Below are 243,793 nucleotides of genomic sequence, written 5' to 3'. Positions count from 1 at the left end.
GTAACTAACGACTTGCCCTACACAAGCTGTAATCAGCTCTTCTCTCCATGCAAACACACACTGTAATCAGCTCCTCTTCCCCAAACACACTCTAATCAGCTCCTCTCCCCCAAATACATTGTAATGAGCCCCTTTCCCTCACACACAGAGTAATCAACCCCTCACCCCGCCCCCACACACAAACTGTAATCAGCCCCTCAACCCCCAAAGCACACTGTAATCAGTTCCTCTCCCCCAAACACACTGTAATCAATACCTCTCCCCCCCACACACAGTGTTATCAGCCCCCATCCCCGAACACAATGTAGTCAGCTCCTCCCCTACACACACTGTTAATAAGCCCTTCTCCCCCAACACACACTGTAATCAGCCACTCCCTTAAACACACATTGTAATCAGCCCCTCCCCTGCACACTGCAATCAGCTCCTCTATCTTCCAAAATACACACAATGTAATCAGCCGGTCTCCCCGACATACACTGTAATCAGACCCTCTCCCCCATACACACTGTAATCAGCCCCTCCCCTACACACACGCATGCTGTAATCAGCCCGCCCCCTACACACACTGTAATCAGCCACCCTCTCCCACCCCCACACACACTGTAATCAGCCCCTTTGTCCTCCAAAATACACACAATGTAATCAGCCACCCTCCCCCACCCTTACACACACACTGTAATCAGCGACTCCCTCCCCACACGCTCTGTTATCAGATCCTTCCCCCTCCACACTGTAATCAGCTCTCTTGCCCCATCACACACTGTAATCAATACCTCTCCCCCACACACATTGTTTTCAGCCCTCTCCTCCCCATGTGCTGTAATCAGCCACTCTCCCCTTTATGGGAACTTGTTGTGTTCACTTGGCTGCTGCCTTTCCTATATTACAACAGTAACTACAGTTCAAAAATTGGCTGTGAAGGGCTTTGATACATCCAATAGTCATGAAAAGTGCTGTATGAATGCAAGTCTTTTTTCCTTTTTCATGGCATACTGAGGAATGGATAAATGTTATCTTAAAGAAATGGCTAATTAGTCACAATTATGAAACATTGCTGCTTAATGCGCTTGAAGTGAGTATAACAGAACAGCAGGAAAAGGAAAGAAAACCTGAGAGTCCATCTCAGGACTGGAGCACTTATATTTAACGATCTTTAACGCGCAACATAGTTTTTATGTTCTATTTTGCACTTCTTGTGAGGAAGTGACAAAGTGGTAAGTATTTAATAACCTGGTTAATTTTCTAATACTATTTAATTAGATGGTTTTACTGTGCATCCAACCATCAAACTTAATTCCAAAAATGAATTCTTATTCGTTTAGTTATTTTTTGGAAGGCTCTTGGCTTCATTCCACCGTTTTCTTTTCTCTCTTTGGGGGAATTCTTGCCAAACTATTGCTGCTTTTAATGAGCTTCACGTTTACCATCTCTTTCTGTTGACAAAGTGGAGCGATCGAAGATTCTGTTATTCTGCAAACAAAAATACTTTGTACCAGAAAATAGGTAACAGTGGAAAGGTTAAAAGATATCTTTGCTAAATTTGACCAGCTCACTTTTTTATTTGGAGTATTTGTTTTTAAATTATGGGACGTGCTTCAGAAAACATTAAAAATAAGACCGAATCTAAGGAGCAAGCTGTGTTTTTGAGGAAAAAAGTTAGCTTGCTGCAAACTGTTTCATTCTTAATTGGTACGATAATAGGCAGTGGTATATTTATTTCACCAAAAGGAATTCTGATAAATTCTGGGAATGTCGGGACATCCCTGGTGATCTGGTTGGCCTGTGGAATACTTTCAATGCTTGGTGAGTGAACATTTTTCTTATTAAGCAATTCTTATTGTGCAGTTGTGGAGATGTGGCAGATTAATGTCTCTGTGTTCAGTAACACAGAATGGCAGCAAAGATTCGTACAGATTCATTCGCTTGGAATTAAGCTCTTCACAAAATAGCACATGAATACTTGTTTGTTTGTAATTTCTTTCCTCTAAATCTTAACTAAAGCATTATCCCACTTCATTGTAAACATGTCCAAACACATTGATCACTTAGATATTAATATTTCAAGAATCACTTTTTAAAACATAGGCTAGAATTTTCCATCCCTATTGGCATCAGGCGTCATGGTGGGCGTGAGCAGACACTATGGAGAGAAGGCCAAAAATCGGTTTCATGCTGTTGTGAAACCAGTTTGCAATCATCCGCTCCACCCATCATTGGCGAGCCATGTCTCCCGTCGCTGCACACTGGGAAGGTCATTTTAATACATCTGTATATAATTATAAGTCTGCTCGTCAGTAGCATCCACCCCAACCCCATGCTGGATCATCCAGGCAATCAAGCTGACATGTTTCACAATAGCATTTAAAAGGCGTGCACCTGGCGAGCTGAACTTCGAGGGGAACTTGGAGGTGAGTGCTTACTAACGGTGGGGAGTGCCCGTGAGGGTCACCCGCTCGACTTCAAGGAAGAGGCAGCGAGAATTCAGGCAAGGACACAGGCCCACAGGTCCTTGACAGGGCCCTCAGCCGTGTCCAGCCCATCTCCCGCGCATGCGCCCTCACGCCTTCTCCTCCCTCCCAGAAACATGATAGGTACCCCTTGTCTTCACTTATCACCCCGCCAGCCTCCGCATTCAAAGGATCATCCTCCGCCATTTCCGCCAACTCCAGCATGATGCCACCGCCAAACACATCTTCCCTTCACCCCGCCAGCGGCATTCCATAGGGATCATTCCCTCCGGGACACCCTGGTCCACTCCTCCATCACCCCCTACTCCTCAACCCTCACCTATGGCACCACCCCATGCCCATGCAAAAGATGCAACACCTGCCCCTTCACTTCCTCTCTCCTCATCGTCCAAGGGCCCAAACACTCCTTTCAAGTGAAGCAGCATTTCACTTGCATTTCCCCAAACTTAGTCTACTGCATTCGTTGCTCCCAATGCAGTCTCCTCTACATTGAAGAGACCAAATGTAAACTGGGCGACCGCTTTGCAGAACACCTGTGGTCTGTCTGCAAGAAAGACCCAAACCTCCCTGTCGCTTGCCATTTTAACACTCCACCCTGCTCTCTTGCCCACATGTCTGTCCTTGGCTTGCTGCATTGCTCCAGTGAAGCCCAATGCAAACTGGAGGAACAGCACCTCATCTTCCGACTAGGCACTTTACAGCTTTCCAGACTGAATATTGAATTCAACAACTTTAGATCTTGAACTCTCTTTCCGTTTCTTCCCCCTTCCTTTTGTTTTTTCCAATAATTTATGTAGAATTTTCTTTTCCCACCTATTTCCATTATTTTTAAATCTATATCTTTTATGCCCTGTTAGCCTTTCCACCCCACCCCCACTAGAGCTGTACCTTGAGTGTCCCGCCATCCATTCTTAATTAGCACGTTCGTTTAGATAATATCACCACCTTCAACACCTCTTTGTTCTTCTGTCTGTGACATCTTTTGATTATCTGCTCCTATCACTGCTTGCTTGTCCCTACAACCACACCCCCTCCCCCCACTTCTCTCTCTCCTCCCCCCCACCCAACCTTAAACCAGCTTATATTTCACCCCTCTCCTAATATTCACTCAGTTCTGTTGAAGGGTCATGAGGACTCGAAACGTCAACTCTTTTCTTCTCCGCCGATGCTGCCAGACCTGCTGAGTTTTTCCAGGTAATTCTGTTTTTGTTAAGGACGCAGGCAAGTTGCTTTTTGCCAGCTGGCTGACAGTGCGGTGTCGGGGCAAGAGCTGCACTGTGGTTAGGGCGAGTTTGGGGTGGGGGGTGGGGGGGGGGGGGGGGGGGGGGGGGGGGGGGTAGGCAAGGCAGCAAGGTCTGAGGCAAGTTGTGGAGGTCGAGGCAGTATGGACTGATGATAGAACAAAAACACATGCCGGGGTGGGGATGTGCGGAGGGAAGCGACCACACATTAGTATTTGTATATTCCTCCGTAGCTGAGACTGTTCAGGTGCAGGCAAATTGACACGCTTGGAGTCGGGCCACTAGCTTATCTGGTCACTAAAGCAACGCAGAGGCATGAAAATGCCACCAAGTGCTCCTGACCGTTTCACCCCTCTGGCACAGACTTTGTATTTATTCATTCATGGAATTTGGGCCTCATTGGCTAGGCCAGCATTTATTTCCCATCCCTAATTGCCCTTGAGAAGGTGGTGGTGAGCTGCATTCTTGGACTGCTGCAGTCCATGTGGTGCAGGTACACCCACAGTGCTGTGAGGGAGAGAGTTCCAGGATTTTGAGCCAACAACAGTGAAGGAACAGCGATATATTTCCAAGTCAGGATGGTGAGTGACTTGGATGGGAACTTCCAAGTGGTGATTACCATCTACGTGGGTACAGCTACAATACTGTTCCTATTCATCTGCTATCCTTGTCCTTCTAGATGGTAGTGGTCATGGGTTTGGAAGGTGCTGTCTCAGAAGCCTTGATGAATTCCTGCAATGCATCTTGTAGATGGTACACACTACTGCTACTGTGCATCAGTGTTGGAGGGAGTGAATGTTTATGGATGTGGTGCCAATTAAGTGGGCTGCTTTGTCCTGGATGGTGTCAAGGGAGCTGCACTCTTTCAGGCAAGTGGAGAGTAGTCCATCATACTCCTGACTTGTGCCTTGTAGATGGTAGGCTTTGGAGAGTCAGGAGGTGAGTTACTCGTCGCACGATTCCTAACCTCTGACCTGCTTTTGTAGCCACTGTATTTATATGGCTAGTCCTGTTCAGTTTCTGGTCAATGCTAACCCCCAGGATGTTGATAGCGGGGGGTTTAGTGATGGTAATGCTATTGAACATCAAGGGGCGATGGTTGGATTCTCTCTTTTTGGAGATGATCACTGCCTGACACTTGTGTAGTATGAATGTTACTAAGCCTGATATTGTCCAGGTCTTGCTGCATTTGGACATGGACTGCTTCAGTATCTGAGGAGTCGCAAATGGTGCTGAACATTGTGCCACCATCAGTGAACATCCCCGCATCTGATCTTATGATGGAAGGAAGGTCATTGATGAAGCAGCTGAAGATGGTTGGGCCGAGGACACTATCCTGAGGAACTCCTGCAGTGATGTCCTGGAGCTGAAATGACTGACCACAATCACAACCATCTTCCTTTGTACTAGGTATGACTCCAACCAGTGGAGAGTTTCCCCCCTGATTCCCATTGACTCCAGTTTTGCCATGGCTCCTTGATGCCACACCAGGTCAAATGTGGCCTTGATGTCAAGGGCAGTCACTCTCACCTCACCTCTGGAGTTCAGCTCTTTTGTCCTTGTTTGAACCAAGGCTGAAACGAAGTCAGGATCTGAGTGACCCTGGCGGAACCCAAACTGGGCATCAGTAAGCAGGTTATTGCTAAGCAAGTGCCGCTTGATGGCATTGTTGATGACCCCTTCCATTACTTTACTGATGATCGAGAGTAGACTGATGGTGCGGTAACTGGCTGGGTTGGATTTGTCCTGCTTTTTGTGTACAGGACATACCTGGGCAATTTTCCACATTGCTGGGTAGATGCCAGTGTTGTAGCTGTACTGCAACAGCTTGGCTAGGGATGCAGTAAGTTCTGGAGCACAAGTCTTAATACTATTGCCGGAATATTATCAGGGCATATAGCTTTTGCAGCATCCAGTGCCTTCAGCTGCTTCTTGATGTCACGTGGAGTGAATCAAATTGGATGAAGACTGGCATCTGTGATGCTGGGGAGCTCCGGAAGAGGCCAAGATGGATCATCCACTCAGTCCATCTGGCTGACGATTGTAACAAATGCTTCAGCCTTATCTTTTGCACTAACGTTCTGTGCTCCTCCATCATTGAGGATGGGGATATTTGTGGAGCCTCCTCCTCTAGTGAGTTGTTTAACTGTCCACCACTATTCATGACTGGATGTGGCAGGACTGCAGAGCTTAGATCTGATCTGCTGGTTGTGGAATCACTTAGCCCTGTCTACCACTTGCTGCTTATGCTGTTCCGCATCTAAGTAGTCCTGTGTTATAGCTTCACCAGGTTGACACCTCATTTTAGGTATGCCTGGTGCTGCTCCTGGCATGTCCTCCTGCAATCTTCAGTGAACCAGGGTTAATATCCTGGCTTGATTGTAATGGTAGAGTTGGAGATATGCCGAGCGAAAAGGTTACAGTGTGTTTGAGTACAATTCTGCTGCTGCTGTGGCCCACTTGATGAACTTCAAGCATCAGTCGTTGCCAAGAAACAGCAGGGAAAATGCATTGAACAAGAAAAGGTATTGTTAGCAAATCAGAATAATTGTTTGGATGCAGAATTAAAAAAAACTAATGAACTATTAAAACTTCATCATGGAAAGAGCAATGAGATTCTCGAACTTCAATGAAAACTGGAGAAGATGAAAGAGAAGATGTGTGGTATGCAGTGTCACAGTTCTAAATTTGTTCCTGTGAATAAAAAATTCTTGCTGAATTGTGGTCCAATGGAGCAAAGAACTGGTCCAAATAAAATTACTGATATATCAACCTCAGTAATGGACAATATGAAAACAACTAAAGTGCATGCAGAACTATAAATCAAGAATTGTCAACTAAAAGACTGAAAGTGAGAAATGGCCTGGAAAAGCCAATGACCAGAAACACTGACTTACAAGTGCTTGCTGGTGCTAATAAACAAAGTACAACAGATGGAATCCAGGCAAGTAGACAGTTTGCAAAAGACCATCCAAAACCTGTAAAGGAGCGGAATGATATAGTTCATGGATTATGCAAAAGAATTGAAGGGTTGGAACCTCTATGAAACCCCACAGGGAGAATATAATTGACACTGCTCAGGAGAAGTGAAAATGATCTGTTCGAAATGGGATCTGAAGAAACAACAATATAATAAAAAAATTAAAGATCAAACCAAGCAGGAATATGAAACTCTTTTGTGTGGACATAAAAAGCATCTCAATAACATCCTTGAAACAGCGGAAAGAGTTTTTGACCAGAGAAGAAATGAAATGTTAATGCACAAAAATGCCATTTTGACTTTGTTAAATTGAATTGAGAATTTACCACATCTGAGTTCAGAAAATGAGACTGGGGATGGAATTACACCTACAGCTAATGAAAAGAATGATTGGGCTGTAGACTTAAATGAAACATTCTTTGCTGAGCTAATGACTGGGAATAAGAGGAAAAAGAAACATGCGAGTTGAGTTATGCTAACACTATGGTATACAAATTCTATTAATCTTGTTACATTTATGGACTTTGTTTTGCTTAAATCTTTGTAATTGTACAATATAATGTGTAATTGTGAAACATAATGGAAAATTTATTTGCATGGTATGTAAGAAGCTTGTTTTGAGGTTTATAATATTAAGTTTGTCTGAGGCGGATGTAAGGCCATTATAAAGAAAATTTTACTGTTGTGAAGCTTTCTTTCCTCCACAGAGAGTGGTGTTAGTAAATAAAGATCATTTACGTAAGTTATATTTGTAGTTGTGGGTGTTAGGAAGGGGTTTAGCTTGAATGTTTAAGTTTGATTTGTATTCCTGTATGTGTGTGTTAAGAAAACATCAAATTGAGTTTTACTTTCACTTTAAAAGGTGCCTGAATTTCTAATGAGAGTTTTATGACTGTGGCAGCTAAGTTAAACAGGCAAGAGTGGAGAAACTGGGCTGTTGCCTAGCAACAGGGGTCCAGAGAGGCAGGTCCCTCCCACAGACACACAGAAAAATTGAAGAAACAACAGTTTTGAGTTGAGTTTGAAGCCAGGACCCCAGGGAGACTTGACACTGGGAGAGGGAACTGCAGAGTGAAAGCAGATTTCCCAAAAGAACCAAAAGGTTCCAAGGCCCAAGGAGTGAGATAGAAACAGGGGAAAGTCCTGAGCAGACCTTTTAGTCAAAGGAAGGACAGGAACTTGGAAAAGGATCCTGTTAATGACGTTAAGAATGAGGGGCAGAGTGAAAGGCTCCAAGCTTCAGATTTAAAGAGACAAAAGCTGCAGAAAGCAGATTTAAAGTGAGAACAGCTGACAAGGGGCCAAGAAGGTCCAAAGAGATGGCTGAAGATCTGTAATGGTTTGCTATGGGCAAGTGAAGCTGTGATGTACTGTTGACAGCTGAGTCAATGAGCGAGTGTGTGGAAATTGGCATATATGCATGTGGTGATCCAGGAGAGAAGGAGATTGAAACCCTGGAGGTGAACCCTTGAGGAAGGTGTCTGAGAGAAAGCATCGGTTTGGGAGAAGATTCCAAAGCAAATTCTTGGAGAGCAGAGATTGAAAATCCTTGTGTGAAAGACGGAGTTCAGTGAGACTGGTTGGCTCATGGTGTGACAAGCATCTGGGGGGAGTTGATGAGAGATCCATAGCATCTGGTTGAGGTGGCATCCATCACTTGGTTTCAGAGTGTGGTGCACCTGACCACAGGGTGCCATTGGTTTACATGGACTGTGTACTTACTGTGGACATTGAAGTATAAGATAGTTTTTGTAACTTGTGCTATCCTTACAAATCTGTATACATCTGTAAAGGTATAGTTGTGGGTGAAGGAGTATTGTAATATAGTTCATCTTTTCTTGTTTAATAAATGTTTTATGTTTTTGTTAAAAGTTCATCAGCTGATTCTGGTGACTCTGTTCAGTAGCCCCTCTCCACATATCTAAACTAACAAATAAAAGTTAGGATCTATCAAACTAGGTTCCACCCTGGGATCAGGTTTGTCCAATGGTAACCTCAGCTGGGATCATAACACTATCACCGCAGACTGAAGGCCAACAGACCCCTCCATTGTGCCTTGCAATCTGAGGAGTGCAGTGAACATCCCTTCCTGATGTTCTCGAGCTTGCCCTTGCAGCTCCAGCAACTGAGGTATGACCGAGTCTAGAGGCTCCTCTTCTGACTCAGATTCAGCAGCTTTCTGGCCTCCAACAGTCCTCTGAGTGCTGGACATCTGGGAAGCCCTTGCTGCTGCCTGCTGTGGATCAGACAATGTGATATGCTCAACCGATTGTAACCCTGAGGCTACTCTAGACCTAGATCCCACCAAGGTATGTGTCTCTGCGCTGGTGGAGGGTGTGGATAAGCACTGTGATGAGGCTGCCATCAGATTCTTCTTCTGTGGCTTCTTTAGGGCTTGAGTGGAGGACCTGGGTTATGGAGCTCTTTGGCTGTTTCCCAGATGTGCCTACAAGAGCAAGGGGAGATAATTAGTGCATGGCAGGGGCCTGTGGGCAGGGGAACTGATTCACAGCATGGCTGTCTGATGGATGTTGCACTGCTGGATCCCCACTTAGCTGAGCACCGCCGACCTCACTGTTAGCACGGGAATGGTCCAGATCCACACTGGCCAGCTGGATGACTCTATCTTTTCCAAAGCCCGAGAGGATCTTGATTTCAGGCATTCCTCCACCAGTCTGCAACCTCTCCCTTTTGTTGTGTGGCAGCTTGTTCAGCATGAATACAGATGGAGAGAGTGTAAGCAGGATCCCTGTCAGACCAGATAACAAGGATGTCTGGAATGTATGGGTGGTGAATGGTGCCATGGATGGGATGAGGACACAATCCGCGGAGCAGATGAAGGTGTGTGTGAGAGAGTGAATGGTGATGTCACTTGAACTGGCAGCGAGTGAGATCTCTGTTGATGTGTGATGTGTTTGTGAGTATGAGTTGAGAATGATGAGAAGAGTGACTTACCCTGGTGGAATGGAGGAGATAATTCATCCTCTTTCTGCACTGGATCGCTGTGCTCTTTTGCAGGGTGTTGGCGCTGACTACCCCTGCCATCACTTCCCATGCCGGATTGGTGACCTTATTTGCTGGTGTTCGCCCAGAGTGGAGTTGGAGGACATCGCGGGTGGGCCTTCACTGCGTCCAGTAGGCGCTCAAGGGAGGCATCACTAAATCTGGTGGCAGCACGTTTCCTCCCTTTGGCAGCCATCAGTTTGTGGCAGCTTCCTGTCCCTTGAAGCCTGCTAGCTCTGAGCAGGGAGAGCCTTTAAATATGGCACCCGGTTTACTGAAGGCCTGAGATGACATCGGGGTGGGCGAGTCAGAGGCCACCCTGCCAGAAACCTGGTGTGTTTCCCGGGAATTAATTATTAATGAGGCAGAATACACCGGGAATGGGCCGATATAGTTTGAAAAGCCACCATTGGAGCCAGTGGGTAAAACGTCCTTTTCCTGCCCGCTACAACACTTAGATTCCACCCATAGGCTTCCACATAGCCATTTGAGCAGGTCATCTGAGGCCACTAAATATACTTGAGGATATTGTTTTTACTCCATGGTTGCTGTCATGCAACCTTTGGGACCACTGGAGGGTAGCATTAACGATAGCTGAAAACCACATGACAGTAATGGTGCATGTCTCAGCAAGATTGAAATATCTTAACATGGATTAAAGATAGAAAGTACAATTCACAAAACAAGCGTCAATAAAATGCTTAAAGTACTGGAACATGAAATTCAGATCAGTAACACTACTGAAGATAATTGTCCCCTTGGAGGTGCCACTGCACAGCCACTTGCTTCTGGTACAACTCATACGGCGTACCAACTGGAGATGGGGACTTGTGAGGCATCCCCTGCGATTGCTGTAAGTGACCAAATCCCTCCTTTCATGATGTCACACAGCTCTATTCACTAATATGATGCCCATTTACCACTTGAGGACTATACTGGAACATTCAACAGATTTGCACATCACTCACAAACGATCAAGGTTTCAGCTGCAAGATGGACCTGGTACGAGGACCAGGAACCTAACTTGCAAGTCAGGTGATTTTGAAGAACTTATGCTTTTACAAAATTTCCAGAAGTACTGCCAAGTTTGTTTAGAGACGTTGTGGTGCATTCCTGGATTTGACAGGGATCATTGCTGCATTGTCACAGGGAAGGCACAGGATTTGATGACCTGTTCACACAATGCAGCAGGTATGGGGATAGCAGTGGCAGTGCCTTTGAGTCTGCAACATGATAAGGGAGATGGAGCTGAGGCTGTGGAGAGGGCAAGCTCTGTACAATACATTCTTGCTATCTTGGAGCCAGACTCCTCCATGGTCCTTGACAGTAATAAAAGTCAGGGCAGGCCTGCCAATCCAACATCTTGGTGTGCATGCTCATCAGTGTTCTCCTATAAGCTGCTCCATCAAGGTCCTCAGCTGAGTCTCCTGTAGCATAACTCATGTGTAACCTCAGCCTCGAGTGAGTGGTACATAAATCATCCTTTCCCCATGACCTGGTTACAGCTCACTGATGCCCAGTGATTCAGCTCATGCTGATCTCAATTCTATCCTTGTCTTTAAGGTACGCACAGTGCCAGTATCTGAGCTGGTGGTTGTGAGTATCCAATCAAGTGACAGTGCTTCTTCATCAGAGCTGTGGTATTTCTCCTACTCCTCCTTCTGGGGCTGCTGTGTCTGGGCTGGTAGCTGTTATCGCCAGTCCTCCAGGATTGGACTTGAGTCTCTAGGAATTGAGGATCAATCTCCTGGGCACGGCCGTGTGCAATCCTAGAGAAAAATCATCGGGATGTTAAAGAAGATAGTTTTTAAAACTTTTCTTTGAACATTTCTCTTTACCAGGTATAGAAATATTGAACATTGGAAAAAAAGGCTGTGTGGCTGAGTCATCCAATTGGGTAATAAGTCTTTTTGCTTTCCAGTTGGCATAGGAAAGCTGTGTGTCACAAGGATACATGTGTTGACTGATTAATAGCTAGAGCATGAGGGCAAGTTATGTGATGATACCTCGAGGAATACATTTTAACTCAGTTGGCAACCCAGAATACATTTTAACTCAGTTGGCAACCCTCATGCCTGAAAGCAGAAAATTGGAAGGGGAAGGTTGACCTTAGGAAACTGGGTTAAGGTGGAAAGCAAGAAGTTCATGCTCTCACCGTCTGTGACCTACTCACCATGCCAGATAGCAGGATGAAGGTGTCCTGGAAGTTGAACAGGGGCTAAGGTAGAAATATACAATCACCCTGAATGTTCTCAATGATGCTGGATGCCACAGGTCCATGTCACAGCTGACCCCATCATTTGGAGAACCATCCCCTCCATGGGACTCATGAAATGCTGGCGTCCTTGTCTGGTTCTACTTTGCTCCCTTCTATAGTGTGCCACCTGGTCCAGCAAGAGAAAGGGAAGAATGTCAGTGATTGTATTGCACAGTATTTAGGTGATGTAACTGCCATTGCTGAATAGCTGAAGCTATGTAGAGGCAGCGAGAGGTAAATATACGGCTGGCAGTATTGTTAAATGTGTGAAGATGAGGTGAAGTATCTGGATGTTAAGTGTAAGTACCAGTTGCTGCCTATGGTGAATTGAGTAGCATGACAGGCTGATGGGGTTGTTAGTAGGAGATCAGTCACTGATCTTGTACAGCCACATAAGTTGGAAAGCAGGAGGTTTCTGATCCCACTATCTGCAGCTTGCACTTCATGCTAGGTGGCAGGATGAGGGTGAGGTGGGAGTTGAGAAGTGACATAAGGCTGGAACATTCTGTCATCCTCAATGCTGTCTGCAATGACGGGTGTAAAGGTCTCTCTTGTAGCCAGTCCCAAGATGCAGTGCACCTTCTCCTTCATAGGGCTCAGTAGATACAGACATACCTGTCTCCTGCCAGTTCTACTCTGCTTCCTGTGATAGTGTGCAACTTGTCCTGCAAGAGAAGGGAAGAATGTCAGTGAGTGTTTTGAATTGTGTTTGGATGATGTGCCTCCCACTGCTGAATAGACGTGAAGGCTGGAAGAGGTGGGTGCCAGGCTGGCAGCATCAGAATTTTTGTGAGGGTGAGGAGGCCTCTATGAATGTTAGGCCTGTGTCCTGACTACTAGGGATTGCTGATTGATTAGTGATTGGTGTATGGTGCATTGAGTAGTGGGACAGGCTAATGTTGTGATGTGTGGAAGATATCACTTGAAAATACATTCACTGACCTTCACCACCTGCGTGGGGTCATTGAACTTCTTCCAGCTCTGTTGAGAGGTCCTTGGGCCAGATTCCGTTAGTTGATCTCCCTGGTCACCTGCTCCCATTTCTTTCTGAGGGTGGTCCTTGATGTCCTCCTGGGCCCCCATAAAAGCATGACCTCTCTCTTTCTGTCGACTTTCATCACAAAGGTCTCCAGCATCACATCTGTGAACATTGGAGTCCATTCTCTTCTCTGCTTCTCCATTTGTTTAGCTTCCACTCACACTACAGGCTGACTGGCTGACTTTACGACTTACAGGTTTGCTGGAACAGGTGCTGGTGATACATTGAAATGTCCCATGCTTAGCCAACCAGAAGCGTGGGTGGCACTTGACCGAATGCTGCAATCATGCAAATGAGGAGGCAGCACAAAGTTTGCATGCTGCGTGCCTCAATGGGACCAGGTCCAGGCAACTCAGCAATTGTGACTTCTATGCCCGAAAATGGGAGCCATTGAATTTTTAGCTGCTGTTATCAAGAAATTACAAGAGTTTATAATTAAGGATAAAGTGACTAAACCTTTGAAATTTTTCAACTGATTAGAGAAAGCCTGCATGGATTGTAAAGGGTAGGTCATGCCTGAAGAACTTGATTGATTTTTTTGAAGAGGTGGATAGGGGAATATCCATGGAAGCTATTTATATGGATTTCCAGACGGCATTCAATAAAGTCCCTCATAAAAGACTTTTATCTAAAGTTGAAACTCATGGAATTGAAGGCAAATTACTGACTGGGTTAGGAAATTGGCTGACTGGCAGACGTAGAGAGTAGGGTTAAATGAGCAGGTATTCTAAATAGTAGGACTAATGAAGTTCCAAGGGAGGTGGGGGATAGGGGGGTTGGTGGTCTTGTGACACCATGGTAGCACCTCTACCTCTGCGCCAGAAGCACTGGGTTTAAGTCTCACTTCAGGACTTGATGGCCATGGCAGGTGTGTCATAACATAGCCAAACAGTTGATTGTTAATCTGTAAATCCTTCTGATACACCTATGGCAGGTGGTAAGAGCAGGAGAGTTTCCTGGTCAGCCATCTGCAGAAGGATACGGCATCCCACTGCAATGCATAACTATGGACCAATCACAGAAGTCCATGGTCACCAATGCCCTTTTAGGGCATGGTACCTGAGGACAGAGAGGGAATGGTGTCCCACAGGGATCTTTGTTGAAGCCTCAACTGTTCACGGTATTTATTAATAATTTAGATGCTGAGACAGAAAGTCATATAGCCAAGTTTGTTGATGACACAAAGTGGCATTGTAAGCATGTAGATGGAAGCATAAAATTATAAAGATATGTTAATAGGCAACAACCATGGCAAATGTATTTCAGTGTAGGCAAGCACAAGGTCAGACACTTTGGACCCAAAATGGATAGAATAGAATACTTTCTAAATGGTGAAAAGCTAGAAACCGCCAAGGTTGAACGAGACTAGATCATTAAAATGCCACAAACAGGTACAGAAAGTAATCTAAATGGCTAATGGAATTCTGGCCTTTATACCTACAGAACTAGAATATACGAGGATAGAACTCCTGCTTCAGATATACAAAGCCCTGGTTAAACCAGGCCTGAAACACTGCAAGCCATTCAGTGCACCATACTTTAGGAAGGATCAAATGTCTATGGAGAAAGTGCAGTATAGATTTATGAGAATGATACCTGGCTACCAAGATTTATGAGGAGATTACACAAATGAGTGTTGTATTGCCTGGAATTCAAAAGGTTGAGAGGTGATTTGATCAAAATTTTCAAGCTATTAAAGGGAACTGATAGAGTAGGGGAGTGCTGTTTATGGATCTAGGACCAGGGGTCAGGGTTTTCAGGAGTGAAATCAGGAAACACTTCTACACTAAAAGGGTGGTAGAAATTTGGAACTCTTTTCTGCAAACAGAAATTGATGCTATTTCAACTGTTTGTTTTAAAACTGAGATTGATAATTTTTTGTTATCCAAAGGTATTTAGGGCCAATATAAGATCACAGATCAGCCTTGATCTGAACAAACTGGCTCAATGGATTAAATGGCCTCCTCCTGTTGGCATCTTCCAAATTAACCATTTAGTGGTTCACATCTTGAGGGCTGGGAAACTACTGGAAGGCTTAATTGTCAGCTATGTCAATCAACCCTCAGCTAGGGAAGGAGTCTGAGGTTCAACTACCATAATTCCTATCCTAGGGAGCTACAATAGGTTCAATGACCTATGTTCTAAATTAATCCACCAACACATTGTCACAGAGTGACAGGACATGGGGTTACATCTGTTATTTTCTCACAAATTTCCATGTGTGATTATCATTTAAAAGTTCACAATAAGTAAGTTAAGTCAGACATTGTTGTAGAGTGCTCCAGTGCATCAGAGTGAGATGACACCCAATCCCCTTCACCACATGGCAAATTTCTGATTTTAGCTAGGCTTACTAGGGAAGAGAGACAGTTAAAAAAGGAAGCCATTGATTGAAGTGTCCCTTATAATGAAGAGACACCAAAACAGTCAGTGCTGAATCACCTTTTCCTCACTCCCCACTGGGAAATTTACAGCATTAGGATAGAGACCTGAGAAGAGGCCAAAAGTCTACACATGTTAAGGAATAGAATGAGTGGGGATTCTGAGAAACCTAAAAAAAGAATGCAGGGGAAGAATAATTATGTTCAGCAGTAAACTAAAACCTTTGTTGCAAAATATGTTAACACCATTTACAGATATTTTGTCTGTTTATTATGCGCCAGGTGCTCTATCTTATGCAGAACTTGGAACAAGCATTAAGAAATCTGGTGGGCACTATATCTATCTTCTGGAGACTTTGGGTCCACTTCCAGCCTTTGTTCGATTGTGGTGTGAAATCATTGTAATCAGGTAAAGTACCTCTGTGTAATGTTAATAATCTCATACTGTCTGTCAAATGAAATACGCAGGTCGCTAAACTGGATAGTCTCTGAAAACAGGTGAGGGGATTGCGATACGCAATTAACCTGCACATTCTGCAGCATGCTAACTTGGTACTCAGTGCTAACTGCACTGTTTATTAGCTACATGCATCAGCAGGAGTCCCATAATCATAACTTGTTAGCGCCACTTAAAGCTAACCTACAGTACTTAAAGGGGAACCACACTGTGGCTGGAGCAGTGCTTGCAGTTGCGTAGGAAGTGAACCTAACCAGGGAGCAGGTCCCAAGGGTCTCAAACACTGCACATGAAGCCTTGGTGGAGGAAGTAGAAAGGAGGAAAGATGTCCTGCATCTAAAGAGAGCCAGGAGGGCCTCCAGTCACACATCCAAAAGGCAGTGAGAGCAGATAGCCATGGCACTCCCAACAACCCTTTAGCAGTGCTGAAAGAGCTCCAATGATTTCACATGAGTCATCAAGGTCAGTGAATGCATCTTCAAATGCCATATGCTACTGACGGCAACAGTAACCTCAGGCACTCAGCAAATCATCACAACCCCATCATGCACCTATCTACAGTCTTTATCAATCGGTAGTTATACTTAATATTTGTATGCTTCACCTCACCCTTACACATTCCTTCTTGTTTGTCCTGTGAGGCAACAATGACTATGTACGTCCATCATCTGGGATGTTTGATAGGGTTTCCGTGGGTATGTAGGTGACTGCTAAGGCTGATCTGTGCCTGAAAGGTTCTGCTGCAAATGGGACGGAATATTGCAGATGATTGAGTTTTGGACGAGTTGCAGGCTCAGGATCTCCTCTCCTTGCATTTTCTCTCTCCATCTGATATGCGCTTGCTTTTGATGGAGACGGCATCATCTTCATTTGGTTAAGCACTGCTACAACCCTCATCCACATATCACAGCTTGCACACACTGCCAGATATTCAACTAGGACAGCCACATCAGCCAAACTGATTGCATGGTACTCATCAACACACTTCCATCTATCTTTCAGGTCAAGGTGGCACACTGAGAGACTGCAAGAGGTGATGGTATTTTCATTTTTAATCCTTGTTCTAATATCCCACTTGCCCCTCATCTCACAATCTCTTCCGATTTAAAAGATGCAGATGTTGTAAGCATGCAGCTCTTACTTCACCTCCACTCCCCTCACCATAACCTTACCCTTGTGCCTTTTTCCTTACAGATACCCAAGAGGTATGAATTGGCCAATCAGTGGACAAATACCAAAAAGACAGTGATGTAATGATGAAGACACAGCATCATCACTTGATTTCACACTCACAGCCACTAACTACACAGCCTGCACTGAGCCTATTGTTTTTTTCATTCTTTCATGGGATGTGGGCATCACTCGCAAGGTTAACATCTGTTGCCAATCCCAAATTGCCCTTGAACTGAGTGGCTTGCTAGGCCATTTCAAAGGGCAGTTAAGAGTCAGCCACATTGCTGTGGGTCCTGAGTCAGAATTCCTTCCATAATAGGCATTAATGAGCCAAATTAGTTTTTACAACAATTGATGACAGTTTCATGCTCACCATTATTGGGACTAATTTTATATTTCAGGTTTATTAATTGAATTTGAATTACACCAGCTGCCGTAGTGGGATTTGAACCCATGTCCCCAGAGCATTAGCCTGAGCCTCTTGATTATAAGTCCGGTGACATTACCAAAATGTTACCATCTCACCTAAGGATAAATTAGAGACAGGATCTGCACATAGTGAGTCACTGGGATAAGTGGGCTGCAACCAGGGGCAAGGATTGTGCAGATGCCAGCTCACTAGAGAGTGAGCGGGTATATAGGTTCCACTGCAGAGGATTCTGATGAGTATTCAATGAGGCAGCCTACAGAAGAATGCTGATGGCTATAACCAAAATGCTTGGTACATTGTGAAAACTGCCAGAAAACTTGCAGTAAATACCAAGGAGAATGGAGGAGTCCAGCATCAACTTAACATGGAGCTTTGCACAGAGCTTGGAGCCCATCCTTTCCAGCTAAAAAAGTGGTGGCCAATGCTGTTTATACACTTATGTATCCACCCATGATGGTCAATGTCACAGTTCGCATCGCTGCACCATGGCTGTGGATTACAGTATGCAAAGAAGTTTGCAGGGTGGCAGAGTCATCCAACAACCTGTCCTCCAACAGATTACTAGGATTGCTGAGCTCTGCCCTGGGGTAGTGGCAGTGGTTTCATGGACCATGAACCTCACCTCCACTCCTGCCTTTCCATCAATACTTTTATGTTACCTGTCAGCCAACCAGCCCAAACTGGTGCTCAAGGTGAGATGATGCCGTCCGCAGCTGAGCCTTCTAGGCTCAAAGCTGAGGAGGTCATCCTCCAAGGTCATCTGGACTATCCTCCACAGAAAGTCATCAGCCTTCCACCAACCAAAGTGCAGCTTCTGGGGCAGCAACTGCTGTGAGTATGTCAGGCATTGATCTGAAAGACCTACTGCTATGGTTGCGCATCAGGCAGATGTTGAGGGATTGGAATCCTTTTCAGTTCTGTTATAGGGCAGAATTGAGAGGCGGCAGTTGCAAAGCGATCTGCTTTACCATCAATGGCACCCAGCACCGTGGGGAAGCCTACAATCTTTGCAAATCTCAGCTCTGCCTCCTTGTCTCTAGCAAGTTATAATGAAGTATAATTAATTATTTTTGAATAGAGCATGCAGTGACCTTCCTAATGCAACTGTGAGATGTTGCAAATATCTCCAGCTCCAGCACAGAATGTTGGACTGATTTGAAACCCTGTAAGCCTCTTTGAGCACCAGTATCTGCAACCATAATTGCAGCAGCATGAGCCTTAATGGTAACAAACAGAGATTTCATGGCCTCAGTCTGAGCTGCTATTGCAACACTGAGATGTATGGCTTCTGCATTTGTTGCCATGGAAGCTGAGATATTGGCCATAAGATGCTGCATTATGGCTGGATCCACAAGTGTTCTCGTGGAGTTAGACACCACTTACACACTGAAAAGAATCAGCTCCAAACTGCACGAAATTGTGCATCAATTTAAAGCCAACTCCTCCAAGTTCCTCGACTTTGGCAATCCTCCTGAGGGCCTGTTGTCAATGCACCAAGCATTTCTGTGTGAATGCTCATCAGGCTTTTTCTGTACACCACCCCATCAAAGTCCTCATTTGAGTCCTCTGCAGCCAAACTGTGCGATTCTATGTTCTGAACCCATGTTCTCTGTTAAGCTGACACAGACGCTATCATTTCCCCCTGCCACGGTGTCTGAGACTCACCATGTACTGATCTTGGCTCTATACTACTCTGCAAAATATGTGCAGTGCCAATAATGGAGCTGGTGGATGTAAGTGTGAGATCAAGTGATGGTGCTTCTTCCTCCAAGTCTGTTTTCCCTCTAAGCTTTCAGCCTCAGGTACCATTGGCTGGATGACAGCAGGTCTTGGATACCTGAAAGCAGAAATTCAGAAGACCAGTATTGGGGTGAGGGAGGGCATGTGGAAGAAAGCATGGGCTGCATGCTTACACCACCTGCAGCTTGTACATTAAAACAGACTGTGGGATGAGGGGGAAATGGGATTTGAGAGGTTGCATTAGGCAGGGCCATACTGTCATCCTTGATAGCTTCAGCACCACTATTGCCCACAACCTCATAATGGCCATTTAAATTAACCCTAGCACCATTTACTTCAACATGATCAGTGCACACAGCTGTGTCTGCCTGCAACTGTTAGTTACTGCTGCCATTTATTGTGGGCATCCTTGTCCTGCAAAAGAGAGGGAAGTATGTTAGTGAATGAGCTGCAAAGTATTTGGGTGATATGCCTGTCACAGTAAACCTCAGCCAATCAGCAGCCTTTTCTCCTGTAGTTGTCGTGATCATTTGAAATTTGGTATTCTTGTGTTTGTCCTGATGAATGCAAGATGAAAAGCTTCAGTAACATGTCTCTCTTTTACACAACTTTCATTGTAGGAGTCATTATCTGGCACTTGTGTGGCACAAATGCTACTTGCTACTTATCAGCCCAAGCCTGAAGGTGATCCAGCTCTTGCTGCATGCAGTCACTGATTTTTTTTTTTATCATCTGGGGAGTTGCTGTTTACAATGATCAGCGAACATCCCCATTTCTGACCTTATCATAGAAGGAAGGTCACCGATGAAACAGTTGAAGATAGTTGGGCACAGGGCACTGCCCTGAGGAACTCCTGCAATGATACCCTGAAGCAGAGTGTTAACTGTATATCAATTGTGTTTGATTACATGCAGGTGGCTGGCCATTAACTAGGGATGCACTTGTGTTCCTGTAAAGCGGAACAAACTGAAACTGTGGTAACTGGATTAGGAGAGGTCATGTAGGTACTGAGTATCTCTGTAAATAAAAGCTAATAGAAGTATGTAACAATTATGAATGTAAAGAAAAATATGTAGAGGTTGACTCCAGTTCTAACATTCACTGCTTAACCATTGGTATTATAACTTGGTAGCAGTGAATGGCTGCCTAATGGTGAAAGTTAGAAATTAAGAAAACTTTTCAGACAAAAAACTAAATCCCTAGCGGCCATTGTGGAAAATGGCAGAAGTGTAAATTGTTAGATTATGATTATTATACGATTTTTTGAGGTGAACCATATGACCAGTGGAAGAATGAATTAGATTTGTGGACATGAGTTACATCCCTTCCATAAAGGCAACAAGGTATGCCCTTGGTGTTGTCGCTACTGACAAAAATTAACATCAGAAGTAAAGTATCTTGTGAGATGAATGCCTATCAGTTGGATAGTGATGAATGTTTGGACTGGTGATATAATAACATGCTGGAACCTTAATCTCAAGTTGTGCACAGAGTGACATTGAGGGGTTGGGGTGGTGGTGGCATGCATAGGCTGGGTGGACTGTGTTTGGATATGAGTAGCCCAAAATGTTATGGTGTGTTCTGGAGCTTAGAAGAGCTTCCTTGGATTGAACCCTTGGAGTCACACATGCCTGTGATGACGGTGTGCAGCTGTAAGGGTTATGGGTAAGACACTTTTGCGTGCCCACATTTGCAAATGTGACAGGTGAAAGGGCATGTTGCAGGACATTAAGGAGCTGCATGTAGGGTCCTGAGGTATAATGCGCAGTTCACTTGCTGTACAGTGTCGTGATCTGGTGAAGCTGCCAAGATGCAGCTATCGACCTGGTTGGGTATGTGGTGGATCTTTGCCAACAGTGAATGACTGCTGTGTGGAAACACATGCAATAGGCAGACTTCATAATCTAAGCTTTCCTATGGAAGGCCCGTGATGGGCCATCTCTTGCTGCATTAATAACCAATTGGTTAACATTTACAACTTCTACTCACATGCCAACGTTCTGAAGTCTCCTCCCAAACAGCCTTGCGAATCCTTCACCTTCATTTCTCTCCCAGTGACTGGTGTCCAGGACGGTCCTCTGTGAATATCCCGTCTTTCCATTCAGGCCTGTCTCCACTGTCAAACTGTTTCAGGGTCAGTGGGCCTGACTCCGACCCGCACCTACCCCAGAATGAAAATCCCTCCTCTAGAGCCTTTTTTCCCCGAGGTGAGTACATGAAGTCAGGATTTTTCCTAACTCCAGCTACCCGCCTGAAAGATGAAATTCCAGTCAGGAAGCAGCAGTGCCAGAATGTTATGGAGCTTTATGCCCTTGATCTACACCAGCACCATTAGAAGAAACTATGTGCAGAGACACCTGACTTCATTGGCATGGATAATTTACATTACTGTGCCTGTTTCAGGTGCAACCACCAGAAGACGTAGAGGAACTTTGAGTGTAGAGTTTTTTCAGAAATAGAATGGGACTAAACACTGAAGCTCATTTTCCCTTTACATTGCACATAACGTTTGGGTGCAATCTGGGAACAGCCCAGTGGGAAATAGGTCTTATTACCTAGTAATTATACAAATGGTAAAATACTGTAGGAAAATAGAAATGTGGTTATGGGCTGAATGAGATTGTAGCATTTAGCTGAAAGAGCTGGCAAAAATGGATGGAATCACATGTAAATGGGACACATCTAATAGTTGATGATGATAGGCAGATAGATTTAGGGGGATAATTCTAGAGAGAATGACCCAAATGACTGGCGACCAAATGCAGTAATCCTCATCCAAAGCATTCATCCTTTAATGTTCCTGGATGGATGAAACAGTGAGATGGTGAGAGAGGGAGAGGTTAACTGGTGCATAGTAAAAAAATCATGACAACTGCCTGGAAACCTGACACAGATGCATGATTCTGCTGTAGTACTCACAGCCAGCTGTATGTTGATGGAATTAAATCTTTTCCTATTAACAAATGCTCCTTGCTTGTCTCCTGGTGCCTTGATGATTACACATAGACAGTTTGTGACCCTTGCACATAAATGAAACCAGCCACTGCAGAAAATCCAACAGCCCTTTCATTGTGAATATTGGCATGCATAAAGGAATCATTGTATTCACTGGTCCTGCTGAAGAGGGCATTGGTGACCTACTTGATGCATTTATGAATTACGGACTGAAAGATGATAGAACTGTTCCTTGTATTGTAGTATAAGGGTGTTCGGCATAGCAAGGATTAATTTGGGACTAGAGAACAGTTTTATCCACAGTATGATATAAACAGTCACATGACAGTAGACCTAGGACAGATCAGGTTAGGCTACGGAGCAGACATGATCAAGAGACTTGTGTAGAAGTCAGCATGGAGTTAGCTCATAGGCAGGGCTATACTTTGTACTTATGTGTATAGTTATGTGTTACCAAGAAACAGTTAACTTTCAACCTTATAAGTGTTTGAACCTCTTTGTAAGCTACTGAACAAACCCTCACATCTTTATAACACATTGGAATGAGTCTGATGCAAAGAAATTAAGGGTGGTGGTGACTGTCACTGCTGCAGGAAAAGCATTGCAGCAAGCAGATGATCTTTTTCTAGGGGGCTTCAGTGGTTAGCAACAGTTTCCTCATGCATTACATCTGAGACAGATCCAGGAAGTTCACTGCTGATCTGTAAACACTGGCACTCTGCAAGCAGCACCCCTCACTCTCTCCCCTGTTGTCTTCTAACAGATCCAAACATTGATACTGCTTCTCCTCTTCTTTTTTATGTGACGAAAACAAAACACCTCTCTTCAGCTTTGAATGCTTATTCATGGTGCGTAATTAAAATAAATTCAGTCAAAAGAAATCTTCAAACTCAGCTAAAAATCTAAAAGCCACAATAGCAGACAAATCACTAAAATAAATATTGCTTGCAAGTGCTCTTCGAAACCTATTCCACTAGGTTTTACTCAGCTGGGTCAGAGTTAGGCAGGATTTCCACTTTTTCAAGTTAAAATAGAATCAGGATCATAAAGGCCCAAATTTGTTTATGTTCATGAGGTTCCTATCTTGTGACCAGCACGCCTCAGATGACAAAGCAACGTGCACAGTTAAAATGATGGCTGGCACAAATCTAGAAGGAATAGGATGGTAAGTCTGTCCATCTTTCTTTAACTCCCGTGCTGCCACATTTACATGAGCGGTGGGAAGGGGGACATAATACTCCCTGTAACTTTTCACGCCACATATAATCTCATACAAGTTGTTGTGAGATTTCATTATCCTTCAACAGAACTAGGTGAATCCAAGGAGAGGGGTCAACTCTTTTCTTCTCCGCCGATGCTGCCAGACCTGCTGAGTTTTTCCAGGTAATTCTGTTTTTGTTATAGATTTCCAGCATCCGCAGTTTTTTGTTTTTATCTCTGTAATATTATTATTATTGTTGTGAGATTTGTTGTTTATACAAATCTAAGGGGATAGATGAAAATCATGTCCCATGAGTGATTTTCCAACACTTCAATCTTATGTTTGAAATGGTTAAAATACAATTTTGAATGTATTTAAGTTTTTGTGTTTCAGCTCCACAATTTTGGAGTATGTTTGGTACTATAATTTTAAAAAGTAATGGTGAAGTTGAACAATGTAATTAAAAAAGGAGTGCCAGTTGTTCTCTCAATTTCTCTCACAGACTCACATGTATTCTGTACAAGTTTATATTCAACTCCACAATAACACTTATTCATAGCTCATTCATGTATCCTCTTTTTTTTTGAGCAGACCAGCAATCACTGCTGTTGTTGGCTTGTCTTTTGGACGTTACATTGTTGAGCCATTCTTTGCCCCTTGCCAAGCTCCAGCTTTGGCAGTGAAACTTCTCACAGCTGCTGGAGTCTGTAAGTAACATTGTTATACCTGTCTGTCACAGAAATCTGGTTTGTTCATTACAAGGCTAGGTACGCTGGCCTGAATTTCCTCTTGTTTTTGGCATGTAAATGGTGTAATTGAGTGTGCAGCAACAGAATTTGGGCACAACCAGGTTCTTGAATCATTGGGAGAAATTGAGATGAATGTAAATGTACCTTCTTGGCTCTATGTTACCTAAAGTATGTATTTTTTGTCTTTTGATGTATTGTAATTTAGTGTTAGTATGTGTGGATGTAGAGATCAAAGGTAGAATTGATACATGTTTTGAATAAACCTTTGCTCTCTGTGGTCATATTGGAATTGTAATGCATGGTACCTTTTTTCTAATTGTGCGGGAGCCGGTGCGGGTGGGCGGGTTCCCGATTGGTGCCCCCCAGTAGGGAGCGTACCACCATTTTACCTCGGCCTGCCCAGCGTGACGCCCGTCCGGAAGCGCTGTTCGCTCCCTGTGCGGGGTGGGGGGATTCCCTGAGCAGGGAGTGCACTCTTTCACATATGCGCGCGAAAGAGCGCACAGGTCTCCCTGAGGCAAAGCGCTGCCTCAGGGAAATCGGCTCAAGTGTGAAAACATTATTAAAGGCAGAAAAAACTGTTCGTGACATGTCCCCTCGTATGACACTGTCACATGAGCTGGGACACGTCCATTTATACTTAAAAAATTTTCCAAACGTTTAAAATCCTTCATTAAACCTCATCCCGCCCGTGGATGAGGTTTCATGCTTTTTCGGAAGGCCGCCTGGGCTCTTCGCCTGCCCGGGTAAGGTTGGACGGGCAGGCCCATTAATTAGGTGAATTATATTTTTAAAGGCCTTAAGCGGTCACTGACAGTTCGGCGGGTGCACAGCCGACTCGGCTGCACGCCCACTGAACTGACAATCTAAATGACACGGGGTGATGTCAGACCACACGCCCGATCTCACCCCAAGTCATTGTACGCGTCAGCGAGTGGGCCCTGCCTCTGCCCCCCGACTAGAAAATGCTGCCCTTGGTTTTGTTTAGTGTCTACACAAACTTGACAATGATTTTGTTTTTTTCTCACTTTCTGCAGCATTGGTGGTGTTTGTAAATTCCTGGAGTGTGAACTGGACTGCCCGAATTCAGATGGTCCTCACAATCTTTAAACTGGCAGCACTGGGATTAATCATTGTTCCAGGGATGGTTGCCTTGGCCCAAGGTATGATTTATCCATAAAAAAGACACAAAGTTTCATATCGTACATGTATTACACAGAAGGATGCCATTCAGCCCATCATACAAGTATCTGAAACAGCTATCAACAACTTCCCACCTTCCCCTGCTATCTCACAATCCTTGTATTCATTTTTCTTTTTCAAAAATATATCCACTTTTCTCTTAAAGTTTGTTATGGATTTTGCTTCCACTGCTATTTTACGTAATACATTCCATTTCTTAACAAACCTCCATATAAACAAAATCTCCTAATCTCTCCCTTTGTGCCTTTGATAATGATGTTAGATTTAAATCCACTTGTTACTGGCTCACTGATTAGTAGAAATAGCTTTTCCCAATTTATCAAATTTTCTATTTAGCTTGATTGATCTTTTGTATTATTTGGTTCAGATTTGTTATTTGATTCTCTTAAAGTATTAAATAGAATCATAGAATGGTTATGTGGGATGTGGATTTACACTACCCATGTACCTCAATGTCTTGGGCTGTTGGTAGTATCAGCACAGGACGAGTTAAAACAGCTGCTAAACAGGAATACTTTGTGAAGCAGGCCTAATTGAAGGAAGGTCATTCAGTCATATCCTATGGGTCTGGGACATGTTGGTTTGGTAACTATTTATAGAAATAAAGTGATTGAAGAGCTTAAGTGGTCCATACAACCAGGTACTTGAATCATTGGGAGAAATTGAGATGAATGTAAATGTACCTTCTTGGCTCTATGTTACCTAAAGTATATATTGTTTGTCTTTTGATGTATTGTAATTTAGTGTTAGTATGTGTGGATGTAGAGATCAAAGGTAGACTTGATACATGTTTTGAATAAACCTTTGCTCTCTGTGGTCATATTGGAATTATAATGCATGGTACCTTTTTTCTAATTCTCTCATGGGATGTGGGCATCACTGACTAGGCCAGAATTTATTTCCCACCGCTAATTGCCCTTGAGAAGATGGTGATGAGCTGCCTTCTTGAACCGCTGCAGTCAATGTGGTGTAGGTACGCCTAAAGTGCTGTTAGGAAGAGAGTTCCAGGATTTTGATCCAGTGGCAGTGAAGGAATGATGATATGGTTACAAGTCAGATTGGTGAGTGATTTGGTGGGAAACTTGCAGGTGCCAGTGTTCCAATGCATCTGCTGCCTTGAGTTCTTATAGTGTATCATGTACTCAAAAATAAAGAATCATATAATCATATAGAATTGTGAGATACAATTTGACTGAGTACATTTTAGATAGTTTGACCATAACATTGCTAAAGGCAAAGATTTGATCCTACTGTTGTTACAACTGATGTCTATGTTTAAAGTAATGAAACATAGTACAGAAAAGCAGTCCAATAGTTTACAGCACAGCAGGAGGTCATTTGGCCATTGAGCTTTCCAGACTCTCTTTAAGTTGCATTTCAATTTTAATTTCTCTACTCATCCAACCAGCTCAAACTTTTGCTGCTTCACATTTACTTCTTGTGGGAATAGATCTGGTCTACACCTTAATCTCCTCTTTGAACATTCATCATTTTTTGTGTAATGTTTTATTTGCAAATTTTTATCTTCATTTTATCTGAACTGGTTTTTCATTTCATCAACTTTGATGTTGCTTTTCCTATTTCAGTGACCTTTATCTTTAATTGTATCCTCTTCTTCTCTGGTTTTATGTCAAGCCTAATTATATAATGGTCACTGAAATGTTCTCCTACCATCACATTATCTACTTGGTCCACTTCGATTCCTGGTACTAGATTCAGCACTGTCTCTTTTCTTGTTGGACTAAAATATATTGATCTAAGGATAGGTTCTGCACATATTATAATAGAATCTAAACAGCATGAGTCAATGTCACTGTCTATGTGAGAACATGAATTCCATTTTGTAAGCTGTGTCAATTATTTCTACATGTGCCTGTTCAATTTTATGGGAATGATATACCAAGCTATAAATATGATCCATCACACAGGGGTTTCTTATCATTTTTAGTGGACTTGGTTCTTTATTATACCAGTAATTAAACATTTATTGAATATTGACAAGTTGAAACAAGTTTGTAGTTAATAAGACCTTGAAACCTACGGACCTTTACCTCGAATTGAACTCAGCTTCTCTTTTCACAGGTCGTTATGAAAACTTTCAAAATGCTTTTGACAGTAGTAAAATCACATTAGACAGAATTCCACTGGCTTTCTACTCGGGCATGTTTGCTTACAGTGGCTGGTATGTAAGCACTTTAATGATTTCCAACATATGTGGTAGGGCATAAGAGGAGACTGATGTTTGCACAGCTTGGAGGGACAAGCACACTGAATACTTTTTTAAAAATTTTTGTCTATCAGTGAGCTGAACTACACAGGGCAGAGTTTTTCCATCAGCGAGCAGGAGAAGGGGCCTGCTCGCCAACGCGGGATGACGTCGGGCAGAACCCCCGATATCATTCTGGCCCATTTAAATTTTCAGGAAGGTGGAGGCGCAGCAAAATTAGCTGTGCGCCCACCAATTGAGGCCATTGACAGGATCATTTATAGCATAGCGCTTCCTGGTGGACATCATGCTGGGCGGGCCTTAATTGGCCTGCCCACGTAAAATGGCGGCAGGGCCTGCTTCTCCAGCAGGGATCAGCTCCCCGCCGACCGGAGATTGGATTGGGCCCGCTCGCCCAACGGGCAGAACATTCTGCCCGTACAGTTCGTTTCTAGACACCACTTTTTTTAAGTGAGCTATTTTTTGAATTCCTTCTGTTTGCAAAATTTGTCTGTGTGTTCTATGTGAATTAGTTCAGCCAACAGGTGGGCTGAGGTGATATGAGCCTGCAGGATCCCAATAGTGCATTCCATTCCACAACAGCTCTCTTTGGAGACTGGCTAGACTACTTGGATTTATTGTATACTCAAAGCTTATTACGATCCAGTTGAATAGGTGTATTGAATAAAAAAGGACTTGATGTTCTTTTATGATGTCATTTATAAAAAGCCAAAGTGGCCTCATATTTTGTGTGATCCAATTATTAATAACCCCACAGCAAACTTGAGATAGGAACAACTCAAAAGGGTATGTTGATTCAAAATGTGAAAGCAGAGTCTGCAATGTTACCTCCATAGTCAGGGAAGAATAGAGAAAACAACATTTCACAGTACAGAGACCACGGAGAAAATAAATATTGGTTCACGTGAGTTCCAGAGAACTAAAAACTGATGCTGTATACTTTCAATTTCCCAGTAGTGTTGACTTCACAAGATGAGATAGGCACACAGAGGTGAATCAGTCTTGTAGGCAATGGTACAGTAGTGTAGATGGGGCCAAATGTTCAACATGGGGAGCTCTTTTCTGTGTGGCTGCTTGTTTTGTTTTTGTTTATGGGATGTGGGCATCGCTGGCTAGGCATTTATTGCCTTGTTCCGAGGGCATTTAAGAGTCAACCACAATGCTGTGGGTCTGGAGTCACAGCAGATTTCCTTCCCTAAAGTGACCCAGTTGGGTTCTTACAAAAATCAGCAATAGTTTCATGGTCATCATCAGAGTTTTAATTCCAGATTTCTCTTGAATTCAAATTTAACCATCTGCTAAAATGAGATTTGAACCTGGGCCTCCCAAGCATTGCCTTGGTCCCTGCAATATTAGTCCAGTGACAGTACCACTACACCACCAACTCCCCCTGTTAGTCAGACGTTAAATAACAGACTGAGGTTTTCAGTTCAGCAATATTACTTGATTAACAAGCCAGAGGCTTATGTCACATGACCCCCACCTCTCCACCAGGTCTTCAACAATGAATGTGTATTCATGATAGATAAAAGCAAAATACTGTGGATGCTGGGAATCTGAAATTTGGCATCCATTGTCTATAATTTGGCTGGGTCTCAAAGACTGCTGAACATCCCAGTCATTATGAGTTGAAAGGAATGCCTGAGGATCCTTTTGTCTTAGCAGATCCTCTGTTTCCTGTCGGCAAGTCTGGGTTATCAAATGCAAATGGCCTTTGTATAGCTCTCTTTGAAGTTGGGCTGTGCAGTCCCCAGGTGATTGTTAGTGGCTCCTCAGAGATAACGAGATGTGAGTTTTCCCAAAACTGCAAAATGGCTTCTTTTGTTCTGGGGTCACAGGCAGATATAGGTTCAGCCATTTTAAGGATTATGTTCAGCTGACAGCCAGTTTTAAAATTTAGAAATGGCAATGAAATGAGGGGTATATGAATGGTATAAGGAATGTAAAATTTGAATGTGCGAATGAAGTGAGGGGTGTGCAAATGGAGCATGCAAATAGAGTGAGGGGGGTAGAAATGGTGTACAAAAGTTTGAGAAACCAACAAAGGATAACCACATATATATATATATATATATATATAGAGAGAGAGAGAAATTGGAGTATGAGAGAAAACTAGCAAGAAATATAAAAACAGACAGTAAAAGCTTCTACAAGTATAAAAAGGAAAAGAGTAGCTAAGACAAACATTGGACCTTTAGAAGGTGAGACTAGGATTTAATAATGGGAAAAGAGGAAATGACAGTGGCTTTGAATAAATATTTTGTACCCATTTTCACAGCAGAAGATACAAAAGCATCCCAAGAATGGTAGAAAATCAGGAAGCAAACGAATGGGAGGAACTTAAAGCAATGACTATCACTGGAGAAACAGCAATGGGAATACTAAAGGCTGACGAGTCCCCTGGATTTGATTGCCTACATCGTAGAGTCATAAAAGATATAGCTGCAGAGATAGTGGATGCCTTGGCTATTATCTTCCAAAATTACCTAGGTTCTGGAAATGTCCCAGCAGATTGGAAAAATGCCAGTATAACACCTCTAACACCTCTAGATAACTTGTTCAAGAAAGGAGGGAGTCAGAAAGCGGGAAACAATAGGCCAGTTAGCCTAACGTCTGTCATCAGGAAAATGCTAGAATCTTTTAGTAAAGAAGCAATAGCAGGACATTTAGAAAATCCTAATATATCAAGCAGAGTCAATATGGCTTTATGAAAGGGAAATTATGTTTGACAAGTTTATTAGAGTACTTTGAGGATGTAACAACCAGCGTGGATAAAGGGGAACCAGTAGGTATAGTGTATTTGGATTTCTAAAAGGCATTCGACCTGGTGCTTCAAAAAAGTTTACTACACAAGATAAGAGCTTACAGTATTGGGGGTGATATATTAATATGGTGATATATTAACTGGCTAATTAATAGTAAACAGAGGGTCAGGACAAATGGGTCATTTTCAGATTGACAAACTGTAACTATTGGAGTACCACAGGGATCAGTGCTGGAGCCTCAACTGTTTACGATCTATATTAATGACTTGGATGTACGGGTCGACTATATTGTAGCTGACGATATGAAGCTAGGTCAGAAATAAGTTGAAGGGAAGATGCAAAGGGATATAGATAAGTTGTGAGTGGGCAAAAATCCGGCAGATGGAGTATAATGTGGGAAAATATGAGGTTGTTCACTTTGGCAGGAAAAATAGAAAAGCAGAATACTGTATTATTTAAATAGAGAGAGACTGCAGAATGCTGCGGTACAGAGGGACCTGGGTATCAATGTTCGTGAATCAAAAAGGTCAGCATGTGGGTACAACAAATAATTAGGAAGGCACATTGAATGTTGGCCTTTATTGCAAGGAGGATGGAGCATCGAAGTCGGGAAGGCTTTCTACAACTGTAGAGGGTAGTGGGAGACCACACCTAGAGTACGTGTACATTTCTGGTCACCTTACTTAAGGAGGGACATACTGGCATTAGAAACAGGCTGATTGCTAGGGTGAAGAGTTTGTCTTATAGGAAAGGTTGAGCAAGTTGAACCCATACTCATTGGAGTGTAGGAGAATGAGTGGTGATCTCATTGAAACATATAAGATTCTGAGGTGCTTAACAAGGTAGACACTGAGAGCATATTTCCCCTTGCAGGGGAATCTAGACCCAGTGGCACCGTTTCAGAATAAGGAGTCTCCCATTTAAAATGGAGATGAGGAGGAATTTCTTCTCTGAGAGTGTTATTAGTCTTTGGAATTCTCTTCCCCAGAGTGCAGTGGAGGCTGGGTCATTGAATATATTCCAGGCTGAGTTAGACAAATTTTTGATTGACAAGAGAGCTAAGGGTTATGGGGGAGCAGGCAGGAAGGTGGAGTTAAGGCTACAATCATATCAGCCATGATCTTATTGAATGGCAGAGCAGGCTCGAGGAGCCGAATGGCCTACATCTGCTCCAATTTCTCATGTTTTTATGAATGGAATGGGAGGTGTATATGCACAACACTTGTATACAAGTAGTGTGTGTGAATGGAGTGAGGGGTGTACACATGTTGCATGTGAATAGAGAGGGGTGTGCATTGTCATGTATGAATGGTGTAAGGGATGTGCACGTATGAGTGAATGGAGTGAGATGTGTGTACATGATATGTGTGAATGGAGTGAGGAGTGTGCACGTGGTGTATGTGAATGGAGTGAGGAGCGTGCACATGGTGTATGTGAATGAAGTAAGTAGTGTGCACGTGATGTATGTGAATGGAGTGAGGAGTGTGCACATGATATATGTGAATGGAGTGAGGAGTGTGCACGTGGTGTATGTGAATGAAGTGAAGAGTGTGCACGTGACGTTTGTTCATGGAGTGAGGAGTGTGCATGTGATGTATGTGAATGGAGTGATGAGTGTTCACGTGCTGTATGTGAATGGAGTGATGAGTGTGCACATGATGTGTGTGGATGGAGTGAGATGTGTGCACATGATGTGTGTGAATGGTGTGAAATGTGTGCACATGATGTGTGTGAATGGTGTGAGATGTGTGCACATGATGTGTGTGAATGGTGTGAGATGTGTGCACGTGGTGAGTGTGAATGGAGTTAGGAGTATGCACGTGATGTTTGTGAATGGAGTGAGGAGTGTGTACATGATGTTTGTGAATGGACTGAGGAGTGTGCATGTGGTGTATGTGAATGGAGTGAGGAATGTGCACGTGGTGTGTGAACGAAGTGAGGAGCGTGCACGTGGTATGCATGAATGGAGTGAGAATTGTGCATGTGGTGTGTGTGAATGGAGTGAGATGTGTGCACGTGGTATGCAAGAATGGAGTGAGGGTTGTGCACGTGGTGTGCGTGAATGGAATGAGGGGTGTGCACGTGATGTTTGTGAATGGAGTGAGGAGTATGCACATGGTGTTTGTGAGTGGAGTGAGGAGTGTGCACCTGGTGTATGTGTTAATGGAGTGAGATGTGTGCATGAATGGAGTGAGGAGTGTGCACATGGTCTGTGTGAATAAAGTGAGAATTGTGCACGTTGTTTATTTGAATGGGCTTTGAGATGAATAAGAGTGAGGTGGTACATGATGCACTGAATAAGGCCATATCTGGAATACTGCATTTGGTTTTAGGCACCATCCCCAGCGAGGTGTTGGGGAGGGCCTCACAGTGTAGATTTGCAGTGGAGGTTGCAGATGGATATGGATAGGCTGAGTGAGTAGGCAAAGATCTTAGAAATGGAGTTTAATATGAGAAAATGTGAAGCTGTTCACTTTGGCAGGAAGAACAGAAAAAAGAGTATTACTTTAATGGTGAACGGCTGCATAATTCTGAGGTGGAGAGGAATATAGATGTTCTAGTATGAGTCCCAAAAAGTTAGTATGCAGGCACAGCAAGTAATTAGGGCTAATGGAATACTATCCTTTATTATGAGGGATTGAACATAAAAGTAAGGATGTTATGCTTCAGTTATACAGGGCATTGGTGAGACTGCTCCTCGAATACTGTGTGCAGTTTTGGTCTTCTTATTTAAGGAAGGATGTAAATGCATTGGAGATGGTTCAAAGGAGGTTTACTAGATTGATACCTGGAATGAGTGGGTTGTTTTACAAGGAAAGATTGGACAGACTGGATTCCACTGGAGTTTAGAAGAGTGAGGGGCGATTTGATTGAAGTATACAAGATCCTGAACGGCCTTGACAAGGTGGACGTCAAAAGAATGTTTCCTCTTGTGGGTGAGTCCAGAATTAGGGGGCACTGTTTAAAAATTAAGGGACGCCTTTTTAGGACATGGATGAGGAAAAAGATTTTCTCTCAGAGGATTGTGCGACTTTGGAATTTTCTGCCTCAGAAGATGGTGGAGGTGGGGTCATTGAATATTTTTGAGGTAGATAGATTCTTGTTAATCAAGGGAATCAAAGGTTATCGGGGTTAGATGGCAACGTGGAAATCGAAACACAAGACGACCAGCCATGGTCTTATTGAATGGTGGAGCAGGCTCTAGGGGCCGAATGGTCTACTCCTGTTCCTATTTCTTATGTTCTTATGTTTATTGGTAACTATAAGGTTTTCTTCATAATAAGGTTATTGTAATATCAGTAGCAGATCTTTTTGGGAGTAGTAGGGTTTATTAATTAAAATAAATAAATATAAATAAAAATAACCACAACTCTAAAATAAAATAATGAAAATAATTACCTAAAACACATACCTGTGTAATTAAGTTATGTATAAATTTTAGTTGTAGGTCGTACTAGCTTTTAATAAGCGGAGTAAATTGTAGTATATCTAAGAATTATTCTAAGTTAATTAAGAAAGCAGTTGTATTAAATTAGCTAAATAACATAAATAACACTGACAGGACAAGTGTTATGTTGCAGCTGTGGAATGTGGGTCCTTTTGGGCATCAAGGCAATCTAGGACAAACACGTCTGCAGGAAGTGTAAGTAGCTAGAGGAATTCTGGATCAGGATTATTGACCTGAAAGCCGAACTGTAGACACTGCTCAACGTAAGGGTGGGGGAGAAACACCGGACACTTTGTTCCAGAAGCTTGTCACCTCTTAGAATAAGGTTGTTTTGGACAGTGGTGAGGGACAGGAGGATATGACTGTGAGTGAGGCAGGTAAAGGGACTGAGCAGACAGTTGTGGAGGAGCCTCAGACTTTGCAATTGTCAAACAGGTACAAGGTGTTTGCTACTTGTTTGGGCAACAGGGAGGTCTGCAGAGTGGGTGAGCCTACTGGCCATGGCACCATGGTACAGGAAGCTGTTCAAGCAGGGGTAGCAAAAATGAATGTAGGGGGAGGGGAATAACACTGTTCTCTGCAGCAAAGAGCGAGAGTTCAGACGGCTGTTACCTGTCCAGTGCCAGGGTTTGGGATATTTGCTCAGGACAGGAGAGGAGCTTGTAGTGGGAGGGGAGGATCCGATTATTGTGCTCCAAGTAGGTGCCAACAACATAGGTAGGACAAGGAAAGAGCTTCTGCATGGTCAGTATGAAGAGCTAGGCTTCAAATTAAGAAGCAGAACTTCAAAGGTAATAATCTCTGGATTATTACCTGAGCCTCATGCAAATTGGCATAGGGAAAATAAGGTTAGGGAAACAAATGCATGGCTAAAGGACTGGTGTGGGAGAAGTGAATTCCAGTACCTACATACATACGAACTAGGAGCAGGAGCAGGCACTTGGCACTTCGAGCCTGCTCCGCCATTCAATAGGATCATGGCTGCTCTGATTTAAAGTCCCACCTACCCTGATAATCTTTCACCCCCTTGTTAATCAAGAATATATCTAGCCTTGTCTTAAAAATATTCAATGACCCTGCTTCCACTGTCTTTTGAAAAAGAGAGTTCCAAAGACTCAAGACCCTCTGAGAGAAAAAATTTCTCCTCACCTCTGTCTTAAATGAGCAGCCCTTTTATTTTTAAATTGTGACCCTTGTTCTAGACTCTCCCAAAAGAGGAAACATCCTCTCCACATCCACCCTGTCAAGACCGCTCAGGATCTTAAAGGTTTCAATCAAGTCATCTCTTACTCTTCTAAATTCCAGTGGATACAAGACTAACCTATGCAACCTTTCCTCAAAATACGACCCGCCCAATTTCTGGTATTAATCTAGTAAACCTTCCCTGAACTGCTTCTAATGCATTTACATCTTCCCTTAAATAAGGAGACCAATACTGTACACAGTACTTCAGATGTGGTCTCACTGGTGCCCTGTACAACTGAAGCATAACCTCCCTACTTTTGTATTCAATTCCCCTCGCAATAATTGATAACATTCTATTAGCTTTCCTAATTACTTGCTGTACCTGCAGACTAGCCTTTTGTGATTCATGCACCAGGACACCCAGATCGCTCTGATTCTCAGAGCTCTGCAATCTCTCACCATTGAGATAATATGCTTCTTTTTTATTCTTCCTGCCAAAATGGACAATTTCACATTAGTCTACATTATACTCCACTTGCCAGGTCTTTGCCTACTCACTTAATCTATCCATATCACTTTGTAGCCTCCTTACATCCTCCTTACTACTTACTTACCGTCTATCTTTTTGTCATCAGCAAATTTAGCAACCATTCCACCTGCCTCTTCATCCAAGTAATTTGTATAAATTGTAAAAAGTTGAGGCCCAGCACTGATCTCTACAGCACATCACTTGTTTCATCCCACCAGCCAGAAAAAGACCCATCAAAGGCCAAGCTCTGTTTCCTGTCAGTTAGCCAATCTTTTATCCATGCCAATGTGCTACCCCCAACACCATGAGCTTTTATTTTCTGCAGTACCCTTTGAAGTGGCATCTTATCGAATGCCTCCTGAAAACCTAAGTACAGTACATCCACTGGTTCCCCTTTATTCACAGCACATGTGACTCCTTCAATGAACTCCAATAAATTGGTTTAACATGATTTCCTGCTCACAAAACCATGTTGACTCTGCCTGATTACCCTGAAATTTTCCAAGTGCCCTGCTATAACATCTTTAATAATAGCTTCTAACATTTTCCCTATGACAGATGTTATTCTAACTGGCCTGTAGTTTCCTGCTTTCTGTCTCCCTCCCTTTATGAATAAAGGAGTTACATTTGCAATTTTCCAACCTCATGGAACCTTCCCTAAAGCTAGACAATTTTGGTAAATTAAAACTAACGCATCAACTATTTCACTAGCCACTTCTTTCAAGACCCTAGGATGAAGTCCATCAAGACCCGGGGATTTGTCAGCCCGCAGCTCCAACAATTGGTTTGTGTGGCATTGATATCGGTACTGGGGAAAGTGGAGGCTGTACCATTGGGACGGTCTACATCTGGACCATGCTGGGATCAGTGTTCTAACGAACCGCATAACTAGGGAAATAGAGAGGGCTTTAAGCTAAACAAGGAGGGTGAGGGATCAAGTTGGGTAGAGGTAGCAAATCAGGGAGTAGAGTTAAAGCAGGAAAGCAAAATAGTAATATGAGAAATGAGAGTCAGGGAATGGCAGTAAGGGACAGAGAAAAAAATCTAACAATACACCAACCATCAAGACTAGGTATTACAGAGGTAACAAAAAGACAAAACTAAAGGCTCTGTACCTGAATGCATGTAGCATTCATAACAAAGTAAATGAATTGATAGCGCACATTGAAATAAATAAATATGATCAGATAGCCATTATGGAGGCATGGCTGCAGGATGACAAGGATTGGGTCCTGAATGTTGAGGGGTGTATGACATCCAAGAAGAATAGGAAGCCAGGTGAAAGTGGAGGGTAGCAGTGTTAATTAAGGATGGCATTGGTGCAATAGTTAGAGATGAACTTGATTGAGGAGATCAGGATGCAAGTTTGGTTTGGGTGGAGATGAGGAATAATTGGGGAAAGAAATCACTACTGGGAGGGATCTACAGGCCCCCTAACAGTATCCACAATGTAGGACAAAGTATACAAGAAGAAATATTGGGTGCTTGAGATAAAGGAATGACAATATTCATGGGTGATTTTAATCTACATATAAACTAGAAAAATCAGATTGGCAGTAGTAGCGTAGATGAGGAGTTCATAGAATACTTTCATAATAGTTTTTTAGAGCAGCACGTTCTGGAACCAACCAGAGAGCAGGTTATATTAGACTTGGTATTGTGTAATGTGACAAGATTAACTAATGACCTCACAGGGAAGGCACCCCTAGGTAGCAACAACCACAATATGATTGAATATTACATCCAGTATGAAAGGGAGAAGAGTGGGACTAAGACTAGTATTTTAAACTTAAAAAAGAGCAACTATGTGGGCATGAAAGCTGAGTGAATTTACCAGGCTAGATAATAAATCAATAGAGAAACAGAGGCAAACATTTAAGGTGATATTTTAGAATACTCAGAATAAATATATTCCTACTATAAAGAAAAATTCTAAGGAGAGGATCTGTGATCCATGGCTAACTAAAGAAATTAAAGAAAGCATTAAACTTAAGGAAAAGGCATAGAACTCTGCAAAGATGAGTGGCAGGATAGATGATTAAACAGAATATAAAGAACGGCAGAGAATAACTAAAAGTTTAATCAGGAGAAAGGAATTAGTGTATGAGAGGAAGCTAGCTAGAAATGTTAAAGTGGATATGATATAAAAAATCTATGATAGCATGAGTTTCTACAGGTATTTAAAAAAGGAAAAGAGTAAATAAAGTGAGCGTTGGCCCTCTAGGGAGTGACAGTCAGGAGTTAATAGTATATAATAAGGAAAAGGCAGAAGAAATTAACAAATATTTTTCTTCTGTGTTCACTATAGAGGATACAAAAAACATTCCAGTAATAGCTGCAAATCAGGAGGTGAATGGGAAAAAGGAACTTGGTGAAATTGAAATCACTAGGGAAACAGTACTGAGCAAATTGATGGAGCTACAGGCTGGCAAGTCTCCAGGTCCTGATGGACTACATCTTAAGGTCTTAAAAGAGGCGGCTAATGAGGTAGTCAATGCGCTGGTATTAATTTTCCAAAATTCACTAGATTCTGGAAAGATTCTATCAGATTGGAAAGTAGCAAATATAACCCTTCTATTCAAGAAGGGAGGGAGGCAGAAAACAGGAAACTATAGGCCAGTTAACTTGACATCCGTTGTGGGGAAGTTATTAGAATCAATCATTAAGGAGGTTATAGCTGGGCACTTAGAAGAGCTCAAGGCAACAGGGAAGAGTCAGGATGGCTTTGTGAAAGGAAAATCATGTTTAACCAATTTATTGGAGGTTTTTGAGGGAGTAACATGCACAGTTGATAAAGGGGAGCCTATTGACGTACCATATTTAGATTTCCAGAAGGCATTTGATAAGGTGCCACATCAAAGATTATTAAGGAAAATAAAAGTGCATGGCGTAGGGGATAATATATTAGCATGGATAGAAGATTGGCTGCCGGGCAGAAAGCAGAGAATATGCATAAATGGGTCTTTTTCTGATTGGCAGGATGTGATGAGTGGAGTCCTGCTGGGGCCTCAGCTTTTTATGACTTACATCAATGACTTAGATGAGGGGAGTGAAGACATGGTAGCTAAACTTGCAGATAACAAAGATGGTTAGGAAAGTATGTTGTGAAGAGGACATGAGGTTGCAGATTGATATAGATAGTCTGAGTGAGTGGGCAAAGATCTCACAAGTGGAGTTTAATGTGGGAAAGTGTGAAGTTGTTTACTTTGGCAGGAAGAACAAAAAAGCAGAGTATTACTTAAATGGAGAACGGCTACATAATTCTGAGGTACAGATGGATCTGGGTGTTCTAGTACATGAGTAACAAAAAGTTAGTATGCAGGTACAGTGAGTAATTAAGAAGGCTAATGGAATGCTATCCTTTATTACAAGAGGAATTGAGCATAAAAGTAAAGATGTTATGTTTTAGTTATACGGGGCATCGGTGAGACTGCATCTCGAATACGGTGTGCACTTTTGGTCTCCTTATTTAAGGAAGGATCTAAACGCATTGGAGATGGTTCAAAGGAGGTTTACTAGATTGTTACGTGGAATGAATGGGTTGTCTTTTGAGGAAAGGTTGGACAGACTGGGCTTGTTTGCACTGGAACTTAGAAGAGCGAGGGGTGATTTGATTGAAGCATACAAGATCTTGAATGGCTTTGACAAGTTGGATGTTGAAAGGATGTTTCCTCTTGTGGGCGAGTCCAGAACTAGGGGACACTGTTTTAAAATTAGAGGTCGCCCTTTTAGGACAGGGATGAAGAGAAAATTTTTCTGTCAGAGGGTTGTGCGACTTTGGAACTCTCTGCCTCAGAAGGTAGTGGAGGTGGGGTAATTGAATATTTATAAGGCAGAGGTACATAGAGTCTTGTTAGGCAAGGTTATCAGGGTTAGATAAGAATGTGGAAATCGAAACACAAGAAGATCAGCCATGATCTTATTTAATTACGGAGCAGTTTCGAGGGGCCAAATGGTCCTCTCCTGTTCCCATTTCTTATGTTCTTACGTAATGGGCGGAATCATCCATGGCCGCTGGTGTCAAACATGCTTGGCGGTTTGAGCAATATGGTAAGAAGGTCAAAAATCAGTTGCGTGGCACTGTGAAACCAGTTTGCGATCGTCCACTCTACCTGTCAATGGCGGGCCGCGCTTCCTGACATTGTACTTCGGGAACCTCATTATATCTTTATTAGGCCAGCCCACCAGAATCATTCCCCCGTGTTGGGTTGTCCGCCCACGTCGGCGTGATGTGCGCCAATGTGTTTCACAACAGCATATCTAAGGTGTGCACTTAGTGAGCTGCACTTTAAGGAGAACTTGGAGGTGAGTGCACAGTAACATGTGAGTGCTTGCCAAAGTTGCCTGTTGGACTTCAAGGTTGAGGCGCGTTGGAGGTGTGGGGGCAAGGGCTGCACTGCAGTTGAAGGTAGTGAACAAGCACATGCTGGGCGGGGGTGGGTTGGGGGGGGTGGAGGGAAGTGGCCACGCATTAGAGAAACCTTGTATAAAGTGACCATTCATCTGCAGCTGAGACAGTTCAGACGCAGCCACATTGACATGTGTGGAGTCAGGTCTCGAGCTTCTCCACCACTCAAGCAACGCAGAGGCATCAAAGAGCCATCAAGCGCTCCAGAACTTTTCACCCCTCGGACACAGACTGCAAACTAATGAGAGTTTTAGTGGGCTGCAGAACAGTTGGACAACTGGGCACATTATATAATATCCTTGCTAAAGCTGGCCATGGAGCAGTCACTGCTGGAGGCGCTCACAGCCCCTTACAATGTCATCATCCCGGTTTGGATCAATCTCCCCCATGGTTTAGGCTAACAGCACAGCCTTGCAGTGCGGGTGAATGCTTGTGCCTGAGCTGGGAACACAGCATGCAGTCCGATGGGCAAAGCTGCCAAAAATTAGTCGGGTGGATTGGGGTGGAGGAAAGTGGGGTTTTGGGGAGCCATGCAGTGCACTAAACTCTGGCCATCCAAGCAGTGGCCAGCACTCTCCAGGATGCATTAAGGGGCCTTCAGACTTAACCAAGAGTGGCTCTTAGTACACCCAAACTAACCCACAAGTCTCTCTCTTTCATCCTGCAAGAGCAGCACATCAGGTGCATGGAGCCTGGTGACCTAACTATATGCTTCATGTCGTACAGAGAGTGGAGACAACGGAGAAGAAAGTGACTGAGGTGCCTGGCTATGCAGAGGGAGGAGCAGCACCCTCTGGAAGATGGGGTGGCTGGAGCTCCCACATACACCGCCGAGGAGCCGTCGCTGGTCGATGCCTAACTAGACCCAGGGTCTATAGATGCTGCCTTTCATTCCTGCAGATGACCAACAACCAGTGTCGCCAAAGACTGCGCATGTCTAGGGAACTGGTCGGTCACATCCCTCAGCTGCTGCAGATTTGGTGCCACGAGGACATGGAGGGCATCCACTGCCACTGGTCATGAAAGTGAACACAGTTCTCAATTTTCACGCCAGTGGATCTTTTCAGGGCTCCACAGGTGACCTATGTGAGATATCGAAAGCCTCCATCCACAAATGCATCGATGAGGTCACGGATGCCATCTCCATGAGGGCACACAACCTTGTGCATTTCGCCCAGAACCAGGATGCAAGAGTGATTGGATTTGCCCAGATCTCAGGTTTCCCACAGGTGCAGCATGTGATCGACTGCACTCATGTGGCATCTCCATCACAACAAAAGGTCAACAATGTCAACTGCAAAGGCTTCCATTCACTGAATGTGCAGCTGGTGTGCGAAAGCCACAAATGCATCCTGCAGGCCTGCGCACAGATGAGTGCTACATTTGCAGTTGGTCACAGATCCCTGACATCTTCCAGTATCCACAGAGGCTGCAGGGTTTTCTCCTAGGGGACAAGGGCAACCCGCAGAGGACGTGGCTGATGACCATGCGGCAGCCTCAGACTGCAGCAAAGCAAATGTATAATGAGGCTCAACCTGCAACTTGCAGCTTGGTGGAGCAAACCATCGGGATGCTGAAAATGAGGTTCTGGTGCCTGGATCGATCTGGTGGAGCCCTGCAATATTGTCCAGAGGGTGTCACACATCGTTGCCGCCTGCTGCGCCCTTTACAACCTGGCGCCGCAATGGGGACAGAAGCTGGCAGAGGAGAAGATGCAGGAGCTGCAGGTCTCCTCCGATGAGGAGGGAATGAGGGTGAAGAAGTCCTCAAAGGTGAGGGTGATGGCAATGAGGCCCTCGCACTGGCCAGATGAGGCAAGCGTACTCGGGAGGCCCTCATAGCTGCTAGATTTGTGGAGGATGATGATGACGACATGCAGTGAGGAGGCACCATAAGATATTCACGTTGCATCTAAGAACATTTGACTCCAGTCTGGCTTATGGCAGCGCACATACCTTCTGTGATAATGCTCCTGTCATTAAGATGCAGTGAAGGCCCTGATTAGTCACTCAATTGCAGGAGGATGATGATGACATGCAGTGAGGACACTCCATAGACCTTCACATTGCCTCTGTGAATGTCTGATTCCGTCTGGCTGAGGGCTTCTCACTTGAACTCTGTGATCAGGGTCATATCATGGAGATACAGCCATGAAACTTTAAAAGCATTTGTTCCTTTATCAGCCTTCAACACATGACCCCTTCAGGAGCACAGCCTCACTGGTCACAGGTGCTGAAAAGATGGGGGCCAGCCCCACCTTAAAGGTGTTGAGAGCACACAGAGAGAATAATGAACTCTGTGGCACCTGCCTGACATTCTGACAGCAAGGACAAGCACCATCCAGGTGCAGGCATCAGTAATGTGTCATGGAGTGTGAGGCTGGACCATCACTGTGGTCTGAAGGCTGCACAAAGCACAGGGAAGAGGCCCTGGACTGAGACACCTGCCTTCACCTTGTGCAGAAAGGTTTCACATCTGAATGACAAAAACACTGCTCATCAGAACAAGGAGCCGTAGGCAGGGAGACATTGTTGAGAGTTTATTTATAATAGTGAACTTTATCTACACGTGATTATCACCCGTGCCCAGCTGTGCAACTACGTTTTATTTTTCAGTTTCCCTTTAAGGGGCTGCCTTTTACTTTGTCCCTTGATTTGTTCATTTAGTTTATTTGTTTTGACTCAAAAGAGTTACATCTTTTTCCTTTTGTGATTTATTTTTCTTTTGCACTATCCCTTCAAGCAGCTGCCTCTTACTTTGTCCCTTATTCTCTTTAATTTAGCTTGATTGGTTGTACTCAAAAGAGTTACATCTTCTTAACTTTCCTAATTCTGCCGCTATGTCTTGGTGTTCCCTGGACATCCACAGCGGAGATGGAGGCTGACTGCTATGCCCTGTCCGTGATGAACTTAGTGGGCGTCCTCCGGAGAGCCGAGACCTGGAGGGCCCCGATCTGATCTCAGGATCTTGCTGTGTGGCAGTGGCACCCTCCTTGTCCTGTGGAGCTGGAGCTGCTGAGGTCACAGGAAGAGTGGATTTGGATTGGCCAGACGCTCCCGGAGTCACCTAAATGGATAGCCCCAGGGCATGCACCTGCTGATCCTCCTCCCTATGGGTGCCCGAGAGCCCCAGGCTGACACCTTGAGGAGAAGGTGTAGCTGGAGTGAGAACAGGCTGCCCCGCACCCCTCTTGCGTACACACTTTTGGAGACCAACTATGGCAACAGCGATGGAGTTCAGCTCGTGTAGCAGTGCAGGATTGATGTCCTGGACCAAGGTCTCCATGTCGGCCACCGTCCTACCAGCATTGACCTCAGTGCATTGGCACGCTGGCGCTATCACCTCAGCCTGAAGGTGGACGGACTCCTCCATCGTGCCTTGCAATCTGAGGAGTGCAGTGGTCATCCCTGCCTGATGTTCCCGAGCTTGCCTTTGCAACTCCAGCAACTGTCACATTACCGAGTCCAGATGCTCGTCATCTGACTTGGACTCAGCAACGTTCTGGCCTCCAGTTGTCTTCTGAGTGCCAGGACCTCGGAAGTCCCTGCCTCCACCTGCTGTGGATCAGTCAGCGCAATATGCTCAACAGATTATGATCCTGAGGCTACTCTAAAGCTAGGTTCCACCGAGGCGTGTGTCTCTGTGCCGGTGGATAGTGTGGGTGAGTGCTGTGAGGGTTTTCAGGGAGGGTTTCAGCAGATTCCTCTCCTGAGTTTCCCTCAGGGCTTGATTGGAGGCCCTGGGTCGTGGACTCTCATGGCAGTTTCCCAGATGTGCCAGCAAAAGCAAGGAGAGATAATTAGTGCATGGCAGTGGCCTGTGAAACAGGACATATCACACACAGCACAGTTGTCTGATGGATGTTGCACTGCTGGATCCTCACTTGGTTGAGCATCGCCAACCTCAACGTCAGAACTGGAACAGTCCAGATCCTCACCAGTCAGCTGGATGGCTCAGTTTTCAAAGTCCATGAGGACCTTGATTTCTGATTTCAGGAATTCCTCCAGCAGTCCGCAACCTCTCCCTTTTCTTGTGTGCCTGCTTGTCCTGCATGAATAAAATTGGAGAAGAGTGTAAGCAAGATGCCTGCCAGGCCAAATAATAAGTATGCCTGGCACGTGTGGGTATTGAGTGGTCCCATTCACAGGATGAGGACAATGAAGGTGTGTGAGAGAGAGTGAATGGTGATGTCCCTTGAACTGGCAGTGAGTGAGGGCCCTGTGGATGCATGATTGGTTTGTGAGTGACTTGAGAGTGATGAGAATAGTGTCTTACCCTGGCGGAATGGAAGAGATCATTCATCTTCTTGTGGCACCTGGTGCTGCCTCTTTTCAGGGCATTGGCACTGACCACCACTGCCACTGCCTCCCAAGCCGGATTGATGTTGCTACCCATCCTGCAGCCAGAACAGGGGTAGAGGACATCAAGGTGGGTATCCACTGCATCCAAAAGGCGCTCGAGGGATGCATCACTGAACCTAGAGGCTGCAGTCTTCTTGCCTTTCGGAGCATGGAGCACTCGCGGGCTGGATGCACTGAGAGGTGAGCACATGGCTGCACTTTAAATATTGCGCCCAGTGTATTGAAGTGGTGAGGTGACGGCATGGCAGGCGAATGAAAGCCCATCCACATGGAAATGACATGTTTCCTGGGAAATCATAATTAATGCGGTCGGTTTGGGATGATATGGCATGTGAAGCCGCCATTGCAGTCGCTGGGTAAAACCTCATTTTACCCACGCACTACCACACTTAGTGCAAATCTGGGTTGATTCCATTCAATAGCTGCGTTGGTGTTAATTTTCCAAAATTAGTGAAATTCTGGAAAGTAGATCAGACTGGAAAGTAGTAAATACAACCCTTCTATTCAAGAAGGAAGGGAGGCAGAAAACAGGAAACCTTAGGCCAGTTAGCTTGATGTCTGTCATGAGGAAGGTGTTAGTGTCGATCATTAAGAAGGTTATAGCTGGACATTTAGAAAACCTTAAGACAATGGGGAAGAGTCAGCATGGTTTTGTGAAAGGGAAATAGCATTTAACCAATTTATTGGAATTCTTTGAAAGAGTAACATGCGCTGTGGATAAAGGGGAGCCTGTAGATGTTCTGTACTTAGATTTCCAGAAGGCATTTCATAAGGTGCCACATCAAAGATTATTGGGGGAAATAAAAGCTCATGGTGTAGGGGGTAACATGTTAACATGGATAGAAGATTGGCTGGCTGGCAGAAAGCAGAGAGCATGCATAAATGTGTCTCTTTCTGTTTGGCAGGATATGATGAGTGGATTCTTGCAGGCGTCTGTGCCGAGGCCTCAACTTTTTACAATTTATATCAGTTACTTAGATGAGGAGAGCAAAGGCATGGTAGCTAAATGGCACAAAGATAGGTAGGAAAGTAGGTTGTGAAGAAGACATAAGGAGGCTGCAGATGGATAGGTTGAGTGAGTGGGCAAAAATCTGACAGATGGAGTATAATGTGGGAAAATGTGAGGTTGTTCACTTTGGCAGGAGAATGAAAAAGCAGAGTGTTACTTACACAGACAATGTCTGCAGAGCTCTGAGATGCAGAGGGATCTGGGTGTCCTGTTGCATGAATTGCAAAAGGTTAGTATGCAAGTAATTAAGAAGGTTCATGGAATGGTATCCTTTGTTACGAGAGGAATTGAACATAAAAATAAGGATGTTATGCTTCAGTTATGTAAGGCATTAGTGAGACCACATCTTGAATACAGCGTGGTCTCCTTATTTAAGGAAGGATGTAAATGTATTGGAAGCAGTTCAGAGAAGGTTTACTAGATTAATACCTGGAATTGGCTGGTTGTCTGATGAGGAGAGGCTGGACAGGCTAGGCTTGTGTCCACAGGAGTCTAGAAGAGTTAGAAGCGACTTGATTGAAACGTATAGGATCCTGACAGATCTTAACAGGGTGGATGCAGAAAGGATATTCCCTCTTGTGGGAGAATCTAGAACTAGAGTTCCCTGTTTGAAAATAAAGGGCCATTTAAGACAGGGATGAGGAGAAATTTTTTCTCTCAGAGGGATCTTGGGTATTTGGAACTCTCTTCCTCAAGAGGTGGTGGAAGCAAAGTCTTTGAATATTTTTAAGGCAGAGCTAGATAGATTGTTGATAAGCAAGGGGGTAAAAGGTTATCGGGGGTAGGTGGGAATGAGGAGTTGAAGTTGCAATCAGATCAGCCATGATCTTATTCAATGGCGGAGCAGACTTGAGGGACCGAGTGGCCTATTCCTGATCCTAATTTGTATGTTTGTATGTATGTTCAGTTGTTCATTGATTAGTGTACCAAACTTAAATGTAGCAGCCAATTGCTGCAATGGTGCCATGTATTGTTAGGTGGGCTCATCATTTCCCTGGCATCTCTGGTGGAATTTACATCATCACATTTTGCTTTGACCAAAAGTACTTTTTGAGAGCACTTACTGTCCTATACCAAACGTAGACATATCTTCTGTGAACTGCTCAAATATTCACTGGCTTTCTGCTCTGAGACAATGTACGAGTATCACCTTCTTGCAGATTGCTGCTGCATCTGGCCTATCCAAATCCCTGTAGTGAGCAGGTAGTTCCCAAAGTCCATCGATTCCATGACATGCATGGGTGGATCTCCTGGTAAGGAATGGAAATTGCAGGAATTGGTTGATTTAAACTTTTCTCCATCATCCTCATTGCCATTTTATTGTATATTTTATATCTCAGATCTATGCAGCGATAGCCCTGGTTTCTATGTGTGTAACAGGTTTTATGTATAGTGCTTTAAAATGTCTACTCCAAGCTTCAGCTCTGGCTTCCAGCTCTTTCAGTTTGTTCACTTTTCTCTGTGTCAATGAGCAGGCTTAACTAATCAAGCACAGTGTGCATCAATAGTAAACAGATTCACATAATCAAAATCAGAACAATTGAATACTACAAGTATTAAGTAGATATTTGATATTTTAACCCTTCACCTTCTCCATTTCCAATGAGTACTTTAGGTTAAAATGTGGGTCATTAATTGAGCTTCACACACCAAGTTTTCAAATTGATGTAAAAGATCCCAAAGCACTGCCTTGAAGAAGAGCAGAGGAGTTATCCCTGGTGTCCTGACCAATATTTATCAACATCACAAAAACAGGTTATTTTGTCATTTTCACATTGCTGTTTGTAGGAGTTTGCTGTGCACAAATTGGCTTTCCTACAGTGGTAGCTACAATTCAAAAGTAGTTCATTGGCTGTAAAGTGCTTTGGGATGTCTTGAGGTCATGAAAGGTTCTGTATAAATGCAAGTCTTTCTTTTGTTCTTTCTTTTGACCACTGTGGGCACCATTTGAATTGGGATTGCAGTAGCCAGGCACAAAGTCTTTCAGCTTCTGATGCAAGATTTGAAGTGAGTCCAAATTAACTGAGGTAGTTTTGACTGAGCAACTGTACATAAGTGTAAAATTTGCTGACAGTAAAAGCAAAGTTCAATAATAATTCTGTTTAAATGGAAGTGCCAAAAGTTCTTAGACCTTTTTAATCACTCATTACTGTAAAACCCTAACAGATTTTTAAGAACTATTAATAAAATACTAACTATAAAATAAGAATATTTGAAGGCATCTTCAGCTAGCAAGCACTTAATAATTGTTTTCCAAAAAGTGATATAAAAAAATTCAAGAATATCCTGTCAATTAATAACTTTATACCACTAGTGTATTCTTGAAGTGGGTAGCTGCAATCTTTGGTCAGGAACCAATACTCCCTTGGATATGTCTTCACCATGTTCTGTCAGGTAAACAATAATGGCTATTATTATTAATACATTATATTATCTATATTAATGCACAAGGCCCTGTTCTTTGCAGACAGAAAGAACATGTAGACACATTGTGCCTGTTTCAGCTAAACTAAATAAGTGGACGCCATTTGCCGACTCATTCCTCAGAGCAATACCTTCACCATTCAGGGTCAAGTTGCCTGGTTTAAATTTCGAACAATGCTTGGCAGCTAACTGTCATTCACCTTGACTGGTGCATTCTCCATGGCAACACCTCTACCAATCGGAATCCACTTGCCAACTAATCAGCACTTTTTAAGATACAGTATAAATTGTTGTTTTCCCCTTATATTGGTATTCTTGCGAAGTGTCCTGAAGAGTGCAAGATGAAAAGCTTTGACATGTCTCTTTTTTCAGCAATACTCAAGTTCTATACTACTAAATAACTATTATTATTAACTCATCCACATATTAAATAGTAATAAACACTGCCTCCAATCTACCAGAACCAGATTCAATCACATTCTGAAAGGTAAAAGGATACTGTACATGTATGATATGTAAAGTTTTCAGTTGTTGTAAGTCCTGATAAGTGCCTGTTGGCTCTACATTTTATGTGAAAGATCTGTTACAGTTCATAGGAAGATAGGGAAGATCAATGCATGGCTTGAAGCATGATGCAGGAGGGAGGGTTTCAGATTCTTGGGTCACTGGGACCAAGCGGTAATGTCACTGGACGAGTAATCCAATTATCTCAGGCTGATGCTCTGGGGACATGGGTTCAACTCCCATTACAGCAGCTGGTGGCATTTAATTGTCTTATGAGGAAAGGTTGGACAGGTTCAGCTTGTATCACTGGAGTTTAGAAAAATAAGAGGTGATTTGATTAAGACCCTGAGGGGTCTTAATAGAGTGGATTGGAGAGGATGTTTCCTCTTGTGGGACAATCTAGAATTAGGGGTCACGGTTTAAAAATAAGGGGTTGCTCATTTACAATAGATGATAATTTTTTTCTTTCAGGTTTCTTCCTTAAAAGATGGTGGAAGCAGAGTCTTTGAATGTTTTTAAGACAGAGCTAGGTAGATTATTGATTAACAAGGGGGTGAAAGGTTATCAGAGTTAGTGGAGGAGGTTACAATCAGATCAGCCATGATCTTATTGAATGGAGGAGCAGGCTCAAAGTGCCGAGTGCCTACTCCTGCTCCAGTTCATATGTATGTATTCTGGGGCAAGAGGCAACTGTTCAAAAAGAATGGCTTATACCACAACAGGACTGGGATAATGTTCTCGTGGGAAGGTTCACTAGCATAGTTCGGTAGGATTTAAATTAAATTGGTAGAGGGATGGGCACCAGCAAACAGAAATAGAAAAGAGGAATAAGATACATAAAAGAGTGAGAGTGTTAGATAGTACTAGAGAAATAAATATTTCTATGTTAGATAGTAACAGACTAAGAAGGACTACAAGGAATAAAGAAAACAGGTTTAGAATGCAGGAATGTTAACGCACAAAGTGTGGTGAATGAGATTGGTGAGCTACAAACACAAATAATCATGTGAGATATGATGTAGTGACAATATTGGAAACAGCTTAACAATCATAAGGACTGAGCATCTAATATTCACAGATACAAGGGGTTCAAAAAAAGGAAGTGGAGTTGCGATACTGATTAGGGAACATATGGAAGTGTTGGAAAGGGAGGATGTCCTTGAGGGGGCAAACACAGAATCCATTTAGCTAGAGCTGAGAATCAAAAAAGGTATGTTCACAATACTGGGGATATTTTATAGGCACCCAAATAGTGAGAGAGATATAGAGCAGTAATTTGCATGGAAATCACAGAGATATGCAAGAACTATAAAATGATGATATTGGAGGATTTTAATTATCCAAATATCAAAAGGAAAAGGAGGAGGAGGAATTTATGAAGTGCTTTCAGGAGAATGTCCTTGACTGTATATTCTCTGATCATTTAGGAAGGGGGCATTCTGAATTTGGTACAAGTGAATGTGGACCAAATATCTGTGGGAGAATAATTGGGGCAGAATGATCATTATATCATAAGGTTTAGATTAGTAGTGGAGAAGGACAAGGAACAATGTAAAGTAAAATCTCTAAATTGGAAGAGGTCTAACTTCAATGAGATGGGAAGGGATCTAGCCAAGATAAAATGGATCAAAATTGATAGGAAAAGCAGTAACTGAACAATGGGTGATCTTTAAGGAAGAGATGCTTCAAGTACAGGCTTGGTACAATCCAACAACAGGGGAAGTCAGGGAAATTGGAATTTCCTCCTTACACCTCTCCACCTCTCTACCTTGCCTTCCTCCTTTAAGTGACTTCTTAAAACCTACCTCTTTGACCAAGCTTTTGGTTATCTGATCTAATATCTCCTTATGTGATTTGGTGACATACCTTGTTCTATCATGTTTCTGTGAAATGTCTTGGGACATTTCATGACGTTAAAGGCGCTATATAAATATAAGTTTTTGATGTTGTTGAACTAAAGCCAGGGCTCCTCGATGATGACAGAGGTAGAGAATATGCTTAAACAAAAAAGAGGGTATATTATGCATGTCAGGTGAATTCTTCAAGCAGGGATAGGCTAAATACATAAGTTGAGAGGGGAAGTGAAGAGGAAAATGAGGCAGGCAATGGGAGAATGTGAAAATATAACAGCAGTTAACATAAAAGGAACCCAAAAATCTTGCACTGGCATATAAATAGTAAGCAAGTAGTAAAATATGAGGAAGGGCCCATTAGGGATAAAGAGGGTGATATATGCTTAGAGGTGTAGTGCAAGGCTAGAATACTTAATGGGTACTTTGCATCAGTGTTCACTAAGGAAGAGGATACCGACAAAATATCAGTAGAAGTGGTAAAGGGAATGAATGGGGTGGAAATTGATAGGTAGGATATACTGGCAAGGCTGGCTATGCTTAGAGTAGATACATTGACTGGTCTGGATGGCTTGCATCCCAGGTTTCCCAAGGGAAGTGGCAGCTGAGATGGCGAAAGGGTTTGCAATAACCTTTCAACTTTTGCCAGATAGGGGTGCCAGAGGATTGGAAAATGGCACATCTGACCCCCTTGTTCAAGAAAATAAATGGCATGTTGGCCTTTATTGCAAGAGGATTGGACTACAGGAATAAAGAAGTCTTGCTACAATTGGATGGGGCTTTGGTGAGGCCACATCTAGAATATTGTGTGCAGTTTTGGTCTTTTTATTTAAGGATGGACATACTTGCATTGGAGGCATTACAGCGAAGATTCAGCTTAGAAGAACGAGAGGTGACTTCATTGAAACACTCAAGATTATGAAGGGGCTTGTTTCTGAGAGGTGGTTTCCTCAGGCAGGCAAATCTAACAAGTTTCAGGATAAGGGGCAAATTATTTAGGACTGAGATGAGGAGAAACTTCTTCACTCAAAGGGTTGTGAATCTTTGGAATTCTCTACCCAAGAGGATTGTGGGGGCACCATCACTGAATATATTTAAGGCTGAGATGGACAGAAGGGAATCAAGGGATATGGGAAGTGAGCAGGAAAGTGGAGTTGAAGCCAAGATCAGCCATGATCATATTGAATTTTGGAACAGGCTCTTCGGACCATATGATCTTCTCCTGCTCCTTTTTCCTATGTTCTCATGAAATGGCATAAGGACATTTCTGGTAACTACAGGCTGGTAAATTTGAGATCAGCGTGGATAAGGTTTTACAAACAATTAAAATAATAATTAACAGGCACTTGGAGAATTTTGAGTTAATTCAGAAGAGGCAGCATAGATTTGTGAAAGGTAAATCGTGTTGCACTAACTGAATTGCATTTTTTGATGAATTAGCAGAGATAGTTGATGAAGGGAATACAGTGGAAGTTGTCTATGTGGATTTTAATTTGCCCTTGGACCTATTAATGCCCTAAGTGGCAACTTACTGTATTATACCCACACAGGAGGTGGGGGGAGGTCCGCACCAATTGGGAAGCCCAACCAAGGGATCCCAGAAATCCAACCCTGTGACTCTAAGAAACAGTGAGACAAAACTTTCTGAGAAGGGCACATTGATCCCGCAATCATTGTTTATCCTGTATAAGCTGGCCAACTGTGCAATATTTTTCTTTCATCTTGGGCCTCCCATGTATTCTTTAGTAAGCAGTTTACAGCAATGGAGGACAATGTTAAACTTGGGCCATACAAACTCATACATGGCTAGGGATCACAACAGAAGTTCAATTTGTAATAGATTCATTGTGCTTACAGACACAATTGTCAAGCCACTTAAACAATTCAAAACTGTTAGAGACAAGCCTGAAGTATAGCCATTCATGCGTATTACCAGTTGAAGAGTACATGTGGTATGTATGAACAAGTAAATGGTGTATAAACAGATAGTGTGAGGGATGTGTGAGCGATGTATTAACTCAGTAAAGAATATGTGACTGATGCATGTTAATATGGTATTTGTCAATAGGTGAAGGGTACAAATCTGTTGTGTGAATGGTGAGTAGTAATAATTGTATGCTAATACTTTTTTTAAATGGCAAATTGCAATCATATCTGAATTTGTTCTTCTAGGTTTTATATGAACTTTGTCGCAGAGGAGATAATTAACCCAGAAAGGTATGTATTGCAGTTGATTCAAAACTAACAATCAAATGAATAATGATTTAATTGTTCCATCAGAAGGCCATGGATTTAAACCACAGTCCAGCATTTAATCTAGTGCCCATTATCTCTCAGAAAAAAACATTAAACCAAGGTTCAGCCTTCCTACATCAGTAAATATAGAAGATCCCATGGCATTATTGAAAGAAGAGCTAGGGATTTCTCCCAGTATCTTGGCCAACATTTATCCCTCAATTAGACCTAATTAAAAGCATACTTATCTCATTTGCTTATTTTGTTGTCTGTGGGAGCTTGCTGTGGATATAGCAGCTATGGGCCCTGAAAACATCCCAGCTGCAGACATAAAGAACTGTGCTCCAGGATGACCTACAGCCCTAGCTAAGCTGTTTCAGTCCAACTACAACACTGATATCTAACTGACAAACTTTACATAGTGCAAGCGTAAAATTATCTTACTCAATGGACAAAAGAGCTGAAATCGAGGTGAGGTGAGAGTGACTGCCCTTGACATCAAGGCAGCATTTGACTGAGTGTGGCTTCAAGGAGCCGTAGCAAAACTGAAGCCGATGGGAATGGGTGGAGGGAAAAGCTCTCTGCTGGTTGAAGCCATATACCTACCACAAAAGAAGGGTCAGGATTTTTCGGATGGCGTGGTTCCTTTTCCCACCATCTAAGGCATCGGCAGTGAGCGGATTGCTGCTGATACTGACTGCCTCACAGCTATTTAACATTCTAACTAGTGTTAATTGGACTTGTGCCCCTCACTCAGGAGGAAGTCCCACCTCAGAGAGCTGCCAGCTAATCTGATTGGCCAGCAGCTCTCTCATCTGGAAGGTGCAGTGGACAGGACTGGGGTTGCAAGCAGTCCCCAGAGTCTAAGTCCCAAGAGTCTAGGACCAGGTAAGTGTGGAGGTCTCGGAGGGAGGAGGGGAGGTGAAACCCGGGGGAGTGCGCAGAGGGGATTGGGGCTGTTGGTGATGGAGGAGCCAAGGGCAGGTGGGAAGGGAGTACCACGGGTCCAGATGTTTTGGGGGGCACTGTATTTTGAAAGGAGGCTGTTGATGGAGGTGACCACCCTCCATCCCCGCTGCCCATCCGAGGCCGGAGCAGGCTCACTTTATCGGCATCCCCCCTCCCCCTCCCGCTAGCCTGAAAATTGGGCTTGGGAGGGAAATGGCCCTTAAGTGGTCATTAATTGGCCAAAAGGGCCTCAGTTGGGGCAAGACCAGGGGCATCAGCCTATCCCACCATAAAGTTGCAGAGAGGTCGAAGCAGGCGGGAGCCCAGTGGGAAAGCCACACAAGGAATTTTACGGCCACACTCACCCATGAACCCACTGGCAGGGGAACGTAAAATTCTGTCCAAGATGGTTGTGGTTGTTGGAGGCCAATCGTCTCAGCCCCAGAGATCACTGCAGGAGTTCCTCAGGGTGGTGTCCTAGGACCAACCATCTTCAGCTGCTTTATCAATGACCTTCCCTCCATCGTAAGATCAAAAGTGGGAATGTTTACTGACTCCCCAAAGCCTGTCTGCAATCTGCAAAGCACAAGTCAGGAGTGTGAATATTCTCCACTTGCCTGGATGAGTGCAGCTCCAACAGCACTCAAGAGGCTCAACACCATCCAGGACAAAGTGGCCTGTTTTATTGGTACCCATCCATCACTTTAAACATAGGGCAGAATCTTCTGGTCGACGTGCGGGAGCGGGCCCCACATGCTAAAATAGCGCGCAGTGACAGCGGGCGTGCATCCCAACATCACTGCATGTCATTCCGACCTTTAGATTGGCAGGTACGCACCGGAGTCAGCTGCACGCCTGCCAAACTGTCAAAGGCCTGTTAAGGCCATTACTAAACTAATTAAATTAATTGTCCGGCGGCCTTTGCAATTTTCACGAAAAATCGTCCACAGGCAGGGTGAGGTTTCATGAAGGTTTTATTAATTCAATAAAAATTTTCATGTAAATTCATAAACATGTCCCAGCTCATGTGACACTATCACATGAGAGGACATGTCTGAATAATTTAATTTTTTTCTTTTTTTCAATGTTTCATTATGAAATTAATCTCCCTGAGACACGGAGCTGCCTCAGGGAGATTTCTGCGCTCTTACACGCGCATGTGCGAAAGAGCGCAGGCCCCAAATCTCCCTCCTCCTCCCGCCCACACAGGTACCGGGTGCACGGGCCTTAATTGGCCCGCCAACATAAAATGGCGGCACGCAGCCGATCGCAGGCGTCAATCGGCTCCACGCCCACCCACTCCCGACCGGGCCGCCCAATGGGGAGAAAATTCTCCCCACACACTCCCTCCACCATAGGCTCCCAGTAGCAACAGTGTGTACCATATACAAGATGCACTGCAGCAACTTGGCAAGCCTCCTTCAATAACACCTTCCAAACCCGTGACCTCTACCACCAAGGGCAGCAGGTGTATAGGAACACCACTACCTGCAAGTACGCCTCCAAGTCACACACACCATCCTGACTTGGTACTATATCGCCGTTCCTTCACTGTCACTGGCTCAAATGATGGAGCTCCCTCCCTAACAGGGTGATATCAACACCACATTGACTCCAGTGTTTTTTTTTTAAATATTCATTCACGGGATGTGGGGTTCACTGGCTAGGCCAGCATTTATTGCCCATCCCTGGTTGCCCTTGAGAAGGTGGTGGTGAGCTGCCTTCTTGAACTGCTGCAGTCCATGTGGTGTGGGTACACCCACAGTGCTATTAGGAAGGGAGTTCCAGGATTTTGACCCAGCGACAGTGAAGGAACAGCAATATATTTCCAAGTCAGGATGGTGAGTGACTTGGAGGGGAACTTCTAGTTGGTGCTGTTCCCATCTATCTGCTGCCTTTGTCTTTCTAGATGGTAGTGGTCGTGGGTTTGGAAGGTGCTGTGGAAGGAATCTTGGTGAATTCCTGCAGTGCATCTTGTAGATGGTACACACTGCTGCTACTGTGCGTTGGTGGTGAAGGGAGTGAATGTGGATGTGGTGTCAATCAAGTGGGCTGCTTTGTCCTAGATGGTGTCAAGCTTCTTGAGTGTTGTGGGACCTGCACTCATCCAGGCAAGTGGAGAATATTCCATCACACTCCTGACTTGTGCCTTGTAGATGGTGGACAGCCTTTGGGGAGTCAGGAGCTGAGTTACTCGTCACTCTATTCCTAGCCTCTGACTTATTCTTGTAGCCACAGTATTTATATGGCTAGTCCAGTTCAGTTTCTGGTCAATGCTAACCCCCAGGATGTTGATAGTGGGGGATTCAGTGATGGTAATGCCATTGAACATCAAGCGATGATGGTCGGATTCTCTGTTTTTGGAGATGATCATTGCTGACACTTGTGTGGTATGAATGTTACTTATGATTTGTCAACCCAAGCCTGGATATTGTCCAGGTCTTGCTGCATTTGAACATAGACTGCTTCAGTATCTGAGGAATCACTAGTGGCGCTGAACATAGTGCAATCATCAGCGAACATCCCCACTTCTGACTTTATGATGGAAGGTCATTGATGAAGCAGCTGAAAATGGTTGGGCCGAGGACACTACCCTGAGGAACTCCTGTGGTGATGCCCTGGAGCTGAGATGACTGACCTCCAACAACCACAGCCATCTTCCTTTGTGCTAGGTATGACTCCAACCAGCAGAGTTTTCCCCCTGATTCCCATTGACTTCAGTTTTGCTAGGGCTCCTTAATGCCACACTGGATCAAACGCTGCCTTGATGTCAAGGGCAGTCACTCTCACCTCTCCTCGAGAGTTCATGTTTGTCCATGTTTGAATCAAGGCTGTATTGAAGTCAGGAGCTGAGCAGTCCTGGTGGAACCCAAACTGAGCATCAGTGAGCAGGTTATTGCTAAGCAAGTGCTGCTTGATAGCACTGTTGATGACCCCTTCCATTACTTTACTGATGATGGGTAGACTGATGGGGCGGTAACTGACTGGGTTGGATTTGCCCTGCTTTTTGTGTATAGAACATAGCTGGGCAATTTTCCACATAGTCGGGTAGATGCCATTGTTGTAGCTGTACTAGAACAGCTTAGCTAGGGGGCCAAGTCTGGAGCACAAGTCTTCAGTACTGAATAGTACTACAGAATATTGTCAGGGCCCATAGCCTTTGCAGCATCTAGTGCCTTCAGCCGTTTCTTGACGTCACGTGGAGTATATCGAATTGGCTGAAGACTGGCATCTGTGATGCTGGGGACCTCTGGAGGAGGCCGAGATGGATCATCCACTCAGCACTTATGGTTCAAGAAGGCAGCTCACGGCCACCTTCTGAAGAACAATGAGAGATGGGTAACAAATGCTCATCTTGCTAGCAATGCTCACATCTCATGAAAGAATAAAGAAAATGACTGCCACACATTTGCTGACATAGCAACAGTGACTACACTTTTAAAGTAATTTTGTTGTAATGCTTTAGGACATCCTAAGGTAATGAAAAGCATTACATAAATACAATGGTTTCTCTTTCTTTATTTTTAAACTTTTGCCAATAAGACTCCTGGACCAGTAGTTAACACAAGTTTATAGCACTGTACCAGTGCAGAAGGTATAAATACTGATAAGCAAGATTATAAGCACATATCCTAACACTGGAATAGGAATCAATAGATTCCTTGCTTTAAAGGGCACTGCTGTCAAGAATAAATGTTCCCCTAAATTTTTTTGCTAGAAACTATACGACAGAACAATGTAAATCACTTTGAATAATCATGCTGTGAATTATACATGGCATTAATATGCTGAAAGTGATACACTGCTTGTCTCCCTCAGAGATAGATGTTTGACAGAGCTTTTTTGCTGAAGATGCACATTAGACAAGTGAATGTTTCTCAATATGTTAGCTCAGTAGCGCATTAAATTAACAAAGTACCTGTTTGTTTTATTGCCTCTTATCCTTCTTTTATAATGGATTTTGTCCTGCTGTTAAATTATTCCTGCCTCCTTTGCAAACTGCTCTTTTGTTCTTCTATCGTTTTTCTGAGAGAGTGATTAGATGACTTAATCAAAATCTCAGTAAAGTCACAAATCACAAAATAATAATGGATGAGGAAGGCCATTTGGCCCATCTTAATTCATCCATCCAGAATGACCCTTCAGTATCTCTCATTATAACATAATTGTTAACTGATTTCAGGCATTTTGCCTTCATCGCTCTGTCCATAAGGGCCATTCCACATGTTGATCACCTGTGTCTACTGCCCCAACCCCCCACCACATCATTGCAATTGCTCCAATATATCTAATATTTTTTACCCTTTAGCCAATTTATTGTTTAAATTAGAAGGCTTCCCCCAGGAAAACTGCACTGCTGATTTCACTGCTGTCAAACGCAAGTCTGGACCCCCATTGTCCCAAATTAAGGTCCCAAGCCCAGAGAAAAATCCAACACCTTTAGCTAACAAAAATATCAATCTCAGTTTTAAAATTAACAATTGATCTTGCATTGGAAGAGAGTCCCAAAGTTCTGCCACTCTGAGTGAAGAAGTGTATCCTAATTTCACTGCTGAGAGGTCTAATTTTATAACTATGCCCCCTATTCTAGACCCCCAAGCTAGTAGAACCAGGGAGAGAGTAGCATAGAGCAGGGCACCTCCCTAATGTGCCAAGCTAAGTACTTCATCTCAGTATCAATGGAATTGTGTGTATACTTTCTCTCTCCACATGGCATTGCCCTCCAGTACACCAAGCACAAACATCATCCTACTGCCATTAATCACTTATACTTTCAAATAACTTTAAGCAGGTTAATTGCATCAAACAGTTTCTGGTTACGTATTGTGTTTCCTAGGAATATTCCTCTGGCAATTATCTCCTCTCTGATCATTGTTACAATACTCTACCTGCTTGTAAATGTGGCTTACTACACAGTATTGACAGCAGACGAGGTGTTAGCATCCGGTGCAGTAGCTGTGGTAGGTAACCAAGAAAAATCTATTTTTCTCCTTTACTAATTTCCTCCTGTTCAATTTTTATTGTGAATTTTGTACTCAACTTGTTTGAGTGTGTAATTACAAGGGAAAGAAAGAAATATCCCCGTGTTAGATAAATGTCTGGATAGAACTGTTTTCCTGCTTTCTGCTGCCCCATGGCCTTTTGTAAGGATTCAGCCTATTCTGAGGTCCAAGACAGGGGCATAACCTGGTTCACAAGGTTGGCCCACATCTGCCACTTGGTGGCCTGATAGACCTGGTTTTATCTGATGGATCAGCTGCCAATGCTCTGACAGGCCTCAGAGGCCATCTCAGGAGTCCCGAACCTGGCCTACTGCTTCCTGCATCATTGATCTCCCAACATCACTGGACAGAAATTCTGGGGCAAGGTTAGGACCTGGCATTTTAAGATAATTTCATTTGTAGCTCTTCCATAGCAAAGTGGGAGTAGGAGTACACCAAAAGGGCCATGAATTTTCAGCTCCCATTTGTCTAAAAGGACAAATAATGTGACAAAGAGCATTATGATATCACAAAGACATAGGGTGGAATTTTACAGCCCCTCCCACCAGCGGGATTTTCCGGTCCTGCCAAAGTCAAAGGACTTTTTTGACTGGCTCGCCACATTTTACGCCCCCAACCCCGCTGCAACGAGGCTGTAAAATTTCACCCATAAGCTGAAAAAACATTGAGCAAAACCATAATTGGAGCCAATATTTTCCTTCACAGCATTGTCTCAGCCAAGCGCTGTAACCTTCTCTATCCCTATATCCTCTATCATATACTTTAGTCCTCTCCATCTGACTTTTTGTATACCCTGCCCTCTCCTCCCCTTTCCCACTGTTAATGGAGGAATTTTCGGATGTCTCAGCACTGCTCTTTGGAACTCCCTTCCTAAACCCCTCTAACTTCTACATTAATTAAAGTTGTTGTTTGGAATATGCTGGATGAGCCATATGAGGATGTCCTTGTTCCCACCTGTCAATCTTACTAAAGAGAAAGTTCTGTAAGATTCAGATACTTGTACTGACCTCCTATCTTTCAACAAGCCATTTGTTTATGACTATAATGTCCATGAGTCATTAGTCAACATTTCAGTGAAATTGTATGATTTCCAAATAATAATTGAGTATTTTCTTTAATTAGACCTTTGGAGATCGGACTCTGAAAGGCTTCTCCTCAGTGATTCAAATTCTTGTTGCACTGTCATGTCTTGGTGCAATAACTGGAGCTCTATTTGCGGTTTCCAGGTAGTATTGAGGATATCTGCGTGGTTTAGTGATGACTCTAACACAAGAAAGTGCTTCCTTTAAACCAGAAGTTGAAGGCAAAACACTGTAGCTGGTTGCTTAATTGTACTAACATCCAGAGTTTCACCATTTCTCAGTTTGTTGGTTGGTTTGAAGGAGAAATTCTTCCCTTTTCTACCATCAAAGAGAGATAAGTGCTTCTAGCAGCAGATATAGTATAAAGAAACAATTATACTGCACTCTTTGTTGTAAGGGCTGTGTTGTGTCTTACTGTCAGGTCTGGAGGCTTGTGTGGTTGAACATTAAGGGCAGGATTTTACTTGCGTTGGACAGGTGCAGCGGGTAGGCCCAGGAGCGGCCAGGAAAAGGTCCGCCGCCTGTGATCAGCCCCCGACCGCGATTTCACATTGGCCAGCCAGCGTGAACTGTGCGCTGCAATGCTCAGCACTGCCGGGATGGGGGCTGAAGGAGGGCTAGCATGGAAGTCTGCACATGCATGCAGGAGCCCACGCTGAAATCTCCAAGGGCACAGAGCTGCCTCAGGGAGCTGAAGAATTAGAGAAACAAAAATATAGATTTAAAAGCTGATATAAACGTGTCTCCACACATGACTCAGTCACATGAAGAGGGATATGTTTGAAATGAAGTTGAAAAAATTTTCCGCTTTTTTAAATTCGCTGTTGGAAACCTCATCCCGCCCGTAACGAGGTTTCATAAAAAATGCAAAGGCCGCCTGGCCTACTCACCCACCCACCATCCGAATGGTTGAGCAGGCAGTCAAAAATACAAATTAGTTACCTGCTTAAGGCCTCTTAATTGTCGGTGTGCGCACCCACCGACTGAAAGATCACGATAACATCGGGATGCTTGCCTGACGTCATTGTGTGAGATTTTGCACCTAATCGGGTCAGGTATGCGCCTGCCCTACGAAAGTAAAATCCTGCCCTAAGTGTTTATTAACAACTCATAACTTTATACATCTCCAAGGTATAGCATTATGTGGTGCTGCCTCCATGTTAGCTTCTTCCATACTCTTCTACTGTACTCAGTCTATGATCATGTGACCCTTTACACCACTACATGAACAGTACTGTTTCCCCAGTTTCACATCAACCTTTGCTCTGCCAAATATCCTTATACTACACTCCTAATTTAATATGATGTGGTTTCATTGCACATTGACACAAAAGCAGAATAACTCCAGATCTGACACCCAAATGCACAAAATCCAACCCAAGTCCATCTCCAAGAACACTTTGGTACAGGCAGTATCATTTCAGCCCAGTCCATAGCTGCATTTTGAAAGTTCTTGCACAGTCAATTTAATCTCTTGGAAATTACATAGAGAGTTTGTTCACAGTGTTACAACCGGTCACTGGACAAGGTCCGCCAATTTGTTAACTTCCCAAACAGGACGCCAATATTGTGATGCTCCCGGGTGAGGGGGAATGAGCTGGTTCCCCTTCTTCATTCAACTCCCTTGGTTGGTCGCAACAAGGTTAATTTAAAAGGAATCCCTTTCCCATGGATACCTTTGCCCAGTCTAAATGTATTTATGTTTTAGAAGGATCCAATTTAACCAGAGATAAAAACAAAAAACTGTGGATGCTGGAAATCCAAAACAAAAACAGAATTACCTGGAAAAACTCAGCAGGTCTGGCAGCTTTGGCGGAGAAGAAAAGAGTTGACGTTGAGTCCTCATGACCCTTCAACAGAATTTAACCAGGCTTTCTTGAGTCTCCAGCTGAACGTCAGGAAGCTGCCTCAGACTGTTTTTTTGGAAAAATATACTTTATTCATAAAATTTCTGAAAGAACATTACAAAACATTTCTAAATGGCCGTCACAAAAAGTTCAATCATATTCAACTTTTACACATGGATCACGAGGTGCTTCAATACAATCAATGAATACAGTCATTTCAATATGATCATTACAGATAGTCAGACAGCGCAATGGTATTGGAAGTATCGACATACATCGTGTTGGACTCTGAGGTGCTTCAATATAATAATAATACATTTAGTATTCACTACATACATTCATTGTGAGTCGTACAGCCCGAGGGGTCTATACAATTCCCAACGCACTATGACAGAAAGGTCTTAGACAGTGACCTTTCCCCATTGTGCCCTTGCGGCAGCTGCCCAAGCTTTTGTGCATCCCTCAGCACATAGACCTGGACCTTGGGATGTGCCAGTCTGCAACACTTGTTTGGGGACAACTCTTTGCACTAGAAGACCAACATGTTTCGAGCAGATCAAAGAGCATCTTTCTCCAGCAGCAGTTGATGTTTGTCTCGGTGTGTGTCCCTGGAAACAGCCCGTAGAGCACAGAGTCCTATGTCACGGAACTGCTCAGGATGAACCCTGACAGAAACCATTGCATCTCTCTCCAGACCTTCTTTGCAAAGGCACAATTCACAAGGAGGTGAACAATGGTCTCGTCCCCACCACAGCCACCTCGAGAGCAATGTGCAGAGGGGCTGAGACTCCTGGCGTGTTGGAAGGATCTGACGGGGAGGGCTTTTCTCACCACCAGCCAAGCTACATCTTGGTGCTTGATGGAAAGTTCTGGCGATGAGGCATTCTGCCAAATGACTTTGACAGTCTGTTCGGGGAACCATCCCACAGATCCACCCTCTTCTTTTCCCGCAGGGCCTCTCGGACATTACGTGCCAACCACTGCGTGATGGACTTATGATCAAAGGCGTTTCTCTGCATAAATTTTTCCACGAGGGACAGGTGGTATAGAACAGTCCAAATACTTGAAGCATTCCGTGGCAGCGTGGCCAGACCTATCCTTCGCAACACTGGGGACAGGTAGAACCTCAGCACATAGTGACACTTGGTGTTTGCATACCGAGGGTCTAAGCACAGCTTGATGCAGCCGCACACAATGGTGGCCATCAGGATGAGGGCGATGTTGGGCATGTTTTTTCCCCCTTTATCTAGAGGCTTGTACATTCCATCCCTGCAAACACAATCCATTTTCGGTCTCCAGATAAAGCGAAAGACGGCTCAGGTGATCGCCATCGCGCAGGAGTGAGGAATGAGCCAGACCTGCACCACATACAGCAACACCAAGAGTGTCTCACATCTGATGACCCAGTTCTTAACCGCAATGGAGAGGGAATGTCGCTCCCACACGCCCAGTTTTCTTTTCACCATAGCCACTTGCTCCTTCCAGTTTCTAACGCACACCCCGGACCCTCCAAACCATTTCCCCAGCACCTTCAAGCCGTCTGACCTGATGGTGAAGGGGACAAAGGATCGGTCAGCCCAGTTCCCAAAGAACACGGTCTTGCTCTTACCAAGATTTATCTTGGCTCCTGAGGCCAATTCGAACTAGTTCAGACATAGGCTATCGTATCCCTGAGTAGCGCAAGGATGTCAGAGATCTTCCTACCGGGTACAGCGCAGGTCTGGTCAGGATGGATCACCAACTCCAGAGCGGACTTGACCCAATTGATGATGACCTTGGACAGAATCTTATAGTCCACATTTAACAGTGAAATGGATCGCCAATTTCTAATTTCCTTCCTTTCTCCCTTGTGCTTGTAGATGAGGGTGATGATGCCTTTCCTCATGGATTCTCTCATGCTGCCGGCCAGAAGCACACTCTTGCACACTTCTAGCAGGTCTGGGCCAATCCAGTCCCACAGAGCTGAATACAACTCAGCAAACAAGTGTCGCTTCCGGGAATTTTACTCTTCTCGAAGGACCTTAGTCAGTTTGTCAGGAGTTAGCAGTTTGCCCAGGCTCTCCCGAGTCCTGTCATCTGAGACCTCTGTGATAGGGGCCGGGAAGGACTGGGAGGCTGCGCTGTCTGTGGGTTTCACGTCATGCAATCTGGCATAAAAGGATTTGCTGATCCTCAAAATGTCAGGCTGCAATGACTTTACTGAGCCATCCTCTTCCTTCAGGCTGCTAATCACAGAGCTCTCTCTATGTACCTTTTGGAAGAAGGAACGTGAGCACGTCTCATCCACGGAGCGGACTCTGGACCGGAAGATGATCTTGGAGGCCTCCAAGGCAAAGAGCAAAGCTTGCTTGCTCCTCACCTCTTGGAGTTCCTCCTTGACATCGATCCCCATCGACAGCAGCTGTAGCAGGTTCTGCATGTTATTCTGGAATCGGGACATTTCCCTCTGGTCCTTTCTAGCTTTATGGACACCTTTGCAGATGAAAAACCTCTCGATGTTTTCCCTGATCGCTTCCCAACAGTGTGTCAGGGACTCAAAGAGGGGTTTCACAGTTCTCCAGCTTTTGTAATCCCTCTTGAGTTCCTCAATGTTCTCTTGAGTCAGCAGGTGCATGTTCATCTTCAATGTCCCCCTGCCAACCCTCAGGTCATCCTCTGACAGTCAGCCAGTAGAAGGCAGTGGTCAGAGAAGAACACCGGCTTGACATCAGTGGATCTGACTGTAAATGCATGAGACACGGATGGACCTATTTGGCGACGACCAGGTGTATCTATGCTGCGCTCCATCTACAGGGCTGCTGAAGACGTCGTGCAGCTTGGCATCCTTTATTGTTTCCATCAGGAATCTGGACGTAGCGTCCAACCTGCTGTTGGCCCTGCTGGATCGTCCAGCCGCATCGATGATGCAGTTGAAGTCACCACCCAGAATGACCGGCCTGGAGGTCGCCAGCAGCAATAGGAGCTGCTGAAAAACCACCAGCCGCTCGCTGTTTTGAGCACAGGCATACACGTTAATTAACTAGAGTTAATTCTTGCACAATACGTCTGCTACAAGGAAGCGCCCGCCCACCACCTCCTTAACCTTGGAGACAGTGAAGTTGCCTCCCTGCAGCAGAATACCCAGGCCTGCGGGACGTGAGTCATTTCCTCCCGACCAGATTGATAGCCCCTGGGGCCACCGTGACCATTGCCTGTAGGAACTGAGGTGCGGAATTGCACACTCCTGCAGAAACAGGTCAGCTTTGACCTTGGGAAGGTAATCCAAGGTCGCAACACATTGCATAGTAGATTTAATGCAACGCACATTTATGGATACAATCTTTATCCCCATTTTTAAAGCATTTTGTCACTTACCAAACCTGTTGCCTTTGAGAGTTCCAGACCTTTGGTCTGCTCCTGCATACCCATAGTGTTCACAAATTGCCTCACTTTGGATGGGCTGAGGAAACTATCCTGAACCGTCCCATTGGAGATGTTCCACTCAGGTGGCATCTAGGAGTTCGTGCAAGGAACAAGGTTTGAATTGCTCTCTGTTGGAGATGTCTCTCCGATCCACTTCCCCTTTGGGACGTTGCTGCTCCCGGCTTCCTGGAGCTGGGTGCACTGAGCACTTTACTGCTCCCAGATTCCTGGGGTTGAGGTGCTCTGGCCTCTTCAAGTTGAGGACCAAGTTGGAGTGCGCTGGTCTCTTCATTGTCTCCAATGTTCGGGATCTCGGGTGTCTCATCCTCCACCTCCCTAAAGCTTGGCCACTTCTTCTGTAGGTGCCGCCCTTGCCCTTCTTCAACCAAAGAGCAGCAGCCCTTGACATCCATGTCTGATGGGAGACACCTCTTGCCACTCATCTGGGAAGTGGCTTGGTCCCTTCTTATCCCCTTCTTCTTTTTGGCCCTCTCCACCAGCTGCCACTCCCCCTGTTGTTTTTCTGCTGGTTCCCCTTCCATTCATTCACTCTGCTGAGGATTGGGAGGTTCAGGGGGCAGTGCAATTGTTTGGCTTCTGCTGCCTCAATCTTTTTCTTCATCCTGTCTCTCTCTGTGTTCTTCTTTGTCCCTTTGTGCTCACTGGAGGCCTTGGTGTTTGGAGGGTTGCAAGTGTCCTTTGTAATAGTGACACTGATCATTTCATCTGCTTCCCCCTCATGCACAGGCGGCCAGACCAACAAGTGAGACAGCGTTTGGGGCAGGTCCTGTAGAGGTGGCCTGCCTCGCCACACAGGTTGTAGCACTTAGACTGTTTGCAGTCCTTGGTCTGGTGCCCTTCCTGCTTGCAATTCTTGCAGAGGACGGCGCTTCAGTTGGCCGCCACATGACCAGACTTGCTGCATGAGCGACAAAGTTTGGGCTGCCCAGCGTAGCCAAGGTAGCCATGGCTTCCCCCGATAGCGAAGCTGGAAGGAGGGTGGAGGATGGTTCCCTTACATCTGTCTTCAGCGTGACCTTGACCTGGCGTTTGCATGTTCAAATCCCGAAGGTGTCTCTAACCTCGGTGCAGCTCCCAACCTTGTCGACGTTCCTGGCGAGGAAGATGAGCACATCGGCAACAGGGACACGGGGGTTGTAGAGATGCACCATCACCACACGGTCCCGTTGCAATGGCAGAGCAAAGAGTGGTTCCGCCGTCAGGATCTTCATCTGCGGCTGGCCTCTCTTCTCCTTGAACACCTTCAGGAACTTGACACAGGCAGCAACATTCTTGAAGGTCACATCGAGGCATCCAGCGCTGGGGAAGTCCTGCAGACAGTAGATCTCTGCGGCTTCAAATCCATATGACTCCAAAAGGATTCGCATAATGAAGACAGCATGATCCATGGTTGTTTCTCCTTCGCTGTCTTTCACCGCCACTCTAACGCCTGGTTTGGGGCTCGACTGGTTGCAGCCATCACCTCTTCGAGTTCCTGATGTTAGGCACTAAAGCCTGCACATGCAGAAGAAGCTGATAAGAACAGATACTACACTTGATCTTAGCCAAAAAGCCAGAAGCTGCCTCAGACTGTTACTTGGTGTGACAGTCAATTGACCATTTGTCTACGAATAGCCAAATGTTTCTGCCAGTTGTCCAGTTCCTTCGACCCCATCAAGATAAGTGTTGGGTAGACTAAATTTCACATAAATGGACGTTGCAAATGCCAGTGTGGGTTTAAGAGTTAGGAACATGCTGGCTCTTTTGTTTTTATTTAAGAAGGTAGAACATTGAAATTCTGTAATCAAATTAAAGCTGCAGCATTGGGATAATGCTTTAACTTAAACCTGATTCATGAGATAAACGTTTATTCTTCCACTATCCACATATGAGGATAATACAAGAGGGCTTGTGTCAAGTCAGTGAGATAATTACAGTAACAACAACTTCTTACTTTGCTGGATTGCAAGCCTATAAGCGCTTGCTCCAGCTTGTCAGGAGCAAGGGCTCACTCACTCACTGAGGCAGTTAATTGACACTGAGCAGAAGAGAAATATCTGCTAAATGCACAAAAATAACAATCTATTTTAACCAGTGACTTGAGTGCTGTACGGATCAGGAAGTGACCCTGTGACAGATGGGCCACAGACAAAATGTGCTTGCTGGATAATAACTGCTAATTTCTGTCTTGCAAAAGGGTATTCTTTGTGGCTTCAAGAGAAAATCAATGGCCAACTCTCTTCTCCATGATCCACATTCGACACCACACTCCTCTTCCAGCTGTACTTTTAATGGTGAGTACAGGTCATAGGTGGCTTCAGTATTTCCCGGGCAGTACTGACCACAGTTTAATATATGTGTCAAACAAAATATTCTGCAACAAATACCATTCTGTTTATCAGTTGCATCTTGTATTGTGCTGCAGGCCAGATAACTGGAATTGTCTGAGCATTTTCATGAAGAGATATTAATATGTATAATGTTGTTGGAAATTATTTTTAAATTGGACTTGTGGGGTCTGTGTGGCTTAATTGGATTAAAGCCAGCTAGTCTGGGTGCCTTGATGTATTGTAGTTTGAGATGTTAATTAGATAAACACAGGCTAGAAAGTAAAGAGTACATTTGCATTTGTTGAATAAACCATTCAAAGAAGGGAGTAAAATCGTGCACCTAGCTAGGAGACACCAATCAATGTGTTTATATTACTAATAAAATTGGTACAATGGAAGGGGTTTTATTGTTAGAAGAAGTGGAGTTCAAAGACCTAATGATATAATGAGAATTTATATTCAAAGGGAAGGCTAGGTATAAACAGAAAGGAGTTTTGTATCTGCAGGTCAGAGGCATGTAAAATCTAAGCAGCCTGTAAGCCCTACAACTGCATCTGCAAATGAACCAAATTGCAAGGAACCTCATTTTAAATTTGTAAGGTCAAATGTACTTTGCCTGGTGTAAGTTTAAAGTCTATGGGTTATTGTTGCCTTGGTGAAGATTTACCTAGGAGTGATTAATTTGGGGATTTGTTTAAAAGTTATTAATAATTTGTAGATATGTGTATGTGCTTAATTTCTTGTTAAATTAATAAACGTTTAACTTGGTCTTATATAAAAAAAAACCTCGAGTCTTGGTGGTTTTACTTCTGAATTCAGAGCTGCATCTCAAACATACCAATTGAAAATATAGGTTATGATAGTTGTTCAAGTTTCCCTCTGGGATTTAATCAATTCAGTTTTGACCAACTGTTGTGTCATAACAAGCATCCTCGACTGTTTTTTGTAATCTAACAGCTGCTTTTGCTCTTGTTCGACAATGTACCTCTTAAATTGAATAACAATCCACACATGGAAAATTCACTGCTGCTCTGTTGCCAGCATAGCCTCAAAGCTGGGTTTTCTGTTTCATGCAATGGAATCTGTGCTTTCCTCAATGACTCTTAATTCTCGGTGAAGCTTGGTTAGTGATCTTGTGTTGAGATAGGGTTTCCCAACACTTCTTACACAACAAGAAGGACACCATTTTCTACATCCGTACTGTGACAACAGTTAAAGTATTCACTGTATTTTCTCCTGTATTTGTAATCCATTTCTTACTGAGTATCCACCAATCTGTTTGAGGATTTTCTTTGATGTTCTGCATTGCATTCTCAGAAACATTAGAACCCATGCACATGGGCAAATGGATCCAGTTTTAAAGGTGACCAGGAGATCTGCACGCCAGCTTCCATTCAGACCTGTTCTGCTCCCAATATGTCATGGGCTGAGTACTGAGACTGCAATGTTAATATTCAACTGAGCTGACATTGCATTATAGCACAACAACAGCCCAGTTCAGTATAAACACATAAAAAACCTAAAGAACTGTCATCCTGTAACCATTCCACCAGGATCAGATTATCTGCTCTCATATGTAGACAACATGCGGACAATGCAATCATTTTGAGGACACAAAGGGCTGAATTTCCTCGCTAGCATGCCAATCACGCTGTTGGGGTGAATTTTGAGTCGGGAGCTCTCCCACATCTCTGTTGCCCAGGCCTTGACGCCCTGCTCCTTCGCTCCCCGGGGCCCTGCTGCTCGCGTCCTCGGCAATTGACATGTTTGATGGGGACATTGTAGAGGGAGCTTTTCTCTGTATCTAACCCTATGCATTCCCTGTCCTGGGGGTGTTTGATGGGGACAAGGTAAAGGGAGGTTTACTCTGTATCTAAACCCATGCAGTTCTTGTCCTGGGACTGTATGATGTGGACATGTGAGAGGAAGCTTTACTCTCTTTCTAACCCCGTGCTGTACCTGCGCTGGGAGTGTTTGATGGGGAGTCTGTAGAGGAGCTTTACTCTGTATCTAACCCAACTCCTCGGCTCCCTGGGGCCCAAACTCACTACCGTTGGTTTTCACTGCTGCTCCAATCAGATTGTTTCTCTCCCACACTTCCTGCTGATAGGCTCAATAGTAAGCCTATCAGCAGGAAACGTGGGAGAGAAACAGCCTGTGGTTGGAGGAGCAGCTCCATGCAAAATCCTGTTTTCAAACTTACCTGTATGACCATCATTTTGAAAACTGGCCTTGGTGGCCACATAGAGGAGCTCCTTGGGCCATATCAGCCGGTGGGCAATATGTTGGACAAGCCTGCTCTAGATTCTTTCAATGTGTGCAGTTTTTTTTCATCCATTCATGGAATGTGGGCATCTCTGGCAAGGCAATCACTTAATGTCCAGTTCGAGGATTTTGACCCAGCACTGATGAAGGAACAGTGATATACTTACAAGCCAAGATGATGTGTGACTTGGAAGAGAACACAGCAGGTCGTGGTATTACTTTTTAAAATTTATTCCTTCACAGGATCTGGACATCGCTGGCTAGAACAGCATTTATTGCCCTTCCCTAATTGCCCTTGAGAAGGTGGTAGCGAGCTGCCTTCTTGAACTACTGTAGTCCATGTGGTGTAGGTACACCCATAGTCCTGTTAGGGAGGGAGTTCCAGGATTTTGACCCAGCGACAGTGAAGGAACAGCGATATATTTCCAAGTCAGGATGGTGAATAGTTTGGGGGGGAACTTGCAGGCAGTGGTGTTCCCATGCGTCTGCTGCCTTTGTCCTTCTAGACAATAGAGATCACAGGTTTGGAAGCTGCTGTTAAAGGACCCTTGATGAGTTGCTGCAGTACGTCTTGTAGATGGTACACACTGCTGCCACTGAATGTCAGTGGTGGAAGGTGTGAATGTTTGTGGATGGGGTGCCAGGTGCCAATCAAGCTAGCTTTTTGAGTGTTGTGGGTGCTGCCTCATCCAGGCAAGTGGAGAGTATTCCATCACACTCCTGACTTGAGCCTTGTAGATGGTGGACAGGCCTTGGGGAGTCAGGAAGTGAGTTACTCACCACAGAATTCCTAACCTCTGACCTACTCTTGTAACCACAGTGTTTATATGGCTGGTCCAGTTCAGTTTCTGGCCAATATGTAATGCAAATGTTACTTGCCACTCATTAGCCCAGGCTGTCCAGATCTTGCTGCATTTGGACATGGACTGCTTCACAATCTGAGGAGTTGTGAATGGTGCTGAACATTGTGCAATCATCAGCGAACATCCCCACTTCTGACCTTATGATGGAAGGAAGGTCATTGATGGAACAGTTGAAGATGGTTGGGCCGGAGACATTACCCTGAGGAACTCCTGCAGTGATGTCCTGGGACTGAGATGATTGACCTCCAACATGCACAACTATCTTCCTTTGTGCTAGGTATGATTCTAACCAATGGAGGGTTTTCTACTGATTCCCACTGACTCAAATTTTGCTAGGGGTCCTTGACGTCACACTCAGTCAAATGCTGTTTGATGTCAAAGCAGTCTTACCTCACCTCTAGATTCAGCTCTTTTGTCTATATTTGGACCAAGGCTGTAATGAGGTCAGGAGCCGAGTAGCCCTGGTGGAACCTAAACCGAGCGTCAGTGAATAGGCTATTGCTGAGCAAGTGCCAGTTGATAGCAGTATCCAAGACCCCTTCCATCACTTTGTTGATCAAGAAGTGGCTGGGTTGGATTTGTCCTGTTTTTTGTGGACAGGATATATCCGGGGAATTTTCCACAACATCAGGTCAATGACAGTGTTGTACCTGTATTGGAACAGCTTGACTTGGGGTGTAGTTAGTCCTGGAGCACAGATGTTCGGTACCTGGAAGGGAACTTGCAAGTAGTAGTGTTCCAATGTGACAATTCCATTGTCCTAGGTGGTAGAGGTCCTGGGTTTAGAAGGTGCTGTCAAAGGAGCCTTAATGAATTGTTGTAGTCTATCTTTGAGGTGGTACACACTGCTTTGGCCTTACGGTGTCAAACTTCTTGAATGTTATGGAGTTGCACTGATCCAGGCAAGTGGACAGTATTCCATCGTACTCCTGACTTATGCCTTGCAGATGGTGGCTATTTACCCCATAATACCTACTAATGTTGCCACAACACTTGCATGCCTGGTCCAATTAACTTTCTGGTCAATGGTGATCTCCACAATTTTGGTAATTGGGGATTCAGCAATGGTAATGCTCTTGAATGTTTTGGGGAGGTGGTTAGACTCTCCTGTCATCACCTGGAATTTGTATGGCATGAATTTTGCTTGCCACTTATCAGCCCAAGTCTGAATGTTGTCCAGGTCCTGCAGCATATGGATATGGATTGCTTCAGCGAACATCCCTACTTCTAGAGAATTTCCCCTGATTCCCATTGACTTCAATTTTCCTAGATGTTATACTTGGCGAAATGTTACTTTGATGTCAAGGACAGTCACCCTCTTCTCACCTCTGGAATTCAGTTCTGTTCTCCACGTTTGGACCAAAGCTCTAATGGGATCTAGAGCCGATTGGTCTTGACAGAACCCAAGTTAAGCATTGGTGAGCAGGCTATTGGTATGTAGATACCACTTGCTAGCACTGTTGATGATAGCTTCCAATACTTCAGTCACAGAATCATAGAATAGTTACAGCACAGAAGGAGGCCATTCAACCTGTCATGTCCATGCTGGCTCTCTGTAAGAGCAATTCAGCTAGTCCTATTTCCCCACCTTTTGCCCATGGCCCTGTAAATTTTTCTCTTCAGATATTTATCCAATTCTCTTTTAAGTCTCAGGCAATGCATTCCAGATTCTAACCACTTGCTGCATAGTTTGTCCTCATGACGGCATTGCTTCTTTTGCAAATCACTTTAAATTGGCGCCCTCTGGTTCCGGATCTTTCCACCAATGGGAACAGGTTCGCCCCATCTATTCTGTCCAGGACCTTCATAATATTGAACATCTCTCTCAAGTATCCCCAATATTTTCTCTTCTCCAAGCAGAACAGCTTTCAGTTTCTTTCTCAGTTTCTCCAACCTTTGCACCTAACTGAAGTTCCTCATCACTGGATTCTCATGAATCTTTCCTGCATTCTCTCTAAAGCCTTCACATCCTTCCTAAATTGTGGTTTTCAAAACCAAAGTGGTAACTGGCTGGATTAGATTTGCCCTGTTGTTTGTATTCAAGTATTTAGTGCGTTTCCCCCAGTGTTATTAAACTATCTTTGTGTCTTCCTCAGTATCCACTGGTCATTTTAATGATTTTCTTTGGTGATCTATATGGTTTGCTGAATTTAAACAGTTTTCCCCGATGGCTGTTTATGGGGCTTGTAACTTTTGGACTCATCCGACACCGTTACAAACAGCCAGATCTACACCGTCCATTCAAGGTACAGTATAATAGGTTATTCATTAATCAAAAGATAGCTCAGCACCAAGATATTGTCTGCACTTTCAGCACCAGCACTTGATTCATTCTTACCTTGTGTAGCACCATGTAGTGAGCTCTCCTTCCTCTATTCTGTCCCATTGACTTGCCTGTTGAATGGCCTGATCTCCACCAAGGTCTTTAGTGGGTCTTGGTTTCTGATCTTTGGGCCATTTCTGCCCCCTATAAGATCCTTTGCTGGATCCTCTGCTGATAAAGCAGCATCCTCACTGTACCATGGGTGGAATTTCCTACTTCACACTGACACATTCCCTCTTGACAGCGAGAATTCCACCAGAAGCTTCCATGCATAATTAATGAGCGCTCACCAGATGGATATGGAGCAGCAAGCAGAACTCTTGTCCATCAGGAAATCCATCCCAAACAGGAGAATTTCCCTCCCAAACTTTGGAGCTCCTTTTATGTGCTATGTTCCCAGATCCTGCAAACTTGGAACATTGCATGTACGCACTCAGTCACTTCCATGTAATCAGCCTATACCTCTCCAAATAGCACTACTCCCCATTGCTGTATCACCTGCAGCAAGTCACCTAAAGCTTCATCCCCAAATAGAAGAAGTTTCACCGCTTTCCTCAGAAAGAATATAGTGGATGAAAACACCTGAGGTACAATTTGTATGCTTCAAAATGTGATTTCCCCTTAAATCCAAGCAGTAGCCTTTAAATGTTGCTATCTTTCAGATTTCCCAGCGCCATTGGATGACACTACCCATCAGGCTCCCTGTGCACATTCTTCCAGTTCAGAGACTGAACTAGTTTCATAAAATTGTATGAGGTCAATCCTCCTCTCTGTCAGCACTGATGTGTCCGTGTCATGATGAACACAGACTCAACCTTTACAATCTCTCAAGATCAAGGCTTATGTTTTTTTTTCAAATCAGTATGTGTTATGTAACCACAGCATGTACATGTTATTATATATTTATTCATAAATTAGAAAATGTGGTTTGTTATGAAGCAGTTCAATAACACTACTGTTAAAAGTAACTGGGAAGTGAGCTAATCAAAAATGTTCTTATTGCTTTAGGTTCCAATTATCATTCCTGGAATTTTTACTGCAATGTGCATGTTCATTGTAGTCACATCCCTTTACTCCGACCCTATCAACACAGGGATTGGCTGTGCCTTAACCCTATCCGGTGTACCTGTCTATTACCTTGTAGTATGCCGGCGTCAAGGACCAGCCTGGTGCAGAAAAACACTTTGTAAGTACACATGTAAAATCAGACCTGTAAAATCATATCTCTAGACTTGACTTATTCTAATGCACTCCTGGCCAGCTTCCTATGTTCCACCCTCTGTAAACTTGAGGTCATCCAAATCTCTGTTGCCCTTGTCCTAACTCACATCAATTCCCAGTCACCCATCATCCTTGTGCTTACTAACTTAAATTGACTCCCCGTTAAGCAATGCCTCAATTTTTAAATTCTCATCCTTGTTTTTAAATCCTTCCATAGACTCATTCCTCCCTATCTCTGTAATCTCCTCCAGCCCTATAACCCTCCAAGATATCTGTTCTCCTCTAATTCTGGCCTCTTGTGCAACCCAATTTTAATCACTCCACCAATAGTGGCTGCACTTTCAGCTATCAGGGCCCTAAGCTTTGGAATTCTCTCCCTATACTCTCCACCTCTCTATCTTGCTTTCTTCCTATAAGACACTCCTTAAAACTTACCTCTGTCTAAACTTTTGGTTACCTGCCTTACTATCTCCTTATGTGACTCAGTGTGATGTTCTGTTTCATAACATTCCTATTACGTGCCTTGGGATTATATTGCATTAAAGGTGCTATATAAATACAAGTTGTTGCTGCTGTTGCTGTGTATTAGGACTAAAAGAAAAGAGCCAAAGAACTTGATGAATACAGAGTAATGGGAAATGGATGTACTTCGTAAAACTTAATGTAAATATTATGAGGTACCCCTCCCAGCTGGAAGCATTGCTTCACGTAATAAGGATTGGAGTATTGGGCTTAGGATGTCAATGTGGTCAATTCACAGTGCTTGCAAATTTCCAGTGATTAATTTTAAAAACTGTGCAAATTGGGCATCTCCAGAGCTGACTCTTCAGTGCAGGCTCTCATCAGGCAAGATTCCACATTGAGAGAGGTGCCTCATAAAACTTACCTTTTGAAGAATTTGTAATATCCTGCAACTAAAAATGTTCAATGTTAGATGGGTCAATTGGATGATGCTGCATTTGCATAAGATCATATGCACGTGGCATGGGTAAATTCATGTTGATGAAGCTCCCTTGAATGAGACTGCAAGAAACCTAATTGTGCCATTGGGTGAAAAGACATTTCCATTTTCTACTGAAAAAACAGCTATTTCGTTTCCATGAGGACAACCTGCATATGTTTCAGCAACTCCTTTGCTGTGTTTTGTCTCATACATAGAGATTTTTTCCTCTCACCACCATCCCCTTCACCCCACGCCAGTGATTACATCAAGGCCTTTAAGAATTTCAAATGGACAGATTGTCCATTCAGAGTACAACTTTTCACAGCAAACACCAAAAAATGAAAATCACAAGAGTAAAGCTAATTTGGTTCCTCCATGATTTATCAAATATTTTTGCAACAGTACTCGTGTTACTAAATATTCTCCTTAATTAAAGATGTTTAAATTCAGGAATTTTATTTGGAATCTTTTTACAAATAGCATCTGCACTGCCAATATATCATCACCTCCATTATGGTCTGTCTGCTGAATATAACCACAAGGATTGGGATGTCATCTCATTCCAACTACAAATCACAACCAATTTTTTGCATTCTTTTTAAAAAAGATGAGAACCTCCTCCTCCTTCAGGTGCCATGCCCTCAGAGGGCATTGGTGTCCATGGACTTTCATTGGGTTGGTCCATGATTATGCTTGGTAAAGTGCTGCAAAGGTTTACCATTGCCTTCTGCAGTGTGGCTGACCAGGAAACTCTCATACTGTTACCACCTGCTTTCAGGCGTGTTGGAAGGATTTTCAGGCTGATAATCAACCTGTTCGGCGACATTATGTATGCACCTTCCATGGCCATCAAGTCCTGAAGTGGGACTTGAACCCAGAACTTGCAGCCCAGAGATAGGGACATTACCATTGTACCACAAGATCTCCAGAGAGAGAACAGTGGAGTAAAAAAGAGAAAGAGTGATTTCATTTGTCACATCTGGTCCAGATTAAAAAATCAATTTGATGAATTGTAAAGAATACAGAAATTGAGTATTGCTGAAAAAAGAGACCAGGTTGAAGCTTTCTGTCTTGAACTCATCTGGACATATAGCAAGATTGATACCCGGTGAATTGATATTCTTCTGAATCTGTCCTGATGAGTATAAGATGAAAAGCTTCAACAGCATGTCTCTTTTTTCAGCAATACTCAAGTTCTGTACTACCAAGTAGCTAAACATATAGAAATAATGACTGGCAGGCATTGAATAAAATTCCCACAAAGAAACCCTTCAGATCATCTACTCCCAAGAAGCTTGATGTTCCTAGTGTCATTGAAAGATGTTAGTAATAGAATGTGACACAGGTTATGCCAGTGTATATTTTCTGACTGCTTTAACAGCATTAACACATTTAAAATAAACAGATCAACATCAGCATCAAAATCAAGTCAATTAAAAATAATTTCCTGCATCTTGTTGATATATTCAATTTCCACTTTTCATTGAAGAAGTACAAAGTGCCTTGACTGTAGTAAATGCAAGAATTTCAAGTATGCTCTGCTTAGTCTTGACATTTGTTCAGTGCATAGGATTCATCGGATGCTCTCATAAAATAGGCAGCACTTGCACTGCCACATTTATTGTCCATCTCTTCCTGTCAGGGAAGATGTACAACTGAGTAGCCTGTGATGCCATTTCAGAGGACATTACGAGTTACTATATCTTGCCAGCCCAGAATGAAGGTGGTTCCGACAGGATCATATTACTGACCTAGTTTGCTTATGACACAATCTTGCAACTTTTAGTGTCATTTGTTTCTGATACTAGGTCAAAATGGTTAGATTTATTAAATTCAGTTTCACAATTTGTAACTGTGGGATTTGAAGACAGGGCTGATAGTCCCATGTCAAACCATTAGGCTACCATTCATCTACAATCTATAAGATTATCATTTAAAAAAGGCAATTGGGCCCTTCGTATTCCTTTTGATGGTTAAATTCTTGCAAAGAATCATCACTAACTTTAACATCCAGCTGTCTGGGGTGAGATTATCTTAAATATGTTTTAATGCCTTTGATTTGTATTTGTGCTCCAATATTAGTTAGAGCATATCTGCTTGCTCTTTCAGATCATTTCACTGTCAAACTGCAAATTTTAATGGAGGTGGTTCAACAGGAGATTGTGACCTACTAAGAAACTAATAGAGAACTCAAATCCTACTGCACACTCATTGTGGAATCATTGCAAGGGATCATCCACAAAGCATATGTTCTGAGCAATAGGATATGATCAGTGTGTGAGAACTGCACTCTCACTTACTCTTACATGAAATAGTTATGCATGAAATTCTGCTGTTAACTTCACTAGTTTACCTCTTTCATGACTAATTCTCTGAATTATACAATAAGAATACAGGTGCTGAATAAATTAGGCTAAGTTGTTAATGATAAATTTATAAACACGTTTCAACACGTCTGAGAGAAAGTGTTAACTAAAGAAAAATGTGCAATGTTAAAAAGAGAGAAATAATGGCTTACCATGTTTCTTAGAATTGTCATGTACAATGGATTGCTGTGAAGTGCAGTGATTGTTGATATGTATGCAAACTGATAAACTGGTTGATTAAACTTGTTGGCCAAAAATTGAGGCTCTAATTTATACAAAACCGTAGAATGATTACAACACATGTCCATGCTGGCCCTCTGAAAGAGCAACTCACCTGTTTCCATGCTCCACCATTTCCCTGTAGGCCTGCAAATATATCCTCTTTAGCTGATTACCTAATTCTCTTTTAAAGGTCTCAATTGAATCTGCCTCCACCACTCTCTCAGGCAGCGCATTCCCAATTCTAACCATTCACTGCATAAAAAAAGTTTATCCCCATGTTGCCTCTGCTTCTTTTCCTAATCTCCTTAAATCTGTTCTTGATCCTTCAGACAACGTAAACAGTTTATCTCTATCTACTCTGTCACCGTGATGATTTCGAACACGTCTATCAAATCTGTCAAATCTCCTCTTAATCTTGTCTTTTCCAAGAAGAACAGTCCCACCTTCTCCAATTTTTCCACATAACTGAAGTTCCTCATCCCTGGAACTATTCTCATGAAGCTTTTCTGCACCTTCTCTAATACCTTCACAACCTTTCTAAAATGTGGTGCCCAGACTTATTGGGGGAAGATGCTAGTGTAGTGTTAATATCACTGGGATTGTAATCCAGGGGCCCAGCCTAATGCTCTGCAGACGTGGGTTCAAATTCCATCACGGTAGCTGGTGGAATTTAGATTCAATTAATAAATCTGGAACATAAAGTTAGTTTTAGTAATGGTGACCATGACAACTGTCATCAATTGTTGTAAAAACCCATCTGGTTCACTAATGTCCTTTAGGGAAGGAAATCTGCTAACATTACCTGGTCTGGCCTACATGTGACTCCAGACCCACAGCAATGTGGTTGACTCTTAACTGCCTTCAGTTCAAAGGCAATCAGGGATGGGCAACAAATGCTGGCCTTGCCAATGACACTCACATCCCATGAAAAGCTAAAGAACTGGACACAATACTCAGTTGAGACCTAACCAGTGTTTTATAAAAGTTTCTTTGCTCTTATACTCTGTCCCTATTTACAAAACCCAGGATCCTAAATGCTTTATTAACCACTTTCTCAACCTGCCCTGCAACCTTTAATGATTTGTGTACACATACCCACAGGTCCCTCTGCTCCTGTACCCCCTTTAGAATTGTACCCTTTATTCTGCAATGTATCTCCTTGATCTTCACCAAAATGAACAATTTCACATTTCTTTGTGTTAAATTTCATCAGCCACAGATTTTCCAGGTAATTCTGTTTTTGTTTTGGATTTCCAGCATCCGCAGTTTTTTGTTTTTATCATCAGCCACTTGTCTGTCCATCCCACCAGCCTATGTCCTCTTGAATTTCATCATCCTCCTCCTTACATTTCATAATACTTCCAAGCCATCTGCAAATTTTGAAACTGAATCCTATATACCGAAGGTTAAGTAATTAAGATATATCAGGAAGAGCAGGGGTCCTACCACTGACCTCTGGGGGTCCCCACTGTGTACTTTCCTCAAGTCTGTAAAACCACTGTTCACTGCTACTCCCTGTTTCCTATCACCCAGCCAATTTCGTATCCCTGGGCTGGATTTAACAGGGCATCAGAATTCCAAGCCCACCCCACCTCCCTTCGGCAATAAAGTCAGGAACAAGCTCGTCCCCACTTTGGCGGCTTGCCCTGCAGGCATTTCACACTTACAGGAGTGTTAACTGCCTTGAGGCAAGACTTGTTCTCCCATCTGGGCAAGAAGTTCTGTCTCTGAGACTTGCTGGCCAATCAAACAGTTTGATTTGACCAGTCAGTGCCAACAGCGCCACTTGGAGTGGTTGCCAGAGTGAGAGGTAAGTAGGAGGGGATGTTGGCAGGTGACAGGAAAGGTGGGGAGGTACAAATGGGGCAAGTGGCAAAAGCCAGTGGGGGTGGGGGGGAAAGACCTGCGGGGCCAGGGCCCTGTGATGGTCCCAGGGGCCCATTAAGGAGGTATCCCCTACTTGCCACCACCAGCCCTCACAGAGAAAGTGGCCAAGCTGGATACTTGGGCAGAATCTTCTGTTGCTGTTGGGAGCAGGAAGAAAGGGGGGTGCCAGGGAACTTAATTACACGAGAGACCAAAGCTCAGAATCCTGACAGCAGGATGAACTTCTGCAATTAATTTCTTGGAAGTTTAATAGCGGATCGAGCTTCCTCACGGCAAGCATCAGGAAGCCCTTTTGCAGGCACTAACATGTCATGCATGCTCATTAAAAGGCCAGCTGGCCAGAATTAAGTTCTCCCTCCCAATTAAGCTATCTACAAGTGAGAAATACATGCCTTCAGATTCATAACTGCGTATAAGAGGCATGCACCAGGTAAGGTCGTCATCTTCCTGGAATCAGTAGCTGCTACCTTGCCCTCTTTCAGGAGCGTCCTTCTTTGGCAGGCTATGACTAAGTTTGGGCGTTGGTTGTTCAGGGTGCGTAGAGGGTGATCAAGGGATAGAGGATGGATTTTACTAGGCAAGGGTCAAGAGGCTGGACAAGGGAGGCAGGGTCAGTGGGGAAGGGTGGAATTGGGATCTGGTAAAGGTACAAGGGTTGCAAGGCAGGGTGGGAAGGTATGCAGGGATGGAAGCCAGACTGTCCAGGGAAAGATGGGATGGTAAGTGTGTCATGAATGTGTTATTAGGTGAGGAAGGGTTTTATGGTCAGTGAGTATAGGGAAGAGTTGAGTCTAAAGAGCAGGGTCACTGAGATCCAGGGTTATGTTGGAATGAGGGTACCAGGAAGCCCAGGGGACAGGGACAGTGACAGTGAGGTGAGGGGGTGGGGGAGTTAAATCTGGTGGGGTGGTAGTTGCAGGGTCATGGGTGGGCACTGGATGGTCTCATGGGGTGTGTGCAGTAAGTCAGGGTACAGGGGGCCTTGAGAACAGGAGGAGGCAGGGTCTGGAGGAGCATTGGAACAATGAGAGATGGTTATGGGCTCAGGGGGGAGAGCAGGCATTTCAACAAAAATAATAATAGGGTCAAGGGTAATGGGAGAGGTTCAAGGGTAGGGTCAAGGGTAATGGGAAGGGATTGAGAATGTGGTGTTGGTGAAGGATGATGAGGGAGGGTGGAAGGTGCTGAAGTGTCTTTGGAAAGTATTGCGCACCATTTTTCTGATCGATAGGTCCAAACGCAGTCCTTCACTGATAGCCAACACCCAAACTGGGAGGAGGGTCTTTGCTGGTGGGAGGAGTTGCTGGTGTGCTTAATGAACAGACTAAAGGGGCACCCTAATAACCAGGAGTCAAATGGATGGAGGGCCATGCTTAGGTGTGTTCTCCTCTCTGTGCTCAATCCCTCAAGACAGTAGCATTTCTCCATGGCTCATGGATCTCACTCAAGTGAGATTCCAGCAAGGTCAAAAGCTGCAATAAACTATGCACTAAAGAGCATCTCCTGTTGAATGAGACAGTGGCAGAGGGGAGGAGGGAGGTGGAAGCTCCAAGGCACCTGGGTGGGAGACAGCAACAATCTGCCTGTTTAGAACCTCGAGGGACCCAGACAGGTGGTCATGGCCAATAAGTGTGCGTGTTGCACATCTAAGATGTGAAGGCAAGTGTTAACAGGATCCATGTTGATGAAGTCAAAACTAAGACACAGAGCCTTTCCTTGCTGAGAGAGGTTATTGCCTTTGTCCAATGTCAACACTCCTCACCCACACACAGTGTCCCAGCTATCCCCTGGGTATATGTGGTCAAATACCATCACCTGTTTCCCTTAAGAATGGTAATTGACATTAACAAACTCTAGCAATGACGGCAAGAGTCTCAACTGTGTGTAAAGGGTGATGGGGGGAAGCTCAATAGTGACTGAGGGAAGGGTGCACAGCCATGGCTCTCAGTACCCCAGCCAATGCAACATGTCTCCATGCACATGGATGCATGAACGAGAGGACCATTCATCTGTGGCCCTCCAGGGTGGGCTTCACCATAGTCGGGTGGAGGGAAGCAAGGGGCACACCAATGCTAGGTTCAGGGCTTCTCATTTGCTGAAATGATCAGGGATGGAGGGGAGCTTCAAACAATATGCTGACTAGATGGATCACTGCAATTGTTTACAGATCACTTCAGGCCTTCATGACGATGGCACATAACAATCCTGTCTTCTCTGCTCCAACGAAAACAACTCAAGCCTATCCAACCTCTCTTCATAACTTAAATGTTTCATCCCAGGCAACATCCTGGTGAATCTCCTCTGCTCCCGCTCCAGTGCAATCACATCCTTCCTATAATGTGGCAACCAGAACTGCACACAGTACTCCAGCTATGGTCTCACCAACATTCTATACAACTCCAACATGACCTCCCTACTTTTGTAATCTATGCCTCGATTGATAAAGGCAAGTGTCCCATATGTCTTTGTCACCACCCCAACATGCCCCTCCGCCTTCAGAGACCTATGGACACACACGTCAAGGTCCCTTTGTTCCTCCAAACTTCCTAGTGTCATGCCGTTCATTGAATACTTCGTTGTCAATTTACTCCTTCCAAAGTGTATCATCTCACACTTTTCAGGGTTAAATTCCATCTGCCCATTTGACCATCACGTCTATATCTTCCTGTAGCCCAAGACACTCAATCTCACTGTTAACCACCCGGCCAATCTTTGTGTCATCCGCAAACTTACTAATCCTACCTCCCACATAGTCATCTATGTCATTTATATAAATGACAAATAATAGGGGACCGAGCACAGATCCCTGTGGAATGCCACTAGACACTGGCTTCCAGTCACCAAAGCATTTTGTTTGCTTGAAGGAAGAATATGAGATGTTCTATATATTGAGACCAGTTGTCTGTAGCTGGCTCAAAGGAATCGATTCTGACAAACTGGGGCATTTCAGATGAGTGTATCTTCTTTTATTTTTAACAAACTCAGATACTCGCAATCGCTGGGTGAGGTACAGCACCGAATCTGATTTATCCTCATCGCCAATTCATTATAGAGTTGATCTTCAGACAACTTTTCTTAGTGGGCACATTTAATTTTATTTACAAGACAGCAGCAGCAACTACACGTGTGCACCAAACTCTATAACCAAAGAAGAACTCCACTGAAGAGGTTCCTGCGCTGTTAACACATTGGTTTACACAGATCATGTGATCTTACAACACAGGATTGATCTTAGAGCTACAGTGCTACATTTCCCAAAACCATACTACATACACACCTGCAGTCCCAGGGGGCACTAGAATGGTACCACCAAACCCTAAAAACCATGATGAGGGCATACTGCCAAGAGTATCCCCATGACTGGAAAAAAGGACTAGGTTTCCTTCTGTTCATTACCAGGGACTCACCCTATGAGTCCACCAGGTTTACTCTGTTCAAATTAGTTTACAGGCACCGAGTGTGAGGGCCTCTGAAACTAATCAAGGAGAGGTTTTTTGAGCAGAAGAAGGAGTTCTCCATGTTGGACTACGCAGCCGTGTTCCGAGAGTGGCTCATGAGAGTCTGCGAGTTGGCCCAAGAGCACTTGAAAATCTCCCAGACGGCTATGAAAAAACAGGCCGACAGACATGCCAAGACCCGAGCCTTTCAGGAGACTGTGATAGTGCTCCTACCAATATCAGGTGATCCCTTACAGGCCCGGTTCAGCAGCCCATACAGAGTAGCAAAGCAGCTCGGGGAAGTTAACTATCAAATTGAGAACCTAGATCAAGGGAAATAGCAAAGGCTGTGTCACGTCAACATGATAAAGCAATATCACAGCCAAGAAGGGGACAAGCAAGTAGTGGTCTGTCCCTTTGCCACTGACCTGGAGGAGGATGGTAGCAGTGGGGATGAATTGGAGGGAGATGTGTGTGAGACCCATATTGAACCCCCTACTACTCGGCTAACCAACACAGAGATACGAGCGAACTTAGACTCCTTTTTCTCCCACCGAAGTGCAGGACAGCAAGCAGGCTTGACGAAGCTGCTCACTGCATTTAAAGGATTATGCAGGGACAAGACAGGCTGCATCACCCTAGCCCTATATGATGTGGACGTGGGAGAAGCCCCTCTCATAAGGCAACATCTCTATCGTCTAGTCCCAGAAAAGCTGGCCCAGGTCTTGGAGGAGATTAACTACATGCTGGAACACCAACTGATAGAGCCAAGTAGCAGTAGCTGGAGCTCCCCAGTTGTGTTCGTGCCCAAACTGCTTGGCTCCACAAGGTTCTGCATTGGCAACTGACAAGGTAATACAGTGGCCTGAGCTGACTCCTACCCGATATCCCAGCTGGAAGACTGCATAGATAGGGTAGGTAAAGCTGCCTACATTACAAAGATAGATTTACCCAAGGGATACTAGCAGGTCCCCTTGACTTCCCACATGAAGGAAATCTCTACCTTTGTAACTCCAGTGGCTTATACGAGTGTCAGGTTATGCCCTTCGGACTCCAAATTGCCCTGGCTACCTTCCAAAGGTTGATGAACAAGGTATTGGCGGGCTTATCCACAATTGCGTCATGTACCTGGGCGACTTCCTAGTGTACAGCAACACCTGGTAAAATCATGTAGAGCAACTGGAAGCCCTCTTCCAAAGAGCACAGTCAGCTGACCTAGTGGTCAATCTTGCAAACAGTGAGTTCAGTAAGGTTATTTGGGTCAAGGACAGGTACTTCTCAGGGCTGCCAAGGTACAAGCTGTAGCCCAGTTCCCCATTCCCACCACAAAATGGGAAATCATGATGTTCTTGAGGATGTGTGGGTTTTACCAAAAGTTCGTCCCAAACTTTAGCACAGTAGCCGCCCCACTGACAGAACTAGTGCAGAAAAAAGCACAGGTAGTATGGACTGAGAAATGCCAGTCTTTGAAAAGATGAAGGCCTATTTTAATAGGCGAGGCCGTGCTTGCAGCCCCCTGATTTTAATCAAGCATTTAAAATACCCATTGATGCGGATGACATCTGGGTAGGGGCTGTTCTCCTACAAGAAGGCAAATTTGGGATAGAGAGACCAATTGGGTACTTCTCTAAAAAGCTCAACAAGCATCAGAAATGGTACTGCACAGTAGAGAAGGAGATCCTCAGTTTATTATTGGCCATCAGGCACTTTGAAATGGGTACAGAGAGACCACAGTCTATGCCAACCACAATCCATTAACTTTTGTGGAAATGTTTAAGACCCAGACTGCCAGGTTATACCATTGGAATTTGTTCCTCCAGCCGTACCATTTAAAAATCACCCACATTTCTTGGAAATCAAATGTGATTGTGGACGCCCTGAGCAGAACTTAAAGGAGCCCAGTTGGAGCCAGAAAAGATAAATAGACTGTTGCTAAAAGAATGAATGTGTGCGAGAAAGTGTTTTGTTGTTTATAAGTTTTTCCCTTTTTTTGTAATGAAATGAGAATGAATCTGATTTCATTCTGGGGAAGAGGGGAAGTGTCTTGATAATGAGAGAAAAACACCGAATTGCTTCTGGAAATATTGGACTTTAAAAATAAGACTTGAGTTTTAAAAAAATGCACACTAGCCACTGGCTGGAATGCTTCAGGATGACTCCTTAAGAGATAATGGAACGACACCCTGTTGTCCGACAAGATACTGCTAAATACATCCAGAAACTATTGCTCCCTGCAGTAGACACAGTGGGACAAAATGGGAGATAAGCATCATCTGTCTGGTAAAAACAAAAAAAACTGCGGATGCTGGAAATCCAAAACAAAAACAGAATTACCTGGAAAAACTCAGCAGGTCTGGCAGCATCAGCGGAGAAGAAAAGAGTTGACGTTTCGAGTCCTCATGACCCTTCAACAGAACTTTTCTTCTCCGCCGATGCTGCCAGACCTGCTGAGTTTTTCCAGGTAATTCTGTTTTTATCATCTGTCTGGTATCTGTCTGTTGGTGGGTGTTCTGAGAGAGCAAGTGCTGGAAGTTTGACTCAGAAGTAACAGCCACACATAGTATCCCTGCAAATCGCCATTTGCAGCTATCCTGATCTCTCTCCCTCTCTACCAAATTCAACTCTACTGGAAACTCGAAACCGACTATTCATCTACCAGAGTCAACTTTACTGGAACATCAAATTGCAACAGCCACAACTCTCAATCATCTACTCCCCATGAGTCAAGAGTTGTTCCGTATATCCTTTTTTATACATATACACACTTATTTCAAGTTAAATTCCTACTTTTAACTTGTATGACCGAATATGCATGTGTTTTATCCTTTCTTGCCTTTAGCAGTTAATAAACTTACTCTTACCTTTAACTGAAGAAAGTTTGATCAAATTGGCTCCTTCAAAACCAGAATGATTGGGTCTGGAGAAAGGTATTTGCAAAAGGGACTGTTTTAGATTAAATCTTGTTGCGACCGATGGGGGGAGGAGGGTGGTGGGGGGCGCTGCTAAATAAAGACAGGGAGCCAGGTCATCCCTCCTCACCCAGGGCATGGCATTTTTGGGGTGTCCCAGCTAGGTGGTCTCCCCTGTATCAACAACTTTGGGGAACCTCACCTGGGGATGGGTCGTAACATTAACAGAAAGATGGGCTCATACACATGAACCTGGGAATCCTACAGTTTCAAAAAATGTGTACACCCTCAAAAATTTGACAACTCACAAACAATCCAGAATGTAGTTGCATTGAGAATTCAGTAGCCTTGTTACAACTTAGTTATCTACTACTTGCAAAGCAGAATGCTGCAGCAAAAATTATTGGGATGTTTCCTCATTTCTGCTGTAGATATGAATTGGTTGTTGCTAAGATAAAAACAAAAAAACTGCGGATGCTGGAAATCCAAAACAAAAACAGAATTACCTGGAAAAACTCAGCAGGTCTGGCAGCATCGGCAGAGAAGAAAAGAGTTGACGTTTCGAGTCCTCATGACCCTTCGACAGAACTTGCGTTCGAGTCCAAGAAAGAGTTCTGTCGAAGGGTCATGAGGACTCGAAACGTCAACTCTTTTCTTCTCCGCCGATGCTGCCAGACCTGCTGAGTTTTTCCAGGTAATTCTGTTTTTGTTTTGGTTGTTGCTAAGCCCTGGTTATTTATTGTCACAATGTTACAGAAATACTCTTCTCATCCTGCCCCATTTCACAACAACATCCATCTCTTTTCTCACTCTCCAGGACATACTACCACTATCCTCCTACGCCTCATTAGCTCACACTGGTATTCATCTCCATCTTGCCCACTATTCAAACTTTTAAGGTGCACATTTTTCAAATAGTCTCCTGGTTGTCCTTTCATCCTCTACCCTTTGTACACATCAGCTTAGCTTGATATCCCAAAGTAGAATGGTGAAGGCTGCCTGGGAGGGGGTGGCAGATACGATCAGTACAACCTCTGCCAGCCCAAAATACTGTGCAGTGCAAGAAATTTAATGACCTCACAAGGATGGCCAATGTAAGTCGAAGCTCTGGTTTCAATGCACATATCCTCAACATCACATACTGCTTCACTCAGCTCTGTCTTTCAGACGAGATGTTAAACTGAGGCCCTGTCTTCCCTCTCAAGATAGTCTTAAAAGATCCCATGGCATTATTTTGCAGAAGAGTTACCCTTGGTATCTAGACCACTATTTATCCTTCAATCAATATAGCAAAAAACAATTATCTGGTTATTATCACATTGCTGTTTGTGAACTTGCTGTGCACAAATTAGCTGCCGCGTTTCCTATACTATAAAAGTGGCTACACTTTTAAAGTACTTAATTACCTGTAAAGTACTTTGGGACGTTCAGTGGCCATGAAAATTGCTAGATAAATGCAAGCCTGTTTTCTTTTTTCCTTATCGCTCATGTTCTTTCTCTCTCAATGCCTGGATGCTAGGGAAAATCAGTTCTGAATATGGCAATCTCTCCAAAAACTCCAGTACCTTCTTTAAAAAGAAAAAGAAAAACATACTTGTTTGTATTGAATGTCTGTGACACTAAACACCTCAATGCTGATTTCCTTATTAAGAAAGGTAACAGCCAGAATTGTTTTACTTCTCTACTCACCAGCCAAAGATTTACCATCCAAACATCTCAATGGGTGAAAAATCATTAGCTGTTGAGTGCAGCACTGGGAAATCTTGGTGAATGTGATCAGTTGATTTTAAAGGGAAAAGTTAACACTGTTGTTGATAAGTAGCACCACAAGTAAATGCTTGTCCACAGAACAGCATTCTGTCCTGTATTTCTTTTCAACTTCTTGAAAATGATGTCTTCACTTGGAAGGTTCTGTTATTGAGGACAGATGACATGCATTTGCTACCGCACTGGGTGGGACAGACATACTGAAGTGACATACAGCAAGCAGATCAGACAGCTGGTGCTTGGAATTAGTATTCACAGTGACTACACCAGTAAAACAATGTGATCCCTGTCCCACAACTTCGTGGTTCCTTAAACCCCATCCAAAACCAAACTAGGAACAGGATCAAAATTTATGTTTTGTTAAAAATAAAGATTAAATTAAAACACTATCAATAATGCAACTTTAATACCCTTGTACTAATAATGTAACTTTAACATGTTTGTGAAGCCATAGAATGAATTCCCCTGTAACCAAAAGGAGGAAGTATCTGGGGGACAAAGAGGGGAAACAGACTTCCATTAGACAACAAAACTTATGGCTTTACTTTTAAAAATTTCTGGAAGATCCCATCCAAAAGCAGGTAGATGGTAACCCCTATCAGTTTAATGCTGTCCATGTTTTATGTAGAGTTTGCAAGATCACATGATAATGATGGATGAGGAAAATCTTTTGGCCCATCTTAATTCATCCATTCAGAAACATGTTTAGTCTCCCTATAGCAGTTGGTTATTCAGCTGGTTTTTCAACTATTCCAGGGTTTTCACGTCTATTTCTCTATCAGAAGGCTATTCCTATATTGATTACCCTTTGTGTGAAGAACATCCTGATATCAGTCCTAAATTTGCCTTTTACGAATTTGGGCCTATGGGTCCTTGACCCACTTTTCCTATTTTATTAAAAGTACTAAACCAATTTTTAATTCTTCCACACCCTCAACTATCTTGTATACCTTTGGAAGATCACTTCTCAGAAGTCTCTTTTCTAAGTTGTAAAGCCCATGCTTCTCCAGTATTTTCTCATAGCTCAGATTTTTGACCTTAGCAATTAGCCACATGGCTCTTCCCTGCACTGTCTCCAGGACTTCTGCTGCTTGGCAGCCAAATAACCCTCCCGAGGAGTTTGCATAACAAGTTTTTGTAATGGTTGCACGAAGGTCATCAAGGCATCACCAAGTGTCACGAAAGAGCCAAACTGAGTGTATGGTGGCCTGGTATCAGGAACGACATAGAAACTAGGATGGAAACGTGTACAGTTTGTCAAATAGTCAAGCCCACTCAACAGAGGGAGCCGCTGATGACCACACCACTGCTAGAAAAACCTTGGAAGAAAGTGGGAGCTGATATATGCGAGCTCCAGAAGCAATACTACCTAATTTTCATCAATTGCTTCTCTAGATACCTGGAAATCATGCACTTACCAAACATGGCACTGTGATATCCAGGCTGAAGAATATCTTTGCTTGCTCGGGGTGTCCAAATAAACTTGTCACCAACAATGGGCCCCAGTTCACAGGCAAAGCATTCGCTGAGCTCGCCTGAGTGTACAATGTTCAACGTTTAACAACCAGTCTGTATCATCCACAGGCCAATGGAGAAGCGGAACAAGCTGTGCAGGCTGCCAAGAAAATTCTGCATCAGGACGACCTATTTCTAGCCCTGCTGAGCTACAGAACTACTCCATTGCAAGCAACCGGATTTAGCCCAGCGCAGCTCATGCTAGGCAGACAGCTCAGAACTAGCATTCCCGCAATAGAAGGAAACCTGTCGCATAAATGGCCCGATTTCAAGTTAGTCCGGTAAGCTGATGACTCAGTTAAAGCATGCTACAGACATTTTTACAACAGACGACATTCTGTTAAAGAGCTGCCCATCCTGTGTCCTGGTGAAGAGGCTGCAATGAAGCTGGATGCAGAGCGAGGTTGGTCTACCAAAACTACGGTGCTGCAGCCGGCTGACAAGCCAAGATCCTACCTAATCCAATGAGAAATACCATCTGAAAACCATCGGAGGACAAGCTTCAAATGTGGAAGACTTTGGAGATGTCATCTCTGAAGTTTCACCAGCTAATGACACGCCACAAGAACCATCAGATGTTGAAGGTGTTGCAGACATGTCTGGAACTGACAATTCCCAGAGCCCACAGTGAATCACATCTAGAAGGCCGGATTGTCAGAAAACCTGTGCGCTACAGAGACCATGAAACCTGACCTAGCTGACATGTAGCTAGTTGCCTTAGAAAGAAAACTAGATCTTTGTATGACATAACTGTTTGATTAGAAAGTTCATGTGTTATGTTAAAAAATGAAAATGTTAATGTTACTTTCTAGCCAATGACTAATCTAAAAGTCTTCATTTATGACACAATAGACTTGTTAGTGACATCCATTGTTCTTTACTCAAAAGAGGGGGGTAAAGTAATGATATGTCTGGGTAGGAACTTTAGTTATGGGAGCTTTCGTACTCTGGAAGTGCTGCTGTGTGGGGGCGATATTGTGTGACACACTCCTCACTGCAGGAGTCAATGTTTGCTGTGTCTGTATTCTGGGTACATTCAATAAGGCACTATTCATTGTCATAAACGTCCCGAATATTACAACTAGGTACAAATCCTAATACCTGGGGCATTGGAAGGTAGGTGAAAAAGCACAGTTAAGAACCTGTTGTGTTGAAGGTTTATTTACCAAGGTAATTTAGAAAATTAGATTGTCAAGTCTGAGGAAATTACATGTGACAAGACTGGTTTAGTCTGTACATGAACTGATGAGTTTGGTGGGGAAGCTGTTCTTATTTATATTAACTGCTACACTATAGAAGTTTAACAGGGCAATAAAACAATTCCACTGCAAAAAGTAGCCAATGGACAACAGTATTTGTGAGACTCTTGACCTGTAACAAATTTGTGCAAATTGCTGTGTTTGATGCACTCGGGATATTACCTGTTAAAATCATTGGTAAATAACTGAACTGAACCGTGCAAAGGTTAAAGGGGGTGGTGGTGGAGTCAGAATCATGTCCAGTTAGAAACACGAACACAAGTTATGAAATTTCCCCACGGTGCAGCACTGTGTTCGGGACTGGATCAGTAACTTGCAGCATAGACACTACCAGCTGTCAAACCCTGGAGCTGCGGCTACACGGAATAAGACAGAAACAAAACCATGTCATTGTGTTACAGGCCAGCTTATATTTATTGCTGCCGCTCCTGATTTCATTTTGAAGAGTTATAAACCTGCTTATCCCTGTGTGTGTTTTTTTTTGTCAAACAGGGGAGAGGGGAGTTTGTGTAGAATAGTGAAATTCCTCAGGGTTCACAATGGACTTGTGACTTTCTCATTTCTGTGAATGTAACAAAACAATATTTTCCCATATCTCCAAAAGGTGTTTCAAGTTGGATTAAATTGAACTACTGCTTAAAACATTTTGTTCTTTCCATGTGCTGTTTATTATCTGTTTTTCATTTGTTACACTTTGGATCGTTGAGTTCCAGTCTTGCTTACATTTCAATGCTTCCTTCTATGTTCCCATCTTTTCTTGGTCAGTTAATTGATTCTATGTGCTTCATTCTTACAGATTAGTTTATTTGACACGTGTGGCTGCTGAGGGTGTTGTGTGAGGACAATAGTTTTGTACCTCTGTAATGTTAGGGTACAGCAGTGCCATAGCAGCAACTTCAAAGAACTTAGCTCTAAGATAATTAGAGCTTCATCAACCTTATAGCACACTGGTTCCCAAACTTTAACATCCCATGAACCCCTTTCATGAAAATGCCAAATGTTGTGGACCCCCTCCTAAAAGTAAATATTTTCCAGGGATTTTCCCCCTTGCCTGAGCATAAATTATAAAAGCAGTGATCTTGGAAATATAAAATTGGTTTTTCTTATGACACGATTGCACACTATTAATAATTACATTATTAATCATCATTATTTAGCAAAATGCAATAAGTGAAAGATAGCTGAATACAAACTCGATGCACAAAATCAAACTGAGTTACTTACAGAATTACTAGACACCAAGTGTGATTGACGGGGGAATGGCCCAATCGTTCCCATTCTCGCCAGATTTTGTCAACCAGCCGCCCCTGAATGGAGCCTTTAATGTTGGGTGTGAGGGTACATGTCTGTAGAGATACCATAAAGGCATCTTCAATTTTCTACCAGCAAGAGAAGTAGCACCCGACCATTCTGATGGACAAAAGTCCTTCGACAACGCGTTGAGGGCCTGGAGGAAGGCCCCGGGAAAGAGAGCCCAGAGAAGAGGGAAGGGCTCTGGGCCACACACCCATCACGAAGGAACCGGGCTGGAGGATGACGTCACGACTCAGATCGGGAGGCGAAGGACTGTGGACCACAGAAGAGGTCAGGAGGGGGAAGGACTCAGGCCTGGACCACAGGAAACACCAGGAAGCAGCGAGGGTTTACAGATGAGGTTGAGAGGAGGGGAAAGGCCTTCGCAGGTGCGATGGGGGGCGGGGGGCGGGGGGGGGGGGGGCGCAGTGGGCAGGATGGAGGAGTGAGGCGGCTGGGGAATTAAATTAAAATGCAGGTATGTGGGTAAAAGCAGCACTCCTGAAGGCCTAGGCAGCACATTGGCTCTGAAGTTCGAGCAGAAGACACAGCACAACCGATGACTCTCCAAATTCAAGTCTAGCTGCGAGGGGCGAGACAAGGTACGTTCTACCGGGCCAATGATTGCTGTGGTCAGAGCAGCATGTCCACATACCTTTGGACATTGGCCATCCGGAATGACGGGCTACGCGGCCAATGAGCGCCGAGAGCCTGGTCCCTGGTCATTTGGTGGGCGCCAAACCGGCAGCTGTCATTTTCCCGTAATTTTGACAGGCAAAGTCTTCTGCTTCTGCTGTTACGGGATTTTCCCCAAGAATCCCTGATGGGGGTTCGGGAACTGCTGTTGTAGAGTACCTACCTTCTGAATCAGGCAAGCAACAGACCATGGCCCCCAGACACAGCAAAACACGGTTGGCAGAGTTTCTATTTTGGGCGCAGTTAGTGATCTGGGTTAAAATTGCATGCATTTTTATTTTTTTTCCCATGTTTGTACTAGTTTGCAATTCAGCAAATGCCAAACTCGCAATGATCCAGCGGAACTGGGCTGGGTTTTAAAACATAATTTTTTAAAAAAGCTTTAAAGTATTCCTTGATCTATTTAACTTGTTGCAGATTGATTAATACCGCTGAAAACAGGATTGTCACGAAAATAAGCATTTTAAATCACCGTCAAATCACCACCTGGGAGTACGCTCAGTTTTAAATGACTGAAAATCTCTTAAAAATATACAGAAGCATTTGCTAGTCAGATTGGAGTACAGTAGTCAGCTTCTTGGTGACTCTTTTAAAAAATACATTTGAAAGATTTCAAAACTTGCTTATTAATGTCTTTGCACCAGAAGTACCAGCTTAATTTTTGGAGCTTCCTCCTTGCAAGTGAGTACATTTAGCTGAAACTTCCAATAGAAGATGGCATGTTCTTGGCGATGCACTTAAGTGTTAGCCTAGTCTTTGTGCTCAAGTCATCTTTCTTGTTTGTCTTCCAAGGCGATGTTGACTGTGTTCATCATCTGGGGTGTTTAATGGGGTTCTGCTGGATATGTGGGTGACTAAGGCCAATCTGCACCCAGAAGGTTCTGCTACAAATAGGACAGGGTTCCACGGACAGTTGAGTTTTGGACAGGTTGCTGGCTCAGGATTTCCTCTCCACTTTTTCCTTTGTTTCTGCTACGTGCTTGCTTCAAAGGAGCCTGCACTGTTACACCAGGTGCAGCGATTCTGGGCAAGCCTCTCCCAGGACTTGTAGTTGATATCAAAACTGCTAAGGGAAGCTTTCAGAGCATTTTTGTAGCACTTCCTTTGAAATTAAGTCTGCAGGAGTGGGGCTTGAGGTCGTGACCTATCGACTCAGAGGTGAGTGCTGTCACTGAGCCAAGGCTGACACCCAAGCTTCCACAATGCATGCAGGATTGAAGAAGTCAGTAACTTGAATCTTGAACTATAACTCGAGACTGCCCAACTCACAGTATTCATAATTACTTGTGGGACCCAAACACTTCATCCTCCACTTTAACAGGCTGATGCAATCAAGTCTCTTACTTTAGCTCCCTCATGACATGTGGCACACACTTAACTGCTAGCCTTCTCCTGGTACTCTTATCAGTAGAAGTTGATGCACAATTCCTGCCAGAAACAGGCCACAAGAAGGAATATTCAACCTTTAAACTCTTTGGCGACACAAGGGCAAGACCATGGAACACCTGGGAAGGCATTCTGCTCTAGGAGGTGGTGAGGATGGCAATCTGTCACTGGTCTCGGGTTAGTGACTGAGCACTGTCAGGGAGCTAAGACCTCACACTCTATACCTTTATAAAATATACATAGATATCCTCATGGCCAATTACTAAAATTTTTAAAACTGGACAAAAACCCTTTTAAACTGTCTGAAGCTATGTCTGTCTGTGATCCTCAAACAATAGGAGCTAATATGGCAGTATCGCAGAAACTCACATCTCGTTATCTCTGAGACACTAATGACCCCTGTGGGCTACAGAGACCAAATTCAGAGGGAACTATACAAAGGCCACCCGTATTTCATAAGCTAGGCCTGGTCAACCACTGCCTATCCATCTGCTGTGACAAAGGACTGACAACTTTTCTTTCAAGTCTTAATGGTTGAAATATTTAACCATCTTGGAAACCCAGATGGGGGATACACACCCTTTGTCAAAGGCACTGTGAAGAGATGGGAGTCATGTAACATGGAATCCTCTAGCTTGTGTAACCAGTAATATTGCCTTACTGTACTGAACAAACCTCAGTCTGCCATTTTCCTATCTACTTCGCAGTAGCACGGAAAAAGGGCTCTGCCCAAGCTGAATACCTGGCCCTATCTACACTGTTTCTACTGGAAATCCGAACATTCGCACACTGAGATGAATCAGTCTTGTAGGCAATCTCATTGTGGATGTCAACTCTACTGGAAAAGTAAATTATCTAGCATCAGTTGCCAACTTCTGTGAAGGAATACCTCATTGGATTTTGAATCTGGACTCTGGACACATGTGAAACAATAATTCTTTTCTCTGTGGTCTTTCCCATGTAACTATTTACTTCTCTATCCCTCTTTTACTGGATGAGTGCACAGGGGGCTACGTAGCAACTCCCTCCTGCATCTTGAGTGTGTGCAAGTAAACTAACCCTCTAAGTTCATCCAATCTCGAGTTTGCTGTGGGGTTATCAATAGAAAATCGGATCACAACAAAACTACCACCACTTATAAAGGGGGAAGCAAATCAAAACACCTTTCTATTTATGGACGGATGGTGAGGGGAGAAATCAGGGTTACTTAAATTAGCCCTCCCTTCTGTCCATAACAGAAATTGGGAGCTTTTCCAGGATAAGCCATTTGAATTTGACCACAGTCCAACTAGACATGAGCTAAATCTGATATAAAAGAGTTAATTGGAAGCCAAAAGGGGAAAATAAAGCAGCTGGAACGAATTTTAAAACACAAGTAACTTACCACAGCAAATACCTTTTCCTTAACACTAAGGAAATGACTTTTGATGTCCAAATGTGGGTCAAACAAGGGAATTTGAGCAGTGAAACTTTAGTGGCCCTTAGCTCAGAACAGCTGAAAGCTGTAGCTAGGGAGGCACAGTTAAAATTACCCAGTAAAGTGAAGAGGAGTAAACTGATCCAGTTGTTGGGAGAACATTTGGATCTCACGTTACCAATAGAGAAGTTAGATGCTTAACCATGACTCTGAATCCCTTTCCCTAGCCCAATCTGAGCTGGTAAAGCTCAGACTACAGCCAGAATTTAAAGAGAGGGAACAAGAGAGCGAAAGAGAGGCTCAGGAGAGGGAACAAAAAAGGGAAAGAGAATTCCAGCTCTGAAAATTGGAAATGGAGCTAGCAGCTCAAAGAGAGAGAGAGAGCAGACAGCTGGAAGCTGCAAGCGAAAATCTCTACCTGGTAGCACCCCCTTTCTTACTAACTCAAACCATCCTCCAAGGCCCTCAAGTATGCTAAATTCATTCCCAAATTCAAAGAGTGATGTGGAGTCATTTTTGCCACTTTTGAGAAAGTAGCAGAACAGCTAAAATGGCCATTGGAGATCTGGACATTTTTAATTCAAGGGCAGCTGTCAGGGAGAACCCAAGAGCTTTACTCCATGCTGTCCCCTAATGTGTCCATGAATTATGAGCAGACCAAGGCTGCCATCCTAAGTGCCTATGAGTTAGTCCTAGAGGCCTATTGCCAGCAATTCCGGAACACTCGTAAGAAGCCCTCACAAACCTGCATCAAGATCGAACAGCTGAAGCAAATACCAATGGGTAAGAGGCCTAAGTATCCCATGCACCTATGAGAGGCTGTGTGAATTGGTATTGTTGGAGGAATTCAAAAATTGCTTACCCTCCAACCTGCAAACACACCTCGAGGAGCAGAGAATCCTCACAGCTAGGGACGCAGCTGTCACTGCAGACAGCTATGATCTCACCCACAGGCCAAAAAGTCAGACAGACCCTTTCCAAACCATTCCCATGAACGTTGGAAAGATAAGCAGGGTGACCAAGATAGGAGACGTCCCCCCACCCAGAAAAGAAGGTACGAAGGAGGATGTGAGAAGCCCTCCTGCAGCTCGAAAGGAGACCCCACCCCCACCCCCGGGGACTGGTGTATTCTCAATGCAATAAAATAGGCCATTTCAGACCTGAGTGCTGGAGATTGCGAGGGAAGCCCGTCGGTCTAATACGACTCCATATGAGAAGTCACTGGAAGGACATTCTAGTGGATAGTGCAGCAGAGCAGACAGAGACTCTGGCTACAGAAACTTACTCCTTGCAGGGCATGGCACTACGTATGTCTGAGCTGGACAAACTCCTACAGAGCTTCCGGAATTTTGTCCTTTCAGAAACAGTGCCCCTACCTGTCCCAAAATATGAGTAAGTGCGTTGTACTGCTCCGGGACACAGGGGCCACTCAGTCCTTAACATTAGAGGAAAACTTAAACCTACCCCCGCGTCCTCCCTGAAGGCCAAAGCACTGATCAGTGAAGTGGGAGGAGGATCTGTGTTTGCACCCCTCCATAAGGTCCAACTAGAGTGTGACCTTGTTTCAGACCCTGTCACAGCAGGGATTGTCCCTAAACTACCAGGAGCAGGAATCAACTTCTTCCTTGGAAATTTGGCCGGCAGCCAGATGTTAGCCCACAAAAGAGGCCAACGCCAACGGGCAGAACTCTGCAGGAGAGCAGAAAGCCGGGGAAGGGCCAGTGGGCCAAAAAGGTGAAATAGCACCCATAATCATTGAATGAGGGCTGCTCGAATGTAGCAAGGCCAGAACCAGGGCAGGAAAGTTAAATGAGGTCCAGGCAAGGCCATTAGAATCTAAAATAGATTCACAGAGTATCCCATAATTAAATAGGAATTACAGAAGTCCCAGAGCAGGGAAAAAGAAAGTGAGGGATTGCTCGACGGAGAGCTGACAGAGACTTGATGGGCTGGGCTTCCTTTTGTGTCATAAATGACTCTACAAAAGATTCCTCCTACACACAAACACACACACAGTGAAGGCTACTGAAATTATATTAGATATGATGGGTAGAAATTGATCCACATTGTTCCCAAGGAATACAGGTGCAAGAAAGGCCTATTTCAGGGTGCAACATTTCAGGGTAGCCCCACAAAGAGTCTGAAGGAAGGCAAGCTTTTAAACCAGGAAAGGAAAAGATTAAGGAATTGCTTGAAGTATGGCTGGCAGAAACCTTAGTTCCAAATTTAAAGAGAGACAAGGGGAATTCCCAAACCGTTGAGCAGATAGGAAGTGAGATGCCTCCCTCAGTCAAAAAGCCACAAAGGAGTATAATTGAAGGTGCACCTCCACTTGAGTCATAGAGGTCTCAAGCACAGAAAAAGGCCCTTTGGCCCATTGAGTCTGCGCCAGTCAAACAAGTACTTAACTATTCTAATCCCAGTTTCCAGCACTAGGCCCATAGCCTTGTATGCCATGGCATTGCAAGTGCACATCCAAGTCATTTCCCCCATCTAATTTTGGTTCAGGGCGAGCTTGGGGCACAGGATGTTGCACCCTGAAATAGGCCTTTCTTGCACCTGTATTCCTTGGGAACAATGTGGATCAATTTCTACCCATCATATCTAATATAATTTCAGTAGCCTTCACTGTGTGTGTGTTTGTGTGTAGGAGGAATCTTTTGTAGAGTCATTTATGACACAAAAGGAAGCCCGGCCCATCAAGTCTCTGTCAGCTCTCCGTCGAGCAATTCAGTCAGTTTCATTCCCCTGCTGTATCTCTGTAGCCTTGCAAGTTTATTTCCTTCAGGTGATCAACCAATTTCCTTTTGAAATTCATCGGCCAGAATTTTTCCATCACCGGGCAGGGGCTGTCGGGAAGCTGACCACCACCCACGATGGGCTCCGCACTGCGATTTTACATGGGTGGGCCAATTAAGACCCGCCCTGCATGGATCGCGAGCAGCAGCGCTCAGCACTACCTGTGTGGGCGGGGGGAGGAGGGAGAGTGGGCCTAGCACACAGTTTGTGTATGCGCGCGAAAGAGAAATTCAATCTCCCTGAGGCACGGAGCTGCTACAGGGGGATTGAAGTGCTTTTTTAAAAAATTAATAAAGACAAAAAACTTTTAAAAACATGTCCTCCTCATGTGACTCTGTCTCAGGAGATGGGACATGTTTTTAATTCCAAAACAAAGTTTTTATTTAATGTTTATTTGCTATAGGAAACCTCATCCCACTCGGTAAGGTTAGATGGCCGGCATAGAATTGAATTTAATTAGCTTGTTAATGGCCTTAATAGGCCTTTTAATTATTGGCAAGCACGCAGCCAACTCCAGCGCGTGCCTGCCGAACTAGATATTGTGCGAGTGTGTGATGATGCCGGGAGGCACTCCCAATGTCATTGTGCATTATTTTACGCTCGGGTGTGTCGGGCGCACGCCAAGAGTAAAATTCTGCCCATTATCTCTGCTTCCACCACCCTTGCCGATAGTGGGTTCCAGGTCATTACCACTTGCTGCGTAAAAAGGTTCTTCCTTACATTCCCCCTGCATTTTTTTTTTATTCGTTCATGGGATGTGGGTGTCACTGGCAAAGCCAGCGTTTGTTGCTCAGACCTTATTGCTGTCAATCACGTCGCTGTAGGTCTGGGGTCATATCATGTCACACCATGTAAAGATAGCAGATTTCCTTTCCTAAAGGGCACTAGTGAACCAGATGGATTTTTATGACAATTAATGATAGTTTCATGGTTACAATTACTGAAGCTAGCTTTCAATTCCAGATTTTTTAATTAATTGAATTTTAATTACACCAGCTACCATGGTGGGATTTGAATCCTTGGGCCGCTAGATTATCAGTCCAGTGAGATTACCACTACGCCACCATCTCCCTGTCCAAAACCTTAAATCTGTGTACCCCGAGTCCTTGTACCATCAGCTAATTGGAACAGTTTTTCTTTGTCTACCTTATCCAAACCAGTCATAATCTTGTATACCTGTCAGATCTCCCCTCAATCTTCTTTGCTCCAAGGAGAACAACCCCAGCTTCTCCAGCCCAAGATCCCATATGCTTTGCTAACTACTCTCTCAATACACCCTGACACCTTCAGAGATCTATGCACATGCACCCCTAGGTGCCTCTAACCCTAAACACTCTTTAGAACTGTGCCATTAAATGTATATTGATTCACCCTATCCCTTTTGGCAAAACGCATCACCTTGCACTAAATTCTGCTTTGCTGCCCATTCTGCTAGCCTATCTATGTCCTGTTGAAATAGATTAGTACCATCCTCAATGTTTGCCACACCTCCAAGTTTGGTGTCATCAGCAAGTTTTGAAATTTTACTCCGAATTCCAATATCCACGACATTTATATATATCACCACCTGCCTTTCATAGTTTAATAAGCAAACATTGAGTCAATATTGATAAGACTAAAGCAGAAAAACTGAAGGGTTGGAATTACCTCTGGTGAACTGATGCTACCTTTGGCGTCCCTCCAGGATCTATCCTTGGCGCCCTCTTATTTCTCATCCACATGTTGTACCTTGGCAACATCATCCAAAGGCACAGCATTAGTTTTCAAATGTACGCTGATGACATTCAGCTCTACTTCACCATCACCTCTCTTGACTTCTCTACTGTTGCCAAGTTATCAGACTGTTTATCTGACATGCAGTACTGGATGAGCAGAAATTTTCCCAAATTAAATGCTTGGAAGACTGAGGCCATTGTTTTCAGCCTCCGCTCCGGACTCTGTTCCCTTGTTACCGACGCCATCCGTCTCCATGGCAACAGTCTGCAATTAAGCAAGTCTGTTTACAACATTTGATCCCAACTTAAACTTTAGACCTTATAGTCATGCCATCATTAAAACTGCCTATTTCCACGTGTGTAACATTGACTGACTACTCCTGTTTCCGCTCATTTGCTGCTTAAACTCTCATTCATGCCCAAAAGTCAATTCCAATGCACTCCTAACTAGTTTCCCACATTCTACCCTCCTTGATTTCTCGCGACTAAACTTGAGGTCATCCAAAACTCTGCCCGTGTCTTAACTCACAATAAGCCTCATCCCCCTATCACCCCTATGCTCGCTAACCTATAATGGCTATTGTGATTTCTAATCTCCAATTTTAATCTCCAATCTCACAACCCTCCAAGACCTATCAGCACTCTTCTAATTCTGGTCTGTTATACATCCTCAATTTTAATTGGTCCGTTGGCAGCTGTGCTTTCAGATACTTAGGCCCTGAGCTCTGGAATACCCTCCTTACACCTCTCTGCCTCTGTAGCTTACTTTCCTCTTTTTAAGACACTCCTTAAACCTACCTCTTTGACCAAGCTTTTGGGCATGTGACCGAAGGGGCTGGATTTTCACTACAGAAACAGATATTGTGAGTTAGGAGATTTCCTGGCTCGCCGGTCCCACCTCAAATCAAAGAACCCCATCAAACTCGATTCTCCTTCTGGGGAAGTGGGGTTGGTTGCAGGATAGAGTCAGACCTCCTGCCCCTGAATGCAGATTGGAGGCAGCCAAGTGCTGAGGCACGCTTACCTCAGTTCTGGCCCTCTATTCCTCACCCTTCACAGCCCATCAGCCCTACCCTGCAACCACCTCCCAGTTTTTCTGAAAACTTGTAATATCATAACTGCACCACAACAGAACCATGAAAGTCTTGTATGGAAAATGCACATTGCAGTAAATGTAATATTCAAAACTTTTGTGAGGTGATGCTTCCTGAATCCCTTATATGCTTAAAGCCCACCACTGTCACTAATCTTTTAAACTCTGTTCACTTCCTATCCTGAAGTTATTAACTCCTAGCTAGGATGCTATTTACGGGCACCATAACCCTCATCTCTGGTGGCTTTTCCAAGTGGCAGTTTATGTTCTTATATGTATTTGCCAGGAGACCATTGAACATAGAGGGTTGTGGAGACTGTAATTAGTATCAAGCCAAAGAAACGTAATGGTAAATCAGATTGGGTTACACTGATGGAGTGGTCATATCCTCAATTTTATTTCTTTTATTTCTGCAAGGAAAAGTGAAATTTATTTTACTGGGAACAAGATAAGATCCAGTTTAAAGCAAAATGGTTGAGGGCTGAAGTGTTCCAGAGGACATGGAACCTGTTAGGAGAGTGGCCCCCTCCAAAGACAAAGGATCCAGCTAGTAGCCAATGATTGGTTTACCTGACAGCGTTATGGCGAATTTAAATGGAGACAAGGAAAGTTCCCAAATGGATCCAGAAAGAGTGAGGGTGATGCCTCACTTGGTCGAAAAGCCACCAGGAGGTACAGTGAGAGCTGACCATCCACCAGAGGGCAGTAGTGTTCCAAAAGACATGGAGCCTACAACCAACTGACCAGCAGAAGGATCCCAACCAGATTGGATCCCATACTCCCCCACCTTAATGTAGAATCATGGGGCAACCTAATAGGGTTGCCCACTGCATTTAAAACGATCTGTAACCACCCACCAGGCTTCAACACTGAAACCTACCTAGTATAGATGTGGGAGAGGCCCCTCCCAGAAAGCCATCTTCCTATCATTCAGGCCCAGAAAGGCTGGCCCAAATTCAGGAGCAGCCTGGCCGCCTGTTGCTATGCACCTAGCAATAGAAGCTGGATCACCTTAGTTGTGCTAGTCCCCGAGCCGGATACTGAGCTGCAATCCCCTAAAGAGGCCAAACTCCCTTTAAAACACCCCAATTCCCCTGTCCCTCAGCCTAACCATGGTCCCTGGATTTGAGCAGCTGAATCCATAGCTTACCAAGGTGGACAGGGAGGAGCTAAGCTGGACAAGAGCAGCTCAGCCCTAAAGGACCTGGCAATTACAGAGTGATATGCCCAGCACTGCCCTGTGTATGGCCCAGAGCAGCTTTACCATCATTCACCCCTGAGTGCTAACCCCCCAGTAAAACCCGCAGACCCTTTTGAGGATACTTAATCAGGAGTTGGACAGACAGAGTTCTGAAACCAATGACTTTGTTTATGCCTGATCCTCAACAGAGGAAATGCAGAATCCTAGTCCTGAACAGACTTCCCCAAGGGACAGATTTTGGAACCTTCCCAGTCTGCCTAAACATTCCAAATCCTAGGGCAGGACCACATATTTGCTAATTCACTAACCCAGATTGAACTTCAAAACGAAAATGCGGCAGGGAACTGCACATGCCCCTGCTAACTGTGTGTCTGACGTGCCAGTGTGAATGAGCAAATATATGTATTCTTCTTATTCTTCCTTCGTAAGACCACATTTAAAAAATGAAATAGAATTCATTGTTTTTCTCCAAGACCCTGAGCACCGTCAGGGAGCTAAAACCTTAAACTCTATCTTTATAAAATATATAGAAATATCCTCATGGCTAATTTCTAACTTTTAAAAAACTGGACAAAGACCCTTTTAAAATAACTGAAGCTATGTCTGTCTGTGATCCTCGAACAATAGGAGCTAATATGGCAGTATTGCAGAAACTCACATCTCGTTATCTCTGAAGAGATACTATGACCCCTGTGGGCTGCAGAGACCTAATTCAAAGGGAACTATACAAAGGCCATCTGCATTTCATGCGAAAATGTGAAATTGTCCATTTTGGAAGGAAGAATAAAAGAGAGGTGTGTTATCTAAATGGTGAGAGTTTGCAGAGCTCTGAGATCTGGGTGTCTTAGTCCATGAATCGTCAAAGGTTAGTATGCAGATACAGCAAGTAATTAGGAAAGCTAATAGAATGTTATCATTTATTGAGAGGGGAATTGAATGCAATAGTAATGAGGCTATGCTTCAGTTATACAAAATGTTAGTGAGACCATATCTGGAGTACTGTGTACAGTATTGGTCACCTTAATTAAAGGAAGGATGTAAATGCATTGGAAGCAGTTCAGAGAAGGTTTACTAGACTAATACTTGGAATGGGTGTGTTGTCTTATGAGGAAAGGTTAAACACACTAGGCTTGTATCCGCTGGAGTTTAAAAGAGGCAACTTGATTGAAACAAAGATTCTGAGGGGACTTGACAGGATGTGGAGAGGATATTTCCTCCTGTGGGAGAATTTAGAACTTGGGATCAGTGTTTAAAAATAAGGGGTCATCCACTTAAAACGGCGATAAGGTGAATTTTTTTTCACTCAGAGGTCATGAGTCTTTGGAACTCTCTTCCTGAAAAGGCGGTGGAAGCAGAGTCTTTGAATATTTTTAAGGCAAAGGTGGATAGATGCTTGGTACGCAATAGGATGATAGGTTATCAGGGGTAGGCGTGAGGCAGATTTGAAGTTACTATCAGATCTGCCACGATCTTATTAAATGGTGGAGCGTGCTCGAGGGGTCTAATGGCCGACACCTGCTCTTGTTCATATGTTCATATAAGCCGTGTCCAACCGGAGCCCATCCGTCTATTAGGACAAAGGACTCACAACCTTCCTTTCAAGTCTAATGGTTGAAACATTTAACCATCTCTGGAACCCAGATGGGAGATACACACACTTTGTCAAAGACACTGTGAAGAGGTGGGAGTCATGTAACATGGAATCCTCTAACTTGTGTAATCAGTAATGTTGCCTTGCTGTACTGAACAAATCTCAGTCTGCCATTTTTCCTTCTACCTCACTTTAGCACAAAAAAGGGCTCTGCTTAGGCTGAATACCTGGCCCCATTTATACTGTTTCTACTGGAATTTCTGTACCATCGCCTACAAGACTGATTCATCTCTGTGTACCTACCTCATCGTGGAAGTCAACTCTACTGAAAAAGTAAATCTTCCCGCATCAGTTTTCAACCTGCCAACCTCTGTGAAGGAATTCCTCATTGGAATTTGATTCTGGACTCTGGATACATATGAAACAATAATTCCTTTCTCTGTGGTCTTTGCCCAATAAATTTTTCTTTCTCTATCTCTTTACTGTGAGTGCACAGAGGGCTATGAGCGACAACCTCCCATGTCTTGAGTGTGTGCAAATAATCTAACCCTCTGAGTTCATCCAATCTCGAGTTTGCTGTGGGGTTATTAATAGAAATTTTGATCACACCAAAACTGAGGGGTTGGGAAACACGCCATCGCTTATAAAGGGGGAAGCAAATCAAAAAACCTTTCTGTTTGCAGATGGGTGGTGAGAGGACAAATCAGGGCTGTTTAAATTAACCCTCCCTTCATCCTGTGCATAACAGCATCTACACCTGATATCCCAGTGATGCCACAAACATAACATTGTGTTGCTGACCTCCCCCCTCAACCAGCATAAAATTCTGCCCATAGAGTCAATTGAGCTTGAAACATGGAATTCTGAGAAAAATGGGCATGAATTTGATAGGTAACAAGACATTGTAAAGTGAAGGGAGGTTGAAGGTAGGAAGGTAGTTTTCGAGGACATTTTGAGGTATTTTGAGAACATAGGTGTTGATAACTGTTTTGAAACGGGATGAGGACAGTACCTGAGAAGAGGAAACATCAGCTAGCATGGAGGCCAGATAGTGAAGCTGTGTGGTCAACAAATGGGGTTAAGGATATTGGCTGTTATGGATAAAATGAGCTTAGAGAGGCATAAGGGAAAATACGAGAGAAGCTAAAGAACATAAGATCAGGGCTAAGGCAGGAAAAGACCCAGGGTAACATTTTTTTAATTCATTCGTGGAATGTGGGCATCGCTGGTAAGGTCAGCATTTATTGCCCTTGTTCAGAGGGCATTTTAAGAGTCAACCATATTGCTGTGGGTCTGGAGTCACACGTAGCCCAGACCAGGTGAGAACAGCAAATTTCCTTCCTTAAAGGTCATTAAAACATTGTGGACAAGAGGAAGAGTGGACAGGCAGAGCAGCAGAGGAAATGAATGGATGCTCTCAATCTTCATGCCAAAAAAGTCTATGAGCAACCTGAACCTATAGGGAGGTGAGGATTGAGGAGGTGAGATTGAATGAACTTAATGTACTCAAAAGTCAAATTTGATAGTGTGATGGTTGAAATCTCTTGTGAAATATGCAATAGTTTTATTTTCATGATGTACTTTAACAACTTTATTTTGAACCCTTAGTTAAGTTGGTTCAAAAAGTGTTTTGAGTGATTTGATTGTTTGAGCTTCGGATTTAGTAGATTTTCACAAGTCTGCATTTCAATGTGAGGCAAGATAATCAGTGTTGTTTCCAGCCAATTAAAGAGTTTGATAAGAAAGCTATGACATTACAGAATGAAAACCCAGTGAAAACTTTTCTAATATATTGACATCTACACATAAAAAATATATAAGCGTGCATTTTGCTTGTCTGTTGCTGGGTGGAATTTGAAATGAATTTTTAGAGCAGACTTGGCACCATCAGCAGAATTGACTTTGGCTAAAACCTTCCATTGTAGTGAAAGCTGATGTATAATCCTCAAGCTAAATTGCCTTTTCCAGGGCAAAGAATTCTCCTTGGAGTTAAATGAACTATTCCATTGACATCACAGATGCTCCCTCCTATCCCAAGTGTACCAGTCTTCTTTAAATTGATCAGGAGGAACTAATAAGATATTGATGACTGATCTAACTCTTTTTTTTCCTCTCCCCAGTGCCTGATCTCATTGGAGAATGATGTTTAAGCACATTTCTCTCTTCCCCCATGCACCTTGTGTGGCTCTGGGTTTCGCCATTGCTCGAAGACTTCTCCATGGTTCGTTAATGGTCTTCTCTACACAATTCTTCCTTTACTGCTTAACTTACCTCTGCTACCTGTTTGTTTTACTCTTGCAGTTTGTAGTTTACAGTACTGTCTTTTCTTCATTCGCTGATTCTAGCTGTTTTTTAACCTGTTAAAGTTGGACCTTCTTTTCTATTCAGTGTCAGCATCAAGCTGTAGAATGTGAATAGGTTAGGTGCAGAATTAAACTCCTTCCACTCTGCCCCAATTACTGTACCTCAGTCCCAACTTTAACAGGGCATCCTGGCTGCTGCAATATGCTGATTACATTCTTACACCAGCTATCCTTATAGTGATCTGAAAGGCCAATGAGTTCTGGCTACATGTTCAGACTCATCTCATGTAGGATCCTTACAGCATGCAGAGAGAGAAAGAGGATTATCTTTTTGGACTAGATGTAAACCAAGTTCTGGAGACAGGAGACGTGTTTTCTAATCCAAGAACCACCTGGCCAAATTAGCAGACTGATAGTCACCGACACCAAACATACAGATGAGACTTTAGCTGCTGTTTACTAGGCTTAAAGAAAGAACTTACATGATATTGCATCTTCACACATTGGCAGGATGTCCTAAAACATTTCATATTCAATTAATGATTTTGGAAGTGCAGTTTCTGTAATGTAGGCAAATGTGGGAGCTCATAAATAGCATGTGAACTAAATGACCACTTAATTTGGTGGTATTGGTTGAGGAGGAATGTTGGCCAGGGCACATGATAACTCCTTCACTTTTAAATAGTGCAATTAGATCTTTTACATCCACTTGATCAAGCGGATGTAACCTCAGTTTAAAGTTTTGTTGAAAATATGGCATTTCCAAGAATGCAGCACTCCATCAGACTATGTGCTCAAATCCTAAAGTGGGGCTTGAACCCACAACCTTCTAAATCAGAGAACACACTGGCTGAGCCGAGTTAACAACCAAATGAAGCTGAATTGATTGAGACAATGGGCCAGGGATGTCGCCCAGCCAGTATCATAGAATTTGGGGAGCAGTAAGCATCTTGGGTCACTCTTTCCCATCTCTCTGGGCCTAGGCATTGACCATTGTAGGTACAAATTTGGGAATCTTCTGTGTGACACAGGAGTGATGTAACTGACACCTTATAAAATATTAAACGCATTAAAAAGAATTGAAATAAACTGCTCAATTTTCACTTTATATAGGTGGACTGGTTAAAATTCACCCAGAGGTCTCAGAAGCAATAACCAACAAGAAGGCTGTGGTGGCTTTGGAGAGCACGATCATCACACATGGCATGCCACGCCCTCACAACCTGAAGTACGTGGACTTAAATGCACTGGGTTGAGAGAATCTGGGGAAGATTATTCTCACTGTCACTGGAACTCATAGTTGTAACACGCTCTGCCTCTCATTAGGAGGAAATCTTGCATTTGCAATCACCAAATACTGCCAGGGATCAATTTGCCTCTTATTGAAATATGTTTAAACGAGTGCTGTGAATGTCAGAAGTACTGGTAGGTTGAGTAACTGAGCTGGGTTAACAGCAACAAGGCCACTATTTTGTGGTTTACAAAATGTAATCCTTGAAGAACCATTTGGAAAATTCCAGTGTCCCAGTTAGGAAAAATACTATTTGTTTGAACCAGACACCATAACCCAGCAGATTTGGTTCTAAACACAAGGGGCTTGATTTTAATTTTCAGAGATGGTGGATCAACTAATTATTATACACCCTGCCTGCCATTCCTTGTCACAATGGTGAGGCACATCAGGCAGGGTGAGCGTAGCTTGCAGCTGATGTACTACCGCTGAAAGTTAAAATCAGCTCAAAGGAATCTGTAAAATGCAATTCCCAAAATATTGGTAGAAACCAAGAAATCCCAACAAATTAAAAACAACTTGACTCATTCAGACAATATAAGATAAAAGCTATATATTAGCCTAGAATTGACTGTACTTTATTAGTGCATGAACACTTAAAGCATTCTTCTGTCTGAAATTTCAATAGGAGCATTAGTCAGCTAACCTTGACTGGGTTAGGGTTACCATTATCATAGCTGAAGAGGAATGTCACAAGCGTTAAGCTTTTGCACACTCTTGTTGCAGACCAGCATTTTTAAGCTATCGTTAATATATAGTCAATCCTGGGCTAGAGGAGCTGTTGAACCTGTGCCTGGAATTTTCTGTTTTGCACTCTTAAGCGTGGACATGGGACAGGAAATAGGTGTTGGCAAGTGGTAAGAATATCTGCAATTACCTACCTCTCAGCTCATTACCTATTCATGTACGTGAAAGGTGGTGAATCTTGCAGGCAGCAAGTTGATGTCATTCCTGCTACCTCACGGGTTCAAAGGTCTGGGTGCCATATTCACAGGGCACCCAGACAGGTATGCATTGTCTGTGACCCAAGAACAGCTCCCTTCATCTCTGAGCATCACTTTTGAAGGTTTGCCACTCCCCCGGACAGATGTTTGAAACCAGACAGCCTGTGGCCTCAAGCATTGGCAGATTTACTGTGAAACAAACTGTACATTGGCACAGGACCCCCAAATGACAGGGGGCCCAAGACGCAGGACAAATCTGACAAATGGCTGAACCTAATAAGTGCTGCAAGTCACGAAGCAGTCCAGGCTGTCTGTATTATGCAAACTTAGTCTGCAAGCTATGCTCTAAATTGGTTTTTTTGAGGTATTCTAGCAAAGAATTTTGACTTGCCATTTTTTCGCATAGCATAACAGCAACTAAAGGAAGTCATCATTTACCAATCATGTCTGCTTGACCAATTATCCAACTGAACAAAAGCATAAAAGTACTAGTGTGTAATGGTTCAAAATCCTGGGGAGAATTTTCCCCCAGTTGGTGGGGAGGGGGGGGGGGGGGGGGGGGGGGGGGCGGGGTGGTGGGGTGTGTGTGTGTGTTGTGTGGGGGTGGGCGGGGGCCGGGGCGGGCACGTTTTACATGGGCAGGCCAATTAAGGCCCGCCCAGCATGACGCTCATTCGGAAGTGCTAAGCGCTCCCTGTGCGGGCAGGGTGGTTTCCCTGAGTCAGGGCCTGCGCAGAGTGCAGAAATCTCCATGAGGCACAGAGCTGCCTCAGGAAGATTAGTTTAAGTTCCCAAAATTTTAATAAAGAAAAGAAAAATTTTGAAACCTCATCCTGCCCGTGGATGAGGTTCCGTGAAAAACGCGAAGGCCACTTGGTCTCTTCACCTGCCCGCCTGCTTTTACACCTAACCATTTGATGATTTAAACCTTGCAGTTTGACCGTCTTCAATTTAATTCAATTAGTCACACACACACATACACAAACCATACACACAGCCCCCACAAGGCTGCTTCACCATATCCCACAGTAATATTAGAAAAAAATGATATTTTTCTTTACAAATAAAAAACTGGGGGGTGGGGGAGGGGAGATAAGAGAGAATGTTCTTTTTCTTGGCTGGGTCCCGAGGGCGGGGCCCCAAAAATTAAGCTGTGACAGGGCCCCACTACCTCTAGATCTGCCACTGGCCCCATGTTATAGAAATGCCTCACTGCAGGTTCTCTGCCAGGCATCCAGGGAAGGAGGGATGTTCTCTTTCCCACAGATGGCAGCAGGAGGCCATCCAGCCAGGCCAAGGTGGCTTAGACAGAGGTAGTAGCGCAGCTCAGCAGCCATGAGGCCCACAGGAAAGGCCAATGCCGCAAGGAAATGAATGATCTCCTGTGCGCCCCCAGCCTAAGTGCCACTGTCTACTCAATGCAAAGTCACATTCATAGGGCCATGAAGCATTGTAAATTTGTGACTTCAGAAGGTTGTCACACTGGAGGTTGGGTGGCAGGCATCTCCACCAGATGCTTCATGTGGGCTGAATGTGAGAGAGTTAATTGTGCAGTTTGTGAGTTTATTGTGTTTACAATAAATTAAAATAAAGACAGAAAATTCTGGAAAAAACTCAGCAGGTTAGGCACCATCTGTGGAGAGAAGCAGAGTTAACATTTCAGCTCTGTGACCATTTGGTCGGATGTTAGTAAAATTTGAGATGTAATAGGCTTTGAGCAAAGGATGTGTGGGTCAAGGTCAAAAACAAAAAAAGTGGTTAACTTTTGAAGAGGGCAGAGAAATCCCAATTACACAGCTATTATAATGCTTGCCATTTTTCCAAATAACTTAACTCTCTGCCAAAAGAAGAACAGCACGTATTCAACAGCTATACCTGTTTAAATGTCCCAGAGCAGATGTTTCTCACCAGTAAGGCAGACATGGAAATTGGCAGCTGTGGAGACCGGAGGAGAATACGTAGCCATGAATGCTGTGAAACTACTCATGTATCCATGCCCATGTCTGTCAATGCTTCTGTGATTGCAGGAGAAGAAAGCACACTAACACACACACAGACCAGGAGGAATGCCTGACATCAGGATCCTAACCCCATTTGAAGAAGAGGTGACAAAGCTAGCAGGAGAAGAGGGTGACTTGCCTGTGCCGAAGGGGAGTTGTCCAATCATCTAGAGAGAATTCCTCCCGTTTGCTCCCCCTAGCTGAACATGAAGCAGCCATATACATATCTTGAGGCTCACAACACCAATAATTGTTTATGTTCTTCAATGCAGCCTCCGGAGCCCACTCCCACTGCAGGCATAAGAGGAGAAGACCTCCGTCCCCCATCTCCAGCTCCACCTCTGAGGAGGAAGAATCAGGACCCTCAGAGGATACACAGTCCCGACGATCCTCCACACCCTCCACCAGCGCAGAGACATTCACCTCGGTCGGTAATCTATCTAGAGTAGACTGGGGGTCACAATGGTGAGCACATCACAGACACTGGTCCACAGCTGGTGGAGGAAGTGACAGCCAAGGTGTCTGACACTCAGAGGACTGCTTGATACCAGGCCCCCGCCGAGCCCCATGCAGAGGATGAGCCCCTGGACTCAGCCATAAGAGACATGTTGGAGATGCAAAGACAGATGGGGGAACATAAGGCAGAGATGCCAGAGGCCATGAGCAGACTGGACTGAAGGCTGGAGGAGGCTGTCCATGATGATGTGACTCCAGCATGGGAGTGCTTAGCTGCCTCCACAGAAAGGGTGGCGGCTGCCTTGGAGACCCAAGTCCTGCAGAACGCACTGTTTCTGTTGGATATGTACCCAGACCTGCACTTTGTCACTCGATTCATGGGTGCAGTGCAGCAGTGCTTAGGCGAGAGAGGGAAGAGTCACCTTGACCACCTTCCAGGTGCCCCCTTTCCTCAAGAAGTCAGGGAGGTGCCATCACACATCCTCAGGGAGGAGTGCCAGCCACGCACCCGGGGCTTCACCCTAGGACACTCCAAGGGTGCCCTGCCCCTCAAAATCCCCTCTACCAGTGACCCCATCATTTCCAACAGGTCAGAGTGAGGATGGTGCACCCATACTTGTGCAGGAGACCCTTAGCAGCCGGAGCCCTCTCGGCCTCGGACAACAAGAGGATACCCGCCAAATCATCGCAGTCAGTAGGGCGTAACAGTTAGCAGGCTGCCTGCACCTCAACTGTGGATGTCAAGGCTGCACCTAGACATAGCGATAGGAACATAGGGTGTCCACTTACTGTAAATATGATTCACACATTAATTGTACGTTTAGTTGCACTGTGTTCGGGTTTGCTGTATTCTCATTATGCTGCTAGTTGCTGCAATGGTCACAGGATTTAAGGGCGTTACACTTTGTTGCCAATCAGATCCCGATGATGTGATTCTACCAATACACCATTTATTGTCTCACATCTCCAGTGGTGTCATCACTGAGTATCCAAACATGAGCATGTTTTAGCCTTGGCCATCATTCTTGAATGTGCAGCCTAGGCACGCATCAGGCAACCCAGCAGGTATTGCTGGTTTCCTGATGTGAGGAGGATGCATAAAGGCGTCAAGGGGAGTTAGGCAGGCTAAGTGAGTGGCCAGGAACACGGCAGATGGAATATGCGGATCAAAAGCACCAGGCTCGCTGCGGTGGTCTGAGGAAAAGCAAATGAGAGTCTTTCCTAGATGGTGAGATAATGAGAGGTGTGGACGGCCAAACGGACCTGGCTGTCCTTGTTCAATAGTAAGTGTAAGCTAACATGCAGGTGCAGCCGGCAAGCAAGGAGGCAACAGGCAAGTAGGATTAAAGAAGTCTGGCAGCCTTGGTGAGGCCTCGCCTGGAGTAATGTCTGTCCTGTTCATCCCCTTACCAAGAAAATAATTGATCTTGCATAGAGGGATTGCTACCAAAGTTCACCAGACTTACTCCAGGGACAGGGGAATTATCCCATGAGGTAAAATTACTGCAGCTCCTGACTTTGCTGGGATCCCGAAGTTATGAGGCGCATGAGTCAGGGATCAAACCTGCTGCAGTGTGGGAATTGCCCCTAAATAGGAGAACACAACTGAACATCCAGTTGCTTCATGATTATTAGGGGGTCCCTATAGTTGGCCAATTATGCTGACCTTGAACTCCACCCACCTGAAAAGACCCTCCTCACACTTCTTAGGATCACATTTTCAGAGCAACTGTGTTTCGACAAACATTTAAAAATGGCGTGTGTCACGTTTCAAACGTGCTCCACTACCTTCCCCCAACACCCACCGACTTCCCCCCCCCCATCATCCTTGACCCACCCAATATAACCATTCCTCTTCCTTCTGTCACCCTTGAACCTCGCCACTCCCGTGTTACCCTTGCATCTATAACCATCACCCTCCAAATGCCTTCTCTCCCCTCTGAGCCTGAGCCTACACCCATTACGATCCCCACACCCACCTTGACCCTCAGCCCTCCATTATCTGAGCAACCTGTTTTGTCCGTTTCCATGACCCCTCCCATGAGACCATCAGCTACCCACCATTACCCTGGACCTGTCACCCTACCACATCCCACTCCTCCCTCTCACTACTACTGTTCCCTCTGCTGCTGAACATCCTCAATTCAGCCCCCAAGGCCCCACAGTTGACAACAACTACTCCCCCTTTAGGGCCATCTCTCTCTCTCATCATCCCTACCCTGACCCCCTCCCACACCCAACCACAAGACTTCCACACCTAATATGCAAGGCCTTTCCCTCCCTCCCATGTTTCTGCACCCTCGTATTCCCTCGCTGCCCCCTTTCCTGCCCTGGACAGTCTGGCTTCCTTCCCCAAACACCCTCCCAACCTGCCCCGCTGATCCTTGTAGAGTTCCACCCTTCCCTGCTGACCCTGCCTCCCTTGTCCAGCTTCCTTGACCTTTTCCCAGTTGACTCCATCCTCTCTCTCTTGTTCACCTTTCCTGCACCTTGGACAAACGACACCCAAACTCAATCATAGCCTACTATAGAAGATCGCTCCTGAAAGAGGGCTGGGGGTAGCGACTGCTGTCTCCAAAGTGCAGGGAGAAGTCTAACTCGCCTGGAACACACCCGTTAATATATAGTTAGATTTCTAAAGGCATGTTTTTCTTGCTTATTACTAATAAGATTGCAACCATGAGTGTAATACTGATGGGCTGGGTTTTAATAAGTTTTTATGACACGCTAATGAATGCAAAAGAATTTCTCAACTATTAGCCTTGGGAAGGCCAACCCGCCTAAGACGTTCTTTTATCTCAATACCAAAAGTTCAACCCGCCATCGGGAATCTGAATTTTGGCCTCCCATGCAATTAAGTTTCCTGTCCCACCTTTCTCCCTGCTCCAAGTGGGCCTGGAAAACGCCGCCTTGTGTGTGAGACAAAGATGAATATGAGTGAGGACAGTCACTATCACCTGGTGCTTTGATGATGATACATTTGAGTTTTGCATTTTAATGTGGCTTATTCACATTGAAAGGGTCAGTAACTACACTTATCAGCAGCATTACTGGGAACAAAAAATCATCAAAGCTATTTCAAGAGTAACAGATTGTAAAGTTCAGCATTTTTTTCCATTGGATTCAATATAAAAATGATAAAACATTTCCCAGTGATCTGGGTGTAATGAGAAAATAAAATTAATTTTAAAGAAGTGTAATTTTATTTTAGTAATGAAATAACCAGAAACCAAGAACTTGCAACAAACCAGCAAAATGGGGCTGGATATATGGCTGTGCAGTGGCCCCATCCATGCTATGGTACAACTGCAGAAACATTTAGGCACACAAAAGACCACAGCAGAAGATTATAGGTGCAAATTGTACCACCATATAGTTTCCCAATCCTGAGCGCGTTCTGCCCGCACAGCCAATGCAGCAGACCGCAAAATCCGTCTGAGAAACCTAAAACCACCAGGCACCTTTGTGCTGGTGTTTTTTCTCAAGATAAGTACCAATGTAATCTGTCTCAAGGTTTCTCTGATTTGTTCCAGTACTGCTAAAGAGGTTGAACAGATAGTGAAAGAACATGGGGTGGTTCCTGCAACAGTTGGCGTTGTGAAAGGTAAGATTCATGTAGGATTGTCAAACAACGACCTGCAGTACCTGGCAGAAACCAAGAAAGTGCTCAAGGCATCGCGAAGGGATCTACCCTACATCCTCAGCAAGGTAAGAACTCAAGAAGTTTAATACATTCTGCGTATAGTGTTGTACATATTAAATGGAGATGTTAGGAGAATGTTTGCACACCATGAAGTCATTCAAGCTTAGAATGCATTATCACAGGTGGCCTTTGAAGCAGAGTCAGTTTCAACTATTTCATTTTATTACCCACAATCTATCCTCATACACCTCCTTTGCCCTCTTATTTTGTTTTTCAGTTCTCTCTGTACTTTTTGTATTCAGCTTATTTCTCTACTTAATTATGAACCAGACTTTTATCATAAGCCTCCTTTGCTTCATTTTAATCTCTTTAATTACCCATGGAGCTCTAGCTGTAGATGTCTTTCCTTTCCCCTCTTGGGAATGTGCTTATTCTGTGCACAAACTAGCTCCTCTTTGAAGGCTTCTCACTGTTCACTTATGGTTTTATTTGCCAATCTTTGATTCCCATCCAGCAGGGCCAATCCCTTTTAAAATGTGTTTTTTCAAATTTGGTTCCCCTTGTTCTTTTCCATAACTACTCTTACAGATGAGGTTGGGAGGAGGGGAACGGCTGTTTCAGATACGACCGACTGGGGAGTTAAATTAAAATGTAGGTACTTACCTAAAAACTCCACTCCTATAGGCACAGGCAGCACACAACTCCAAAGTCCAAGCAGAAGATACAGCGCACCTGACCACCAACACAGCACACCCAACTCTCCAATTTCAGATCCAGTCACGAGGAGCCAGACAAAGTGCATTCTACTGGGCCAATGATTGCTGTTGTCAGAACAACAGCAATCATTGGCCAAGAAGCCTGTCAATCAGGATGATCTGCATACCTGATTGGCTTGTTTGGATGTTGACCATCCTGAATAACAGGCTACTCAGCAACTGAGAGCTTGGGCCCCCATCATTTGATGGGCACCAAACCGACAGCTATCGTTTTTCTGTAATTTTGGTGCACAAACAGTTCTGCTTCCACCATTATGGGATTTCTCCTGCAAACCCCTCGAAACATTTTGGGTTCGTGAACCACAGTTTGGAAACCACTGCTCTAGACTATTCCCAAACAACCCTGCCCAGCCTCCCACATTTTACCCTCAATAAATTTGAAGTCATCCACAATTCTGCTATCCTTCTCCTTATTCACACCAAGTCCTGTTCACCTATTACCCCTGTGCTCACTGACCTACGCTGGTTCCTGATGAAGCAATGGCTTGTTTTTAAAATTTTCATCCTTGTTTTCAAATGCCTCCATGGTTTTGCTGGTCCATATCTCTGTAATATTCCCCAGCCCCACAAGGCCAGGCTCATCTAATTCTGGCCTCTTGAGCATCCTCCATTTTAATCACTCCACCATTGGTGCCTGTTCCTTTAGCTGATTAGCCCCTAAGCTCTGGAATTTCTTCCCTAAATCTCTCTTGACTCTCTACCTCCCATTCTTCCTTTAAGGTGCTGCTTAAAATCTATCTCTTTGATGAAGTTTTTGGTCATCTTCCCTAATATTGCTATATGTGGCTCAGTGTCTAACATTTTTTGTAAAGCACTTTGGGATGTTTTATTCCATGAAAGGTACTATTCAAATATGAGTAGTTGTTGAAACATACTGATTAAGAAAGTTTTCTTGTACGTATTTCAGGAATTTTTCCTCCATTGCCCTTTACAATGTAACTCAGTCTGTATTAGGATATTTGAAATCTCCCATTAATTATTAAAGTTTTTGCATCTTTATTCAGTTTTCCAGAACAATTGTTCCTCTAGCTCTCCTCCCTCGCACCCCCGGCTCCCCCTCTCCCCTACCATTTGGTGGCCTATTGTATACACCAAGCAGCACAACAACTCCTCTAATTTTTCCTGAATTCTAACCAAACCAATTCTTCCTTTGAAAGCTCAAGCACATTTTGTGTTATACTCCAGAAAACTAGGTGCTGAAGGATGAAACCAGGGCTATTCCTTACACACTTTTCAAAACATTTATTTACAGAGACATACTTTACAAACATGTGCTCCCTCACCACACTGTTAGTTTGTTCCTTTTTATAGGGACACAAGTGAATCCCCAGTTGATGCCCATCACCCGCACACAATTAATGTACAATTAACAGATGCTCTTCTCTCCTTAAATTAAAATTAGAGTTAATAGTGCAATCAAAATTTCAAAACAAATTAAATCAGAAACCACCATATTCTGTATGAAGCATTACATTGCAAAATGCACCTCCTCTAGGACGCCTAACAATTTCATACATGCATTTCTTTTTATAAGACAATCTTGACAATTGATGACTTGCATCCACCATTTAATTTACTTTCTCTCTAGCATTTGCTTCAAACCAGCAAGGTCAATCCATAATCTCTTCTCACTCTCACTTTTTGTAGAATGTGTATTATTCCACAATGGATGATTATCTACATAACATCTAATACCTTCAGTAAAGCCCTTTGTGCAGAAGATATTTGACAAACACAACCCCATATCTATTACCCCCATATAAGCCAGTGTTTTAACAGCCAGAGTAGTTTTAACAACCCTTTATGTTTCCTTAGCTTCCAAGCTAAAGGACAACATTTCCCATTCTCACCCATGAGAAATAATATGAAAGCAGCTGCATTAGAATACCTGTCAGGAAGATTAACATGTGAAGTGTCATAAATGTCTAGTTTCTGTTCTTTGGGCTACCTTAAGTATGCACTTATCCAAATTAAATTTTTTTTAATGTTTTATTTGCCCTTAAAAGTACACCCTCAGTGTACACCCTCACCTTACAGTGTTTCATTTTAGTACTTAACTCCATCCCTGAGTGCACAACTACTTCAACTAACCAATCAAACATTGCAATTGATCTCTCTCTTCTTCAGATATAACATTGCTTTTCCAAGATGACCGAGTATGATTAACCAGGATGGGAATAACACTTTCTAAATAGGATTGTTGATTTGAGGTTATTCCAGACCTACTTTGCTAATAGCTAAACTAATATATTTAAAAGCCCCACAAACTTGACTCCCAATTTTAAATTCTACGTTAATCTTATTAACACCCTTCTCCACTTGCATAGTGACACACCATAAGGAATCACCAACCTGCATCATGAAGATGCTTGAGCGTTTTCTTACATGATACCAATAAAACATTGCGCTTAGTTGAACACAGACTATTTTCAGCAAAACACCTCACTGCAATGGAGGTCAATCATCTCAGTTCCAGGATATCACTACAGGCGTTCCTCGCGGTAATGTCCTAGGCACAACCATCTTTAGCTGCTTCATCAATTACCTTCCTTTCACCACAAAGTCAGAAGTGGGGATGTTCCTGATGACTGCACAATATTCAGCACCATTTGCGACTCCTCAGATCTGAAACACCTCACTTCTCTGCATTGAACTTCATCTGCCACTTGTCTGCCCAATCCACCAACATGTCTATGTCCTTTTGAAGAGCAAAATAATCCCCATCACAGTTGACAATATTTCCAATCTTTGTACCATCTGCAAATTTTGAAATCATGCCCTACACAACACAGTCTTGGTCATTAATATATATCAGGAAGAGCAAGGGTCCCAGCACTGACTCCTGGGGAACTCTACTACAAACTTTGTGGGTTCTGTTCATGAAAAGATAGCGACATATCTTTCTAAACCACATTTGAACATTCACTTGCTCTTTTGCTTATGAACTTGTTTCAAGTTGTCTAAACTCTAGACCAACTATTGCCCATTTACCAATATGAAATTGTCCTACATTTTGCAACCAGTCTACTGGCTAGAGCTCCCCTCAGTTCCTGGTAGAACATTTCTGCTGATCAACTTAAATTGCTTTGATTTACATTTTTATCCTCCAGTCTTACTGTCACTGATTGATTAAAAGACTCAACCCTGGAACATTCTGAAGACTTGTTTTTTTTTTTGTCAGGCAGTTGTGCCTGAGTCCAAATGGAAAAACTGCTTATATTTTGTGAAGCTAATTGGAACTGAGTGGACCTTCTGAATTTTCTGCTTTAATGTGGCACTGGGATCTAAAATCTCAATAACAATGATACAGTTTTTAATAAGCTGATAAAAGATAATATTCAGCATATCCTGCTAATAACTGACTTACGTTCTGCTTTTGTTTCAGATGTGAGTATAGGATTAACTTAAGTGCAAATTCCAGAATATTTTTCTTAGTGATGCCAGACTTGCAGCTTTGTTACAATTAGATGTCTTGTATTTTATTTTGTGTGCTTTGAAAAATTTAACCAAGTGTCATTGAGCCACAGTACTGTTGATTTTGATTGTTTTGTATCAGGGCTTATCTGGTGGTACCACAGTTTCAGCTACCATGATGATAGCACACAAAGTTGGCATTCCATTGCTTGTAACTGGTGGGATCGGAGGAGTGCATCGTGATGGACAAAACAGTAAGAGATTTGTAAGATCTGCTTCAAATATTAAAGAGTCAAACTTGGGCATAATCTTGGATGCATCATAAAGCAAATTTAGTTAGTTAGTAATACAGCCTCACAGAATCTAGCCTTTAGTTAAATGAGTAGAAGAATTAGACCTCACCTATTACAGTGCGGATACATTGACTCCAGGAGAGGGCTTTATAGTGCACATACACTCAGTCCAAGGGAGTGCATTACAGTATGGATACACACAATCTGGGAGAGGATGTTATAGTTCGGACACACTGCCTCAGAGAGAACATAACACTGCAAATACATTCATTCCAGGAGAGAGTGTTACATTCACTTCATTCAATCCGAGACCTTCCTCCAACCTGAAAAACAACCGTTTATCACTACTCTCTTTTTCTGTCCCTCGGCCAATTTCTTAGCCAATTGCCTACTTTCCCTTTTATTCCATGAGCTAGCATTTTGCTCACTAACCTGTGGTGTGGCACTGCTTTTTGAACATCCATATACACCACATCAACAGCGGTACCCTGATCAACCTTCTCTGTTATCTCCTCAAGAAACTCCAGCAAGTTAATTAAATATGACTTTCCCTTTATGAATCCATGCTGGCTTTCCTTAATTATCATGCACTTGTCTAGGTGATTATTGTTCTTGTCCAGAACTATAGTTTCCAGAAATTTCCTTACCACTGAAGTCAAACTGACTGGCCTGTAGTTGCCGGCTTTACCCTTTTGAACAAGGGTGTAACATTTGCAATTCTCTAGTCCTCTGGCACCACTCCTATGTCTAAGGAAGACTGGAAGATGTGCCTCTGCAATTTCCACTCTCACTTTGCCTCAATTCACTTGGATGCATCTCAACCAGTCCTGGTACCTTATCTATTTTAAGTAAAGATAGCCTTTCTAACACCTCCTCCTTCTTAATTGTAATCCTGCATTTATTTTTCCTACCTTTCCCCTTCAACAGAATATACCTTGATATTGCTTGCAATACCTTTTCTTTGAAGGTGGCCCATTGATCAGCCACCATCTTTTCTGCCAACATTTGATTCAAACTCACTTGACACAGATGCATTCTCATCCTATGGAAGTTGGCTTTCCCCCAATTAATTATCCCTGTTCTGGATTGTTTCTTGTCCTTTTCCATGGCCAACATAAACTTTATGATACAGTGGGTCACTGTCCTCTAAATGCTCTCCCAATGATATTTGATCCACTTGTGCTAACTCATTCCTCAGAACCAGGTCCAGCAGTGCCTTCCCTCTCATTGGACCAGAAACATACTGCTGCAGAAAATTGCCTTGAACACATTCCAGGAGCTCAAGTCTCTCTTGTCCCTTTGCACTATTCCTATCCCAGTCTATATTTGGATAATTGAAGTCCCCCATTATGATTACTCTATATTTCTGGCACCTCTCTGTAATTTCTTTGCAAATTTGTTTCTCTACATCCCTTCCACTGGTTGATGGTCTGTATACTACACCAATCAATGTTATTGCACCTTTTTCATCCCTTATCTCTAGCCAGAGCGATTCCATCCTTGACCCCTCTGGAACATCCTCTCTCTCCAGTACTGTAATGCCAACTTTAATCAATATTGCCACTCCCACTCCTTTTCTTCCTTCCCTGTCTTTCCTAAACACCTTGTCCCCAGAAATATTTGACATTCAATCCCGCCCTTCTTTGAGCCCAGTCTCTGTAACAGCAATAATACTATAATTCTATTTGTCAACCTGTGCCTGAAGTTCACTCATCTTATTAACCACACTCCGTGTATTCACGTACATGCACATTAAACCTGATTTAGGTTTCTTTTTTTACTTTCCCCCTTATTCTGACCCCATCTAATGACTTACGATTGCCTACTCTAGTTCTAGCAAACTCTACAAGTATTCTATTAACATTGATACTGCTCTCTGATATATCCCCCTTATCAATTAATACTTCTCTACTTCCCAGTACCAGTTTCTCTCCTCTCCACTCTGAATTTCCCCTTGGGTTCCCATTCCCCTGCCCATCTAGTTTAAACCCTCCCCGACAGCACTCGTAAACCTTCCCGCAAGGACATTAACCCCAGTCCTGTTAAGGTGTAACCTGACCTCCTTGTACAGGTCCCAATGCCTCAGAAATCTAAAGGTTTCCCTTCTACTCCATTTCTCCAGCTATGCGTTGAACTGCTCAATCTTCCTATTCCTATGCTCACTAGCATGTGGCACTGGGGGTAATCTTGAGATTACTGCTCTTGAGATCCTGCTTTTTAATTCCCTTCCTAACTCCCTAAAATCTGCTTTCAAGACCTCCTCCCTTTTCTTACCTATGTCATTGGTCCCAATGTGGGCTACGATCTCTGGCTGTACACCCTCCCCCAAAAGAATGTTCTGCAGCTGCTCTATGACATTCTTGACCCTGGCACCAGGGAGGCAACAAACCATCCTGGAGTCACATCTACGGCCACAAAAACACCTGTCTGCTCCTCTAACTTTGGAATCTCTACCACTATAGCACTCTTGCTCTTCCCCTCCTGCGCAGCTGAGCCACCCATGGTGCCATGAACTTGGCTCTTGCTGCAGCCCTCTGAGGAACCAGCTCGTTCACCAGTATCCAGATCGGAAAATAGAGAGTGAGATAACCTCAGGGAATTCCTGCCCTACCTGCCTGTTTCTCTTAGATACTCTGGCAGTTACCCATTCCCTCTCTGCCTGTGTTCTTGTTAGCTGTGGTGTGACCACCTCTCTAAAAACGCTAGCCACTTAAACCTCAGCCTTGCGAATGCACCACAATGACTCCAGCCACCACATGAGCTCCGCAACTCAGAGCTCAAGTATCTGCAGTTGGTGACACTTACTGCAGTTGGAGTCATTGAGGCCATTTTGTGCCTGCACAGTTTCCTACATCTGGCAGAATGCACATTCTATATGGCCGAGCTGCACTGCCATACCTTAAACTTTATATAAAGTGTTCACTACAGAATGGTATAATATAATATAATAACTCACCTGTCACTCACCAATCGCCGCCTCTGTGCGGAATTCAGAAAGGCCTACACTTACCAACCAATAAACTTACGGGACTCCTGTGATGTGACTTTTAAATTTAATCTGTAAACTCCCAGCTCTTTCTCTTTCTTTCTCTCCGAAGTCCTGCTGTTTTATGGGCTTCCCCTGTAGCAAAGTAACAGCCAGCTACTGGAGGCTGAGGGAAAGGATAGGTTGAAAATGAAAGGTTCACCCCCTTCCCTCTTCACCTAACTCCCTCACTCACCAAACTCCAACTTAAGCACTTTCTAATGCACACAAAGCAGCACTTCAATGCAGACCGGAGGTACACTCACTGTAGGAAAGCATTACAGTATAGATACACTAGAACGAAAGGAAGATATAGGTATATGGAAATGGGTTTGGGATATGGGATTATGACCACTGCTCATGTAGGTAATAGGCACCAAGATGAACTTACTGAGCTGAATGTTTGTTCTGTAGTAGTTGATAATTTTGTGTAATGATTGTGATATAGAATTGAGCTGAAAAACTCTGGGGAATATACTACCAATTGACCATTTGAGATATTACAGCCTTCTAGAAATGTTATGTGAACAGCTGAAATACAAGTTTAAAAATCTGCATAATTTTGCCATCACTTTGGGACCATCAGTACATAATTAAGCAGACAATGTATGTTACATCTACTTTATATTAAAATGTCTTATTAGGAATTGTACCATGGAATATTCCACAAGACTGTTGGACTGGTGTCGGAGTAACTCCTCTGAGCCTAACAAATGATGCCGTTATTTTACTTTTCCAGCATTGGATATAAGCACAGATCTGACTGAGCTGGGACGCAATCCTGTCACTGTGATTTCAGCTGGAGTCAAATCCATCCTGGATATTGGACGAACACTGGAATACTTGGTATAATGGCTCATGGGTTGTCATTTATAAACGTTATATAAAGTGTTCACTACAGAGTGGTATAATATAATATAATAACTCACCTGTCACTCACTAATTGCCACCTCTGTGTGGAGTTCAGAAAGGCCTACGCTTACCAACCAATAAACTTACAGGACTCCTGTGATTTGACTTTTAAATTTAATCTGTAAACTCCCAGCTCTTTCTCTTTCTCTCCGAAGTCCTGCTGCTTTATGGGCTTCCCCTGTAACAAAGTAACAGCCAGCTACTGGAGGCTGAGGGAAAGGATAGGTTGAAAATGAAAGGATCACTCCCTTCCCTCTTTACCTAACTCCCTCACTCACCAAACTCCAACTTAAGCACTTTCTATTGCACACAAAGCAGCAAAATTTATAAAGTATTCCATCATAGCTGACTTTGAATTCAGTCTAGTCTGGTAGATGAACCTCTTTTCCATTCTTTATAAAGTAAGTTTGAATCAATCTCGTAATAGTTCGAAGTGTATGTCTACAGTGGAAATTGCAGGCAATTTAACAAAATTAATAATCAGAGAGGCCGCTGTTGGAAATTAAATGCTATACCGGTGCAGTATATGGGTTATCCCTGCTGTGTCACTGATAGTAAGGTCTCTGACTCCCACTCATACAAGTTCCTTTTTACCATCCGGACAGACAGCAAGTGGCAGCTTGGTTCTCATTTACCCCTCTTGCACTCCTCAGACTTTTTACTCCCTCTCTCGTACCCTTGATTGCTCTTTCCTGCTTTTCTTTATCCTTCTCATTTTTCCCTCTTTTCTGTGCTACCTTGTACCAGTACAAGAACAACATTGGAAGGTGTCTGTCCTCTCATTGAAATGGATCTATGAATGATGCAAGGTGAAAATAAAGATTCAACAAGATTCTGTTATTTTGGATAATCTTCTCAATTACCACTCTGCTTTGGTTGCTTTAGGAGACCCTTGGGGTATGTGTGGCGACATTTGGAAAATCACGTGACTTCCCAGCATTTTTTATTCCAAAAAGTGGTTTTCAATCCCCTTACAATGTCACTGATGAAGAGGAAGCAGCCCAACTTATTGGTAGGTTCTGATTGCTCGATTTTCCCTGGATTACAGTACCATATATGGTAATTTGTTCACGATAACCTACACCACATTCACTGATTCAGAGCTCTATGTAGAAGGGATCAAGAAATTGCCATGTTGTAGCTCTGATTACAGCTGTTCCAATTTGTTGATTTGGATCACAGTTGATTAACCTCACCAGTAAGTGCAAAGCTTTGTGTCACAATGAACTATATGAATTGGGAAAATCACCCCCCCCCCACCCCGCCAACTACTTTCTGTTGAGTTAACTCTCTGAAGCAGCTATAAGGGCATTACAGTTGGATTAGGGAAAGAAGATAAAGCCAGGGACTCCACTCCTGATCTGTGCAGATAGTTTCTTGCCATGGTGGAATAGCCTGTCAACATTTAGTCTGAAAAGTTCATGCATTAAAAAATGGTCACTTTGGGGAGGTAGCAGAAGACTGTAAACTTGAGCTAATGCTTTCAGGAGAGGAGAGGGAAGGCAAAATCCTTCCTTTAGCATCTTTATTGATGTCGGTGCAATTACCAAAAGAACATTTATTGTTTCATGTTTGCTCCCGCTCTCCTGCATCGATGGAGAAATATCTAATTTCAGTATAGGTTGTCTTGAGAAATCAGTGTAAAAACATTGGAAATGGTTCAGTGATAAGCAGGATGGATATCATCTCAACTCCATTTCAGATAGAGCAAGGTATGAGTAAATAACCAGCTGTGCATAGGTTGGGGAGTGACCATACCACAGACTATTTGGTTTGAACTGTACTTGAATTTGTTGAAATCCATGTAAATTTGACTTGTCCATTGCTGCTTTAAGATGACAAGTTTTTGTGGTATATAGCAATTATATCGAATCTGCATTTAAATAAGAACATTGAAAGGAAAACAATCTCCCAAAAGCTGCCAGTATTGCAAATAAATGCAATAATTTTGATCTGAATTCAGTGTTCAAATGGCCAATTTATGTATATCAGGGATGTTATTGCATTTTCAGAGCCAGTCATAGCTTTCCAACTATAGCTTAATGCAGGACTGACAGCTATAACCAACTACAAGTGACTGGACAATAAAGTGAAAATATTTGTTGTTTAATGTTAATAGCCAATGCCCATAAATTTGGCCAGGACAGCAGTGTGCTGATAGCTGTCCCTATTCCAGAGGAGCAGGCAGCATCAAGCCTGATTATTGATGATGCGATCCAGCAAGCCTTGGAAGAAGCAAGGTAAGAATACAAGAACAAAACCTCGGTAACTAATTAGTGAACAATGATATTTTGGGGGTGAATTTCCAAGGGATTTCTCCCACTTGTCTGCAAAAGAACCACTATGGAAACCCCTGAAAACTGGTGTAAGCAGTGTTTAATCTGTTTATCGTTTATACAGCTTTTCAGCTAAGGTTACGGCAGACAATCAGGAAATTCATCCCCTAAGCCTAATCTTTATGCACTTTGTCTAGTTGGGTCGGTGATAATCAACAAGCCAAGTGCAGATATGTTTGGGTGCCAGCCTCGCAGGGAGTCATGATTTAACCTCTGTCTGGGAGTTAGTGGTTCGTTTGCTTGAGTTATGAGGCTGCCTGATCTTAGCAAAAGTTATGTTGAATTCCTCCATCTCTTAGCGTCTTCTCTCATGAGAAATAAAATGAATAGTACAAGTTGTATATCCAGCCTTGTGTTCCAAGGTGGAAACCTTCCAGTCACTAAATTTGTATAAATAGTTCATAGGTTAGAACACAAACTGATCCTGCTGGAAACATTCAGCAGGTCAGATAACGTCCAAACTACACCCATCTATTGGAGACTCCTCTTGGAGACTGCTTTCCTCATCGATTTTGTCTCATTACTTTAAACACAGATATCATTTGCAACAATTGCAGAAAGAGCTCTTGTTACATAATCCAACATGAGTGCTCAGCCAAATCACAGAACATAATTCCATGCAACTATATGATTCTTTATTATTGATTTCACGATTTATAGTAAGAGCTTAGGTACCAAAATTCACAATTCCAGCCTGACCACAGCAAACATTGGTTTACTCAAAACACTTATACCGATTCAACCTTTGATCTCTACATTCCATGCATATACTAGCACTAAACTGAAATATATTAAAAGACAGACAATGTAGACTTCAGATAACATGAAGCCAAGAAGATGCATGTATGTTCATCTGAGTTTCTCCAATAATTCTGTTACCATGGTTATACATTCCACTTATGCTATTCAATCACATTATTACCATAAACAGTGACCAAATCAACATGTCCCAGACCCTTCGGACATAGATGAATGGCCTTCCTTCAACCAGACCTACTTAACAAAGCAGCTCTGTTAGCAGAATTGAAAGGTGTTTTATCTCATTGTGTGCTGATCACAAACAATGAGGTACATGGACAATGTGAATTCACAGCCCCTAGAGCCAGAAATCTGGCTCTCAAAACCTGGGTATTTGAGTGTTACATTTGTTCATATCACTTATTCATTGGCTTGTTCTGTATGAATTTTGTCAGTTTGCAGGTTTAGAAAAGGCTGTTTTTTCTCACTAGAAGGATGATACTTCAATCAGAACAGCAATGTCTGTTAGTCTCAGCAACTTGAGAAATATATTAATTTAAGGGAGCATGAAATTAAACTTTTAATTTTGCCCCTGAGGCTCCCTGGGCCTATCTGTTGTACCCATGAAAACAAAGAGTTTGGATTTGTGATCTAGAGGGGAGACTGATCATGACTTTTCTTGTTTCTCCTCCACCAGGGATAAAGGTATCCTGGGCAAAGATGTTACTCCCTTTGTTCTGAACAGAATTTATGAGCTCACCAAAGGAATTTCACTGACTACCAGTATCCTTCATATTTTGAACCATTTTCATGCCTGTAGCATGTCTTTAACTTCATATGGGCAAGAACATGAGCACAGAAGAACAAGGTAGCCCCAGGTGTACAAATTGAAGATTTTGCAAGGTTAAGTGCAACCCTAGAGTTTTATGGTCATCCCTGTCAAGACAGTCACCTAGGAGGAACTCAGGAGGTGTCAGACACCCACATTGATCAAAGTACAAGTGAATTTGGAATAGTTCTTATGGATGTGAAGTGAAAGGATGAATCCTCCCCCGCTGGTACTGCCATATTAGAAGCATTTTTAGCCTCAGCGGTTGCAGTAGAAGTATGGGGTTGACTTATCGGAAGCTAACTTTAAAGGTAGATAGTCATCTTCGCAGTTACTGAATAACTAAACATGAAGCCTGATCTGGTACCTCAACGTATTATGCTGGATGAGGCAGGGTTTTGGGTTTGGAGGGAGAAACGATACAGAGACTGTGGGCTTATATGGCTGAGTCAGACTGTTCATTTCTTTTGTCAATAACTTCAAAAGTGTTAATTTATGGCCCTTAGTGTTTAAACTATTCACATAAGTGATTGATTTACCTGGATTAACTGTGTCAATCCCTTTCAGTATTGCAAGCTTCAATTACATCACCTCAAAGGTAAATCCTATGTCTTTTCTTGGTGATTAAATTACTGATATCCAGAATTAGGTTTGCAAGTAAATAAATCCCTCTCATGTCACTTAATTTAGAGTTTGATTTCATCAATGTTATCCTGTAACGAGCAGTCTTTCATTATAGATTGGTTCTAAAACCAGGTCCCATTGATGAAAGGAGAGTGTGCCTATCTACTGCACCTTCTGCATCTTCCTAGATTCCCACTAACATTGGAATATACACATGGAATAAGAGTAGACAATGAAATGGTACAGAGAAACTTTACAGTGCACATCCTGAGATCTCTGAAGGTAGCAGGATGGATAGATAACGTAGTTACATAGCCATACCGGAAACTTTACTGGTCAAGGTAAAGGATATAAGAACAAGGAGGGTATGCTAGAACTGTATAAAACACTAGTTAGGTCACAGCTGGAATACTGCATTTGCCTCTGGTCACTGCATTACAGGAAGGATGTGAGTGCACCAGAGAGTGTATAGAGGAGATTACAAGGATGTTACCAGAGCTGGAATATTTTAGCTATGAAGGAAGATTGGATAGGTTCGGGCTGTTTTCTTTGGAACCGAGGAGGCTGAGGGGACATTTAATTGAAGTATATAAAATTAGTAAGGGCCTAGATAAAGTGGTTAGAAACGAGCATTTTTCATTAGTAGAGAGATCAATAATCAGGGTGCATAGATTTAAACTAATTGGTAGAAGGATTAGGGAGAATTGAGGAGTAATCTCTTTTAAGGGGTGATGAGGGCCTGGAGCTCACTGTCTAAAAAGGTGGTAGAGGCAGAAATCTTCATCGCATTTAAAGTAACTATTAGATATGCACTTGAAGTGCCGTAACCTACAGGGTTACACACCTAGAGCTGGAGTTTAGACTGGATCGCTCTTTTGCCAGGCACACACACAATAGACCAAACAGTCCACATCTGTGCCATAAATACTCGATGTTTCTAATAAGCTATTCAGTGAGAATACAAGTTCAAATAGAGGATTGTTTGTCCTTCACAGATTGGTGGCTTTGTGAAAATGCGGGCTTCCCACAAAAGCAGTTTGTGTTGTGTTGATTAGATCAATATAAATTAATGAGCTTCTGTGACCTCTCTTGTAATCTTCATCCCCGTTCATAAGAACATAAGAAATAGGAGCAGGAGTAGGCCATTCAGCCCCTCAGGCCTGCCCCACCATTCAATAAGATCATGGCTAATCTGATAAACAAATACTTTATAGAAAGACTGGTTTCTGCATCGGTTGAGCCTCCAGTGGAAGGTAGATGGTCAGAGCTCTAAGTGTGGGTTATGAGATTGAATCAGTATTGTGAAGTTTTATTTGATTATGGAGCGAGGGGAGAAATTTCACAAACTGTGCTTGGTGCTTCTCATTGATTTCCTCACCTCCAGGCGGACATTGACTTGGGTCGTGTCATGATAAAACATTGAAGGGATTAAGTTTGACGAGCCATACTTCTAATAAATTACTAGACAAATAACAGCACTTGATTCACTTTTAATCCTTAACTCTGAAAAAGACATCGCTCTCATCAAGAACAATGCAAAAGTAGGCAGCCGCATAGCCTGTGCGCTCACCAGGCAGAGTTACCGTAAGTTCAGCACCCTGTCACAACCACCAAGGGCAAAGCATGGTGCTCTTGCACAGCCAGTAAGTTACAGTCATACTGTGTCATTTTCTCCTAAATCTGCTTGTGTAAAACTACAGCAAACATAATTTTGCCAAAACCACCGTGTCACTAGCTTAAAGCAAATTTATTTTAACATCCATTAAAATTGTTTGCAGTTATCCTATCCCATGTGTGATGGAGAAATCCAGTTTGTAACATTGAGTCGGCCTCCTTCCAAAATGAAAGGGAAGACATTGTGCCTTCTTCCTGTGTTGTATTCTGGAACAAATGGTGCTTTGTGCCTACTTGTTCTTTGCAAGTATGCTTTAAATCAAAAGCTTTGGTTTCATTTAATCAATCAGCAGTTCAAAGATTGTCCTGCAGAGCTCAAGACAGAAATTGGCATCAGTTATGTCATGCTATGTGGAACATTCTGCCAGAGAAGGCACTTCCAAGGTGAATAGATTATAACCTCAGTTTCTCCAACAACATTGATGCAAATATTTTGAAAGAATCCTGTTGTATGACTTTAATTCATAGGAGACAAGCATGATGCCTTCAAATGTTCTCCAATTATAACTTTATTGAGGTTACTCACACATCATGACTGGGTGATGCATTCAAGCCCTGATGTCCTGTGTGAGGAGTTGTGGTGTTCAGCTCATTCCTGATCTCCTGATATTGCTATATGGAATAGTCCATGAACCCATTCACAGGGAGGGAGGTAGAAATTAGAGAAAAAAGATCCTATTCATATACTCAGAGCCTAAAGCGTAAACACTACTTATTACTACCATTTGTAACTTCAGGACCTACCTTTTCTGTTGGTTAAGGTAGAGGCTTAGGACCAGACATGTCCCAGCCCTCTCAAGTGTGGATCATGCAAGGACCCTGAAGGAAATCTGACCCTTGTATATATCCCCAATATACCAAGTGGTAAAACCCCAAGATAATAAATCATCTATAGTAAAAGTGTTATTCACTGGTAAATCAGATAATTATTAAAGTCTCTCAGCAGACCCAATTATACTCAAAACTGTGAAATTAGACACTCTTTTTGGAAGAGCACAGAAAAAACTCAACGTCCATAATGGTGGAATGATAATAGACTCAGAGTACATGCAAAGCAGCTGAGAAAGGATAGGTAGTATGACTTTGTAACTGACAGTTGTAGAAGGAACACATTTAGGAGCTTATTCAAGGCACTAAATCTTGGATTCAAAAGACCAGTTAAATGCTCTAACTTGCAGCATTTGAAGTCCTGAAATACACTATGGTCTGCTAACACATTTCTATTTCTCATTTAGCCTCTCATGCAACACAGACCCACTCTCATTAATTAAGTAAGCACTTGTGTTGGAAAGGGGGTTGGATATTTTTGCTGTTTTTGCAGAGGAAGTAAAAAAAAAAATCCCTAAAATGTTGAGTTTCTCAGATGGTTAATTCTGCTGATACGATGCTATTCACCGTCACTGCTACAATCAATTTAATGTTAGTTAAAATGTCAAAAACAATGCAAGAGAAAATGTAACTCTTTTTAAACTGATACCTGACAGCAATTATACTTAACCAAGTCATTTGTTCATGAGTGTGTTAATCCATAATCCTGACTGCCTATTCCTGTTTTTTCTGCGTCCACAGGTAGTGATTGGTGGCTGCAATGTTGATTTCATTGCAAAGGCAAAACAAGGCAATTTGGTGGTATGTGAGAACAGCAATATACATGACATTGAACAAACTACAACTGATATCCTCTGCTCCTGTTTCTGACAGTATCTTTTGAATCCAGTGATCCTGTCTGAAGTTCAACTTTTTAAACCCTGTTACCAATGATGCTTTTTTTTTAACTGATCATTTCCCCTCTTCCCTCAGTGTGTGTATCATGTTTGCCTAAGATCGACATGAAACCTAACTGCTCCCAAGGGCAAATTCCCCTATTCCTTTCTTAACTCCAGAGAAATGCCTGCATCCTGCTCAGCAACTTCCCATGATGGGACACGCAAATTGTTAATTCAATGTGTGGTAAATTGCCGCATGCCACAGTCAATGGGCCATTGCAATAGCAAAAGGCCCATTAATGGACCCTCACCCTCTACATATTTTATATTCAGTTTCACCAGTCATTAAGAACTCGAAATTCTAAGTGCTTTGTCACCAAATTAATATAAAGTCTTAACCTAGAATAGTGGAATCGCCCTAAATCTACGATAATACTTTATTTCTCAGCATCAAATGAAAATGTTTAAACATTTAGGCCTGAAATTTTGTGAAGGTTAGAGAGGGTATACAGCAGAGCCAAAATGGTGCCAGAGACCTGATTCCGGGAGTCCCGCCCCCAAACCCAGCACCCGCCATTTCCACTGGGGGAGGGAGGAGGGGGACGTGGAGGCTGGCTGTAGTTGTACATCTGTGATTCACAGAGGCAGCTGCACAGATTAAAGTGCAGCTGACTTCAAAAAGATCCAATTTTCACTAGTGGAATGTCCAAAACGCAAGTGGGATCGGCACTTTTCAGAGGAAGGTCTGAAGCTGCCAGAGTTACTTGGAGAGTAGACACCCTTTTAGAGAGGTAGGGTAGCCTTTGGGGAGGTAAGGTGCTCTTTGCAATTGTTTAAAGTAGACATAAATGTGCGTAAAAAGTGAATAAATTCATTGGGACTGTCAAGCTCATTGAACTGTCAAGGGAACTGTCAAGCTGTCATGGCATTTAAATCTCCTGGTATTTCATTTTATTTTAAAAGCAGTCTGCAATTTTTTTTAAAAGTGTACGCTTTTTCAGTCTGTCTGTTGACTACGGCTGAGGGTAATCATTAGAAGATTTGTGCTGCATAACTGCTTTCATAACCTGTCATTATCACAGTGGGGTGCCTAAGAGTTAACAGTTCGATTGACAGCTCAAGGTGGTTATAAAGTCTTCAATGTGGACCTATGACTACAAAAGGAATTAAGCACTTGAAGTAATGTAAATGTAATGAATGGGTATTTATGAATGAGAGACTTCTTTTAAATAGTGAAGTCAACAATATACACTTAGAACTTTATTTCATCTCAAATTGGGTCCTGAGATCTGACCAGTTTGGATACTGGGTGAGTTGACATGGAGGTTGCAAGGGAACAGGGTTGGGCATGGGTTGGCACCAAGTTGGCATGGGGCAGTGAACGGCTTTGGGGCTGGATAGAGGGGCATTGATTGACATGGAAGGTATGAGGGGTCATGGGATGTGGGCATAGAGGCAAAGGTTGGCATGCAGGGTATGAGAGGTCTTGGGGTGGGTAGAGGGGCATTGCTTGGCATAGGGACTGAGTGTGGAGGTGAGGTAGGGTGAGGGCTAAAGGGCTATTTTTTTGGGTTTTTTTTAACAGCTGCAAAGTGCTGGAGCACAGAGGCAAGTGTTTCACACAGCCCGGCTCCACACCTGGAAGCCCCTGTGGGTCCCTCCAAGCTCTTTCTGACCCCACTCCTGTTAACATCTGCCCCCAACCTCCACAATCTCCCCAGGATGAAATCTGACTGTGTGGGGCACTTTCTCCCGCGTCGGAGCCAGGAATTTTCAGTCTTTAGAATTTTATGTGATTAAAACCTTGGTTAGCTGCACCTAATTTTAATGTTTTTAAAGAGAAATGCAAAGATATCTGTGCTTCCCAGCTCCAGCCCACTTCCGTGGAGTGATCAAGGCTCAAACAATTGGACTGCTTTGTATGTGTAATCAATGTCATAGAAACAAATTAACAGCAGGAGAGAGATTCAGGGGATATATTGATCTTGTGCAAAGCACTGATTTACCCTCATCTGGAATACAATGTTAGATGAAATTAAGACCATTTAGAAATTAATGGATTAATCAAAGACTTGATTATGGACTGACGTTGTTAAATACATGGCTTGTTTGACAAATGTAATTATTTGTGAAAAAGTGAATAATTGGATATACAATAGAAATTCAGTCAACGTAGTAGATTTGGATTTTCAGGATGTGTTAATTAAGGTGTCCCATAAGAGACTTGTCAGGTATATGGTAGAAGAGGAAATGTAGCACCATGGCTTGGAAGTTGGTTAAAGGGCAAGAAACAAATAAGTGTTGGAAAAGGAGAAGAGTCCCTGCTCGGACTACTTTTATTCTCAGTATATTTGGATTTAGGCATCAGGAATTCTTAAATTTACTGATGAGACTTGGAAAATGGTGGAGAGGGTAGACAGGTAGCAGATAGGAACAAGAGTAGGTATTTCAGCCCCTCAAGTCTGTTCCATCATTCAGAGAGATCATGGCTGTTGTATGACCCAACTCCATCATAGGGTGGATAGAGATGGAGGAACTGGGAGAGTGGAATAGAGATGTATCTCCATCACATCTATTCGGATGATTTAACCTTCTACACTAGTGCTTCTTTGCCAGTTTGCTTTTTTCTCTCTCATTTTTCTCTTATATTCTTGACTTTGCCTTTGGATGGCAGCTGTTCAGGATCCTGCCATTCACACCTCCACTAGACATATCTTTTGTTTCTTTACTTGTTCCATTAGTCCTTGTAACATGAAACCTTTTGTCATTTAATCTCTCCTGCCCTCCACACTATCACAGACATTCCCTTTTTTTCTTCTTCCCCAACTTTCACTCAATCAAATCCTATTACATTTCTATCTCTCTCCAGTTCTAAAGAAAGGTCTCAGATCTGAAGCGTTAAATCTATTTCTCTATTCACAGATGCTGAGTAGTTCCAGCATTTCCTGTTTTTATTCTTGGTTTGTGTGATCTCTCCTTGTAATTCAACCTTTGGTATCGTTCTGATAAATCTGTGTGGCACTTCCTCCAGTGCCAATATATCCTTCCTAAGGTGTGGTGCCCAGATGCAATTTAGTATGGGTTAATGTGAGGTAATATGTTTTCCAAATAGAAACAGGAATGGGAGTATGCTGTCAATGGACTCACAATGAAATATTTGGATAAATAGAGGCCTATGAATTTAAATAGATAATTCTCTCAAAACATAAATGTAGGTAATTAAGCTCATAAAAAGGGCCAAAGGAGTTTTGGTTTTTACCAATTACAGTATTTAACAGACAGGAGAGGTGTTTAATTTCAACAGCCCTGACTTATCCTCTCACCACCTGTCCAAAAACAGAAAGGTGTTTTGATTTAGATTTCCCATTTCATATGTGTTGGTGTATTTCCCAAACCTCTCAGTTTTAGTGTAATCCAATTTCTATTAATAACTCCACAGCAAACTCGAGATAGGATAAACTTAGAGGGTTAGTTTATTCGTGCACACTCACACGAGAGGAGAGTCACAACATAGCCTCCTTTTCACTCATACAATAAATGAAGGCAGATAGAGAAAGAAAGATTTACAGGGTAAAGACCACAGGATAAAGAATTATTGTTTCACTTTAGTCCAGAGTCTAGACTCACAGAAGTTTGCACGCAGAAAACTGATGCTGGATAATTCACTTTTCCAATAGAGGTGACTTCCACAGTGCAATAGGGACATACAGATGAATTAGTCTCTTAGCCAATGGTATAGAAGTTCCAAAGTCCCAGTAGAAACAGTGTAGATGCAGGTATTTTCTGAGCTGCTGCTGGCTGGATGGAAAATGGCAGACTGTCCTTTGCAACTCCACAAGGAAATATTACAGGTTCCTCCAGCTATGGAGGGGTCATATCACATGATTCCCACCTCTCCACTTTGGCTTTGATAAAAGGTACATATTCCTTTGTCTGGGTTCCTGAAATGGTTAATGTACTAACCATTAAGAATTTGAAAGGAAAGTTGCAGACTGCTAGTCTCAGTTGACTAGGCCTGACATAAGAAATGTAGATGGCCTTTGTATAATTCCCTTTGGATTTGGTTTCTGTAGCTCAGAGAGTTGTTAGCGTCTCTTCAGAAATAACGAGGTGTCAGTTTCTCTGATACTGCCAGAAAGTTCCTTTTGTTTGAAAGTCACAGCCAGACATGGCTTCAGTCATTTTAAAGTCCATGTCCAGTTTTTAAAATTTTATAAATTAGCCATGAGAAAATATATATATATATATATATATACTTATAAAAATATAGTGTGAAGTCTTAGCTCCATTAAAAAAAAGTACTAAATTTGAGTATAACTTTGGGCAGATCACAATTAGAGTACTTAGTACAGTTTGGATGCCCCATTATAGAAAAGAAATTCGAGGCATAGGGTGAGATTTTCCAGCCCCGCCAGGACTTTTGGCTGCACCTCCGCATACCCTGCGGTTGGTGCCACCATGGCAGGGCCAGAAAATCCCAGCCATAGAGTGTGTACAGCATAGATTCACCAAGGTGATGCCAAGAATGGAAAACTTAATTAAGTTAATTAACTTGAAATGCTTAGGAATATTTCATTGGAGCTTACTGGAGCAGAGAAAGCCATGAGGAGATTGAAGAGATTTTTTTTTAATTATTAAGGAATTAGTGATCGAAACCACACTAGCGTTTGAGAGTAGGTTTGATAGGTGGCTAAAGTAAAAAGGGATGTGGGCTCAGGCAAGGAATGGACTTGTATGAAGTGAGTACTGAAGGAGCGTGACACTGTGAGAGTTGTCTGCTTTTGGAGGAAACATTAAACCCATGTGCCCTCATGTGGATGTGAAATATCCCATGACACTATTTGAAGAAGAGCAGGATATATTTTCCAACATCAGTCAACGCATGTTCCTCAACGAACATTTAAGAGCAGATTACCTGGCCGTTAGCTCATTGCTGTTTCTGGGACCTTGCTGTGCACAATTTGGCTGCTGCATTCTCTCCACTATAACAATACATCACTTCAGAAGTACATCATTCCAACTTTTTGGAATGACCTGGAGTCATGAAGGATGCAATATAAATGAAAGTTCTTTTTGTCTGTCTTCTATGTTGAGTGGAGGTAGGTTAACTCATAACAAAGAGGGAGGGAAATATTCCATGACTCTTTCTTTCTGCTTCTGGAGGTCTGACTCAGTAGTGGCAAAGGCTTGGGAACCTGATCGAAGAAGAAGGGCAAATCTGGACCTCCAATGAACTGAGGGAAAATTGGACAAGAGACTTCTTTTTGACATCTTTCCCCTCTCCCTTACAATAAACCAAATGTTATTGGGGTCACATGGTGCAGTTCAGTACCATAAATACTCAGAGTTCCTCTTCCCCCAGCTACAATACATTTTGGATAAGATATAAATGATTCTGACATATTGCATTGTGTGTTTCCTCTGAGTAGAAATTCAAATTCAAAATCAAAAGAAAAATTACCATATATCTCATAAGAACATGAATAATTGGAGCAGGAGTAGGCCATTTGGCCCCTCAAGCCTGCCCCATCATTCAATAAGATCATGGCTGATCTGCTCCAGGCCTCAACTCCTTTTTTGTGCCAGCTCCTCACAGCTCTCAACTCCCCGATATTTTGAAAATCTAACTACCTCCTCTTTAAATACTTTCAGTGTTCTAGCCTCCACAACTCTCTGGGGTAGAGAATTCCAGACATTCACTACCCTCAGAGAAGAAATTCCTTTGCATCTCAGTTTTACAATGAGTGCCCCCTTATTCTGTCACTATGTCCCTGAGTTCTAGATTCCCCCACTAGTGGAAACATCTTCTCAACATTATCCTGTCAAGCCCCCTCAGAATCATGCATGTTTCAATAAGATCATCCCTCATTCTTCTGAACTCTAATGAATAAAGGCCTAACTTGTTTAGCCGTTCTTGATAAGTCAACCCCTTCATCCCAGGAATCAGCCTAGTGAATCTCTTTTGAACTGCCTCCAATGCCAATATATCCTTTCTTAAATACAGGGACCAAAACTGTACACAGTACTCCAGGTACAGCCTCACCAACACCCTGTACAGTTGTAATAAGATTTCCCTATTTTTAAACTGCAACCCCCTAGCAATATGGGCCAAAATTCCATGTGCCTTCTTAATTACTTGCAGCACCTATCCTGCACCCTTTTGTGTTTCATGCACAAGAACACCCAGATCCCTCTGTGCTGCACCTATTTGGAGTTTCTCTCCATTTAAATAATAGTCTGCCTTTTGATTTTTCCTACCAAAGTTCATGACTTCACACTTCCCTATATTAAACTCCATCTGCCAAGTTTTTGCCCACACTCAGCCTGTCTATATCCCCTTGCAAATTCCTTATGTCCTCATCACAACATGCCCTCTCACATATTTTTGTATCGTCAGTAAATTTGCATACATTACACTCTGCTCCCTCCTCCAAGTCATTAATATAGATAGTAAATAATTGAGGCCCTAAAACTAATCCTTGTAGCACTCCACTAGTTACGTCTTTCCAACCTGAAAAAGACCCATTAATCCCGACTCCGTCTGTGTGTTAACCAATCCTCAATCCATGCTAATACATTACCCATAATACCGTGAGCTCCGGTCTTGTGCAGTAACCTTTTATGTGGCACCTTATCAAATGCCTTCCAGAAATCCAAATACATTACATCTACCGGTTCTCCTTTAACAACTCTGCTTGTTGTTATATTCTCAAAGAACCTAGCAAGTTTTTCAAACATGATTTCCCTTTCACAAAACCATGTTGACTCTGTTTGATTGTGTTAAGCTTTTCTAAATGTCCTGCTATTTCTTCCTTAATAATGGACTCTAGCATTTTCCCATTTACAGATGTTAGGCTGACTGGCCTTTAGTTTCCTGCTTTTTGTCTCCCTTCCTTCTTGAACAGGGCATCACACTAGTGGTTTTCCAATCTGCAGGGACCCTCCCAGAATCCAGTGAGTTCTGGAATATTTCGACCAATGCCTCCACTATCTCTGCAGACACTCCCTTTAAAACTCTTGGATGCAGGCCATCAGGTCCTGGCGACTTGTCTGCCTTTAGTCCCATTCGTTTCTCAAATACTTTGTCCCTCATGTTACAAGATCTTTTCTCCCATTAGCTCCTTGCATATTTAGAATGTTTATAGTGTCCCCTACCATTAAGACCGTGTAACATATATGTTGAAGTTATCTGTCATTTCCCTATTCCCCATTATCAATTCTCCAGTCGTGTCCTCCAAGGGTCCCAGGCTCACTTTAGCTACTCTTTTTCTTTTTGTATACCTGTGGAAGCTCATGTAGTGAAAACTCCTGCTGCACTCTATACTGAATTTTTCTGTAGTACCTAGTGTAATCACCAAAGGATGAGCTGAGCTGGTGATCCTCAATTCACATTTTAAAATGCATTTCCACTTTTACCAGAAATACAACCAGCTCTCACAAACATTCTGATTTAATCACTCTGGCCACTTGGTGGCCCTGTTCCCTGATGAGAATCACATGTTGCGATTGCTGATCAGGGAGTTGCATCCAGCAGGAATGAAGATGAAATTTTGTCATGTGTTATTGTGGGCGAATGAGGAGGCACTGAGCAGCATACTTGTGCTGGCGGTGTTCACCAGTGCCAAGGCATTAGACAATGAGACATATTTAACTTAAGGTATGGACACGGAATTCCCAAACTACTACCATGAGGAATCGTCAGAAATGGAGGAAAACTCAAAAATTAGATGGAATTACAGAGATAAGTTGGCTAGTTAAAGAACAACCTGACAGACTCAGTCAGGTATCGAGCTGAGAGACAGAGTACAGCCTCATTCAGATACTGAGCTGAGGGACAGAGTACAGACTCACTCAGAAACTGAGCTGAGGGACAGAGTACAGACTCACTCAGATACTGAGCTGAGGGACAGAGTACAGACTCAATCAGATATCAAACTGAGGGGCAGAGTACAGACTCACTCAGATATCGAACTGAGGGACAGAGTACAGACTCACTCAGATACTGAGCTGAGGGACAGAGTACAGACTCACTCAGATACTGAGCTGAGGGACAGAGTACAGACTCAATCAGATATCAAACTGAGGGGCAGAGTACAGACTCACTCAGATATCAAACTGAGGGACAGAGTATAGACTCACTCAGATATCGAGCTGAGGGACAGAGTACAGACTCACTCAGATATCGAACTGAGGGGCAGAGTACAGACTCACTCAGATATCGAACTGAGAGGGGCAGAGTACAGACTCACTCAGATATCGAGCTGAGAGAGGGACAGAGTACAGACTCACTCAGGTTATCAAGCTGGGAGAGGGAGAGAGTACAGACTCACTCAGATATCGAGTTGAGAGAGCGTCAGAGTACAGACTCAGATATCGAGCTGAGAGAGCGTCAGAGTACAGACTCACTCAGATATCGAGCTGAGAGTGTCAGAGTACAGATTCACTCAGATATCGAGCTGGGAGAGGGATAGAGTACAGACTCACTCAGTTATCGAGCCGAGAGAGGGACAGAATACAGATTCACTCAGATATCGAGCTGAAGAGGGGCAGAGTACAGACTCATTCAGATATCGAGCTGAGAGAGGGGCACAGTCCAGACTCACTCAGATATCGAGCTGAGAGAGGGACAGCGTACAAACTCATTCAGATATCTTGCTGAGAGGGGCCGAGTGCAGACTCATTCAGTTATCGAGCTGAGAGAGGGACAGAGTCTTGTTTCATCTTTACAGTAATGGTTTCAAAAGTGACAAAAGGTCTTTGTGTAGTAAGAGACAGTTGTCTTCTAGGGTTATTACTTGTGTTTGGGTTTAATCATTTGTTGGAGGTCCTTCTAGTCACATTGTTTAAGGAGTCGATAGAGAACTGTCAGTGTTCTGATATCTCAGCTATGATGCAGCTAGGTCACAATCCTTAAAACCCTCCTTGGAAAGAGTTTTCTCGACAGAGGACCTGCCCAAGTTTTCAGGTGTTATCAACCATTTACACAGTAGCTGCATGTTAAAGATGTGATGCAAAACAGTACTGCTGATTCCACCAGGGCAAAATGGCTGGACGTGCTCAGCAGTAGCAGCTGCCTCACCAGTACAGCCGATTCTGCTGTTCAACATCAAATTCGTAATGAACTGAACAACTCTCTTTGCCTTCACTTACCACTTACTTAGCTCCCTACTCTGTCTGCCCGAACAATCTTGCCTATTCCAGTCTCCAGTTACAACTCCTTCATTTCTTACACAGACTGTCCTGCTTTCCAAGACCAAGTCTGGTGTTCTCTGTTATCCTCTCCAGTAGCAAATTATCCAAACCCTACTCGATGTCCATTGCCCCCCCACCATCAACTATTTTATCATGTATACAGATGCTATCTGTCTTACTGGTGAACAGTGCCTTGAAGAATTGTTCACCCTATTATGATTTATTTATTTATTTTGATTATGCCACTGAAATGGGCCTATTGTCTTATTACTGTGCTGTACCATTACAAGTCATGTATTACTGCCACAGTGAATTAAATTTCACACTGATAGAGACAGTCATTTACATATGAGCTGCTTACACTTTTATGTCAACAAATAGAGACAGAACTTGCATTCATTTAGCATCTTTCATGACCTCAGGATATCCCAAAGCATTTCCTGCCAATGGCGTTCTTGGAAAATGTGTCACTGTCAGAATGAAGGCAAACACAATGAGATAAATGACCAGTTACGGTGATGTTTGTTGAGGGATAAGTAGTGTTCAATTCACTAGGAGATTTCCTCTGCTCTTAAAGGGATATTGCTTTGGGATCTTGTATGTCTCCCTGAGAGAGAAGATGGGACAGAGGAGCAGGTAGGCCTTTCGTTGAATGACTTATCTGAAAGATGGCATCTCAAACAGTGCAGCACACCCCCCAATCTAGTTTGAAACTTCAGTGCAATACTCTGTGCTCAGATTGGGGAGTGGGCCTCCAACACACCCATTTTTGCCTCCAAGGTTACATCGTTACCACCAAGCCAAATCTGACACCTAACTAAAAACTATAAGCTTTGACTTGACATCTGCCAAAGTAAACTGCTTGTTGTTTCGTTATTGTAGTTCAACGGATTCACAAACAATGGCACTGTACAGCAGTCAACAGGGGGAGTTGGCAGAAACCTTGCAGGTACAGAAATTTCTCATTTCTTGGTATTTTAGGATTGAGATATAAGGGAACAATTAAATGTAAGAAATGCAACAATCAGCTGGAAATCAATTCTTTATGCTCCTGCAGTAATGTTATCAAAGACGTTAATATTTTTGCCACTGTTTGATAAAATCACCCATCAGATGTAGAAATTCCTACAGACACCAAATGAGCTGAGCATGGGTCATCTGGTTTTGAAGTTGAGGAAGGACACTAGAAAAATAATACTGCATTTCAAATGGTGCCATGACAGAATCACAGAATGGTTACAGCACAGTAGGAGGCCATCCAGCCCATCGGGTCTGTGCCAGCTCTCCATAGGAACAATTTACCCAGTGCGACTCGCCCACGCCCTCCCCATAGCCCTGCAGATTCTTCCTTTTCAGATAACAATCCCAATTCACTGGCTGCGTAAAAAAGTTTTTCTTCATGTCACCATTGCTACTTTTACCAATGATCTTAAATCTGTGCCCTCTTGTTCTCTCCATCCTTCTGTTCCAATTTTCTCTGTCAGACCCCTCATGATTTAGAATACCTCTATCAAGTCTCCTCTCAACCTTCCCTTCGCCAAGGAAAATACCTCTCCAATCTATCTATGTAACTGAAGATCCTCATCCCTGAAAAAATTCTCGTGAATCTTTACTGCACTCTAATTGTTTCACATCTTTCCTAAAGGGTGGCACCCAGAACTGGATGCAATACTCATTTGAGGCTGAACCAGTGTTTTATACAGGTTTAACAAAACTTCCTTGCTTTTGTACTCTTTGTCCCTATTAATAAAGCCTAGGATACTGAATGCTTTATTAACTGTTCTCTCAACCTGTCCTGCCACCATCAACGACTTATGCAGATATACACCCAGTTCCCTCCGCTCCTGCACCCGTTTTAGAGTTGTACCCTCTATTTTATATTGTCTCTCCGCATTCTTCCTACGAAAATGAATCACTTTGCTCTCCTTTGCATTATGTGCCACTTTTCTGTACATTCCACCAACTTGTCTAATGTCCTTTTGAAGTTTTACACTATCCTTCTCACAGTTCACAATGCTTCCAAGTTTTGTATCATCTGCAAATTTTAGAATTGTGCCCTGTACACCAAGGTCTAGGTCATTAATATATGTCAGGGAAAGCAAAGGTCCCAATATCGATCCCTGTGGAACTCCACTACAAACCTTCCTCCAGCCCAAAAAACACCCATTAACCACAAATCTCTGTTTCCTATCACTCAGCCAATTTTGTATCCATGTTGCTACTTTCCCTTTTATTCCATGAGCTATAACTTTGCTCAAGTCTGTTGTGTGGCACTGTATCAAATACCTTGTCTATGTATATCACATCAATAGCATTACCCTCATCAACCCTCTCTGTTACCTCAAAAAACTCCAGCAAGTTGGTTAAACACAATTTTCCCTTAACAAATCCACATTGGCATTCCTTAATTAACCTGCATTTGCCCAAGTGACTACTAATTTTGTCCTGAATTATCGTTTCTAGAAGCTTCCTCATCGCCGAGGTAAAACTGACTGGCCTGTGCTTGCTGGGATTATCATTACGTCCTTATTTGAACAAGGGTGTAATGTTTGCAATTTTTCAGTCCTCTGGCACCACCCCTGAATCTAAGGGTGGACTTTCTCCTTAGTGCACTAAGTGCAATGGCAAGCATGAAAAACGGTGTTTTACCCCCCCCGCCGGCCACAATGGCAGATTTTCATGCTGTTAATTCGCTTCCCACCACATTAATTATGCACGCATGAGAAACATGCCAGATCGCGGGCAGGCAGGCTCTGATTCGCCCATCCCCCTGTGAGCTTACTACTTCCACACCCCGCTTCCTGTAAGGACTCCATCCCATTCGTTCAGTTCCTTTGCCTCCGTCGCATCTGTTCTGATGATGCCACTTTCAAAAACAGTTCCTCTGACACGTCCTCCTTCTTTCTTAACCGAGGTTTTCCACCCACGGTGGTTGACAGGGCCCTCAACTGTGGACGGCCCATCTCCCGCGCATCCGCCCTCACACCTTCCTCTCCCTCCCAGAACCAATTATCACTGCATCAGCCTCCGCATTCAAAGGATCATCCTCTGCCATTTCCGCCAACTCCAGCACGATGCCACCACCAAACACATCTTCCCTTCATCCCCCCAGCAGCATTCCGCAGGGATCATTCCCTCTGGGACACACTGGTCCACTCCTCCAACACCCTTACACCTCAATCCCCTCCCATGGCACCTTCCCATGCAACCGCAGAAGGTGCAACACCTGCCCCTTTACTTCCCCCCTCCTCACCGTCCAAGGGCCTAAACACTCCTTTCAAGTGAAGCAGCATTTCACTTGCATTTCCTTCAACTTAGTCTACTGCATTCGTTACTCCCAATGCAGCTTCTTCTACATTGGAGAGACCAAACGCAGACTGGGTGACTGCTTTGTGGAACACCTTCGGTCTGTCCGCAAGCATGACCCAGACCTCCCTGTCGCTTGCCATTTTAACACTCCACCCTGCTCTCATGCCCACATGTCCGTCCTTGGCCTGCTACAATGTTCCAGTGAAGCTCAACGCAAACTGGAGGAACAGCACCTCATCTTCCGACTAGGCACTTTACAGCCTTCTGGACTGAATATTGAGTTCAACAATTTTAGATCATGAACTCTCTCCTCCATCCCCACCCCCTTTCCAATCCCCCTTTTTTCCAATAATTTATATGTATATATTTCTTTTCCCACCTATTTCCATTATTTTTAGATGTATTTCCATCCATTGTTTTATCTCTAACTTTTAGCCTATTTCGATCCCTTCCCCCCACCCCACCCCCACTAGGGCTCTCTGTATCTTGCTTGTCCTGCTTTCTACCCTTAATGTCGCCTATTAGCACATTTCGTAGCTAATATCAACACCTCTTTGTCCTTTTGTCTATGACATCTTTTGGCAATCTCCACCTATCACTGGCCCTCTATCCAGCTGTAGCTGTTGCCCCCCCACCCAACTTAAACCAGCTTATATTTCACCTCTCTTCTATTTTTCCTTAGTTCTGTTGAAGAGTCATACGGCCTCGAAATGTTAACTGTGTTCCTCTCCGCAGATGCTGTCAGACCTGCTGAGTTTTTCCAGGTATTTTTATTTTTGTTTTTGTTACTGCTTCCTCACTCTGGGCACCATATCTAAATGACACCCGTGCACAACTTTTTTAATGTCTGCAGCCCAGGACTGCTCCACAAAATTTAATGACACCCCACTGGAATGTCTGCTGGGTGCAGTCGAGGCCCGCCACCATGTGCTCTACCCCCATGATGGCCAGACGAGGTCCACCAACCTCACCACTCCAGCTTGCCAGGCGGTGGCAGCGGTGGTCAGTGCCAGTGCAGCACAGAAGAGGTCAGGCACTCAGTGCAGAAAGAGGATGAATGATCTCATCCGTGTCGCCAAGGTAAATCACTCATCTCATCAATCTCAACTCTCATACTCACAAGCCCATCACACATTTACTGGCATCTCACTCACTGCCAGCCTAAGGGACATCACCCCTCACTCTCTCACACAAACCTTCACATCTAAATCTGGGCTCATCTCCGGAGCTTACGTCCTCATCCTGTCCATGGCTCTCTCACCACCCACACATGCCAGGCGTCCTTCTCATCTGCATCCTGCTCTCACTCTCCATCTGTCTTTATGCAGGACAAGCTCACACATAATTGCAGGGAGAGGTCCCAGCCCAGGGGGATGGAGTGCCAGAACTCAAGGTCCTCACTGCCTTCGAGAACAAAACCCTTGAACTGGCTGGAGAAGACATGGGCCATGCCTGCGGCAATGGTGAGCTCGGCGGCGCACACCCACGTGGAAATCTTGCACCAACTCATCCCTCAGACAACCCGACTGTGAGTGCATTGTCCTGTTTTGGAATTGGCTGCCATGTAATTATTTCTACTTTCTTTCATAGGAACCTCTGCCAAGCACCCAAAGCCCCCAATCAACCAGGCCCTTAGTTTGAGCCCCAATGACACCTCAGATGAGGTGTTGAAGGCTTGTCACAACACTCACCCACATCCTCCAGCAGTGCAGACACTCACCTTGATGGGACCTAGTTCTAGAGCAGTCTCGGGGTCACAATCTGGTGAGTGCAGCATACTTTCTGGTCCACGGCAGGCAGAGGCAGGGACATCTGAGGCCACCAGCACTCGGAGGACTGTTGGAGGCCAGGAATTTGTGGAGTCCGAGTCAGGTGAGAGTCTCCGGACTCGGTCCTAAGTCAGTTGTGGAGCTGCAGTGACAATCACAGGAACATCAGAAAGGGATGTCAGCTGCATTCCTCAGATTGCAACAGACGATGGAGGAGTCTACGTTCGGTCTGAGGTGATAGCGCTGGCATGTCAACTCAGCCAAGGTCAATACTGGTAGGATGGCAACCGCCATGTAGACCTTGGTCCAGGACATCGGTGCTGCAGGAGCAGCACTCCATCACTGTAGCCATTGGTGGCATCCGTCAGTGACTGCGCGAGAGAGGCTGGAGCACCCAGATCTCTCTCCAGCTGCTCCTTCTCCTCGAGGAGTCAGCCAGGGGCCTTCAGGCACCCATAGGAAGGAGGACCAGCAGATGGACACCCCAGTGCCATCCACCCAGGTGACTCTGGGAATCTCCGGGCGATCCCAATTCCCCCTTCCTGTGACCCCATCACCTCCAGCTCTGCAGGCCAAGGTGGGTCCAGCTGCCCCAGAGCAGGACACCCAAAGCAGGCTGGGGCCCTCCAGGTCTTGGCTCTCCAGAGGACACTTGCAAAAGTCATGACAGACAACAGGGTGCAGCAGTCAGAAGGCTGCCTCCACCTACGTTGTAGATGTCGGTATGTCCTGTTCCACCGGCAGGATAGACCCAGCAGAGGTGGCGGCACAGTGGTATGCAGTCGGGAGGGAGTTGTCCTGGGAGTCCTCAACATCGACTCTGGACCCCATGAAGTCTCATGGCGTCAGGTTAAAATGGGCAAGGAAACCTCCTGCTGATTACCACTTACCACCCTCCCTCAGCAGATGAATCAGTGCTCCACTTGGAGGAAACACTGAAGGTGGCAAGGGTGCAGAGTGTACTCTGGCTGAGGGACTTCAATGTCCATCACCAAGAGTGGCTCGGAAGCACCACTACTGACCGAGCTGGCCGAGTCCTAAAGGGCACAGCTGCGAGTCTGGGTCTGCAGCAGGTGGTGAGGGAACCAATAAGAGGGAAACACGTACTTGACCCCATCCTCACCAACCTGCCTGCGCAGATGCATCTGTCCATAATAGCATCGGTGGGAGTGACCACCGCTCAGTCGTTGTGGAAACAAAGTCCTGCCTTCTCATTGAAGATACCCTCCATCGTGTTGTCTGGCACTACCACCGTGCTAAATGGGATAAATTTCAAGCAGATCTAGCAACTCAAGACTGGGCATCCATGAGGCGCTGTGGGCCATCAGCAGCAGCAGAATTGTACTCAAACATAATCTGTAATCTCATGGCCCAGCATATCCCCCAGTCTACCATTACCATCAAGCCAGGGGATCAATCTTGGTTCAATGAAGATTGCAGGAAGGCATACCAGGAGCAGCACCAGGCATATCTAAAAATGTGGTGTCAACCTGGTGAAGCTATAACACAGGACTACTTGTGTGCCAAACAGCATAAGCAGCAAGTGATAGATAGAGTTAAGTGATCCCACAACCAACAGATCAGATCTAAGCTCTGCAGTCCTGCCACATCCAGTCGTGAATGGTGGTGGACAATTAAACAACTCAGTGGAGGAGGAGGCTCCACAAATATCCTCATCCTCAATGATGGAAGAGCACAGCACAGTGCAAAAGATAAGGCTGAAGCATTAGCCACAATCTTCAACCAGAAGTGCCAAGTGGATGATCCATCTCGGCCTCCTCCAGAGGTTCCCAGCATGACAGATGCCAGTCTTCAACCAATTCGATTCACTACACATGATATCAAGAAATGGCTGAAGGCATTGGATACTGCAGAGGCTATGGGCCCTGACAATATTCCAGCAATAGTACTGAAGACTTGTGCTCCAGAACTTGCTGTGCCCCTAGCCAAGCTGTTCCAGTACAGCTACAACACTGGCATCTGCCCAGCTATGTGGTAAATTGCCCAGGTATGTCCTGAACACAAAAAGCAGGACAAATCCAACCCGGCCAATTAATGCCCCATCAGTCTACTCTCCATTATTAGTAAAGTAATGGAAGGGGTCATCAACAGTAATAGCAAGCAGCACTTGCTGTTCATGATGCCCAGTTTGGGTTCCACCAAGGCCACTCAGATCCTGGCCTCATTTCACCTCCTGACTCCCCAAAGCCTGTCCACCATCTACAAGGCACAAGTCAGGAGTGTGCTGAAATACTCCCCACTTGCCTGAATGAGTGCAGCTCCAAAAACACTCAAGATGCTTGACACCGTCCAGGACAAAGAAGCCCGCTAGATTGGCACCAGATCAACAAATATTCACTCTCTCCACCGCCGACACATAGCAGCAGTGTGTAACATCTGCAAGCTGCACTGCCGAAATTCACCAAGGCTCCTTCGACAGCACCTTCCAAACCCACGACCACTACCATCTAGAAGGACAAGGGCATCAAATAGATGGGAATACCACCACCTAGAAGTTCCCCTCCAAGTCACTCACCAGCCTGACTTGGAAATATATCGCTGTTCCTTCGCTGTCACTGGGTCAAAATCCTGGAACTCCCTTCCTAACAGCACTGTGGGTGTACCTACACCACATAGACTGCAGCAGTTCAAGAAGGCAGCTCACCACCACCTTCTCAAGGGCAATAAATGCTGGCCCACATGCTTTGCAGGGTTATGTCATGTTTATTCTTGGCTGTGTAAGATTGAGGCAGAGGTGTTCTTCTATCTCGTCAGCATTCTTGAAAGGTGAAGGTGTAGAATACAACAGAGATCTGTTTACCAAATGGAGAAGGGTTATATATCGTGCAACTCCATGTGCTCTCTGTCATCCAGCAGCATTTTCATGCTATGAGTCCATACTCCGAGCTCGTGTGTGCTTCTGTCTGTCAACCACGTTTCCAACTTTCCAAGGGTACGTCTGCTAAGCTGACCAATAAGTGGGAGGACCTTGTCACCTCAAGGTGCTGAAGCTCTGCTCCCCCTCAGCCACATTATTGCCCTGGCGCTCAAACCTACAACCTTGATCATTTCTGAACCTGCAAATGTCTGGATTGTGGCCACAAGGCTCTTGTCATAATGTTGGGATGTAGCGCTGTGCATCCCATCAACTAAACCCTTACTGAGACGTATGATACTAATTGCAAATAGTGATGTTTGGTGATCAATAGAGCCTTTGAGCATGCTCTGGAAGCACACATCGTGGTTTTAGACAATGTCGAAGGGAGCAATGGGATAGGAGTGAGGATGCACAGAAGCTGAAGTCTGCTCTTTATTAGCAACGACTCATCACCTTAAGGGCCTCATGGTGTCTGAGCATTTTGGAGTTTGCAAGGACCAGGGCTGACCATGTGTGTCTTAGGGAGGAGGCATTTTAATGTCCGGTGCGGAAGTGGTTGAACATCGTCATCTTCAGATGTTCCGCACACATGGTAAGATGAGGATAAAAGCAGGCCAGTGTCCCTAACTGAGAGTGCTGGAAGTGAACATGGTGGAGAAGATGGTGACACAGAGGATTGAGTCATCTCTGATTAGATGCACACCTGCGGAATGTCCTCCAGTGCCTTGGCCCAAGTGTCATCTATCAGTTTCACCATCGAGGTTACACAGAATGCATTGTCCTATTGCTGGAGATGTATCTCCTTGAGGAGCTTTGTCAGATTGAAGGCATTCAGCTAGGAGTCCACTGAGGATAGTGGAACAGCTCCTGGCTCTTGTAGGCTGCCATTGTGACTGGGAAGCTGGAGATACGCTTGGAGAGGCTGCAATTTCTGATGTCTGAGACTCCCTCCTCCAGTTAGCACCCCATCTCAGCAAGGACACATGCTCCTGAGGCTTCACCATCCTTCAAAGGATCAGGACAGTGTGAGTCTGATGTGTAACTATTCACTCTCGGAGTGAAGTGCATGGGTGAAATGAGAGGAATAGCAACGCTGATGATAATGTTCACCCATGATGGAGGGCACTTGTCCAAGAAGGTACTCACTGTATATGTCATCCTCCTCATGGCATCTAGTGGCAATGAGGGCCTCACATGCATGCCTATCTCACCTAGCCCACGCTATGGCCTCTTCCCCTATAGCCTCAGCTTCCTCGAACTCAATGCCCTCATCCCCTTTTATGTCTTCCTTATCAGAGGGGATGTGCAGCCTCTCCATATCGGTATCGGAAAGTCCTCCCGTCTTTGCAGCACCAGGTTGTGCAGTGCGCAGCAATCCACGATGATCCATGAGACCCTCTGGGGACTGTTCTGTAGTGTTCCGCCAGATCTGTTCAGCCATCGCAATTGCACCTTTAAGACGCCTGTGGTGTGCTCCACCAATGCTCGGGTAGCGGTGTGAGCATCACTTTATCTTCTCTCTGCAGGATTCTGTGGCCGCCACATGGGTGTCATCAGCTTCCTGGGCATCTGGCGCAAACCCACTTGGTAAGTTTCTTATGGTCGCAGACCAGCTACACATTGAGCGAGTGGTAGCCTTTCCTGTTTATGGATTGGAGTGCCTGTTTCCAGGGAGTTTCTATAGCCACAGGTGCAGTCAATGGCACCCTGCACCTGTGGGAGTCCAGCATTCTCAGCAAAGCCCAGTGCTCTGGTGTCCTGGCTTGCTGGGTCTCTGTCAAAGTTGACACAATTGTGGGCCTTGGTAAAAGGGGTGTTTGTGACCTCATGCATTTGTGCATAGAATCTTGAGAAGTCCCCAGTGAAGCCCTGGAAGGAGTCACTGGTGTAAGACTTGAGTACGGCCGCTTCTTTCAGAGCCACTGGCAATGGATGCCCTCCCAGACCTAGTGGCACCATTCTCACCCCATTAAAGTTGGCTTTCCCCCATATAGTTATTCTTACTTTGAATTGTTCTTTGTCCTTTTCCATAGCCAACTTAAACCCTATGATACAATGATCACTGTCTCCAAATATTCTCCTCTTGACACTTGATCCTCTTGCCCGCCGGATTCCCAAGAACCAGCTCTAGCAGTGCCTCCCTTGGACTGGAAATATATAGCTGTAAGAAATTTTCCTGAACAGACTTTAGGAACACTTGCCTCTCTCTGTCTTTTGCACTGCTACTATCAAATCTATATTCAGATAATTAAAGTCCTCCATTATCCCTACTGTATAGGTCTTGCCCCTCTCTATAATTTTGTTGCATATTTGTTCCTCTGCATCTTTCCCACTGGTTGGGTGACCTATAGACTAAATCAAGCAATGCATTTACACCTTTGTTTTCTTGAGCTCCAGACAAATTGTTACGACCAGTCCCTGGACGAGGTCCCCCATTTAGTTAACTTCCCAAACAGGACCCCAATTTTGATATGCTCCCGGGTGAGGAGGAATGAGCTGGCTCCCTTTTTTTTCAACTCCCTCGGTTGGTCACAACAAGGTTAATTTAAAAGGTACCCTTCCCCCATAAATACCTTTTAACAATCCAAATGTATTTATGTTTTAAAAGGAGCCAATTTCACCAGCTTTCTTGAGTCAAAGAAAGAGTAAGTTTATTAGTTACTAAAACTCAAGAAAAAATAATAAAAATGCAATAAAACACACATACACACAGATCAGAAATGAGAAGTTGAATCCAAATAAAAATATATGCATCAGTCTTTGGCTTGTCCATAAGGAGTTGATGGCAAAACATTGCAGCCTTTAAGTTGGGTGATTCTGGTAGAGTTGACTTTGACAGTTCAGCAGTTGGTTTGGAGAAATTTGGTTCTGCAGGTTGGCTGAAGAAGCAGTCCTATTTCCTTTTTGCTTTGCTGACTTGCCTCCAGCAACAGAGAAAGTGAGAGCCTTTGCCTGCAAGCTACAAAGGGGTTCCTAGTTGATCTTCTGCTGTGACTCTGACTAGCACACCAGAACTAGAACACACAGATCAGGTCTGCAGCTAGCTTTTTAACTCATTTCATTGTGTATTGCTGGAAGGGAAAAAAACAAACATGTCTTTCACCCAGAGTCTGTTTGCTTTCAACTTAGATCATATCCACATTCTGAGCTATATTTCAACAGGAGATGGTTTCTGCTGAGATGGTAATCAGTCTCCATTGTCTCCGCAACCACAGGAGATTAAATTTCAGTCTTTTGCATTTCATCTCTTCCTTTCAAGTGTCTCTGTCTGAAGTAGGCCTTGACACCTTTTGAGGTGCGACATCCCATGGGTTAGTCGGTCAAGTATAATCCACATAGGAATTTTCAAGAAGGTAGTTCTTTACATTCTTAGCCATCTCTTGCTCAGTTGTATTTGCTTGTATGTCTTTTTTAAAAAAACAAGTCTTCCTTAAAAGTTCAATACCCCCAAAAGTAATTTGGGGCTGTAATCCACTATCGTGATAAAATAGATTCAGTCCTTGACCACCACTACCCCATCCCCCTGCCCCCAACCCCAGGACATCCTCTTTCTCCAGCACTGCAATGTTATCCTTAATCAATACCACCACCCCTCCCCCTTTCCTTCCTTTTCTGTCTTTCCTGAACACCTTGTATCCCGGAATGTTTAATACCCAGTCTTGCCTTTCTTTGAGCTGGGTCTCTGTTATAGCCACAACATCATATTTCGACATGGCAACCTGTATCTATAACTCATCTTATTTACCACACTCCGCATGTTCATATACACGCACAGTAACTCTAATTTAGACATTATTACTTCCTCTGTACTCTGTACCCTATTTGCAAACTTACAATTTCCTTGTAGTCTACTCTTATCTAATATGGAACTATTCCCTTTTCCAGCACTGCCAATGTTCTAACTTTATGTACTTTATTCCTCTTTTGTATTTCTATATGTTGGTGGCCATCCCCCTATGAATTTAGTTTGAACCCTCCTTAGCACACTTGTGAACCTCTCTGTGAGGACATCGGAGCCAGTCCTGTTGAGGTGCAACCCGTCCCTTTTGAAAAAGTGCTTTCTGCCTCAAAACTGCTCCCAATGCCCCAGGAACCTGAAGCGCTCCCTCCTGCATCATGCTTTAAGCCACACATCGACCCTCACTATCTTCCTATTTCTTTTATATGTATCTGACCAGGCAAATGGATCCTAGGTTTAACGTCTTACCTGAAAGACAGCATCTCTAACATTACAGCACTCCCTCAGTACTGCACTGTAATGTCTGCCTAGATTATGTGTTCAAATTCCTAGTGGGGTCAAATCTGATTCAGACTTGGGGGTGCTATTGACTGGGCTGAGATGACTCAAATAGAATAACTATCTTTATGTTCTGTGTATTTTTTATATAAGTTACTTTATTCCATTTTCTCCCTGCAGTACACACCTTAATATGAGGATTTGCTGGACCTATACCCACCATTCTCCCATTACCACTTATCAGCCATTGATTAAAGCTCATGAAAGGTGCCCAGAGGTGACTGGCCCTTCAGATTTCCTTTATTTTCTGTTGAAATCCCCAGTCAATGCTCCACTTCACTCCTTGCTTGATATTAACAGTGAGATCAGGTGTTCACCATGAGCATTTACTTTATGAACCCACATTTTATCCTTCAGTAGCCTGATTTTAGTGTTTCAATGGGGCAAGTATTTGTATTTCTATGATAGAGCCAATAAGAAATTTGAAATTACTTAGTTTGATACATAAAACCTGATTTTTCCATTGATAAGTGTGTTATTTTATTCTGGTACAGCAATAATCACAAGCAACACTGAGATTAAGAAATGGCAGATATCAGGGTTGATAGGCCAAGGGGTTTGATTGGTTCATTGGCCTGCGCCACCTGCGTTACAACAAAAAAATCATATAACTAACACGTTTTACATTTATATTAAGTTTTTTCTTTGAAAGAAACATGAGCTTATGCTAACTTTAATATTAGTAGTCTGTCATGAATCGCCATAATGAAAATCTCCGCATGTTAGATTCATGGTTTACTCCAGTTTTTCAGTCAGAGCATTTTTCTAGTTTTGACACTTTTTCTCCTTGAGGACAGTTTGTAAACATTTAAAGGACACACAAGATTAGTCGTGCGAAACTGCCAATTCAGTGCATTTACTATCAACATAACTTGACCAGTCCCTTTAAGCGCTTTTGCAGACCCAGACTATGACCTGTCTCATTCGCCAACTAGGCCACAGGGTTGGGAACAGGGAGAGTTTATTGCACATTTACCAGTATTTGCACGTCTATAATTTTTTCAGACTGCCTAAGTCGCCTAGGGTTGAATCCACTTTTCATCTCCGCCATCGGAAAGGATGCAAATGGAGACGCAGTTCTTCGCTTTTGCAGTCATATGGTAGGCCATTATGCTGTGTGTTTAGCTCAGAGCAGACATTCTTATCTAACTGCACCATGAAAAGTGTATTACTGTCCTGGGGTGCTTTTTGGATGCAAAATGCTTCGTTTGTAAAGGTGTTTTTCTCCACTTACCCTTTGCTTGGGTTGCCCATGCCTCAGCTGAGAAAACTGGCACACTCCCAGTCCTCTGGAAATGCCAGCCTGAAATCCTCCACTAGATGGCATGAAAGCATAGCAAGGGAATTCTACCTTTACCCACTCTGCAGACAAGCAGGCATTCCTTGACACCTGTTCACAATGGAGTGGATAGGACAAAATGTGTGAGAGAGGCTGAGCTAAGCCTACATCTCAGCACTCCTGTGGGCTGAATACATTTTCCTCACATTTCATGGCCTCCCACTTACAGTGTGGCTATGTTGGCCTTTGTCTGTGATGTTCCAACTGCCAATTGACATCTGGATTGGTTTAATCCACTGAGCAGAACCATCTCATGCTTAATGCCTCCTGAAACAGGAATGTTTTAAGGGACCAGTCCAGCTGTCCATATCTGTGAATTTATTATATAAGAAATAGAACATGTGGCCCCTTGATTCTACTCCCCCATTCAGACAAGGTCTGATCCGATTGTGGCCTTAACTCCACTTTCTTTCCTACGCCCCCATAACTCTTGTCAGTCAAAAATCTGTCTAACTCAGCCTTGAATATATTCATGGACGCAGCCTCACTGTTCTCTAGGGAAGAGGATTCCAAAAACTAATAACCCTCTTGAGAGAAGAAATTCCTCCTCATCTCTGTCTTAAATGGGAAACCCCTTATGTTGAAACGGTGCTTCCTACTTCTAGATTCATCCACGAGAGGAAATGTCCTCAGGACCTACAATGTTAAGCCCCTCAAAGCCTTATGTGTTTCAAAAAGATCAGCACTCATTATTCTAAGCTTCAATGAGTATAGGCCCAACTGCTCAACCTTTCCTTATAAGGCAAACATGTCATCCCAGGAATCAGCCTAGTGAACCTTCTCTGAACTGCTTCAATTACAAACATGTCCATCCTTAAGTAAGGTGACCAAAACCGTACATAGTACTCTAAGTGGTCTCACTAATGCCCCGTAAAGTTGTAGCAAAACTTACTTACTTTTATACTCCATCCCCCTTGCAATAAAGGCCGACATTCTTTTTGCTGTTCTAATTATTTACTGTACCTGCATGCTGACTTTTTATGATTCATGTACAATACATACCCAGAACCCTCTGTAATGCAGAATTCTGCAGTCTCTCTCCATTTGAATAATATTCTGCTTTTTTTATTCTTCCTGCCAAAGTGGACAATCTTACATTTGCCCATATTATAATCCATCTGCCCACTCACTTAACCTATCTTCATCCCTTTGCAGACTCTTTGTATCCTCCTCACAACCTGCTTTCCTACCTATCTTTGTATTGTCAACAAATTTGGCTACAATACAGTCGGTCCCTTCATTCAAGTCATTAGCATAAGTTGTAAATAATTGAGGCCCTGGCGCTGCTCCCTGAAGCACTCCACTAGTTACAGTTTGCTGGCCTGAAAAAGACCCATTTATCCTGACTGTTTCCTGCTAGATAGCCCATTTTCTATCCATGCCAGTATATCACCCCCAACACCATAAGTTCTCATGATTTACCTTTCTCAAAACCATATTAATAACGCCTGATTGTATTATGATTTTCTAAATGTCCTGCCATTACCTCTTTAATAACAGATTCTAGCATTTTCCTGATGATAGACATTAGGCTAACTGGCCTATAGTTTCTGACTTTCTGTCCCCCTCCTTCCTTGAACATTTGTGGTTTTCCAATCTTCTGGGACCTTCCCAGAATCTAGATAATTTTGGAAGGCATCCAATATCTCTGCAGCCGATTCTTTGTTGAGAGTTATGAAATATCTCCTTAAACGTCTGCCACTGCTCCTCTACTTTTTAACCTATTTACCCAGTCAACTTTAGCATTGTAATTGCCTTTATTTAAATCTAAGACATTAGTTATGGACCCACATTTCTCACTCTCAAATTGAATGTGAAACTCTTTCATTTTATGATCACTCTTGCCTAAAGGACCCTTTACTCTGAGCTCTTTAATTAATTCTGTCTCAATACATATTACTAAGTCCAAAGATGCCTGGTCCCTGCTAGGTTCCCAAATGTATTGTTCTAAGGAACTATCCTGAATACACTCCATGAACTCATCCTCCAGGCTACCTTTGCCAATTTGATTTGTCCAATCGATGTGAAGGTTAAAGTCATCACAGGATCTTTCTTGCAAGGCCCCATTATTTCTTGATGTAGTCTCTGTCCTACTGTAGAGCCACTGTTAAGGGTTCTATAAACTACTCTCACCGGTGACTTCTTTCCTTTACTGTTTCTTATCTCCACCCAAACTGATTCTACATCTTGATCTTCTGAATTAAGATCTTTTCTCACTGTACTGATCCATCCTTTATTAACGAGCCACCTCACCTCCTTCCCCTTTGGAATTTTTTAATATTCACTCTAGGTGGCAGAGGTCAAGGGACTCCTGGCTGACAAAGCAGCCTACAAGTTGGAGCCTCTTCAAAGCGTTTTTACCTGGAAGCCACTGGCCACTGCCTGCCAAGCAGACCATGTCTTTGCCTCATCTCACTGCACTGCCATCATGTTTAAAAGAATTCTGCACTTTTGCCTTCCGCCAGGAACCAGTCTTGAGTTAGAACTTCTCTGTGAGGGAATCCCCTCTGGATTTGTACTTTCTGGACTTTGGAAATCAGGTGAACTGATACCTTTTTCTGTGGTTCTCTTTACTGTTAAGTTATTCATAGTTGTAAAACCCTCTCTTTTCTTTCACCCTTACTGTATATTGGGTGTGTGTGAGGTTGTGAACACCCCCTAGGTTTGAATGTGTGAGTAAATGAACTTCTGATTTATTCCTGAGAGTTTGCTGCGAGTCACTTTTAAAAATTTGAATACATGAACAAAGGGTTTTTTGGAATAATCACGACAGCTTATTTTTAAAACATAAAACACCTCCGCTCACAGACAGACGGCGAGAGAATAAAGGAGTTCAGTTTTGCCTCTCTCTCCTGTCTGTAACACCAGGCCTGAACATTGTCCAGCTCTTGCTGCATGCAGGCAAGGATTGCTTCATTCTCTGGGGAATTATGAATGAACACTGCAATTATCAGAAAACATCCCCACTTCTGACCTTATAATGGAGGAAAGATGATTGACGAAGTAGTTGAAGATAGTTGGACCTAGGATACTACTCTGAGGAATTCCTGCAGTGATCTCCTAAGGTGATCAGCCGCTAACAACCACAACCATCTTCCTTCGTGCTAGGTAGGACTCCAGCCAGCAGAGAGTTTTCCCGATTCCCACTGACTTGGAAACAGACAGGATCAGAGCAGTGTGAAACAACCCGGGACCAGGAGCAACGTGAAGCAGGTCAAGATAACTGTGAAGCAGACTGGCATCAGAGCAGTGAGAGAGAGGTGAAGATAAGTAGTGAAGTGACATCACATAACAAGGAATCACTTGGGGTGAGTACAGTGGTAACCTTTTAGTTTAATCTAAATTAATCAACTATGAAATACAACTTGATTGATTAGTATAAAAACTAAATTCAATTTAACAATTTACCATATAACTAAAATCTCTGCTCAATTAATCAATCAGATCACGGAGACAAATTAAATAATTAGGTAGAATAAAACTAAAGTCTGAATTTTTCAGTGAATTAAAAATATTTCAGTTAACCTGGCTATAAAACAAAATGATGGGAGCCTAGGAGAAGCAGCTGATTGGTGAGTTTTATTTACGTACTAAGTTTTATTGTCTAATAAAGAGAGACGTGGGAGAGCAGGTCAAATCCATGGTGTGCACATCATGTCGCAAATCCTGGACACCTCTCCTGTCCTGGAGTTTGAAGAACATGTCACCTGTTTGAGGAGCTCCAGCTCCAAACTTCGGAGTTTGAGCATCAGCAACAGGTGTCACTCCAGCACATCCACGAGAATGACAGTTTCATGGATAGCATGTTTATACATATTGTTATTCCACAGCTTAAGGGTATGCAGGTAGCGAGGAAATGGGTGCCCACCAGGCAGTCAAGAAGGACCAGGCAGGTAGTGTAGGAGTCCCCCCGAGTGCATCCCACTCTCTAAATAATATTCCGTTCTGAATACAGGTGAGAGTTCCTCTGGAGTGTGCAGCTAGAACCTAGTCTACAGTACACAGGGGCAGGAGGAAGATTGGAAAAGCAATAGCGATATGGGATTCGATAGGTAAAGGAACAGACAGATGTTTCTCTAACTGCAGGTGCGAATCCAGGATGGTCTGGTGCCAAGGTCAAGGATTTCATTGAGTAGCTGCAGAGCACGCTGTGGGGGAGGCAGGGGTGGGGGAGCTGCAGAGCCAGCGGTTGTGGTCCATATTGGTACCAGCGCCATTGTTAAAAAGAGCTGAGGTCCTCCAGGCTCTAAGGAGGAAACTAGCAAGCAAGATCTTAAAAGGTAGTTGAATGAATATTATTCCAAAGAGAACAGCTATCTACAAAGCAAAATGGGCAAAATTTTCTGAGAGTGCCCCTTGTATAGGATTTCCTTCAGAATGTTAAATAAATACAATCCCGTACCCATCCCATCTACCAGCACCAGTGTTTGTGCAGCTAGGGCGCTTTTAACTACCCTTTTCAATATTCTCAGCTTCCTAGACCAACAGACAACACTTTCCATTTTTCCCCACCAAGAATAGGATAATTCCAGCCATACTCGAATATCCATCTGAAGATTGGCATGGAAAGCATCACTAAAAAGGACAAATTTCATATCTTTTGTGTCACCCAAGGCAGGAAACTTGAGTGTGCATTTCTCTAAAATTAATTTTTAAAAAATTTTATTTGCCTTCTGAACCTGCTCAGCTGTAGTGCGTTTCATCATAGTACTTAATTTCAATACATTATAACTGGCATCGGGCCTTGTCTGAGTGCGCACAGCCAGTTTAACTGTCCAATCAAACTTCGTAGCTGGTCTGTTTCTTCCTTGGATGCAAGATCATCTTTCTGTGAGGACCTGGCCCAATTCATTAGGATATGATTAACACTTTATAGGTATGATTGTTGATTCAAGATTACTCCTGACTAGTCTGATTAATGTCTAACCATATATATTTAAAGACTCCCAAAGCCTGATTTCCAATCTTAAATCCCCCTTTTATCTCATCAATAACAAATTGCTCATAGAACCTCCCCATAGAAAATCATCAATGTGCAATACAAAGATGCTTGGTAGTTTCTTTGTGATACCAATAAAACATTGCTGGGTCCGCTTTCAGCAAGACAGACCTAACCAAGAAATACCATACTCTCGATGCATCATTTAATCCATAAACACATTTGCATCACCTGCTTCTTTAGGTGGTTTCTGAAACCCTTCTCTTTGAAAATTTTCACCCTGCAAAATGCAGCTTTTATATCAATCAACTTACATTCCCAATAATATGTGGCTAAGAGAGCAAAGAAAATCTTCAAGATCACTTTTCTTGAAGTAGGGGAATCCATTCTAACATTGTGATCACCCAGACTCTCTTGGAAACCCAAAGCTACTAGTCTTGCTTTAGCCTTATATGTCCCAACAGGAAGTACTTTATCCGTACACATCCACTGTGCAATAAGGCTGGTTATCCCCTATCCCCTAATTTAGTGTCTGCTCTGATGTGCCAAGATGGGCCATCTGTCATTTGTTCACATTGTTCTTTCCTGAGTGCTTATCCTTGACCTGCTATTATCACATTCTGCTTACAGGCCTTATTGCTACCATCAGCACCTCCTTTAACCAGTACCACTATCATTAACACGCCTTTGTCCTTTCATTCATGACATCTTTGGCAATCTCTCCTTTGCCCCCACCTATCGCTGACTGCCTATCCAGCTTCACCTGCTCCACTCTCCTTAACAGTATAAATTTCATCACATTTTTACCTCTCCTTAGCTCTGAAGAAGAGTCATACGGACTCGAAATGTTAACTCTGCCTTTCTCTCTACAGATGCTGTTAGACCTGCTGAGTTTTTCCAGCATTTTCTGTTTTTGCATCAATTATATGCCCAATCTAGTACCAATGGAGCCTAAAACTAGTGTTGCATGTTGGGCAGCAGTTACAAAAATCACCTCATCTTCCTTTCCATTGAAAGCAATCCGCAGGTGACCGACTCACAGCATCAGTTTCACACTCTGACTTTAAGTTGAAAATGTCCCCTCATGCGCCATCTTCATTTTCCTTGTTTTCAAATCCCTCCATGGCATTGCCCCTCCCTGTCATCTTCTCCAGCCTTACAACCTTCCAAGATATCTGTGCTCATTTATTTCTGGCCTTTTGAGCATCCTCGATTTTATCTATTCCACCATATATGTTTAGCTGCCTGGTCCCTAAGCTCTAGAATTCCCTCCCTAAACCTCTCCACCTCTCTTTCTTCCTTTAAGACACACCTTAAAACCGGCCTCTTCAATCAAGCTTTTGATCATCTGCTCTAATAACTGCTTATGTGGCTGACAGTCATATTTTGTTTTACAGTGCCCCTGTGAAGCACCTTGAGTTTTTTTGCATTTAAGATACTGTGTAAATACAAGCTGATGATGTTGTTGGCCTATATGGTACCACTACATGTGATTGTGGAAGAACATACCATGTGTTATTGATTGTTTTGTATGGTGCTAAAACAGTTCTCCTTCTTTCTAGGATACCAGTGCTGTGGTAATGTTACCAGGACATAGCACAGCTGTGTACTGTGCAGTGATCACAGCGAATGGAGAGTTAAGCCTGGGCCTTGGAGACATGGACATTCACTGTCAAATAACAGAGCAATATGTAAGAGAGACCAAGCTCCTCACCCACAGTCCCCTGTCACTTACTGAACTGACTGTGGTGGGCCTTAAGTTTCAGAAACTATACACAAAAATAGAGAAATCAACTAATCTATTTCTCCCTCAAGAGCTTTCTTGGCAAGTGCATGATGTGGTATTAAATCATACAAAGCTGATGGTCCCATCTTTGGCTTTTGACCTATGGTGTCCATTGAAGTCAATGGGGAATTAAATAGAACATGGTGTACAATGGGTGTCTGAGCCAAACCACCCGTTCCTGCCACTTGGGTTGGATTGAAATCAGGATTAAATGATATGTATTACTGTCCCTAACACTGATCAAACACCCAATATTAGGAAGAATTGATATAGTTTTTGTGAGATAGCGACTCTATCTCCTCTCTTTCCCACAGAGTTTGTTCTCCTGGCACCCCCATTCTGATCCTCTCTGTATTTCTGGGCTGCTTGTTATTTGTAGGTTTCTAAGTTCAAGGAGCAACTCCAGTCAGCCTCATTGGTGTGTCTAGATGGAAATATCCCCACGTCAACCATCAATTATGTCTGCAGCCTCGCAGAAGAACATGGAATACCAGGTAATGGACTGTACCAGGCACATAATGGAATCAAGTAAAATTTTACATCATTAACTCAGTATTTCAAACCAAACAAAATAGTAGTTCTGCTTCCCCAGTGGACCAGTTGATGATGATTACACAATGTGATGTGGTTCCACTGTTCACTTATAGCTAAGACCACTGCACTTCCAGGTTATTTTGTAGTGAATCAGTACAACACACCCCCACATGTAAAGGCCAACCTTTGGTTTCTTTACAGTGTAACATAACCAGGTGCTGAGAGCACAGAGTTTATTCACTGCTGGTTTTATCAAAGCAGGGATAGCAATGATATTCATTTTACCTTCTGCACAGAAAGGCTGATGTCCTATAGGCAGCAGAAGCAATATTTAGAATTTTGCTGCTAAAGCCATAGCATGTTCAAGAAAACTTCACATTTTTTATCCATTGTCTTGTTTGTAGTGTTGTTCGAACCGACAAACAGTATCTCGGCTTGCAAACCATTCAAGTCAGATAGTTGGAAAAGCCTGGCATACACATCACCCAATCTGATGGAGCTACGGTCAATGAATGAGGTGCTCGGATTACCAGTACCAGCAGGTTTGAGCCAATGTAGATAAAGGGCAGAATTTTAACTACCAAGGGGAGTTGGGCTCAGGTACAAGCAGAAGATTAAATGGTGCAGAGTCAGAAACCCGATATAAAACCACCCAATTCCAGATTTAACCTGCACAGGTTTGCTGATGAACTGTGGAGCTGTTGGGCAAGTAATTAAAATATTTAAATCCCCAATTAACTGTGAATTTAACCCAGCATTCTGGCTTTAACAGCCAATGGTTGGGTTTCTCAAGCTATGCGGAACTAGTCAGAATCAACCAGGTGCGTACACAGTGGTGCGTACACTGAAGAGTGCTTCTTCAGTGAAACTGACAGGCTGGGAAGGCTTCAAACATTGAAACTGAACAACTGCAACCCTGCCTGGGTGAAAGGCTGGTGCTTAAAGCGCTCTTGCTGCTTGACAGGTGTTTTCCAACTTCTTGGAAGTCAGGTCACTTATATCTTGGACTTCACTCAACTTGATCTGCACTTCCCTGCTATCAGTCTTCACTGCAGGATGGGAGCAGCTTATGCAGCTCTGGTTTGCACTCCTGATGAGGGACAAGAAGAGTAGCAACACCAACAGCATCAGAAGTAACAATAGCAATGCCAACTCCAGCAGCAGCTGTCTTCTCAGTCACACACTGCTCCAAAGGGCAGAGGGAAGGGCCACAGAGACCCCCAACACAGGGTGTGCAGACCAAGGATCAGTTCTGCCAACATGTGTGAGCACCAGTGTCTCAGGAGGCTTAGGAATTCATGGCAAATTGTTGCTGACATGTGGCCTCCTGGAGATAGATTTCCTTCCCAGTGGAGCAGATTGCCACTGACCAGCAGTGTGTCTGTCTAGAGGACCACACTGGATCTCTCCCTCTCTGAGGTTATGCATTCTCTTCTGAAAGGAGAGAAAACAGAGGGTATGAGTGTTGGCAATGGCTTGTGTGAATAGAAAGGAATAACAGCATTTATGAAGGGTGATATAAGGCAAAGTTGCGGGAGGACAATAGGGTGAGGGTCAGTTGGCTGTTTGGATGGGGGTAGGAGATCCCTGAAGAGAAAGAGCAAAGCTGCAAGCTGTTTTGTTCTTAGGAGTGCTGGGAAGGAGAATGCTGGGAGAGTTAGAGTGTGGGGCTTGGCACCTGACAGTGTTATGCCACTCGCCACAACCGCCCTCCTGAGGTCCTGGATCCCCTTGGTGCACTTTTGCCCATCGGAGGAGCTATATCTCTGTTGCTCACTTCCTCAGCTGCTTCCATCCATGCCTACTTGGTTAAAGAGAGCAGCCTCTTCCTCCCCTCCTTGACAAACATCACCTCACTCCAGTCCGTCAAATCCTGGGGGGAGGTTGACAGCCTTCCCAAGTCTCCTTTCCATTCCTGTGGTTGCTGAAACCACAGAGATCAGTGTACATTTCAGGCATTCAGAACCCCTCTAGGGTCGCTCTGGAAATTTTTGTCCTGTTCTTGGACTTTGAATCTTAAACTCGTGGATAATCTAACATGGCTGCTGCTTTGTCTGCTTGTTATTAACTGTTGTATTTGAATGCAGCACACAGTTATCAGAGCTGGTGACAGGAGACAAAAGTAAATGTAATTTGTTATTTTATTCAAACAGATGCAGAGAGTGTTGGGTATGGTGCCTTGCCAGTATGAATGGACATAGCTTTCTGCCATTAGTTGGATCTATGAGCTGCTACGCTCAGCATCCACTCTTAGTTTGAACTTTCCTTTAATGTCTGTAAAGTTATCTTCCAATTTTCCTCAACTGTACAGAGTTGCCCTCAGTGATGGATGATGTCATTGGTGTTGCGCTGGACATGTCACGGCCACTGTTGAAACACTTGAAATGTGTGATTGTAACCTTGGGTCAACAAGGTGTGATTCTATGTGGTAAAAGTGAAGAAGGAACTATTTCTCTTCAACCAAAGAAAGCCCCTAAGGTTAGCAATGAAATTGGAATGTTCGCTTATTGGTGAATGATCCGTCTACAGCGTCTGTTTGTTGATTCACGGAATATTGACATTAATTTTAGTTCCTTCTCAAACATTCCACATGTTGTTTTGCCAACAAGATGAACAAGCATCCTGGTGCAAGGCCACCAGTCACTTGTGAACAATCACTATGAGGTATGAGGCAGGTCAGGTAACCCAATATATATCGCATTGTGATGTGCTGCCACAGGCCAATAATTCCCACACAGTAACTCCTCAATCTTTGCTGTGTCCTTGGCCATTGCAGCATATTGGGAATTGGGTGTTGCCTTGAAAATACATAGAAGTTAAAACACAGAAACAGGCCATTTAGCCCTACCACTCTGCTAACATTTCCCTCAACACAGTGAATAGCTTGAATTACATTTACCCACCTTGTTCCTATATCCTCAATCCCTTTTCCTGCATCCACCTATCCAATCTAATCTTAAATATTGACAGATTTTACCTCAAATTCAAGCCCTGCAATTCAGTTCCACAGCCTTAACTCTGTGTGAAGAAGTTTCTCATCATTCAATCTTGTAGCTATTGACCTTCATTCTTGCCCCCTCAACTACTCTGCTTCTATCTACAGTATCCTATCCTTTCATAAATATAAGCACTTCTGTTGCACCTGTAGATGTGTAGTACCCAGAGCTTTCTTTAGCTGAACAATGAACTTTACTTACAGAGCAAAGCCACAATACACTCCCCCAGGATAGGAAAACTCCTCCTCCTTATGAGATTCCCCACGCTCGGTGTTGATTGGCTGTTCTGACCATGTGACCCTCATTCTGTAAGGCTGGTTTTAAAGCAACAATCATCACATCCTCCCCCTTTAATTCTTTGTTTTACATTCCTTATTTACACAAATTACTTTATACAGGTGATTAAAAATCAATATCAAAAATCTTAGAAATAATCACACTGGCACTTTATCATGAATTCAGATTATACACTTAGGTCCAGTAATTACAAATCAAGTCATTGTGGGGGTTTTCTGTTCTGGGTAGAGCGGCGCAATTGTATAGCCTGAGGGTCTCCCACAGGATCAACACTAACAGGAACTGGCACAGGCAGATCATCACTATTTGATTCAGTAGAGACATCAGTTATGTCTATAACAGGATGATCTGGTACTTCAGTGCTTACGGCTTCGATAACATTCCTTAGTAGCAACGCTGACTGTGGAAGCGTCTCCCTGCTCCTCAGATGATCTATGTGTTTATGAACAGTCCAGCCTTCCATGTCCACTTGATATGAAGGTGGATGCTGAGTCTCACAGACAATAATACCTGCGATCCAACTTGAACCGCTACCAAAGTTTCTTACATATATGGCTTCATCTACTGTAAACTTCTGGGATCTACTATGCAAATTCTTGCTTGTTTTCTGATTACCTTGGTTCTTCTCTACCCTCCTTGCCAAATTGGGAAATATGAGGCTCAGTCTTGTTTTGAGAAGATGCTTCATAAGCAGTTCTGCTGGTGGAACTCCTGTTGCATGTGGAGTTGTGCAGTAGCTAAGAAGGAAGCGTGAGATTTTAGTTTCCAAGGGTCTTCCCAAAATTTTTTTAGTCCTGACTTGAAAGTTTGGACGACTCTCAGCTAGTTCGTTTGATGCTGCGTGATAAGGTGCAATTCAGATATGTTCAATGCTGTTTAGATTGAAGTTCTGAAATTCAGCACTTGTAAATGCCCCTCCATTGTCTGATACAGTGACTTTGGGCAATCTGTGAGTCGAAAAGCATTGGCATAACCTTTCCATGGTAGGTGACTTCACCTCAGAAATCTCCATCCATTTTGAGTGTGCGTCTATTATGAACAAAAACATTGTGCCTCAGAATGGACCCTCAATAGTCTATATGGATCCGCACCCGTGGTTGGTCAGGCCATTCCCATGGGTGTAGTGGGGCTGTGGCTGGCAACTTTTGTTGCAGTTGACAGTGCTTGACTAACTTCTCAATTTCTGCATCTGTACCAGGCCATCACACACAACTCCTGGCGAGCATTTTTATTTTAGAAATACCGGTATGTGTGCTGTGTAATTCAGTTAGGAGCAGTTCCCTGCCTGGTACAGGAATGACTACTCTTGCTCCCCAGAGTATGATGCCATCCTGCCAACTCAATTTGTATTTGTGGGTAACAAATTGTTTCATTTCCTCAGAAACTGGCTCACTTAACTATCCTGTAAGTATTTGGACTCTCACTTCAGACAGAAGCGGATCTCGATTGGTTCAGTTCCTGATCTGCTTTGCATATTCGGGCTATTTGTTTAAAAAACTCAATGCAAGGATGATTTCTTGGGGTAAAGGAGTACACAAGATGCTTTCTTGCAAGGCTAAGCAGCTAAGAGCATCCACGTTCGCTATGTATTTCCCAGGTCGCTATTTGAAAGTGTGTTCGTGGGCGGACAGAATTAATGCCCATCGCTGAATTCTTTCTTCTTTGAAAAGGCCCAAAAGTGATTTATGATCGGAGGCGATAATAAAGTGCCTGCCATGTAAGTACTGGTGGAATTTTCTAACTCCGAAAATTATTGACAGTCCCTCCTTCTTGATTTGCGAATAACTTTTTGCTCTTGATACATAACTTCTCCGAGCCATTGTCCATTTCATGGAACAATACTGCACCAACGCCATATGAAGAAGTGTCACAGGTCAATATCAGCTCTTTAGAGGGGTCGAAGTTCACTAACAAGGTTAAGGAGTGCAGCAGGTGTTTCACTCTAAAGGCTGCCTCCTGGACCAACGATGGCGTTTCTTCAGCAATAAGTGCAAGGGGGCCAGTACAATCAATAAGTTGGGTAAAAATCACCCGTAATGGTATACCATCCCTAAAAATGATTTGAATTCGGTGACATTTGTTGGGGAAGATGTCTCCTTTATTCCCTTAACCTTTTCTTCTTTAGGGTTTAATCCATGTGCATCTACACACTGCCCCAGCTTGGCCTAAATAGCCAAGTGGTTATGGTACCGGGTTTGTAACCCCAAGGTCAAGAGTTCAAATCTCAATGGCAAACTATGAAACAGATGGAAACGGGTTTGTACTCAAAAGAGTTACACAGTGCCCCAGATAAGTAACTTCAGTGGTTTGGAAAGTGCATTTCCCTTTTTTAGGCTGACTGCAGCTTCCATAAATCTTTTTAATACCTCCTTTAAATTTGCTAAATGCACAGCCTCTGTCAATCCAGTTATGTGGACATCGTCAAGGTATACTGTAACCCATGGTAATCCATGTAACAAACTCTCCATCATCCTTTGAAATATTGTACATGCTGAGAACACATCAAAAGGTAGACGTGTATACTGCAATAGGTCTTTGCGTGTGTTTATTGTGACATACCCCCAGGATGTGTTATCTAACTCGAATTGCTTGTACACGTGGCTCATATCCAACTTAGTGTAGGATTGACCCCCTGCCAGCTTTGTGTAGAAGTCTTCAATTCTTGAAACTGGATATTTTTCCAACTTGGCAGCCCGATTAACTGTTACCTTATAATATCCGCATATGCACATGGTCTCATCTGGTTTCAGTAGGGCTGCCCATTCTGAAAATTGAAAAATTTGAACTGGCTGTATGAGGCCTAGTTCCTCCAACCTGTTTAACTCAGCGTCCACTTTTTCTCTTAAGGCACATGGTACTGGTCTTGCCTTAAAAAATCAGGGAGTTGCCTCTGAATCAGCATAAATCTTGGCTTGCATGCCTTTGATTTTTCCTAATTCGTTGTGAAAGACACTGTCGTATTTTTTTTAAACAATTCCATCTGTCCTCCAGCTTGCACTTGAAAAATCTCGGACCAATTTAACGTGATTTCTTTTAGCCATTCACGGCCCAGGTGGTTTGGTCCTTCCCCGTCACTATTATTACTGGGAGCTGGGCTGACTGCTGCCTATAGCATACAGGTACAATCGCCATGCCTTTCACTTTTAAGTCTTCAACTGGGCAGAAGTTCTCTCCAGGATTAAGGGTTGGGTACCTTCTCTCAGGTATGGAATGTGCGCTTGCCCATCACTGTGGCTAATGCCCATGTATTCACCTCCATAACTAGAGGCTTCCCATTTACACGGAGTGTGACATTAATAGGATTTGGCTTGACTGCTTTAAGATTAAAGAGAGTGAATGCCAGAATCAGCAATTTCAGGCACTTTCACATTCCATGTTCCTAACACCTTTGCTGGCTGGTTACTTGGCAGTATGGACTTAGCTCTGCATTGCTTTATCAAATGGCCTCTCCTGCAACAGTAATAGCACTCGGCCTCCTTAAATCTACATGTTTCAAGAGTTTGGTTACCCCCACATCACTCTCATTTCAACTTCAGGATCTGTCTGATTGCCTCCAGTATGTTTTTTTAATTTCTGGAGGATTGGGAACGATTCCCGCTTTGCAGCTGCTTCTGCAGTTTTGGCACCATACCTAGCTGCAGGTTCCCACCCTAACTGGTATATGGCACCATTTTGCAAGATCTGTCACTCCTGCAAATCTTTTTCAGCGCTTCCCATGGCCAGCGCTATCTCCATTGTTCACTTAAAATTTATATCAACTTCTGCCAGCAATTGACGCTGAATGGCATCATTGCGCATGCCACAAACTAACTGATCCTGTAGCATGTCATTCAAGGTCGCTCCAAAATCACAGTGCTCTGACAATTGCTTCAACTTAGCAATATAGGTCATGATCAATTCAATTGGGGCCTTCACCCTCATATTAAATTTGAATTTTTGCACAATGTCTGATGGTTTGGGATGAAAATAGCCCTTCACTAAATCCATGAGCTCACTAAGCGATTTGGAGTCAGGCCTGCTTGGGCCTGTGAGACTGCGAATAAGGTTGTAGGTTTGACTCCCACAGATGCTCAAGAGAATTGTTTGGTGCTTTGCCTCCTTCCCTATTTCGTTGGCCTGGAAATAAAACTCGAGGCCTTCGATGTATTGAGCACAGTCCTCCTTGGGGGAGTAGAATGGGTCGATCCTCCCAAAGAGAGGCTTCCTGATAAGTATATATTTTTTCCTTCTTCAAAACGAGGTACTCTCAGTTGTAGGGTGAGAGGCTGCCAGATGTAGAAACGTATTACCAAGAGGCTTCTTTAGTTGAACAATGAATTTCGTTTACAGAGCTGTTGGATCAGTTGCCTGCTTTGAGTAAGGCTACAATACAGTCCTCCAGGCTAGGACAACTCCACCCCCTTATGAGATTCCCGGTGTTGATTGACTGTTCTGACCACGTGACCCTTAGTCAGTAAGGCTGGCCTTAAAGCAACAATCACCACACGCCACTTGATGATTTGTGTTGGTCAGCTGAAAACTGATCCAATCTTTCATGTTTTTCTTCATATTTCCTTTACCAGGCTGCTTCCAGGTGAATCTGCATTGTGTCCACTGTTAAGTCTCAGCACCCTTTCAATAGCATGGATCCCTGCACTACACTCTAATAGAAATCCACTTAAGGTTTTATACTAGCACATCATTATCTTGATATTCTACACCAGGAGATAAGATCTAGATTTTGATTGTTTTGGCATCATCTGCAAATTTCAATGTCACCCCCTCCAATCCTCTGTCCTAATCATTGCTGAGAACATAAAAACATAAGAAATAGGAGCAGGAGTATACCATATGGCCCATCGAGCCTGCTCCGACATTCAATATGACCATGGCTGATCTTGTGCTTCAACTCCACCTTCTCACCTGCTCCCCATATCCTTTGATTTCCCGGAGACACTAAAAATATGACTATCCCAGCCTTAAATATGTTCAATGATAGTGCATCCCCAACCCCCTGGAGTTATACATAATGAATGGAAATGTCCTCAGAACTTTATCCTCTGGGGCACATCTGCCTATTTACAAACATTCTGGAAAACTGCCTCAACCTCTATTTGGGTTTTCTTTCTCACAGTCCAGATACACCACATCCTACAGTCTGATATGCAACAAAACATCCAGACCATTGATCTGGTCTGCCACGCCAATCAATTGAATTCCTTTTTGTCATTACTATGTTTGTAGCTTTGTTACTAACCTCTCCAATAGGAGCTCATTGATGCCATTGATATTTATTTGATAGCCTTGCCCAGATACTTAATTTTTCCTGCAGAAAACTGAGCTTCAAATCCATTTGATAGTGTAAATTTTCTTGGGCAGTCCTGTTCTAATTGTTCCTTTCCCCACCCCTCAGATTGTCATTCATCTTTCCTCCTCCACAGGTATGTTCCCTAATTCTCAAAGCATATAATTATGCAAGGATGAGTGCCAGGTCAGAAGATTGGAAAGAATATAAAGAACAGCATAAGATGACAGATTCGGGGAAGGTTCCATTGGATTTGAAAGTAGCAAGTGTAACTCCTTTTTTCAAAAATGGAGGGAGACAGAAAGCAGAAAACGACAGACCAGTTAGAATAACATCTGTCATAGGAAAAATGTTAGAATCTATTATTAAAGATGTTCTAGCAGGGCACTTAGAAAAATTCAAGGCAATCAGGCAGAGTCAATGTGGTTTTGTAAAAGGGAAATCATGTTTAACCAATTTATTAGAGTTCTTTGAAGGAGTCACATGTGTTGTGGATAAAGGGAAACCGGTGGATATACTGTACTTAGATTTCCAGAAGGCATTTGTTAAGGTGCCACATCAAAGGTTATTGCAGAAAATAAAAGCTCAGGGTGTAGAGGGTAACATATTGGCATGGATAGAAGATTGGCTAGCTACCAGGAAGCAGAGAGTTGGCATAAATGGGTCTTTTTCTGATTAGCAAAATGTATCGAGTGCTGTGCCACAAGGATCAGTGCTGGGGCCTCAAGTTTATATATATGACTTGGATGAAGGAACCAAAGGAATGGTTGCTAAATTTGCTGACAACACAAAGTGTGGTAGGAAAGTAAATTGTGAAGAGGACATGAGGAGGATACAAAGGGGCATAGATAGGTTAAGTGAGTGGGCAAAGATCTGGCAAATGGAGTATAATGTGGGCAAATGTGAAATCATTCATTTTGGCAGGAAGAATAAAAAAGCTTATTATCTAAATGGTGAGGGATTGCAGAGCTCTGAGATTCAGAGGGATCTGGATGCCCTAGTGCATGAATCACAAAAGATTGGTATGCAGATGCAGCAGGTAGTTAGGAAAACTAATAGAATGTTATCATTTATTGTGAGGGAAATTGATTACAAAAGTAGGGAGGTTATGCTTCAGTTATACAGGGCATTGATGAGACCACATTTGGAATATTGTGTACAATACTGGTCTCCTTATTTAAAGAAAGATGTAAATGCAGTTCAGAGAAGGCTTATTAGATGAATACTAGGAAAGGGCAGGTTGTCTCATGAGAAAGGTTGGACAGGTTAGGCTTGTATCCACTGGAATTTAGAAGAGTAAGAGCCAACTTAATTGAAACCTTTAAGATCCTGAGGGGTCTTGACAGGGTGAATGTGGAGAGGATGTTTCCTCTTGCGGGAGAAACTAGAACTAGGGATCAGAGATGAGGAGATGTTTTTTTCTCAGAGGGTTGTGAGTCTTTGAAACTCTCTTCCTCAAAAGGCAGTGGAAGCAGAGCCTTTGAATATTTTTAAGGTAAAGCTAGTTAGATTATAGATTAATAAGGGGGTGAAAGGTTATTGGGGGTAGGCAGGAATGTGGAGTTAAGGTTCCTTTCAGATCAGCCATGATCTTATTGAATGGCAGAGCAAGCTTGAGGGGCTGCATGGCCTAATCCTGCTCCTAATTCGTACGTAATTATGTACGTATGTATGTATGGTGTGATTTCCCTCTGAAACACTCACTCTTGAGTTCACCCAATAACACAACATTGAATTAACATCTGGCCAGTGAGCTACTTACAAGAGACAGAGGAAAAGACCTGAGATGGGAATTGCCATGCATGTGCTCAACCTAGAAAGGTCCAATGTCTCCAGCTTACCTCATCCTCCAAGTGAGGAAGCGCTGACCCTCTGATCAGCACTTCCTTATGGTCAAGACTGGTAACTCAATCTGTGGAAGTTGGGAGGTATGTCCCTTTACTCAGTACCATGGTCTACTGAGGCTCTAACACATGGTAAGCCTACATTTAAATGTTTTTGTTTTCTCCAAGATTGTACCTGGTAAGATTTGTGCTATCCATTACCCAGCAATTGCTGTTGAAACAGAAGAAATAGTGAACGTATCTGGAGCTGGTGACAGGTAAGGCACCTTAACTATCTTCACCAACCTGTGCATTTGATTGCCATTGAACTCTGTCAGTGAACTAAGATTCAAATCTTTTCAGAAATAGAAAAGTCCTCACTTCAGCAATTGTTCATGTTGTTCTGGTAGGATTTTGTCTGGTCAACAGTGATTCGAGATATGATGAATTGCTGATGCACAATGTAGGAATATTGATGTGTAGAGGTGAAATACAGGTTCACAAATTCAGTTTTCTACCTGTAACTGTCCATACTTAGCCATTCAGAGACAAATACCATAGATCGCAACGTATAAGTCAACCCATCGTATAAGACCACATTTTTCCGGTCCCAAAGATCAGGTATTTGCATATACTTGACATTCAAGTTGACCCCGCTTCTCAGCCACGACATGTTATACTCACATTTGTTGTCAGCCTCAATTTTTCACACCACAGATACATGTTTTATTACCATGTTTTTTTTTTTCTTTCATTCATGGAATGTGGGCTTCGCTGGCTGGGCCAACATTTATTGCCCATCCCTAGTTGCCCTTGAGAAGGTGGTGGTGAGCTGCCTTCTTGAACCATTGCAGTCCATGTGGTGTAGGTACACCCACAGTGCTGTTAGGAAGGGTGTTCCAGGATTTTGACCCAGTACCAGTGAAGGAACGGCGATATATTTCCAAGTCAGGATGGTGAGCGACTTGGAGGGGAACATGAAGGTGGTGGTTGTCCATCTATCTGCTACCCTTGTCCTTCTAGATGTTAGTTGTCTTGGGTTTGGAAGGTGCTGTCGAAGGAGTCTTGGTGAATTCCTGCAGTGCATCCTGTAGATGGTACACACTGCTGCTGCTTTGCGGCAGTGTTGGAGGGAGTCAATGTTTCTGGATGTGGTGCCAGTCAAACGGACTTCTTTGTCCTGGGTGGTGTCAAGCTTCTTGAGTGTTATGGGAGCTGGCTCGTCCAGGCAAGTAGGGAGTATTCCATCACACTCCTAACTTGTGCCCTGTAGAAGATGGACAGGCTTTGGGGAGTCAGGAGGTGAGTTACTCATCGCAGGATTCCTAGCCTCTGACCTGCTCTTGTAGCCACAGTATTTATATGGCTAGTCCAGTACAGTTTCTGGTCAATGATAACCCCCAGGATGTTGATAGTGGGGGATTCAGCAATGATAATGTCATTGAACATCAAGGGGCTAAGGTTGGATTCTCTCTTGTTGGAGATTGTCATTGCCTGGCACTTGTGTGGCGCAATTGTTACTTGCCACTTGTCAACCCAAGCCTAGATATTGTCCGGATCTTGCTGCATTTAGACATGGACTGCTGCAGTATGAGGAGCCGCGAATGATACTGAACATTGTACAATCATCAGCGAACATCCACACTTCTGACCTTATGATGGAAGGAAGGTCATTGATGAAGCAGCTGAAGATAATTGGGCCGAGGACACTACCCAAAGGAACTCCTGCAGTGATGACCTCCAACAGCCACAACCATCTTCCTTTGTGCCAGGTATTACACCAACCAGTGGAGAGGTTTCTCCATGATTTCCATTGACTCCAGTTTTGCTAGGGCTCCTTAATGCCACACTGGGTCAAATGCTGCCTTGTTATCAAGGGCAGTCACTCTCACCTCACCTCGGGAGTTCAGCTCTTTTGTCCATGTTTGAACCAAGGCTGTAATGAGGTCAGGAGCTGAGTGGCCCTGGCGGAACCCAAACTGGGCGTCAGTGAGCAGGTTATTGCTAAGCAAGTGCTGCTTGATAGCACTGTTGATGACCCCTTCCATTACTTTACTGTTGATCAGGAGTAGACTGGTGGGGCAGTAATTGGCCAGGTTGGATTTGTCCTGCTTTTTATGTACAGGACATAGCTGGGCAATTTTCCACATAGCCGGGTAGATGCCAGTGTTGTAGCTGTACTGGAACAGCTTGGCTAGGAGCTTGGCAAGGTCTGGAGCACAAATCTTCAGTACTATTGCCGAAATGTTGTCAGGGCCCATAGCCTTTGCAGTATTCAGTGCCTTCAGCCATTTCTTGATATCATGTGGAGTGAATCGAATTGGCTGAAGACTGTCATCTGTGATGCTGGGGACCTCCAGAGGAGGCCGAGATGGATCATCCACTCGGCACTTTTGGCTGAAGATTGTTGCAAATGCTTCTGCCTTATCTTTTGCACTGATGTGCTGGGCTCCTCCATCATTGAGGATGGGGACATTTGTGGAGCCTCCTCCTCCAGTAAGTTGTTTAATTGTCCACCACCATTCATGACTGGATGTGGCAGGACTGCAGAGCTTAGCTCTGTCTATCACTTGCTGCTTATGCTGTTTGGCACGCAAGTAGTCCTGTGCTATAGCTTCATCAGGTTGACACCTCATTTTTAGGTATGCCTGGTGCTGCTCCTGGCAGGCCCTCCTGCACTCTTCACTTAAGCAGGGTTGATCCCCTGGCTTGATGGTAATGGTAGAGTGGAGGATTTGCCGGACCATGAGATTACAGATTATTATCGAGTACAATTCTGCTGCTGCTGCTGATGACCCACTGCGCCTCATGGATGCCCAGTCTTGAGTTGCTAGATCTGTTTGAAATCTACCACATTTAGCACAGAGGTAGTGCCTCACAACATGATGGAGGGTATTCTCAATGCAAAGGCAGGACCTTGTCTCCACAACGACTGTGCGGTGGTCACTCCTACTGATACTGTCATGGACAGATGCATCTACGGCAGGCAGGTTAGTGAGGATGAGGTCAAGTAAGTTTTTCCCTTTTGTTGGTTCCCTCACCATCTGCCACAGACCCAGTCTAGCAGCTGTGTCATTTAGGACTCAGCCAGCAGTGGTGCTACCAAGCCAGTCTTGGACTTTGAAGTCCCCCGCCCAGAGTATATTCTGCACCCTTGCCACCCTCAGTGCTTTCTCCAAGTGGTGTTCAATGTGGAGGAGCACTGATTCATCAGCTGAGAGAGGGCAGTACATGGTAATCAGCAGAAGGTTTCCTTGCCCATGTTTGGCCAGATGCCATGAGACTTCGTGGGGTCCAGAGTCGATGTAGAGGGCTCCCAGGGAACCTCCCTCCTGACTGTATACCACTGTGCTGCCACCTCCCAGGGATGGTAATGGTAGTGTCTGGGGCATTATCTGTAGGATATGATTCCGTGAGAATGACTGTCGGGCTGTCCCAATTTTGGCACTAATCCCCAGAGATGTTAGTAAGGAGGACTTTGCAGGGTCGACAGGGCTGTGATTGCCATTATTGTTTCCAGTGCCTAGGTCGATGCCAGGTGGTCTGGCCAGTTTCATTCCTTTGTGACTTAGTAGCAGTTTGTGGCTTGCTGTGGTCTGGAGTCACATGTAGGCCAGACCAGCTAAGGATGGCAGGTTTCCTTCTCTAAAGGGCATTAGTGAACCAGATGGGTGTTTATACCAATTGATAATGATTTCATGGTCATTATTAGACTTTTAATTACAGACTTTTATTGTCCACTATTTATTTATTCCACCATCTGCTGTGGCAGGATTCGAACTCTGGTCGCCAGAGCATTACCCTATGTTTCTGGATTACTAGTCGAGCAACAATACCACTACCCCATTGTATTCCCAGTGGTGCAAGGGATCAAGCAGTAAATAAGGGCTTGAAGGAACACCAAAAATGCAATGCATACATACGCACTTAAGTGGGCCAAATCAAACTCTGAGTCCTGTAAAAAAGAATTCAGCTAGCTAATGTAGCCACTTTATGGAATGAAAATGTCTAGTGTTGTAGCAGAAGACCAAGATCACTCAACGGCTACAAAAGACCAATGCCAAAATTGCCAGTTTCCAGCGATTCATCATCAGGTGGCAGCAAAAACTCAAGTACCTATTATCACATTGACAGCATGGATGAAATGTCCATGAATTTCAATATGCCCAGCAAACAAATTGTGGAGCAGAAAGATTCGAAACCAAGTCTAGTGAAAACCACACAATATGAGAAGACATGATTCCATGGTGGTACTAGCCTGGATGGCTGATGGAATGAAATTTAAGCCTATGGTGATATTGAAACACAAAATTCAAGTTCCCTGCAGGGGTTTTTGTGCATGCCCATAACAATGGGTTGGATGGATGTGGATGGAGTGAAGTTGTGGATCAATAATAAGTGGAAATAGGCATCCAATAGTCTAAGCAAAGAATGCAGCTTATTAGTATCGGACATGTTCAGATCCCATACAACCAATGAGATTAAGAGGTGTCTGGGAAGAAATAACAGCCAAATTGCCAATATACCAGATAGTTCAATCTTTGGATATGTGCCTCAGGATCACGTTCACACCGAATGGAACAGGCAAATGGTTGATGGAGAAATCTGCAGAAATAGTTAGAATGGAAGGTTTTGAAGGACGAGTTGCATTGGGACACTAGAAATGATGATTAGGTTACAGTTTATGCCATTAGCCAAGTTATGTATCATCATACTGCAGGCTGTGGCATATCTTTTATTTATCTTACTTTGAGTCAAAACAATTTGACTGGAGCAGTCACTAAGGTAGCTCACTTCAAACTGTATTATCAAGTCATGTGACAGATGCTATGGGATTCTCTGTGAGTATTGTGAAGGAAGCCTGGCTGTAAGCAGACTAGGTGAAGTAGAATTTGTAGGTTTTGCCATTTGTAGAAGCATGCACAGAAATATTGGAAATAAATGCACCTCAAAGGTGGTGACAAATCCTTCAACCAGCCCTCTAATCTCACTTTATTCTACGGTAATTACATCTATCATCTTCCCACCCTAACCATACTACTGTAACAATTTGGAAAGGATTAGTTCAAAGAAACAAGGGATTTCCTTCGATTACACAGATTAGCATAGAACTTGTGAAGGAAATAAACGTGAAGGATAATGTTGAACAGAAATAAATTAACTGAAAAACATTGAACGAGTTATTTATCTCAGCAATCATAAATATTAAAAAACGTGTCGGAGTTTATTTTTTTCCATATTTGAAAACAACTAATCAAGAAATAAGAAAAATGCAACCGTATATGGTAGGAGAACAATTCCAACTAGCCGACCTCGCGTGCGTGAAATGATGACTATATGCTGCAAACTTGTTCTTTCATGTTTGTTGCGTTCTCCCTACCAGTAAAGAAATTGCACAGCGTCCTACCCACTTTGATCGTGGACCGCCAACCCACCCTTGAAAGGAATCTTCCTCCCACTCAATTTATTGGGGAGTGCCTGTCCATCTGTTTGCGGACACCTTAAACATAAAACCTTCTAATTTTAGTGTATTCTTCCCCCCGCATCCCACCCCCTCTATAAATTCACTCTCCTGCTTAGAAACTATTTTCTGCACTTTTGCTGCTACTATGACCAGGCTCTTGTTTGGTTTGAAGATTGTGGTTGCAGTGTTAAAATAATCACCAGTTTTGTTCATCAGAGGTTCACAGCTAACATTCTGTAGCCCTTCCTTAACTCCGAAATCTTCTTTGTTCTTAGTATTTCCCAGAAGATTTAGACAAGGTGGTCAAGGGTGAGAAAGAGTTGAACTAAGTCATCTTGGCCTGTAGGAATACCAATTGAAAAGAACTGTGTGAAAATAACTCAAGTCTTACTGTACAGGTTCAAATTGATAAGTGACTGCCAAAACATATATACCAGTTCTGCTGCACTGTTGAAGAACAGGATGATAATGCAGAAATTTGTCATGGCATTGTTGAGGTCCGCTTCATCAGTGGGGTTTCTGGATACTTGAAGGTAGAAAGTAGTTGAGGCCAAAACATGGTATGTTTTTAAGAAGGAGTTAGATATAGCTCTTGGGGCGAAAGGGATCAAAGAATATGGGGAGAAAGCAGGAGCTGGCTATTGAGTTGAATGATCAGCCCTGATCATAATGAATGGTGGAGCACGCTTGAAGGACTGAATGGCCTACTCTTGCTCCTATTTTCTATGCATCTATATTTCTATGGGGCAAAAATTGTAGAGTTATAGGAAACATCAGAGGAGTGAGACTAATTGATAGATCTTTCAAAGAGTCTGCACAAGTATGATGGACTGAATGGATTCTTTCTGTATTGTACTATTATTTGAATCTATTACCTTGTAATTTTAATGTCAATCAAAATCTTATTTTTGTATGATAAAGCTTTTTCCACAAAGTTCAACCCAAATTTAACTGGACAATGATGTCTGCAACAAAGTCAATGCATTTTAGGGATCAATGACACTTTATGATTCTATGAGAGGTGCTCTATAAATGCAAGTTAGCTATACATACAATCAACAAATGATCCAGCGTATCAAACTACTACTGATTCATTTCCACTATATAGAATTTAAGTGGATAAAACCCTTCTGATTTTTGCTGCAGTCGTGTTGTTCATGTAACACGGATAGTCGCCAAGTTGATGGGTCAAGTATTTTTCATTTATCCATTTTTTCATTGCTCAATGCATGCAGTGCGGTCCACAGGTGATACCTTTCCTGTCGGTGCCTTGGACACTTTACTATGTTAAGGCAATGCAGCATTTCCTGAAAGATTAAGGTGATTGGAAAAGATGCAGAGGCAACATGAGGAAAAACTTTACTCAATGAATCGTTTGGATTTGGAATGCTTTGGAATTGGTTGGTGGAAGTTCATTCAGTCACAGCATTCAAAAAGAAATTGGATAAATACTTGAAGCAGGAGACAATATTGCAGGGAAAAAAAAGCCAGAAGGAGGAACTAACCGAATTGCTCTTCTATAGAGCCGGCACAAACTCAATGGGCCAAATAGCCTCTTGTGCAGAACTATTCTATGAGGTGCTCTATAAGTGCAAACTGATGTTAGTATTTCAATTGAGCTGCTGAATGAATGCTTATCATGATCTGGAGTACAAAGATTTTTAAATGATTACTCATGTTTTTATCTAGATTTGTTGATTTCTAATTGAGGATTCAGCCTAAAAGTTTAACATTAGGTAAAAGCACCAAAACACTTATCAGGAGTTATCTGCAGGACTCCCAGCAGTTGGAGTGAGCAACATTCCTCTACCCCTGATCCTCCTCCCAAGATACTTGTTGTCACAGTGATTCACATAATTGTCTTCACTTCCCCAGATCTACATCATAGCTATCTCACAATCTTCAGGGACATATTATCTTCCCCGACTTCTATAAAAAGTGAAGTTTGTGGACAAGATGCTGTGCTCCTGTCACTGTGTGGTTGGATCTCATTCTCCAGCAAATCGACACAATAACTTACACCACTAAAATTGAGACTAGCTGTCCAAGTTGCTTCTGCTTGCTTAACAAGCCAACCCACCTACTGCCCAAGCCCTGATCCATTGTCCAGGTCATTGTTACTGTTCCTATTTGGTTCCCCTCTCAATTATACAATCTTATCCCTACAATAGCTCCTCCTTCCACCCCCACACTTTTACCTCTAATCCTTAACAATGTACCCTTGGCCTGCTCTTCCTCCACCTCCACATCTACATACAGCTCCTCAGCAACACCACCTGTCAAGGTGAGCTTCCTCACATACATTGACAACACTCAGCACTGCCTCTCCATCACCTCTCTTAAACCCTCTACTGCCTTTGAGTTGCAGGCTGCTTCTTTAACATCCAGTTTTAGATGAGCCAAAGAGTCTCGCTTTAAACATTGGGAAGATCAAAGCCACTGTATTCGGCCTCCACCACAACCCCTGCCACCGATTCCATCTCCTTCCCAGCAACTGATTCAGGCTAAACCAGATGGTTTGTAACATCAACATCTTGCTTTACTCTAAATGAGCTTGAGACCCCATAAATCTCCATCATAAAAACCGCCTACTTCCACCTCTGTTACATTAGCCACCTTGTCGCTTTCTGCTGCTGATGCGCTCATCCATGTCTTTGTTACCTCCTGGCTTAGCTATTTCAAATGCTCTCCTGGCTGACCTCCATTCTCTGTAAAACTCAGGAGTGAAAGGAAGCCCCAGTTTTAAACAGCAGCAAAATTTGTGCGATTCCTGCCACAGGAGGGACACTTAATGAGGATGATTTTATACTTTTAAACAAAAAAACAGCTGGCATAAAAAGAAGCCTGTTCTACCTCTATCCAGCTTTTCTTGTCTGGAGTTCTTGAATATTATTCAAAATAGTTACATCCTAACTTCGACCGCACATGTTCAGTGGATGAGCACAGGACTTGGTGATAGTCCAGTGGTCGAAACAAATTGGGGGTTGTAACTTCATCTGATCCTGGTTAACATCGATTGCCATTTCCATGTGTGAGCTCTGGCCTTCTATATAAAAATCCACTCAAAATCAGAGAGGGCGCTGTACAAGAGCAATAAATTTGCATTTAAACTGGTCATTTTATTTTGGTCTTGTTTTGAAGTGCAAACAGGGCATTAGGGATATGAAAATCACTGTGTATCTAGCACATCTGATACTTAATCAGGGAGTGCTTGCTGGGGCAATGTAAATGAGCTTTACCAAGATTCTAGCTCAAACTGTAGATGAAGTATTTGATGGTGCAACAGGGTTAAAAAAAGGCACCCATTTCCTTAGAAGTTCATAATTTTATTAGACTTGAGGGAGTAAAGTTTGCATTGCTACAATTGGTGACAGTTCATAGCGTTCATCAGCATTCCTAATCTTGCCACTAAACCTCAGGGAGCTCTGAATGGAACTTGTGTGGCCTCCTGGTTTCCCTCAGTGCAACTTAACTAAAAACGACCAGGCATCATTTTGTTGGGTGGCAGGGTGGGGGTGGTATTCAGTAGTTTGCTGTGGGAAATGTCTTCTTTTATTTCATGCAGGCCTTCTGGCTCCACAGGCTCAAACCCTGGCAGCAGTTCAGAGTGAATTTATTCTGGATTAATGGAAGCTGTACAGTTAAGCTAACTCACAAAAACAGTGTCATCAGGACCTATCTAAACTGTCTGAATAGGGGATGATTCCATAAAATAAAACAAACATTCTAGAAAATTAATTAACCGCCCCAGCAGAATTCCCTCACATACACAGCCCCTGGTTATATTCAGTTGACCAAACTGCAGCCATCTTAAAACCGCGCCAGGAGGTATTGCGCATTTTAAGTAAAGAAACATTAAGAATTTATGCATTGAATTTATTTTAATTGATAACTGAATTCTTGATAAATGAGGAGTTTTATGTTTAATTCATATTAAATGGAATTAAATATTTGAAAGCCTTATATACAGTGTTAGGCTCTGGTAATAAAATGTAACACATTAGTATTTCCTGTAAGAATCCTGCGCTAGCCTATGCCTCTCCTTATTCCCTATCTTACATCTGTCTTCCTCAATTCCCTCTCGCACCATTTTTGGTTCCTCCTTACTCACTAAGGTCAATGTTTTTTTACTGTTTGTCATCATGGTAATAGCAACGGATCTTGCTGTGTTTAAGCCTGCACTTTTTGTTAATCGCTCCCATCACCTGAGCACATTCAGTGGATGTTACTATGTCTGCGGTTTCAAAAATGTGAAACTCAGCAACTTACGCATACATTTGTTAAATCCTTAGGCAATAATCTCAGATCAGAGGGCTACGGAACACTGTATAATCTATATATTTTTTAACAAACCTTTGTGTTGATGATCAGAAGCAGTTTTCACACTTTAAACTTTAAAATTAACTTGCAGTTATCAGTAAATTATTTTTATAAAATAAGGTAAAGAAATGTTATGATATTTTTCTTCTTCTCAACCCTGCAAAATCTAACCTGAGACTTGGTAAGAATTGACAGAGTCAAAAGCTTCTGTTCCCTAGAATGATTTTTCCTGTGTCAAGAAAATAAATTAAACTGGCATCCGACTCAGTGACGGGGGAATGTTGGCTATAGAGCCTGCTGCTTCCTTAAAGCCCTGTCCACTCCACCCTCACCTCCAGCAAATGTAAAGAGCTTGTGACCTCCTTGATCTTTGAAACCATCTGTTCAACTTCCTCCAATGCTTCTCCTTGCCCATCAAGTCCAACTTCCAGCTAGTTTCCTTCTAGCCATAGCCCTAAATTCCCACATCTCTCCAGTTTCTCTTCCATCTCCTTCCATGCTATCTCCAAACTCAACATCTCACAAAGACTGCCTACTCTTTCACCTTAACATTCCCTGTATCTGCTCTGACCTCAATCTCTATGCCACTGAAACCCTCATTCATGCTTTGTTAGCTCCAGACACAACTTTCCAATGCTCTCCTGGCCAGTCTGTCATCCTCCACCCTCCATATCCTTTACCTCACCAACATTTCTGTAAAAATAACTGAGAGGTAAACAGGTCTTTAATTAGCGTCCTAAGTTGCTGGATTCTGACTTAATGTGCTAAGCTTAAAGCCAATATAGTACATGTGCCAAAGTGACTGATATCCTGATATTCCTTTTTGCAGAAAAATTATAGCTGAGATAAACATATAAAGGGACACAGTTCGGACTTGAAATTTACCCGGGTCAGTTTTTTAACCTGATCAGTTTCCTGATCCTGTCTATCATGGAAATGAGACAAGAATTGTTTCTGATTTTTTTTCTCCAGGAAAAGGATAATGAGATCTCAACATGGAGATCAAGTAACTGTTCAATCAAGGAATTGTCCACCGTTTCAGAACTGAAAACAGACTTCACAGCTGCATGTTACACTGTCCTTTAAGTAGATATTCAATTCCCCTGGAACCAGTTCAAGGTGATTCTTAGCTTCCGGGGTTTTATATTTGTCCTTTTCCTTTCTTAACCCTGGAAGTTTTAATCGCAGAGCTGTCTTTCACAGTGAGATTCCTCCCCTGCCCCCTACCCCACCACCCCCCCCCCCCCCCCCCCCCCCCCCCCCCCCCCCCCCCACCACCACCACCACCACCACCACCACCACCACCACTGCACTCCCCTGCTCCCCCACTCTGGGAGATTCTTCCTGTCGTGCAAATATTCCAGCCTCATTTCTCATGAATTCAGTCGTTTCAGCCCAAGTCTGAGATCCCACCCATATTTCTGTGTGGTGAACCACAGCTTCTTGCTACTCATAGCTGTGCTCTTTCTCCCAGAACCTGGTTGAGTAACATTAACTGTGAGTTTTCAGGAATATTTTAGACCCTTCCCCTCCCAAAGCCTATCTCCATGACAATATGAATCACATGGGCCTTATAAGCAGGTTGAAATGCTGATGAGCTATCCTTGAGACCCTAACTCTCTTACCTATGAAGTAAATGTACAGTTTAAAGCACTACAGTTTACAACCTGATATTCTCAACACTTTTCTGGGACTTTAGAGACTCACAGTCTTTCCACTTTTAGCATGCAGGCTGCTGCCATTGTCTCCAAGTAATACCTTGTACCTTTTTCCCAGTAAAACTCCTTTAATCTCTAAAAATCAAACTACCCAGGCCTGCTGTCAGGCAGACTTCAGAACAGGTCACATGACCATCTCCATTTTATTCTAAAGACACAGCCCCCAAACATAACAATTTTATAAACGTCATAATTGTAGCACCCTACCAACACCCCCCTCCCCCACCTACTCAAGGAATGATTTGATGAGTTTCCATGAACACTACCAAAAATATAGCAACTCATACGATCTATACACTTTAACAACTAACTAACTACACACAATATAAGTAACATTCTCCACCCCCCCCCCACCATTCTGTCACATTTTCCCATTAAACAGTCCATCTTGACAGCATCACCATGTTTAACCTGTACATGTTAGCACTTCTTCACTACCTATCTTTCCAGGAGATAGTTTCTTGCCATGAGTGTCTTTGCAAATAAACTGTGCATCAAAATTGACTCACTTTGTGACATGGCACAAGTCCTTGCAGATGCAATATGGATTGAAATTGACTTTTTAAAAACATAGACTTTCTCTCATTCTGCATATACTGTAATAGAATAATGTAAGTTAAACCAAAGATCTTAAGTCAGTAGAGAACAATTCTTAAATATTCTGCAAGGAAAACTCTCAAACTAAAAGAAAAACAGAATTACCTGGAAAAACTCAGCAGGTCTGGCAGCATCGGCGGAGAAGAAAAGAGTTGACGTTTCGAGTCCTCATGACCCTTCGACAGAACTAGGTGAATCCCAGGGAGGGTTGAAATATAAGCTGGTTTAAGGTGGGGGGGGTGGAGAGAAGTGGAGGGGGTGGTGTGGTTGTAGGCAAAAGCAGTGATAGAAGCAGATCATCAAAAGATGTCACAGACGGCAGAACAAAAGAACACAGATGTCGAAGTTGGTGACATTATCTAAACGAATGTGCTAATTAAGAATGGATGGTAGGGCACTCAAGGTATAGCTCTAGTGGGGGTGGGGGGAGCATAAAAGATTTAAAAATATTTAAAAATAATGGAAATAGGAGGGAAAAAGAAAAATCTACATAATTTATTGGAAAAAAACAAAAGGAAGGGGGAAGAAACAAGGGGGGTGGGGATGGAGGAGGGAGGTCAAGACCTAAAGTTGTTGAATTCAATATTCAGTCCGGAAGGCTGTAAAGTGCCTAGTCGGAAGATGAGGTGTTGTTCCTCCAGTTTGCGTTGGGCTTCACTGGAACAATGCAGCAAGCCAAGGACAGACATGTGGGCAAGAGAGCAGGGTGGAGTGTTGAAATGGCAAGCGACAGGGAGGTTTGTGTCATTCTTGCGGACAGACCGCAGGTGTTCTGCAAAGCGGTCGCCCAGTTTACGTTTGGTCTCTCCAATGTAGAGGAGACCGCATTGGGAGCAACGAATGCAGTAGACTAAGTTGGGGGAAATGCAAGTGAAATGCTGCTTCACTTGAAAGGAGTGTTTGGGCCCTTGGACGGTGAGGAGAGAGGAAGTGAAGGGGCAGGTGTTGCACTTTTTGCGTGGGTATGGGGTGGTGCCATAGGTGGGGGCTGGGGAGTAGGGGGTGATGAAGGAGTGGACCAGGGTGTCCCAGAGGGAACGATCCCTACGGAATGCCGACAGTGGGGGTGAAGGGAAGATGTGTTTGGTGGTGGCATCATGCTGGAGTTGGCGGAAATGGCGGAGGATGATCCTTTGAGTGCGGAGGCAGTGGGGTGATAAGTGAGGACAAGGGGGACCCTATCATGTTTCTGGGAGGGAGGAGAAGGCGTGAGGGCGGATGCGCGGGAGATGGGCCGGACACGGTTGAGGGCCCTGTCAACGACCATGGGTGGAAAACCTCGGTTAAGGAAGAAGGAGGACATAACAGAGGAACTGTTTTTGAAGGTAGCATCATCGGAACAAATGCGACGGAGGCGAAGGAACTGAGAGAATGGGATGGAGTCCTTACAGGAAGCGGGGTGTGAGGAGCTGTAGTCAAGGTAGCTGTGGGAGTCGGTAGGCTTGTAATGGATATTGGTGGACAGTCTATCACCAGAGATTGAGACAGTGAGGTCAAGGAAGGGAAGGGAAGTGTCAGAGATGGACCACGTGAAAATGATGGAGGGGTGGAGATTGGAAGCAAAATTAATAAATTTTTCCAAGTCCCAACGAGAGCACGAAGCAGCACCGAAGTAATCATCGATGTACCGGAGAAAGAGTTGTGGAAGGGGGCCAGAGTAGGACTGGAACAAGGAATGTTCCACATACCCCATAAAGAAACAGGCATAACTGGGGCCCATGCGGGTACCCATAGCCACACCTTTTATTTGGAGGAAGTGAGAGGAGTTGAAGGAGAAATTGTTCAGTGTGAGAACAGGTTCAGCCAGACGGAGGAGAGTAGTGGTGGATGGGGATTGTTCGGGCCCCTGTTCGAGGAAGAAGCTAAGGGTCCTCAGACCATCCTGGTGGGGGACGGAGGTGTAGAGGGATTGGACGTCCATGGTGAAGAGGAAGTGGTTGTGGCCAGGGAACTGGAAATTGTTGATGCGACGTAAGGTGTCAGAGGAATCACGGACGTAGGTGGGAAGGGACTGAACAAGGGGAGAGAGAAGGGAGTCAAGATAACGAGAAATGAGTTCCGTAGGGCAGGAACAGGCTGACACGATTGGTCTCCCGGGACAGTCCTGTTGTGGATTTTGGGTAGGAGGTAGAAGCGGGCCGTCCGATGTTGGGCGACTATCAGGTTGAAAGCTGTGGAAGGAAGATCCCCAGAGGAGATGAGGTCAGTGACAGTCCTGGAAACAATGGCTTGATGTTCAGTGGTGGGTTCATGGTCCAGGGAGAGGTAGGAGGAAGTGTCTGTGAGTTGACACTCAGCCTCCGCGAGGTAGAGGTCAGTGCGCCAGACAACAACAGCACCACCCTTGTCAGCGGGTTTGATGACGATGTCATGGTTGGACCTGAGAGAATGGAGTGCAGTAAGTTCAGCGAGAGAGAGATTAGAATGGGTGAGAGGAGCAGAGAAATTGAGACGACTGATGTCGCGCCGACAGTTCTCAATGAAAAGATCAAGAGAAGGTAAGAATCTTGGGGGGGTCCAGGTGGAGGGAGAATATTGGAGGTGGGTGAAAGGATCCGTTGAACGGGAAGAGGACTCCTGCCCAAAGAAGTGAGCCCGGAGACGAAGACGGCGGAAGAAGAGTTCAGCATCGTGCTGAGCCCGAAATTCATTAAGATGAGGGCGTAGGGGTATGAAACTAAGTCCTTTGCTGAGCACTGAACGTTCAGCATCGGAGAGGGGAAGGTCAGGGGGTATAGTGAATACACGGCTGAGGCTGGGATTGGAAGATGGGGTGGGGACGGAGGGACAGGCAGGGGTGGAGGGTCCTAGACGGGTGTTGGTGTCGATGAGTTGTTGGAGCTTGCGTTCCTGAGCACTTGAGAGAAAGAGAAAAAGTTTCTTGTTGAGGCGTCGGATGAGCCAAAGAATAAAATGAAACTGGGGGCACACGCAGCTTTGAAAAAGGGTACGGCGGTGCTGCTGGAGGGAGAGGTCGAGTGTGTTCATATGGCGGCGCATGGCATTGAGTGTGGATCTCAGGATGCGACGGGAACAGCAGTCCGAGAAACGTTTTATGTCCCGGAAATACCTGTAATCCTGGGTGGGTTTGAAACATGAGGGGTGGAATTTCAGTTGAAATCCACGTGGGGTAAGTCGGAGATGGAGACAGTCACTGAGAAAGGAGATATGGCTGTGAAAGCGGGTTTTAGTAAACACCTTGTCAAGCACCAGGAGAGAATTGGAAAGCAATGAAGGTGAACAAGGCAAAAGAGAGATACGGAAATCTTGTCGCAGAGACGAACAGAACTTCTTCAAGGAGGTAGGCATTTCTTGAAGAGCAGTGGCAGTCAATTAAACACAGAGATAAAAACAAAAAACTGCGGATGCTGGAAATCCAAAACAAAAACAGAATTACCTGGAAAAACTCAGCAGGTCTGGCAACATCGGCGGAGAAGAAAAGAGTTGACGTTTCGAGTCATCATGACCCTTCGACAGAACTAGGTGAATCCCAGGGAGGGTTGAAATATAAGCTGGTTTAAGGTGGTGGTGGGGGGTGGGTGGAGGGTCGGGGGGGCGTTGTAGGCAAAAGCAGTGATAGAAGCAGATCATCAAAAGATGTCACAGACGGCAGAACAAAAGAATGCGTAGGTGTCAAAGTTGGTGACATTATCTAAACGAATGTGCTAATTAAGAATGGATGGTAGGGCACTCAAGGTATTGCTCTAGTGGGGGTGGGGGGAGCATAAGAGATTTAAAAATTTTTAAAAATAATGGAAATAGGCGGGAAAAAGAAAAATCTATATAATTTATTGGAAAAAAATAAAAGCACTTCATCTTCCGACTAGGCACTCTACAGCCTTCCGGACTGAATATTGATCAACAACTTTAGGTCTTGACCTCCCTCCTCCATCCCCACCCCCCTTCTGTTTCTTCCCCCTTCCTTTTGTTTTTTTCCAATAAATTATATAGATATTTCTTTCTCCCTCCTATTTCCATTATTTTTAAATATTTTTAAATCTTTTATGCTCCCCCACCCCCACTAGAGCTATACCTTGAGTGCCCTACCATCCATTCTTAATTAGCACATTTGTTTAGATAATGTCACCAACTTCGACACCTATGTGTTCCTTTGTTCTGCCATCTGTGACATCTTTTGATGATCTGCTTCTATCACTGTTTTTGCCTACAACCACACCTCCCCCTCCACTTCTCTCCACCCCCCACCACCACCACCACCACCACCTTAAACCAGCTTATATTTCAACCCTCCCTGAGATTCACCTAGTTCTGTCGAAGGGTCATGAGGACTCGAAACGTCAACTCTTTTCTTCTCCGCCGATGCTGCCAGACCTGCTGAGTTTTTCCAGGTAATTCTGTTTTTGTTTTGGATTTCCAGCATCCGCAGTTTTTTGTTTTTATCTCAAACTAAAGTTGTGCATGGTCCCTGCAGGATCTAGTTTTACATTATCATTAATAGACCACACTTTTTGTCGGTTTGAATTAAGACATCTTGAAAAATGTTTAAAATATCTTGTACATTTTGGTTAGACTACCATGATGAACAATCCTGGTCTCTATATTATAAAATGGACATAAAGATACTGTAGTAGGTGCAAAAGAGATCTACTATAATTAAAGAAAATCTGAGAGACTGAACTGTGGCTGGGGCTCTTTTCTGTAGAGGAGAGAAGACCCAAGGGATGACTAGATAGAGGTCTTTAAGATTATGAAAAAGTTTCATGGAATGGTCATAGAGATGTTTCCACGTGGAGGGACCTGAACTTGGGGCCATAAATGGGTCGATTGGCCTCCTTCTATACCATAACAATTCTGTGATTCTGTGATAAATATAAAATAAATAAGGAATCCAATAGGGAATTCAGGAGAAACTTATTTATTTAGAGAGTAGTTAGAATGTGGAATTCACCACTGCAAGGAGTAGATGAAGCCATAGCACAGATGGATTTAAGGGGAAGCTGGATAAACATAAAATGGAGAAAGGCATAGGTTATGAAGCAGGAAATGATCAAGTACCTAGGAACTCGTGGCCATAAATGTTCAAGCACCATGTTGCTTTGGCAACCTGAAATAGTTTCAAGAATACCAGTGGAAACCACATGCTCCCTCTCTCAGGTGGACATAACCATTGAAGAGAGGCAGGTAACTGGAGCAAACAACCAAATAACTCAATTATCAGTCATGTTGAGTAGTTTGGTCACATTGTTTAACTTGCTCACATCTTCTATTCTGCCTTGTGTAACTCTGTCATACATTTTCACATTTTACCTCATCCTGTGAATTTTGCCCTATTTGTCTATTAATAAAATCCTATGCTTTTCTATCCATTTACTAATACAGGCAAGTGCTGCTAGAGACAGTTGGTTCTTACAGTTCTAAGCTACTCTCTCCATTAGTATTAAAGTATCACTGGTAGTTCTATCAGATGGTGTGTTAAATTGACCTCAGCATCCTTGGTGTTCTGAGATCGTCCTTCTCCCTAGGACTCTAGGTGTGGGACTTGGTTCTTAGACAGACTGTAGACATACTTTGGTATCTGCTTAACCTGTTTATTAGTACTACATCTAAACAGGTTACAGACTAGGAACATTGATCCAAGGCACGATTCCAGCCAATCGCACCAAGTCTCGTTCACCAGTCAAGCAGTGTCTTGATTTAAAATTCCCATCCTTCTTTTCAAGTCTCTCCACAGTGTTACCCCTTCCTATCTCTGTAACCTCCCCCAGCCCCACAACCCTCATACCTGCACTCCTGTAATTCTGGCGTATGAGCATCCCCCATTTTAATTGCTTCATCATTGGTGGCCTTGCCTTCAGCTACTTGGGCCCTAGGTTCTGGAATCCTTTCCCTATCTCTATAAACTCCTCCTCTTGAGCCCCCTTTCCTCATTTAGTATTCTCCTTACAATCTATCTTTTTGATCAAAGCTTTCGCCATCAGCCCTAATATCATCTAATGTCGCTTGGTGTCAAATTTTGCTTTAAACCATTCCTGTGAAGTGCCTTGGGATGTTTTATTATGTTAAAGATTTTATTTCAATGCAAGTTGCTGGTGTCACATCTTGTCCCTTCTTTACAGTCAAATAGATCATCAGTTCCCACTATCTAACAGGATACGTGAAGAATGGCTACTTGAGTGAAATATTGAAGGCCTGTGAAGGGCCCGTGGACCATATCTCCAAGAATTGCCACCTTAAAACAGGAGAATGGTGGACAAATATTGTTAAAATTGGATACACTTTTGTTACTTCTCACTGAGGAAATAGATGTGGTTTTAAAAATATATTAACTGCTGTAAAGGTTTCCTTTGTGTCGGAGATGGGCTTAGAAAGTGGAAGCAAATGTTGCCTGCCCTTGGGGAACTTAAATCATCCAATTATTGCCACAATGAATGATGTATTGGTAAACACCTAGATACAAAATATTAAAGTAAAAATCCCATCACAATGCCCTTAGCTACATGTAATAGTCAATATAATCACTGTACAAACACTGATGTCATATTTTCCTACATTTCAGCTCTATTAATGCTCCATGTGCAGTCTTGCAAAGATCATACGTGCCCCAAAGAGTAGAGACAAAAATTATGAAATTGTGGAAAGAAATAAATTTCTTCACTTTGGTTCTGCAATTTCCATATTATAATATTAAAACAATGTAGAAATATCTGCTTCGATTATACTCTCAGACAGGTATCATTTTGTTTGAAGTAAGGATGGTTTCAGGCAGAGACAAATAATGTAGAAAGGAGAACCTTTCTCTTGAATCAGTTAAACAGTCTCCTGGGTGTTAGTCTCTTGCTCAAGGAAGTTAAAAATTGTATATAGTATGTATTATCTAGGAACTGAAAAGATGTTAGAGCAACATGAAAACCACAGCAAAAAGTCACAATGAGTCCGTCTGTTATTACTAACCTATTGTTTGTGAGAAAGGTCAACGTTACTCCATTTCTGCAGTGTTAAAGAAATCTCTCATGCTAGTGCAGGTGTAGCGCTAACTCAGATACCAGGAGGAAACTGTTCACAGTTGTGGGAAGAAGGATTCAGGAAAGTGGAAAGCTTGTTCGCACCTTAGTGTAGTGTGCCACAGAGTGCAAGGATAGGTATTCTTTACCTCCTGTGACTCTCCTACACATTAACTTCTCAAAGTAGCCCCTCAATATCAGCTTTATCATCAGGAGTAGGCACTGAATGGAAGTAACCTACTATCCTACAGGTGAGGGGACAAAGTTCAAAGGTAGATTTGCTTTTATTTGCTTGCGGGATATGGGTGTCACTGGCAAGGCCAGCATTTGTTGTCTATTCCTAGTTGCATTTGATTAACATGAATTAAAGTGGTTAAGGAGCTCATTAAGAACTCATTAATGGGGGAATGTTGAGACTTTCATGCAGACCTGTTGGATGGGGTACACAGAAGGCTGTCAGTCATGGCCACTCCAGAGAATTAGCTAGGCCCCATAAAGGAGTGAACAGTGCAGAGGGGAAATCTGTCATTGACAAGCAAATGCCCTTGTCCCAGCACACATGACAGCGAGAATGGGCAGTAAGCACACAGGTAGTGCAGGAGGTCATCTACCAGTAAAAAGGGCGCTATCTGGAGATGACCAAGAACCAGTGGTGCAGGAGCCTGCAACTCTCCAGGCAGGTAGTCACTGGCATTTGTGCCCTCGTTGTCGAAGATCTTGCACCCCACTGCACTGCTCGCCATGCCCTGCGAGTAGCCGTCAAAATCACTGTGACCTTCAACATCTTCATTCCTGGCTCCTTCCAAGGATCAGTTGTGGACCTTGGCGACACCTCACAAACATCTGCATACCACTGCATCTCACAGGTCACTGATGCCATATTTGCTGGTGCTGGACAACACACTCCATTCACGAGCAACATGACCTCATAGTCATACAGGGCAGTGGCTTTCACCGGATTCACTAGATGCCTCGAGGTGAAGCAACTTCTATATCAACTTTAATGTAATAAATATCCCAAGATAATTTACAAGTGTTATCTCACATGATTTGTCAGTGAGCTATATGAAAGGTTCAGCCAGATGTCCAAAAGCTTAATCAAAGCACGATTACAGCCAGTCCCACGACACCATTGATGTTAATGCATTTCAGAAAATCTACTTGTCCACAATCTCTCCTTACTCCAGCAGTGTGCATCTGTTGTGTCCTTTCATTGGCAGAATGAATCACTCATAATATTTCTTTAAGAGGTGCATAGGTCGGAGAGAATTTCTTAAGGTGAACAAGGGCCATGCAGATTCTGTGTAACTGACTTTTTAGAAGAAACAGTACTGGAGCTTTTTAACATTTAAAAAGTATGTTTCACCACCCTGTTTACAAGAAGAGATTTGGGATACAGCTAATCTTATTGCAAGGGCTGTGGTAAAGACAATAGGAATCACTGCTACGTTTCAGTACCAACACCTGCACAGGCTCTGCAAGAAATGGTAAACTATCGGCTGAATAATAAATGAAGGAGAGAAACATGTTAGAATATTTCCAATGGCCAGTTGTCTGCAGTGAATAATTACACATTCCACCAGCAATGATCTACATGGGATAGCAAGAACAAGGCTTACTCTTATTCTAGAATCACAGAATGGTACAACACTGAAAGAAGCCATTCAGCCCATTGTACCTTTGCTGGCACTTCAAAAAGGCTATCAATTAGGCTCACTCCTCTGCCCTTTCCCAGTAACCCTACAAATCTTGCCCCTTCAAATATGAAAAAAGCCCCAATGATTAAACAAATCTCAGCAAAACCATGACAAAACTGCCATACTGTCCTGTTCTTCAAAAAATGGAGCAGAGTGTATATGTTTTGACAGTCACTTGTCAATTGGAACCTGTGCAACAAGATTAACTGAAGTTATGAAATTAACTGATGAATAAATCTCTCCTGTTCTTCTCAATTGGTATTCCTGAGACAGTACAGGCCAAAATGATTTAGTTTAAACTTTTCTCACACCTTCCTGAGCCATCATACTTTTTGTTATTCGTTCAAGGGATGTAGGTGTCACTGGCTAGCCCAGTGTTTATTGCCCATCCCTAATTGCCCTTGTTCACAGGGTATTTAAGAGTCAACCATATTGCAATGGGTCTGGAGTCACATGTAGGCCAGATCATGTCAAGACGTCAGATTTCCTTCCCTAAAGGATATTAGTGAAACTTGTCTGTTCAATAGCATCATAGTTCAATACATGACTATGTCTAAATCTTCTGGAAAATAATGTTCCACCTGACAAACTTTAATCTATTAACTGGCACAGTTTTTGATGTGGTAGTGAGTTGTTTGTGGTACCATCAGCAGGCCTTCTCCAGCCTTAGCATTGGTTGTGACTGGATACCATCGCCTTCAGTCTGGCTGAGTTAGAGGATGAAAAGCTATATCAAACTCTTTGGGCAGAATTTTGCCGTCGGCGAGCAGGGTGCAGGGCCCATTACACACATTTCGGCAATTCCTGAATGTTTTTGACAATTTCTGCTTTTTCCATTTGTTCACTGGCTCTTTTTTCTCAGGGATATATTGCATCTGTTATGAGCCTCTCGTGTCCTGGGTTAGCCTTTGCCTTTCATTTGAGAGTCTCCTGGGTCTCGCTGTGAACAGTTAAGCTTCTGCATTAATCCATTGCTAGAACATAAGACTCAGCGAAATTCCCACAAAAAGTTAATGTTTGAAATACCCCATTGTACATTTCAGCGAATGACGATCATTCTCCAAGTGTGCAAGATGCCCCCGCCTGTCTGCAACACGTGAAGCGGGATGTCATGGCCCACTGACAACGTGACAACCAAACAGCTAACATTTTTTTCAAAAGAATGCCAGGGTTTTTTTTAAATTTCTTTGCTGAATAATGTCATTGTTTTATTTACAGCCTTGCTGCTGGAATTATAGCGGGTATTCTGACAGGACAGGAAACCCATACCTGCATCAGGATGGGGTTGTTGGCTGCCAGCTACTCACTCAGGTCACAAGAAGCCATATCCACATTAATCAACACAGACAGTGTGAACCCACAGCAGGTCATCGACAGAGTGTGGCAGCAACCGACATACCATTGTGAGAACAAGCCACCAACAGCGAACAATAACTCCCCAGATATTTGATCAGATGGCAACTTGCTTATTTGGGATTGATGAAAAATAGCCAGATATGATGTTGGCTCAAAGAGTCCTTGGTTAACTAATTATGAACAATTATTATTGCAATTCCTACTAATTCACACCATTAAACCGCCCAGAATTTAACACTAATCGACCCTAATTGCTAACTGCATCAGGAATAGTGGTGCACCCCATAGGGAGCACCGTTATATCACTCTTAATGATTGAGGCCAAGGTACATTGGGGTCTTTTTCAACTAGCTAGGCAGTACCTACCAGAGCAACCATTCATCCATTATAAAACCCTTTTTGTTCCACTTAAATCAATAGGTTGTACAACAGGTGGACAATCGGCTCCATTCTGTCAGGTCTCCTGCAACCCCCACCACATCCCCCTCCCTCCACTCCCCCTCTCCAAACCCTTGTCACCAGCCCTGAAGTGATTAAATTGAAAATTTGAAAATAACCCCATTGTACAGGCACAATTGCAGAATTGTTATTTTATGCTGTTTCATGCTATGGTTAAGTTAGAGAAATTTAGTGTTGACTCTAGGAGTAATATCTGGAAAAGTTTCTTTTCCCAACATTGAAATCCTCAATTTTAATGAACACAAAAATATTACTTCAGAACACAATGTTACCTGGCTGAATACTGATTCATCATTTGTGAAGCAGCAGTTTAAGCAAGTTGCAATTAATTTTTAATATAACTTTTTGATTGTCATGTAGAATTTCTGAGCTTTCAGTGGCCCATTGGCCCTGTCAGGTATTGGACAGCATGTGTTGTACAGGAGTGTTATATCAAGTAACACAGTGTACTATAATACTTTGTCCCTACCTATAGAATACGTTTCAATTGTGCGACATTTAATAGTACATCCATTGACTCCCCATCAGTTCAGAAGTTCTCATTATTCAATCCCACCCACTCTTTGACCATGACTCCTATCCAAGTCCATCCGGTTTTTTCAGACTACAGCACTTCATTGTGAAGAACTTTGTTTTAAATAAATTAGTAACCCTTCATATCTTACCTAAAATTTTATGGATTAATAAAAATGTTATTTGTTACAATTTTTTTAAGGAAATGTTTCATTTTATATCTATCACTTGACCAACCAATAGCTATCACCTCTGGTCTTTGAAGCTTTGCGCTTAACCTGATTTTAACTCAGGGCATGAGTTCACTGTGGAGGGAAAGCTCATTTGGTCCACCAGTGTGGGGTTTGAACCATTTTAACTCTTCATTTCTGTGTTTGATATGAGACTCCCAAATAGAATCACCACCTGGCCAGAGGACGGGAGAAGGGATTTGGTGACCAGGTTTCTGCTGCAAAATAACCTGCAGTCAGGTAAGTAGGTCAGGGCTGGTCCGGAGGTTGATCACAGCCTGGGTAGGGAATACTTAAGGTTCCCATGTGAGACTCAGAGGAGTGGTGCTGGCTCAAATAAACCATTTAAAAATAAACTTACTTTCTTTCAGCCTCTTTTGGCATCAATCCTGGTGGCTTTGAAGTCCTTAGACGTGCTGTAGCCTCCCAAACTTTGTGTCTGTCTTTCCCAAACTCCATTTCTCAATCCCTCCAATCAGGGATCTGCCCATGCCACAGTATAGAAATAACTTTTATCAAAGTCACTAATGACTGATAAAGGTCTCAACCAGTCTGCAGCCTTTGACTTGGTTGATCACACTGTCCTCCTCCAACGCCTCTCCACTGTCATTCTGCTGGGTGGGACTGCACTTGCTTTATTCTAATTCTATCTATCATTGCTAGAGAATAGCCTGCAATAGATTCTCGTCCAGCTCCTGCACAGTTGCCTCTGGTCTTCCACCAAGAATTTATTCTTTCTTGCCTCCTATTTCTCATCTATGTGCTGCCTCCCAGTGACGTGATCTGAAAACATCAGTTTCCACATGTCCACTGAAACACTCAGCTCTCATAGATTCACAGAATGGTTACAGCACAGGAGGTCATTTGCCCGGTCGTGCCCATGTCGGCTTTCTGCAAGAGCAACTCAGCTAGCCCTTCTCCCCTTCCTTTTCTCCATAGCCCTGCAAATTATTCTCTTTAGATAATTGTCCAATTTGCTTTTGAAGGCCTCAGTTGAAATAGCATCTAACACACTCAATATATTCTGGATGTGCTATGCATAGAAGATTTTCTTCATGTTGTCATTGCTGCTTTTCCCACCTTAAATCGGTGTCCTCTGGTTCTTGAGCCTTCCGCCACTGGGAACAGTTTATCCCTATCTAATTTATCCAGACCCTTCATGATTTTGAAAACATCTATCAAATCTCTTAGCCTTCTCCAAGGAGAATTACTGCAGCCTCCAATCTATCCACTTAACTGAAGTTCTTCATCCCTGGAACCATTTTTGTGATTTTTTTTCTGCACACTGTCTGATGCCTTCACATCCTTCCTTAAGTGTGGCGCCCAGAATCAAGCCAACAGACATAGGCAAGAAACTTTCTGATTGCTACCTACTGCCCTTCTGTAGCTGATGAATCATGTTGAACATCACTTGAAAAAGGCACTGAGGGTGGCAAAGGCTCAGGGTGTACTCTGGGTAACAAATCCCCCACCAAGTATGGGTCGGTAGCAACATTACTGACTGAGTTCTGAACATATGAATTAGGAGCAGGAGTAAGCCATTCAGCCCCTCGAGCCTGCTCTGCCATTCAATAAGACCATGGCAGATCTCTATATTCTACCTATCCCCGAAAACCTTTGACTCCCTTGTTAGTCAAGAATCTACCTACATCTGCCTTAAAAATATTAATTGACCCTGCCTCCACCACTATCCAGGGAAGAGAGTTCCAAAGATTCAGGGCCCTCTGAAAGAAAAAAATGTGCATCTCCATCTGAAATGGTAGACCCCTTATTTTCAAACTGTGTCCTAGTTCTAATCTCTCCCACAAAGGAAAACATCCTTTCAGGATTCACCCTGTCAAGATCCCTCAGGACCTCATTTGTTTCAATCAGTTCTCAAACTTCTAAACTCCAATGGACACAGACCCAGTCTGTCTAACTTTTCCTCATAAGATAAACCCCACCCCCCCCCAGGTATTAGTCAAGGGAACCGTCTCTGAACTTCCTCTATTACATTTATATCCTTTCTTAAATAAAGAGACCAAAACTGTACAAAGATAAAAACAAAAAACTGCGGATGTTGGAAATCCAAAACAAAAACAAAATTACCTGGAAAAACTCAGCAGGTCTGGCAGCATCGGCAGAGAAGAAAACACGTTGACGCTTTGAGTCCTCAGAACAGTTCTGTTGAAGGGTCAGGAGGACTCGAAGCGTCGACTCTTTTCTTCTCTGCCGATGCTGCCAGACCTGCTAAGTTTTTCCAGGTAATTCTGTTTTTGTGTTCAAAACTGTACAAAGTTCTCCAAATGTGGTCTCACCAATACCCTGTACAACTGTAGCAAAAGATCCCTACTTTTATATTCCATTCCCCTTGCAATACAGGACAACATTCTATATTCTTTCCCAATCACTTGTACCAACATACTAACCCTTCCTGATTCATGTACCAGAACACCCAGTTCCCTCTGTACCTCAGAGTTCTGCAATCTCTCTCAATTTAAACAATATATTGCTTTTTTATTCTTCTTGCCAAAATTGACAAGTTCACATTTTCCCACATTATACTCCATTTGCCAAATTTTTTGCCCACACAGTTAACCTATCTATGTGACTTTGCAGACTCCTTGTGTCCTCTTCACTACTTGCTTTCCTATCTATCTTGAAATTGAACTGAACTAGCCGTACAATAGTGTGGCTGCAAGAGCAGGTCAGAGAACAGGAATCCTGTGAAGCATAACTCACCTTCTGACTCCCCAAAGTCTGTCCACCATCTACAAGGCACAAATCAGGAATATTATGGAATACCCACTTGGATGAGTGCAGCTCCAACAACGCTCAAGAAGCTTGACATAATTTAGGACAAAGCAACCTAATTGATTGGCACCCCATTCACCACTTTAAACATTCACTCTCTCCATCACCAATGCACCATGATTGCAAGATGTACCAGCTACGAGATGCATAGCAGCAATTCACCAAGGGTTCTTCAGCAGCACCTCCCAAACCTACATCCTCTACCACTTAGAAGGACAAGGGCAACAGGTGCATAGGAACATCACAACCTACAAGTTCAAGTCACACGCAATCCTGACTTGGAACTAATTCGCTGTTCCTTTATTGTCACTAGGTCAAAATCCTGGAACTCCCTACCTAACAGCATTGTGAGAGTACCTTCATACAGACTGCCGTGGTTCATGAAGTTCCTCACCACTAATTTCTCAAGGACCATTAGGGATTGACAATAAATGCTGGCCTTGCTAGCAACTCACATGTCCCATGAATCAATGTAAAAAAAAAATCCTCATCGTATAACCTTATCAGTATCTCATATTCCTTTCTGCCTTGTGTGCTTATCCAGCTTCCCTTTAAATCAAAAATATTTGCCTCAAACACTCTGTGGTAGCATCCTTAGCATGCTTTAAGTTGTAATGCATTTGGATTTTCAAATAACCTTTGATAAAGTACAAAATAGTAGATCCATGATCAAGATCAGAGCACGTGGAGTCAGGAGACAAATAGCAGAATGAATGACAAAACGTAGAATAGGAGGCTAAGGGTAGCTATTCAGACTGGCAAAAGGTGCCAAATATGTTCCACAGAAATTGGAACTGGGACCATCATGCACACTTTACATGAATGATTTGGACTTGAGAATCAAAAGTACAATTTCAAAATTTGCAGACACCAAATTAATAATAAATAATTAATCGTAATTAATACAAAGGAAGATGTGACAATGTAAAGGAAAGCGTTAAACTTGCAGAATGAGTGTGTAATTGGCAAATAAATTTCAACATAGATGTGTGAAGTGGTGCATTTTGGTAGGAAGAATAAGGTGACCACATACTGCTTGAACAATAAATCTAAATGGGGTAGTGGATGGAGAAAACCAGATACACAAATTGCTATAAGGGCCATTAAAAAAACATACAAAGCACTAAAATTAATTTCCAGAGGGATAGAACTGAAAAGAGGTGAAGTTACATTTCCTACTGGATATTTAGGGTCCAGCATATGTTTGCAACCTCTAATTTGGATTCACCAAGAAGTGGAAGCATTTTCAACATGTCTAGCCTATCAAACTCTTTCACTATCCCTCAGCCTTCGCTTTTCTAGAAGAGAGAGTCCCAGCTACTCTGCTTTTCTGGATAAGCAGATCCTGTCATTTCTGATATTATCTTTGTGAATCTTTTCTCCACCTTCTCCAAAATCTCTAAATCCTATTTAGAACCAGAACTGTGCATACGTGTGATCCAACCAAGGTTCAATATAAGTTTAGTATAACCTCACCTCCATTCATCCCTTTTCTTGGTCATGGATCTACTTATTTTGTACTTTATCAAAGATCTTTTGAAAATCCAAATGTATTGCAGCCACCATCTTTCTTTATGCTGGGTATGACTCCAAACAGCGGACAACTTTCCCCCAGTTCCTATTGACTGCACTTTTTCTAGGGCTCCTTGATGCCACACTTGAACTAATGCTGCCTTGATGTCAAGGGCAGTAACTCTCACCTCCCCTCTTGAGTTTAGCCCTTTTATCCATGTTTAGACCAAGTCTCTAATGAGGTCAGGAACTGAGTGACCCTGGCAAACCAAAGCTAAGCATCAGTGAGCAGGTTATTGCTGAGTTATTGCCTCTTACTCAGCAATAGCATTGCCGTTGACTCTTTCTTTTTACTAATGTCTGAGAGAAAACTGATAGGGCAGCAATTGGCTGGGTTGTAGACAGGACATACCTGGGCAATTTTCCACATTACTGGGTAGATGCCAGTGTTGTAGCTGTACTGAAACAGCTTGGCTAGGGGCACAGCTAGTTCTGAGCACAAGTTTTCAGTTCTATTGCTGGAATGTAGTCAGAGCCCATAGCCTTTGCAGTATCCAGTGCCTCAGCCATTTCTTGCTATCACGTGAGTGAATTGAATTGGCTGGCATCTATGATGCTGGGAGACTCAGGAGGAGGCCAAGATGGATCATCCACTTGGCACTTCTGGCTGAAGGTGGTTGCAAGTGCTTCAGCCTTGCCTTTTGCACCAATCTGCTGGGCTCCCCCATCATTGAGGATGGGAATATTTGTGGAGCCTCTTAATCGTCCACCAACATTCAAGACTGAAAGTGGCAGGACTGCGGAGCTTAGATCTGATCCATTGGTTGTGGGATTGCTTAGCTCTGTCCATCACATGCTGCTTTTGCTGTTTGGTACGCAAGTACCTTCATCAGGTTGATACCTCAGTTTTGTGTATGCCTAGTGCTGCTCCTATCATGCCCTCCAGCATTGAACAGGGTTGATCCTCTGATGGTAAAGTGGGGGATATGTCAGGCAATGAGATTGCAGATTGCAGTTGTATACAATTCTGCTGCTGCTAATGGCCCACATCACCACATGAACACCCAGTTTTGAGTTACTAGATCCATTTGAAATCTATGCCATTGAGCATGGTGGTAGTGCCACTCAGCACGATGGGGGGTATCCCCAATGTAAAGATGGAACTTCATCTCCACAGGGACTGTGCGGTGGTCACTCCCACCAATAATGTCATGGACAGATGCATCTGTGAGGTGGAAATAGCCGTCTTAGTAATGCCACAAATGGGAGGTTGGGAGCTCAACTCAGGGTTAAATGTGACACCAAGATTGTGAACAGATTGGTTTAATCTTAGACTGCTGCAGGGAGAGGGATGGTGTCAGTAGCTAGAGAATGAAATGAGTTCAAAAACAATCGCTTCAGTCTTTCCAATATTTAATGGAGCAAATTTCTGTTCATCCAGAACAGGATGTCGGATAAGCAATCTGATAATTTAGCAAAAGTGGAGGAGTCAAGGAAGGTGGTGTTGAGGTAGCGCTGAATGTCATCAGCATACTTTTTTTATTTGTTCATGGGATGTGGGTGTCATTGGTTAGGCCAACATTTATTGCTCATCCCTATAAAACTTGTGAAAACTAATGCTGTGCTTTTAGATGATGTCACTGAGGGGCAGCATGTACATGAAAGACAGAAAGTAATAATTGTGCAATATTTGAATTGCATAATTATTCCAAAAACAAAAGGTCCACATTTTCACTGTTGTTTCTACAGCTATTTAACATATCCCATCTGTTAACCCTATATGCTCTACCCAAAAGCTAAGTTTAGAATTTTCCACATTTGTTAATATTTAAGTCCTAGTCAATTCACCGACCACCTGTTAAGTTGTATCTGTCCGATATTTTTTATTTAGTGGAGAAATTTGCAAGGAAGGCATCTGAGTTATTGAGGGTATTTCCCCAGCCACAGAGAGCACTGCGTCTTATGTTTCTTCCAGTTGTTCCGATGCCCTGATGGAGTCTCTGCCTGCCCATGGGTGAAGAACAACTTACTTCAAGGATGCCACCCATGTCATCCTAGGCCAGTCACTAGGCAATGTGCAAAAGTGACCTTATGATGACCAGCCTATTCAATCTCTCCCTCCTCCATCAAGATGGAGCAAGCTACCCCCTCTCACTTTGTGATTCCATCCATTATTGATTTAGTGCTTCGTCTCTCTGCTCCATGCAGAAATAGGTTGATTTTATAGGTTTACATCTGTTTGGGATCTGATAATTATTTGTTTGTTTCACCCTTCATGAGCATTACAGGTGTGAGTGTGTACCAAAGGGTCTCAGTGCTCCCAGATAAGGGACATGTGGGGAGGGAGTCTCCCAAGGACTGAGCATTGTGTCTGTTTGGCTCTTCGTATGCAATGACAGTAGCTGGAAGAGACTGAGTACACAAGGTGGAAAGGGTGGCAGGTTTTTTTCTATCAATTAACCCAACTCTCCACCTTTCACTGTTATTTCCATAATAACATGATCCATTGTAGCTTGATTCAAGCTCAGTGCTGAACCAGTTTGTACCCCTCATCCATCACAAGGAAAGAGCTTCCTGCTTTTGTGAGATCAGTTTCTTTCCCAAAACTTTCATTCATGCCTTTGTTACAGTTAGACTTGACTATTCTAGCACACTGCTGGTTGGTCTCCCACATTCTACCCTCCATAAACTTGAGCTCATCCAAAACTGTGCTGACCAGGTGTTAACTTGCACCAAGTCCCATTCCTCTATTACCCCTGTGCTCACTGACTTACATTGGCTCCTGCAACATCTTGATTTTAAAATTCTCATCCTTGTTTTCAGATTCCTTCATGGCCTTGCCCCTTCCTATCTCTGTAATCTCCTCCAGTCCCACAACCCTCTGAGCTATCTGTGCTCCTCTAATTCTGGCCTCTTGTACATCCCAATTTTAATTGCTCTGCCATTTGTACTTGCAGCTTCAGGTGTCTAGGCCCCAGGTTCTGGAATAGCATCCTTACAACTCTTTACCACACTTTCCTCCTTTAAGACAACTTAAAATACTTCTTTGACAAAGCTTTTGGTCATGTGACCTAATTTCACCTTATGTGGCTCCGAGACATACTTTGTTTCATACTGTGATGCGCCCTGGGATGTTTCATTACGTTAAAGGTGCTGTATAAGTACAAGTTGTTGAAAACACAACTGGAGGGATGGTTACAAAGGAGAGAATGGGCAGGACAGGACACACTGATACTTGGCACTGTTCGGGGAAAAAGGAAAATCAGCATCAACATATGCATAGAAGCAGGTATAAAGCAAGTCCTGCTTGGCTGGGAAGGTGAGAGTACTTCACTGCCAGCTCAAGAGCAGGGCTCTCTTTGGTTATCCCATTTCCCTGCAGTTTACCTTTTAATTATTTTTCTTCAAGTGTTTATATAATACACTTTTAAACATCATGATTGACTTGATTTCAACACCAACAGTGGGAACACAGTTTATATTCTAATGTCCTTTGAGTGAACATTTTTTTCCCACACCACTCCCTTTATGGTATCAGTACCAACCTCAAACAGGACTTGCTTTATACGTGCTTCTATGCATATGTTGATGCTGATTTTCCTTTTTCCCCAAACAGTGCCAAGTATCAGTGTGTCCTGTCCTGCCCATTCTCTCCTTTGTAACCATCCCTCCAGTTGTGTTTTCAACAACTTGTACTTATATAGCATCTTTAACGTAATGAAACATACCAGGGCGCGTCACCGGTTCACTAGTCAGTGGAAATTATTTTTCACTGTTTACTTTCCCAAGGCTTTTCAAAATTTCTATTAGATTCCCTTCTCCCTTCCAGTTAAGATTGGCCCAGTTTCTTTTAAGTCTGTACTTTTGTATCTTTGATATCATCATATTAAATGCACCTTTTCCAGGGCTCCAATACCCTTTATAATATGATGTCAGCTATAGCCCAGTGGTAGCATTCTCACCTCTGAGTAAGGAAGTTGTAGGTTGAATTCCAACAAGAGAGACTTGAGCAAAAAATCAAGGCTGATGCTCTAATGTAGTATTCAGATGGACAAAATAGATTCCATGGCACTATTTTTCAAAGGACAGCAGTGTACCAGCCAATATTTATCCCCCAACCAACATCACTAAAAAACACATTATTTGGGCATTATCACATGCTGTTTTTGGGAGCTGGCTGTGCATAAATTTGATGCTGCATTTCCTTTATTACAATGATGACTACGCTTCAAAAGTACTTACAGAATTTCATGGGTAGAATCTTCTGTTCGGTGTAAAATGACATGCAGTGACATCAGGCGTGCGTCCCGAAGTCACTGCGCGTAATTCCAATCTTCCATTCAGCGGGCATGCACCAGAGTGGGCTGCACCCCTGCCAAACTGTCAAAGGCCTATTAAGGTCATTAATCAACCAATTGAGCAAATTGTTAGGGCTGCTCGTCCAACTTTAAGGTTGGCAGACAGGCAAAGAGCCCAGGTGGCCTTCACGTTTTTCATGAAACCTTATCCAAGGGCAGGATGAGGTTTCATGAAGAGTTTATTAATTAAATAAAAGCTTTCATGAAAATCCATAAACATGTCCCAGCTCATGTGACACTGTCATATGAGGGGACATGTCTGAATAATATTATTTTTTTTTCAAAGTTTCACTTTGATTTTAATCTCCTTGAGTCAGCTCCATGCTTCAGGGAGATTTCTGTGCTCTTTTGCACGCATGCACATGAAAGAGCACAGGTCCCGACTCTCTCTCCTCCCCCTGCCCCTACAGGTAACACTGAATACTACCAGGCACGCATCACGCTGAGCGGGCCTTAATTGGCCCACCCGCATAAAATGGCGGCATGCAGCCAATCGTGGGCAGCGATCGACCCCGCGCTCACCCGCTCCCCACCGACCGACCCGACGGAGAGAAAATTCTCCCCCATGAGATTCTTTAAAGTGTGGTACAGTACTCAGACTGTGGCACAAGCAATATATTAAGATGATTGTCATGCCAGTGCAGGCATGAAAATAAACAATTTAAAATAAAATCTGTAACAAAAACAGAATTACCTGGAAAAACTCAGCAGGTCTGACAGCATCTGCGGAGAGGAACACAGTTAACGTTTCAAGTCTGTATGACTCTTCAACAGAACTAAGGAAAAATAGAAAAGGGGTGAAGTATAAGCTGGTTTAAGGGGGGTGGGACAGCTAGAGCTGGAAAGAGGGCCAGTGATAGGTGGAGATAACCAAAAGATCTCATCGACAAAAGGACAAAGAGGTGTTGACGGTGGTGATATTATCTAAGGAATGTGCTAATAGGTGACATTAAGGGTAGAAAGCAGGATGAGCAAGGTCCAGATAGCCCTAGTGGGGGTGGGGTGGGGGGAAGGGATCGAAATAGGCTAAAAGGTAGGGATAAAACAATGGATGGAAATACATTTAAAAAATAATGGAAGTAGGTGGGAAAAGAAAAATCTACATAAATTATTGGAAAAAAGGGGGATCAGAAAGGGGTTGGGGATGGAGGAGAGAGTTCATGATCTAAAATTGTTGAACTCAATATTCAGTCCGGAAGGCTGTAAAGTGCCTAGTCGGAAGATGAGGTGCTGTTCCTCCAGTTTGCACTGAGCTTCACTGGAACATTGCAGCAGGCCAAGGATGGACATGTGGGCATGAGAGCAGGGTGGAATGTTGAAATGGCAAGCGACAGGAAGATCTAAGTCATGCTTGCGGACAGACCGAAGGTGTTCCGCAAAGCAGTCACCCAGTCTGCGTTTAGTCTCTCCAATGTAAAGGAAACTACATTGGGAGCAACAAATGCAGTAGAATAAATTGAGGGAAGTGCAAATGAAATGCTGCTTCACTTGAAAGGAGTGTTTGGGCCCTTGGACGGTGAGGAGGGGGGAAGTAAAGGGGCAGGTGTTGCACCTTCTGCGGTTGCATGGGAAAGTGCCGTGGGAGGGGGGTGAGGTATAGGGGGTATCGGAGGAGTGGACCAGGATGTCCCGGAGGGAACGATTCCTGCGGAATGCTGCCAGGGGGATGAAGGGAAGATGTGTTTGGTGGTAGCATCGTGCTGGAGTTGGCGGAAATGGCGGAGGATGATCCTTTGAATGCGGAGGCTGGTGGGGTGATAAGTGAGGACAAGGGGGACCCTATCTGGTTCTGGGAGGGAGAGGAAGGTTTGAGGGCGGATGCACGGGAGATGGGCCAGACACGGTTGAGGGCCCTGTCAACCACCGTGGGTGGAAAACCACGGTTAAGGAAGAAGGAAGATATGTCAGAGGAATTGTTTTTGAAAGTGACATCTTCAGAACAGATGCAACAGCGGCGAAGGAACTGAGAGAATGGGATGGAGTCCTTACAGGAAATGGGGTGCGAAAAGCTGTAGTCGAGGTAGCTGTAGGAGTTGGTAGGCTTGTAATGAATATTGGTGAACAGTCTATCACCAGAAATTGAGACAGAAAGGTCAAGGAAGGAAAGGGAAGTGTCAGAGATGGACCATGTGAAAATGATGGAGGGTGGAAATTGGAAGCAAAATTAATAAATTTTTCCAGGTCCAGACGAGAGCATGAAGCAGCACCGAAGTAATCATCGATGTACCGGAGAAAGAATTGTGGGAGGGGGCTGGAGTAGGACTGGAACAAGGAATGTTCCACATACCCCATAAAGAGACAGGCATAACTGGGGCCCATGCGGGTACCCATAGCCACACCTTTTATTTGGAGGAAGTGAGACAACATTATAGCTGTAAAGAAAGACAGTGTCATCTTGCCTTTTCAAGACCTGTGAGGCTTAGTCTTTTACAAGGTTTATCCAACCGGTTTTGAACAGATCCGAGTTCACCTGAAAGAAATTGAACCTCCAGTTATCAGGGCAATCAGGGCCTGTCTACATGACCTGTTGAACAGCTTTTACTTTGAAGGAACCTTGCAGTTAACTCAGGTTTGACCCCAGCCACCTGAACTTACCAGAACTTCAATTATAAAGTGGAAAAGCTCTGCACTTCACTGGACTCTCAAAGACACTTGAATTACTAACTACTCTGTTTGGTTTTAATATTTGTAGAAGTGCAACACCGTCTTTAATTGTATCCCTTCTGGGCGTGTGTTGTGTGATTGATGTAGTGATAGACCTTTCCGAGGTGAGTGTGAACAAACAATCCTCCTTGTTTAAATCCATGAAAGTCCGCTACTGGTGACTTTTAAATTGACCACACACATAACAGGAGTTTGGGAACACACATCAGCCTTATCAAAATTAAACATCACTGATTATAGACAGAAGGGAAAGGGCTTTGGGGTTTCAGTCTATCCCTTTCCCCTGTCCGTAACATGATTCATCATCATTTCCACGATATTTTCTCCAATACCGGCCAACATCACAAATCAACATATAAGTGGTGTTCTACCAAAGTTATATCATCATATTGGGAGAGTTCCTGAGGAAATTTGAGGCAAATGAAACTCAACTATAGGCAGCTAACACCAATCTTTAAACCACAAATTTTCCATCTGTGTAAAGCCATAATAAACACAGTAGTTTTCCCTTTTTGATGGAAAATGAAGCTGTGTTTCAGTCACAATAGTTAGTACCTCTGCTATTTCATCATTTTCTCTCCCTCAATACTTGTGAGTGTGGACCATTTGGCGCTAGTGACTTATCAACTATAAACTTCATTAACAATTTTAAAATCGCTTCTTTCAGAAATCTCCAACTGTCAAATTTTCTTTACATCCCATTCTAGTGCTCCTGCGATTCTTCCTTTATCTGCTTTGCAAACACAGGGACAAAATATTAGTTAAGCATTTTTGCCATTTTTTCATTCCCTACAATAAACCTGCCTTCTTTCCTTAGTGGGACTATTGCTGGTTCCTGTGCCATGTTGGGGTTGTGATTAGCCTATTAATTGCAATGCATATGCATGAGTTGATTCAGAAATACATTCAAAATGTAGAGTACCTCTGTTTTTACCTTGAATGTTCTGTTTTTAAGTATTCTGCTATTGCAGTGTTCCATCTGGTGTCTGATTCAAGAACTACAAAAAACCTTGTCTAAAGAGCAAACAAGTGTCGAGGCACCAAATCAAAGCTAAACACAGTCTACAAAATTAAAAGATTATACTTAAGATCCTGATAAACAATTAATGTTATATTTTCCTGGGAGTCGTACTAAAACTATGAATAACAAAAGGAATGGTTCTGAAAAGTTTCTCAGTTTGATACCTGGTAGCACAGTGGGTAAGCGCAATGACTTCTGCAGTCAAAGTAGATATCCAATTCAGAATTCTGCTGCAATAGGAATGGAATAAATACTAGCTGTTCAGATATATCTAAGGCATATCTTTCACATACCAATATTTTCAAATTGTATTGTATCGCCGAAGGACAGGGACATCTTCTTGTATAACATTCCTCTATATTGAAACACTGTTTCCGAAGCATAACGCTCCTTATGTACAGCAGATTCTGTATTACATGTTTTGTAATTTATCTACAGTTCTCTTTACACAGTGAGAATTAAATAGGTGATATATTCTGTTAATCCTCGCATGAAATAACTAAATACAAAAGGAGCCACTTATGGAAAAATTAGTCAGGAAAGACTAATCCAAGCAGCAGCCATTGCACACTTTCATTAAGACAATAGAGAAAGTAAGTCAAGCATTTCCAATATAGAGAAACTGTAGAAAATAATTTTAAATTGATTTCAACAGTCAAACTTAAAAAAGCTATTATTTTTTAAAAAGCTACCTGGTAAAAAGTTGAGGATCTGCTTGATAGCGAACATCTTCGAATAAACTTAAGAAGATACACTCTTGGCCTAAAGGGGATACATTTTCAATTGCAGGGATTGAAATCTGTGTTCCCAGAGAGAACTGACGCCTCTGGAACATGGAGCAATTTTCAAAGGAAAGGCAGGAGGGAGGGGGGACTAGGAAGCCGCTCCCCTCCAATTAACAGGCCATTAAGCTCCTTGAGGAGCTTGTTAACTGGCTGGGGAAGCCCAGGAGGCAATTTTCAGATTTGAATTCGTCAATCCCAGCCTGGAACACATTAGTGCATAAAGAGCCAGAAACATTTTGCTACCAGGGATATTGCTGCGAGGTTGGGTGCAGCACTGTTTGTCTGGCCATTTGGCCCATTCTCTGAGTGCTGAGGCTTTTGGTCCTCCAAATTTCTGCTACCTCTCTTATACAAGGTAACAACAGGCCCCATCATAGTTGACGTTTGCCTTTGACTCTCCTGCTCCAACAAGCTTCTCGTAGAGCTCAGCGCCACCAAGCTTGTCTCTGGCCCAATTAGGACATTAACATTTGAAGATAGCATCATGTGAAAATCAAGCCTATTAAATCATAGGTGTGTTACAAATGAAAATGTTTCTATGTTTATAAAACAGCATATCTTCTGACCTACCATCAGTGATCATTGCTATCTATATTAAAACAATGTAAAAACCATTCAAAAGAACCTCGGATTACCCTAACATGGAACAAGAGTAAAATTAACCTTTCTGCTCACTTTAAACAAACGGCAAATGTTAACTTAAAATGGAACGATTTTCAAATGAGCAAGGAGTGTTATTGGATTCTTAAGCAGCAGATTTAACTTCTTGGAACAAATAGAAGAATTGTTTCTAGCTCTGAGGATCCAGTAAATGACATTAAGTTATTAATCTGAAATAGACAAGTAACAAGGAATAGCTGATGTGGAAAATGGAAAAATGTCAATTGCTGTTAAAGTAAGCATTCATGCTCACCAGGAAATGAGTTTACAATGTCATTGACCCATTCCTCTTTTGCATCCTTATAGCAAGAGTACAATTACTTTCATAACCTTAGTCTGGCTATCCTCTGATCCCAGCCCCAAAGATGAAAAGAGAGTTTACTGATCCACTGCACCATATGTCACGAGTAGCTCGGCTTTAACTATACAAAACAGCGGATTGAGCAGGTATTTCAGCGATGTCCTGCAAATAATATCAGTAAGTGAAGGGCAGAGAAGTAATATAGTAAATACTAGAACTAGATTTTTCCCAGCAATGTATCAAAGGTGGTCTTTTGCTACGTACTGCATATCTTCAACTGATATCTCATATTTACTTCACCTGAATTTTAAGGGTTAAATAGGACTGTTTTTATGTGCACTGTTTGATGACATTTTTCCTATTTGAAGTGCAGAATGCAGATGTACAAGGGAAAAAAAATGCCACAAACAGTAAAAAAGTTAATTCCCCAAATTACCACAGAGTTACAGAACATCTGAAATATTCTAAAGATGAGAAATTGCAGTATTTTCTGATGTAATATCACATCAGTTAATGTAACTAATATAATTACCATCATAATTTCTGAAAGAGAATGCTGCCAAGGTTCTGTGTCATCACAGACCTATGGTGGAGGAGAAGAGGAGAAGTTCGACCCAAGGTTCTGACAGATCCTTACAGGACTGCACTGCTGTCCATTACACTGTATCATGTTTTACAGAAAAGAACATAAGACAGTTAAGCAGGAGTAGATCATATAGCCCATTAAGCCTGCTCCACCAATCAATACAATTATGGCTAATCTTTGGCCCCAATTTCACTTTCTTGTCCACTCCCCCTTATCCCTTGATTACCTGAGAGACCATAAATCTGTCTATCTCATCCTTAAATGTATTCAATAATGGAGGGTCCACCACCCTCTGGCGTAAAGAATTCCAAAGATTCATAACCCTTTGAGCGAAGGAATTTCTCCTCCTCTCAGTCCTAAATGAGCAGCACCTTAATCTGAGACTGTGCCTGTGTCCTAAATTCCCCAGCCAGAGGAAACAAACTCTCAGTGTCAGCCCTGTTAAATCCCTTCAGAATCTTCTATGTTGCAATGAGATTCTCTCAAATTCTTCTAAAGTATAGGCCCAATTTACTCAACCTCTAATCATAGGACAACTCTCTCATCGCAGGGACCAATCTCGTGAACCTTCATTGTACCACTTCCAAAGCGATTATATCCTTCTTTAAATATGGAGGCCAAAACTGTCCTCAGTGCTCTGGATGTGATCTCACCAAAGTCCTGAACAACTGTTAGTATGCAGGTACAGCATGTAATCAAGAAAGCTAATGGAATGCTATCCTTTATTACAAGAGGAATTGAACATATAAGTAAGAATGTTATGTTTCAGTTATACAGGGCATTGGTGAGGCCGTATTTTGAATACTATGTGCAGTTTTGGTCTCCTTATTTAAGGATGTAAATGCATTGGAGGCGGTTCAGAGGAGGTTTACTAGATTGATACCTGGGATGAGTGGGTTGTCTTATGAGGAAAGGTTGGACAGACTGGGCTTGTTTCCACTGGAGTTTAGAAGAGTGAGAGGTGACTTGACTGAAGTATATAAGATCCTGAACGGTCTTGACAAGGTGGATGTGGAAAGGATGTTTCCTCTTCTGGGTGAGTCCAGAACTAAGGAGAACTGTTTTCATATGAGGGGTTGCCCTTATAGGACAGAGATGAGGAGAATTACTTTCTCTCAGAGGGTTGTGGGACTTTGGAACTCTGCCTCAGAAGGCAGTGGAGGCAGGGTCACAGGCGGAGTTAGATAGACTCTTGTTAGGCAAGGGAATCAAAGGTTATCGGGGGTAGATGGAAATGTAGAACTCGAAACACAAGCAGATTAGCCATGATCTTACTGAATGGCAGAGCAGGCTTGAGGGGCTGAATGGCCTATTTGTAATCCAATTTTGTATGTAGTAAGGCTTCCTCATTTTTGCAACCCAATCACCTCACAATAAAGGCCAACATGCATTTGCTTTCCTAATTGCTTGCTCTACCAATATTTATATTCTATAACAGAATAATAAGGTATATTGCAGCAAAAGACTAAGTAGCATTATTTTAACACTGAAGTGTGTGACTACATTAAACATATTATTTTATTGTGACAAGATAATTGGTTCCTACTAGAGTGAAGACGTCTACTCCTGGCTTCATCCATAGTTTGTTTGAAGGAAAGCAAAGATGTTTTGCTGGCCAACATTCACATCTCAACCTATACCTCCAAAAACATTTCTCTCAATGCTGTTTGTGTAACTTTCTTATATGCAAATTAACTGCTGTGTTTACTTTCAACAGGAATGAAAAAAGCTATATAAATGAAAGTTCTTACATGTTGATTAGGAGACAACTGACAAGCATGAGCACAAGCCCTCGGGAGGCAGACAGCAGTGACCAGGAAATCTTCATGTGTGGCTCGGTGACCTCTACAACTCCTATAAAGTTACTGCAATAGCACCATTCTCCTGACAACACTCCTGTTGTGGAACCAAGCAGGGAGCAGGCTATTCTGGATTTGGTTTTGTGTAATGAGATGGAATTGATTAACTAGTGGGGTGCCACAGGATTCAGTCCTTGGGCCCCAATTATTTACAATCTATATTAATGACTTGGATTCAGGGACAGAAGGTACTATAGCTAAATTTGCAAGATAGATGGGAAATTAAGTTGCAATGAAGAAATAAGAAATTTACAAATGGATATGGACAGGTTAGGTGAATGGGCCAAAATTTGGCAGATGGAGTTTAACATGGATAAGTGTGAGGTTATCCATTTTGGTTGGAAGAATAAAAAGGCGACTTATTATTTAAGTGGAGAGAAACTTCAGAATGCTTCAGCGCAGAGGGATCTGGGTGTCCTCGTTCATGAATCGCTGAAAGCTAGTATGCAGGTACTTCAGGTAATAAGGAAGGCAAATGGAATTTTGGCATTTATTGCTAAAGGAATAGCATATGAAAATAGGTAAGTGTTGATGCAACTGTACAAGGCTTTGGTGAGACCGCACCTAGAGTACTGTGCACAGTTTTGGTCCCCTTGCTTGAGGAAGGATGTAGTTGCACTGGAGGCAGTACAGAGGAGGTTCACTAGATTGATTCCAGAGATGTGAGGCTTGTCCTATGAGGAGATATTGAGCAGTTTAAACCTATACTCACTAGAGTTTAGAAGGATGAGAGGAGATCTAATTGAGGTATATAAGATGCTAAAGGGGATAGAAAAAATAGATGTGGAGTGGATGTTTCCCCTTGTGGGGCATTCTAGAACGAGAGGCCATAGTTTTAGGCTAAGGGTGGTAGATTTAACTCAGAGATGAGGAGGAATTACTTTTCTCAAAGGGTCATGAATCTGTGGAATTCACTACCTCAGAGTGCAGTGGATGCTGGGACGCTGAATAAATTTAAGGAGGAGATAGGCAGATTTTTAATTAGTAACAGGTCGAAAGGTTATGGGGAGAGGGCAGGAAATTGGAGTTGAGGCCGAAATGAGATCAGCCATGATCATATTGAATGGCGGGGCAGGCTCAAGGGACTGAATTGCCTACTCCTGCTCCTAGTTCTTTTGTTCTTATGTTCTTAACACTCCAAACCATCAGGAGGTTGTTCCACCAGTTGGACATTCAGATCCTCAGCAGCTTTCCCTTCTGTTACCCAATCGTAATGAACACTAAATCTTTAGAGACAAGTAGTTCTTTTTATATGGTGATGCCTTCCAGAAGTTATAGTTAGAACCTGAGAGGTCATCAGCATTTCTGGACAGCTCAAGCAATTGGATCAGTTGCCATCTACAGAACAGGTCTCAGTTACAGAAAAAAATAGCAAACTAAAACTGTTCCCCCACAGTTGTAAACATTATAACTATTCCATACAATAAAACAATATGTTTAATGTAGTCACACACCTCAGAGTTAAAATGATGGTTCTTGGTCTTTTTCTGCAATATACCTTGTGACATCAAGGCTCTCTAGCTTGTTTAGCTTGGTATTTGCTACAAGCACCGCTCTGGCTGATGTGGTCCTTAATTCCATTGCTCTTGTTTGGCCAGTGGGGCACTTCTCTTGCCTTCCTCAGATTCAGTTCAATTCCTTGATGGCTTGCATCAATGCACTTCAGCATCTGTCCTCTGATCTCCTGGACGGTGATTCTATTTCTTTTGTACAAGATGCCATCTTGGGCTGTCAATTCATCTTGGTATACCCAATAGGCTCTTGTGACCACAGGTGTGTCCTTGACGCTCTCAGGCCATCCTTTCATCACTACTTCATGCAGCATCTTGTTGGGTATTTTGCTTGATTTGAGCAAGGTACCTGTCTGTCAGATTCAATGTCTCTGCTGGGTTGATGACTTCTGGAGCATGTCGGGCTGCTGTCTAGTGTTAAATCTGGAAGATTTCACATTCTGTTATAGCATCCTCAACAATCTTCATGGGGAGTGCTGCTCTCGACAGCTTGTCAGTGATGTATATCTGTTTCCCTTGCTTGAATGTCATGTCCAGGTGATATCTCTGTAAACGAAGAAACATTCTTTGCAGACACTTTGGAGCAGATAGTAGCGGTTTGAGATAGATACTTTGAAGTGGCTTGTGATCAGATTCCACTGTTACTTTGTGTTCCCCAAGCAGGTAATGATGAAAATGCTCACAAACAAAATCAATGGCCAGGCACTGTTTCTCGATCTGAGCATGGCGTTGTTCAGTTTGCATTAACGCCCTGGATACAAATGTGACTGTTTGTCCTTGCTGTATTAGGGTTGCTCCAAGACCTGTCTCCCTGCGTCACACTGCAAGATGACTCCATTATTGACGTCATAATACTTCAGCACTGATGTTGTTCTCATTAGTTATTTGATTTTAATGAATGCTGCTTCTTGTTCTGTGCCCCAATACCACTGTACATCCTTGGCAATGAGTTTGCATAATGGTTCACACTCCGACAACAAATTAGGCAAAGATTTTGCCAAATAATTCACAAATCCAACAAATCATTGCATTGCTTTCATGTCTATTGGTTGCTGCATCACTGCTACAACTCTCACCTTGTCAGGATCCAGCAAATACCTTTTGCTGTCAGTATATGACCTATGTACTTGACTTCAGCCATTGACTTCAGCCTTCTTCAATTGTTTCAGGTTCACCTGGTGAGCTCTCTCTAACAGTCGTATTAAACTCTGATCATGTTCAGCCATGGCTTCTTCCATTGTGTTTCCACATCTATAGATGAGTAGGTCATCCACTATGGACTTCACTCTGGGGAGGTCACTGACTATCTCATGCTGTCTGTGTTGATAATCTTCTGGGGCCATGAAAATGCCAAACAGCATGTACAGCCATCTGTATCTCCTGAACAGTGTCCAGAATATAGTTAGAAAGCTTGTGATCAGATTCCACTGTTACTTTGTGTTCCCCAAGCAGGTAATGATGAAAATGCTTTCATCCAGCTTCACTTGTCAGTAACCATCCTTTGCATCCAGGGGTAGTAAAGATCTTTGCCTTGGCAAGTTGTGGCAAAATTCCTTCGATGGTTGGCATGGGATAGTGAGATCTCTTCAGCACTTTATTTAGATCCTTTGGGCCTAAGCATACTCTCAGCTTTCCAGGGTGTTTCACTGCTACCATGCTGCTAATCCAGTCTGTAGGAGTTGTCACTTTCTTGATTACTCCCTTTTTTCCCAGGTCTTCTATCTTTTTATAGGCTTGACTAGAGGGCAGCAGAACTTTTCTCAGCAGATGATGAATTGGTTTTACACTCTCATCTACTTCGAGATGATATTCACCAGGTAAACATCCAAACCCTGCAAACACATCTTTGTACTCCTCTAGGATCTGTTTGGCAGTCAATGGTTTTGTGTGCTGCTACACATTATAAACATCTGTTGGCACATTTAGGTTTATCAGGCCAAGCATTAGACTTGCTCCAGCTGAGACGAGTAGCATCCCATCTATGATTGGAACTCCAAATCTTCATTCTTGCCATTGCTGTCAGTCTAATTTGTTCCCTCAGTATGAGAATTATGCTATCATATAGGCTCCAACTTACTTTCGAGGGCTTCATTTTCGGATTGCCATGTTGAGCCACTTTACACAAGTTTGTGAAGGTCATGATGTTGCATAATGCACCAGTGTCTATCTGACACTTTTTGTTCACTTGATGCTCTCCTTCTGCGGTCATCATTCTAACAATCTCAAACCTATAGACTTGAACGAACTAACCTGTTGTATCGTGTATAGTGCTTCATCAGACTCTTCTGCTGATATCTCTCCAGTAGCCATCGGTATAGGCTTGTTTTGCTTCTTTCTAACCAAACACTTTTGTGCTAAATGATTCAGCTTCTTGCAGTTAAATCACTGCTTTCCCCACACTGGACAATCCTTCTTTTCCTTTGTATGATGTCCTCTACATAACTTGCATCCTTTATCCATGATTGTTCTGCTCTTTTGGCCAGGAATGTCTCTCAGCATAGTATATCTCCTGGTCTATTCTGCTATACATGTGCTCGAGTTAATGTTTTACAACCTTTGTGTTTCTGCACACGTCCAAAGCTTTCTTGAGAGTAAGTTTCTCTTCTCTCAAAAGACTTGCTGACACTGTCAAATCTCTCATGCCTATTTTTAATTAGATCATCTTTTACTTGCCGAATTTACATGATTCTGCAAGCTGTGTTATTGTAGTCACATACTGATCAATGGTCTCTTTTTCTCCTTGAGCACCAATGTTGAACAGATACTGTTCATAAGTTATGATCACTTGAGGTTCAAAGTGTCCCTTCAAGGCTTTCAAAATCTCTGTCATCTGTTTTTTCTGTTCTTTGCACAGGTTTAGGGTGGTATACAATTTGTAGCAGTCTCTCCCTAGCATTGTTAAAAGTGTTGCTACTCATTTTGACTCTGGATTGTTAATTAAATATGTTACAACCTCATAGCTTTGCCATTGCAAATGGAAAAATTGCCAGTTTTTCCACATATCTCCTTTCATTTCAACAGGAGCTGGAAGTGGAAAATTTACACCCACTTTTTACTCACCCAGTGCTTTACTTGTAGTCTTTATCTTGTGTTAGCTTTTCCTTGTCTGTGTTTTTTTAAGAACAGTTTTTAGCAGGTTTGAACATTTCTGTGTTCCTCTGTCAGTAGCTGTGGCTTCTCTTTCAACTTTTCAAAACCGAATATCAGCTTCGCTTCTGACACCATGTTATGAGCTCAAAGACTACAGTCTTTCTAGTGTAATGTCTTTATTGAACTGAATGTATCATGACTGTCTCCAGACATTCCTTCATGGCAGAAGTCACATGACTATAGCAAGCCAGGGAGGTCACTTAGTCATTTCAAAACCCAAACACACTGTAGCACTTCAATCTGTAAACTATGATGGTCAACCAACACAAGTGTTCACTACTTCTATCACCAAGCTGCAGCTTTAAAAAGCTAGTGCAAAACCAGTGTGAATTTGAGCTAATTACCCGCTAATTACTTTTTAAATGTTTTCAGAAGATTTATTGTACTTTTTCATTGTTTTAATATTAATACTTTTTAAATAAGATTTAATAGACTTGTCGAGTGTTTTAACATAAATCCCTTTTTAAACAAATCAGATAAATGTTGTTGCAAGGTCAACTTTTTATATTTACTCTTTCATGTGATGTGGTCTAGACCAGCACTTATTGCCCAACCTAATTGCCCTTGAAAAGGTGGTGATGAGCTGCCTTCCTGAACCACTGCACGCCATGCTTTTTTTTATTCATTCATGGGATGTGGGCTTCATTGGCTGGGCCAGCATTTATTGCCCATCCCCAGCTGCCCTTGAGAAGGTGGTGGTGAGGTGCCTTCTTGAACCGCTGCAGTCCATGCGATGTAGGTACACCCACAGTGCTGTTAGGAAGGGAGTTCCAGGATTTTGACCCAGGGACAGTGAAGGAATGGTGATATACTTCCAAGTCTGGATGGTGAGTGACTTGGAGGGGAAATTCCAGGTGGTGGTGTTCCCATCTATCTGCTGCCCTTGTCCTTCTGAATGGTAGTGGTTGTGGGTTTGGAAGGTGCTGTCGAAGGAGCCTTGGTGAATTCCAGCAGTGCATCTTGTAGATGATACATACTGCTGCTACTGTGCGTCAGTGATGGAGGGAGTGAACGTTTGTGGATGTGGTGCCAATCAAGTGGGCTTCTTTGTCCTGAACAGTGTCAAGCAGTGTTGTGGGAGCTGCACTCATCAAGGCAAGTGGGAGTATTTCATCACACTCCTGACTTGTGACTTGTAGATGGTGGACAGGCTTTGGGGAGTCAGGAGGTGGGTTACATATTGTACTATTCTTAGCCTCTCCTTCGGATGTGTAGGGAGTGAATGTTTAAGATGGTGGATGAAGTGCCAATCAAGTGGGCTGCTTTGTCCTGGACGGTGTCTTGAGCATTGTTGGAGCTGCACATTTCCAGTCAATTAAAACCTTTAAAAAGTCTGATAAATCTTGCTAAACAGCAAAATTGTTGTCTTTTTACAATGATTTATCAGACTTTCTAAATGTGTACATCGCTTTTCACATGATTTATCTGAATCCCTCAAAATATCTCTAAAAATGGTTCTGATTAAAATTATTTCAGGTTTTAAAAATATGTTTACATTTTTAATTTTGTAAAATGGATCAAGTCAGATAAATCCGATTTCATCTTTTGTTCTGATGCCTTTTCATTGAAGCTGCCTGGTTTATGCAGATTTTGTGGTGCAGTGATTACAAGCCATGCTCACAACTGCCTGCCATTTTCACCGGAGCTACATGGCGCTGCTGGGTCTCACTGAAGCTAACACCAGGAGGAAATCCTCCCTTCTTTGAGCTGAAATTCTCACCTTGGGGATCACCATAGGTAGGTGTGTAGATTGATTCAATGTCGGAAAGATGCAAGAATTAGAGTGATAATTATTCTAATATTGATCATGATGATGATATTTTTAAAGGAAAAGGTGTGAAGGAATTCCTGAAATGTATACAAGGGAACTTTGTTGATTTACTGTGTTGCCAACCCAACAAGGAAGGAAACGGTGTTCAAGAAGTAATTGAACAATGGGAGGTCTTGAGTACAACTACAGAGTGGACACACTTGCATGAGGGGGAAAGGAAGTGCATCCAAAGCTAGACTGAAGAGAGTTTAAAATTAGGTAGAAAAAGATAAATGTCAGGTCCATAATACAGTAGAGAGCCAAGTTGAATATAGAAAGTACAGAGGAGATCTATAAAAGGGAATAAGGGAGGCAGAGAGTATGAGAATAGTTTAACAGCTAACAAGAAAGAGAATCAAACGGTATTTTAAGAACACATAAATAGTAAAAGGAAGAGTGGGGCTGATTAAGGGACCAAAAATGAGATATTCTTCTGCAGGCAGTGGGCATGGCTGGGATACTAAATGAGTACTTTGTATGTGTCTTCATTACAGAAGACAATACTGCTAATATAGCAGTAAAGGAGGAAGCAGTCATGATACTGGATAAGATACAAATAGCTAAAGAGGAGTTTGGAAATGTTGGCAGTACTCAAAGTAGGAAAGTCACCCGATGCTGATGGAATGTAACCCAGTTTACCGAGGGAAGGATGACGGTTACGCTGACGACTGGTGCAAATCATGGAGCCTTTGGCCACAATGTTCCAATTCTCTTTGGAAATGAGGGTAATGCCAGAGGGCATTTCTTTTATTCTTTCATGTGGAGAGGCAGTCGCTGGTATGGTCTGCATTTGTTGCCCATCCCTAAGTTCCTTTGAGAAGATTTTTTAAATATATTCATTCATGGGATGTGAGTGTCACTGGCTAGATGAGCATGTATTGCCCAGCCCTAACTGTCCTTGAGAAGATGGTGATGAGTTGTTTTCTTGAAAGGCTGCAGTCTATGTGGTGTTGGTACACTCTCAGTGCTATTAGGAAAGGAGTTCCAGGTTTTTGACCCAGTGACAGAGAAGAAACAGCAATATTGTTCCACGTCAGGATAATGTGAAACTTGGAGAGGCCTTGCAGGTGGTAGTTTTCCCATGTGTCTACTGCCGTTGTCCTTCTAGGTGGTGGAGGTGCTGGCAAAGGAGCCCTGGCAAGTTGCTGCAGTGCACCATGTAGATGGTACATATAGCTGCCACTGTGTGGTGGTGGTGAAGGCAGTGATGTTTAAGTTGTTGGATGCGATGCCATTCAAGTTGGCTGCTTTGTCCTGGGTGATGTTGAGTTTCTTGAGTGTTGTTGAAGCTGCATTCATCCAGACAAGTGGAGAGTATTCCATCACACTCCTGACTTGTGTCTTGTAAATAGTGGACAGTCTTTGGGGAGTCAGGACTGTAGAACTGTAAATATTACACCCTGTTTAAAAAAAGAAGAAAGTGATAAACCCAACTACTATAGGTCAGTCATTTTAATGTTGGTGGTGGGGAAAGGTTTAGAGACAATAACCCAGGATTGATGAGAGCAGTATAGTTAACATTATGCATATAGACTTTCAAAAGGTGTTGGTCAAAGTACCACATAATAGATTTGTTGGCAAAATTGAAGCCATTGGGATAAAAGGGGCAGTGGTAACATGGATACAAAATTGTCTGAGGGACAGAAAGTAGAGAACACTGGTGAACTGTTGTTTTCAGAATGGGGAGGGCTATACAGTGCTGTTCCCCAGAAGTTGGTATCAGGACCACTGCTATTTTTTATTATATATTAAATATGTATTTATTAATGGCCTGGAATTAGGAATAGAGAACATAATTTCAAAGTTTGCAGGTGATATAATACTTGAGAATGTAGTAAACAATGAGGAAAATAGTAAAAGACTTCATGAGAACATTGACGGACTAGTGAAATGGGCAGTCACATAGCAGATGAAATTTAACCCAGAATAGTGTGATATGATGCACTTTGATAGGAAGAATGCAGAGAGGTAATACAAATAAATGGTACAATTTTGAAGGGTACAACAACAGATGTATGTATATAAATCTTTGAAGTTCAAAGGATGAGGAAGATTATTTAAAAACACATGAGACCCTTGATTTTATTATTAGAGAAATAGAATACAAAAGGAAAGTAGTTAGGCTAATCTTTTATAAAACACAAGTTAGGCCTCATCTGGAGTATTGTGCCCAATTCTTGGCACCATAAGCTTAGGAAAAACGTCGAGGCCTTAGAAGGGTGCAAAAGAGATTTACTGGAATTGTATCAGGGATGAGGGACTGCAGTTATGGCAAGAGACTCAAAATGCTGAGGTTGATCTCCTTAGGGCAAAGAAGGTTAATAGATTTGATAGAGGTGTTCAAAATCATGAATGGTTTTAAGGAATACATAATAAGAAACTGATTCCAGTGGCCCAAGGGTTGGTAACCAGGAGACACAGATATAAGGTAAAACAACAAGAGGTGATATGAGAAAACATTTTTTTTACATGAATTATTGTGATCTAGAATACATTGATTGAAAGAATATGGAAGCAAATTCAATATCAATGTTCAAAAGAAAACTGGATAAATACTCAAAGGGAGAAAATTTACAGGGCTGCAGGAAAGAACAAGGGAGTGGGACTAATTGGATAGCTCTCCCAAAGAGCTAGCACAGACACAATGGGCTGAATGGAATCCTTCTGTGCTATATCATTCTATGATTCTTTAACAGTAGTGGTTAGTTGTTTTACATTTCAGGAGAAGAATTTGAAATTTTTCAGAAAGTTTCTGGTTAATGGATAGTCTAGTAAAAGAATGGTGCAGTGTTGGTGGACAGCTGAGGAGTGCTGAGTGACCAGGTAATTGGTCCAGTGCTGGCACTGGAAGAAGTTTCAGTATCCTGCACATTCACTCTGCAGAGAGCTCATAATTTTAGCAGACAAGACATGCATCAGCCTTGATACAGCCTTTGTGGAATTCTTCTCTTTGCTAACTAAACTGCTTCACTCCTAAACATAACATTTGTTCAAGTGTCAACTCATCACTCAAATGTCTTTGGCCCTCACTGGCAACATTTCATCACTGTTGAATTTTCAGTTTATTTTAATGTTTAAGGTAGAGAAATAGCACAGTGATGGTGCCAGTAGCAAACTCTGTAAATGCGATTTGAAATGGATGATACACAAGGAGAGGGAGGTAACTTATGCCCCACAAGAGATAACTTGTGAGCACCAGTATCTTATAAGTCACACAGTGGCTGAATACCAATACATTTTTTCATGATTTTCACTATGGATTGCAGGCTGATACCAGTAAAGCCAATGCCTTTTGGTAGTACAGAACTTGAGATTGCTGAAAAAAGAGACATGTTAAAGCTTTTTGTCTTGCACTCATCAATATAAGGGGAAAACAACAATTCATTCTATATGAGAAGAGAGTGTGATTGGTTGGCAAGTGGACTTTAATTGATAGAGGCGTTGCCCTGGAGAATGCACCAGTGATGGTGACTGACAGTTTTCCACATATAATGTAAAGGATTCCTTCACATTTGCAAAGACCATACAGGACTTGTGTATCGATAGCAATGCTGTGTCCATGTGCTCATTTGACATTGCTACCCTATTCACCAATGTTCCACTTAAGGAAGCCATAGGTATTTGTGCTGCAGCATTATATCATGGCGATCTAGACCCACCACCATTGCATGAATCAGTATTCATTGAACTTATGAACTCGGCAACTCACACAGTTGAGTTCTGTTTTAGTAACACCATGTATGCTCAAACAGATGGTGTTGCCATGGGATCCCCTCTAGGCCCAGCTCTCGCAAACATCTTTGTGTCTTCAATGGAATGACACCCAACCTCCTACCCCTCGTATATTTCCGATATGTGGATGATACGTTTGCTATTATTTAAGTCCGCAGCTACATGTAATAATTTCCTTACATGTCTTAATGGGCTCCATCCTGCACTCAGATTCACCTTTGAATGGAGCAGTCTAATGAATTCCCTTCCTTGACATACTAGGTGAGTAATCTGCCAGGGGGTCCTGTACAATGGCCTACCACAAGCCTACTTTCAATATACACGTTGGGATTCTTACAGTTCCACACGCTGAGATTGGTCTTATTGGCAACCTTGTAAATAGGGCCCAAGCCATTTGCTCATCATGCAAGCTTGATGCTGAAATAGTGCACATCAAAGGCATCCTGCAGAATAATGGTTACCCTGATCAGATCATTTCACGCTGTATATCACACAAACTCATGGACGGGCCTAAGGCTGTCACTTATGGCCCTGAAAAGTGCCCATCCTACCTCAGATTACCCTGGAAGGTCAAGGTATCTCAAAAATTTGAGCAACAGGTGAAGCTAGCTGTTTCACACTGCTACCATGCAGTAGCAACATGAGTGGTATTCACCACTAACAGGATGCTGCTATCAAGCCAAAAAGACATTCTACCTATCACACAACTGAGCAATTGGTATATGAATTTCAGTGCCTGTGTGCTGCTATGTATGTAGACTGTATATCCCAAAACTGGTGGATCATATCAAACAGCATGTCCCAGCTGCTGTTCACAATAGAGAGTACAAACCGTACCCAACCAGTCTGTGTTTGCAAAACTCAAAACACAGTGTCCAACATTAGCTGTGATTCCGCGACTGGACAACATTGGACAACAAATAATCCACAGTGTGCTAAAAATTACGCTGACAACCAATTTAAGACTATCAGTTGGGCTCGCAGTGTGGCGCATTTGCGTGTACTGGAAGCTACATATATTAATACATAGGGCCCTGTTCTATGCAGACAGAAAGAACATGTGTAGATACTGCACCTGTTCCAGCTTACCAAAATAAGTGACAGCCTTTCGCTGACTCCTTCCTCAGGGCAATGCCTTGACCAATCAGGGTCAAGCTGCCTGGTTTAAATTTCAAACAATGCTTGGCAATCAAATATCAGTCACCATTACTGGTGAATTCTCCATGGCAACGCATCTACCAATCAGGGTCCACTTGCCAACCAATATGCACTCTCTTCACATACAGTATAAATTGTTATTTTCCCCTTATATTGGTATTCTTGAAAGTGTCCTAATGAACGCAAGATGAAAAGCTTCAACATGTCCCTTTTCTCGGCAATATTAAAAGTCAATGTGTTCTTTTTTATAAAGTTTTGTCAACATTAGCTGGTATGTTCTGCTGGATTTATAGATCCCTGATGTTACTTGTCTGTGTTCCACTAGCTGGCTATGAACTCCAGTTACAACTGAGATTTTCTGCCAGGATTGGCACTGGTCATGTATTCGTATAGGCCAGTGTGTTGAAAACATATACAGATGCAGAATACACTATTCAATCTGTTTCCATATCCTTTATCTTTACATCTTGGTGTGGGAAAGTCAGTGTATCTCTAGTGTCCAGGGTTCATCTGGGAGTAAAAAGAGGATTTAGAATTTTTTCTCCCAGCCACATGACTGGAATATTGGTGGAAGATAGAGCACAACCATGAAGTGACTACAAAATCTGTTTTGTCAGGATTATATCAGGACTCCTGTGGAGTGGAAAATCCCTCACTATGAGAGCATTTAATGTTAACATCATCACCAGTGTAAATGGAATCTGTAATATCTTGACTAAAATGAGTCACTGACATCCAGTAATATTGTGTCTACATTTATTTCAATTGTAGAGGTTCAATATTCTAACTGAGATTCCTTTGACTTGTACAGTGTTGTCTGGTTTGAATCTGAACACAGAGAAAACAGGATCCATTTTGAGCTACCAGCCTTCCTCAAAGTCAAAGTATTTCAGGGTGTTCTGTTTTCATCGCTTGAGTTGACGAATGTATTGTTCAAGAAACAATTCATCAAAATGTCCAATTCATATGTGAAATATTCAGCATAAAAGTGATTTTCTTATCATAAAACATAGCTGACCAGAAATTTAACCTCTAGTCTGTGCTAAAATAATAAAAACAAAAAATGCTGGAAATACTCAGTAAGTCAGGCAGCCTCTGTGGGAAGAAACAGCTAACATTTCAGCTCGTCTGTGCTGCTTGATAATTATTGTGTAGGAAACATTGATTTGAGCAGCAAAGGATTAGACCTAGCATGGAGAATACATTAAGCGCATCAATACATCTACAGTAATTTTAGGCACATTGATACTTCAGCTCTAAGGACCTTCGCCTAGGCTTAATTTCTGCATAACCTGGCCTACCGAAATCAGCTGTAATATCACTAACCAGTAGAGTTTACACAGCCATTGGAGAAGTGTTAAACCATAGGAAATTTTCCAAGCAATTATCTAAATATGAGCAACAGCACCTCCTGTAGTTCTAAAGGCATATGGGGGAAACTGTAGGGAAACATTAATATCAGGAGCAGATCCAGGCTGAATTCAGCCCTTCCTAGACCAATGACCTTTACTAAGAAAGGACATGGCCATTGGGTAAAGGCGGGGTTTAGCTATGATGATTTCCCACGGTCACATGCCTGATTTACTCTCTGTCTGGGCTCACACACTAAATATAGACAACAAAAACAAAAATTGCTGGAAAAACTCAGCAGGTCTGACAGCATCTGTGGAGAGGAAGACAGAGTTAACGTTTCGAGTCCATATGACTCTTCTTCAGAACTAAAGCGGAATAAGAAATGTGGTGAAATATAAGCTGTTTAAGGGGGGTGGGACGGGTGGAGCTGGATAGAGGACCGGAGATAGGTGGAGGCAAAGGAGAGATTGCCAAAGATGTCATAAACAAAAGGTCATAGTGATATTAGCTAAAGGAAGTGCTAATGGTGACATTAAGGGTAGAAAGCAGGATGAGCAAGTGACAGATGGCCCTAGTGGGGGTGGGGTAGGGGTAAGTGTTCGAAAAGGGCTAAAAGGTGGAGATAAAACAGTGGATGGAAATAAATTTTAAAAATAATAATAGAAGTAGGTGGGAAAAGAAAAATATGTACCTAAAAATTATAGAATAATTATTAGAAAAAAAGGGGATCAAAAAGGGGGTGAGGATGGAGGAGAGAGTTCATGATCTGAAGTTGTTGAACTCAATTCAGTCCTGATGGCTGTAAAGTGTCTAATCGGAAGGTGAGGTGCTGTTCCTCCAGTTTGAGTTGAGCTTCACTGGAACATTGCAGCAGGCCAAGGACGGATATGTGGGCATTAGAGCAGGATGGAGTGTTGAAATAGCAAGCGACAGGAAGGTCTGGGTCATGTTGCGGATAGACCGAAGGTGGACAATGTATCAGCACCAGGTACCCAAAAAAAAACTAAAGCGAATGAGAACATAGTGAGAATTCTAAACCTCTTTTGTGGCCCTAACAACTTTGACGGTTACGCAGGAAGCTTAATTTGAGTGAATAATACTGAAGACATTCCAGTGCCAGCGCAGGGGCCACAGGAGCGCTTGTGCACGTTTTGCTGTTTCTGTCCTGACTTTCGGGGTCTCACATCAACAACAATATCACATTAATAATTCCCATCTGCCCCTTGTCAGCGCTGACCGACTGGTAACTCGTATATGAATTGCTGTTAAACTTAAAATCACCCACATTTTAATATTAGCTGACATTTAATGTCCAGTTGCCGCAGTTTGACATTATTCAGCCGGTCTGTGAGGACCATGCAATGGGAGAATGCCCCCGCCCCACACACAATACCTCAATCTTTCTGCTCACGAACCTCTGACTAACAGGATGCTAGATTATTTTTTATATTTTTGAGCCTTAGAGATAGATGGACTGAATTGGCTTTGTAAACTTTGAAGATTAAAAAGTTCGTTTTGCACTAATGGCATTTATACAGTGACATCCTGCAGATAATTCAAAACCAAACTTTAGATGTCAAACCGAGGGTAGTTTGACCGCTTTGGTGCTGAACGGGCGTCAGTACGAAGTGCAAACCGCTTTGGGATGATTCGATTTATTCAGTATAACTGCACTGAGCAATTTCAAACAGGCTCGATCATAAAATGTTATTTAAAGGACACCAAATAATCTAGAGTAGGAGTGCCCATGGTGGTCCGCGTTTAACCATATTCTGAGGAACCTTTCTGAGGGGGAATACGCCCAGTTCATGAATGGAAAATATGAGCACCGAAATTATTGCTACATCACAAAAGGTGCTAGATGGGCATGTCAAACGGGATTAAGTGTAAAACATGTTGGAAAACAATTATCTAATGATACACAGCTATGTTGATCCCGTTAGGAATATGACAGCTTGTTTGCCCATGGAAATTCGCAGGTAACTCTCAGGTTGGCCTGTCAGAGGCTGATTGACATGGGGAGGAGCGGCCTTTTCACCTATATCAGGGACAGCACCCCAGCCATCGCTACAGACCAAGGCTGCAAGAGGGGCAAAAAAAACCTTCTCTTTTCAATCTGATTTCTCTAAGTTTTCTTGAGATAGGATTTCTGACTGTGTTTGAGGATGAAGAGCATCAAGTTGCACTCTTGCACCCTGGCGCTCGTTCTCCTGCGGGTGGCACTGACACTGAGCTCGCGTCTCAACCCGCCGGCTGCAGGTGACCATGACCCGAGCCGGGCGCCCCCGCCTGCTGCCCAGGAGCAGCTGGCGGTGACTGGCGAGCCCACTCGGGGCAGGCGGAACACGGCAAGGAGCAGCGAGGAGTCTCAGCTGGGCAGGGTGACCAGGAATCAGGAGCATCAGTCAGGACATCAGCAGAAAGTTCTCGCCTACCTGAAGGGTCATGGTGGGTTCAACTCGGACACGGTAATAACCACGTTCACAACATGGTCTTCCTGTTGACTTCTAAGTTTGATTGCTAATTTAACAAAGATACTTCAATTATTAGAACAGTATAATTGATATTTTGCTGCTAAAAGTATTCTTATGCAAACTACATTAACCTGCACTAAGTTTTTTACCATTTGAAGTGTTTAAAATAATTTTCTCTGCTTTTTCCTTCTGACTTAGCCAAGAACCGGTAAGACAGGGGTTCATCTCTGACAGAGATGCTTTCCATCATTTATTGGCCTCTGAAGGTTCAGGTTTGCATCAGTTTTGGAGACCATAGAGATATGACCCTGAGGCCCAGGAGGAGTGTGACACCCTGCAGTGTCTTAAAAAAAACCTTATTCTTCATTTTCAAGTTAATAGTGTCACTTGCTCCTGTAAACTGAATTGTCTCTGGGTTCAGATAGTCTTGGCAATTTACAACAATTATCCTACACACCTTGAGTAAGAATATCAGTAATAACTATGCCCTCGTTGATGTTTGTTCAGCATTTTGCACATAATGCAAGATCACCTTCAGGTGATGTTACAGCAACAGCTGTGAAGCTGAACTTACATCTTAAACAAAGAGGCCAACCTCTCGTGTTTGTTTTCACATTTTTTCTTTCTGAAATGGTCATGTGGGTTTAACGTCAGGCCCATAGGCAGAAAACTGCCTAACTTCAATCACAAAGCCCAGAATACACAAATAAATAGACAGAAAATCATGGGCCAGGCAATACACTTTGAAGAAGGAGCAAAGCTGTTGCATTCAAATACAAGCATCTAGCTTATTCTTTACAAGGTAAAATAACTGGATGAAATAGCAGAGCAGAGACCTAGGAATACAAATCCAGTATGTAAGGTAGCAATGAAAGTCAGTAAGGTTATAAAGTATACAATCTAAGTACTGAGATTTATTTCTAAAGGAATTGAATACAATAACAAGGAAGTAATGTTAAATTTATATAGAGCCTTGGTTAGACAAAAAGTTCTCAACCTTTTTGCTCCCGTGTTATGAAGGTTCCACAGATCCTCATAGCTCAAGTATTTTTTCTATATAAAATTAGCTGTACAATTAAACATATATCTATTATTACCTTTGTTTTCCTTGCTTAATGTGACTAGAAGTTGATCACATAACTTCCAGTGTAGCACTGAGCGAGTGCTGCATTGAGAGAGGTGGGGAACTTGAGGTAAGAAGCATATAATAAACTTTTGTGTCTTGCCAACAGGGTGAATGAGGTCTTTAAAAAATCCTTCCTTAATATACACTGTTGGACAACCTGGTGTTATAGAAATAAGAGATGTTTCTCTTTACAGATGTTCAGTTTGATGCATTTGATGCTGTTTAGGGCCCGATTAACTTAAGGTAGTAGGCAGTTTGGGAAGCAATGGTGAAATAATGCATCAGCTTTGGGCTATTTAACAAGGGACAGGAATTTACACTTTGTATTGGCAACTTGATGTCCGGGTCGAATGTGAACCCAAACCTGTAGAGTGTTAAGAACAGTCACCTGACATCGATTTTATCTTGATTTGTCAATCGGTAGCCAGAGGACATGGTCACCATCCAATTAAGGATGGTGAATGGGCCCTTGCAGTTGGAGGACCAATAGGAGCACCTCCATCATGGAATGGAAGAAGCTGCAGCCTGCCATTGCAGGGAAGGGAAGGGGAGGGTACCTCCATCTTGAGGTGCCATATCAGCACTTTTAAAAGACTTGAACTAAAAAATGGCCACAGTTTCCAGGCCACCATTGTGGAGGGGCAACCTCTCCCAGGGTGACCTGTGACCATAGCCACAGAGGGCCTCAGAGTCATCCTAGAGCACTGATCCTCAGTTTGCCACTGGGAGGCCACCTCCAGGCAGCTGTCGTACAGCCAATGCCATGGGTTGGGGATAAGAGTTGGTGGTGGCCACAGGCCTACAAATTTCCAGCCAGCCTCTGACCAGTAGCCTTAAACAACTGATAGCCATTCCTCCCCCAGTCCAGCCTTCCCAAAAATGGCTCAGCGGCAAGATGGTGCTGATAAACCAGCATGCCGGCTATTGATACAAAATTAAAAGGCCACTGCCTCCATTCCTGTCCCCATATCAGGGTGAAAATTCTTCCCAACGTTTTTATGTGTGAAAGATTCCCACAATGATTGTGATATTTAGTGTTATATTTTTGAATCAGCAACACTGCCTCTAATATATTCACAGTTGTTAAGTCTCTTTGTTACACAGTTGATTTACATGCGAACATATGAATTAGGGGCAGTAGTAGGCCATTCGACCCCTCGAGCCTGTTCTATCAGTCAATAAGATCATGGCTGATCTAATTTTAACCTCAACTCCACCTTCCCACCTACCCCTGATAAGCTTTCATCCCATTGCTTATCAAGGATCTATCTACCTCTGCCTTAAAGATATTCAAAGATTCTGCCGTTTGAGGAAGAGAGTTCCAAAATCTCAAACCCTCTGAGGGAAAAAAATGTTTCCTTATCTCTGTCTTAAATGGGTGACCCCTTATTTTTAAACAGTGACCATAATCATATGTTAACCCTTCCCCTTTAATCAGCAACTGGAAATTATATGAAATTTTATTTTTTTCCATTTAATGTCAAGTCAGAGACAAACTAACTTAGGATATGAATTGAAACAGGTTTAAGCCCCAGTGTTACTGACACCCTCCAGAGTGAATGGCTCAGTGGGTAGCACTCTCACCTCTGCGAGTCACAAAGTTAGCGGGTTGAGTTGCACTCCAGCACTTGAGCACTAAAATCAAGGCTGACACTCCAATACAACACTGAGGGAGTGCTGCACTGTTGGAGGCTCCATCTAACAGGTGAAATGTCAAATGGAGGCCCCATCTGCCCTCACGGGCTGGCATAAAAGGCTCCATGGCGCTATTCCAAAGAAGAACAGGAGAGTTATCCCCAGTGTCCTGAGCAATGTTTATCCCTCAATCAACCTCACAAAAAAAAGTTTATCTGATCGTTATCACATTGCTGTTAATGGGAGCTTGCTGTGCACAAATTGGCTGCCCCATTTCCAACAGTAACTGAACTTCAAAATAGTACTTCATTAGATGTAAAGTTCTGTGGTGGTGAAAGGTGCTATACAAATGCAGGTTGTTTTTTTTTAACACAGGTATGAGTGAGGAATTCAATAGTAGATAAATTGAGATATGGGTGAAGTTGTCCGATGGTACAGAAGTGGAAATAGGCAGTCTTAGTGATAGTTTGAATATGCGGTCAGGAGCTGATCTCAGTGTCAAATATGACACCAACTGCCTGTCAGCAGGAGGTTGCCTCCATGGAGCTGCCGGGCTCAGCACTCTTTGGAAGATCGCTCCAACACCAGGAAGTTCCCTACAGAATCCTCCCCGTTTCCTTCATTAGTCTCTTGAGTTGGTAATTCTTGGCTACCTGCCCCTGATGGTCTGCTGACCGAGCAGACTCATTTCCATTTTGCTTCTGGTCCTGCTTTCAAGGCCACTTCCATGGTACTGGTAATGTTCTGCCCATTGGGAATGGGTATTATAACTGAGTGCTGTGTGCTCACTCCACTCCAAAAGTAGATACTGGCATCAATGCTGCTTGGCATGTTAATATAGTGTAACTTGCACCTGAAAAGAATACAGGATTCTCACAGAGAAAGCTATGAAACCACTCACCAGGACACTCAACCTCCCTATCTCCTATGCGGTCAGTATGTCCCTGTGTAAAAGGCAACTTATTCATTACACAATCCAAAAATTCTTATTATCCTCAGAACTAGTTGTAGTATTCATATGAAGAAATGTACAAAGATTTGCTTCTCTTTGTCTATATCTTGTTTCTTTCGGGCTGTTTCTGTCCCTCTCTCAGCATCCTTAGTTCTCCAGTCATTCCTTTCCATCTGACCCATTTGCTATCTTTATCTCTGGCATATACTTAGCCTGACTTTCCCTTTTTGCGTATGATTCATTTCACTGACCACAGTATACATGGAGGCAACTGAAGTTAATAATTCACACATCAACAATGACATATGTGGAAAGTCAACTAAACACATTAGAAGGTTTAGTTGGGAACTGTACATACCAGTAGGATATTTAACTAGCAATACATACAAAAGTCAAGATTGAAACATTTGCAATCGTCTTCAGCCAGAAGTGCCAAGTAGATGGTCCATCTCATCCTCCTCTGGAGGTCTCCAGCATCACAGATGCCAGTCTTCAGCCAATTCAGTTCATTCCACATGATATCAAGAAATGGCTGAAGACACTGGATACTGCAAAAGCTATGGTCCCTGACAATATTCCAGCAATAGTACTGAAGATTTATGCTCCGGAACAAGCCACATCTCAAGCTGTCCTTGTACAGCTACAACACTGGCATCAACCAGGCAACATGGAAAATTGCCCAGGTATGTCCTGTACACAAAAACAGGACAAATCCAATCCAGCCAATTACTGCCCATCAGATAGTTGAGAGAACTATCAGCAGAGGCAATGGAAGGTGTCACTTACAGTACTTTCTAGCGGCACTTACTCAGCAATGGCCTGCTCACTGATGCTCAGTTTGGGTTCTGCCAGGGCCATTCAACTACAGGCCTCATTACAGCCTTGGTCCAAACATTGACAAAAGAGCTGAACTCCAGAGGAGAGGTGACAGTGACTGCCCTTGACATCAGGGCAGCATTTGACCCATTAAGAAGCCCTGGCAAAATTGAAGTCGATGAGAATCGGGGAAAATGCTCCGCTGGTTGGAGTCATAACTAGCACAAAGGAAGATGATTGTGGTTGTTGGAGGCCAATCACCTCAGTTCCTGGACATTGCTGCAAGGGTCCCTCAGGGCCGTGTCCTAGGCCCAATCATCTTCAGCTAGTTAATTAATGATCTTCCTTCCATCATAAGGTCAGAAATGGGGATGCTTGCTGCTTTCTCTGGGCCCTCTTCTCAGCCAGTTGAGCTTTCTGTTTCTGCACACCTCTTCCAGTGCCCTTCCAAACAGTCAGCCTCCAGAGATCATGGCCATCAGCGACTGTTCCCCAGTTGTTAGTGTTCATATTTCACTTGTAGGTGCCCTTGTTGCGGAGTATGCACAGGAGGTCATGATCCAGTAGCCAGTTCACTGTATAGCTAGTCTTCAGGTATATGGCCATCATCCATCTGATGAATTTGGCCGAGCCTGTACAGACATTGTTGATTTACCAATGAGTAGATGTTGATGGAATTGGCAAGTTCCAAGACCTCTGCATTAGTGATCTTGTCCTGCCAAGAGATGCTGAGGATACATCTGAGACAACAAAGATGAAAATTATTCAGTCTTTTCTCCTGCCTCATATATGTTGACCAGGTCTCAACACTGTCGAAGAGTGCGCTGAGGACTTGGGCTTGGTAGACTCATGATTCGGTGTTGTCAGTCAGGTTGCTGTTGTTCCACTCCCTTAATCAGCTGGGACATAACAGCAGCAGCTTTTGTGATGCCTGTATGGATTTCAGCATCAAGTGACAAATTGCTGGTGATTGTAGAGTCTAGATATGTGAAGCTATCAACAACCTCCAGCATCAGATTGTCACTTCTGATAGATGGTAGTGTGGCAACATCCAAGACCAGGAGATTTGTTTTCCTGTGTTGATGGTCAAACCAAACTCCACAGGCATGAGAGAGCCTGTCCATTTGCCACTGTAGGTGTTCCTTGGTATGCAATGTTCATGTGGCATTGTCAGCATAGACCAACTGATGAGGACTTGGTAAACCTTTGTCTTGGACCTCAGGTAAGCAAGACTGAACAGCTTTCAGTCAGTTCTGCAGTATAAGTAGAAATCCTCTGTAGATGACCTGAAGGTACATGACAACAGCAAAGAGACTATGCTAAAGAGTGCTGGGTGGCAGTACACAACCTTGTTTGACCCCACTGCTGATCTCAAAGGGTTCCGATGTTGCATTTTCATAGCAGACCTTACTCATCATGTTGTCATGGAAAGAGGAGATCACAATGAGCAACTTCAGTGGACAGCCAATTTCCTCCAGCAGCTTAAACAGGTCACCTCTGCTCACAAGGTGGAATGCCTTGGTTGAGATTGAAGAATACAATGTATAATGGTCTCCTTTGTTCATGGCATTTCTCTCATAACTGCCAGACTGAGAAACTCACGTCAATTGTGGGTCTTCCAGTTCTGAAGTCACAATGGAATTTTGGGTAGATACATTCATCCAGGATCTACCGTCTGACAAGGGCAACATGGGCAAATATTTTTCCCATGATGCTGAGCAGGCATAGGCCTTGATAGTTGTTGCTATCACTGCGGTTGCCCTTGCTCTTGTCCAGGGTCACAATCTTTGCATCACACATATCCTGGGGCACTGTCCCCTTCCTTCACATGACTGAGAAGTTCATACAGATGCTGCAGGAATGCTGGTTTCCTGTGCTTGATGAGCTCAGGTTATATAGCATTAGCACCTGGAGATTTGTCCATGGCAAGCGAGTCAATAGCTTTGCTAAGCTCCTGCACTGTGGATTTGATATCTAGCTCTGCCATGACAGACAGGCTTTCTGAAGTGCCCAGAACTTGCTCAGTGACAGTGCTCTCCCTAGAGTAAAACTGCCAGCCATCTCTCCAACTCTTTATTGCGGTCAGTGATTATCTTCTCACCTTTGTTTTCATGGGAGCCAGTTTCTTTGCTGATGGACTTGTTACCTTTTTTGTCCCTTCATACCTGACGTTCTCTGTGTTGAAGAACATCTAGATATTCTCAGAGTTGTATGCAACTGGTGTACCACTGAGCAGTTCAGTGGACTTTACTTCAAGTAGCTCTTAGTGCTTTCAGAGGTTTCTCGCTTGGATATCTCTAGTAACTAATGAAAGCAGACTGCTTGGTTTCAATGACTCGGTTCAATCAGAGTGATGTTAGCTTCGAGCTAGTCGGTATTTTTCCACTATTGCTTCTCATATGTTGAGAGTACGGTATTGCACGTGGTGTCCGAAGTATATTCCATTTTGCTTCTGCACTTGGAGCTTAGACACCCATGAGGTTAACTAGCCCTGTTTGAGTTGAGAGGTGGATGGAGAGAACACATTCTGAACCTTTTGTTGGGGGGGGAGGGTTCTAACCTCGAGAGTAGCAAGTTCCTTACAGTGAAGTCTACACCTTGCTCACATTTTCCTCTGAACTCTTCCCCTGTAATGTTTTCCTTTCAGTGATCCACTCTTGGCAAGCCTGGTCTATTGTAGGAAAGCTATGTCAAATGTTCATCCTATTAACTTCCATGTCGATCACAGCTGTTTTGCATGCATTACTGACCACAAGAAGTTGCGTTTCAGTCCCGTAAACATGGTCCTCACATTCCAGCTTGCCAAGCGAAGAATTGGCATCTTTTTTTTGTTTGTTTCATTTGTTTACCTGGTGCGATGGATTCTGTCCACTGGTTGAGAAGAGACACTAAGCTTCACACACCTATTGAAGCAGATGGACCTTGGTAGTTCAGGGCCTTACTAGTTGGGGGTTACCTGACTTGAGGTGGGCAGCTGACCAGTGGAACACAATGGTCCCTCCCACCATTGGACACAACCTATAGCGCCTGTTCTCTATGCCAATCGAGTTGGGATATCACTTGTAACTGCTGTCTCCCATATTATCTTAATGCTCTGCAGCAAAACTGGAGTGTCCTCTCCAAGGCACAAGCCTGGGCAAAACTTATGGAGACACTGGACTGTCCAAATGTCAGGGTCCCCCCTCCTGACCTCCCTGATGAGTCTGGAGGAATACAAAGCACCATGTTTGGCACTGGTTTGGTTGCATCTTTGGCTCCACTCCAGATTTTTTGTCAGGCTTTATTCCATTAATCTTCAGCTCTCCTGAGGGTAAGTCACAAGATAGTAGAGCTATTCACCCATTGCTGGTTCATGAGTGCCAGTGTGTGTCAACATGCCAATGGGCCTGCACACTGCATGTCTGGGGGCCAAACCTCCTCCAAGTTCTTCTGAATCTTTAGCCTGGGATTGTGAGAGACCTTGTTTCCATGTGTCAACACGAGGAGGCACAGCTGATGACTTGCAGAAGGATGGGCTGTGTGCTGACAGGGAGAGACTTACACATTTGGCTCTCTTTTTCCTATTGCTGCTAGCCAGTGGTGTTGGCTGAAAATGAGAAGCAAATCAGCACACAAAGGCAGAATGCATGCTAGCTCACCTCACCCACACACTGGACGCATCACATCGATCTCTTGGATGCATCTATTGGTGTGGGAAGAAATAAGCCATGCCCTAAGGAGAATTCTGTTTTACTTTAATAAAACCTGCACTTCCAATTGCAAGTACTTAATGCTACACTGATTGAAGAAAGTGATGTCCGGTTATAGAATACATTAAAGATTTCTGAGTCAATATCGATGTTGATGGGCAAATGCTTTCTAGAACAATATGACTGTCTGGCTGAGACTGTAAGAAGTGTAATCAGTCAGGGCTAAAAATGTTGACTGTAATAGCAGATATAGATATTTTGAAGTTTATGGTCAGTTGGATTTATGGAGATTTTGCCTTCTTGAAAGATTTATTTCTTATTAACCTTTTTCAAGTGATTAAGTAATTTGGCAGGGGGAGTGGTGGGGAAGCAGTCCAAGGCTGTCAGTTGTTCTTGTTCTGTTGCAAGTAGGCCAATGGACTGAAACGCTTTTCTTTGTTACATGCTTTGCTGTGGTTGAAGTTATGAGAAATGACAGCACTCTTGTGTATTTAACAGTTTTGAGAAAACAATGGATATATATATGTAACTTTCCTTTTCCCGTTCAGGGTTTCCTATACTCTGGTTGAATGTTATGACTCAGTGGATAAATTTCACCATAGGAACATAACAATAGGAGCAGGAGTAGGTCATACGGCCCCTTGAGTACTCTACCATTCATTAAAATCATGGCTGATCTCTTACCTCAATTGCACTTTTCCACCTGATCCAGATATCCCTCAATTCTCCTGGAGTCCAAAAATCTATCTCAGCTTTAAATACACTCAATGACTGAGCCTTCATAGCCCCTTGGGGTAGAGAATTCCAAAGATTCACTACCCTTTGAATGAAGAAATTCTTCTTCATCTCTGTCTTAAATGGTCAGCCCCTTATCTTGAGACTATGCACCACCCACCACACCCCACCCCCCCCACCCCCACCCCCACCACCCGCCACCACTTCACCCCCAGTTCTAGACTCTCCAGCCAAGGGAAAGGACCTCTCAGCATCTATCCTGTCAAGGCTCCTTAGAATCTCAGAATCCTGTCAAGTCTCCTCAGAATCAGAAATAAGTTTCAATGAGAATACCTCTCATTCTTCTAAACTCCAGAGAATATAGGTCCAATCTACACAACCTTTCAACATTGGGCAACCTTCCCATCCCAGAACCAATCTAGTAAATCTTCACTGTACCATCTCCAAGGCAAGTATATCCTTCCTTGTATAAGGAGACCAAGACTGTGCACAACATCCAGGTGTGGTCTCACAAAAGCCCTGTACAATTGTATCAAGTCTTCCTTATTCTTATACTCCGCCTCCTTGCTATAAAACCAACATGTCATCTGCCTTCCTAATTATGATTTTTATGTTTTTTGTATAAGGAAACCCAAATCTCTCTGAGTATCAACATTTAAAAGTTCCTCACCATTTAAAAAAAAACACACCATATAGACTAGAAAGGTCTCAGGTTCAGTCTGTGGTCTGTATTCTAATTTGAGCCACAGACAAGATGCTATAATTACCATCAGCACCCTGGGTTAAGGAGAGGAAAGCTGACCAGATTACTTGCTTGTAATCGCTATCCAGAATTAATTTATATGGGGAAAGATCTGTTATACCAGGCACAGGGATACTGTGGTGCTGAACAGCATCTTGTCATTCTAATCACCAAAACTCCCAACCCACTGCTTGTGGTTTATCATATTCCAACAGAGCACCTGTGCCGACATTGAATCCAGATCCTGCAACAGAATCTCAGAGTGTCGAGGTTGCCTTGGACTCTACACATGCAACATCCCATTGGCAAAGTGTGAACTCAAAGGAGTTTCGAAGAAGACAGGTAGAGTATCTTTCCAAGCAGACTTCAGAAATTCTTCTTCCTCATAAGAGAATCCATTAAACAAGAGTCGGACCTCAGCATGAGGAATGTAGAAAGTGTAGTGAGGAGGTGAGAAAGGAGCTGAGGAAAGCTATAAAGGAACATGAAAAAAGCTGGTAATGTGGATGATAAACAGTCTGTTCTTCCACTATGTTAAGAATTTTAAAAGCACATCTATTGAAATAAAAAGCTTCCACAAATTATAAATATCAGCAGAACTCAGAGATTAGTAACTCCCAAGTTGTTCAATGAATTTATTTGATGAGAAGGTTTGATTGTCAAATAATGGTCAATTAGCTGATCTCAGCTGGTATATGAGTGAAATATTGGCCACAGTGAGTCCAAATTAGATGGTGGGAAAGAAAAAAATCAACAAGGATAGCCACACCTAACCATGATCCCTACTTGAAGTATGTGGATATCCTATGAAGGCAGAATTCAATTCCGCTGTGAGACATTCCACTGCCAAAAAGCCTGCTGATGCTTACTGTCAAGACTCACTTATAATAGCCACTTGGTCACAGTATCAAACATCACCCTGCACAGTTTAATTAGACTTTTCTTCCTCTCTCCACCAGGTGGATTTATTCAGAATGTACTGCAACACAGGATGGCCGAAATGTCTGAATGAGACTCAACGATTCAATTTAAGACTGTATTTGTTCTAGGGAAACAGATTAAGTGGGTTGCTTATAAGACATTGCTGCAACATTTGCACAGAAAACTTTGAGTCTCAGTTTGTAACTTTTAACACTGAGAGACCCTTGTAATGGGAATGACTGCCAAAAAAAATTCAACTTGTTATGGAGATTAGGTGTAATAAGTTATGTCTGAGTAAATGTTCCTGCAAAAGGACATTTTTATTAACTGCTGTGTACTGTAAAATACAGTTAGCTTCTTTCAAAGTAGAGGGACTTAAAACTTAGTATGAAACATTTCTTTTGATTGTTTAAAATACTGTCATGCATGAAATAAAAAAATGTTAAACATTTTTCTGTATCGGCTTGTGGAATGCCTATAAAAATGATTTTACTTCAATACAGAGTATAAGGAAGAGCTGGAAGGGAACAGCGGAAAATATTGTCAAAAAGTATGGAATGAGGAAAGGTCATTGAGCCATCAACTCTACTCCTTCCGGGGAATGCATAATCTTCCCCCAATTTGGGCTCCTACCTACTTAATTAAATAGCAAGCCTATTTTTGCAAATTTCTCACTGACTCTCAAAGATATTTGAGCAAAGTGCTTTAATATCAACCTACATTTATACTTCAATTGATCAACCCTAACATTTCCTTTATATCAACAGCAGTCATTTTTCATGAAGCATTTGATCATCTCAATTCAAGCTCAACTACAGAGCACTTAATTTCATTGTAACCAAACATAGGTTCATTCAGTAAATGATGGCATTTACAGCACAAAAGAGGCTATTCAGTCCAAGGAGATACCTCCTCCAATATGATTTCCCTTTTTCTTATATAATCTCATGTTTTTTTCTTTTCAATACTTACCCTACTCCATTTTAAATGCTATTATTCTTTGCCTCAATAGCCACCTGCAGTAAAATATTCTAATCATCTTTTCTGTGAAAAGAAATCTTTGTGCCTCCCCCTTTATTCTTTCTGTGATAATTCTTTATCTACACCCACTATTTGCAATTTGAAAGCCTGTAGAAATGATGGCCCGAGACCTCCTGGTCCTGTGCAGGACAGTTTGAAGATGAACCAGAAGCAAATTAGCGATTAGAGTTTCAGATGGGTGGCTGATGTGTTCCTGCCTCTGGGCACTCTTGCTTTAGGGCAGTAAACATTGGCACTGGCTAATTGTCAGGTAGAGGTTGGTAGCCAATAATGCTCAGTTAAGTGCCTAATAAGGGTGGTAGGGAGGACTCCATGGGATCTTTCCAGTGTCAGAGTGGACTCCTGCCGAGGCTGAACCTGGCAGTTCTGTGGAGGTGACCCCAGCCCCCACCCCCGCGCACATTCAGGCTGGTGGCCATCTGAGCCAGAAGCTCCATGTCCCAGTGTCATTGCCACACATAGGCCACATATGTGGCCCAAACAAATCCTCCAGTGGGGTTTACCCTCTGTTTTGAGGGGCTAAAAGCTTTGTCCCTACTCAGGTTTACAATTTTATCAATCCTCCCGAGGGCAGCTCCATTTTGAGGTGCTCTTGTGCTCTCCTCAATGCCTGAACGGTGCCCACCTCTCCCAGCAGGGCTGCCAGCTGTCCAAAGCTGTGGGCTCTCTGCTTCAGCCTGCAGCTCAGGAACCTCCCAACATCCTTAACTGCATGGCGGATGCAGAGGAAGCCAGTTAGGAGGCCTTCTCTCAGAAGATCAGTCCAGAGGACACAATGCAGATGTGTGTGAGGTTAGGACCCAGAAATCGTCTCAACTCCTGGGAATAAACATGCTCATTCTTTCCCTTTTACGCCCTTTTAAAACCTTTCCTAATTTGAAAATGTCTTTTAGATTCACTTTTAACTTCTAATGCAGTGAAAAAGCTCCAGATTTTCAAGCTCTCGATAACTCTAAGCTTGCATTCTTGGTAAGCTTTTGCTGGACCTCTACCATGACTCTAAAATCATTTCCAATAATGGAGTGGATGGAGCTACATTAACTTCTGGGCCAGTGTCTTGAACAAATTTAAGATTGCCTCCATGTTTTTGTATCTAAGGTCTCTATATACAAAATGCTGAAAACGTTGGTACTTTTCTACATGCACTTCCACCTTTAAAGGTTTATATCCCCGCATCTTGTTTATTGACACTCAAATCTGACTTTGCTGAGCTTGGCTATTGATCTGATCCAAATCCCTGAAACTGGTCACCTAGATACATAGCTTGGCAATTGCAGCACATGTTGTAACATTATTACAAGGACTCTTCTCCAAGTCATTTCCGAATGTGAAGAGCTGAGATAGAGATCAGTCCTGTGAAACTCCACCCCCACTGCCCCGCACAGCATACTCATTTTCCATTGATCATTTTCTGCTTCTTACTGCCGAGCTAGTTTCCAATCCAGTTGCCATAATTGCATAAGGGTTACAAACTCTGCAAGCCCAAATTTATTTGATGCCTTCTGAAAACTCCTGTACCCAGGGGGTACATTTTCATTTTTGGCACTTCTAACACAGAGCTTTGTAAACAGGACATGCACATGGTGAGTCCAATTCATAACCTCCATGATTTCCATTTACTCATTTTAATCAGCACCATGTTTCAGATGTGAATGCAAATTCCCAACACACTCCCTGATGCAGGGCTTGCCAAGATCATGGAAATATCATGGTAAGAACATGAACTGGTGGAGAATGAATAATGCAGGATATGAGGCTTGATTGATAGTTGAAACTTCCTAATATACAAAGTTTTCTTTAAAAGAGAGAATAAACTCAGAAATACATCATTAAACATAAAATACAGAGCTATAAGGTATTTACTTCACAAAAACAGGCCATTCTACCTGTTGGTCAAGGTTTACATTTCACATGAACCCTCTCCCACCCTTTCTTGTCTAACCCCACCAATACATCTTTCTATTCCTTTCTTCCTCATGTGCGTATCTAGCTTCCCCCTAAATGCATCTGTGTTATTTGTCTAAACTTATCCCTGTGGTAGCAAGTTCCACATTCTCACCACTCGCTGGGTAAAGAAATTTCCCTCAAATTTCCTATTGGATTTATTATCTTAAATTTATGCTCCCTAATGCTGGTCTTGCCTGCAAGCGGAAACATCTTCTCTACATCTCCCTACAAAACTCTTTCATAATCTTAAACCTCTATCAGATCACCCATCATTTTTCCCCTTTCTAGAAAAAAAGAGAACTGGCCTGTTCACCCAATAAGTTGAATCAATTTATGTTCTGAGTTTTGCTCAGTTTACTTTCTGGAAAGCAGAGGAAAAACATGCAGATTATTTCCTCAGGATATAAAATGAGTAGGGACAATGCCATGGGTCAAGGTATTGTACATGGAAGGATTGAAGTTGGTAGACAGAATGTCCTTTCTCATTTTTTATTCTTTATGTTTTGGCTATAGTAATTGATCATACCGGCAAAGGGCAGTAATAGAATAACAGAGACAAGTAATGTACATATTTACAGAGTAATAAGGGAAATGATCCTGACAGGAGCGACTTACTTCAACTCAGCTTTTCAAATATTGTGTGAATGGTTTGTGCAAACTCCTTTTATTTATAAGTCGCAGTGCCTGAATTCTAACAAGCTGTACTGTATATGAATGGGAGTTAGCACTGAGACATATACAAAGCATGCAATATCAGGTGGGACTGATATTCACCTAGCTTGACTGATCACATACAAACACTGACACTGAGACACACAATCCATACAGTAGTAATCAAACAAATTAACAGTTTTGTTAAGATCCATCGTATGCTGAACAGACAGTTCATGCAGTGTGATGTTTTAAAGCAATTATGTTGTCAAGGCATGTGCCATGTATTTATTTGTGAAAAGATTATTCACCTGACAGTACCTAAGATGGTGAAACTCCTGAAAACCTTTTTATCAATGCAATTTGTGAAATGTTCAAAGAATATGACCATCACATCTACAGTCATAATGTGATTAGTGCATTGGATAGCTGTTTTTGCCAGTGGTAACAGTTGTAAACCTGCAGATACCACACCTCTCTCCACCCTCCCAACACGCCAGTCTTTAAATTCAGCAGAGATTGAGCTGTGGAGGTGTATACTTCACTACAAAGATGTAGCCACATCAACTTTCATGTTTAGGGCTGTTAGAAATGTGGTCACCCTGATTTTGATGACTGAGGATGAACAGTCACACATTATGTGTGGTGCAACAGGACTATTTCATTTTTTTAGCTCATTCTTGGGGTGTGGGTAAAGAGTGCCCGTCCCTAATACCCCTTGGGAGGGGGATGGTGCAGCACATTCTTGAACTTCTGCAAGCATGGTAGTTTGGTACAACTGAATGACTTGCTCAGCCATATCTGAAGGCACCTAAGACTAAACGATATTTCTGTTGGTCTGGAGTCACGTGTAGGCTAGACTAGGAGGGTCAGCAAATTCCAAAAGGGCATTTGTCAACCAGCTGGAATTTTAGAACAATCCGACACTTTGATGGTTATCATTACTGATGCCAGCTTTTTTATTAAAAATTTCTTTAGTTACCTGAATTTAAATTCCCCAGCTGCCATGTGGAATTTGAGCTCTTGCCTCTGGATCATTGCTTTAGGGCCTCTGGGTTATTAGTTTGGTAAAATAACCACAATGACTTTTTTCAACAAAATTTACAAAATTGTAGAAAAAGTTTTGCAAGATTAGGATTTATACCAGATAGTTTGATCTTAGACTGAAATCCAGTGCTTTATTTAAATTGTTAATGCATAATGTTACAATCCCCAGAGAGACTGATAACTATTAAAAATCAATAAAAATTTCCCAATGACCAACACACAGAATTGCATGACAAGGTTTCATGTTTTAAAACTTTAACTGTAACAAAATAAAATCAATATCAACTAAACATCACTTAGTACATAACTAAAACACCAAATTGCAGAAAAGGTATTTCCTATTAACTTCTTAATACAATGGGAAACCCAATGCTATGTTTATACATTACACCACGCTCTCAATAGAAATGTAGTCTCCCAAGTGGAATTGAGACAGAAGATCAACCGTGATCATATTGGATTGCAGAGCAGAATTGGATGGCCGAATGGTCTACTTCTGCTCCTATTTTTTATGTTCTTAAGCTTCTCTGTGATACTTTATACTATATATATTTTGGTTTATTTTATAGTAATTGGCTTGTCTAGATTATAGTATTTCTACTGTGCATCCACCAGTCTAAGGCATTTATTTCCAAAAACAGAATTTGTGTTAGGAATTTTTAAAAGAAAATATGTACTTTATATCTAGATCCCTCAGGCATGATAAGCTTGTCCAAAAATAGAGGGAATGCTCCCACTTTCTGGAGGATTTTATGCATTTTTAATCACAACACTTGCACTTGTATAGTATCTTTAGCAATAGTAAAACATCCCAAGGTGCTTCACAGGAGTGTTATAAAACATAATTAGATCTTGGTCCCCATGTCAACCGATATTGGTAAAGATTATTTATTTTCAATTGTTACTGCCTTCTCTCCTTTAAATCTGCCATCATCACTCCTCCCCTCAAAAAAACCAATGTTTGACCCCATCATTCTTGAAAACTACTATGCCAACATTCCTTTCCTCTCCAAAGTCGTGGAACGTGTTGCCGCCTCCCAAATCTGTGCCCATCTTTCCTGAAACTATGTTTGAATTCCTCCAATCACTTTTCCAGCCTTGCCAGAGTACTGAGACAGCTCTTATCAAAGTCACATATGACATCCTATTTGACTGTCCTAAAGGTAAACTATCCTCCTTGTCTTTCTCAAACTGTTTGCAGTTTTGGAACTCTGTTCTCCAGCTACCAACTCCATCCCTCTCCCTGGCAACAGTCTGAGATTAAAATAGTCGGTTTGCAGCCTTGGTCTCTTATTTGACCCTGAGATGAGCTTCTGATCACCTATTTGTTATTATCATTACTAAGGCTGCCTATTCTAAGGCAGAAACATTTGGCCCCGTGGACTAAGGAAAGGAAAAGAAGTGACAGAGGCAGTTGATCAAATTAGTGACAAAGTGACAATGAATTCCATGAGCTCTTCGCACTTCACACAAATAATGTAATTATCTGTAGGTCCAATAGCAGAACAAAGACATTAGAACCATTCTTTTCCAAAGAAAATTGTGTTTCTTTGTACTATATGTGGTGTATTTCACAAAAAGCAACTTTACAGACCTGATCAAATCAAATTGGCAGAAGTAGCCACAAGCAAAAATTCGTAAAGTATATTCGGACAGTTTCCGAGAACAATATGTTGTGGGTCCAACCAGGGATCAGGTTATTTTGGACCTGGTAATGTGTAATGAGGCAGGTTTAATAAATGATCTCAGAGTAAAGGACCCCCTTGGAAACAGTGACCATAATATGGTAGAATTTAGCATTCAGTTTGAGAGTGAGAAACTTAGGTTGGAAACAACTGTGCTAAACTTAAATAAGGGTGAATACAAAGGAACAAGGGCAGAGTTGAGTGGACTGGGAAAGGAGTTTAGCAGAAAGGTCAGTTGATGAACAGATGTTTAAGAAAATAGTTCATGACACACAACAAAGATATATCCCAGTGAGGAAGAAGGATTCTAGGAAGGGGATAAACCAACCATGGTTAACCAAGGAAGTTCAGAATAATAGCAAATTGAAAGAAAAAACATACAATATGACAAAAATTAGTGGTAAGCCAGAGGATTGGAAAAGCTTTAAAGAGCAACAAAAGATGATCAAATAAATAATAATGGAAAAAATAAACTTTGATGGTAAACTAGCAAGTAATATAAAAACAGACAGGAGCTTCTTTAAAAATATAAAAAAGGAGGCCAAAATGAACATGGGCCCCTTAGAGAATGAGGCTGGGGAAATAATCATGAGGAACCAGGAAATGGCAGAGGAGTTGAATAAATACTTTGCATCAGTCTTCATGGCAGAATACACTAATAACATTCCAAAAATACAAAATAATCAAGGGGCAAAAGGGGAGGGGGAAATAAATAGAATAACTTTCACTAGTGAAAAAGTACTAGGGAAACTAATGGAGCTAAAGGCTGATATGTTCCCTGGACCTGATGGGTTGCATCCTAGGATAGTAAAGGAAGTAGCTACAGAGATAGTGGATGCACTGATAGCAATCTTCCAAGAACCCTTAGATTTTGGAAAAGTCTCAAAGGATTGGAAAACTGCCAATATAACGTCCTTAATCAAAAAAGGAGGGAGACAAAAAACAGGCAACTATAGGCCAGTTAGCTTAAAATCTGTGATTGAGAAAATGTTAGAGTCTATTATAAAGGATGTAATGGCAGAGCATTTAGAAATGCATAATATAATCAAGCAGAGTCAGCATGGATTCATGAAGGGGAAATTATGCCTGACAAACTTATTAAATTCTTTGAGGAGGTAACAAGCAGGATAGATAAAGGAGAACCAGTAGATGTAATATATTTAGATTTCCAAAAGGTGTCCAATAAGGTACTATGCATAAGGCTACTTAATAAGATAAGTTTTGGGGGTAGTATATTAGCATGATTGAGGATTGGCTACCTAATAGATGGCAGAGAGTTGGGATAAGGAGGGAATTTTCAGGATGGCAACCTGTAACTAGTGGAGTGCCACAGGGATCAGTGCTGGAGCCA

At 43.0% G+C, this 243,793-nt stretch overlaps 2 protein-coding genes and 1 pseudogene across 3 annotated transcripts; 2 read left to right on the top strand and 1 right to left on the bottom strand.

Moving 5' to 3' along the window:
- The first annotated feature begins 1,586 nt into the window (after positions 1 to 1,586).
- On the top strand, positions 1,587 to 76,987 carry LOC121293048 (cystine/glutamate transporter-like). Its single transcript, XM_041215639.1, has 12 exons — positions 1,587 to 1,806; positions 15,655 to 15,781; positions 23,920 to 24,035; positions 25,115 to 25,240; positions 27,363 to 27,462; positions 52,163 to 52,207; positions 58,011 to 58,134; positions 59,299 to 59,402; positions 66,705 to 66,801; positions 72,062 to 72,211; positions 73,297 to 73,474; positions 76,562 to 76,987. Exons 1-12 carry the CDS (start codon positions 1,587 to 1,589, stop codon positions 76,624 to 76,626), a joined length of 1,452 nt encoding a protein of 483 aa, XP_041071573.1. The 3' UTR covers positions 76,627 to 76,987.
- Positions 65,994 to 66,091, bottom strand: LOC121293444 (annotated as a pseudogene).
- Positions 76,988 to 91,623: 14,636 nt separating the features above from the next.
- On the top strand, positions 91,624 to 192,768 carry zgc:136858 (uncharacterized protein LOC678543 homolog). Of its 2 annotated transcripts, none has more exons than XR_005946485.1 (19): positions 91,624 to 91,709; positions 105,126 to 105,226; positions 106,422 to 106,536; positions 113,533 to 113,707; positions 117,975 to 118,086; positions 121,890 to 121,996; positions 122,948 to 123,074; positions 124,182 to 124,302; positions 125,834 to 125,919; positions 128,102 to 128,232; positions 129,833 to 129,892; positions 140,044 to 140,110; positions 152,420 to 152,514; positions 159,255 to 159,383; positions 159,858 to 159,972; positions 160,417 to 160,554; positions 162,324 to 162,490; positions 164,903 to 165,022; positions 170,602 to 170,623. XR_005946485.1 is itself a non-coding variant. In XM_041216219.1 (19 exons), the coding sequence occupies exons 2-19, from the start codon at positions 105,145 to 105,147 to the stop codon at positions 192,618 to 192,620; spliced, it is 2,148 nt and encodes a 715-aa protein (XP_041072153.1). In that variant the 5' UTR covers positions 91,624 to 91,709; positions 105,126 to 105,144; the 3' UTR covers positions 192,621 to 192,768. The 2 variants fall into 2 exon arrangements, 1 of the variants encoding a protein (XP_041072153.1); XM_041216219.1 differs by lacking the exon at positions 164,903 to 165,022 and adding an exon at positions 192,389 to 192,768 and having other exon boundaries at positions 170,602 to 170,690.
- Positions 192,769 to 243,793: the final 51,025 nt, after the last annotated feature.

This window comes from Carcharodon carcharias, chromosome 21 (assembly GCF_017639515.1).
Source record: "Carcharodon carcharias isolate sCarCar2 chromosome 21, sCarCar2.pri, whole genome shotgun sequence".
NCBI classification, from domain to species: Eukaryota; Metazoa; Chordata; class Chondrichthyes; order Lamniformes; family Lamnidae; genus Carcharodon; species Carcharodon carcharias.
The sequence above is the reverse complement of the archived record's forward strand: the minus strand, read 5'-3'. Positions and strand labels throughout refer to the sequence as shown.

What these genes read in the sequence shown, in the direction of transcription:
- LOC121293048 (XM_041215639.1), top strand. Translation starts at nt 1,587, where the DNA reads ATGGGACGTGCTTCAGAAAACATTAAAAATAAGACCGAATCTAAGGAG. An exon ending in TGGAATACTTTCAATGCTTG is followed by an intron (nt 1,807 to 15,654) that starts GTGAGTGAACAT and finishes ATTATGCGCCAG; the next exon opens with GTGCTCTATCTTATGCAGAA. An exon ending in ATCTACACCGTCCATTCAAG is followed by an intron (nt 72,212 to 73,296) that starts GTACAGTATAAT and finishes TTATTGCTTTAG; the next exon opens with GTTCCAATTATCATTCCTGG.
- zgc:136858 (XM_041216219.1), top strand. Translation starts at nt 105,145, where the DNA reads ATGATGTTTAAGCACATTTCTCTCTTCCCCCATGCACCTTGTGTGGCT. An exon ending in GACGAACACTGGAATACTTG is followed by an intron (nt 121,997 to 122,947) that starts GTATAATGGCTC and finishes TGGTTGCTTTAG; the next exon opens with GAGACCCTTGGGGTATGTGT. An exon ending in AGAAGAACATGGAATACCAG is followed by an intron (nt 159,973 to 160,416) that starts GTAATGGACTGT and finishes TCTTGTTTGTAG; the next exon opens with TGTTGTTCGAACCGACAAAC.